At 48.2% G+C, this 281842-nt stretch overlaps 9 protein-coding genes, 2 long non-coding RNA genes and 1 pseudogene across 36 annotated transcripts in view; 4 read left to right on the top strand and 8 right to left on the bottom strand.

Moving 5' to 3' along the window:
* ZNF174 (zinc finger protein 174) overlaps window positions 1–607 on the top strand; it is a 9625-nt gene extending 9018 nt beyond the window's left edge. The window contains exon 3 of the mRNA XM_041749801.1: window positions 1–607. This exon is cut by the window's left edge and continues 2685 nt beyond it. The gene's annotated coding sequence lies outside the window, so the exon portion shown is untranslated.
* Window positions 608–20360: 19753 nt separating this feature from the next.
* ZNF597 (zinc finger protein 597) lies at window positions 20361–25906 on the bottom strand. 4 transcript variants are annotated; one of them, XM_041746787.1, is made up of 4 exons: window positions 25820–25906; window positions 25493–25579; window positions 23695–23821; window positions 20361–21779 (listed from the first exon to the last, which is right to left on the bottom strand). In XM_041746787.1, exons 2-4 carry the CDS (start codon window positions 25523–25525, stop codon window positions 20674–20676), a joined length of 1266 nt encoding a protein of 421 aa, XP_041602721.1. In that variant the 5' UTR covers window positions 25526–25579; window positions 25820–25906; the 3' UTR covers window positions 20361–20673. The 4 variants fall into 4 exon arrangements, with proteins under 4 accessions (XP_041602721.1, XP_041602723.1, XP_041602722.1 ...); XM_041746789.1 differs by having other exon boundaries at window positions 25826–25855; XM_041746788.1 differs by lacking the exon at window positions 25820–25906 and adding an exon at window positions 25677–25815.
* A 1408-nt stretch (window positions 25907–27314) lies between these two features.
* Window positions 27315–27999, bottom strand: LOC121487923. Of its 5 annotated transcripts, none has more exons than XR_005986940.1 (3): window positions 27922–27999; window positions 27595–27681; window positions 27315–27485 (listed from the first exon to the last, which is right to left on the bottom strand). It is a non-coding gene; the product is annotated as an uncharacterized LOC121487923 (long non-coding RNA). The 5 variants fall into 5 exon arrangements; XR_005986941.1 differs by having other exon boundaries at window positions 27315–27440; XR_005986942.1 differs by having other exon boundaries at window positions 27315–27440; window positions 27779–27980.
* A 2209-nt stretch (window positions 28000–30208) lies between these two features.
* On the bottom strand, window positions 30209–30902 carry LOC121487920. 5 transcript variants are annotated; one of them, XR_005986935.1, is made up of 3 exons: window positions 30816–30902; window positions 30489–30575; window positions 30209–30379 (listed from the first exon to the last, which is right to left on the bottom strand). It is a non-coding gene; the product is annotated as an uncharacterized LOC121487920 (long non-coding RNA). The 5 variants fall into 5 exon arrangements; XR_005986936.1 differs by having other exon boundaries at window positions 30209–30334; XR_005986937.1 differs by having other exon boundaries at window positions 30209–30334; window positions 30673–30895.
* An 8995-nt stretch (window positions 30903–39897) lies between these two features.
* NAA60 (N-alpha-acetyltransferase 60, NatF catalytic subunit) lies at window positions 39898–61894 on the top strand. Of its 4 annotated transcripts, none has more exons than XM_041749364.1 (6): window positions 39898–40394; window positions 54947–55165; window positions 57596–57725; window positions 59039–59135; window positions 60374–60628; window positions 60889–61552. In XM_041749364.1, the coding sequence occupies exons 2-6, from the start codon at window positions 55056–55058 to the stop codon at window positions 61248–61250; spliced, it is 954 nt and encodes a 317-aa protein (XP_041605298.1). In that variant the 5' UTR covers window positions 39898–40394; window positions 54947–55055; the 3' UTR covers window positions 61251–61552. The 4 variants fall into 4 exon arrangements, with proteins under 4 accessions (XP_041605298.1, XP_041605297.1, XP_041605300.1 ...); XM_041749363.1 differs by having other exon boundaries at window positions 39901–40394; window positions 55050–55165; window positions 60889–61551; XM_041749366.1 differs by having other exon boundaries at window positions 40078–40394; window positions 55050–55165; window positions 61429–61557.
* Window positions 61895–67515: 5621 nt separating this feature from the next.
* On the bottom strand, window positions 67516–69011 carry C3H16orf90 (chromosome 3 C16orf90 homolog). Of its 2 annotated transcripts, none has more exons than XM_041747415.1 (3): window positions 68966–69011; window positions 68091–68444; window positions 67516–67673 (listed from the first exon to the last, which is right to left on the bottom strand). In XM_041747415.1, the coding sequence occupies exons 1-3, from the start codon at window positions 69009–69011 to the stop codon at window positions 67516–67518; spliced, it is 558 nt and encodes a 185-aa protein (XP_041603349.1). The 2 variants fall into 2 exon arrangements, with proteins under 2 accessions (XP_041603349.1, XP_041603350.1); XM_041747416.1 differs by having other exon boundaries at window positions 68996–69011.
* Window positions 69012–70430: 1419 nt separating this feature from the next.
* CLUAP1 (clusterin associated protein 1) lies at window positions 70431–132357 on the top strand. Of its 8 annotated transcripts, none has more exons than XM_041749777.1 (15): window positions 71454–71586; window positions 74504–74615; window positions 75668–75752; window positions 77267–77446; window positions 80188–80283; window positions 82784–82867; window positions 89277–89410; window positions 92351–92492; window positions 94901–94973; window positions 95820–95897; window positions 106723–106830; window positions 109670–109725; window positions 109985–110041; window positions 113284–113477; window positions 132195–132357. In XM_041749777.1, the coding sequence occupies exons 1-14, from the start codon at window positions 71565–71567 to the stop codon at window positions 113428–113430; spliced, it is 1374 nt and encodes a 457-aa protein (XP_041605711.1). In that variant the 5' UTR covers window positions 71454–71564; the 3' UTR covers window positions 113431–113477; window positions 132195–132357. The 8 variants fall into 8 exon arrangements, with proteins under 8 accessions (XP_041605715.1, XP_041605711.1, XP_041605710.1 ...); XM_041749776.1 differs by lacking the exon at window positions 132195–132357 and adding an exon at window positions 128018–129318; XM_041749781.1 differs by lacking the exons at window positions 71454–71586; window positions 132195–132357 and adding an exon at window positions 70431–70655 and having other exon boundaries at window positions 113284–114379.
* On the bottom strand, window positions 116678–153734 carry NLRC3 (NLR family CARD domain containing 3). Of its 2 annotated transcripts, none has more exons than XM_041749774.1 (20): window positions 153465–153734; window positions 136653–137039; window positions 136385–136547; window positions 135993–136176; window positions 134158–135907; window positions 133078–133164; window positions 130308–130391; window positions 129768–129851; window positions 128207–128290; window positions 126564–126647; window positions 126006–126089; window positions 125263–125346; window positions 124661–124744; window positions 124097–124180; window positions 123559–123642; window positions 121630–121713; window positions 121250–121333; window positions 120492–120575; window positions 119977–120060; window positions 116678–119681 (listed from the first exon to the last, which is right to left on the bottom strand). In XM_041749774.1, the coding sequence occupies exons 4-20, from the start codon at window positions 136150–136152 to the stop codon at window positions 119591–119593; spliced, it is 3180 nt and encodes a 1059-aa protein (XP_041605708.1). In that variant the 5' UTR covers window positions 136153–136176; window positions 136385–136547; window positions 136653–137039; window positions 153465–153734; the 3' UTR covers window positions 116678–119590. The 2 variants fall into 2 exon arrangements, with proteins under 2 accessions (XP_041605708.1, XP_041605707.1); XM_041749773.1 differs by having other exon boundaries at window positions 136385–136446; window positions 136948–137039.
* A 2140-nt stretch (window positions 153735–155874) lies between these two features.
* Window positions 155875–175526, bottom strand: SLX4 (SLX4 structure-specific endonuclease subunit). Its single transcript, XM_041748537.1, has 15 exons — window positions 175455–175526; window positions 173860–174247; window positions 172228–172452; window positions 170351–170528; window positions 169202–169414; window positions 166958–167163; window positions 166537–166859; window positions 165724–165961; window positions 165275–165360; window positions 164318–164464; window positions 163601–163770; window positions 160437–162652; window positions 158336–158435; window positions 157386–157793; window positions 155875–156932 (listed from the first exon to the last, which is right to left on the bottom strand). The coding sequence occupies exons 1-15, from the start codon at window positions 175524–175526 to the stop codon at window positions 156551–156553; spliced, it is 5352 nt and encodes a 1783-aa protein (XP_041604471.1). The 3' UTR covers window positions 155875–156550.
* A 30680-nt stretch (window positions 175527–206206) lies between these two features.
* On the bottom strand, window positions 206207–206683 carry LOC121487093 (annotated as a pseudogene).
* Window positions 206684–209195: 2512 nt separating this feature from the next.
* On the top strand, window positions 209196–226098 carry DNASE1 (deoxyribonuclease 1). Of its 3 annotated transcripts, none has more exons than XM_041747746.1 (10): window positions 209196–209595; window positions 223521–223627; window positions 223953–224100; window positions 224370–224458; window positions 224572–224655; window positions 224775–224890; window positions 225047–225159; window positions 225232–225386; window positions 225580–225676; window positions 225761–226098. In XM_041747746.1, the coding sequence occupies exons 3-10, from the start codon at window positions 223954–223956 to the stop codon at window positions 225812–225814; spliced, it is 855 nt and encodes a 284-aa protein (XP_041603680.1). In that variant the 5' UTR covers window positions 209196–209595; window positions 223521–223627; window position 223953; the 3' UTR covers window positions 225815–226098. The 3 variants fall into 3 exon arrangements, with proteins under 3 accessions (XP_041603680.1, XP_041603679.1, XP_041603681.1); XM_041747745.1 differs by lacking the exon at window positions 209196–209595 and adding an exon at window positions 213683–213821; XM_041747747.1 differs by lacking the exon at window positions 209196–209595 and adding an exon at window positions 223319–223369.
* On the bottom strand, window positions 226035–278993 carry TRAP1 (TNF receptor associated protein 1). Its single transcript, XM_041747744.1, has 18 exons — window positions 278670–278993; window positions 247870–248034; window positions 246762–246844; window positions 245378–245518; window positions 243171–243242; window positions 241672–241832; window positions 240454–240563; window positions 239838–239911; window positions 238986–239141; window positions 237232–237352; window positions 236176–236245; window positions 233732–233879; window positions 231985–232170; window positions 231463–231601; window positions 230806–230891; window positions 230126–230271; window positions 226545–226617; window positions 226035–226298 (listed from the first exon to the last, which is right to left on the bottom strand). Exons 1-18 carry the CDS (start codon window positions 278743–278745, stop codon window positions 226197–226199), a joined length of 2109 nt encoding a protein of 702 aa, XP_041603678.1. The 5' UTR covers window positions 278746–278993; the 3' UTR covers window positions 226035–226196.
* Between the last annotated feature and the right edge of the window lie 2849 nt (window positions 278994–281842).

Below are 281842 nucleotides of genomic sequence, written 5' to 3'. Positions count from 1 at the left end.
AGTTTCACAGAATCAAAATTCAGGTGTCCAAGGCTGAATCTGTTTCCTCAACTTTCTCAGCTAGTGGCTGCTTGTGTTCTGTGGCTTGTGGCCTCCATCTTCAAAGTGCACGCCTCCACCTGTCACCACATCACCTTGTCCTCTTGCTCTGACCCACCAGCACCCTCTTGAAAGGGCCATCATGATTATATTGGGCCCACCCAGATAATCCAAGATAACCCCCCCCATCTCAAGTTTCATAATCACATCTGCACAGTCCCTTTTGCCATATAAGGTAACATTTACAGGTTTTAGGGATTAGGATGTAGACATACTTGGGGGGCCAGATTCAGCCCACCACACCTGTCTGTTAAATCAACTTTGTTGGTCAATGATCTCACCTAAAAGCAAAGGAACTTAGATTTCCACTCTTAATTAAGAGGGTTGCAATAGGACCTCTTCCTTAAAGGAAAGCTTTGTTTGCTATGTTTTGAAGAACCTGTATGTGGGGATCCCTGGGTGGCGCAGCGGTTTGGCGCCTGCCTTTGGCCCAGGGCGCGATCCTGGAGACCCGGGATCGAGTCCCACGTCGGGCTCCCGGTGCATGGAGCCTGCTTCTCCCTCTGCCTGTGTCTCTGCCTCTCTCTATCTCTCTGTGACTATCATAAATAAATAAAAATAAAAATTAAACATGATTTATAAAAAAAAAAAAAAGAACCTGTATGTGTTTTTGCTCTTCTGAACAAAATAACAGCTGAATCTTAAAGTCTTTGGGTATTTGTTCAACTGTGGTCCTTGAATAAATGACAAAATTACCAATATGAATATCACTCATTCCAAAAAGTTTTCAAGCCTCTGATGCTACATTGGCTCTTCCAGGCTGGTTTTCCTCTGGCAGATTAGGCTCAACTCCAGGTGAGTAGAGTCTGAAGGCTGGAGAAAGGCACCCAGCCATATTTGAGGGTGTACTCAGTTCCTCAGATGTAGTATCCTCCCTGTCCCCATTGCCCTCATGGTTCCACCAGAGAACTTGAGCATAGACTACTTACTTGCAGGCTTGCAATTACCTACTCCATATAAGAAGTACTTTCTGGGGATCCCTGGGTGGCGCAGCGGTTTGGCGCCTGCCTTTGGCCCAGGGCGCGATCCTGGAGACCCGGGATCGAATCCCACATCGGGCTCCCGGTGCATGGAGCCTGCTTCTCCCTCTGCCTGTGTCTCTGCCTCTCTCTCTCTCTCGCTCTCTGTGTGACTATCATAAATAAATTTAAAAATATATTTTAAAAAAAAAAGTACTTTCTGTTCACCCATGAGCAACCTGTAAGGTTACCATATTTTCTGAGTTTGGTCTGTGTTTAACCATGGAGGGGGATGACTCCCACCTAAGTTATTTGGTCTCCTGGTAGCCTCCATCAAGACGGGGAGAAGGAAGCATCTGTGCACAGTGGGGAATCTGGACCTTGCAGATATCCCTGAAAAGCATTTTCCATCTACAGCAGATAAGGACTTGTAAAACTTTCCCATAGTACCTTTACTGCTTCTGACAACAACTCCCAAATACCATCTAATACATGCTGTTGAAATTATCTCCAAAGTTTCCAAAAGAAAAATGCTACTTTTACAGCTTTACTGAGGTCCATTCCCCATGTAACCTTCATCCCTTTATATAGTTCAGTAATTACATTATAGTCACAGAATTATGCAGCCGTCACCACAATCTAATTTGAGAACATTTTCACAGCTAAAAAAGAAACCCCATGATGCTTAGCATCACTCCTCATCCCTGTGCCCCCTTGAACCCCCTCTTCACTCAGCACAATGTCTTCAAGGTTCTGTTGTGTCGTAGCAGGTGTTAGTACCCTATCCTTTCCGTGACTGAGTAATATTCCACTGTGTGGATGGACCACTTTTGTTTATCTATTCATCCCATAGACATTTGGTTGTTTCCACTTTGGGGCTCCTGTGAATAGTGCTGCTATGAATGCGTCTACAAGTTTTTCTGTGAATGGGCACCCGTGTGGCTCAGTCAGTTAGGCAGCTGCCCTCAGCTCATGATCCCAGGGTTCTGGGATTGAGCCCTGCATTGGCCTCCCTGCTCAATGGGGAGTCTGCTTTTTCCTCTCCCTGCGTCTCTCCTCCCTGCTCTTGCTCTCTCTCAAATAAATAAAATAAAAATTTTGAGTTTTTCCCTGAATATGTATTTTCATTTCTCTTGGGTAAATACCAGGAGTAGAATTGCTGGGTCATATGGTAACTTTATGTTGAGCCGTTTCTGAGGAGCTGCCAGGGTCTGCACCCCAGTTCCCCACCTGTACTGTGTGAGGGTCTCACTTTCTCCACGTCCTTGTTAGCACTTGCTATCATCAACTGGTTATAACCACGCTAGTCTGTATGAAGTGCTGTCTCACTGTGGTGTTTGTGGTTTTTTTTAAGATTGTATTTATTTATTCCTGAGAGACACAGAGACAGAGGCAGAGACACAGGCAGAGGGAGAAGCAGGCTACCTGCGGGGAGCCCGGTGTGGGACTCAATCCTGGATCCCAGGATCATGACCTGAGCCACAGGCAGATGCTCAACCACTGAGCCACTCAGGCATCCCTTGGTTTGCATTTGTTGATATTGGGCATCTTTTCATATGTTTACTGGCCATTTGTGTATCTTCTTTAGAGAAATGGCTATTCAAAACCTCTGCTTTTTAAAATTGGGTTGTTTTTTCATTGTTAAATTGTAAGAGTCCTTTATAGATCCTGGAATCAAGTCCTTATCATATATAAGACTTGCAAATATTTTCTCTCCTTTTGTATATTTTTGTGCAGTTGCAATCCATCTTTTAATGCAGCTGTCACCTGCCAATATACAAAAGTGGCCAGTATGGTCACAATTCCTGAGTTGCCAGTGAAACAGAAGTATGAGGCAACCCTCTCCAAATGTCACTCTCTAGAATGGCTCTAGAAATTTGTCTTGGACAAGATAAGGGCAGAGCCAGCTAGACGAACCCCAAGAACCTACCTTGTCTTGGGAGTGATTTGGCCGTAGTGAGATCTGAGGCAGCTCATTAAACTGGAAGAGTCGACTTCGTGCCAGGCTAAGACAGGCATGACTTTGCACCTGGCTGTGTCATTCTCCAGCCCAGTGACCTGGATGCATCATTTAAAACATCAAGGCCTACTCTACACTGAGCAAAATGACTAGAAGGAAAACCTCACCTCAAAAGAAAGAATCAGAAACAGTCCTCTCTCCCACAGAGTTACAAAATCTGAATTACAATTCAATGTCAGAAAGCCAATTCAGAAGCGCTATTATAAAGCTACTGGTGGCTCTAGGAAAAAGCATAAAGGACTCAAGAGACTTTATGACTACAGAATTTAGATCTAATCAGGCAGAAATTAAAAATCAATTGAATGAGATGCAATCCAGACTAGAAGTCCTAATGACAAGGGTTAACGAGGTGGAAAAACGAGTGAGTGACATTGAAGACAAGTTTATGGCAAAGAGGGAAACTGAGGAAAAAAGAGACAAACAATTAAAAGACCATGAGGATAGATTAAGGGAAATAAATGACAGCCTGAAGAAGAAAAACCTACGTTTAATTGGGGTTCCCGAGGGCGGCAAAAGGGACAGAGGGCCAGAATATGTATTTGAACAAATCATAGCTGAAAACTTTCCTAATCTGGGAAGGGAAACAGGCATTCAGAACCAGGAAATAGAGAGATCCCCTCCCTAAAATCGAAAAAACTGTTCAACACCTCAGCATTTAATAGTTAAGCTTGCAATTCCAAAGATAAAGAAAAGATCCTTAAAGCAGCAAGAGACGAGAAATCCCTGACTTTTCTGGGGAGAAGTATAAGGGTAACAGCAGACCTCTCCACAGAGACCTGGATGGCCAGAAAGGGCTGGCAGGATATATTCAGGGTCCTAAATGAGAAAAACATGCAACCAAGAATACTTTATCTAGCAAGGCTCTCATTCAGAATGGAAGGACAGAAAAAGAGCTTGCAAGACAGGCAGGAACTGAAAGAATATGTGACCTCCAAACAAGCTCTGCAAGAAATTTTAAGGGGAACTCTCAAAATTCCCCTTTAAGAAGAAGTCCAATGGAACAATCCACAAAAGCAGGGACTGAATAGGTATCATGATGACACTAAACACATATCTTTCAATAGTAACTCTGAACGTGAATGGGCTTAATGACCCCATCAAAAGGCGCAGGGGTTCAGGCTGGATAAAAAAGCAGGACCCATCTATTTGCTGTCTACAAGAGATTCATTTTAGACAGAAGGACACCTACAGCCTGAAAATAAAAGGTTGGAGAACCTTTTACCATTCAAATGGTCCTCAAAAGAAAGCAGGGGTAGCCATCCTTATATCGGATAAACTAAAATTTACCCCAAAGACTGTAGTGAGAGATGAAGAGGGACACTATATCATACTTAAAGGATCTATCCAACAAGAGGACTTAACAATCATCAATATATATGCCCCGAATGTGGGAGCTGCCAAATATATCAATAAATTAATAACCAAAGCTAAGGCATACTTAGATAATAATACACTTATACTTGGTGACTTCAATCTAGCGCTTTCTACACTACATAGGTCTTCTAAACACAACATCTCCAAAGAAGCGAGAGCTTTAAATGATACACTGGACCAGATGGATTTCACAGATATCTACAGAACTTTACATCCAAACTCAACGGAATACACATTCTTCTCAAGTGCACATGGAACTTTCTCCAGAATAGACCACATACTGGGTCACAAATCGGGTCTGAACCAATACCAGAAGATTGAGATCATCCCCTGAATATTCTCAGACCATAATGCCTTGAAATTAGAACTAAAGCACAACAGGAAGTTTGGAAGGACTTCAAACACGTGGAGGTTAAGGACCATCCTGCTAAAAGATGAAAGGGTCAACCAGGAAATTAAGGAAGAATTAAAAAGATTCATGGAAACTAATGAGAATGAAGATACAACCGTTCAAAATCCTTGGGATGCAGCAAACGCAGTCTGAGGGGGAAATACATCGCAATACAAGCATCCATCCAAAAACTGGAAAGAACTCAAATACAAAAGCTAACCTTACACCTAAAGGAGCTAGAGAAAAAAAAGCAAATAGATCCTACACCCAGCAGAAGAAGAGAGTTAATAAAGATTCGAGCAGAACTCAACGAAATCGAGACCAGAAGAACTGTGGAACAGATCAACAGAACCAGGAGTTGGTTCTTTGAAAGAATTAATAAGATAGATAAACCATTAGCCAACCTTATTAAAAAGAAGAGAAAGAAGACTCAAATTAATAAAATCATGAATGAGAAAGGAGAGATCACTACCAACACCAAGGAAATACAAACGATTTTAAAAACGTATTATGAACAGCTATACACCAATAAATTAGGCAATCTAGAAGAAATGGACGCACTTCTGGAAAGCCACAAACTACCAACACTGGAACAGGAAGAAATAGAAAACCTGAACAGGCCAATAACCAGGGAGGAAATTGAAGCAGTCATCAAAAACCTCCCAAGACACAAAAGTCCAGGGCCAGTTGGCTTCCCAGGGGAATTCTATCAAACGTTTAAAGAAAAAACCATACCTATTCTACTAAACCTGTTTGGAAAGACAGAAAGAGATGGAGTACTTCCAAATTCGTTCTATGAGGCCAGCATCACCTTGATTCCAAAACCAGACAAAGACCCCACCAAAAAGGAGAATTATAGACCAATATCCCTAATGAACATAGATGCAAAAATTCTCAAGAAGATACTAGCCAATAGGATCCAACAGTACATTAAGAAAATTATTCACTATGACCAAATAGGATTTGTTCCCGGGACACAAGGCTGGTTCAACATTCATAAAACAATCAATGTGAAAAACCAAGAACCAAGAACCAAGAGAAAAACCAAGAACCATATGATCCTCTCAATAGATGCAGAGAAAGCATTTGACAAAATACAGCATCCATTCCTGATCAAAACTCTTCAGAGTGTAGGGATAGAGGGAACATTCCTCAACATCTTATAAGCCATCTACAAAAAACCCACAGCAAATATCATTCTCAATGGGGAAGCACTGGGAGCCTTTCTCCGAAGATCAGGACCAAGACAGGGATGTCCACTCTCACCACTGCTATTCAACATAGTAATGGAAGTCCTAGCCTCAGCAATCAGACAGACAACAAAAAGACATTAAAGGCATTCGAATTGGCAAAGAAGTCAAACTCTCCCTTTTTGCCGATGACATGATACTCTACATAGAAAACCCAAAAGCCTCCACCCCAAGATTGCTAGAGCTCATACAGCAGTTTGGTAGCATGGAAGGATACAAAATCAATGCCCAGAAGTCAGTGGCATTTCTATACACTAACAATGAGACTGAAGAAAGAGAAATTAAGGAGTCAATCCCATTTACAATTGCACCCAAAAGCATAAGATACCTAGGAATAAACCTAACCAAAGAGGTAAAGGATCTATACCCTAAAAACTATAGAACACTTCTGAAAGAAATTGAGGAAGACACAAAGAGATGTAAAAATATTCCATGCTCATGGATTGGCAGAATTAATATTGTGAAAATGTCAATGTTACCCAGGGCAATTTACACATTTAATGCAATCCCTATCAAAATACCATGGACTTTCTTCAGAGAGTTAGAACAAATTATTTTAAGATTTGTGTGGAATCAGAAAAGACCCCGAATAGCCAGGGGAATTTTATAACTATTTATTTATTTATTTATTTATTTATTTATGATAGTCACAGAGAGAGAGAGAGAGGCAGAGACACAGGCAGAGGGAGAAGCAGGCTCCATGCACCGGGAGCCTGATGTGGGATTCGATCCTGGGTCTCCAGGATTGCGCCCTGGGCCAAAGGCAGGCGCCAAACCGCTGCGCCACCCAGGGATCCCCTCCAGGGGAATTTTAAAAAAGAAAACCAGAGCTGGGGGCATCACAATGCCAGATTTCAGGTTTTACTACAAAGCTGTGGTCATCAAGACAGTGTGGTGCTGGCACAAAAACAGACACATAGATCAATGGAACAAAATAGAGAATCCAGAAGTGGACCGTCAAGTTTATGGTCAACTAATATTCGATAGAGGAGGAAAGACTACCCACTGGAAGAAAGACAGTCTCTTCAATAAATGGTGCTGGGAAAATTGGACATCCACATGCAGAGAATGAAACTAGACCACTCTCTTGCACCATACACAAAGATAAACTCAAAATGGATGAGAGATCTAAATGTGAGACAAGAGTCCATCAAAATCCTAGAGGAGAACACAGACGACACCCTTTTTTAACTCGGCCACAGTAACTTCTTGCAAGATACATCCACGAAGGCAAAAGAAACAAAATGAACTATTGGGACTTCATCAAGATAAGAAGCTTTTGCACAGCAAAGGATACAGTCAACAAAACTAAAAGACAACCTACAGAATGGGAGAAGATATTTGCAAACGACGTATCAGATAAAGGGCTCGTTTCCAAGATCTATAAAGAACTTATTAAACTCAACACCAAGGAAACAAACAGTCCAATCATGAAATGGGCAAAAGACATGAACAGAAATCTCACAGAGGAAGACATAGACATGGCCAACACGCACATGAGAAAATGCTCTGCATCACTTGCCATCAGGGAAATACGAATCCAAACCACAATGAGATACCACCTCACACCAGTGAGAATGGGGAAAATTAACAAGGCAGGAAACCACAAATGTTGGAGAGGATGCGGAGAAAGGGAACCCTCTGGCACTGTTGGTAGGAATGTGAAATGGTGTAGCCACTCTGGAAAACTGTGTGGAGGTTCCTCAAAGAGTTAAAAATAGAGGGATCCCTGGGTGGCGCAGCGGTTTGGCGCCTGCCTTTGGCCCAGGGCACGATCCTGGAGACCCGGGATCGAATCCCACATCGGGCTTCCTGCATGGAGCCTGCTTCTCCCTCTGCCTATGTTTCTGCCCCTCTCTCTCTCTCTCTGTGACTATCATAAATAAATAAAAATTAAAAAAAAGAAAGATGAATGGATATAGAAGATGTGGTTTATGTATACAACGGAATACTACTCAGCCATTAGAAATGACAAATACCCACCATTTGCTTCAACGTGGATGGAACTGGAGGGTATTATTCTGAGTGAAGTAAGTCAATCAGAGAAGGACAAACATTGTATGTTCTCATTCATTTAGGGAATATAAACAATAGTGAAAGGGAATATAAGGGAAGGGAGAAGAAATGTGTGGGAAATATCAGAAAGGGAGACAGAACATAAAGACTCCTAACTCTGGGAAACGAACTAGGGGTGGTGGAAGGGGAGGAGGGCGGGCGGTGGGGTGAATGAGTGACGGGCACTGAGGGGGGCACTTGACGGGATGAGCACTGGGTGTTATTCTGTATGTTGGTAAATTGAACACCAATAAAAAATAAATTTATTATTAAAAAAAAAATCAAAGCCTGTTTCCACCACTGGAAATGGGAGAACCTGCCCTGCTTTCCTCACATGATCAGTGAAGTGAACATGTGTATATGAAAGCATTTTGTCTCCTGGACAGCATCATATGAAAGGCAGGTAAATTATGCCTTAAGTTAAACACAGCTGCTTGCATTCTCCCCTTAGCCCTTCAGATCCTGGAATGAGCAAAGAGGTTGCAGGAATTCAAGGGAGGAGAGGTCCAATTTCCTGGATTTGGCTTTTTTTTTTACACCACAGTCAGAAAAGATAATGTTCTGAGAGGGAGAAGAATTTCTCCAACAGGCTGCTTGTGAATAAAATCAGGTATCCTAGAGAGAGGGGCCCCGAAGCAGAGGGGTCTCCTTTCCAGCATGGCCCATCATGCTGCTCTTTACTTTTTCTATTGTAAAATAGACATAAAATTTACAATTTTAACCATTTATGATGGTACAGTTTAGTGGCAGTGAGCAGTCACACTGTTGTGCAGCCCCCACCACTGGCCTCTCCAGAACCACTTCTTTCCAAACTAACACTCTCCCCATTAAACACTCCTCATTCCCTTCCCACTGCACCCTCCGTTCCACCCTCTGTTTCTCTAGGGACCTAATATATGTGAAACCACACAGTAGTTGTCCTTTGTGACTAACTTCCTTCATTCAGCATGACATCTTCCAGGTTCCTCCATGCTGTAGCGGGCATCAGAATGCCCTTCCTTTTTATGACTGAATGATATTCCACTAGATGGAGGGACCACATTTCGTGTATCCATTCTTCCATGGGTGGACATTGGGATTGTTTCCGTCTCTTGGCTATTGTGAATAGTGTGTTCCTTACTTTTTGCAAATACACAATTTTCACAAACCCAATGAAAAATTTGCCACAGGGCCACAGAGCCTTGTGAGAGCAGCACCCTGCATTCGTGTTCCATGAGTACCTGCAAGCAGGAACAGGGCTGAGGGCTAGGGATGGGCTGGCTTGAGAAGGTGGAGCAGAGGGTTAAGGGCAAGGACAGAGACCGGGGTGGCAGAGGGAGGGTGTCCCTTATAGGAGCAGCTTTTTAACCTGAAAACAAAGGTTAGGGGATCCCTGGGTCGCGCAGTGGCTTAGCGCCTGCCTTTGGCTCAGGGCGCGATCCTGGAGACCCGGGATCGAATCCCACATCAGGCTCCCGGTGCATGAGGCCTGCTTCTCCCTCTGCCTGTGTCTCTGCCTCTCTCTCTCTCTGTGACTATCATAAATAAATAAAAATTTTTAAAAAAAAGCCCTTAAAAAAAAAAAAAGATCTACTCTCTTAGCAAGTTTAAAAAAAAAAAAAAACAAAGGTTAAAAATTAGGGACTACTTGGGCCCCACACTGAGGTGTGAGGATATGTCTGGGGGAATACGGGACAGGCCACCTATCCTTAGGGACTTGGCTTTGTCAGGAGAGGACAGGAGCTGTGTGCTTTCACCAGCCTGGGGGGATGGGGAGACCTGAGCTGATGGATCCTGAGACTGACAGTCTTGGAAAATGGCAAAGCCCAGGAGGTAACACTGCAGAGAAGTAGGTTCATGAGTAGCATGGGCGTTCAGGCCAAAGACAGTGTCCAGAGAAGGAGTCTAAGGCACTCGCTTTACTTTTTGGAAAACTTTAAGAAATGATGGGAGACAGTTCAGGGTAGCCACATGTTTCAGACTGTTGGGCTGCTGTAACTCAGTCCCAGACCCAGTGGCTTACAAACAGCGGGCATTCTCTCTCACAGTTCTGGAGGGTGCAAGTCTGAGATCCAGGCGCCAGCACCACCAGGTCATGCTCCCGTGAGAGCCCTCTTCCTGGTTCAGTGGGCCATCCTGTGACTTCACGTGGTGGCAGGAGTGAGGAAGCTCTCTGGGGTCTCTTTTTTTTGGGGGGGGTGTCTCTTTTATAAGAACAATAATACTGTTCATGAGGATCCACCCTCATGACCTAAGAACCTCCCAAAGGCCCCACTTCCTAATACCATTGTCTCGAGGGGTTCAGGTTTCAACATTACGAATTTTGGGGAAGCCTCAAACCTTCAGACCACAGCACCAAGTATGCATGAACTTTGGCTTTGGACGGAGCTAGTTCCAATCCTGACTCTAGATCCCCTTTCAAATATGTTTCTTCAGCTTTGTAAGGTTTCAATGAGAGGATCCAAGCTGGGTGCCTCAAGGCTGTCCTAGTTGTCTTAGGTTCTAAGATGTTGCTAGACGCTGAGCTATGCAGGCCTTTACCCCTTGAGGACTGGTGGCTTCTGTGAATACCCTGGAGAGGGGATGGGCAGGTATGGGGGACCAGGGATGAGGAGGATCATGCTCTAGCCTCTAGAAAGCCTCACACAAAGGCTTTGTAAATACCTGTCCATCTGAACTCTTCTGAATGCAGGGAAGGAGCCTGCTGGGATGTTTTCAGGGTGAAGATAAAGGAAAGCATTTGAGGACATAGCTACCTCTGGAGAGCATACCCCTGTATGTGCACTTCTGGGGCATATATGGCACCAAGCAGAGGCTTCCCTGGGAAGGAGGTACTATTCCAGAAGAGGACAGGAGGAGTCCTGTCTGATCCAGGATTTGAAGGAATCAGAGGTCATAGATGACACCAGAATCAGAGGCCTGCCTCAGGATGAAATCAGAGCTAAGGAGGATGTTCTCTCTGATAGCGAAGTTTGCTCCTAGAGAGTAAGGGGCTTCCTGAGGCAGGCGGAGGGGATGGGGTGCCTACTTATATCCCAGAGGACTACCTGCCCTTGCAGGGGCTGAGACCAAGTGGGAAGTGCCACTCCCAAGGACAACCCACACCTGATCTCTTTTCGTCTTGATTTTCTACTCAGGGCCAAGCTTTTCCTCCATGCTTCAGAGAAAACTGTTCCAGGCTGTTCTTTGAAATTATGTGACCTATTTTCCATTTGTAACAGGTAGATTCTGTGGAAGGAAACAGTGCCTAAACCAGGACACCCATCTTTTCTATTGTTTATTTACCTTACTGGGAACTGCATTCTTTTTTTTTTTTTTAATTTTTTTTTTAAGTTTTTATTTATTTATGATAGTCACAAAGAGACAGAGAGAGAGAGGCAGAGACACAGGCAGAGGGAGAAGCAGGCTCCATGCACCGGGAGCCCGACGTGGGATTCGATCCCGGGTCTCCAGGATGGCGCCCTGGGCCAAAGGCAAGCGCCAAACCACTGCGCCACCCAGGGATCCCTTTTTTTTTTTTTTTTAAGTTTTTTGGGAACTGCATTCTTACATTAACATCCAGCTTATTTGATTTTTACTTTATAGTAGTGAACAAATTCTAATACATAGATTAGTTGCAAATGTTGAGTTTTTAACAGTCATCTTACAAGGGACTCTACTCTGCACAGAGACGACAAAAGCAACTTTATTATCAGGTCTGCACACAAATAAGCTGGTAGCAGTAATTATTTTCATGTCTTTGATATGTTACTTTGTATACTGCATTTCAATGTATCCCCGTTGTAACATATATTATCTCAACTTGTTTTACTTCAAAGTTAATTTTTTAAATTGAGATTCAAGTCAATACTCTACAATTCATCCTTTTAAAGTATATAGGTCAGTGGTTTTTATTATAGTCACAAGGTTATGACAAGATACATTATCTTTTTGAGAAATAAGTTACTACTTCACAAGGAGCTAACTGATCACACAGCTAGCGTGCTGCTGCGCTACAGCTGACCAGGAGACAGCTTGGACCAGGGAAAAGGCGATGAGCCAGGAGCCTGAGGACCTGCTTCCATTTCTAGGTGCAGCTGGCCACTTACTAAGCTTTCAGTAAAATCAGGGACTTAGACAAAATGATCCCTAGTTTTCTTTTCAGAAACTCTGAGCTGCCCATCTATACCTAGAAACTTTGATTCTGTCACAGTAAACGTCACCTTCAGAACTCCATAGTGAGGATTCGTGCTGGACACCGTGGAGATAGGGCCCCCAGGGGAAGAGGAAGCAGAGGGGTAGCATCTGTTCAGGGTACACACCCCCCCCACCGGTGCCCCCAAGGAGAGGAGCTTATCATCCATCGCATGTTTACTTTCTAGGTCTCTTCTGGCCCTTCCCATCCAGCATCCTGGCTTCCTAGGCTCTCTCTGCAAATCCTCCATCAGGGTTACCACCTCTTATCAGCCTCTGGGCGCTCATGCTGAACCCAGTGTGGATCTCTCAGACAAGCACTCCAGCAGCTACAGGATCTGCTCGTTGAGGGGCATTTCTGGCCTTAGCCACTGATGGCACAATCCCTAAGAGTTCCCCTGGCCCAGCTACCTTCTCATAGCAGAGGGTCTGATGCACTGACAGCCATGTTTCAGGACCAGAATCATGAGTTTGCAGGTAGGATTCCCACCCCCATATGGCATCTTTTATCAGGCTTTCTAGTCCCAGGGGATGAGGAGGTCCATGGTACCCAAGTTTGCAGCCATCTTATGGCTCATACAAACTAGGACTGGACCGGGTCTCTGTAGGGTGTGGTCAGGCATCTGCATTCTCGTTTCTGGCTGTTTTTTTCCCCTGGAAAGAGAGTACGGATGAGCAGGAAAGGCTTGTTATGGGTGGGGCCCACTGACACATCAGAAGCCTAGGTAAGGTTCTCCATCAGAGACAGCAGGCCCCGGCCCTGCGTCCTTTTCATAGGTCTCCAACCAGTGAACTTCCGTCCATATTCAGCTCTCAGAACAAAATGGGCTCCCTGAGCTTCCTGGCGAGGGGGAAATACCTCTCCTATCCTATAACACACCTCTCCCCCTCAGCACTGCGCACCACTGCAGTGTCTCTCGTGATTAACCCCCTCCCTACAAAATTTAGAAAAACCGTAGATTCATGAGAAGGCAGGACATGCTGTCTCCACAGACCTGCTGCTAGCCAGTCGCCTAACCCAGAAACTTCGAAGTTCTCGGACTCCCAGCGACCTCCCCTGCAAAGTCGTTCCTTTTCCCTTCTGCATCTGGCTTGAAGCCACCCCTCTAATTCATTCCCAGACCCCCACCTACTCCAGGCCCTCCTCTTTCACTCGCTCCACTGCAACCCTCTGACCCAGCCTGCACCACAAAGCAGGGCACCATGCCCGACCTTCCCGCCGCAGCACCGCGCCAGGGCGCCCCACACCCGCAGCGGCGCGCGGGGTTGGGGGATGCAGGAGGCGGCCCGGAGAGCCGGGAGCAGTGTCTCTTCCGCTGGCGACTGGGACTTGCTCGGAGGAAGGGGTGGTCCCCAGCTCCCCAGGGAGCGCGTGCACAGGGCCCTCCCGCGGAGCGAAGCCACCCAGAGCAGACCCATTGGGCCCTGGCAACCCCGGGAGAGGCGGGCGATGAGGGGCGGGGCTCCGGCAGGAAGTACCTTGTCCGTTCCCCTCTGATCCGGCCGCCCGGCACCCGGCCCTAGAAAGCCCCGCCTCCCATTGCCTGTCGCAGCTGTTACTGTAAAGAGGAGTCGGGCCCCCGTGGAGCCCTCTGGGAAAGGTAGTTCTGGCTAGCCCCGCCTCCAGGGTGGGTCGGGATCTGTTGGGATCCTGAGCCTCAAGCTGAAGGGCTGTCCAGGAGGCTCATTCATTAAGCTTCTTTGTTTCTGTTACATGCCAGACACCATCAGGTGCTGGGGGTACTTTGGTGAATCCAGGCCATGTGCATGCTTAGAAAGCCCCGTGTCAGAGGGGGAAACGTATAAATCAGAAAATTGCACAAATGTAAAACTGCAACCGTAACTGCTAAGGAAAAAAACTTAAACCGGAATCACGTGGTGGCAAATGACTGGGGAAGGCTCTGCTTGAGAGGAAGGTCAGTCTCCCAGGTTTCTCCTGTCAGGACAACCATTTGATGCCTGTAATGATTCCTCAGAGATGTGCCTCACAGCATCTCCCTTAACCCTCACATACTTGAAGGTAGACTTTGTGATTATTCTCTGGGTTTTCGAGGAGACTGAGACTCAACCATTTTCTGCATATTTCTATTTGAAATACAAACCACATTTGCCTCACTTCAAATGTGGCTTGTAGCAATTGTGCCTCTTTGCTAAATTAGTCCTTCCAAGCGATAGAAAATCATAACATTTTTATCCTGAGAACTTAGTCAAGGTTTTTGCTAAATTCCTTACAGCTTTTCTGGGCCACTGTTAAAGTCCTGTCTACTTGTAACTGACAGCACAAATTCTTATTCCGTTCCTCCTGTCAGTCTTGTATCTGTATCCAACAGTACAAAAGTGACAGAGCCATAGATATTTCATTCTTTTTTTTTTTTTGATATTTCATTCTTTAAATGCACAATTTTAAGCACTTGCCATGTGTCTGTCCCTGCCCCCAGAGACATTAAACCACTAGTCATATAATTACTATTCAGTTTTGTAATGATAGGTAGGGATGGAGGGGATGTCTCAGGTAAAAAGAAAAGTATGTTCACAATTCCTTTTTTTTTTTTTTTTAAGATTTACTTAAGAGAGTGAATGACAGTGCAAGAGCAGGGAGAGGGAGAAGCTGACTCCCTGCTGGGCATGAAGCCTGACCTGGGCATTACGTGGGGCTCAATTCCAGGATGCTGGGATCAGGACCTGAGCAGAATGCAGACATTTAACCAACTGAGCCACCCAGGCGTCCCTATGTTCACAATTCTTGAGGAAGTAAAGAGCTTGGTACATTTGATAAACTGAAAGAAAGTGGAGCTGGAGAGAGAGAATAGAGAATAGCTGGAGTTGACAGGGAAGTAATAGGATGGTCATGCTGAATATTTTGGATTGTTATTCTAAGGACAACAGAAAGCTAGTGGAAGATGTCAACTTGGTGACATGATCAGATGTGTTGGCAGTGAACTGGAATGATTTAAGTCGACCCCTAGGAGTACTGTTAAGGGTGGTGACAATGGAGACACAGAGAATCAGTGGAGACACAGGCAACCAGTCAGGTCTGAGAGATATATTTGAGGCCGAACGCACAGGACTTGATGATAGAATGGATGAGTAGAGGGAGTGTGCTGGTAGCATGAGCAATTGTGTGTATGTGGCGCCACATACTGGAAGCAAACAGATCAAGGGCTAAAAGCTTCAGTTCTGTGTAGGGCTTCTGTTTTGATGCCTCAGGACATTCCAAGGAAGGGGTCTCGTAGACACGTGAATATGGGGATCTGGAATGCAGGGAGAGAAGAAATCTGGGCGAGACACAGTGAGGACTTTGTAGTCATGGAAGTGGTGAAGCTCGTTTGGGGGGACCCTGTACTCAGGTGAGCCCCGGGTACAGTACGGAACAGAAAGAAGCATGTTAGAATCCGGCCGCAAGGCACAGAAAGCCGCAGAGGAGACTGGCGCTGGGTCTAGACAGGAGACACACCACGCAGGGCACGTCGGAAGCACAGCGAGTCCCTTTCAACAAGCCAAAGGCACACAAGCTGGCCGAGCCGGCAGCTTCGCGTTGGCAAAGCGGGGTTCGTACCCGGGAGGGAGCGCGGTCAGTGCCTGGGGTCCAGGAACGGAGATTCGTCTGCCTCCCCGACGGCCACACAAGGTGCGGAGGACGAGACCTGAGGGACCTGTCGGCCCCACCGCCCAGTTTCTGTAGAGACCGCCCCGCAGTGGGTGGGGGGGTCGACTGAGCCCGTCGAACCCGCCGACAGGCGCCCACTAGCAGGCGCCCGCCACTCACCGTACCTTAGCCTACCAGACGGCGCGCAGCCAAGCGGCCTGAAGAGGACGCCGGAAGTGGGCGCGCCATTTCCGGTTCCCAGCCCAGCGAGCGGCTCGCGCGCATCATCTCGCTGGTGTTCCCGCGGGCCTCCGCGGCGGGCTGGGGGGGCGCTCCGTGGCCGCGCAGAGCCTCCTGGGAGCGGTATGGCGCGTGAGCTCTCCCCACACTGTGCGGCCGCGGGTGTCGGGCTCCCAGTACCGCGGCGGCAGGGCCGCGGCTGCCTCAGTTTCCTCTGCGTTCCGGGAAGCTAACGATTTGCACCTCCATGAGGAAATGGTTCGAAGTCACGCATTCACATTCCAAACCCACAATCCCGCCCGTCTTCACAACTCGCTGCGGTCCAGAACCACTGGCGTGTAGAACAATGTCACGCCATCGACATCCTCAGAGAATAGCATTTATGCCAAATGCCAAATCGCACATCAGATCCTGGTGGAAGCGTGCATTCTAGAACTAAGAGTGTTCAGAATACACCGAAATTGGTAAAATCAGACAATACAAGTGCACGTGACAAACATACTTCCGAGTTATCCAAACGAACTAGAGCTTGCCGCATATTCTTAGTTATATAAATGTGCATTTATGTTATATTCCCAGCCTCTCCAGGCTGTTAATGCAAGGAGGGATGTCAAAAAATAAAAGATGAAAACCCTGTAGTAGTCAGATGGGCCGTGAAAAGATGGGTAATGATCATTCTGACATCGGATCGATAGCGTGCTCAATCTAAAACAGATGAATATACATGCTTCAAATGAGAATCACTTAGTTACATTTTTAACAGATGGTCAAAGCAAAAACACTTTATTACTGAAATCATATAAAGATAACATTCAAAATAGATTAATTAAATATAAGCTATTATCTGCCTTGTACAGATTACTTTGAGAAGAATCTGGTATCAGATTGTGAAACATTCTACAGACATCAGAACAATGACAATTATATGGAATCTCAGAAGTCAAAAACTCAAAACACGATTAACTGTGAAGTATCACTTATTTTAATTCCCTCTATACTGGATTAGTCATTTTGTGTGTTAAATGGGGAGATGTGAATAGCCAATTATTTTTAGTCCAACTCCTTTGAGATTAACAACTAAATCCTACATCTTCCTTAGTTATTAAACTGTTGACATCCGAACTCTACTGAAATAATGCTGTTTGTTTCAATGATGGCTGTTAATACACTCTGATATTCAGGCGATCACATTAAGGACTTGTTTGATACACCTTTTCATCTATGCATCAACAGCAGAAACCACATTTGTTCAAGAGTCAATTTCTTCAGTACAAAGTTCTCACCCTGCACACTATGTCAACATCCATGCTGCAAAAAGTAGTGAACCAACATTCATAACAATAAATTTCAGCATTTCTCATCCCATATTAACTTTGTTAATACTGACATACTAAGCTAATATCTCTGAGTTCATGACAAACTGTGAAATCGATCTCTATCAGTCGACACTATCAACAGAAAGGTGAAAAAGCCATCATCATAAAAACAGCATGGATCTCATTGGTGGACTGACCAACATTTTGGGCTCAGAGCAGCTTGAATTACACCCAGCAAATGTTTTATTTTTCCCCCAGCAAATGTATTTAAGTGCAAGTGCACAATAAGGCAACACCTGAAAATATGCCTCATATTTCGCAGTAACTGACACTCAAAGTTGTTTTTAATTTTTAAATTCTTTTGCATCCCAGTCATTAACAATGAGTATTACACCAAAAGGCATTTTAATTACACTCATGTGTATGTTAATATTTTTATAAAAGTACTATTTTTCTCATCTCTTGTGGAGGTTTGGCATAACCTTACAAAATCTGGAAAATAAAAATGTAAAACATGAATTTAATTGTGAAGGAAGCCTCATCTGGAAAGGTGACTTCCCATACTGAGGTACAAAACAGCATTTATGGCATAAATTCTCACCTTCCCCCATACTGTTATAGGAGCAAAGGAAAGCATGGCAGCTTCCGTCTTTTATGTCAGCCCTATTCTGTCCAAGTCCTTCTAAGATAGCCTTCCCTACTTTCTGCAGCAACTGCGCAAGTAGGGGCCTCTTTCCCAATTTCATCTCCTGCCCTGCAACCCTGTTCAGTCAGCTGAAACAAGAGAACTCCTAATAATGTGATGACACAGAAGCAGGAAAGCTGGTGGGTAGTGCTTTCTGGAATTTAGCACAGATTATTATATCCCAAAGTTGCCTAATAAGAAATTGAACTGAGGGACGCCTGGGTGGCTCAGTGGTTGGGCGTCTGCCTTCGGCTCAAGGCGTGATCCCGGGATCCGGGATCGAGTCCCACATGGGACTCTCTGCGAAGAGCCTGCTTCTCCCTCTGCCTATGTCTCTGCCAATCTCTCTCTGTCTCCCATGAAAAATAAATAAATAAATAAATAAATAAATAAATAAATAAATAAATAAATAAATAAGAAATTAAACTGGAGACCATCTTTCTATATACAATTCTAAGCTCCCCAGAGACTTGCTGAAGAAGAACCTACAGATGACCTTACTTTTTAAGACCCTAAAGCCCCAACAGACTGGTGTCTCATATTGAATGGAGACATCAGAAACAGAGAGTTAAGTGTGACCTTGACATTCAGAGCACCTTGGAGATCTGCAAACAAGAAACAAGAAAAACAAAAAGGGGGATAGGAGTGGGTGAGCTGGGTTAGGGTCTCCATTTCCCTCACTCACCAGGAGTATTTTCTTACCTCTAAATGATGTTAAGAGCTTAGAGCAGTAGCCATTATCTTTTTGTATACTCAGTTCCCAATCTGCTGTTCTGTAGAAAGACCACATCTTCCAGGTACTACTCTCCTAAAGAGGTCTATTATTGATCACCAGGTTCCCCAGTGATAACTTCACTTTAGTCAATGGTGTGTACTTCTATACTATTTCAGTAGAATAAGATCATTCTCGCATCCTGATCAAAAGTTCATTAAAAACCAGTTTTGCAAAAAAAAAAAAAAAAAAAAAAAACAGTTTTGCTGATGGAAACACAATTTTTAAAGAGACACTGTATGAATGTATATTTGCAAGATTCCCTGGTTTTTTAACATTAGTGACCATTCCATTCAATATTTTGCTCCTATATTTATATGTAAAGCAGTATCTAAAGACCTATTGCCAATTAGTTTGGTTAAACTCTTAGTATCTAGTATCTAAAGACCTATTGCCAATTAGTTTGGTATTGCCAAATAGTTTGGTTAAACTCTTAGCCATTTCCCATATGTATTTTTCTTTGGAGATGAGGAGGGCATGTTTTTTAACCAAAATCCAACTAAAACCATAAAGACTGTTCTCTGTAGAGTTGCAATCTCTGATCTGATCATAGGGATAGGAGTTTGAACTGGAAGTCCTAGGGAATCTTTCTGTTGCTTTATTACCATACATGTTAAGTCAGGCTCAGGCTTGGAAAAAGCACAAAGGTAGTTAAAAGGTTCTAGGATGCATGTGCACAGGGTAGCCTCCACGATGACCATTCTTAACCACCCACCTCAACCTTCCTGGCTGCTGGCAGTCCTAACACAAATACCAACACATAACAGGGTTAAGAATGTCAATCTTCAGCACCAGAGAGACCCAAGGTTAAATGCCAGCTTCAGCACACAGCCATTTTTATCTAGGCAAGATACTGACTTTACCTCTGTGGACTTCAGTTTCCTCATTTATGAAACAAGGATAGCCCTTCCTCTGTCAGATTTATCCTGAAGATCAAATTAGGTAATACATCTAAATCATCTAGCATGTTCATTAAATAGTTACTATTATTCACAGAAAGGCAGGTAGTGTGCTTTGGTAGAGACTTAGAGGTAAATCCTTTCAGAGAGGAGAAAGTATCTTTCCCTTGATCAAGTCCTAGCAAGAAAAGGCTACAGTCAGAGAGCCAAAATTCCTTGTAAATGAGTCACAAAGGCCAGTAGCATCAGATCTGAGAATGGAAACTTTACAGATACTAATAGCCATCATAGTAGCAACTTGTCCATGTATTTGGGAACTTTTCATCTCAGGTATAAAGGCTTCTAAACCACATCAGAAATTCACGCGTGATATGCCATCCCTTACAAATGTTACATTCCAATAATTACAGACCAAAAAGTGTAAGACAGATACCGGTGGATTACTTTCCCAGATAATAAATCTGCAGACCTGGCAAAAAAAAGAAAAAAAGAAAAAGAAAAAGAAAATTCTCTTTCTTCTAAAACTTACTTAGAAACCATGTAATAAAATTAAAGGAACTTCTAGCAAAACTTTCATTTTAATGAGAACTGATATAAAAAAAATTCATTATCATTCTCTAGTTCATACAAATGGAATGTGAACAGTGAGTGAGTTACTGAGTTAGAATCCTGGCTTCATTCACTAGCTGTGTCGTTGATTATGCTTCCTCAGTTATAAAACAGAAATTATATAGTACCTAAAGCAAGGTTGTGCTGGAGACAAAGTGACATGTGACATAGAATGCATGTAAAGTCCCTAGCACATAAAGAGTAACTGGTCCCCAGTTTTCAGTATACATACTGAAAAGTACAGCATTAACAACAACTTAGTTTATTTACATGGTGGTTTTTTTATGTTTTTGCTGATGAACAATGAGATGCATATACAACTTGAAACTTTTCCCACACATGGTACATTTAAAAGGTTCCTCTCCTGTGTGGCTCTTCTGGTGGCATGCAAGCTCTGAATCCAAAATAAAACTTTTTGCACATGTTTTGCATTTGTGGGGTTTTTCCCCTCTATGAATGCTCTGATGGGAAATTAGCTCAGAGACACGAAGAAAGGTCATCGTACACTCAGGACATTTTAAGGGTTTGAATTTTGAGAACAAAAGCATATTTTCCCCACAGTCGCTGCAGTGTTCAGAGTCATCTTCATGTCCCTGCTCAGGAAGGATAAGGTTCGAGGGCTTCCCAAAGCACTTCACACACTGAGCACAGTCGTACTGGGTGGCTAATGTGTGTGTTTTCTCATGCAGAGCAATATTTGTTTTCTGACCATATTTACTGCAGTCAGTACATTCACAGGCTTTTTTAGTAGTGTGGATTTTCTGATGCTGTGACAATCCTAGGAGCCACAAAAAACCTCTCCCACAAATGCCACACGTGTAGGGTTTCTCCTTTACGTGGACATTCATGTGCCGAGACAAATGTGAGTGCTGGCGGAAGCTGCTGCCACACTCAGCACACTTATAAGGCTTCTCGCCAGTATGGATTCTCCTGTGTGTCCTCAGGTTGGCTCTATGATTGAAAATTTTCCCACAGTCACCACATTTATGTTTTTTCTCCCCTGAATGAGTTTGCTGATGCAAAACAAGGTATGAATTATCACTGAAGCTTTCATCACATTCAGGACACTTGTACAAATTTTTGGCTTCTTCCCCAGGAAATTCAAGAATTTCAGAAAGTGCTTTGGTTCCTAAACATTGAGATAGTTCTAGTAATGGGGTTTGGTTTTCAATGGTAACTAATAAGCTTCTAAACCTCTTCTTGCAAGCAGGAGCTCCACCTGATACTTTTCTTTCTGGGTCTCCAACTCCAGTTTCAGATTTTTCTGGGTAATAGACAAGGGGCACAGCGATGGAGTTTTCTGGGGAAAGTTCTTCAAATCCCGTAGACTCTAGATTTAACTGCTGTGGAATCTCAGTCTTGCCTTCCCCTCCTGTTGATAAAAACAAAACAAAGCAAAACATAGACAACACCCTCAAGAGGTGCTGGGGAAAGAACATGCTAGTTACACAGGGACCAAGAATCTGTAGATGGCTTATCCTAGAACCCAGGCACCAATTTTATACAAAATCAGGCCAGCAGGCTCTACTGACTTTCCAGAGGTGATCCTGTGAGGGAGGAAGTGGAAAAGAGTTGCAACTAAGTCAGGGTCCAGTGGGATAGGAACAAAGGCAATCTTGGTAGCCATTGTTTAGAGGAAGTTTCCAGTTAGTCTCCTGAGTCTCAAAAACCTTTCATCATTTAAGTAATCTGAAGTGACCACTGAGCAACCACAATTGGAATATGAGACTGGAAGTCATATTTAAGAGAGAAAGAGAGCAAGTGGCTATTTTCTACCTAGCAGATAAACACTCTGGTTATTAGAAATAGTGTTATTGTCACCCGGAGAGTTCTTCAAAATTTCTTTACCTGTCCTGGAGGAGAGATCAAGGTAGAGCTACCATGCATACAACAGCCAAATGGTAACTGGTCTCACTGCTAGGATGGCTGACAAAACTTGGGCCTGCCAAAAAGCATTCTTCTGTAGTATCTGTCCAAATATTCTTAATTTATAAGGCTACATATCAATATAAAAGGGGTCTCTCCTTACCAAGAAACAGCCCTAGGACTGCTCCAGTGCACTGCCTAGAAAGGATTTCTGGGCTGCAGTGTAGTGTGGATATCCAAATGATAGCCAGTAGTTTTGCTGATTTGAGGAGAGCAAATTCAGGGATTATGAGATAGCTAGAATTTGACAACAAAATACTGGGGATAAGGCAGGTGCCCAGGCGCCATCTAGGTAGGGCACCATTAAGACCTGGGCTGAGTATTAACCTGTAAGTGCACATGAGGAAACTATCCCAGACTGGGAAAAGAACCATCAAAAGGAACAGACAATTTTTAGAGTTCACATCATACATAGTTCAATAGTTATGTTCCTGCCAGCCAAGGTGGAACACACAAGGCATTAGGCAGTATCCTCAGAAAGACAATGGTTCAGCAGCAGGTTAAACTGGCCCTAGACTAAGGGCTGCTCTGTATACACCCTAACAAAGCAAAAAGCAAGCCCTGAAAGGATCTTACTGATCCCAAGTAACTTAAATGCAAGGTCCAAAAATATTTTTAAAACAACAAAAGCCAACTATGCAACAACATAATACTCACAATGTCCAGCACCCAATCAAAAATGATCAGACATGTGAAGAAGCAGAAAAATATGACCCATAACTAGGAGCATAATCAATAAACAGAAACAGACTCAGAAATGACACAGGTGATAAAACTAGAAACAATGTTAAAATAGCTATACCTACACTTCTTATGTTAAAAAAGGTAGAGGGAAATGCACATGACGAAGAGAGAGGTGGAAAATATAAAACATAAGTTATGATGTCATTCCAAGAGCCAACCCTAGTCAGAGGCAAACTCTTTGTGGGATCGTTTCTGCATATAGTTTCCCTTATGTGAAAATGGCATAGAACCCCCTTAAGAGTAAATCAATTTTGAATCTTTAGCAAATGATAGTAGCCTATCCTTATGAGGTTTTGAAAGTAAAATTGTTACAGTCACTATAACAAATACTATAACAAATACTTGGGAAGATTACCAGATACCATCAGGTCTCATGCAAAAATCAGTCACTGTACTCAATAGGATTTTTTTGTCTTAAGAGATCATTTCAAAAAAAAAAAAAAAAAAAGAGATCATTTCATCCTTTGAAAAACTCATTGTCCAGCAAGTTCTTGTCATATCCACATAGATCACCCAGAGATAGGTCCCATGCCCCCATACCAACATGTGAATGAGACATGAAATCCTGTCCTAAAACTGACCAAAGTTCCAAAATGCAGGAAAAACAACTGCCTTACCCATCAAGGCCATGTCCTTGAAACACTCCAGTGGAATGTCTCTGCTGAGGGACCTCTGGGCAGGGTACAGACTCACACACTCCTCTTGAGAAAAATATACAGCCAGGTCCTCAAACAGCAATGGCCCCTGAAACATGAGAGCCCATCTCAGGACAAGAGGCCCCAAGACCACCTCCTTATTCGGTTTGAGAAGACACCTGAGCTAGAAACATTAGAACCCAGGGAGAAAGGGCGTGGCACTAAAAGGTTCCTGAGTGCTGGAGATGGTGTATAATTTTTTTTTTTTTTTTTTTTTTTTTTTTTTATGATAGGCACACAGTGAGAGAGGCAGAGACACAGGCAGAGGGAGAAGCAGGCTCCATGCACCGGGAGCCCGATGTGGGATTCGATCCCGGGTCTCCAGGATCACGCCCTGGGCCAAAGGCAGGCGCCAAACCGCTGCGCCACCCAGGGATCCCTGGAGATGGTGTATAAATGGGTTCTAAGGGTGATGGTGGAAATTGGGAAGGAGTAAAAAAGGGACATAATTTTTGAGGCAGTGGTATAAGGGCCAAGACGGTAAACTGTAAAAAGTTCTAGAAGAGATTTCTAGAAAAGATGAGGGACCTCTCGGGAAGGGAAACCATCACATATGACGCTCTAAGGGAAAGAAGACTGAGCAGCTCAGGAAGAAGCATGAAAAGGGACAGGGGTTCCAGTGTTCTCCCAACATCCCTCTGCTTGCTAGTCTCTCCTTGCACATGACACTCACTGCTAAGCTCTCTTTAGAATCACATCCAGGCCTAGTCCTGCTTCCCTATTTTAACAGTGTTACAAACCAATAGAACCTCGACGATTAAGAATCTCCTGGGAGGAGGAAAAAAAAAAAAAAAAAGAATCTCCTGGGAGGGATCCCTGGGTGGCGCAGCGGTTTAGCGCCTGCCTTTGGCCCAGGGCGTGATCCTGGAGACCCAGGACCGAATCCCACGTCGGGCTCCCGGTGCATGGAGTCTGCTTCTCCCTCTGCCCGTGTCTCTTCCTCTCTCTCTCTCTCTCTCTCTCTGTGACTATCATAAATAAATAAAAATTTTTAAAAAATTAAAAAAAAAAAAAAGAATCTCCTGGGATGGACAGCTCAGGTGGCTCAGCGGTTTAGCGCCGCCTTCGGCCCAGGGCCTGACACAGAAAACCCAGGATCGAGTCCCACGTCGGACTCTCTGCATGGAGTCGGCTTCTCCCTCTGCCTCTGTGTGTGTGTGTGTGTGTGTGTGTGTGTGTGTGTCTCACGAATGAATAAATAAAAATCTTAAAAAAAAAAAAAAAGAATCGCCTGGGGTTGGGGATCCCTGGGTGACTCAGCGGTTTAGCGCCTGCCTTCCGCCCAGGACGTGATTCTGGAGTCCCGGAATTGCGTCCCACATCGGGCTCCCTGCATGGAGCCTGCTTCTCCCTCTGCCTGTGTCTCTGCCTCTCTTTGTGTCTCTCGTGAATAAATAAATAAAATATCAAAAAAAAAAAAAAAGGAATTGCCTGGGATTGTTTCCGTGTTTATTCAAAAGATATGGGATGACCCTAGAATTCTGCACGTTTGAGCAGGATTCCAGAAAATGACTTTGAGGTCCTCTGATAGCTTTCTCCAATGGGCCCTGCTCCCGGTTGGCGGTTCTGAAAGGAAACGGAGGGATACACCGTTTCTCCCACATGCCTGGTCTAGGAGAAAAGACAGCTTGGTCAAAGGGCTACTGGGACTGGGAGCCCTCTTCAAAGGAGGGCAGGCAGAGGCCGGACAGTAGCAGCAGGAACAGGGACCTGGTCTTACCTGGGCCCCGGTTGCTGGGAGCGCGGACGCCATCCCTGTGGGGTGGGAGTGCCTTCCTCAAGTGGCTACACTGACTTCAGGACAGATCTGGGAGGGGAGAGAATGATCCTCAGAGGGGCCAACGTGGCTGCAAAGCCCCTCATGCACTCCCAAGGCTTCCTCGCTTTCCCAACCCCTTTAAGACCTGAGCCGACTGCTCCTCTCCGCAGCCCAGCCTCGGAGGGCATGACTCCCAGGCGGGCCAGGTCCCACCTTCCGCTCCAAGACTGGTGATCTTAGAAAGCCTCCCGCCACCCCTGCCAGAAATAGCACATGGCTACGCCCAACCCGCACTCCTGACGGAAAACCGGGACCACTGCGAGGCTTCCACGCTCCTCGATGCTGGAGCTGCTGGGAAAACCGCCGGAAACGGCCCGCCCCCATGTTTTTACAAAACTCTACCCTGTGATTGGTTAGCGGTACTCCGAAGGGGGCAGTCTTTCTCGTGTGTTGACCAATCAAGTCCGTTAGCGGAGGACCGATGGCTCACGGGGCATGCTGGGAGATGTAGTTTTCCGCTCGTCTCTCGAAGTAAATATTTCCGCTTCCTGTGCCTGGGTCTCCCGCGTGAGCTCCTGCCGGCTTAACCTGCAGCTAGTAGGGAGGAGGTTAAGAGGTCGGGTGACCTCTAAGCGAGGTAATGTTGCAGGGAAGAAGAAAAGCAAGAAGATAGGGAGACTCCAGAACTCGAAAGACTATTGGCACCGAAATGTGGGTCCAGCCACGGTGGGCAGGGTGAGGTCAGGAGTGCAAGTCCTAGCCTTGGCCTGAGCAGTCAAGTCTTCTGTGTCTTGGGCTGACTCTGAGGCTGTGTAGTGAAAAGGAATGTGTTCTGCGTCGACAAAGTTCAGATCAGTTTCGGCCAGTTTGCTAGTCTCCGACCCAGTGCATTGTGGGGGCATTGTGCCCCGCGACTGCAGCCCAGCCGAGCCAGGTCAGGCTCAGAGCCACAGCCGACCTCAACCTGGAGTAGAGCCGTTGGCTTGCTTCTCAAGACTCCGTATGCCTTCTGATACCTCACATTCGATCTGTACCGTGGCCGCATATTTTACACCTCGCTGTGCCGTGATGTAGGGATTTGGAATTTTAAATTGGGCTCCTTCCCAAGCTATGCCACTGATTGCTTGGGTCATCTTGGCCAATATACAACTTTGTTTTCCTCAATACAAAGACTTCCAAATGCTTCTCCTCAGAGAGTAATTTCAAATAAGTTGTCAGTTTACAAAGCTGAAAAAGCAAGGATGATAGGTACCTTAATAGAAAATTCTGGGTAAGTCTCTCTCTCTCTCTCTCTCTGTGACTATCATAAATAAATAAAAATTTTTAAAAAATTAAAAAAAAAAAAAAGAATCTCCTGGGATGGACAGCTCAGGTGGCTCAGCGGTTTAGCGCCGCCTTCGGCCCAGGGCCTGACACAGAAAACCCAGGATCGAGTCCCACGTCGGACTCTCTGCATGGAGTCGGCTTCTCCCTCTGCCTCTGTGTGTGTGTGTGTGTGTTGTGTGTGTGTGTGTGTCTCACGAATGAATAAATAAAAATCTTAAAAAAAAAAAAAAAAGAATCGCCTGGGGTTGGGGATCCCTGGGTGACTCAGCGGTTTAGCGCCTGCCTTCCGCCCAGGACGTGATTCTGGAGTCCCGGAATTGCGTCCCACATCGGGCTCCCTGCATGGAGCCTGCTTCTCCCTCTGCCTGTGTCTCTGCCTCTCTTTGTGTCTCTCGTGAATAAATAAATAAAATATCAAAAAAAAAAAAAAAAAAAAAAAAGGAATTGCCTGGGATTGTTTCCGTGTTTATTCAAAAGATATGGGATGACCCTAGAATTCTGCACGTTTGAGCAGGATTCCAGAAAATGACTTTGAGGTCCTCTGATAGCTTTCTCCAATGGGCCCTGCTCCCGGTTGGCGGTTCTGAAAGGAAACGGAGGGATACACCGTTTCTCCCACATGCCTGGTCTAGGAGAAAAGACAGCTTGGTCAAAGGGCTACTGGGACTGGGAGCCCTCTTCAAAGGAGGGCAGGCAGAGGCCGGACAGTAGCAGCAGGAACAGGGACCTGGTCTTACCTGGGCCCCGGTTGCTGGGAGCGCGGACGCCATCCCTGTGGGGTGGGAGTGCCTTCCTCAAGTGGCTACACTGACTTCAGGACAGATCTGGGAGGGGAGAGAATGATCCTCAGAGGGGCCAACGTGGCTGCAAAGCCCCTCATGCACTCCCAAGGCTTCCTCGCTTTCCCAACCCCTTTAAGACCTGAGCCGACTGCTCCTCTCCGCAGCCCAGCCTCGGAGGGCATGACTCCCAGGCGGGCCAGGTCCCACCTTCCGCTCCAAGACTGGTGATCTTAGAAAGCCTCCCGCCACCCCTGCCAGAAATAGCACATGGCTACGCCCAACCCGCACTCCTGACGGAAAACCGGGACCACTGCGAGGCTTCCACGCTCCTCGATGCTGGAGCTGCTGGGAAAACCGCCGAATCGGCCCGCCCCCATGTTTTTACAAACTCTACCCTGTGATTGGTTAGCGGTACTCCGAAGGGGGCAGTCTTTCTCGTGTGTTGACCAATCAAGTCCGTTAGCGGAGGACCGATGGCTCACGGGGCATGCTGGGAGATGTAGTTTTCCGCTCGTCTCTCGAAGTAAATATTTCCGCTTCCTGTGCCTGGGGTCTCCCGCGTGAGCTCCTGCCGGCTTAACCTGCAGCTAGTAGGGAGGAGGTTAAGAGGTCGGGTGACCTCTAAGCGAGGTAATGTTGCAGGGAAGAAGAAAAGCAAGAAGATAGGGAGACTCCAGAACTCGAAAGACTATTGGCACCGAAATGTGGGTCCAGCCACGGTGGGCAGGGTGAGGTCAGGAGTGCAAGTCCTAGCCTTGGCCTGAGCAGTCAAGTCTTCTGTGTCTTGGGCTGACTCTGAGGCTGTGTAGTGAAAAGGAATGTGTTCTGCGTCGACAAAGTTCAGATCAGTTTCGGCCAGTTTGCTAGTCTCCGACCCAGTGCATTGTGGGGGCATTGTGCCCCGCGACTGCAGCCCAGCCGAGCCAGGTCAGGCTCAGAGCCACAGCCGACCTCAACCTGGAGTAGAGCGTTGGCTTGCTTCTCAAGACTCGTATGCCTTCTGATACCTCACATTCGATCTGTACCGTGGCCGCATATTTTACACTCGCTGTGCCGTGATGTAGGATTTGGAATTTTTTTAATTGGGCTCCTTCCCAAGCTATGCCACTGATTGCTTGGGTCATCTTGGCCAATATACAACTTTGTTTTCCTCAATACAAAGACTTCCAAATGCTTCTCCTCAGAGAGTAATTTCAAATAAGTTGTCAGTTTACAAAGCTGAAAAAGCAAGGATGATAGGTACCTTAATAGAAAATTCTGGGTAAGTCTCTCTCTCTCTCTCTCTCTCTCTCTCATATATATATATATATATATATATATATATATATATATATATATATATTTAAAGATTTTTATTTTATTATTTATTCATGAGAGACAAAGAGAGAGAGAGAGTCCGAGTCACAGGCAGAGGGAGAAGCAGGCTCCATGCAGGGAGCCTGACGTGGGACTCCATCCGGGATCTCCAGGATCAGGCCCTGGGCCAAAGGCAGGCGCTAAACCGCTGAGCCACCCGGGCTGCCCCTATTTTCTTATTCTAGTGCCAAACATGTGCCAGGATCTAAAAGATTACTCAATAAATGATTGCATGATTATTGAAACAATATTATCAGAATTGACAAAATAAGGAGTGGGAAGAGGTGGACTATCAGGACAGTTTCATCTGCAAATAACAGAAAACCTAACAGAATTACGTTCAAAAGTAGGGCAGGTACAGGCTGGTTAATTCAGTGGCTCAATGACACCAGCAAGGTCCCAATATTTCCCTGTTTCTTCTCTGTCTCCATAGCATATTGGCGAAAGTGAAAATGAAATCCACATAATAAATGCAGACATGCATTGGGCCAGGTATCCATCCTAAACTAACTATTATCAAGAGTAAGAAGACTATACCTACCCTAATTGGTTTGGACCAACCATAGTTCATTCCCTGGAACTGGGGGAAGGACCCAGCCTCCCCTGGCCAACTACCTGCACAATATTAGGGCTCTGTTGGAAAAGAAAAAGAAGGAAGCAGAACAGATGTCAGATAGGTACTAAGAGTGTCTGCCACAAGTGACATTGACATAAAAGAGCTAGGCCTTCTGGGAATGGGTCACAAAAAAGGTATCTGGGGGTCCCAGGGCGAAGGAAAAAGCTGGTGAAAGGACAGGTGGAAGAATGATAAGGAAAAACTTCCCTACAGGCATATAATCCAGTCTTACCTTATCAGTCTTGGTCTCTCTGACACTGGCAGTCGGCTTTCAAGCTCCTTTCTGCATCTACCTGTGTGTGTGTTGTGTAGTTGGTGTGGTGAGTTGTGTCCTCGAAAAGATAAATAAACAATCTTTAAAAAAAAAAATACAATGAAGTGTCGCCTAGAGGGTTGGGGAATCCACGGGGACTCAGCGGTGTTTGCGCTCTGCTTTTGCCAGTGACGTGATTCTGGGGGTCCGGAATTGAGTCCACATCGGGCTCCCTGCATGGGAGCCTGCTTCTCCCTCTGCCTGTGTCTCTGCCTCTCTTTGTGTCTCTCGTGAATAAATAAATAAAAATATCAAAAAAAACAAAAAGGAATTGCCTTGGATTGTTTCCGTGTTTATTCAAAAGATATGGGATGACCCTAGAATTCTGCACGTTTGAGCAGGATTCCAGAAAATGACTTTGAGGTCCTCTGATAGCTTTCTCCAATGGGCCCTGCTCCCGGTTGGCGGTTCTGAAAGGAAACGGAGGGATACACCGTTTCTCCCACATGCCTGGTCTAGGAGAAAAGACAGCTTGGTCAAAGGGCTACTGGGACTGGGAGCCCTCTTCAAAGGAGGGCAGGCAGAGGCCGGACAGTAGCAGCAGGAACAGGGACCTGGTCTTACCTGGGCCCCGGTTGCTGGGAGCGCGGACGCCATCCCTGTGGGGTGGGAGTGCCTTCCTCAAGTGGCTACACTGACTTCAGGACAGATCTGGGAGGGGAGAGAATGATCCTCAGAGGGGCCAACGTGGCTGCAAAGCCCCTCATGCACTCCCAAGGCTTCCTCGCTTTCCCAACCCCTTTAAGACCTGAGCCGACTGCTCCTCTCCGCAGCCCAGCCTCGGAGGGCATGACTCCCAGGCGGGCCAGGTCCCACCTTCCGCTCCAAGACTGGTGATCTTAGAAAGCCTCCCGCCACCCCTGCCAGAAATAGCACATGGCTACGCCCAACCCGCACTCCTGACGGAAAACCGGGACCACTGCGAGGCTTCCACGCTCCTCGATGCTGGAGCTGCTGGGAAAACCGCCGGAAACGGCCCCGCCCCCATGTTTTTACAAAACTCTACCCTGTGATTGGTTAGCGGTACTCCGAAGGGGGCAGTCTTTCTCGTGTGTTGACCAATCAAGTCCGTTAGCGGAGGACCGATGGCTCACGGGGCATGCTGGGAGATGTAGTTTTCCGCTCGTCTCTCGAAGTAAATATTTCCGCTTCCTGTGCCTGGGTCTCCCGCGTGAGCTCCTGCCGGCTTAACCTGCAGCTAGTAGGGAGGAGGTTAAGAGGTCGGGTGACCTCTAAGCGAGGTAATGTTGCAGGGAAGAAGAAAAGCAAGAAGATAGGGAGACTCCAGAACTCGAAAGACTATTGGCACCGAAATGTGGGTCCAGCCACGGTGGGCAGGGTGAGGTCAGGAGTGCAAGTCCTAGCCTTGGCCTGAGCAGTCAAGTCTTCTGTGTCTTGGGCTGACTCTGAGGCTGTGTAGTGAAAAGGAATGTGTTCTGCGTCGACAAAGTTCAGATCAGTTTCGGCCAGTTTGCTAGTCTCCGACCCAGTGCATTGTGGGGGCATTGTGCCCCGCGACTGCAGCCCAGCCGAGCCAGGTCAGGCTCAGAGCCACAGCCGACCTCAACCTGGAGTAGAGCCGTTGGCTTGCTTCTCAAGACTCCGTATGCCTTCTGATACCTCACATTCGATCTGTACCGTGGCCGCATATTTTACACCTCGCTGTGCCGTGATGTAGGGATTTGGAATTTTAAATTGGGCTCCTTCCCAAGCTATGCCACTGATTGCTTGGGTCATCTTGGCCAATATACAACTTTGTTTTCCTCAATACAAAGACTTCCAAATGCTTCTCCTCAGAGAGTAATTTCAAATAAGTTGTCAGTTTACAAAGCTGAAAAAGCAAGGATGATAGGTACCTTAATAGAAAATTCTGGGTAAGTCTCTCTCTCTCTCTCTCTCTCTCTCTCATATATATATATATATATATATATATATATATATATATATATATATATTTAAAGATTTTTATTTTATTATTTATTCATGAGAGACAAAGAGAGAGAGAGAGTCCGAGTCACAGGCAGAGGGAGAAGCAGGCTCCATGCAGGGAGCCTGACGTGGGACTCCATCCGGGATCTCCAGGATCAGGCCCTGGGCCAAAGGCAGGCGCTAAACCGCTGAGCCACCCGGGCTGCCCCTATTTTCTTATTCTAGTGCCAAACATGTGCCAGGATCTAAAAGATTACTCAATAAATGATTGCATGATTATTGAAACAATATTATCAGAATTGACAAAATAAGGAGCGGGAAGAGGTGGACTATCAGGACAGTTTCATCTGCAAATAACAGAAAACCTAACAGAATTACGTTCAAAAGTAGGGCAGGTACAGGCTGGTTAATTCAGTGGCTCAATGACACCAGCAAGGTCCCAATATTTCCCTGTTTCTTCTCTGTCTCCATAGCATATTGGCGAAAGTGAAAATGAAATCCACATAATAAATGCAGACATGCATTGGGCCAGGTATCCATCCTAAACTAACTATTATCAAGAGTAAGAAGACTATACCTACCCTAATTGGTTTGGACCAACCATAGTTCATTCCCTGGAACTGGGGGAAGGACCCAGCCTCCCCTGGCCAACTACCTGCACAATATTAGGGCTCTGTTGGAAAAGAAAAAGAAGGAAGCAGAACAGATGTCAGATAGGTACTAAGAGTGTCTGCCACAAGTGACATTGACATAAAAGAGCTAGGCCTTCTGGGAATGGGTCACAAAAAAGGTATCTGGGGGTCCCAGGGCGAAGGAAAAAGCTGGTGAAAGGACAGGTGGAAGAATGATAAGGAAAAACTTCCCTACAGGCATATAATTCAGTCTTACTCTTTCAGTCTTGGTCTCTCTTTACACTTAGCAAGAATAATCTTTCAAGCTCCTTTCTTGATCTACCTGTTTAGTTTTGGTAGTTAGAGGGCCTAGGGAAGATTTTGTTTCCTCTCCCATTTCAAAGATAACCCTCTCTCTCTGGTTATCCAATGAGTTAATACCACAAGCTTCACTTCTGATCATTGGAAACTGTGTTTATTTCTTTGTAATGAGGTCAAAGTTCAAAGGTAAGAGCCACGGGGCACTTGCATGGCTCAGTGGTTGAGCCTCTGCTTTTTGCTCAGATTGTGACCCCCGGGGTCCTGGGATGGAGTCCCGCATGGGTTTCCCTGCAGGGAGCCTGCTTCTCCCTCAGTCTGTGTCTCTGACTCAATCTCTGTGTCTCTCATGAATAAATAAATAAAATATTAAAAACAAAAACAAACAAAAAAAAAAAGGTAAGAGCCACAAGAGCCTCTTGTTCTTGGTGAAAGGGCCAAAATCAAAATCAGGAGAATCTGAGCCCTAGATGAGATATCCCTGACATAAGAATAGCATTAAATAAAAGCACAAAGGGAGAGGGGGAAAGATGACTACTTGAACACTACCATGATTCTATGAAGAATATGCCTTCAGGTTAGACCATGTATCAGGCTGTTAGCTCTTTAACGTTTATGCTTTGGATTGGTCTAGCCTTTAGGGAAGTGACCCAGGCAGACGTTCAACCACTGAGCCACCCAGGTGTCCCACAGCCTTTGTATTCTTTGTGAGATGTAAATACTACCTGGGAAATTGGCAGGGCCATATCAGGATGTACCAGAAGAATGTAAATAAGGAACATCAGCTTTTTCTCCCAACTTCAGCAAGAGGCTTTTCTCGCAGAAATCCAAAAGGCCTGACTGGGCAGTTAGAAACCTGGGCTTACTAGTATCCAGTTGCTAATGAAGGGAATGATGGATGCTGATCATGCCTGCAGGATTTACCGTCACCAAGAGCTAGAGGCTCGGGGCGCCTGGGTGGCTCAGATGGTTAAGCATCTGCCTTTAGCTCAGGTTCTGATCCCAGTGTCCTGGAATTGAGCCCACAAGGGGCTCCTTGCTCAGCCAGGGAGTCAGCTTCTTCTGCCCCTCCCCCTACTTGTGCTCTCTTGCTCTCTATTGAATGAATGAATGAATGAATGAATGAATAAAATCTTTTTTTTAAAAAAAGGAAAAGCAAGAGACTTTCATGACTTTGGGGCTAGGATTATTTCCAGCTGGGCAGGAATTCCTTCATTAGAAAGAGGCTCAAAAAAGAAAAAGAAAGGAGCACCTGGGTGGCTCAGTCAGTTCACTGTCTGCCTTAGGCTCAGGTCATGATCTCATGGTCCTGGGACTGAACCTGCATCTGGCTCCCTGCTCAATGGGGAGCCTGCTATTCCCTTTGTCTCTCCCCCTGCTCATGCTCTCTCTCTCTTTCTCATTGTCAAATAAGTGAAATATTTTAAGAAAAAAGAGAAGGGAGGAAGGAGGAAAAAAGAGAAAGAAAGAGCAAGGAAGGAGAGAGGGGGAAAAAGGAAGGAAGCAAGCTCTACGCTCTAAGTTGTGCTTCCAATATACTAATTCTATTACCAGAAAGTGGTTTTACTCTGTGTCGATTCTAACAGAATTCTTTCTGTCACTGAGGCTAGAAATGCTTCCAAAGGAAGATTCTGGACCTACAGATTCTTGCAAATAGAAGCTGTAAGTAGAGACTCTTGGAAGATAATGAGATCTATAGAGCATGCAGGTTAGGCATGCTTAGTGAGGATGGAGAAGGAACAATGGGTGGGGAATAGATGAGAAGACTCCATGCTTAGACAATTAATTTCCCCCCAAAGGACCCTTCAGATGGAGCGTTCTGAAATCATGGGTTTAATTGTCTGAGACACTTGGCTCAGGAGTGAACAAAGATGGCATGGCATGGCCAGTAGGGAAGTGATGGCCTTGCCTCTTTGTCCCCTGGAGCAGACAGAAAGGCTGTACGTGAGGAACAAGACAGAGAGCCAGCCAGAGTGGGAAGAGTTCCAGAGAGTGAGCTAAAGCCCACCGTGTCTTGCTGTGGATGGTGCACTCCAAGTCAGAGGAAACCTACTCAAATGAAACTCATTTTATTAGTCAATATTTCTAAAATTATCAATACTGAATGATAGAGGGGGCTAGTAAAACATATACTTTTGCTTTGCTTTTACATGCTCCTTAAAAGGAGCATATTATAAAGTAATTTGTCCCTATTATGTGGATTATGAGGTTTAAAACTTTTCATACCAGGGACACCTGGGTGGCTCAGCAGTTGAGCGTTTGTTGAGCGTTTGTTGATCCCATCCCGGGGTACCAGGATTGGGTCCCCGCATCGGGCTTCCTGCATGGAGCCTGCTTCTCCCTCTGCCTATGTCTCTGCCTCTGTGTGTGTGTGTGTGTGTGTGTGTGTGTGTGTGTGTCTCTCATGAATAAATAAAATCTAAAAAAAAGACAAAATAAAAAACTTCATACCATTCGACCTTGTAAATCTAATTGTAAATTTCTATCTGTATTAATTGGGCATCTGATTTCATTAACTATACACAGACACCCAGAGTAACGTTGGCTTAAACAAATGGAAATATATTTTCCTCTCTAATTCAAGCCAGTATGACAGCCGTGCCCTGGAAAGCTTCTAGGGGCCCAGACTCCCTCTGCTTTGTGCTTCGCTTCCCGTAGGGTATTTTCTGTCATGACTTTCAGACTCCCAGTCCAGTTTGGCTCACCAGCACGTCTCAGTTGCAGCCAGCAGGAAGAGGAAAAGCAGGGCATGTCCCTTTCTTTACGGGGCAGAACTGGAAGGTTGTACCTGCCACTTTGGTTCACATCCCATTAGCTAGAACTTAGTTACATGGTCAGAGAAACACGCCTCAGTCAACAGAGGCTAGGAAACATAATATTTATGCTGGATAGCCCATGCCCAGCTAAAAAGCACAAGTTAAATCAAGATGAGAAAGAAGCACAAAGTAGACATTAGGGGCAACTGGCAAAAAGTGCCATGTTCTCCTAAGGAAATGTGTTGAAAATGGAAAATCACAAAGGTGTTTACTGCAGAATTATGTAGAGTGGAGAAAAATTGGAAATGACCTAACGTGTAAGTAGTAGTTTTCCTCTTAGGAGGAAATACTGCAGCAAATTAACGTGTTACTTATAAGGAATTTTAAGTAATATGGAGAAATTCTAACATTAATTTTTTTAAAAGGAACGCATAACTAGATGTAAAATACTATCATTATTAAAAATGTACTGAAGAACAGCAATAAGGAGACATGCAAATGCTGAATGATCATCTCAGGTTGGTTTCCATAGCTGCAAAATAGGAACATGAGTGTAACTATTTCTTGTGTTTTTGCAGTGATTAAATGAGATACTATGTGACACAACACTCTAGCATAAGAGAAGTGCTCAACAGTGTGCACTTTTTATTATTTATTCACTCTAGCATAAGAGAAGTGCTCAACAGTGTGCACTTTTTATTATTTATTATTTTATTTTTTTATTATTTATTATTTTATTTTTTTATTATTGAAAATATTTTTAGGGGCGCCTGGGTGGCTCAGTTGTTTGGGCATCCAACCCTTGATGTCAGCTCAGCTCTTGATCCAAAGGTCAGTGAATTCAAGCCCTGTGTTGGGCTCCATGCTGGACATGCAGCCTACTTTTTAAAAAAGATTTTAAATAAAGTTGTGATATATTGGTCCTTTAGCAATCAGACACATCAACATAGTCCACATGGAGCTTCCTGTAATGACATGTTTCCCAGGAACTTGGAAGAAGGAGAATAAGGCTGAACTCTGAGAATTAAGCTGAGAAAACCAAGATGAAGTCAACTTTTGTAGAAATAAGAAATAACTTTAAGCAAAGCCTGGGAAGTTAATGAGGTTGTGATGTGTGGGTCTAAAAAGGAATGTGTTTACAAAAGGGCCTCATCTCAATGGGACCCTGGCATCCTCCTGATGCTGCTCAAGGCAACATTGAACATATGGGACAAGTGTTCCTGACACTAGAGAAGGGTCTGCTGTGTTGGACCATGGCCTGAGTAAAAAATCTCCCTTAAGACTGTTTCCCTGGGGAACCTGGGTGGCTTAGTGTTTGGGTGTCTGCCTTCGGCTCAGGGCATGATCCTGGGATCAAGTACCGCATTGGGCTACCTGCGTAGAGCCTGCTTCTCCCTCTGCCTGTGTCTCTGCCTCTCTCTCTCTGTGTCTCTCATGAATAAATAAACAAAATCTTTAAAAAAAAAAAAAAAGACTCTCTGTTTCCCTTTCTCGTATATCCTACTCACCAAGAACTTCCTGATTAGCAATCTAGCTTCCCAGGAATCCTAATAGAAGAAGAGGCACCTGGAGCAGGAATAGGGGTATTCCAGTGACCCTTTACCTTAAAAAGGTAACCCAGCATTTGGCTTAAGCCTCAGTCTTTTGCGAGTCTGAGCAGTAAACCCAGTCTCAGGGTGCATTGACAACCGAACTGGAGAACCAGACCCTCCCAATATGCTGGCCTGACCCTTCAAGACCGGGCTAAGTGTCCAGATGGTTGTCCTCTGCTACTTCTGTCTTGGTTCCATTCTAGCAAGCAGGATCATCCTTGGTGATCTACTTGCAGCATTTTACGCCAAAAGGGAATTTCTTTGGAAGCAAGATATTTGGTTCTTGGTTGTAGTGGCTTCGAGTTGGGCTCGACCCCAGGACTTCAGGATCATGACCTGAACCAAAAGCAGATGCTTAACTGACTGAGCCCCTCAGCGCCCGGGCGTGCATACTTCTAAAAAAAAAAAAAAAGCTTTTGTCAAGGGAGCCTGGGTGGCTTACTTGGTGAAGCCTCTGACTCTTGATCTTGGCTCAGGTCTTGATCTCTGGGTCGTGAGTTCAAGCCTCACATTGGGCTCCACACTGGTTATGGGGCCTGATGTGGGAAACAAAGGCGAAAGGAAAACTTAGATTTCCTTGCTGCTTACAGCCCACTGACAAGTCCTTGAAACAGGCAGAGTGACCATCTTCTAGAAACTCAACTGCCTCGATGTTGACACCTTGGTAAAGGCAAAAAACAATCTTAGCCTGGCCTCCCTCCTCCAGGATCCTGTAAGTCTACTTTAGAAATTCCTTTGGAAATTTCTTTTATTTCTACCCTCCAAGATTTATGTTAGCAATCATCCCCCAAGCATATGACCCACTGATAAACATCTGAGGGGTCTCATGACTCAGGTTTTATTAGATAGTAATAAATGACTTTTACCTAAAAATAGCAAGCTCCCTTAGGATCCTGGAAGCCTTGTTTCCAAAATTCTTTGGAGGCTTGTGCTGTCCTTAACCCCCTCCCAACTTGAAACCAACTTGTGATCCCAGTGTCCCTCTTCCTGCCCACAGGTCCTATGCCCCTGCTTTAATAAAACCACCTTTTTGCCCCAGAGGCCAATTCTTGGCCATTGGCTCTGAACCCCACCACTTCAAACCATATCAAAACCTACTTTAAGATTTTATTTATTCATGAGAGAGAGAGGCAGAGACACAGGCAGAGGGAGAAGCAGGCTCCATGAAGGGAGCCTGACATGGAACTCGATCCCGGGACTCCAGGATCATGCCCTGGGCGGAAGGCAGGCACCAAACTGCTGAGCCACCCAGGGATCCCCTAAATAAAATCTTTAAAAGAAAATTTTCAACCCTGAATATTTGAAAGAATAATGCAACAAACATTTATGTACCTGCCAACTTAGCTTCACCAGTTGGTGACATTTATGAAATTTGCTTTTCAGGACACAACACAGAAGTTGCCTGCGTCACATTCACTCTTGTCCATCGGCACTAAGTTTGGCCTTCAGCCTTTCCTTGCTGCAAGGGAGCCTGGGAAATACTCTGACAGCTATTTGCTTGCTGTAGGGGTTGGGGTTCTGTTACTACAAGAAAATGTGATAAAGCAGTTATTGGAGGAGAAGAATACAGTAGAGATTAGATGACAGCCACCTCTGACACATTGAGTCCTCACATCTTGTAGCCAGTAGTTCTTTCAGAAGTGGGTTCTGGAAAGATCCAGGCTAAATTGCAGCCCATCTCTAGAAAGTATATAGGACTTCAAAATGCATCGTACACACCCGGCTCATTCTTGATGGCTGTCCTGCCCTCATTTTTCTTGATGTACTGCGTGGACCTTTCTAATCAATCTTACAACTTTTTAAATTTTTTTGCAACAAATTTAGTTTCTAAATAATTAATGACACACTAAATATAATTGTGTGGAGTGCTCAAAATGTTCTGAACGGGACTAAACAGAGTTCACCACAGCATCTTTGTTTCCAATAGCATGTTTGCAGGGCTTAAGCCTGTAACTGTGGGGAGCTGTAGAGTATGATATTCATTTTCATTTTGTCCAACTGTTATTTTAGCTTTCTTTAAAAACCCGGGAACTGACAGAAACTGCTACAAAAGGGAAATATAAGTACAGGTTGCTTTATATAAATCTAGATTCCATCAGCCACTACACAATAAATTATTCCTTGGGTTTTTTTGTTTGTTTTTTTGATAGAGAGAGAGAGAGAGGCAGAGACACAGGCAGAGAGAGAAGCAGGCTCCATGCAGGGAGCCCAACGTGGGATTCAATCCCAGGTCTCCAGGATCGCACCCTGGGCCAAAGGCAGGCGCCAAACCAGTGCGCCACCCAGGGATCCCTCCTTGTTGTTTTATATTGCCTGTTACACTGCTCTTGGTCTATTTATACCAGTTACCTTTAAAACTTTTCATCTCGTTAGATACTTTTTCCTTTTCAGAATGTAAAAAAGAATATGTCTTTAGCTTGTCTAAAATAGTGTTAATTAAAAAAAATAAAATAAAAGTGTTTATTTATACTTTTGATGTGTGATAACGTTTATTTTCTTGGATGTGAATTAAATCCTTTTAGGGTGGATCATTGTAGCCTTTGGCTGTAAGTAAGGCTTTTTATTCCATGCTTTGGCTGTGTGGTCCACTTTTATTCGAAGGCAAAGAATAAACTCCTGCTTTAAAGTTACTATCAGATGTTGCTCAACACGAGTTCCTAGTAACAGAGCTGGAGTTCGATCCTGTACCTTGAGCGCAACCGACCCCAGCCCACTGGCACGGCAACAGCCCTCAACAGTCCGTGCGCGGAGATGGCCTGGCCGGGGGCCGCGTCGCCGGACGCCAGGGGAGGTGCTGCCTGCCAACCGAGTCCAGGCCACCACGCCTCCCCGGCTGGACGGCGGGGAGCAATCCCCTCCTCGGGCGCCCCCGGGGCTCCTCCACAAGGCCCGACCCGGCCGGCTTCCACCGGGGCGGCGACACCCGCGTCCTCGCCCGCCCGCTCGCAGGGTCGCCCGCCTAGTCCGCGCCGCGGTCGCCGCCGCCGGCCGCTTGCCCTCGCCGAAGGCCTGCCAGCTCCTAAGATGGCAGCGGCGGCGGCGGCGTCCCACGTGGGGGCCGGCGGCCAATGGGCTTCCGGCCTGCGCCGCCGGCCCGGCGCGGGAGGCGGAAGTGCCGCGGGCCGCCGCCTCCGTCCCGGCTGCGGCCCCTGCCGGTTACATAACTCGTTTAGGGCTCCGCGCAGCCCCGCGTCTCGACTGCCTGCGACCCCAGGATGCGCTGAGCCCCACGACGGCGTCCGCTGCCGCCGGCTCCCGCCCGAGGTGAGGTTCCCCCGGCTCGGGCCTGCGGTGGGACAGGGGTCGTGAGGGAGGCGAGAAGCCGCCGGGACCCGGGCGGCGGGGGGCCGAGTCGGCCGCGGCGGGGCGCCGGATGGCCTGGGCGAGCGGCCCGCCCCTTGGAGTGCCCAGACGAGTCCGTGGGGGGGCCGAGCGGTCGCGAGCTCGCTCCGGCCGCGGCTGAGGAGGCGCGCGGGGTGCGCAGGGCGGCCGCGGAGCGAGGACCGACGCGCTTCCCGCGGCCCCCCTCGCCCGGGCGCCCCCCGGCCATGCCCCAAGACGAGTGGGGGGCGGACTTCTGGGGCCAGAGGTCGGACGGGCCCCCGTTTCCCGCCAGGTCCCCCTCCTGCCGAAGGGCCTGGCCTTCTCACAGGTCAGCAGTTCGCCTGGCCCGACCTTTGCTTTGGTACTTGTTGCGCCGATTGTACTTCTTGCTGACTCGTTTGCCCCGCTGTGGATTCGTGACAGCCTGGGGCTCCATCTTCGTCGCCGCCGACCCTCTCCTCAGCTGTACCTTCTGGTCTTAAGACACGTCGATTCCTTACGTGTCTGGTAGTTTACAGCCGGCGGTGCAGACCCTACGGCAGCCCTGACCTCTCCTCCACCAGATCGGGCACCTGTCAGGGAAGACCGGGAGCCCGAAGCGCCTGTGTGCGTCCCCGTGGAAAATCGGGAGGGAGGCTGTGGGCCTCCTCGGGACCACCGACTGCACAGGACCCGGGCTTGCTCCACAGTGAACGTGGGCATTGGCAGCTTCGTTGATCTGTTTCATTCTGCCAATTCCGGAGCGCTAAAATCTTGTTACGCAGTTCTTCTGAGGCGAGATTGCCGCCCCACACGATGGCTCCCTGCGGTGCCCGGGCAGTGGTTAATCCGAGTGTCAGAACTGGAGAGGACATTGCTAAGTTGCAGAAGTTTCTCCAGAGCACTGAAGGCAGAAAACCTCTGGTTAATGAGTAACCCAGGAAAGGTAGGTGACTCCAGGTCATCTACAGAAATACCACAATTGTGGTGACCTCTTATGATGTAGATATAGGTGTGAAAAGTTATTTGTTTGGCTGGAGAGGGAGAAAGAAGAGGAGTCTTGAGCATCATTGAATTAAAAGGACTGGAGCAAAACAAATTCTCTCTCACACAAATCTCTGAATTGACTTAAGTTTGGAGAAGAAGGGATTAAACGCAAGGAGAGACTCCGGCGGCTGAAATATAAGTCCCGGCCATCTCTCCAAATGGACAGATCATCAGTCATGGCAGTGCACATAGGTCTGCAGTTAACCCTGTTTCAGGATTTTGTGTAGATCACAACCGTTGTGCACTTAGGCCCTGAGAATGCAGTGTGCCTGAGCTCCTTCTCCCTTGGGCCACCGATTGCTGCAATTCCATATCACTGAGCTTGCAGACAGGCTGGGATTCTATTAAGACAGTTAAAACCTGTACAAAACAAAGTCAAGGCACGGTGTGGTGTTGACAGGCCAGAATAAAAAGTACAGGCATGTTTTTTAAAAGGTCTGTGCCTCTCTGATTGTAACTTACAGCGGCTTTGTCACCTGTTTATTTTAACCTCACCCACACACAGACTTCAGATGTGACTTGAAATTGCTTAGCAACAACATGCCTCAGCCTGAGATGGAAGAAAATTCCTGGATGTTAAAAGATATGAGAGATAAAAGATACTTACACCTGAATTGGGGTGATGCTGTCATTGCTGACTGGGTACTTGGCCCCAGAACAGTCTGAACCTCAATGTAGTATTAGCAGCATTTTGATTTCTAGCAACCTGAGGTGCATTTAGACCAGATGGACACAGCATCCTCACACTGCAGCAGCCACAGGTAACACAGGGTAGAGAAGAATCCTGAGAGCTCTGAATTTAGGGTGGCATGTGTCTTTATACTGCTGAAATGACCCAGAGGTCTCAGCTGTTGGTGACAGCTCTCCTACCTGAATAGAGAGCTGGCTACCTATCAGGCAATGTCTTCTCTTAAATGGTGGCTGCTCATCATCTAAGTTTTATCTCCATTATCTTCCCTCAACATCTTTCTGGAAGAAATCCACAAAAGCCCTCATGATTTTTCCATCTCCATTCGTTGTTTGCAGAAAGCAAGCTTGGGGTTTAGACTCTGTGTCAGAGCTGGTCTTGCTCATGTCCATGTGCACTGCTTTCAAGTGAATGCTGATCTGCAAAATAATGCTGGACCTCATGGGTCTCTTTCTGGCTAAGTTCAAATGCTGATCTTTTTTTTTTTCCCAGCAAATATCTCTAAGTGTCTTTGATAACTTCAAGATCAGGCTTCCTTCCCTAAATATCATTCTTTTTAGCATGGCCTCTGATAGGAGCTAGCTGGTAGGCCAGCTCTGGGTTAGGTGAAGTCTTTACACCACTGACTAAAGAGAGACCCATGCATTAGAAAACCCAATGAGCAAATAGCCGGTTAGTATTCTGGTGTGAGCCTTAAGGCAGTTGCTAGAATGATAGGAAGGGGGTCAAAACAGGGAGCCAGCGCTTTCTGCAGGAAGTAGCTTGGGGCCCAGGTCAGCAGTTGAACTTCCTGGAGCCTGAGTGCCCCACTGCAGAGAGGCCGGCATGCATGTGACAGTCAGCCAAGGTGGCCAGGTCCCTGAGCCGAGGTAGATGGTCAGGGAGAGAAGGAGTGACGGTGAGTGAGCGCTGGTCCCTTGTTTGTCCTGTCAGCATCTCAAACTGCCCATCTCTTCACCTGAGACTGACTTCCCTCACAGGGAGGGCCCATGTGGCAGGCAGCAGGGGGCGAAATGACCTGTGAATGTGACAATGTAGAGATTTTTTTTTTTTTTTTTTTTTTTTTATGATAGTCACACAGAGAGAGAGAGAGAGGCAGAGACACAGGCAGAGGGAGAAGCAGGCTCCATGCACTGGGAGCCCGACGTGGGACTCGATCCCGGGTCTCCAGGATCGTGCCCTGGGCCAAAGGCAGGCGCCAAACCGCTGCGCCACCCAGGGATCCCCAATGTAGAGATTTTTAAATGTCTCTTCAAATTGTAAGAATGGTTACCCCTTGTGCCTCAAAATGGACTCTTAGTGCCAACTTTTAACCCCACGGCCTTGGGACAGCATGTCATTTTGTGTCCTGGTGCAGGAAGTAAACTTTCTGAAGACAGAGTGATGGTTGTAACAAGCAGAGAGGAGGTACTTGTGGAAGGGGATGCAGAACGACAGCTGAGAAAGTCTTTGTTCCCTGTGCTTCCACAGGCATGCCAGAGAAAAGTATTGTCGTCTTTTACAGACCATGTTAAAAAAAAAAATCTTGCAGTTCTATTTCTTGCTAAATACTGTTGTTCAAAATCAAATTGCGTTCCTCTTTTTTGCTTCCTGAATTCCTGAAATAAAACCTGTTTGGGCAGTGAAGTATTGGAAATTTGAGCCCATCTTGAAAATGACTGAGAAGAAAGAAGAAAGCAGTTTCATTATATAATAGAGCCTGTGGGTAATTGTCCCTTAGGTACTGAAAAGAATTCTTACCTGGAAAATGTTGATGGATAATATTTACACCTTTTTTAATAGTATTTATGAGAGTGCTGGTGGGTGCTTACTTCAATTTTGTTTTTTTCCAACCATCCTTCTCTCTTTAAACTCTTCAGAAGGGCTTGTTGGTCAGACTGTTGCTGCTTTCTAGTCTTGGTTTCAGGTTACTTTGTTTCTCCTCTGGCCTCTCTTTTTTTTTTTTTTTTGGCCTCTCTTTTTTAACACCATTTCACCGTGCCTACAGGGCCACCTGGGTAACTCCGTGGTTGAGCGTCTGCCTTTGGCTCAGGGCATGATCCCCGGGTCAGGGATGGAGTCCCACATTGGGCTCCTTGTGGGGAGCCTGCTTCTCCCTGTCTGTGTCTCTGTGCCTCTCTCTCTCTCTCTGTCTCTCTGTCTCTCATGAATGGATAAATAAAATCTTAAAAAAAAAAAAAAAAGTGTGCCTATAGGAAAGTACACTACAAATGGTCCTGGCATGAGTATACCTGTATATCCACCACCCCAAACAGCCCCTCAGCCCCTTACCAGCCAAGCCCTCTCCTATTTAAAAAAAAAAAAAAAAAAGCAAAAGATCATTTTTCAAAGAGTTTATTTATTTATTTGAGAAAGAAAGAGCATAAACCAAGGTGGGGGACAGAGGAAGATAGAAGAATGTGAGGCTCCATCCCAGGACCTTGGGATTGTGACCTGAGCCAAAGGCAAATGCTTAACCAACTGAGCCACCCAGTTGCCCCCAAAAAATCATTTTCTTGTAGGAAACACCAGAAACATTAACAGTCATTTTATTGGTGATGGGGTGAATAGGGGAGTCCTAGTTTTGCTTTATATTGCATATGAATTATTTTACTCTGTGTTCAGAGTAAAATAAAAAGGTTTACAAGAGCATTTGCCTCCTTCAAGAAAAGGGAAATGTTATTGTCTTATTTTAATTTCACTTTAAGTAATCTCTGTACCCAAGGTGGAGCTCAAACCCACAACCCTGAGATTGGGAGTCACAGGCTCTTTGGACTGAGCTAGCCAGGTGCCCCAGGACTGTTTTTTAAAACCTTTTAAAAAGTGGTCATCTAAAACTTGTAAATATTTTAAATTGGATTTTTTTTTAAGATTTTTTTTTTAAATTTATATATTCATGATAGGGGGGCGGGGGGAGAGGCAGAGACACAGGCAGAGGTAGAAGCAGGCTCCATGCCAGGAGCCCGACCCGGGACTCGATCCCGGGACTCCAGGACCATGCCCAGGCCCAAAGGCAAGCGCTAAACCGCTGAGCCACCCAGGGATCCCCTATATTGGATTTTATGAAACCATGAAAATTGTTTAAGAATTACATAGGAACCCTTTATGTTTACAAGTGTGGTTAGCGTCCTTATCTACAACTGCCTCCTTTTTGCTTCATTACAACTTTGAATCTGTATTTAGAACATTTATTTCTGGTATCAGTGCACAAAATGCCACACTATTCCAGGGGTCCAAGATCTAAAAGTTGGCACTAGGAGAGACTATTTCGGGGCAAAATGGATAATCATTCTACTTAGAATTTGCAGAGACACTATAAAACTTCCAAGTTGTTGCTAATTAAAAACAGCCCATGAGATAATTTTAATAAAAATATATTCATGATTTTCTCATATCACCTGAAAGTCTTTTTTTTCTGAAAACAAAAACAACTCAAGCTGTTGAAGAAGAAAAATAAAAGCTCAAATAATACAGAAATGAGTGATGAAGAACATAGACATCTGCTGTAATTCCAGAGGCAAATGCTGGCAGGAGGTAAAATTACTTTTTAAAAATAATATGTTAACCTCATGATCAGGTGTTAATTTATACCAAATTTGGCCCACTTTCATAATGAACATCTCTTTGATTATGAAGGATCTTAAACGCAAAGGTAGAGAGGCAGAGTAAAAACCCATCCAATGATAAAACCCAGCAGAGATGGAAACACGGAGGCGGGCAGCCTGGCCTGCTGGGGGGCGGGGGGCAGGCAGGCGGGGTCTCCGAAACCCGAGTCCCCTATTGCTGTGCTTTCTCCTTTCAAAGGGACTAGCTGACTGCTTCCCTCCCCCCCCACACACACAAACACACACACACACACACACACGTACACTCTCGCAGTGCTGAGGGCTGCTGGCAGCCTCTGGAGTTCCCTGTGGGAGAACACGTACTCCTGGCTGAATTTGAGCCCTAGACAGGGCCTAGTCGTGGCTATTGGTCAGGAATGCAGATTATTACATATATTTTTATTCCCAGACCCTAAAACTCCAGTTATTTACAGGTGGCTTGTTGTTACACGGGACCTGAACTGGGAACGCTATTCTGGGGTCCTAGTGCCCTGTCGGGCAGCCCGCTGCCAGGATCTCAGAAAGCAGAGGGGCTGAAGCACTTCTTCACCAGGGGTCCTAGGCCCGTCTGGCCCACACACCTGCGGTCCCCACACCCTTGTGCTCTCGCTGTTTCCCTGTGAGTGTGTGAGCTTGGCAGCAGAGGCTCGTCTGCGCCCTCATGTTCTATTCCGGGAACATGAGACACATCTGGAACTTTCTGACAAGGGGACCATGGGGGCTGCTCATGGCTCCACATCTCTGGCCCCCGGCTCCGGTGTCCTCCTTTGTTCCAGCTCATATTCTTTTTTTTTTTAATATTTATTTATTTATTCGTGATAGACATAGAGAGAGAGACAGAGGCAGAGACACAGAAGGAGGGAGAAGCAGGTTCCATGCCAGGAGCCTGATGTGGGACTCGATCCCGGGACTCCAGGATCGCACCCTGGGGCAAAGGCAGGTGCTAAACCGCTGGGCCACCCAGGGATCCCCTCCTGGTCATATTCTTTCTCATCTTCCTCTTCATCCTTGTCTCACCTCAGACCTGGACTTTCCTTCCCCAGTTTTGACACTGGCCTGGTAAGGCCACAAAAGGCAAAGAGCCATTCGGCCACCTGCCTACAGTCCAGTCCTCCGTCTGGAAATTCACTGGCGCCGAGGCCGTGACGCAGGTCCTTAGAACAAGCAGAGGATTCTGTTCGACTGTCATGACCAGCCTTAATCCCAATGCCTTTCCGAGGAGCGTCAGGGGCTTGCAGGTGGCAGACATGCACAGTGCTCTCAACGTATGCCCTCTGCATCTGGTGATTTGGCCTTGGACAGGAGGTAAAACAAAATGGAAAAATAATTTTTTTTTAAGATTTTATTTATTCATGAGAGACACACACACACAGAGAGGCAGAGGCACAGGCAGAGGGAGAAGCAGGCTCCATGCAGGGAGCCAGACATGGGACTTGATCCTGAGTCACCGGGATCACGCCCTGAGCCAAAGGCAGACTCCCAGCCACTGAGCCACCCAGGTGTCCTGGAAAAATAAATTTAAACAAAATAAGACCTATGTCATCTTGAGACACAGTGTGACGGTTAAGAGCAGAGCTCCAAAATCCCAGATGTCCTCCCCTGAACTGCACAGAGGCCTTTGTCTTTGCATTCTCACCCTCGAGAATCTGAAGGAGGACCCAGCCATCGAGTGCAGGCACCCCGAGTTCGCTGGCCCCTGGCAGAGAGCTTGGCCCCTGACTAGTGTTTGCCCTGTGGCCAGCAGCTCAGATCCGAACATCACCATCGTCCCAGCAGGTTGCCTTCTGCCCCTTCTTGGTGTCCACTGCCACATCTGCTTTCTGATTTCTGTCACCATCGTTTTCTTTAGCCAGGAAACCCAGGTAGAAATTCTCATTGAAGCCTGAACCTTTGCAGCTTTGTGTTTTAACTTCCAAGCCCAAAAGAACTTTGGGTTCCCTGTACAACATGCCCCTGCCTTTGTATCGATGCGCCTGTGTCTTTGTAGGGAAGTGTATGGAAATGTCCCAAAAGGTGGCCTGCATGTCTGAGGCTTTGGTGCTACATCCCACCAGCACCTGAAGGCTCAGAACTGAGACCTGACTTGGTGGGCCTGTGCTCTGGCTTCACCCACTGGCCCCTGTTGTCTGGTGAATCATTCACCCACTGGCCCCTGTTGTCTGGTGAATCCCTGTATGGGAGCCTTGTCCCATAAGCCCTAAGAGTAGCCCATAGCAATAGGAGACTGCTACATGGCAGACGGTTCTGGATGGGTAAGTGGTGAGTTCCTACAGGTGTCAGAGGTGGATTGCCTGGACTGCTTCCTGTCTAAACCAGCCGCTTGCCACACCAGCATCTCATGTGCTCTGCCACCCTCTCTGTAAACTTGACCTCTGATGCCAGTGCTTCCTGGGACCAGCACACCAGGCTCCCCTTGGGGTCCCCCTTTCCCTGCTTTCCTGAACTTTCTCCGCCTGCTGGAGCTGGGCTGGGACAGCTTGGGCACTATAAATGCTGCATTTTTCCCTTAGTTAAAAGTTTCTTTTTTCTATTTTTAAGTCAAGGCTTTTGAAAACATGGAAGTACTTTTTAATAGGGGTGTGAGAGTCCACGAATAGCTGTGCATCTTGGAGCCCAGTTTTTTTTCTTGAAAGTCAAACAGAGAGCAAATCCTGTCCTTTTAGTCAAGAGCCTTGTCCCAAGGATACTAGGGAAAAATTTATAAGTCCGAGGACATGAGATGCTCATTTATTATGGATCTCTCCCTTTGCTATCAGACTTCAACATAGAGGGTTTTTTTTTTTCATAGAGGGTTTTTAAAAAATCTTTTTAAATCAACTTTATAGAAGTTTAGTATACATAGGGCAAGATGCACCAAGTGAGTTGTAACACGTGCGTATATGTGTGTGTCTGTGTAACCACCACCACCATCTGCGTACAGAACTTCCAGTCCCCTCAGAAAGCGTCCCACCCCCATCCTCTTGCTCCCCTGTCACAGACAGCCTTACAGGTCAAGGCCTCACTTCCTAGCACTTACTTTGCTGCAGCAGCTCTTGTTCCTCAGATGCCCCAGGTCTGTCTGACCACCCAGACCCTGACTGCTGGCTGATGTTGCCGGGTGCCTGTACTCATTCCGTCCCCTGTGCTGGAGGGTCTAGTGGGAGCATGCTGTTGGTGTCCTGTCATGCTCTTCCTTTCCATGGGAGCTCAAGAGCGCAGTAGGGCACTACCAGTGAGGCACCTGGAGTTCTGCCAAGAACAGCGAGGGCAGGCAGTCATGGCACCCCACTTCTCGGGCTGGCTCGAGCCAGGCTCTCACCAGATGAACAGTCTAAAGAGCTGTTCCTGGAAAGAGGAGGACCTGGAGATTCCTGGCACAGACCAAACATTGGAGCCAAAAGTTGATTTCAGATTCATCTGGTGATTTGTGGTTTGTGTTGCTTTCTCAGCTGGAGCTGGGGGGTATCTGAGTGTGATCTTTTCTTTCTCAAAAGCATTTAAGTAGCTACCCTGTGAAAATTCCTAGCACGGACATTCTTGTCTGACACTCGATAACTTCCTCTGATCACTTCTTACACAGTGACAGATTTTTTCCTTTGAGTATGAAATAATTAAAATTGGCCCAGATCTGGAGTAAGCTACCAGGTGGACCTTGGTGAGCTGGCGATTCTTCCTCGGCTCTGAATCCATGTCTCCTGCCAGGCTCCCTAGCCCTGTTGGGGCTGGCACAGATGTGTGTGTGTGCATGCACGTGAGTGTGCACATAACCCCACACCTCAGGTGGCAGGTCTAGGCCAGCCCCCCATGGGCACCCGCACGAGTCCCTGCAGTTTGACTTGCAGGCTAGAAAGCTTCTGATTCTTTCTGGAATCTACTGTGACTGTCTTCAGAAAGAATTTTTGCATCCATTTGTTCACCAAAGAAACATTCACTCTCAGGATTACTTTTGTTTTTAACAGCTTTGTTGAGATACAGTCCACATGCTATAAATTGACCCACACAGGGTGTACCATTCATCATTTTTAGTGTATTCACAGAGTTGTGCATCCATCACATTTGGTTTCAGGATATTTTTACTGCTCCCAAAAGAAACCCTACAGCCATCGTCATCCCCACCCCCACCCCAATCCTGCTGGCCTCCAGCAACCATTCACCTACTGTCTGGATTTGCTTGTTCCTGACATTTCACATGACCAGAATCATAAATGTGGCCTTTAGTGTCTGGTTTCTTTCACTCAACACGTTTTCAGCATTCATCCACGTTGTAGCAGGTGTCGGGTTAAATGTCCACTGCATTTTGTCGATGCAGTCATCCACTGACAGTCCATAGTGGACTCCACTCCCACTCCCTCCTTGCTTGATTTAGAGGAGAGATTGTGGCCTTGCAGGGGTGTTGAGAAGGATTTTTATAGACCATCCTGTTTGGCTACATGGATTGGCAGATGGCAATGTGTTGGAGTTTGTCCACCAGGATTTTCCCTGAAGATTGTTGGAATAGGGAGAAGAGGACCCCCTTGTCCCTGGAGCCTTCTCTGGAAAGACTGCACTGAGGGACAGGCCTTGGCCTCAGCCTCGGCCTCAGCCTTGGATGATGTGGGGTTGTTGACTTTGACCCAGAGGCAGGTCAAAGGCAGGGACTCCTGGTTTAGGCAGGGACTCCTGTACTTACTTTTCTTGGCCCTGAGGGGAAGGGGAAGGACATTACCCTAAACTGGCCCTGTGGTTGGGTTGCCTGTGTGGCTCAGTGGTTGAGTGTCTGCCTTTGGCTCAGGGTGTGATCTCAGGGTCCGAGATTGAGTCCCACGTGAGGCTCCTTGCAGGAGGTCTGGTTCTCCCTCTGCCTATGTCTCTGACTCTCTCTCTCTGTGTCTCATGAATAAATAAATTAAAAATCTTAACAAGAAATAAATAAACTGGCCCTGTTTGATACTGAGCATCTTGGACAGCTTCAGGCTACTTCCTAAAACTTCCCTGTGTGCTGTCGATCCTTAAAACATCAGTGGAGTTTGAGATTTGGTTAACTTGGGTCCTGACCAGTGTTCCCTGAGCCCGTTAACCCTCTGAACTAGGCATGTAACCCAGCTGGGATCCAGAGTGCACGTCAGTGAACGAGCCATGGTTTGCTGAGAACTCCCTCTTCTAGTGATGAGGTGCACAGAGACTGTGGTGGTTGCTGCAGCATGTGGTGCTGCTTTCCCGAGTTTGGGGTGCAGGGTGCCAGAGGCATTTAAATGGGTCACCTGGCAAACCTCCCATCTATATCCAAAACTCAGCCTCTGTGGAAAAGTTTCGTTGGTTGGTTGCTTTATTAATTGGGACATTTTCACACATCCACTTGACATGCCTGCCATTCATCCAGGTCAACAGTTATTAACATTTAGCCACCTTTGCTCCAACTAAATTAAATTACAGGACATCCTGTCATTTTGTCTCTATGTATCCATTGTACATCTCTTTAAAGAGCATGAGCATTTTCTACACAACCACAATGCTGTTCTCTTACCTTACGAGATTAATGAAACCTTTGATTGTTGCATTTAGTAATTTTTTGTACATGTGTTCAGCCAGAGAACTGTTTTTTAACATGTCAGAGGTACTGTGTGTGGATCCAGAATTCAGCTAAAGGGGTTGGGGGGCAAAGGCTCTTTCCAGTGGAGGTGAGTCTGAACTGAACTCCCAACACTGAACCAGCAGCTAACAACCACCCAAGTTAGGAATCGGAGCAAAACTACTTAGGACATCAGTGTTAAAATTCAAGACCATGCGGTCACCAGCTGGCAGGCACCAGCAGCCCACGTTGATGGGCATTTCTTCTTTGGTTCCCAGCCCTTTGCCATCAGCAGCTCATTGCAGCCTCAGTGCTGTCCTGAGGGACCTAACCCTGGCTATTCTAGAGGGGATTCCGAGAGACTGGCTGGCTAAGGGCAAGACAGAGACAAGGCCAGGCTCAGTGTTTGATTCCACCCCTTTTGTGGAAGAAGGGAGGGTTACCCTCAGTTTGGGGGTTGTGCAGAAACCTCCTCAGGAGCAGCACTTTGTACCCGAATGTGAAGTGCCAGAGTCCATCCTGCTCTTGGTGGGCAGACCCCTCTAACCCGTGCACTCATGTTCTATGGGACAAAACAGCCCTTGGCTTGGGATGACTGGGGAACCACATCCTATCCAGTGACCGCTAGGATGTATCTTGGACAGGGGTGATTCATAAAACTCAGGAATTGCCATTTTTGGTTGACCAGTCCCATTTCCCACGAGGTGGCTGGCCACTGGAGAGGCATGAGATCCTTGAGGTCACACCAGAATGTTTTGGGCCACAGGCCATGTCCTGGATACCAACAGGGATGTGGGCTGGAGTGAGCAGCTGTAGATGCGGGTGCTGAGCCCTGCAGCGGCCCACTGTTCAGGAACCAAGTTAATGAAGCTGTTGTTTACCTAGAGATCAGGCTGGTTTGGGTCTTGATTTTGAAGGTGCATCTCAAGAAAGAAGAAACACCAAGTGACACGGGAAGGTCAGATGTGCCTAGTCTGAGGATAGTCTTTGTTGTTTGGTTGGTGTTCAGGTTTTGTTTTGTGTTTAGAACTAAGAACTCAAATACAGCCCAGCAGCTGGGGCTTGCCGTATCCCAGCAGCCTCTCACTTTAACTTTTGTGAGGGCTTGTGTCCCCCCCCCTTTTTTTTAAGATTTTATTTATTTATTCATGAGAGATACAGAGAGAGAGAGAGGCAGAGACATAGGCAAGAGGGAGAAGCAGGCTCCGTGCAGGGAGCCGGACGTGGGACTCGATCCCAGATCTCCAGGATCACACCCTGGGCTGAAGGCGGTGCTAAACCGCTGGGCCACCAGGGCTGCCCGTGTCCCTTGTTTTGTCAACACTGCAGACTGTCTCTGTCCTGCCCAGAAAGAGGCTTTTGTCTGGGTCAGCTTAGCTTTCAGGGGTTCCATCAAGATCTTGAATCCAAGACAGCTCTGTCCTCTTCTAAGTGACAAGTCTTCTAGCAGGGCTCCTGCCAGGGATGCCACTTCTTCCTTAGGTGGAGGCGGTACCTCCGCTGCTGCCTGACCCCTGGACCTGTTGGGCTCCACCAGGCTTTGAGCAGGAACAGACCCATGTCCCTATGAACATCCCATTCTGTCCCACTCAGAGCCCTGGGTGAAGGCACCTTGTGTTGCCAGGAGGGCCACGGGAGGGGTCCCCCCCTTGCAGACCCCACATAGGCAGTGTGCAGGCACTGGCTGAAAACACGGAGGGAGCAGGAGAAAGCAGGTCCCCTCTCATTTCAGCTGTTGAGCCAGTGCTGTGCAGAAGGATGTGTCAAGGTGGCATGGTCCCCACCTCTGGGATTTTGGTATGCGCTACAAAGACAGAACCCAGTGTGGCCACAGAGCCACAGAGCTCCTGTAGTACTTCCCCTTTCTCCTTCCCTCAGCCAGCCCTCAGTGACCCTTGGCCTGACTGCTCAGCAGCACATGGTCCTAGGGGGACGCCAGCCCCCAACTGGCCCTCAGAGGAGCCCTTCCTGCTGAGTGGAGCATGCTGGGGTTGTGTCCAGGGCTTAGAGGGTGAGCAGCTGCACCACCATCTCAGTGGTCAAGCCTCAGGGTCACTTTCAGCCCCTGGCAGCTGGCGCATTAGGACAGGTCCTCCCTGGAGACCCGGGAATACCTGAAATCTCATGGGAACCAGGCACCAAGGACGTCAGGGCAGCCAGAGCAGGTGACCTTGAAGGATTGTCGCAGGCACTTACTTGGGCTGGCTGAGGGCTGAGGGCTGAGGTCCGGGTCCCTGGGACCTTTGAGCTCCCTGGCACTGTCTTGGTGCACACTCACAGAACCAGTTTCTAGAGCAAGCTCAGGTGGTTGGTGATGACTGTCCTCTCAGGGTCCTGCCACTACCACCATTTGTTATGAAAAAGTTTGGGCGTGTAGAAAAATTGAACATGTGGGCAGTAAGTTCCTGTATTGTCTTATCTAACACCTGGATCCAGTGGTTCATAGTGTTGTGTCGTGTTTGCTTCCTCAGTAGTTAGAATCTCTTGAAACACTAAAAGTTAGTTTCCAATCTCACAGTGCCTCACTCCCAAGACTTCCTGTGTTATCACACCCTTCATTTTCCAAGACTGTCAGTAACAGCTTCAGAGCATCAGCTGCTGTCCCGCCTGTGTTTACATTTCCCCAGAGAGTTATTTTCACTTGTTCTTTTTCCCAGTAGGGATTTACACATTATATTTGGTGGTAGGTCTCCTCGCCTCTTTTGGTTTACTTTTTTTTTTTTTTAATAACCTTCATCTTTTGAAGATACCAGGCCAGTTGTCTGGAATGCCCCTCATTCTGTGTTTCTTGGACATCTTGGCACCCTCGACCTACAATTAGGCCTGGGCGCTCGATTGGGTCCGGGCCCAGCATTTTAGGTGGAACCCTGAGGTGGTTAGTGTATTTCATATCGAGGGTAGAGGCTGGGGGTCTGTCCTTGGGGGACCAGGGGCTGCTGGACCTGGGTTGGCAGGGTTGCCTTTCTCTGCACACTCAGTCAATCCTGGGGGTCCAGGTGCTGTGTCGCAGCCTGGACTGAATATACTCTCCTGACTTAGAAGAGTTGTTAGCAGGGCGCACACCTGGCTTGCAAGCTCAGGTCACAAATTCAAGCTGCACGTTTTGTGTGGAGGTTGTTGAAAGACAAGAATGTGGGATCCTTTGTTATGTATTCATAAATTATTAAATATAAGTAAATAGGTAAATAAGTAAATATATATATATATATAATTTTATTTATTTGTTTATTTTAAATAAAAGAGTTGTTGGCAACTCTTGACTCCTACTTTGACCTCTGGCATGTCTCCCAGTCTCTCTTCCTGCCCAAGAGTCCATCTGCCTGGTCAGTGAGGAGAAGCGGCCCATCCAGCAGGTGCCACTTCCACCAAAGTGCAGGCCATCTATGGCCTCCAGCAGGCCGGCCACCCCAGACGGGACCCAGGTGGGGAGAAGTCAGGGTGTAGGGCTGGAGGCTCTCTGTGGCAGCAGAAACAGCAACAGAATGTTGACGTGAGACCAGCCAGGGAGGAGCCGGGATGGGCTGGGGCAGCCAGTTTCCTCCTCTACAGTGGGGGCGACTGTGCCACCTGTGCTTGGGGCTGAGAGACAGCACACTCCATGCAGCTGCTGAAGACACGTCCATCCACGGGGGACAATACTAGCTTCCCTGTCTTGCTTGCTTCACAGGTTAGCATGAGGAGGAGGAGGAAGTAGCATGCGGTGACAGTGCCTGGTTGGTGGGCCGTGAGGGGGCGTGGCCGCCCTCCTGACGCCACTTCCCTCCCTGCAGGTGTGAATGACAGAGGTGGTGCCGTCCAGCGCCCTCAGCGAGGTCAGCCTGCGCCTCCTCTGCCACGATGACATAGACACCGTGAAGCATCTGTGCGGCGACTGGTTCCCCATTGAGTAAGTTGAATGGCGCCCACTGTCCCCGGCTGCAGCTGGGAGGGGTGGGGGAGGAGAACCAGAGCTGGGAGACTTGCTGTGATGGCCAGCATGACCTGGAGTCGCCATGGTGGCCCAGGATCACCTTGCCTGTCTTGGACCCCAGGCCTGGCTCCCTGACTGCCCTCAGCCTCTTTCCACCTCACTGTGTCCCTCCTGCAGAGAGTCCCCAGAAGGCCTTTCCTGAGATTCTTTAGTTAAAAAGATGTCAGTGCAGTGCTATTGACAATTCAGAAAAATGAGAATCAGTTTAAATACCATAATGGTGAGGACTGGGTTACACACGTTGGGGTTTGTTCCTGCAAGTGCTTGTTACTCAGCCAGGGGAAGTCTGCTGAAGAGGTATATTTGTTGATAAGAATTTTTTTTTTTTTTTTTTTTTTTTTTTTTTTATTTATTTATGATAGTCACAGAGAGAGAGAGAGAGGCAGAGACACAGGCAGAGGGAGAAGCAGGCTCCATGCACCGGGAGCCTGACGTGGGATTCGATCCCGGGTCTCCAGGATCGCGCCCTGGGCCAAAGGCAGGCGCCAAACCGCTGTGCCACCCAGGGATCCCGATAAGAATTTTTTTAATGAGATAATAAATGAAAAAGGAAACTAGAAAACAGTGTGTATCCCAATCCTGCATTTATTTAAAAACATGTACAAGATAAAAAAGCTTATGAGGCTATAAACCATGTAGCAGGGTATTTTCAGTAGTTTGTGGTGGGCAGAGTATCGGCAGCTGCAGTTCTGTCTGTTGCTAATGTGCACGCACAGCGCTCACAGTGGGAAAACTAGGTGCAGGCTTTTTATTTCACAAACTAGCAGCTAGAAGATCAAGCCCTAGGAGTGTAAGGCACAGCATGCTGATGTGGTGAATGCTTGAGCCTTACCATCATCACAAGAATTTATTATTCTCAAAAAAAATAAAAAACCAAAACCACACCCTGTTAAAAGTGAACTAGATTCTGCCAAGGATCGTGTTTCCACACGTCCTCACCGCAGACTGGTGGATTAGCCTGCTGCAGGTGGGGGCAACCAGCGAACCTCCTGTCTTTGCTGGGATGTGAGTCGCCTCAGCCCCTGGGACGTGGGCCAGCAGCGGCTTGACGGGCCACGGAGGGTGCTCTGCTTCTGCCAGCAGTGCCGCCGCCGCCTCGCAGCCCAGAACTTGCTTAGATTCAAGCCCACTGAGTGTGCTGGGCTGTAGCCTCCACCTCCAGGGGCGCCCGACCTGCCTGCCTCTTCTCACAGCCTACACCCAGGCTTCAGGTTCCAAGGACAGTGGGGTGAACTGCAGCGCCATGGGCTGCGTGCTGGCAGCTCCGAGTCCTGGCTGCTGTGCTGGCCGGACACTCTGGGGGCAGAAGGATGAGTGTGAGGAGGATCAGGGAGGGAGTACAAGTGATGCTCAGGCCCCATAGAACCTTCCAGTGGGTGGTCAGTGGCCTCTGTGGAGCAGAGCCGAGTAGAGGACCTGTCTGCTCTGTCACCTCGAGGGTATGGCGTCCTTCCCCAGCTCTTGGTCTCAAGAAAGGGCATCTCAGGCCAACCTGATACGTCTACACCAAGTTAAAAATCAAACCCACACACCCCTAGGCCCTGAGGGCCCCTGCCTTCCTGACCGTGTCTCCTCGCTGTGGCTGAGTCTGCCTTTTCGTTACTGTCCAGGGGCTTTGTGCTAAATGTTTCCCTCCCTGCTCCCTTGGGTAGGGGTCTGGGTGAGTAGCCCCTAACAACCCTGGCCACACCCTGCCCGGAGGGCTTGTCCCCATCCCTGCCCAGGGAGGCTCCGGGAACTCAGATGCCGCTCAGCTGCGACTTGGCCTTCCCCACACCCCCAGTCTTCAAAAGGACTCAACAGAATTCGTGGGAATCTCCTAGGTGTCTGTGGGCCAGCAAGGGCCATCAGTCCTAACCCATTCAGCAGCCCCTGCACATCCTGCTCTCATGGAGAGATTGTCATCGGAGGGTTTTTTTTTTCCCTCTCATCTCTCATGTAATGATAGTAGAATCATTTTTCCCATCAGAAATTCCCAGTCCCGCCTCAGCGCAGTTAAGTGTCTGACTCTTGGTTTTGGCTCAGGTTGTCATCTCAGTCATGAAATTGAGCCCTGGGTTGGGCTCTGGGCTCAGCCTGACGTCCACTTGAGTTTCTCCCATTCCCTCTGCCCACCAGCCCCCCATAAGCCTTTAAAAAATGTTTTTAAAGAAATTCCCAGTTGCGTCTAGACAGATTACTGCTTTAAGAAGACCCTTTGGTATAGGCTGAACGGAGGACATGCTCCTTATCAGCCGTGGAGCAGTGGGCAGAGCAGCCCAGGGTCCCCTGTGGCTCCACTGTGTGAAGCCCCACATTAGTTGAGCTTGAACTTTGCAAACAACCTGCGTTTGTTCTCCTCCTCAGGTACCCAGACTCATGGTATCGTGATATCACCTCCAACAAGAAGTTCTTTTCCCTCGCCGCGACCTACAGGGGCGCCATCGTGGGAATGATAGTAGCTGAAATAAAAAGTAGGACCAAGATACATAAGGAAGTGAGTATGTGTGGCGAGGAGTTGGTGGTCTTGTCAGTGCGCAGGCTTGTGACCGAATCACTGCCTGCTCTGTGGCCCTTTCTCCTCGGAGCCCACACTGAATAGGAGACTCCCGCCTATTTGGTTCTTCCTGTGCGTATGTGATACACATGTTCGGCGAGAGACCTAGTCGCAGGCCTCATAACCACTGCCGTTTCATAGTAGGGAAGGGTGAAAAAAAATCCCAGAAAACAAAATAGAGAGGAGTGTAAATGATACTCTGAGAACCCCCAAAGTTGTCAGGGGCTCTGGGAAGATCGGTGGTTTGTAGAAACAGCTAATTGTGCTGTGATTGGCTGAAGGACATGCTAGTTCTGGTTAGAAGCTCGTGAGGATAGAGGAATATGTCATTTCTTCTTCGGCTTCACAGAGCTCTCCAAGGTCTCTGTAAGGACTCCTGAGGTCTGCGGGGCCCCCATCAGCAAGCTCTGCCCTGAGTGTAGAGCTCGAGGTCACAGCCACAAACATGTTGCATGTGGTCGTCCTGGGCCAAGATGCTGCCTAATTATTTTGGTCTTCGAGACTGAGCAGCGTCGACCATGTGGGTGTTTACTCCAAGGACAGGAAAAAATGCACGACAGCTGGTTCTGTCTTTTGAGCTTCAGATTATTTCTTTAAAAGTACAAGGACGTCTGCCTTTGAAAGACCCGACCTGCTCACGTATACCCCATTTTGCTCATGACTGGATTCGGGCAAAGGTAGTTCTTTTAAGTCCCAGCTTCCTCCTGAGCTTTTTTCTTCTCCTTCGTCTTGCACGGTGGTCAGATTCGCCATCAGGCCAGAATTCTGTCTCCGGAACCAGGATGCAGTGGTGGGGTGGTGTGCTGGGGTGCTGCTCTGCCCACTGTGGGCAGCACAGGGCATGGAGGGGCCGCTCGAGCCCCCACTCCCTTTACTCAGAGACCATGTAGGGGGGCAGCGTAGGGTCCTGGAGGCAAACCTTTTTTTTCCAAACTTTGTCTTGTCCTGAGTGCCCAGGACGTGCTCATGTGGCACAGTCACCTCCCCATTACCACTGTACTCTTGCCCCTTGTCAGGTCCACAACACATCCTCAGGAGGAGGGACGGTGTGTGTGTCCTTAGTTTAACCATGTGCTGCAAGGACCTGCACCCTCTCATTTCTGCATGTGCGTGTGTGTGTGTAGTGGGGGGATGACTCTTAAACTCTGCCCCTCCAGTCCCTGCACCCCCTCCCCAGAGGTCAAGGCCGGGGAATTGGCGTGTGAGATGTGCCTCAGCCATTAACCGGTCTTTATATCTGACTTTTCCCTCAGGACGGGGATATTCTAGCCTCCACCTTCTCTGTTGACACACAGGTTGCATACATTCTAAGTCTGGGAGTAGTGAAGGAGTTCAGGAAGCACGGCATAGGTAAGGGGCACAAGCTCGCGGTGTGTGGCACGTGTGCTCCAGCCACCATGTCCGGTCCTTTCCCACGTGCTGGTGACTTGCCCATAATGTCCTTCATCCCCCTGCCCTAGGCGGACATTCCTCGCCTGCCCCTGCCCGCAGGTCCGCCTGCCCCACCTCCGCTCCGCTGGCCTTCAGCCTGTGCTCTTTGTACCTATCGCCAGGTCTCTGGGCAATGGCCTCGTTCTCAGATATGATTCGATCAGATGCGTAATGCGCCCAGATGTCCTCATCAGGGAACGGGCACCTCTTACCACACCGGCCACCACACACGTGGCTTATGTCTGGTCACAAGGTGTTCTTAATTAAGAGTAGAAAACATAATTAAAAAGCAGTCCCAGGGGATCCCTGGGTGGCGCAGTGGTTTGGTGCCTGCCTTTGGCCCAGGGCGCAATCCTGGAGACCCGGGATCGAATCCCACATCAGGCTCCCGGTGCATTGGAGCCTGCTTCTCCCTCTGCCTCTCTCTCTCTCTCTCTCTGTGACTATCATAAATAAATAAAAATTAAAAAAAAAAATTTAAAAAAATTTGTTAAAAAAAAAAAAAAAAAGCAGTCCCAGCTGCCATTTATTGGATGCCCTCATGCACAGGGAATGTGCCCCAGGCCTGTCTCCAAACTACCCCCTCTGCCTCACAGCCAGCGGGCAGCAGCCTTCCTGTGTGACCCAGGCCTGTCTGCCCTACCTTCTCCTGGGCTCCTATTTGCACTTTCTGTTGTCTGAAAGGTTAGTGAGTCTCCACCACAGGCCTAGCCCCTGTGAGGGAGCTACCTGGCCCCCATCTATGGTTCCAGACACCCGGTGGTCTGTAGCTGATGACCTCCATCTGGCCGCGGGATTTTAGGGGCTTTGACAGGGTGGTTATAGGAGTTCCATCTTTGGGATCCCTGGGTGGCGCAGCGGTTTAGCGCCTGCCTTTGGCCCAGGGCGCGATCCTGGAGACCCGGGATCGAATCCCACGTCGGGCTCCCGGTGCATGGAGCCTGCTTCTCCCTCTGCCTGTGTCTCTGCCCCTCTCTCTCTCTCTCTCTGTGACTATCATAAATAAATTAAAAAAAAAAAAAAAAAAAAAGGAGTTCCATCTTTGATACAATGGCAGGGAGATCTGTGGAGATGTTGGCAAGGTTACCTCCTTGTCTGCTTCACGTTCCTTGCCTGCCTGCCCGCCCTGTTGTGTGACTGTCACCCCTTCTCTGCAGGTTCCCTTTTACTTGAGAGTTTAAAGGATCACATATCAACCACCGCCCAGGACCACTGCAAAGCCATCTACCTGCATGTCCTCACCACCAACAACACAGCAATAAACTTCTACGAAAACAGAGACTTTAAGCAACATCATTATCTCCCCTATTACTACTCCATCCGAGGGGTCCTCAAAGATGGCTTCACCTATGTCCTCTACATCAACGGCGGCCACCCTCCCTGGACAATCCTATATCCTTTACTTCTCAAGGGTGAGGGATGTGGCTTCCCAGCCACAAGGGTGGCTCGTGGGGACAGGGCCCATGTGCCAGAGTCACATTGCCTTCACGTGATTCACAAGGCCAAGCTCACGGGCCCGTTTTTCCTGAGCAGATGGTGTTGTGGGTAGATCTGGTTGTACTCAGTGTTCCTCAGACTTCACCCGGCACAAGATAGAGGTTTTAACCATCTTGGCCAGTGATCCACCCATCCAACAAATACTGATCGAGAGCCTCCCATTCCCGGTGCCCAGAACAGATAACTGTGAACTGGTCAGACGGGAGGCCCCTGCCATCCAAGGGCCTCATGCTGGCTGCGCAGAAGACACACAAGGAGGGCGAAAACAGTCGCTGGCTATTGGCAGCGCCTGGGTCCAGACCTCCCTTTCCTAAGGCGTGTGACCCAGAGCTGCATCCCTCCCCTGCTCCCTCATCTTTAACCCTGTCTGGTCCAAGAGCGGAAGGAGGGAGGCCAGGAGACAGGAGACATCCTGATAGAGGCTGTGGCCCCAGATACCCTGAGGGCAACCGAGCAAGGAGTGAACTAAGTGAGGATAGAATTTACCCATGTATCCAAGGTTGGCCCCGTGGATCCTCCTCCTTGTCACAGGGATGAGGCCCAGCTGTCTAATGACTGAGGATGGGAGTGGACTGAGAACGCTTGCTCTTCCACCAGGCCTGGCGCCTGCCACCCAGTCCCTGTCCAGCAGCTTTGGTCTGGGTGTGCATGTGCCTGCAGCCTCTCCCAGCAGATCCTCTTGTATTCGGATGCCACTCTTTGTTATTTTGCACAGTGGAGGCCCCTCTGGCTGACAAGGCTTTCCAGCACCCCACAGAGGCTTAGCAGGCTCTGGGTCTCCATCTGCATGCAGTCCTGCAGATCACCACATGGGCCCCTGCTGACGGCCACCCAGAGTGTGGGGCAGGTGAGGCAGTTGGAATCTTCCTTAACAGAGCCCCACGGACTACATTCAGCACCTGGGCTCCGCACTAGCAAACCTGAGCCCTTGCTCCATCCCGCATAGGATCTACCGCCAGGCCCACAGCCTGCTCTGCAGCTTCCTGCCGTGGTCCAGCATCTCCACCAAGGGTGGCATCGAGTACAGCCGGACCATGTGATGCCCGCTGGGCAGCCTCCATCAGGCCCTACCCTTCGGCACCCTGCAGAACCCACCTTCCTGGCCATCTGGCTTCTGTCCTCTGCAAAGGAGCTGGTGGCCCCTTGCCGGGCCCATCGGCCTGCCCCAGCTGCAGGCCCGGTGCTACGCGGGCTCGGAGCAGAGCGTCGCGGGGCACACCTGGTCTCTGCCAGGTACACTGGAGCAGGTGGTGGGGAAGAGGGGAGCAGAGCCCAGTGGGATGATGGTACCAGGAAATTAAGCCCATGACACACCCAGCAATAAAAACAGAAGGGCGGCCTGCATGGGGGCTTGCTGCACAGGGATGTCGGGAAGTAGTACCAGGAGCTGAGTAGCCTGACTGACATCCAGAAACTGCCAGAAGGAAAGCAGAGTCTTTGAGCCCTTGGCCAACACTTCTGTCTTTTTACTTCCTGAACTACATTTTTAAAAAGAATGCATCCACATGGTTCAAAAATTGAGAAGGAACCAGAAGATGAAGCCACTCCTACCGCCACACCCAACCACTCAGCCCCCCTCCTGAGGGGTGTCTGATGCTTCTGTGTCATGGCCATGTTCCCAGGTCCCCTCTTACAGCAGCGGCTTGCAGCGGGTGCCCAGTAGACCAGAGCTCCGCTCAGATGCAGCCACTTCTGAGGGCCACAAATGCCAGCAGGGAGCTGGCCTCAGACCTTAGGGCCAGAAGGGGTCATGGGGACTGCAAGGCCGTCCCCTTGTGCACGGACACAGCCCAGAGCAGTTTGGTGGTTGGGGCTGACTCACGCAGAGTGCTCCACGACCCTCTGGGCTAGAAGCCCCATCTGCGCCTTGATTTGTGTGGGAACTGGGAGGGACTCAGGCCACAGAGGGCTTGTGCTTCGGGGCAGCCAGGGCCCCTTATGGGCTAGCGCAGGACATCTCCCCGGGGCCTTCACCCCTGCTCCCCTCTTCTTTCCCACAGGCTCTTCCAGCCCTCCTTCCTTTACTGGTAACCTTGTGAAACCGCCTCTGCCTGCACCCTGGTCCTGCCTCCACGAGCGTGCACCAGCCCCACTGGCCAGCTGTGGCGGCCTTCACTGTGGTCTGTTTCTTCCCATCCCCTTCCCCTCCACTGCCATTCCTTCCAGCTCCTTCCTTCAAAGCCAGAGTGAACTTCTGCTGGAAGGAAGGAACCCAACTGTTATGGACAGACCTGAGCCTAAAGACAAAGGAGCCTTGGAACAACGAGGGAGTGAAATCAAGGGAATGCCAGATCTTTGTCCAAAACCAGCCCACAGAAGCCTCGGATGTGGAGAACAGCCCCTGCCTCTCCATGAGGGGCTGGCTCCTGGCGGGCAGAACCAGAAGGCTTTTCACCCAAGCACAGGGCCCTGGGGCTTAGACTCTGATGCGGGAGGTCAGATCATGGAACAGTTCTCCACCCCGCGGTGGCCTCCTGCCCAGGGCTTCACATGGTCCCGGCAAGCACGGAACTGTCCATCACATGGTGGATGTTGGCTTGGGTGGGCTGCCCCCGGGAGCTGGGCTGAGGATAGGTGCCAGTGAGGTTCCCCCGGGGCCCCTCCCCACCCCCCCAAATCCATGAGCTGAAGCTCTAAGATGCGGACAGGAGAAAGCTGAGAGTGGTGTCGATAGTGGGGCCTGGCCTTCGGGGCTGGGGGCTGTTACGTGCCTTGCGGCCCCTCAGTCCCTGGGGACCGAGACAAAAGAGGCTGTCGGTGCCAGGAAGTGTGCGTGTGAACATCACTTGCTTCTGGCATCACCCTCACCTCCATCCCCCAAAGCTGCTTGCTGCCCGCCCTGTCCTCCAGAGTAGAGGGGGTGGCAGAGTCATGCCCAGTGTTGCTGCAGTTTCCTGGAGCCATGGCCACCAGGCGCCAGCCTGAGAGCAGGAGGAGAAGGGAGAGCAACAGGCAGGGGCCCTGGGTGACTCATGCTCCCCTCCCTCAGAACTGCACAGCCTGGGGCCGCCTCCACCCTCAAAGTGGGAGAACAGTGTTCTCTAGATGAGGACGAGGGCGAGCCCTGGGCAAGAGAAGCACTCTTCCTCCTTCGACCTCCTGACTGGCGGTGCCTCTTGGGGAGAGGTCCATGTTGCGGTGACCTGTCCCCACCTCTGCGCTGACCTTGGCGTCATGCTGAGGCTCAGCTTGGTGTTCTAATCTGAATCAGTGGTGATTGTGTGATTTTTATTTCTGCCCCGAGGGGTAAGGAAGAGTCTTCTGGAAGGTTTTGCCTTGGACATTATTCATAATTGAGCTCAGAGGCCTCGCCCTGCCCCTCCATCCCTGCCCCCAATCACTGCAGTGTCCAGCCCATTGTTGAATAGATTGTAGTGTTTTGTCTCATTACAAATAAACAGCCTTTAATTGGTCACATCTTGTCTTTCCAATGCTTGCCCACTGCCCTCTGGGCCCCACCCCTGTAGACGCAGCCCCCATGGCTGAGGACAGCTCAGGAACTGCTTGTCCACTGCCAAGTTCCAAGGATGGCTTCTAGCTGAAAGGGCTGATTGTTTTGTTTTGTTTTGCCAAAGAATGCAGCCGTGGGGAAGAGATTCTAGAGCCGACTAGCATAACCAGGTTCTGAGATCAGCAGGTCCTTAGCAGCCGCCTGATGTTTGGGGGGGCCCTGGCAGCTCTTGGCTTTAGCTAGGGCCTGGTCCAGTCAGGAGGCTCTGTCCTGGCTCAGAGAAGGTTCCACAGGTGACTCAACACAGTTGTCCGATGGGGACTCTGAGCCAGTGGACCCCATCACAGGAGCCTGGGGAGACCCTTGGGCCAAGACACCCCACCTTAGGAGCCTGAGACAGGGCACCAGTGTGTTCCAGCCCCTGGCTTCCACCAACCTCTCTTTGGAGCTTCTGGCCACTCTGGGGGAAGGGAGTCAAGTTTGTCACTCCATTGGACAGATGAAGAAAACTGGTTCAGGGACTGAGTTACCCCATGGCTGCTCAGCACGTGAACGGTCGCCAGAGAGCCCAAACCAGGTCTGAAATGAACTCCAGAGCCTGTGTGTGTTGCTCCCCAAGGGTCAGGCTTCATCCAGACAGGCCTCGGGGACGGTACCTGCAGAGCTGGGTGTGTGGGAGCCCCTGGGGTTGGGACGGGGGTTGATACTCCCACAGCGAGTGCCGAGCAGGGTCCCAGGTGCTGGCAAGTCCCACTTGGGTTATTTACACTGGCTGCTGAGGCAGCTTCAGGAGGAAGTAGGTGACTCCCTGGGGCCCTTGCTCAACTGTGTGGCCAATTATCAGTTTGCCCCCTGGGACGTTGGGGCTTCTGGTTGGGCCTTGCCCTGAACGCCACTCTGCTTTCCTGGGTCGGCCTCCCCTCAGCGGGCTCCAAGGACACAGCATCCCAAGGGCTGAAACAGACTCCTGGAGGCCTGTTGCAGTCCCCTCCAGCTGTTCAGAGGGTAGGTGGGGGCACCCCAGGGGTCAGTGCACACCTCCATGAGTGTTTCCTTCCCATCAGTCCCCAGGACACTAGAACTGTGGCTTTGCTCTCAGCCTCTTCTGAGTGTTTTTCAAGAAAGTCCTGGGAGGTTGAGGGGAGAACTGTTCAGAGGTCAGCCTAGCAGGTGTTCTTTGGGTCTAACTTGTCCGCTGCAGCAAATGTCTCTCCCAGGGAAGAGCTGGGGGTGCGGATCATCTGCCTTCCGTGACATCAAGTGAGGTGGCTCCATGGGGGCTAAAGGATCTGCTCCAAGAGGGCCCAGAGCTTGGCTGCGGCTGAGGCTCCGGTTCCCTCCACGTGGCCTCCCCTGGGCTGACTTGGTTTCCCATCATGTGCAGGGCTCCTTTCAATGGATTGGCCTCCCTCAGCGCACACACCCTGGAAACTGCCAGGCCTCCTTCAGGCCAGAGGTGACACCGTGTCATTTCTGCCACATTCTGTAGGTCAAGCAAGGCCCTGAGCGGGTCCCAGTTCAAGGCTGGGGTCCTACACGAGCCAGAATACCGGGCCCCACGCATTGGAGGCCGCCGCAGCCACTGACGGCAGCCTGGGAATCCCGAGACCTGGACTTGAGCAGTCTGTGCTCCCCCGTGAGCCTCACGGCTTCACCCAAAAGTGAGGGGATTGGCCCTCAATCTACAGGGACTGCGTAGTGTGGCTTCTGGCAAGGTCCGTCTTCTGCCCAGTGCCCAGGACAGCCTCCCTAACGTCTGTCCTCATCCCGGCCTTGGCCTTCTGGGCCAGTAGTAGGAGAAGACACCCTTTTTGTCACCCCCCAGTGGCTCATCTGGGGGACTTGCTGGGCGGCTATGTCCCTGCCCAGGTCCCAGCTGGAGCACTCAGCCACCTCTCGTCAGTCCTCCTCGGGCTGCTCTCTGGGTGCTCCAACTCGGGCTCCCACCACCCAAGGCCACACCCACACTTGTAAGGACATGAAAACCATTCAGGAACCAAAGTTTCCAGAATCTGCTGTCCCAGGGACCTATAAAGTGTCCAAGGGTGGGACCAGGGTATGAGGGCAGGGAGGGGGCTGGAGGGATTATTCCCCTATATCTGAAAGGACCCCGGGAGTCCAGAGTGCCCTTAACATCATCACATTTGATCTCCCAGGAGCCCTTGGTGGAGCCAGCTCAGCCCCAGCCTGACCTGGACTGCCGGGACTGGGAGTTGACCACACCCGGGGGGGGGGGGGGAATCAAGACAAACCCAGGTTGTCCCATTCTGTCCCCACTGGACTGAGGTCTAGTGATTTAGAGCAGAGGGTTTCAACCACAGTGATTCTGCACACACACACACACACACACACACACACACCCAGAGGACATTGGACGCTGTCTGTAGACACTTAGTTGTCTCACTGGAAAAAGAATGCTATGGGAATCCAGTGGAATGGAGGCCAGAGATGCTGGTAGACATCCTAAGATGCACAGAATGGCAGTCACAACAAAGGAATATCCAGGCCCAGATGTCAACAGAGCCGAGGTTGAGACACCATGGGACAGAGGACTCCAAGCTGACTGTGCCTGGAGTCCAGCCCAGCTAGGAGAAGGACTGTGCCCATCCTGCCTGGAGGGACAGGGCAGCCAGGGAGCAGCGAACTCAATCAAGGCCTGAGTGAGCATGGGCATGGGGTTCAAGCCAGCATTTCTTCCCAGGTTGAGAGCCTGCTCTCTTCCCTGGCACTCTCCCTACACCTGGCCTGCTTTGTTTGTCCTCTGCTGCCTTGGCAAGAATGCCATGCCTTGCTTACTAGGTCTGTTGAGACCTTGTCCATCCAGGAAGGCTTCCAGAGTCCTACCAGAGGGAGGATGTTCACTCCTCAACCAACGCTGGGAGCACCTTGGATCCTCCTTGGCATCAACCTGGAACTTTGCTCTCAATGCAGGTGGCAGGTGCTCTGAGAGGCCCCTCCTCTGCATTGACCTCATCACAGAGAGACCCAGGGACAAGAAGGTACAGGCCTTGGCTTTTATTGGAATCGGACCTGTGGGCTCCCCGGCCTCTCGGAGCCCAAATCTCCGCTCAGTCTGGCCTCCCAGGTACAAGTGGCTGACCTGAGTTGGAGCAGGCTGCAAGGGCTTCTATTTCTTCTCTTCTACCCATGGGACCTACCCCTTCCTCCCCCCGCCTTGAGCCTTCCTGAGGCTGGCCCAGTCTCTGGTGCTGGGCAGCTGCTGGGGTGTCTCAGTGTGGGGCGACTGCTGGTAGGGGCTGAGCCCTTCCTGTCTGGACCTGCCTCCTCCTCCTGAGCCATCCTTTTCCCTCCTGTCCCCATGGGGACAGCCAGCCCTTGGCATTCATATCCTTATGGTCTCTCCAGAGCCCCAGAGCGGGTTCTTTTGCACAAAGGACATGTAGACTCCTCTGAGGCCCCCCAGGACCTCTTGGGCCTGAGCCCCAAGCCTTCAGAGGGACTGGGCTGGAAGGGGGCACCCTTGGTTGGGTCCACACTGGAACTGGAAGCTAAGGAAAGTAGGGAAAGACAATCACTCAGAGGAACCCAAGTGGAAGCTGCCAGCCCATCCTATGACACCCCCCCCAAACCAGAGCCTGTCATTCTTCAGAATAGGAAGGGAGGGGCAGTTCTCTTGAAAGAGAGCCCATGAGGGAGGAGGAAGAAGGAAACATGGTTCAAGCCGGAAGGACCTTTCTGTGATTTGACCTTCTCATTTTATAAATGGACACAGTGGAACTAAGGGGGGTAGGGGTGATGGTGGGGAGCTGTCCAAGGTCCCTCACTGAGTGCAGACCTGGGACAGGAACCCAGGAACTTTGGGAAGGAAAAGGACCCCATTCTTGGTCCAGCTGAGTCCCCAGCCAACTCTTCCCTGGGTCTTTCCCTCCTGTCCCCAGCCCTGCCTCACCTGGACAGGTGCTCACCTGTATTTCCCAGGCTGTCCCTGGGTATTGGAGCTTCCAGGAGGGCCAAGCGGTGGCTGTTACCTGGGCTCAGAGTCCCCCGTAGCAGGTCTAGGGGCCAGGCCATGACCTCAGGACGTGAGAGGCAGCCCTTAGCCATGAGCTGGCCCAGCCAGTGGCTCTCACACTGGCCGGCAGGTTGCATGTGGCCTGGCAGGTAGAGAGCCAGGCCCCGGAGGTGGCGCAGTCGGAAGTTCTTAGGCTTTCTTCCCTGGGCACTGGGACACTGCTGCTGCTGGGCCCCCAGTCCCCCTTCATAGATGTTGGGTGGTATGTCGGGGTGGCTGGGATGTCCTCGGGCCCAGCTCACTGCATCTGCAGAGGGGAGAGCAGGAGGGTGGTGGCTAGCAGGTTGCAGCAGCCAAGAGAGGAGAATACAATCACGTGCTCTAAGACCAGCTCATTTGATGGGCTCCACTGTGGCTTGCTGAGCACCGGCCTATCTTTCCATCAAATGGTCTCAGTCCCCTGCCTCCCACCAACCCCCACCCAACATATTACTCCTCTTCCCTTTCCCAATCACAGTGGCTTCTCACTTTCCCAATCAACAGGAAGGTGTGAGAAGTCTTAGAGCGTGATGCAAAGATCTCTCAGGATTTCAAGCCCTTTCTACCACCCATTTTTGCCCCCTATCCTAGAAAGAGCATTCCAGTGTCAGTATAGAAATTGCACAGTGGGTCCAGGATCACATAGTCTAGGGTCACACAGCCTAGACCACTAGTGGCCATTCCCCTCTCCCAAGGATGCATGTCCCTGAGGCCACTCTGGTGGCTTTGGGCCCAGGTCAGGACAGGAGGGCAACTCTCCTCCTGCCACTCCTCCCTGCAGCCTGGCACCTTCTCTTATGCGCAGCTCAGAGAACGCACAGACCAAGGCTTCCATGGAGGGCCAGAATGGTGGGGGAGGAGCAGCTGGGCCTCCTGTGCAGCAGGGCTCTGTTCTCCCCCGCCTGGATCTGCAGGGCTCTCATGGCAACCAGCTCTGTGATGTCAAACGGAAGACTCTCAGTCTTCCTGGACCTTCAAGTTTGGGAGAGGATGAAGCCCACGGATGGGGCAGAATGGGGCAAGGCCAAAAGAAGGAAATGGAACTCTAGAGGAGGTCCTTGATCCTCTGGGTTAGGACAGGCCACACAAAACAGCTCTTGCAGGCTTCAAAGTCACTCCCTGGGTGACCTCTGGGGGTCTCAGTTTGCTCATCCACGGGTGGGAAATGAGGCCCCAGGGGCACAGACTTGGTGAGGTCTGAGTCAGCGCTTTGAGCCTGCTGAGAAGGTGGTTCTGAGCGGCTGAGCAAGTCACTTAATTTTCCTAATTGTGCATTGTCCTATAAGTAGATGATGGGTATCATGTGGGTCATACAAGTGGAAGAACTGGAGCTCTCATTTACTGCTGGGGAGGAATGTAAAGTGGTACCACTGTTGTTGTTTTTTTTTAAGAGACCATGGATCTCTTTATTTTTTTTTTAATTTTTATTTGTTTATGATAGTCACACACACACAGAGAGAGAGAGAGAAGAGAGAGAGAGAGAGAGAGAGAGAGAGAGAGAGATAGGCAGAGGGAGAAGCAGGCTCCATGCACCGGGAGTCCGACGTGGGATTCGATCCCAGGTCTCCAGGATCGCGCCCTGGGCCAAAGGCAGGCGCCAAACCGCTGCGCCACTCAGGGATCCCTGCAGAAAACCAATTAAAAAAATTTTTTTTAAGCATCATACTTGTGTATTTAGGAAATCTTGCTTAACATAGTCACAAAACGTTTCTCCGAAGCTTTCTTCCAAAAACCTACAATTTTTTAACTCGAACATTTAGGAAGGGTCCGGGAGGTTCCTTTCTTTGCATATGGATTTCCAACTGTTCCCAAACCATTTGTTGCAAGACTATTCTTTCTCCGCTGAAGCGCGCTGCCACCTCGTCACACTCACCAGGGGCGTGTGGCTCTATTTCGGGGCTCTCCTTGAGGTCCCAGCCGGCGTGTGGTACCCTTGGCCACGGGAGTCCCAGGGGAGCCCCAGTGGAGCTCCCAGCGGAGCAGGATCCGGGGGCGCGCAGCTCCGCCCCCCGCAGCCCCGCCCCTCGCCCACGCGCGCTCGACCACGCCCCGCCCCAAGAACCTCGGTTGCCAAGACAATCGCCGGGGAAACGAAGACTGGTCTGATTTCCGGCCTGTCGTGAAGCCCCGAGCGAGCTGCGCATGCGCAGTCGCGGCGGGATGGCCTGTTGCCACCTTGCGGTCAATTTGGGTCTTCGCCCCTCCTGTCCCGGGCCTCCGGGCCTCGCCTCTTCATGCCTTTGCCGCTTCTCAGGGGCTTCGGTCTCCATCGAAGCCAAGTTTACCCAGGCCGGAGACAAACGTGTTGGGCAGAGGACCCAGGAGGAGACCTGGCTTTCCTTACGGTCGTGCCCAAGATTACGTATCTGAGAAACCACCAAGGAGCCGACACCGATGCAAACACACGAGGATTTATTTACAAGCTCGAGCTTGGGCCCAAGTATACCCGACATAGCAGAGCGGGGACTTGGACCCCGAGGTGGGTTCCAGCTTAGTTTTATGGACTGGTCTAGGGGACCTCCAGAAGGGGTGGAGGAATTTCTCAAGTTCTGTTCACATTCTGATGTAGGGCTTTCAAGGGTATTGAGCTCAGTTCTCTTTTTTTTTTTTTAATTATTTTTTTAAATTTATTTATGATAGTCACACAGAGAGAGAGAGAGAGAGAGAGGCAGAGACACAGGCAGAGGGAGAAGCAGGCTCCATGCACCGGGAGCCCGATGTGGGACTCGATCCCGGGTCTCCAGGATCGCGCCCTGGGCCAAAGGCAGGCGCCAAACCGCTGCGCCACCCAGGGATCCCTGAGCTCAGATCTTATTCTGATACGGGATTTTTTACCATGGGCGCTGAGCTCTGTTCTCATTCTAATATGGGGCTTTCTAGGGCGTTAAACTGTGAGCTGTTTTTTCCTGTAACTGAAGCAAGGTAAATTTCAGCTCTTATTCACAGGGGCCTGAGATGGCTGTACTTGTGCTAAAGCTGAACTTAAGGTGGAAAGGCCTTAATTTTCTCGACCTCCACACATTCTAGGGAATTGAGGAAGAAATGACAAGCAAGACGTAGAGCGCCTAACAGGTGTCAGGGACATACATAGTTGGTGCTCAGAGTGTGTCCGCAAGTGCCACACGTGCGTTTGGAAAGGTGTGTGAAGAGGACCCAGACGCCGCGCGGCCCGCAGCTCTTCCCTGCAGTCAGGATCCCTAGGCTTTGCCTGGACACCCGCTGCCGGTTGTCCCTGCGCATGCGCACGCGGGGCGGCCGTGCAGCTTCGCCTCGCGTCCTGTTTGGCCCCGGCTGCGCGCCGTCCAGGGCCCCGCGCGTTGCCATAGAGACCCGGGAGCGCGGAGGGGCGAGCTTGCCCAGACGCCGGGCTGCTGGGGTCCAGATCGCCATGTCTTTTCGAGACCTCCGCAGTAAGGCTGCCCTGCTCGTGTCCCTTGCGGCTCCGCGGCCGAGTCTCCCCCATCCCCCGCCGCCCCGCGCGTGGTTTCACTTACCCCCCTGAACCACTGTGTGCTTTCCGGGCAGGGAGGGCAGGCAGCTCGGTTGGAGGACGCGGGCGAGGGAGCTGGCGCCGGAGTTGGCAGTGGGGTTCTGACTTCACGGCCTGCACGCTTCCTAAAGGGGCTGCCGAGGAGAAGCCCAGTGCCTTTGCAAGGAGGGGGGAGGAGTGGAGTGAGGATAAGCGAATTAGTGCTACTTTGGGGGCGCCTGTTAAGAATATCACATTCTCGTCCCCACTTGCACAGTGAATTGAGTTGTGTGATCCCTGCATGAACTACTTGGAGGTAGAAAGAGGTCAAGTAGCTTGCTTTAGGTCACCCAGCTAGAACTGGGTGGAAGCTCGCATGGAGCAGTGGGACTCTGTGAGTCAACATCCCTTGCACCCCCGCTTTTTTTTTTTTTTAATATTTTAAATATTAATGAGAGAGAGAAGCAGGCTCCCCGTGGGGAGCCAGAGGCGGGATTCAATCCCAGGACCCTGGGATCAAGACCTGAGCCAAAGGCAGATGCTCGACCACGGAGTCATCCAGGCGTCCCACATCTCTTGCCTTTTATGCACCATCATTTTCTGAATCTGAAGGTATTAGGCCAGCTGGCTCCACCTGCATAGGTGTAGCAGGTGATCGCCAATTTGGTGCGATCTAGGCACATCTTTTCTGACGAATTGCTGGACCTTTCACCATTAACCATTACTCCTTTCAGTTAGGAATCGCTCTTTTTCTACCACGTGAATATAGGGGAAGAGGCATCACATTTCATTGACATACCTAGTAGCGTCATGGTATCAATTATACGCCCTCTGGGATTTGAAGGTTCTTGGTGACTGTGTGTCACAAAGACAGGTTTCTCCTCCCTCACAGGCCGAGGCCAGTGTTCTGCTAGGGGACACCAAATGGAGTTGTGCCGGGAGAAGGGTGTAAAGAAGGGATTTCTGAACGTTTTGGCCTTAAACAAATGCCATACATTTGTGCAATTTATGATAAGAAGCATAGACAATTTGCTGCTATTTTGCAGAATTAACAGCACTTGACTATTGCTTACTGGGAAGAAGTATTTAGGCAATGCCTGGCTCTGTGGTGGGAAGACTGCTGCTTTGTTGACCATCACTCTGTTCACATTTCCCCCCAAACAGTGACAGAGCTCTTTGTGCTGTTGCTCCTGCCTTATCTTGTACCTTCTGGTCTATTGGCTGGTGAGATCCAGCCTAATACTCCAGTACAAAGAGTATTCACTCTTTGTGAATGATGTTGAGATATTTTGAACCTTCAGGAAGAGCAAGGACAGGCATTACGAGAGCCAGAAGCACACCGAACAGATCTTGGCATGTTGTGGAAATGCAGAAAATGTTTGTTGTGTTCATTTTTGCATTCTGCTTAAAGCTTAATGACAACAACCTCCGGTTTCCAAGTCTTAGTATTATTGTTTCTTGTTCTGGCTTATAAAAAAAAATCTAAATATTACTGTATTGTTCAACCAGTCTCTTTAAGATTTCTTTTTTTTTTTTTTTAATTTTTTATTTATTTATGATAGTCACAGAGAGAGAGAGAGAGAGGCAGAGACATAGGCAGAGGGAGAAGCATGCTCCATGCACCGGGAGCCTGATGTGGGATTCGATCCCGGGTCTCCAGGATCGCACCCTGGGCCAAAGACAAGCGCCAAACCGCTGCGCCACCCAGGGATCCCCTAAGATTTCTTTAAATACAATGCAGTTAACCTTTAAAATTATTATTAAGGTCCCATATGCTCACACACACAAAAAAAGATAAAAAGACAACTCCAGAATAACTCAGAAAGGTGAATTTTGCCCTACCACCATCACTCCTAAACATAACCACTGTTAACACTTAACATATTTTTCTTTTTCTTTTTTTTTAAGATTTATTTATTTATTCATGAGAGACATAGAGAGAGAGAGAGAGTCAGAGACACAGGCAGAGGGAGAAGCAGGCTCCATGCAGGGAGCGGATGTGGAACTCGATCCCGGGACTCCAGGATCACACCTTGGGCTGAAGGCAGACGCTCAACCACTGAGTTACCCAGGGATCCCGCATATTTTTCTTTTTAAGATTGATTTACTTATTTGAGAGAGAACACGCCCATGCACCAATGTGCCCGTATGTGAGCAGGGGGTGCTGGGCAGAGAGGGAGAGAAGCAGACTCCCGGCTAAGTGCAGTGCCCTCATGGCTTGATCTCGTGACCCTGAGATAAAGACCTGAGCCAAAATCAAGAGTCAAGTACTCAACCGACTGAGCCACCCGGGCACCCCAACATAATTTTTCTCTATGACATTTTATAAAACCAGATATTTCTGATTTTGAGGGTAAAGAGAAAGATATCCGAGAGAGAAATGACATGTCAGAGAAATTCTATTCACAGCCAACCTCTAAACCCTATTATAATGTACAGCTTCCACTTTTTCTTCCCATTGAATGTAAATGTTTTTCAAGAAGCACAGTATGTATTTTAACTTTCATCTCCTTTTTACTTTCCTTCTTAGAGACTTTTTTTTTTTTTTTTTTTTTTTTTATGATAGTCACACACACAGAGAGAGAGGCAGAGACATAGGCAGAGGGAGAAGCAGGCTCCATGCACCGGGAGCCCGATGTGGGATTCGATCCCAGGTCTCCAGGATCTCGCCCTGGGCCAAAGGCAGGCGCTAAACCGCTGCACCACCCAGGGATCCCCCTTCTTAGAGACTTGATAAATAGTCCCTAAAACTATCTTATACATTGGGAATAAAAAGGGGAAGCAAGGAAAACATCTGAGTAAATAAGTGGCTGCTTTTTGATGGGGAACTGACCGAATTGTATTTTACCTTTGGACAGATTTTACAGAGATGATGAGAGCCTTGGGATACCCTCGACATATCTCTATGGAAAACTTCCGCACACCAAACTTTGGACTTGTGTCTGAAGTGCTTCTCTGGCTTGTGAGACGGTTAGAATTGTACTTTATTAAGGTCTAAGAGTGAATACTATATTTTATTCAGTACCCACCTAGAGTACTGTTTGTAAAATACAGGAGTCAGTAAATTTTGAGTTTGACAGACTCAATTATAACCTGTTAAAAATCAGTTGCATATAAAGAACGATGTGGGAAAAGGGAATGTACTGGGCAGTGGTAAAAGATTTCTCAGTAGGAAGCAGACACTGGGCACTGGTCCACGCTCCTCTTCATGTTTTCACTTTCCTCGGGGTGACAGGGATCTCCACATGCTCTAGTGAGTATATTGGACTAGAAATCATTTAGATTCAGATTTCATTTTGTGTGAAAAAAAAAAATTTAAGCTTTATTTATTCACGAGAGACACAGAGAGGCAGACTCAGGTAGAGGGAGAAGCAGGCTCCCCACACCTGATGTGGGACTCGATCCTGGGACTCCAGGCTCACGACCTGAGCCAAAGGGAGACACTCAACCATTGAGCCACCCATGTGCCCCTTGGGTGAAAAATCTAATTCAGGGTTGGCAAACTTTTTTAAGGAGATCGTAAATATTTTAGGTGTTACAGGCTACATAAAATCATTCTACCCTATTCTTTACATCTCATAATCCTTTAGAGATGTAAAAACCCTCTTAGCATGCAGGCTGTACAGAGACACAGGGCAGCAGTCTGCTGACCGCTGGTGGGTCATCAGTAACTCGAATAATTCCAGTAACTGCAGTTTGTCAAACTAACTAGTTAGCCTTGGGTCAAGGGCTGTCAGCCAGAGTAATAGTTGTAATTATTTTAATTAAAATTTGAGGTCTGAGATAGATTTAATTTTGGAAGCTGAGCCCCAGATTTGATTTTTGAAGTTACTTAAGTCTGTTTTTACATGAGTATTCACTCCCTTTGGTGTTTGGTATTTTATGATACTTTTGAAGTCTTTCTTAATCTTTCTCCCTTAACCCGGGCATCCAGAGAGCCTGCTATTACAGATCGTCTCAGCTGCCCACTTTGTCTTTTGTGGACTTGGTGCTTAATTAACTTGTCTTTCTCTCCATGAAAGGTACGAACCTCAGACCGACATCCCTTCTGATGTTGAGACTGAACAAGACCGAGTTTTCTTCATTAAGGCAATTGCCCAGTTCCTGGTTAGTTGACAGTTACTTGCTGGAGTTGGACTATTAAGTACATTACAGATAAGTTTTTCTTTCCTATAGAAAGCAGCTACGGCTGCTTTCACCTTTCTAAGCCCATCTGATCACCAGGTTCCTGTGGAGGCATTTTGCCAGCACAGGCTTTTCGATTTTTTGGTTTCGATTCATTATTTGTTAAGAATTCTATTTAGTTAGTTTTGTGGGTTTTTTTTTTTTTTAATGTTTTATTTATTTTTTTATTTTATTTTATTTTTAAAGATTTTATTTATTTATGAGAGACACAGAGAGAGAGACAGAGACACAGGCAAAGGGAGAAGCAGGCTCCATGCAGGGAGCCTGATGTGGGACTTGATCCCAGGTCTCTAGGATCAGTCCCTGGGCTGAAGGCGGCTCTAAGCTGTTGAGCCACCTGGGCTGCCCCTATTTTTTAGTTTTTAAAGATTTTTATTTATCCATGAGACACACACACACACACACACACACACACACACACCCAGAGGCAGAGACACAAGCAGGCTCCACGCAGGGAGCCCAACGTGGGACTCCATCCCAGGTCTCCAGGATCATGACCTGGGCCAAAGGCGGTGCTAAACTGCTGAGCTACCTGAGCTGCCCCTATTTAGTTAGTTTTGAATAGGTAAAGTGCATCATAGTTAAAAAAAATTTTTTTAAAGATTTTATTTAAGAGAGAGCACGCATGAGTAGGAGGAAAGGTAGAGGGAGAAAGAGAGGGAGAAGCTGACTCCTTGCTGAGCAGGGAGCCTGACTGAGGGCTCAGTTTCAGGACCCTGGGATCATGACCTGAGCTGAAGGTAGATGCCTCACTGACTGAGCCACCCAGGTGCCCCTGAGATTTTTTTCTTAATTGTGAAACAATATAGAATAAAATTACTTTTTGTCATGTCTGCCATTGACCCAGTTCATCCCCAGTTCCATCCTCCAGTGATTCTTTATGGGTATATAAGCAAACACAGAATATATTCTTTTCCCTTCTTTTTACATGAATGGTAGCATATGGTACACCACTGCTTAGAATCTTGCTTTCTTCACTTAATGGTACGTTTTGGAGAACTTTCCAAATCCATATCTAGTTTCCTCATTCCCTTATACCTGGGTAGCATTGCTTTCATGGATATACCATGATTTATATAATTTATATATAGATCAGCATTTAGATTGTTTGTTAACTTTTGCTTTTTGAAACTGTGCTATAGTGATAACCAATACGTATCATTTTGCTTGTGGCTGTATCCTTAGGATAAGTTCTTAAGATTGGAATTGCTGGGTCAAAGATGCATGCATCTGTAATTTTATTGTTATTTACCAAATTGCTCTCTATCAAGATTGTATCAGTTTACACACCCACTTGCAGCGCTTGAGTCCCTTGGAAGTTTAACTCAGCACAATCAGGTTATTAAAGAGAGGTTTTCAAATTACCTACATGGGATTCAATTTAGATTTTACGTATGAAAGGGCCTTAAACTTTTTTTTTTTTTGTCTGAAACTAGGCCACCAAGGCACATATAAAACTCAATACCAAGAAGCTTTATCAGGCAGATGGGTATGCAGTGAAAGAACTTTTGAAGATCACCTCTGTCCTTTATAATGCTATGAAGACCAAAGGGATGGAGGGTTCTCAGATAGGAGAGGAGGACATCAGCAAATTCAAGTTTGATCTTGGCTCAAAGGTAAGGACAATGAGAGGCTCTCAGTGACACAGGACAGAATGTGTACTTCTTAAACTCTGAAGGGGAACATGTCAGGTACTTTCCATAGTCCTTGACTGAGAGCAGTTTGTCAGTTCTGTGCTCACAGCATTTGGTTACAAAGAGAAGGCACAAGAAATGAATCCAGCTGCATATCGAAAGCCCACTGTATGCCAGGCACAGTTGAGATGCTGGGGGGGATACAGGCGTGAACAACAAGGACAGAAATCCTGTTCCTGTGGCTCCAGGGGGGAGTCAGACTAAGCCACAAAGCAGAAGGAACGGCAGGTCAGAGGTGATCAGTGTGTGAGGAAGTCAAAGCAGGGCAGGGCCTGGGGTAGGCGAGGCGGGTATGCTCAGTAGGGAGATGGGACTGGTGAGTCTTCAGAGCTCTGAAGGAGGGAGGAGCAAGCCATGCAGCAGAGGAGGAAAGGTAGCCTCTGATGAAAGTATGCCTTGTGTGTTTGAGGACACGGGGCCATTCAGGGAGAGACTGGGAGCTGGGAGCGGGGTGGTGGCAGACCCCTGTGTGGTGCCTGCACAGCCACGGTAAAGACTTTGACTCTGAGCTGGGAAATCACTGTGCTTAGAGCAGAGAAGTACATGATTCAAAGGATCACTTTGGGTGCTGGGTTGAGATCAATTGAAGGAGGTGAGGGGTCGAAGCAGACCTGTTAGCAAGAGATGACCGTGACCTTGAACAGGGCAGTGATGTCAGGAGCTCAGCTGAGATGGAAGAGAGCTGAGCTGCCAGGTGTTGGAGGACTTGGTGAAAGCAGCAAGCCAAAAATGAAAGTTAAGTCTTTAACCCCATACGGTAATGGTTTGGGCCAGGGGCTAAAAGCAGAGGTAGCATCACCCCTCTCTCCTGCCAGGCTGTTCTGTTTTCTCCCAGGAGAAGACACACCCTTCAAGGGGTTGTCTCCTGAGGGAGCTCTCAACAGAAGGCTCCGGCGGACGGGGAGGACTAGGATTGGAAGAGTGGTGTGTCTTGAGTCAGTGGGAAGAGTGGCCTCAGGTTTTCTCCCCAGCTCCCCCACAAGGAGGCAGAGGCAGAGGTGCTGAAGAGGACCTCAACCCACCCTGAAGACCTGGGAGTGAAGGCTCCTGGGCTAGGGGTGCAGATGGAAGGTGGGGGTCAGAGGGCCTGAGTCCTTGACTGCCACTCCTTTCAGAGCCTGCACTGCCTTGTTGTGCCTTGGCTGGTGTGAGCCTGGGCACAAGTCCCCGCTGACTGCATGAGGCCTGCCAAGGGAAGCCTTTGTGATCACCTGTGGTCAGGCCGGAGAAATCATACTTAAGTGTTTTTTTTTTTTTTTTTTTAAGATTTTATTTACTTATTCATGAGAGACACATAGAGAAGGAGAGGCAGAGACACAGGCAGAGGGAGAAGCAGGCTCCATGCAGGGAGCCTGACATGGGACTCGATCCCAGGACTCCAGGATCACGCCGTGGGATGAAGGCGATGCTAAACTCCTGAGTCACCCGGGCTGCCCCACATTTAGGTTTGTAACTAGGAGCCAGACTGCTCAGTGGAAAGAAGTGGCCAGAAGTTAGAACCTAATTTAAATGTGGATCTTGTGGGTTTGGATGTGAGTTGAGAGAAAACCGACCATGCGGGGAAGATCCTACAGCCACACTGTCTACTGGAAGTTTCTGTGATGATAAATGTTCTGTATCTATGCCATACTGTAGCAGCCACTAATCCTGTGTAGCTAGCACAACCGAATGACCAGGTTCCAAATTTTATTTAAATTTAAATAATTTAACATTGAAAATTGGCCACATGTGGCAAGTCCACACAGTTTAGCCATCAGAGCTCTGAAGTATTTGCTCTGAGTACCTGCAGGGGTGAAGTTGCATTTACTGAAATGGAGGGGATTGTGGGAGGAGCAGGCCTGGTGGGAAAGGTGGAGAGTTTGGGTGGGAGCACATTGAGTATGGGGGCGTCCAGCCTCCGGTCATAGGAGGTGTTGCCGCCTGAGCTTAGGATGGAGAGGGGGTAGAGAAGAGTTCAGGGACTGAACTCTGATGGCCTCCAGGGCTGGGAAGTAGGAAGCTGGGGAGATGATGAGACAAAGGGAATGGGACATTCGCTGCAATGAGGTTGTGTGTGGGGGGTAGCTGGAGGAAGCAGAACCCTGGAGGACTAAGGAAAGGGGAAGAAAGTCAGTGGCTATGAACGCAGAGGGAGACTTGCTGTCCGTGGCTTGGGAATAAAAGTGAGGTGGGACTTCATTGGGGAGCGAGGAAAGGTGAGCAGAGTAAGGAAATGTTTGGGTTTTCTGGAAAAGTTAGCATGAACAAGGAAGTGTTGGGGGGACCTGCGAACCCTAAGAAAGAAGCTTGTGCTTGGGGCTAGAGGCTGGCATCTTCCCAACAGTAGCTCCACCCTTGCAGGAGCCGGCTACTGCTATGCACATGTTAACTCATGGGACCCTGGGACCCTCGGCAGCCCTGCACCCTGCTGTGAGGAGGCAGAGAGCTGGAAGCAGCAGGGTTGAGCACAGGACAGCAGGATTCTGCAGCAGGAAACGTGTCTCTGAGGTTCCCCTCTGGGGAACAGCTCGTGCACAGGATGGAAATATGTGTCTTGTGGAAAACGTGTTTAGCAGTCAGGTATCCTGACTGGTGGCAGGAATTGTTATTAACAAACTGGTTGTTTCTGAATGTCTATTAAAAACCTGTCACCGAGGTTTCTGTTTTTGATATTTTCCCTCCAGATTGCAGATTTGAAAGCAGCCAGGCAGCTTGCTTCTGAAATCACCTCCAAAGGAGCATCTCTGTATGACCTGCTGGGCAAGGAAGTAGAGTTGAGGGTGAGCTGAGTTCAGATACTTAAATACTTAGCTGAGCATTTTTCAAGGTTTTCTTGCCGATTCTGTGGTTTCCCTGTCCTCGTTTCATCACACTGAACCTGATTAAATGAGGAATGTGCAGGGAGGTCATAGTATGAACTGCTAATCCTGATTCTAGTGGCTGCTGCTCTGTTCTTAATAGCTTTGACTTTTAGTTCAGGAATGGCAGTTATGTGGCATGCTTCTGGCACTTGCCTCCTTGTGCCCATGGCAGACTTTGCCTGTCATGGTGTTTTTCCTTGGGAACTCAGCATTTGTGTCTACAGAGTGCTCTTCTGAGCCCATGGTTCCCAGACCTTGCTCCCAAGAGGAATCCCGTGGGGACCTATAAAAACTACTGATACTTGGCTTCCGTGCCAGTGTCATTGGCTTGGAGTAGACCTGGACACTGGGGCTTGTTAAGTCTTAGCTAATCTAATGTGCAGCAGATTTGGTCAGCCTGTGACCTAGCCAGTTACTACCCCTCAGCTGAAGTTGATGTTACCATTAAAATTTATTTGCAAAAAAAAAAAAAAAAAAAAAAAAAATTTATTTGCACTCCTTGTTCTAGACAATGCCAACCAAGGACAATGCTTCATCCACTACGTTTACAGAGCTGTTTAATAAGAGTGTGGCTCCTATAGTCCTTTTAAATGTCCAGGTTGTCCTCCGTACCAGTGAATTAGAATGTCTGGGGGTGAGAGCCAGCCATCCAGCACCCCCCCTTTTTTAAGATTTATGTATTTGTGGGGGCGGGGTGGGGGAGAGGTGCCAGTGGGAGGGACAGATGGAGAGGAAGAGAGAATGTCAAGCAGACACTGCACTGAGTGTGGAGCCCAACTTGAGGCTTGATCTCAAAACCCTGAAATCATAACCTGAGCCAAAACCAAGAGTTGGTCACTTAACCAGCTGTGCCCTCCAGGCACCCCACTCAGGGGCCCCCCAGACATCCAGCTTTTAAAGAACTCCAAGTGATTCCATTGTGCAGTAAAAGTTTGGGACCTACTGGTTTAAGAAGAAATGGAGTTTTGTTTAATTTTTATCTGTAAGGATTTATGGCATTTGAAGCATGCATGCTCACCTCTAGTGTTTTTAAATTAAGTGCATTTAATTAATTTTGTTCAGTCGGTAAGTCAGCCATGACCTCTCTCACTGCCTGGCCTGTGTTCTGGAATCACTGCTGTAGTGTAATGGTATTTTTCCTCTTGCTTTTCATTTCTGTCCCTGGAAGCAGGGGACTTGGGTGCCAGCTCACTATCCTGCTCTTGATATATTAACCTAGCAGTTGCCACCTGGTGAAGGGCAGTTGACAGAATAAAACTGCCACTCTTATCTAATAGCTAATTTAGATAACTAACAAGACAGCTCCAGGCCTTCTATGTTTTCTCTTTATAGTGCATGTGGGGGTGTGTCTGCATGCATTTCTAACATACCTAGAGACAAGAGCTCATCACTTGATAATTGCCACAGAGCTGTGGCTTCATTGTATGACTTCAATTAGGATTCTACTAGGGATTCTTAGCACCATTCTATAATGAATTGAAATAATCAGTGGCTGAACTATTGCCATGGGAGCCAAGAATATGGTACTTCTCACATTCTGTATACAGCTGTAATCTGAGGAAGATCCCCTACCCAGTATTTGTTTTTCATACACTCAACAAACATTCCTTGAGGACTAGCACCCACCACAGGCAAGGCACCGTGCCTTGTGTCCTTGAGTAGGTCATAATCCCTGCCCTCCATAGTTTCCATCAGTTGGGGATATGAGGAGTACCATGGAATAAAGGAAGCCAAGGCTGAGTTTGCTGCAGGAACCGTATAACTGCATTGGCGTTGAAATCCCATGTGTCAGAAGTTCCTAGCACTATTGTGATAGGCACGGATGCCTCCCTTGATTGGTTCATGGTTAATGCCAGGGGCAGGACCATGGTGACTCCTCTCATTATGGTTGGTATCAGTTATCAACAACAAGCAACTCAGAGGGAATCAATCATAGGAAAGATCATAGAAGCTGGCAGAGGATTCATACAGCAAGTTGAGCAACACTTGGTTTTGGATTCACCTGAACAAATGTAGGGAAAGGAGCAAATTTGGGAGAAAAGATGATGGGGGTAAGCTCAGTTTTGCCCATGGTGTCTTGGCGATGTGGGGGCTATAGTTGGGGACGGCCCAGGGCATTAGAGGGAGGATAGGTTGGCAGTAGGATTAGAAAGAAGTGGGGCCACCTGGCTGGCTCAGTTCGTGGAGCATACGACTCTTGATCTCAGGGTTGTGAGTTCAGGCCTCACGTTGGAAGTAGTTATGACTTTAAAAAAAAAAGACGTTTGGAAGAGGTGCTGGAAGAAAATTTTACATCAGAGATGTACCCTGTAATAGAACTTCGGAAAACTAATCTATAAGCCATATCCAGATCTGGGGATTAGTTTTGAGAATTCATTTTCTGAAAATACTTGTAATTTCATTTCATTGTTTCTCATAGGAACTGAGAACAGAAGCAATTGCCAGACCTCTGGAAATAAATGAGACTGAAAAAGTGATGAGAATTGCAATAAAAGATATTTTGGTAAGATTATTTGCTTTTATGTAATGTTTTTGTGCCTAGGACTTGAAAATACTGATTTATTCCCTGACTTCTTAAGACAGAATAACCCTAGGCCTACTGACAGAGAAAGGGGTATGATTGTGGGGAAATGGAAAATGTAGAGGACAGTCTAGGATACCTAGGTTATTTGCTTCTATTTTTTTCCCCTTATAAATATGAACAACTTCTCCCCCCAAATTTGTCAGTTTTAATAACTTAACAATTCCCTTAAATTCTTCAATAATTTTCATAAGTAATGCTCTATTGTATGGACTTTCATTACTTTATTTAACTACTTCCTTACTATTGGGCATTTAAGTCATTTTCAGGTTTACTTTTTTTTTTAATGGTGCTCACACCTGGGCATGGAGATTTTTTCTCTCTCTCCTTAATTTTTATTTTAAAAAATGTTATGTATTTCAGAGAGGAAGCGAGCATGAGTTGGGGGATGGAGGGACAGAGGAGGGAGAAGCAGACCCTCACTGAGCAAGGAGCCTGATGCGGGCTCAATTCCAGGACCCTGAGATCATGACCTGAGTTGAAGGTAGACACTAGACCCACCAAGCCACCCAGGTGTCCCATCTCTCTCTCTTTTTTTAAATATTTATTTATTTCAGGGCAGCCGGGGTGGCTCAGCGGTTTAGCGCTGCCTTCATCCCAGGGCCTGATCCTGGAGACCCGGGATCGAGTCCCACGTCGGGCTCCCTGCATGGAGCCTGCTTCTCCCTCTGCCTGTGTCTCTGCCTCTCTCTCTCTCTGTGTCTCTCATGAATAAATAAATAAACTCTTAAAAAAAACTTAAAAAAGTGAACACATGAGCTAGCTGAGTGAGGGACAGAAGGAGAAGGAGAATCTCAAGCAAATTTCCTGCTGATTGTGGAGCCTGACACAGGGCTCGATCTCACAATCCTGAGACCACGACTTGAGCCAAAACCAAGAGTCAGACACTTTAACCAGCTGCACCGCCCTGGTGCCTCTGGGCACAGGGTTTCTAACTAGCGCTATAAAGAATAGAATGACCACCATCCTTTACTGCTTACCTACAGTCAAGTATTTGCTCATCTTACCTGATGCATTCATTTGGAGGGCAGTAGTGAGGGAGACTCTAGACTCAGACTGCTTGGGTTTGAATCCCACTGTCTGATCTTAAGTAAGTTACTTAACCACCCTGTGCCTCACTTTGCTCATCCATAAAGTGAGGAGAATGGTACTGTCTGCCACATAGGGTCATTACGTACATTCATTATGACAGTGCATGGTATTTGTAGTCTCCAGCACATGTAGGTATTCAGTCATTACTAGGGATTTATTTTATTTTATTTTATTTATTTTATTTTATTTATTTTATTATTTTTGGGGGGGATTCATTTTATTCAGTAGACATAGGAGAGGGGATCCCTGGGTGGCTCAGCGGTTTGGCGCCTGCCTTTGGTGTTGCACGATCCTGGAGACCTGGGATCGAGTCCCGTGTCTGGCTCCCGGTGTGGAGGCTGCTTCTCCCTCTGCCTGTGTCTCTGCCTCTCTCTCTCCCTCTGTGTCTATCATAAATAAATAAGTACATCTTTAAAAAAATAGACATAGGAGAGCCTTATGTAAACTAGGAGTAGCATAAAACAAGAATTTGCTGAGAGTTGTAAATTCTAAGATTTTTTTTTTTTTTTTTTTTTTTTTTATGATAGAGAGAGAGAGAGAGGCAGAGACGCAGGAGGAGGGAGAAGCAGGCTCCATGCCGGGACCCCGACATGGGACTCGATCCCGGGACTCCAGGATCGCGCCCTGTGCCAAAGGCAGGCGCCAAACTGCTGAGCCACCCAGGGATTCCCCTGTAAATTCTAAGATTGATAGGTTTTTATAATATCCTTGTCATAAAACAGTACTACTCCCTGGGCAACCCAGCACCAGGGTTCAACCTTAGCCGTGAGGAGGGGAGGGCAGCTGAGATGGGACATCAGTTACATGCAGGCAGACAGATCCAGGAGGTAAATATGTTAAAGATAACGGAAGTCAAGGTTTTCATGGTTGGAAAACAGTTACGGGGGGCAGCCCCGGTGGCTCAGTGGTTTGGCGCCGCCTTCAGTCCAGGGCCTGATCCCGGAGACCTGGGATCGAGTCCCATGTCGGGCTCCCTGCATGGAGCCTGCTTCTCCCTCTGCCTCTCTTTCACCCTCTCTGTGTCTCTCATGAATAAATAAATAGAATCTTTAAAAAAAAAAAAAAAAAGGAAAACAGTTACGGATATGAAAAACTTAGAATGGGGATCCCTGGGTGGCGCAGCAGTTTGGCACCTGCCTTTGGCCCAGGGCGCGATCCTGGAGACCCAGGATCGAATCCCACATCGGGCTCCCGGTGCATGGAGCCTGCTTCTCCCTCTGCCTGTGTCTCTGCCCCCTCTCTCTCTCTCTCTCTCTCTGTGTGACTATCATAAATAAATTAAAAAAAAAAAAAAAAAAGAAAAACTTAGAATGAACCCTGAAATAGGAGGTGTTGGCTAAGTGCATAGTTTTCATTGGATAGACAGGTAACTGGCTAGCTCTAGGAATGCATTTGGTACGCTTGTATGTTTGTACACATGAGTGTATGTCATATATTTATGTACATGCCCATGTACGCCCACATACACATTCATACATTTCCTAGCTCTGAGCAAACCTACTATCAGCTCTTGGCTTCTCAATGCCATTCTCCACTAAAAGGAACCAGGGCTCTTGGGGAGAAGCATCTGAGTCCAGAGGCTGGAACAGGAAAGTACAAGATCCCGTCATGCCCAGAGAATGAAAGGGATCTATCAAAATTCTTTGCAAAATAGATAGCAAACCAGGGACAATTTAAGCTTCAAAATCAATAAATTATAGTAATGGATCATAGAGCATTGAATGAAATGGGAGGCCATGAGTTCTCACTGATATAAAAAATAAAGGACTATATTGAAAGATGAAGAGAAAGTATTTATTTCTTATAGTTTCAAAGTAGTTCCTTTCAAGAGTACTTAGTAATTACAAAGGAGAAAACAGTGACTCCACTTGAGAATCCTGGCAGACACCTGCTTAATCAGGTAATCAAATCAGGTAATCAAAGTGTAGGTCGCTGGTAGTGGGACAAATAAAAATCCTGCACACCCTATAGGACTCAGTGATAGCTGTGCTGTTTCTGCTAAAAGGTGCGTAATCTGAAGTTTATCAGACAAAGGCAGATTGAAGGACATTTTCCAAGCTGCTTGGCCCTTCTCTCCAGCAGTGGAAGGACATGGAAGTCCAGGAAGGGCCAAGAAGCCAAGGAAATGTGATGACCGAATGCCAGGGTGACCTCCGCCTGGTGTTACGGACGCCACGGCACAAGTGGGGATATCTGAGAGAGTCTGAGGACTGCATGGTGGTGGTTCACCTGCATTCATTTCATGTTTCAGTGATTGTATCATGGTTGTGAAGGAAAGAGAAAGTCCTTGTTCATGGGAAATACAAATATTGAGAGGTGATGGGACCTCAAGCCAGCAACCCACTCTGACCTGGGTCAGGAAAAAATGCTTTGTATTCTACTCTAGCTGTTTGTGAGTTTGTGATTGTTTCTCAATGTAAGTTTTTTAACTGCTAATGCTCTTGTGCTTGTCAGTGTTCTGGCTGGATCAGGTTAACATGGCATGAATGTGCCTTTAGCACTAAGTATATATTAGAATAGTGAAAGGAGGGCACTGTTCATTTCTTTGGGGAACCTCCTTATGTATGTATATTATTTCCTTTTTTATTTTTAAAAAATATTTTATTTTATTTTTTTATTAATGAGAGACAGAGAGAGAGAGGCAGAGACACAGGCAGAGGGAGAAACAGGCTGGCTCCATGTAGGGAGCCTGATGTGGGACTCGATCCGGGGTCTCCAGGATCACGCCCCAGGCCAAAGGTGGAGCTAAACCACCGAGCCACCTGGTCTGCCCTATTTCATTTTTTAAATTGAAATATAGTTGACATGCAACGTTAACATTTTTTTTTTAAGATTTTATTTATCTATTCATAAGAGACACAGAGAGAGAGAGAGGCAGAGACATGGGCAGAGAGAGAAGCAGGCTCCATGCAGGGAGCCTGATTCGGGACTCGATTCCAGGACTCCAGGATCACGCCCTCGTTCAAAGGCAGATGCTAAACCACTGAGCCATCCAGGGATCCTCTCAAGGTTAACATTAGTTTCAGAAAAAAAAAAACAAAAAAACCCAAAAACATTAGTTTCAGGTGTACAACATAGTTGGTGAAGGCCTTTTAATGTATCTGTTAGTTGCTACAAAATATCCATGATGTTTGATAATTCTAAAAGCAAAACCAAAACAACAGCATGGATACTGAAAAGGGGTTATATATAGTTGTTTCAGAAAGCTAGGGGAAATTGTGTTTATCACACTGATAGTTATTTTTTTTAACATCTTTTTTTAAAAAGATTTATTTTTTTTTAAGATTTTATTTATTTATTCATGAGAAACACAGAGGCAGAGACATAGGCAGAGGGAGAAGCAGGCTCTGTGGGGAGCCTGATACAGGACTCGTTCCCAGGACCCCAGGGTCATGCCCTGAGCCAAAGGCGGATGGTCAACCACTGAGCCACCCAGGCATCCCTAAAAAGATCTATTTATCTATTTGAGAGAGCGAGCATGTACCTGCATGGTTGGGGAGAGGCAGAGTGAGAGGAATAATCTCAAGCGGAATCCCCGCTGAGTGCAGAGCCCAACATGGGGCTTGATCCCACGTTCCCGAAATCATGACCTGAGCAAAAACCAAGAGTTGGACGGATGTTTAACTGACTGAGCCACCGGGGGCCCCAGTGTTATTTCATGTTTGAGGAGTGCATACCTTAAAAAAATTACTTTTATTTTTGAAATCAGATAAATTCACTAGGCTTAATCTGACTTTGATTCAGAGAAATAGTTGCTGTCTACTTGAGTTATTCAGAAACTCACCTTGTATTCTGTTGTGAGAGTGAATTTATATCTCTTGTGGAGTTTTTATTATTTTTATTTTTATTTGAAAGGTTTTATTTATTTATTCATGAGAGATAGAGAGAGAGAGAGGGAGAGACACAGGCAGAGGGAGAAAGAAGCAGGCTCCATGCAGGGAGCCCGACGTGGGACTCGATCCCGGGTCTCCAGGATCATGCTCTGGGCTGAAGGCGGCGCTAAACCGCTGAGCCACCTGAGCTGCCCCTTCTTGTGGAGTTTTTAAAGCACTTGCAGCAAATGGATAGTGATATGATTATTTTCATGAGAATATCTTAGAAACGATTAGTGTACTTCTTTGAAAAAACTCAACCATAAATAAACAATAAAAGTGGTTGCTTCCAAATATCCAGTTAGAGTGTCTGAGCTCCTTCGATGATGACTTGTGGACCCCATAGCATCTCAGAGACCTGCAGGTAAACCCTCAGCCTTTGTGGGGCATAACCCATGTGCAGAGTACTGGAGGGGAGAGCCCCATGTCGGGCATCAGGAACTAAAGGCAGAGTTGGAATGTCAGAATTTGGAAGACAGTTGCATAGTCAGCTGGCTGCGTGCAGACATTGTTCCTAATGCAGCGGATCGGATCACAACTCTGAGCCACGGGCCTGACCTGGCCGGCTTTCCAGACAATATGAGTGTGAAGACGGTGCGTTCATTCTGACTGCTCCATGTCACATGAACTTGCTCTTGACTGTGTCCCCTGCAGGGAGGTCTGCAGGTTTTGTCTGTGGTCTCTCCTTCCCTCTCTCCTTCCCCTTCTTTATCTGGCCCTGCTGCCCAGGCTCCCTCCCAAAAGCTGGGTCCACTGAAGGAGCCACTTTCTCACTGACATCAGTGCAGTAGTTTCTCTGTTTTAGTCTATAGTTGAGGCTTACTTGCCAGTGGGAGGAACTTTCTCAGTTTCTTTCTCAGTTTCTCACCAGCAAGCAGTGGGTGAGGGCTGGGACCACTGAATGTTTCTTTTTGTCCCTTCCCAAATAAAGCCATACTTGGTGATGGATATATTCCATGAGTCAGATATTTGTAATAGGGGGGAGAGGGGTGGAGCCGCTGAACAATGTGAATAAAGGCAGGCTAACAGTCCAGAGTGTATGTAAGCACTGTGAGCAAGTGAGCTGCACAGGAGGTCTGGGCCTTGCTCCCCTCTGCTCAGGACACTGTTCTTTCTGTTTTCATTTGTTTTCCTGGGGACAAGCATCCTCTTTTCATGGAAAAAGGATCATTTTTTTGTGGACCTCTGTGGCCTCCTGCCGAAATGGTTGGTGAACTGAGCGATGGCTTAGGGGAGGGTTTGCTCTGTATGTTTACTTTTGCTTTTCTGTAGTGTGATGTCACTGTGCCTGAGGAGTTGTGCACATCCTCTCTTCCAGGGGTCAGGTCGGAGTTCTCACTGGCCCATTCATTTCCTATTCAATGCAGGCGCAGGTCCAGAAGACTAAAGATCTGCTCAATAATGTGGCCTCTGATGAAGCTAATTTAGAAGCCAAAATCGAGAAGAGGAAATTAGAACTGGAAAGAAATCAGAAGCGTCTCCAGACTCTGCAGAGCGTCAGGTAGATATGAACACCTGAAGAGTGGGATGAGAGTTGTCTTTGGCAGTTCAAGCAGAGTGAGGACGTGTGGTCAGTGGCTTTGGCCCCTTGGGCATAAGATCATCTGGACTGGTTCGTGTGCGGGCCACATGCATCCTAACAAGTGCTTTGCCAAACTCATTATCTTTACTGCTTTCAGTGTGCCTGGGAAACTGCTTAATTCTCAAACCTCCCTTTAGTCCTTTACAGCTTCTTGGAATGCAGGGCAGAGTAAGTGAATCCAGATGGTGAAAGTTACATAAGGCTCCTCTCCTAAGATCTGTGCCTTGCCCTAAACGAGGTAGACACAGAAGCATACTCTCATTTCTTAGTTTGAATAGATTTTAGACTTTTATATTTCTTGACAGTAATTAATCTTTCTTTTGACTTTCCCTCCCTGAAAATACCTTTTTCCAGGTAATATGAATGGATAGTAGTGGTGCAAAATACCCTCCAGGTGATTAGAGCTTTTCTTTTTCTTTTTTTCTTTTTTTAATTTGTTTATTCATGAGAGACACAGAGAGAGAGAGAGAGAGAGGCAGAGACACAGGCAGAGGGAGAAACAGGCTCCATGCAGGGAGCCCGATGTGGGACTCGATCCCAGGTCTGCAGGATCACACCCCGGGCTGCAGGCGGCCCTAAACTGCTGCGCCACCAGGGCTTCCCTCATTAGAGCTTTTCAAGTGTGTTCCTCACATTTTCTTGGAGCCTGTGTGTGCACCCACACACTCTCTCACTCTCGTTTTACATCTTCTTTCTCTTGCTCTATCATTCTGCACTGCTTCTCTTCCTTTTTTTTTTTTTTTAAAAGGTTTGCATTTTTTATTATTTATTTATGATAGTCACACAGAGAGAGAGAGAGAGAGGCAGAGACACAGGCAGAGGGAGAAGCAGGCTCCATGCACCGGGAGCCCGATGTGGGATTCGATCCCGGGTCTCCGGGATCGCGCCCTGGGCCAAAGGCAGGTGCCAAACCGCTGCGCCACCCAGGGATCCCTGCTTCTCTTCCTTTTCCTTCTCCCTTTATTTTTCTCTCTTCACTCCGTCTGTGTAGCTGCTGCATCTGTCTGGATGTCTTGCTTTTTGGAGGTACTGGTGACTGGGTCATACCCTGGCTACTGTCCTGGCATCTGTGGAGATACGTGTAATCCAGTGAGCACTAGCCACTGGCAAGCCATTTCACCTTTGGAATCTGGGCCACCTGATACATGTATCTCATTAAAAAATTCTACCTCTCAGGGATAAATTCATTTTTGTTAAGTTTCATGGCCTTTCAATAGAAGAGTTCATATGTTTTCTCTACTCCTAAGGTTATATATTATTATTTAACTTATATGTTTATATATATATATATTTTTAAAGATTTTATTTGTTTATTCATGAGAGACACGGAGAGAGAGAGAGAGAGAGAGAGAGAGGCAGAGAGGCAGAGACATGGAGAAGGAGAAGCAGGCTCCATGTAGGGAGCCTGACGTGGGACTCGATCTCAGGTCTCCAGGATCACACCCTGGGCTGAAGGTGGCGCTAAACCACTGAGCCACCTGGGCTGCCCCATCTGTTTATGTTTTTAAAAGAAGAGAGTTTTCCCTTTAAGATCAAAAATAAGAGAAAAAAATAGATACAACAAACCAGTTGAAACAGGTTTTTGTGTTATAGTTTTGGTTTTAGATTTTATATTGTTAAAAACTTAGCTTTAGGGATGTCTGGGTGGCTCAATTAAGTGTTGGGACTCTTGGTTTCAGCTCAAGTCATGATCTCAGAGTAATGAGATTGAGCCCCACATTGGGCTCCCCACTCAGCGGGGAGTCTGCTTGAAGATTTTCTCTCTCCGTCTGCCCCTCTCTTGCCCACTGCTTGCATGTATATGCTCACTTGCTTTCTCAAATAAAAATAAAAATCGTTTTTAAAAATTAGCTTTAATTTGTAGCAACCTATATTTCCCTTATTAGGGGACAGACTACCATTTTGGAGCATCCAGACAGCAGAATATTATGCTCAAGTAAGATAATGCATATATTTAACTTCTTGATTTTGTGAGGTATTTTTGATATGTGATTAATTTTTAAGTCTTTATTAAAATCCAACCATTGGGCAGCCTGGGTGGCTCAGCGGTTTAGTGCCAACTTTGGCCCGGGGCCTGATCCTGGAGACCCAGGATCGAGTCCCATGTCAGGCTCCCTGCATGGAGCCTGCTTCTCCCTCTGCCTGTGTCTCTGCTTCTCTCTCTGTGTCTCTCATGAATAAATAAAATCTTAAAAAAAAAAAAAGATCCAAGGCATTTTTTAAAATTAATTTATTTATGATAGACATAGAGAGAGAGGCAGAGACACAGGAGGAGGGAGAAGCAGGCTCCATGCCGGGAGCCTGACGCAGGACTCAATCCCGGGACTCCAAGATCACGCCCTGGGCCAAAGGCAGGTGCCAAACTGCCGAGCCACCCAGGGATCCCCCCAATCCAAGGCATTTTGAGTAAGAAAAAAGACTGCAAAGCTTCATCGAAGATGGTAATATGCTTAATGATATTTAAAAATGCATCCCTAAAAAAAAAAACAACAAAAAAATGCATTCCTATATGGATCCATGCGTAGAAAAGTCTGGAAGGATGCTTACCAAATATTAAGTGCTTATACCTGGTGATAGAATTATGAGTAATTTTTACCCTATTCTTCATACTTTGAGATTATTTCTAATTTTTACAAAGAGCTTTTGATTAGAAAAAATAATAAGTATGTTCATTTTGAAGGGAGGGAGGGAGGGAGAAGAAAAGAGAACTGGGCTATAAGCAGCTACGAGATGAAGAACCCTCTCCAGCTAAGGACTTTTCTACAGCAAACCATGATGGCACCTGGAACTCAGAGTACTTGTTTCAAACTACTGTTTAGTGATCTATCTTTTACTTTTTATTTCATTCGGTTGTTTCAGGCCAGCTTTTATGGATGAATATGAGAAGATCGAGGAGGAGTTGCAAAAGCAGTATGACGTTTATCTAGAGAAATTTCGAAATCTGGCTTATCTGGAACAGCAACTCGAGGACCATCATAGAATGGAGCAAGAAAGGTTTGAGGTAAGTGCTCAGCCCACATTTCTGTACAGACCATTCCTCCTGGTGTGTTATTTTGTACTTGTTGATGTGTCACTTTGTAAATATTGTAGAAAAAAAAAATCTGCGAATGTTTTTTCTCCCTGATCAAGTGTAAGGATTGCTCATGTGACACTTTTGTTTAACTCCTAGTGTCGCTTGAGCACGGGGTTGTCAGCTGTCTGATGGATTTGGTTCAGTAGGACTGCAGACAGGGCTGACACGTGACCACGTAGTTGCATAAGACATGGCTTAGGAGGGCCTGTTCTTACTTTAACGCTGTGCTATCACTGGCTTGAAATTCTTTTTTTTTTTTTTTTAAGATTTTATTCATTTATTCATGAGAGACACACAGAGAGAGGCAGAGACATATCAGAGAGAGAAGCAGGCTCCATGCAGGGAGCCCGACGCAGAACTCGATCCAGAGACTCCAGAATCATGCCCTCTGCTGAAGGCAGATGCTCAACTGCTGAGCCACCCAGGGGTCCCTGGCTTGAAATTCTTAATAGTTTTTAAGTGCATTTTTTTAAAAAGATTTCATTTATTCATGAGAGAGACAGAGAGAGAATGGAGGCAGAGACATAGACAGAGGGAGAAGCAGGCTCCTTGCAGGGAGCCCAATGTGGGTCTTGATCCCCAGACCTGGGGATCACGTCCTGAGCCGAAGGCAGATGCTTAACCACTAAGCCACCCAGGTGTCCCTTTAAGTGCATTTTAATTTGCACTGAGTCCCACAGAGTCGGTAACTGGTCTTGGATAAAGATCTCAAGACTTGGCCAGTTCATTGAAAGATTTTCAGGGGCCTTGGTTACTTGAATCATTCAAACCAGTTTATCAGCGACTTCTTTATAAAGAGGATGCAGTGTATTGATTATTGTGGAAAATGCATGTGACCCAGAACCAGCCGTCTTACAGGTTCCTCTCATCTCAGTGCTCACAGCCACTTTGGAAGGAGTGTTTCTGGTCCCAGCGTGAGCTGATAAATATGGAATTCAAAGCAAATGAAATTGGACCAAGTTACTATCACTTTTTGAATTGGCCTTATCCCTTGGAGATATTTCTGCTTAACCTAAGAAGGGTCACTTAGAATCTGCGTTCATGATGATATTAGTCTACAGTCTCCCTTTCTCACACTCTGTGACAGATTTTGGTATAAAGGTTATGCCAGTCTTCCTGCAAACTTGGGTGTTTAAATCAGGTGAAGCTGTTTTATTGGAGGGGAGGGCTGGCTGGGAGGATTCCTGTGCTTCTGTGGACACGTTTATCTTGACACGGAGCCCGTTGCCACCATTGCTCTGTAGTAGGGGCAGGCTGCAGGGCAGCAGGGGTACAGCACAGGCACGTTTTGAGGGCAGTGCAAAGAGCCTGGAGTTCAGGACATTTTAAACGTTGAATGTCTGGGAAAGAACCAAAAAGGGCCAGTGAAGGTAAAGGGAGTGTTTTGTGCTGTCGGGTGTGGTCACCCCTATGTGCAGAGTGTGCCAGAACACATGCCTCAGGATGCAGATTTTTTCATCCTCTTGTGTTCACGCAGACTCTCTGTGCTTGTAGCACCTGGGCCTGAAGGCGATCTCATGCATGAAACAGAACTTTCATTATAATGTTTAGAACAACAACAAATATTTAAAGGCCAATCTCCTCTCATAGTCTCTCTTTTGACAGTAATTAGGGCTACATTTGGTAACTGAGCTGAAGCGTTAGCTTTTGTGCCCCTAAAAACTAGACTCTATTCCTTCCTTCCTTTCTTTCTTTCTTTCTTTCTTTCTTTCTTTCTTTCTTTCTTTCTTTCTCCTCTTTTCTCTTTCTTTCTTTCTTTCTTTCTTTCTTTCTTTCTTTTTCTTTCTTTTCTTTCTTCCTTTCTTTTCTTTTCTTTTCTTTCTTTTCTTTTCTTTTCTTTTCTTTTTTTTTTTCTTTTTCTTTTTCTTTTTCTTTTTCTTTTTCTTTTTCTTTTTCTTTTTTTTTTCTTTCTTTCTCTTTTCATCGTGATCAGCCCCACCATTTAGCATGTTTTGGGGCTGGAGTGGTGCAGAGCTTTGGTCTTTGGAGCAGGAGCCCTGTACTGTCCCGTAGTTGATGCATCTGCTCCCCTGTTGGCATTGCACAGTGACACACGTGATGGGCATTTCAGCGGGTCCTTTCGTGTTCTTTAGGGCTCGGGGGGGAGGTCAGCTGCCCCACTTCTGGCTGCCTACCTTTCTCTGGGCTGCTGGCAGAGAACAGGGGTGCTAGGACCCGGCCCTGCTTGTTGACTGGGCGCTGATCCTTCTCGTGTACTTTAGATCCTGGCTGGTCCTGCAGCACAGACTTAGCCCTATGTACCTAGATGCTAAAGAACAATAAAGCAGTCCGGAACAGGGTCCTTTCTTCTGAGTCTTGTGTTTATTGTTCCCTAGGAAGCTGAAAATACTCTGCGCCTGATGCAGAACAAGCTGAAGGAGGAGGAGAAGCGCCTGCTCAGGAGTGGAAGTAAGGCCACACTCTCAGACAGGGCTGTTTCCTCTGTGCCAGTGTTGGTAGTCCTGAAAGAAATCTGTATGTATATTTTATTTATTTTCAAAAGGCAGTTTTCTCACATGTTCTGTATCCAGGACTCTTTTCGCTCAAGAGCTCAAGAGGTTGGTTCAAAATACATAGTATTTAAAGCACATCTGGTTTTCTTGTCAACTAAAATACTGTTTTCCCATTTCAATTATACTGTTAGTTTGAATTGCATGTAACATATAACCATGAAAGAAAACTGGGTCTTGGGGGTCTGTAGGGTCCTTATTTTAGGGCAGACTGATAGAAAGCAAGTGCCATAGTGCTATGCCCATGAAGGGATCACTTCCTTAGGGTCCGCCCCCCTACCATCATAGCCATCATGTGGCCCCCAGTAATCCAAGATGGTCCAGTGAGGCTGTCAGCTGGTGGGGACTGCTGCTTGTGACTGGTTAGCATGCTTCATCCACGAACTTCACCAAGGTGTCAGGTCAGCCTCGGGAGTGACAGCAGTGCATGGTCTTCATGCTGCATTCACGGCCCTGTCTCAGAGTTCTCCTTCTCTTGAAGGGGACGGTATACTTTTTTATGACGATATACTTTATTCTCCTGTGCTTGAGGACTTCAGGCATGTATATAGGACTTCAGGCATGTATACCCACGGTGGCTCTCTCTGTCTTTGTACTTTTCTCCTCTGTACTTGTCCTATGCCTCTTCTAATCTCAGGAAGCTCTAGAAGGACAGTAAGGACTTCGGGGAGATCCTTTAGGGGCAAGTTTAGGGAATTCCCAGGGCCTCTCTAGCCGAAGCAGCCCCTTACCTTTATGGTTCCAGGTGAGCCAGGAGAGCCTGAAGCAGCCCTAAGTGATAAGCCTGCATGGAATTTATCCCCTCCTGAGAGGCCTGGCACAGGTAAGAGCCCTGGTTGGTTGGCTGCACCCTGCTCTGTCCCCAGACCAGCATGTAAGACTTTCCTCACTGATATTGTTTTATTCTTCTAAACTCACAGTTTAATTTTGTGATCCATAGATTTGGGATCTCTTGAAGGACAAGCATTCATAGGAGCATCTCTGATTTAGCTTTTTTTGGAAAAGTAATTTCCATTTGAAATAAACTGAATGAAGGATAGCACTTAATTAGCTTGGGGTGGGCAAAGAAGTTAGGAAAACATGAAGACTCATTCTCATTTATGTTCATCCCAAAGTTCTTAAGATGTTCTGTTTTTCTTTGCTGTGCTATATATGTGGGAGCATTGTTCAGAGAATTGGGATCAGGGGAAGATATATAAAGGAAGACTTTCTGAAAGACTTCTCAGAAAAACCTAATAGGACATGGACATGATTAAGAGCAAGAATGAGCAAAATTCAGGAGTGATAAGAGATTGAGTGCAACAAATCATTGTTGAAGATCTATTCTGGATGTGAAGGATTCGCTAGTGGACGAGAGACAGGGATCCTTGCTTTAACCAGTCTGCTTGCCAGTGAGAGGACACAAACACTGAGCAAGCTGAGTGCAGAAAGTGACCCTGGGGTTGGGGGGAAAGTAGAGCAGAGAAAGAATGGAGAGGGTGGGATGGAATTGGATTTTATTTTATTTTATTTTTTATTTTTATTTATTTATGATAGTCACAGAGAGAGGGAGAGAGAGAGGCAGAGACATAGGCAGAGGGAGAAGCAGGCTCCATGCACTGGGAGCCCGACGTGGGATTCGATCCCGGGTCTCCAGGATCGCGCCCTGGGCCAAAGACAGGCGCTAAACCACTGCGCCACCCAGGGATCCCTGGAATTGGATTTTAGATAGGGAGTCAGTGTAGGCTTCGTTTAGGAAGTACTATTTAGGGCAGTCCTGGTGGCGCAGCGGTTTAGCGCCACCTGCAGCCCAGGGTGTGATCCTGAGACCCGGGATGGAGTGCCACATCCGGCTCCCTGCATGGGGCCTGCTTCTCCCTCTGCCTGTGTCTCTGCCTCTCTCTCTCTCTGTATCTCTCATGAATAAATAAATAAAATCTTTAAAAAGAAAAAAAAAGGAAGTACTATTTAAGCAAAGCTAAAATAAGTGGATCTGGGGAGAAAGGAGCTACCAGTTGAGGAGAGAGAGACCTGAGCGTCTGTAAGAGAGTGGGGACCAGAGCTCAGTGAGGCGATGAGTTTGGAGGAAGGGACTTGAGGAAGAGAAAGTCTGAGTGCTTAGAGACAGGAGAATGCCCTGGGGTTAAAAAGGCCAAGCATTTTGTTCGAGTACCCTGTAATAGAAGTAAGGGCAGCCTTCGTCTTCCCACTATCCTTTTATTTTATTTTTATTTTTATTTTTTATTTTTTCCCACTATCCTTTTAAACCTCACTACTGGTGGTAAATCCATAAAATGACCCAGAAGTTTCTAGAAAGCACATTAGTAACCTGGCTGTGGTTTAGTTTTTATGGTATGGTGGAGAGCAGATGTTCCTGCATTTAACACTTAACTTACTGCATGCCTACTGCATATCAGGCATTTTGCTGGCACTTAGAACATAGTGATGAGTGAAGTGCTCACGGAGCTCAGAGTCTAGAACTGTGCCACCCAGTAACCGGCCATAAACCATGTGTGACTCTTGAGTACTTCCAATGTGGCTGGTCCAAATTGAGGTGTGCTGATTGTGGAAAATATACAATAGGTTTCAATGATTTAGCATGAAAGAAAGTAAAATTATTCATTAATTAATATTTTATGTTTACTTATTAGAATGATATTTTGGATATATTGGGTTAAGTAAAATAGCGCTAAAATTAATTTACCTATTTCTTTTTACTTTAGTATAGTTACTAGACAATTTTAAATTATATATCTGCCAGCTGGTATTACATTTCTTTTGGACTGTGCTGATCTGAAAGGAGACACAAATAGTTAAAGTGGGCGTGATTGTGATTTTGATGTGAATTCCTCTGATAGCTAATGAAATGGAGCATCTTTTCATTGCTTATTGGCCATTTGTATAAATCTTCTTTGGAGAGGTTTATTCAAGTCTTTGGACATTTTTAAATTGGGTTATTTATTTATTTATTTATTTATTTATTTTTATTGAATTGTAAGAGTTCTTCTGTATATTCCGGATACTAGATTCTTATGTGATCTGGGATTTGCAAATACTTTCTCTCATTCTCTGGGCCATCTTTTCAGTTTCTTGCTGATGGCTTTGATGGCTTTGGCTGCATAAAGTTTTAATAAAGTCCACACTATCAGTTTTCCTTTTGTTACTTGTTTTTAGTGTCATACCTAAGAAACCACTGCCTAATTTAAGGTCACTAGGATTTATCCCTGGGTTTTCTTCCAGGACCTTTATAGTATAACTCTTACTTAAGTTTCTGATCCATTTTGAGTTAATTTTTACATATGGTGTAGGTAGGCATCCAACCTCATTGCTGGGCATGTGGCTATTCAGTTGTCTCAGCACCATTTCTTAGAAAGATTATTCTTTTCTCTTTGAATTTTATGGGCACTCTTGTCTGCCATACTTAATTTTAATGCATCACTGAGAGGAGGGGCAAGATGGCGGAAGAGTAGGGTCCCCAAATCACCTGTCCCCAACAAATTACCTAGATAACCTTCAAATCATCCTGAAAATCTACGAATTCGGCCTGAGATTTAAAGAGAGACCAACCGGAACGCTACAGTGAGAAGAGTTCGCGCTTCTATCAAGGTAGGAAGACGGGGAAAAAGAAATAAAGAAACAAAAGGCATCCGAGGGGGAGGGGCCCCGCGAGGAGCCGGGCTGAGGCCGGGGCGAGTGTCCCCAGGACAGGAGAGCCCCGTCCCGGAGAAGCAGGAGCTGCACCAACCTTCCCAGCGGAAAGGCGCCCGTAGGGAGTTAGAGCAGGACCCGGGAGGGTGGGGACGCCCTCGGGCTCCCTGGGACACTAACAGGCACCTGCGCCCCGGGGAGAGTGCGCCGAGCTCCCTAAGGGCTGCAGTGCGCAAGGGGGGACCCGGAGCAGCTCAGAGGGGCTCGGGCGGCGGCTCGGCGGAGGGGGCTACGCAGCTCTGGGAGCAGCCGGGCGGCGGCGGCTACTCGGGCAGAGGAAGAAGCTCCGCGCGGAGGGGGCTGCGGGGCGGGAGCGCGAATCCAACAGCGCAGGCGCCAAAGCACAGGGCGCCGGGACAGAGCCCAGGATCCGGCCTCCTCCCGGGACAGGCAGAGGCCGGGAGGGCCCAGGACGGTAAGGACGCTCCTACCTGGAGCTGAGCAGATCAGCGGCCCCGCCCCGGAGCCCCCAGGCCCTGCAGACGGAGAGCCCCGGAGTTATTGCGGAAGCTGAATCCAGGTTTCCAGAACTTCTCCCGCCACTGTGGCTGTTCCTCCTGGCCCTCACAGGGTAAACAACCCCCACTGAACCCTGCACCAGGCAGGGGGCAGAGCAGCTCCCCCAAGTGCTAACACCTGAAAATCAACACAGCAGGCCCCTCCCCCAGAAGACCAGCTAGACGGACCAGTTCCAGAGGAAGTCAAGGGACTTAAAGTATACAGAATCAGAAGATACTCCCACGTTTTTTTGTTTGTTTGTTTTTTGTTTTGTTTTGTGTTCTTTCTTTCTTTCTTTTCTTTCTTTCTTTCTTTCTTTCTTTTCTTTTTGATTTCTGATTGCTTCCCCCACGCCTTTTTTTTCTCCTTTTTCTTTCTCTTTTTCTTCTCTTTTTTCCCTTTTTTTCTTCTTTCTCTTTTTTCTTTTTCTCTTTCCTTTCCTTCTCTCTCTTTTTCTCCTTTTCCCAATACAACTTGTTTTTGGCCACTCTGCATTGAGCAAAAAGACTAGAAGGAAAACCTCACCTCAAAAAAAAAAGAATCAGAAACAGTCCTGTCTCCCACAGAGTTACAAAATCTGGATTACAATTCAATGTCAGAAAGCCAATTCAGAAGCACTATTATACAGCTACTGGTGGCTCTAGAAAAAACCATAAAGGACTCAAGAGACTTCATGACTGCAGAATTTAGATCCACTCAGGCAGAAATTAAAAATCAATTAAATGAGATGCAATCCAAGCTAGAAGTCCTAACGACGAGGCTTAACGAGGTGGAAGAACGAGTGAGTGACATAGAAGACAAGTTGATGGCAAAGAGGGAAACTGAGGAAAAAGAGACAGACAATTAAAAGACCATGAGGATAGATTAAGGGAAATAAATGACAGCCTGAGGAAGAAAAACCTACGTCTAATTGGGGTTCCCGAGGGCGCCGAAAGGGACAGAAGGCCAGAATATGTATTTGAACAAATCCTAGCTGAAAACTTTCCGAATCTGGGAAGGGAAACAGGCATTCAGATCCAGGAAATAGAAAGATCCCCCCCTAAAATCAATAAAAACCGTTCAACACCTCGACATTTAATAGTGAAGCTTGCAAATTCCAAAGATAAGGAGAAGATCCTCAAAGCAGCAAGAGAAAAAAAGGCCCTGACTTTTATGGGGAGGAATATTAGGGTAACAGCAGACCTCTCCACAGAGACCTGGATGGCCAGAAAGGGCTGGCAGGATATATTCAGGGTCCTAAATGAGAAGAACATGCAACCAAGAATACTTTATCCAGCAAGGCTCTCATTCAAAATGGAAGGAGAGGTAAAGAGCTTCCAAGACAGGCAGGAACTGAAAGAATATGTGACCTCCAAACCAGCTCTGCAAGAAATTTTAAGGGGGATTCTTAAAATTCCCCTTTAAGAAGAAGTTCAGAGGAACAATCCACAAAAACAAGGACTGAATAGATATCATGGTGACACTAAACTCATATCTGTCAATAGTAACTCTGAACGTGAACGGGCTTAATGACCCCATCAAAAGGCGCAGGGTTTCAGACTGGATAAAAAAGCAGGACCCATCTATTTGCTGTCTACAAGAGACTCATTTTAGACAGAAGGACACCTACAACCTGAAAATAAAAGGTTGGAGAACCATTTACCATTCAAATGGTCCTCAAAAGAAAGCAGGGGTAGCCATCCTCATATCAGATAAATTAAAATTTACCCTGAAGACTATAGTGAGAGATGAAGAGGGACACTATCTCATACTCAAAGGATCTATCCAACAAGAGGACTTAACAATCCTCAATATATATGCCCCGAATGTGGGAGCTGCCAGATATTTAAACCAATTAATAACCAAACTGAAGAAATACTTTGATAATAATACACTTATACTTGGTGACTTCAATCTAGCTCTTTCTACACTACATAGGTCTTCTAAGCACAACATCTCCAAAGAAATGAAAGCTTTAAATGATACACTGGACCAGATGGATTTCACAGATATCTACAGAACTTTACATGATACACTGGACCAGATGGATTTCACAGATATCTACAGAACTTTACATCCAAACTCAACTGAATACACATTCTTCTCAAGTGCACATGGAACTTTCTCCAGAATAGACCACATACTGGGTCACAAATCGGGTCTGAACCGATACCAAAAGATCGGGATAGTCCCCTGTATATTCTCAGACCATAATGCCTTGAAATTAGAACTTAATCACAACAAGAAGTTTGGAAGGACCACAAACACGTGGAGGTTAAGGACCATCCTGCTAAAAGATGAAAAGGTCAACCGGGAAATTAAGGAAGAATTAAAAAGATTCATGGAAACTAATGAGAATGAAGATACAACCATTCAAAATCTTTGGGATGCAGCAAAAGCAGTCCTCAGGGGGAAATACATCGCAATACAAGCATCCATTCAAAAACTGGAAAGAACTCAAATACAAAAACTCACCTTACACATAAAGGAACTAGAGAAAAAGCAGCAAATGCACCCCACCCCCAGCAGAAGAAGAGAGTTAATTAAAATTCGAGCAGAACTAAATGAAATCGAGACCAAAAGAATGTGGAACAGATCAACAGAACCAGGAGTTGGTTCTTTGAAAGAATTAATAAGATAGATAAACCATTAGGCAACCTTATTAAAAAGAAGAGAGAGAAGACTCAAATTAATAAAATCATGAATGAGAAAGGAGAGATCACTACCAACACCAAGGAAATACAAACAGTTTTAAAAACATATTATGAACAGCTATACGCCAATAAATTAAGCAATCTAGAAGAAATGGACGCATTCCTGGAAAGCCACAAACTACCAAAACTGGAGCAGGAAGAAATAGAAAACCTGAACAGGCCAATAACCAGGGAGGAAATTGAAGCAGTCATCAAAAACCTCCCAAGACACAAGAGTCCAGGGCCAGATGGCTTCCCAGGGGAATTCTATCAAACGTTTAAAGAAGAAATCATACCTATTCTACTAAAGCTGTTTGGAAAGATAGAAAGAGATGGAATACTTCGAAATTCGTTCTATGAGGCCAGCATCACCTTAATTCCGAAACCAGACAAAGACCCCACCAAAAAGGAGAATTACAGACCAATATCCCTGATGAACATGGATGCAAAAATTCTCAACAAGATACTAGCCAATAGGATCCAACAACACATTAAGAAAATTATTCACCATGACCAAGTAGGATTTATCCCCGGGACACAAGGCTGGTTCAACACTTGTAAAACAATTAATGTGATTCATCATATCAGCAAGAGAAAAACCAAGAACCATATGATCCTCTCATTAGATGCAGAGAAAGCATTTGACAAAATACAGCATCCATTCCTGATCAAAACACTTCAGAGTGTTGGGATAGAGGGAACTTTCTTCGACATCTTAAAAGCCATCTACGAAAAGCCCACAGCAAATATCATTCTCAATGGGGAAGCATTGGGAGCCTTTCCCCTAAGATCAGGAACAAGACAGGGATGTCCACTCTCCCCACTGCTATTCAACATAGTACTGGAAGTCCTCGCCTCAGCAATCAGACAACAAAAAGACATTAAAGGCATTAAAATTGGCAAAGAAGAAGTCAAACTCTCCCTCTTCGCCGATGACATGATACTCTACATAGAAAACCCAAAAGCCTCCACCCCAAGATTGCTAGAACTCATACAGCAATTTGGTAGCATGGAAGGATACAAAATCAATGCCCAGAAATCAATGGCATTTCTATACACTAACAATGAGACTGAAGAAAGAGAAATTAAGGAGTCAATCCCATTTACAATTGCACCCAAAATCATAAGATACCTAGGAATAAACCTAACCAAAGAGGTAAAGGATCTATACCCTAAAAACTATAGAACACTTCTGAAAGAAATTGAGGAAGACACAAAGAGATGGAAAAATATTCCATGCTCATGGATTGGCAGAATCAATATTGTAAAAATGTCAATGTTACCCAGGGCAATTTACACGTTTAATGCAATCCCTATCAAAATACCATGGACTTTCTTCAGAGAGTTAGAACAAATTATTTTAAGATTTGTGTGGAATCAGAAAAGACCCCGAATAGCCAGGGGAATTTTAAAAAAGAAAACCACAGCTGGGGGCATCACAATGCCAGATTTCAGGTTGTACTACAAAGCTGTGGTCATCAAGACAGTGTGGTACTGGCACAAAAACAGACACATAGATCAATGGAACAGAATAGAGAACCCAGAAGTGGACCCTGAACTGTATGGTCAACTAATACTCGATAAAGGAGGAAAGACTATCCATTGGAAGAAAGACAGTCTCTTCAATAAATGGTGTTGGGAAAATTGGACATCCACATGCAGAAGAATGAAACTGGACCACTCTCTTTCACCATACACAAAGATAAACTCAAAATGGATGAGAGATCTAAATGTGAGACAAGATTCCATCAAAATCCTGGAGGAGAACACAGGCAACACCCTTTTTGAACTCGGCCACAGTAACTTCTTGCAAGATACATCCACGAAGGCAAAAGAAACAAAAGCAAAAATGAACTATTGGGACTTCATCAAGATAAGAAGCTTTTGCACAGCAAACGATACAGTCAACAAAACTAAAAGACAACCTACAGAATGGGAGAAGATATTTGCAAATGACATATCAGATAAAGGGCTAGTTTCTAAAATCTATAAAGAACTTATTAAACTCAACACCAAAGAAACAAACAATCCAATCATGAAATGGGCAAAAGACATGAAGAGAAATCTCACAGAGGAAGACATGGACATGGCCAACATGCACATGAGAAAATGCTCTGCATCACTTGCAATCAGGGAAATACAAATCCAAACCACAATGAGATACCACCTCACACCAGTGAGAATGGGGAAAATTAACAAGGCAGGAAACCACAAATGTTGGAGAGGATGCGGAGAAAAGGGAACCCTCTTACACTGTTGGTGGGAATGTGAACTGGTGCAGCCACTCTGGAAAACTGTGTGGAGGTTCCTCAAAGAGTTAAAAATAGACCTGCCCTACGACCCAGCAATTGCACTGTTGGGGATTTACCCCAAAAATTCAGATGCAATGAAACGCCAGGACACCTGCACCCCGATGTTTCTAGCAGCAATGTCCACAATGGCCAAACTGTGGAAGGAGCCTCGGTGTCCATCGAAAGATGAATGGATAAAGAAGATGTGGTTTATGTATACAATTGAATATTCCTCAGCCATTAGAAAGGACAAATACCCACCATTTGCTTCAACGTGGATGGAACTGGAGGGTATTATGCTGAGTGAAGTAAGTCAATCGCAGAAGGACAAACAGTGTATGTTTTCATTCATTTGGGGAATATAAATAATAGTGAAAGGGAATATAAAGGAAGGGAAAAGTAATGTGTGGGAAATATCAGGAAGGGAGACAGAACATAAAGACTGCTAACTCTGGGAAACGAACTAGGGGTGGTGGAAGGGGAGGAGGGCGGGAGGTGGGGGGGAATGGGTGACGGGCACTGAGGGGGACACTTGACGGGATGAGCACTGGTGTTTTTCTGTATGTTGGTAAATTGAACACCAATAAAAATTAATTTATAAAAAAAATTTTAATGCATCACTGATAACTTGGTGATTTCAGTTACAGCATGCATTACTTTAGTGTATTGGTTTGAATTTTCAGAAGAAATGTTGAGCTTGAGAAACATGTTATTGATATTTTAAAATTCATAATACTTGGTTTATATTGCATGGGGTAATGACACAATGTCACAATATTCCTGGATGAAATTAAAAGTGAACAAAGTTGAATAGTAATTTCATGTTATAGACATTAATTTGTGTTAATATTTCATCATATTCTTTGTATAGGCTTTTGTAAGATGGTAGTTTTCAGATAGGTAGTGTTGAGGTTTGTGCAGGATGCTATTCCCCACACTTGCCCTGACTCCTGGGTTTCCTCCCCAACCCCCACCAAGGGGAAGGGCACAGCTCTTTCTGCAGTGAAGAAAGTGGAGAACTTTCCCCTGCTGCCCTGCTAGATGCAACCGCCATTTCATTACCTGCTTACAGCAGAGGCTAAGCAGAGCCTTTTCATAGACGCACAATTACTGTCCTTCCAAACTTACTTTGACTCAGTGATCAGAACAGCAGCTGCAAACACCTCAACTTCCATCCTTCTAGAACCACTGTCTCTCCCTGGTTGCAGGAATCTGGCTGGACAGTGAACAGTGAAAGCTTTTTCTCCCCACTGTGGAAACTCTCTTTCTAGAGGTTCCCTTGAGGAAATGTCCAACCTGCACAAGACTCCAGGAGAGTATTTAAGAAATGAATGTATAAGGCTGTTGCACTGAGAGTTTTCTCTATTTGCCTGTAATGGAATTCTCTCCTGGAAGCAACATCCTGAGCACCTGTTCTCATTGCTGCTCACTGGGCTGCCATCTTTCTCAGGCCAGCCGTGCTTGGCCATTCCCAGCCTGGTCTGTGTCTTGGCTGCTGGCTTGTTTTGGTGCACTCACCTTCTCAGGGGGCTCTGCTTCCCCATCTCTGTTATCCACAAAGAGTTGGGGTAACAGTACCTAACACGGCACAGAAAATGGTTTTCCCCCCAGCTAACCAAGAATTACCTTGATGGCTGGCTGTTCAATTTTAGTTTCACCTGCCGGAATGTTTCTTTTCTTTCTTTCTTTTTTTCTTTTTTTTTTTTTAAGATTTATGTATTTGGGGATTGGGGTGACTGGGTGACAGGCACTGAGGTGGGCACTTGATGGGATGAGCACTGGGTATTATTCTATATGTTGGCAAATTGAACACCAATAAAAAATAAATTCATAAAAAAATAAATTCATTAAAAAATATATATGTATTTATTTATTCACGAGAGACACACAGAGAGGCAGGGACATAGGCAGAGGGAGAAGCAGCCTCCCCGCAAGGAGCCCAGTGTGGGACTCAATCCCAGACCCCAGAATCATGCCCTGAGCCGAAGGCAGAAGCTCAACCATTGAGCCACCCAGGGGTCCCCAGAATAATCTTTCTTTTTTTTTTTTTTAAAGATTTATTTATTTATTCAGAGAGAGCAAAAGAGAGGCAGAGACACAGGCAGAGAGAGAAGCAGGCTCCATGCAGGGAGCCCGACATGGGACTCGATCCAGGGTCTCCAGGATCACACCCCGGGCTGCAGGCGGCGCTAAACCGTTGCGCCACCGGGGCTGCCCCAGAATAGTGTTTCTAATTGATGTATTCTGACCCGTTTTGGTCTTGCTTTGGAAGATTATTTGAAAAAGACAAATAACAACAACAAAAAAAACAGTATCTCATTGTCTGTGTTAACTCCTCACTAAATATTTCCAGGCAAATCCCAAGAGTTTCATAGAATCTAATCACCAAAAGAAAGGCTGAGAAGTACAGATGTTTTTGCACAAGAATCCTGTTGCTAGAAGCTGTTTTAGAGGTAATGATGGAGTCGCCCTTGTGTTTTGTGTCCTTGTGTTCCTCCAGGTAATGACGACTCGGACATTGACATCCAGGAAGATGATGAATCTGACAGTGAATTGGAGGAGCGGCAGCTGTCTAAGCCTCGGACAGCCGTGGAGGTGCTCATCCAAGGTACGCAGCTGCTGTCACTTGCCCTCCTCCCCCTGCCCTGTCACAGAACAGTTTGGGTGGCTTCTGCTCCGGAGTTCATCCTGCCCTCCTGTTCATGAGGTTTTGGCTCTTAAACTGCTCAGCGCTCACCTTTGCTGCTAATACTCTTACCTGTGGTCCCAGGAAGAGCTGATGCTTCTTTGTGGCCGGGGGTATCTCACAGAGGCCATGGGAGTACACTGCCTCTGCCACTGAGCTGCATTCCACCCTTCTTGGGTCCAGACAGCTCTCAGTGCAGTGACATCCCCTATAATCAGAGAATTAATGCATGCAGGAAGGACTCCCAACCATCTCTGCCTTTTAAAAAATCTTCTAGTTTCTACTTTCTCACTGCTGAAGACTGAAGCAATAAAATCTATGGAGTAAATGTGGGTGTCCCCCGGGGTTTTCTTCATGTGCCACTTGCTACCCTCTAGGGGTCCTGGTTGGTAGCTGGGGGGGGGTGTCTTTCAGATTGCCTTTCCACATATGGATGTGCACACACATACAGCGAAATACACAAAGATCAGCTGATACATTTTGTAACCTAAGTGGAACCAGACTTTGTGTATGGTTCTGCAGCTTGCTTTTTTAAAAAAAGTTATTATTAAATATATCAGAACTTCTCCCATGTCAGTAAAATAAAATCCACTTCATTCTTTTTGACAGCTGCATAATTTTCCATAGCATGACTGTACCCATAATTTACTTGGGCATTCTCATATTAAAAGATATTTAAAAAATATATATTTAAGTTATTTTTCCCTCTTTTCCTGGTATATACATCTTTCTGCTTATCTGCAGTGTTTGTACTATTAAAAATGGAATTCTTAAAGTTTATGTAGATCTTTGTTTTGATAGACACTACTACATTGCTCTATACTTGCTTTTAAAAACATCTATGAAAAAAAAAAATCTATGTACTGGGATGCCTGGGTGGCTCAGCGTTTGAGCATCTGCCTTTGGCTCAGGGCGTGATCCCGAGATCTGGGATCAAGTCCCGCATTGGGCTTCTTGTGGGGAGCCTGCTTCTCCCTCTCCCTGTGTCCCTGCCTCTCTCTCTCTCAGTGTCTCTCACGAATAAATAAATAAAATCTTAAAAAAAAAATAAATGAAAACATCTATCTATTATTTGTTAATTTTTGGAGCAGTTTGCATTTTTGTATGCATGGTATATTTCTTTTTTTTTTTTTTTTTGCATGGTATATTTCAGAGGTAAATTATCTTCGTTTTATATTAAGTTTTGCTATTAACTGATCTTTTTTTGTTGTTTTTAAAACATTTATTTAATTTAGAGAGAGTAAGAGTGCACTCGGATGGGATGGAGGTCAGGGAGAGGGAGAGAGAATCTCAAGCAGACTCCACACAGAGTGCGGAGCCCATTGTGGGTGGGACTCATTCCCATGACCCTGAGATCATGACCTAAACCGAAATCAAAAGTTGTACGCTCAGCCAGCTGGGCCACTCAGGCACCCCTGTCCTTTTATTTTTTAACAGCTTCATGATATAAATGGAGGTTAGAGGTTATGACTCCCATTGTACAAATGGGAGCTGAGGCTCTGAAGACGTTTGTGATTGGCTCATGAATGCACTGCTGCTCCTAAATTTTACTGCTGAGCACTCAGCCAGCAAAAGTAAAAGCTAAAAAGTATAAGGGCTTTAGAAAACACAAGATTTGCATTTAATCTGATCAAGGAAGGTTTCCGTATTAGCTCCTGGTGGCCACCCAGGCCTGTAGTGAGCAAGTTCCTCTCCCAGCTGCCTCACTGCCTTTGCCCCGAGGCGTGAACCTGGGGTCCCGGGGCTCCTTCCTCAGCCTCCAGGTGGGGGTGCAGCTCTCTGCCTCCAGCAGTGAAGGATGGCTCCTAGGTGTTTGCAGCAGTCACAGCTGGGCATCCATGAGTGAAGAATGTTTTTATTTATTTTTTTTTAAATTTTATTTATTTATGATAAGCACACAGTGAGAGAGAGAGAAAGAGAGAGAGAGAGGCAGAGACATAGGCAGAGGGAGAAGCAGGCTCCATGCACCGGGAGCCCGACGTGGGATTCGATCCCGGGTCTCCAGGATCGCGCCCCGGGCCAAAGGCAGGCGCCAAACCGCTGTGCCACCCAGGGATCCCTTTTTTTTTTTTTTTTTTTTAAATTAAGAATGTTTTTAAAGATGAACTAATTGTGATCCTCAAAAGGTTTTCTCTTGGGATCCCTGGGTGGCGCAGCGGTTTGGCGCCTGCCTTTGGCCCAGGGCGCGATCCTGGAGACCCGGGATCGAATCCCACGTCAGGCTCCCGGTGCATGGAGCCTGCTTCTCCCTCTGCTTGTGTCTCTGCCTCTCTCTCTCTCTCTCTCTCTCTCTCTCTCTCTATCATGAATAAATAAATAAAATCTTAAAAAAAAAAAAAAAAAAAAAAAGGTTTTCTCTTTGGAGCTCAGACATAGATTCAAACACAGGTAATGTTGGTCTGTGTAGGGAGACTGCATTTCTTTTTTCAGCAGATAGCAGAGCTGTTCTACCCCATAGATAATCAGAGTGGGATTCAGTGATTTTTCTCACATGTGCAGGATGCGTGTTTAGTTTTCTGATTTCTGCACCATGATCATGTTTTATTGCCCTTTTTCTTTTTTTTTTCTAAGTGGAAATGCAAAAAATCCATTACTTTTCATTGGCAGTTTTGATTATTTGGGTGCTACTTAAGTAAATTTTTTAGTGTGGTTCTTATGTTTTCCCAGTTTTCTAAAGGAAAACAAATCTTGAATGCCTTTCCTTACCTTTTTTTTTAAAAATAAGATTTTCATAATTTCTTCATGCTTTGGTTCTCCTCAGGAAGACCTGGCAAGCGCATCGTGGGCACCATGCAGGGTGGAGACTCTGATGACGATGTGAGTCCCAGGCAGTTCCCTTGAGCAGCTCTGTTCTTCCCAGTCCCGGGCTGGCCTTGTAGACTCACTGAGCCGACAAGCTGAGTACAAGCTGCTGCCTAGCAGCCTGGCCTGCTGCCGGGTTTGCGCCAGAGTTCGGCCTCCCGAGGAGCTGGACTCTGCTCTGCTTGTTGATGACTCTTTTCTTTTCAAATGAATGTGCTTGCCTTCCCCCCGCTTTTTTCCTTCTCACTGTTCTTTCCATTCTTGCTTTCCAAAGATGGAAGCAGCACCAGCTCTCTTAGGTAAATGCAAGACTTCCAGCTCCAAGAAGCAGGTTGGTTTTCTTTTTCATCTTGTGTGTGTGTGTGTGTGTGTGTGTGTGTGTATGAGAGAGGGAGGGAGGGAGGGAGTGAGCCAGCTCAGAGCCACTGGAAAGCCTTCCCCAACGGTAATGCCTGTGTGTCCTGGGCAAGAGCCAGGTGCAGAGGATCCACAGTGAACTGCACAGTTGCCTAGAGATGCCCGTGCAGGGGAGGAGGGGTGAGCACTGAAACAAGAGACGAGGAAGGTTGTCAGGCCTTGGAGTGTAGCCTGGAAAAGAAGGGGGTCTGCTGAGGGCCCTCTGTTCAGGTCCTCTCTGGGGAGGGAACAGGAAAAGGAGTCTCTCCTGAGATACGGGCCTCAGAGAGGTGGGACAGGAGGCTGCGACATCAGGCTGCTGGCAACTTGAGCATCCCTGAGGTAATACTGATTGGGAGACTCACCAGAATGGGGCCCTGCTGCTGGGGCTGCCACGTCGGTCACCCTGGGTCTGTCTTCCTTGTGGCGGTCTCCAGCAAGCCTGTGAGGCCCCGGAGGGAAAGGGTGATGGGGCCCACAGACCACAGAGCTCCTCATCAGGTCAGTTACCCCATATGTCTGGAGTGTGGGACTAGTGCCTGCACAGGGACAGAACAGGAGCCTGACCGTCTTGACAGAAGATCCCTTTATTTAGTGCCAACAGTATATATTGTAACCAAAATCCATGGAGGGAGAGGTCACTCAGGTTTGTTGGCCAAGATGCACAGAGAAGATTGAGCCTTGAAATCACAGAAGGTAGCCTTAGAGAAGCAGAGAAACCATCTCGAACATTTTTTAACAGTCAGGGCTGGATGGTTAAGTAGCTTCTGTCCATCAATCTTACACATTCGAGGCAGGACTAAGAAGTCTGGTGGGGGTGCTGGGCATGCCTCGACAGCACCGTCTGGTGCCTCATCCTACCATCTGCTTGGTCATGTGCATAGCTTTCTCTTAGAGCAAATGCCTTAGCCGCAGCTTCCATCTCCCTGTGCCTCGTGTTGCTTGTTTGTTTCTGGGAGCTGCCTCCACGCTCTCCCCAGGCACACGGCTTGTCCGTCAGCGGCTCACGCATCTCCTTGAAGATACTTCCGGAGTACCTGTTACGTGAGGTGTGGTCACAGATTATGGGTAATGCGTAATTAAGCAGATACATTGGGTCATAGTGGCAAGAAGAAAAAGCTGTTCAGGGAACAGAGTGACATGGTTGAAGGGGGTGATTGATATACTTTGAACCCTCAGGGAATGTCTCTCAGATCAGGTGACAGGCAGAGGCCTGAATGGGAGGAGGGACATGGTGCAGGGAGGGGCATCTGAGGCACAGGGAATGGAGTTCCTGCATTGGAGGCCTAGAGATGGTGGCATGACTGGGACGGAGTGGGCTGAGGGTAGGAGCAGCAAAAGGCAGCAGGGGCTGTGCAGAACTTTGCAGGACGTGATGAGGACCTGGGGTTCTCTGTGAGTGCCCTGGGAGGGCCCAGAAATCGTGAGCCCAGCAGTGCCCAGAGCTAACGGGTGTTCGAGAGACCCCAGTCAGGTGTTTGCCCTAGTCTGGAGGTGCTGGCGGCTCAGCCTGAGGTAGTGGCAGCACAGGTGTTAAGTGGTCAGATTCTGGGTGTTTCCAAGGTCAGAACCATGAAGTTTTGTTAATTGGACTTAGGGTATTTGGAGAGAAACGAGGGATGCGTCACTTGGGTTGTGGTGGGCTAATAGCATACAGAGAGTTTGCATTTCCCTGAGATGGGGCAGGCCTGAGGAGGGCTTGAAGAGCAGAGCAGGACTTTGGTTTTGGACTCTCTACACATGCGTTGCCTGCTGGCCATCCACATGCTAGGGTTAAGTAGCCAGTTGGAGTTTAAGTCTGGAATGCAAGGGTCAGGTCTGCGCTGGAGTTGAATTTGGAGTTTAATTTGGTCAGGTCTGCGCTGGAGTTGAAGCCCACCTAAATACAATGGTATTTAGGTGGTCCTCAGGCCACACTGACACAACGTGTGATTGTGTGAGGGACAGAGTAGAAAGAAGAGAGGAGGCTCAAGGCTCCGAACTGAGCTGTGTTGCAGGGTCAAGGAGATGGAGCATGTGGGGGCAAGACTTTGAAGATGTTGGGGTGAGGTGGGGTGGGCACCAGGAGAGAAGGGTGCACTGGGGCAGAGTGGCTTTCAAGGAAGGAGCAGCCTGTGCTGGATGCAGCTTGGGGGTCACAAGGCACATGGGACTCACCCATTGGGTTTGAATCCACTGAATGTTTGCATCACTATGAGAGCTGGCCTTCACCCTGCCGAGTGTGTTGAGGAGGCAGTGAGAGGGCAACTGGCAGGAGAGTGGGATCAAAACTCCTTCAGGGAGTTTCACTGTTAGAAGGTAGAAGACCAGGGCAGAGCAGCTGGGGAGGAAGGTGGGATTAATTTTGGGGGTTTTGTTTGTTTGTTTGTTTGTTTGTTTAAAGATTTTATGTATCTATTCATGAGAGACAAAGAGAGAGGCAGAGACACAGGCAGAGGGAGAAGCAGGCCCCATGCAGGGAGCCCAATGTGGGACTCAATCCCGGGTCTCTAGGATCATGCTGTGACCGAAGGTGGTGCTGAACCACTGAGTCAACTGGGCTGCCCTGGTTTTGTATTTTTAAGAAGGAAATTGCAGCATGTATATAAGCTGGTAGGAATGATCTAGCTAGAATGGCTAGCCATCTTGGTTTACTTGAGACACAGAACTTGCACTTTAAAACCTAGCCGAAAAAAAAAAAAAAAAAAAAACCTAGCCGAGTTGGTCTCCCTAGATCCAGGTGATGGAGAGGCTGTTCCTTTTACTTTGCTCCTTATGCCCATTTCCTGTGTGGCTTTCCATCCCCTATCTGATACAATGCAAAAAACAAAAACACCCAACCCTCCTCTTTGCTGTCCCCTGGTGGATGTCTGGGCCCCGAGGGGCAGAGCAGTGGCAGGTGAGCTTTGGTGCAGATCCAGTGGTGTTTTCCCTGGGAAAGCCAGCCCCATAGCACCAAGCATGGCTGCACACTGGTGTCCGAAGGTCACTGGTTAGCTGATCCATTTATGATATTTCCGCTGGCAGTGTCAGCCATGGGTCCCCTTCTCATGCCCCCACAGCCTGACTGCTGCTCCGCCCAGCTCTCCCTTCACATGAGGACGTTGCTAGTTACTGAGCTGCTGGTGAACAAGGGTCTCAGCTTACAAGCTGTGGGTATGAGGCAGGTCCTCAGTTGTCTTTGTGGTCTTCCTACAGGAGGACTCCGAGGACAGTGAGATTGACATGGAGGGTGATGAAGAAGACGATGATTTGGAAGATGAGAGCATTGCTCTCTCACCAGCTAAGCCCAGTCAAAGGGTCCGGAAGCCTGAGCCCCTGGATGAAAGCGACAATGACTTCTGACCTTCTTGCCCAAGGGACCAGATTGATTAAATCCCTCAGATCTATAGGTAAACGGGAATTGGAAGGTTAGGAAGGAAACCTATCTTGTTCACTAAACCAGCTGGACTTGTTAATGAAGCAACAGCTAATTCTTCTCTAGCCTCCTCTGTGCTAATCCACAGAGCTTCACCAAGAACTAAAGCAAACCCCAAAGAGGATGTGGGTTTTTTGTTTTTGTTTTTTGCCTTATTTATCTCCTGAAACTTGGGAAATGTGTATGTTCTTAGAGATGCACAAGTGTGGGGCACAGACCTGAGGAGAACTAAGAGCACCATCAGGTCTTGATTATTGTTGGGATGTGTTTTCCTCTAAGAGTCGGGGTGAGGGACATGGGCTGGGCACTAGGGCCCGTTTAGAAATTGTGGGGGAGCATTTGACTCCTCCTCACCTGTAGGATTTCGAACATTTACTGTACACTGGCTTTTAATTCTAGCTTTCATTCCGTGGTCTTATTTTCTTCTATACGTTCACAATACCAAGCTTTAACTGTATTTTACTAAAACGTTCTAAATGAAAGTTAGCTAAGTTAGGTGAAAACTCACTATGATTAAAAATCAGGCAACAGAGAGATGCTGCAGAATATAAATACTCATTTTCTTTCAAAAGGGTGACATTCCTCCTTAGGAAAGCAAATTACTGAAGTGTTGGTACACACTTGTGTTTCTGACTCTAAAAAAATGAACCAGGATTGCATTAGGTTGAAGAGAATAATAGGTTGAATTAGAATAATTTCCCTGATGTGAAATGAGAAGTGACAGGTGCAGTTGTTTTGTTTTTCTGATATGGAAAACACGGAGCAGTTTTCATTTATTTTCAGTTATAGAAGTCAGAAGATTTCTGAAGTTATTTAACTTGTAATAAATGTGTTTAATTCCATGTTTTTATGTTATTAAATAAGTTTTACTTCAAAGTGTAATTATATTGTTTATTTGCACCTATAACATAAATACTTAGGAGAAGTTTACACGTTACTATGGTAGCATATAAATTGTTAGGAGACAATGTGACAGTTATTTCTATCATCTTTGCTTTTTTCTCTGTCTTTTCCTAACTTCTACATAGATTACCCTCTTTTTTAAACATTCAGCATTAAGTTAATTCACCAGCGATTGAGATGTGTCATCATTGAAATGAGCTAAAAAGGGAATGGGAGTGTCGGGAGCCATGCCAACCCCCTCAGATGCTGTGGCTTCTGAGGTGCAAGTCACTGTGTCTTCTTGGATGTTCTAGTTTTGGTTTCCCTGAGTCTGACCTGCCTTATATTTTGAAAAACAAAACCAAATCAAAACAAAACAATGTATTTTTCTTTTCCTCGTGTGATAATTTTCTACTAATGAGCATTAACATGAGAGTGTGGCCCACGCAGCAGGCCACCCCTACACACATACACAGGTGCCTGTGCGATGGGCCATTTATTGTTTCACCTCTTCATCATCCTTCATCCCTCGATGCTTTGGTTAACTGACTTGGGGCAGTCATTGTGGAATGGCACCTCCTTCCTAGAGCAGCTTCTTTCAACCAAGGAGCTTCAAGAACCTGATCATAGTTATGAATGTATGTCTGTCACTGTAACAGACCCAGCAGTTGAGTGTGCCAAGTGCCGTATGACCTCTTGCCACTGGCTTTGGCCAAGCCTCAGAGCCCCAGATAAGACTGTGTGATTAGGTCAGTGAAAAACCAGTATTTAGATCATTTTCGACAGTCGCTGTTGTTTTTAACTATATAATTAAAGGACCTCTTAAAATGCTTTACAACGTATATATTGACAGAAAATGTAGAGGAATTTTTCAAGTCCTTAATTTTTATTGGTGGCAGCCGTGAGAACAAAGTCCAGGGACTTCCAATGGGCAGTGTGAGGAACTGTTTCCCTTTTAGCTAGGACAGAAGAAGACCTGCAAGTGCTCTTTCGCTAGCGTTGTAAACTATAATATCAGTGTCCGTCGTCTGGGAGGACCCACTGCATCCGTATCCCAGCTGTCAGATGGGCCCAGGAGACTCAGGTGCTAGAATCCGTGACTGGCAGAATTGGAAAGGAATTAAACGTGCCCAGAGCAGAAGCCCTTGTGATGAGAATGTGACTGGAACAGGAGGACACCGAAGTCAGGAAGGGAGCTCATAACAGAAACATGTACCTGATGGGAAACCTGTGTGTCTGAGACACAGTGTTTGACCGTAGACCTCTACCCCTCTGCTGGGCAGTCTGGAAAGGATTAAGCAATAGTGACATAGAAAACTAAGTTTTTAAAAGATGCACTATTCTAAAAAGAACAGGAGAGTGGCTCAGGAGTGATCAATATTAATAAAGGCATAAGATGGAGACTAATGGTTTGAACAAAAATCATGTTCTCTGTTGAGAGGATGGAGAAACAAAAAGTGGGGATGTTAGCTGATGTACATCCAAGGGTCCTTTCCCACTTAGAAGCCAAGAGATAATCTCTAAGATGACAAAACAAGAAATAGTACACGTCAGACATTTAGTTTGGGGAGTAGGAGTATTTGGGAAGGGGAGGGACAAGACAGGAGACTGCTGTTTTCCAATATACACCTAATAATTTTTGGCTTTTTAAACTATGTGTATTACTATGAATGTTATTTTGATGAAATGAAATTCTCAAAAGATAAATATAAAGACAGGAAAAGGGTAAGGGCTGGAGACAGGTTTGAGGATTATTTTCCAGTGAGATTCCTTGGGGGAGAACACATGGGATGGAAAGAGAGCCAAGGTTGGGAGCCTGAGAAATGCCTGTGTCTCATGGGCAAAGGCCACAAGGAGCCAGAAAAAGAGACTGGGAAAGTATTTTCTAAAGTGACTGTATTTTACTTTAATGATTAGGAAAAAATTTTTTTTTTATTTTCCAAAGAGTATTGAAGAGGGGTAACGAGAAGGTGGAGGACTAGACAGTTATGTTATGGAAGCCAAGGCAGAGGAGAATCTCCAAAGAAGGGAAAGATGAGTAAGTGCTGAATCCTTGTAAATAAGCTTGAGACAGAGGGCACTGAAATTGTCAGTTAGGAAATCTCCGATGACCTTAGCCAAGAGCAGTCAGATAGCCAGTGAATGTGAAGAGAGGTTAGAATTTGAAGTGAGGGATCCCTGGGTGGCGCAGCGGTTTGGCGCCTGCCTTTGGCCCAGGGCGCGATCCTGGAGACCCGGGATCGAATCCCACATCAGGCTCCCGGTGCATGGAGCCTGCTTCTCCCTCCGCCTGTGTCTCTGCCTCTCTCTCTCTCTGTGACTATCATAAATAAATAAAAAATTAAAAAAAAAAAAAAAGAATTTAAAAAAAAAAAAAAAGAATTTGAAGTGAACACAGTGAGTGTTGATGAGTGTTCAGATGACTTTTTATTTTATTTTTTTATTTTTTTATTTTTTCAGATGACTTTTTAGCTGGAGGGAACTAGCATGTGGAATGAGAGCGGTTGAATCTATAAGAGAGAGAATGTGTGTAATTAATTGATGAAGTAAAGGCGTCATTAGGAGTCATTCTGTTTAAATCCATATTGCCTATTGAAAATATACGCACCAGATAACCAGCTGGGCTGGTAAAAGTAAGATGGCTTTGGTTGATGTCATGATCTTTTACACCTGGATTTCTACAGCATCTGGTGTAGATAAGGACCCAAAAGAGTTTTTTGACTTGGGCATCAGGTGGAGTAAGTACCCAGAATACTGAGACAATGCCTCAGAAGTTAGGCCACAGTAGCCCTAAGATAAGGATGGCTGTTCTTGGCTAACAAAACTTAAAACAGCAAGCATTGAAAGTATCCAGCTGTTTCTAAGTAATGTGTCCCAGAATAAAGCTCAAGAATTTTAAGGAATATAAAAATAGTCCATACCCAACAAGATAAAATTCCCAATGTCTGGTGTCCAGTTAAAAATTACCATAATGAGAAAAATAAACAGACCCAGAAGTGACTCAGAAATAACAGATGATAGAATTAGTTTTTTTAAAAAAGGACATTCAGATAGTTTTTTACTGAGATGATGGAGGGAGGCATGAACATCTTAAGAGGTGATAAGACATAAATCTCAAAGCTTATAGAGATGAAAGAAATGAGACAAAGACTGTGCGAGCTGGGATTGAGGCCCACAGAAGAGAAGATACCGGCCCTGCAGACACAGCAATAGAAATGGTTCAGAATGAAAAACAAAAAGAAGAGTCCCACCGGGCTGGCTACTGGTGTGTCGCCTCAGCTCCAGATCACCTTTCGGCCCTCCCTGCGATGGCAGAGCTATTCCTTGTAAACCTCTCTGCTTTGCCAGTGGGCAAGAGCATGGGCTGGTCAGTGGGCTGCCAGGGAGACTTAGGAGAAGGAAGGGACGAGGCTTGCTTTACAGGGCCCTGGGGAGCATGATTTTTCTCCACTGCCTTGGCCCTTGAGGTTTCGCTGATGCTGGATTCCAGCAAGACACGGCTTTCTCTAGTATTTGGCAACCGTGACTCTTGTTCTGTCTTGTTCTCAACTGAATCAGACACTGTGCAAATCAGACGGCAGTATGGCAACATCCTGAAAGTACTAAGGGCCAAATACCAGCCTTTAGGTTCTATACCCCGCAAAAAAAAAATCTTCCAAAACACAGCAATCCAAATAAATATGACACAAGACCTGCGTTTGGATGTCCCCCATTTCCAAGTACTTTTCTTTATAGCTGATTATTTTTTTCAGTAGAAGATCTAATCAGAGAGCCTGCAGTAGGTGGTTATGTTTCTTTAATCTCCTACAATTTAAAATAGTCCCCAGCCTTTTTTATTTTTCATAACATTGACATTTTTGAAGAGGTTAGGCTGGTTTTTGTTGTTGCTGTTATTTTCCAGAATGCCTCTCTGTTTGGATTTTGTCTGATTGTTCCTTCCTGATAAGATTCAAATCAGTATTTTTGGCATGATGTGTCTTCAGTGCATCACATCAGGGGCATAGCATGCCCAGTTGTCCCATTATCGGTGATGTTAGGTTTAATAACTTTGTTAAGAAAACATTTGTAAAATTGTCCATCTTTTGTAACTATCACTCGTGGGGTGATAGTTAGGCTACTGTGGCCTAACTTCTGAGGCAAATAGACCAGCTATTGTGTCTATTTTGAGACTTGGTGGTTATCTTCTTCCTCAATAGGCTTTTATCCATGGCTTTAGCATCCATTGAGGATTTTTGCCTGAATCCTCATTTTTGAAGGCACATTTGGAATAAGTGTGCTTCCTGTTCAAACTTTAAAATGGTAGTGACTTTATAATCTTTATAAGTATTTTCCTTGGTTATTTAGTTGATGAGAACTGTGGTGTCCATTGGGGTCTTTTTCCCTTCATCCCAGACACACACGTGAGGCAACTTGGACCACATGGAAGCTCAGCTTGCTGGCCTTCACGGAGAAGCTGCAGGCACAGTCATGGTTTTGGAAGCCCAGTATAGGATAACATTAAGGCATCAGCGTTTAATGTGCCGTTGATAACCAGCATGCCAGATCCCCCATAATGTATGCCAGACATAATCCATGCCATTGAGAGATTTCATAATGGATAAAGGTGGCAAGAACCTTGGAGAACCTCTTTTTGTCTTTGTCTCCAGAATCCTGTAATTAATCCTGTAATCCTTTATTTCTCTTCAAAAATTATCAATTTTTCCATGTGTTTCTAATGATCATAGACCTAAAATGTTCTAGTCTTCTTGAGAAAAGAGCGGTCCCTCTGTCACCGATGCCAAGTTGATACCCTATATAGGCTTGAAGATGGAAGCTCCTTTCAGAGTGGGGAGGAGTGATTTTAACAAGTGGAGAAGGGAAATAATAATAAAAGAGGCACATGAAGACCTCAGTGTATAAATAAGCTTGTACCAGCTTCTTACCTGCTGAGCTTTAAAGCTTGTGTCCTTGGTGGGGACATCCCTTCTCTGCACCAGAGCAGAGAATCCATCTCACCCCTACTTGGACTGACCTGGGACTGAGAGAGTTGCTCGTGACCTCTTTGACAGCACCTTTCCTGCCTCCTTGCAGGAGACCAGCTATTGTGTGGGTCAACATCATTCCCAGACCACAGGAAGGAACCCTGGAAAATTGTCTTTCCATTCAAAAGCTTCCAGCTGTTGGTCTGCCTGTTGTCCTGCCAGGTCCACCAGGAACTTGTTTTGCTCACATCTCAACAGTGCACGAAGGAGCATTTGTCTTGATAGCCTCTGAGATCATCCTGGCACCAGATTCCCCAATGTGATTTCCCTGGAGACTAGAAGAGAAACATTAGGACAGGGCTTGAGAGATGGGCTCGAGGCCCAGGGACCTGCAGGTTCTCATTAGTAAAGAGCACGAAATGCAGAGCTCCAGCCAACACCTTCATGCTTCCAGGGTCCCCCCCATGGACAGGGCCAGAATGACTCCCCTTTATACTGAATTTCACTGCAGAACTGCTGGAAGACCCAGGAGCCCACTGAGAATCGGGCAGAAGGCAGAGCCTGACCTGGGCGCCGCTCCAAGGGAGCAAGAATGGCAGGAAAGGGCAGGTGCCGCCGAGCCCCACTCACTTGATGTGCTGGAGGCCATGGTTTCCAGACAGTGCAGTGGCGACACATATCGCCCCATCCATCCCCAAGGAATTTTCTTGAAGACTAGGCAGAGAAAAGATGGAGACACCACCGTGAGCCACTCAGGACAGAAGAACACGCCCCAGAAAGCTACGCCACATTATCTTGGGGGGCAGCGGAAGAAAGACAGTTCTGGGGCTGATTTGTCCATCAGTGTCCTAGCAACAGCAAGGGGGCATTTACCCCTGAGGCCAGTGTCTACAAGTAGCCAGGTGGTCTCGTCTAAGTGCCATGGAAGACGTAAGACCAAAAATGCAGGCATTAAGTGACTTAGCTCTGACGTAAGCTAGACAGAATGAATGCATCCATCTGCAAGAGGGACTCTAGTAGTCAGAGCTTTCACTATTTGGAAGGAAGCAGCTACAGAGGACCCCAAGAGCCGCTCATCTCAAGGGGGAGGTTCCAGCAGTGAAGTCTGCAGCTCTGGGCGCAGGTGGGTCTCTACAGCCACTCACTTGAGTCTTTGGAGACTTGAGTTCACCTTCAGGGCATTTGCCAAGGCTTTGGCTCCAGCCACCCCGATGGCGTTTCCTCGTAAGCTGTCAGGAGAGATAGGAACCCTAAGGCACAGTGACCCCTGTGGGATGAAAACCGTACCTCTTCAGACGAGCCGGGGCTACTGGGTAGAGGAAGCATGGACTCAGCCACCATGGAGGTGAGGTGGTTCCTTCCTCGCTCCAAGCACAGAACGGAGATTGGCTCTGGGGAGCAGGACACGGGTGGAGGGGTGAAGCTGGCCAACCTGGGTGGTTTGTGGGAGCCCTCACCCTCCTCCATCCCCAAGGACGGAGAGCGGGGCTGAGACAAGAGGCAGCATTGCAGCCAGTGGTCCCCGCGTGCTCAGCATCAGGAGCAGAAATGACTGGCACGTGCCTGAGAGCCGCATCCAGGGTAACCCCTGCCCCCAGGACCTTGGATCCTCTCATAGAGCGAGCTCCACAGCCAGGGACCCCTACACGGGGACCTCAGGACGTGCGCCGCCTGGCAAGGCGAGAGCGGGTACCTAGGGTGAGGAGGCCCGACAGTAGGGGCTCGCAGGGAGGAAGTATGGTGTGGGAATGGGGAAGCTGCGGCTTGCTTGACCTGAAGGACGGTGTTTGAATGATCTGTGAGTTTCCACGTAAATTGACAGTTCTTTTCTTCCATTATCTTCATTCTGACAACAGTGTGGTTTCTTTGGGAACAGACCAGAGCCAGAGACGGGGACACTTACTCAAGAATCTCCAAGGTTCCGTTCATGGCCAGGGCGTCCCCTAGTGCCTGGGCGCCCCGGGCCCCGATGGAGGCCGCCTGCAAGCTGTGGGAGAGGTGCAGTCAGCGCGGGCAGGCAGGGCCCCTGCAGCCTGCACCCGCCCTGCGCCGCCTAGGACGGGAGCTGCCACTGCGAGTCCAGGAGGGACATGGGGGCTCCTGGAGAGTTTGAGGGAGAACGCTCTCTGAGCCCCTACTTCCTGCTTTCCAGATGCTCGAGGTCCCACTTGCTAACACTCGGAAAACGAAACACACCTTCCTTGGCTGGAAAGCAAAACTGACAGGGGGTGTGAGAGCCGGGTGCAGGGCTGGCTCCCTGGCAGCGTGCGCGTTAGCACTTACTAGAGAGCGGTGAGGGTCGCGTTGGTCTTGAGCGCACTGGCCACTGCAGACGCACCCTCGTCCCCGATGGCGTTCTCCTGTAAACTGAACACAGAGCATGGCCCTGGGCTCACGGGGCATGGGGTTGGCAGTCCAGTAGGACTTGCTGAGCTGGGCCCTTCTAGATTTAATTCAAACGCAAACAGAGGGACAATGGAAAAGGGACTAAGGATGTGCTGGCCAGAGAAGTAAGTCACAGCCCTCCACCGGGCCGTTTTTGCCGGTCAGTGTTTTACATCTTTTTTTTCCCCCTCCCTTCCCTTCCACATGAGTAAAGTGCTAGGTCCGAGAGCAGTCAGTGGTTAAGAGTTTAGTTAGGGTAGGCACCCATGTGTTCAGGGGAACAGTTTGCGTTAAGAATTCTGACAGACATTTGAGTGTGTGTTGTGTCCACAGAGCTGTACAGGCCGAGGTCTGTCTCAGGTGAGGAGTTGTGATTGAATGAGCAGGCCCCAGAGGCCATGTGCCAACTGCTCACAGAAGCTGCCAGAAGAACTAGGTCTAAATTGAAACCTGAAGGACGAGAGATGGGGGAGGGGGCTTGGCACATCCGCACAAAACCCAAAGAAACTGAGTCGAGTCGCCACCTCGTGGAATGAGGCTGAGGAGGTACACAGGAAGCAGATTGGGGCGTTCTTTGGAAGCCATGTTAAGGGTTGGCCTTCACTCTGCAGGCACTGGGCAGCATTTAAGCATTTCACCTAGGACGGGGACAGATTTACGTTTGGGAAAGCTCTTTGGCCAGCTGTGTGAGAGGATGGACTGGATGTAGAGGTGCCCCTGCAGTGACGCAGGTGAGTGATGCTGCTGGCCTGCTGGTGGCTGTGGGGGCAAAGGGAAATTGTGGAACGTAGGGAGGACAGCCACAGGTGGGAAGCAAGAGCAGAGGTGGTGTTTCTAGCTCACACGACTGGCTGGTCCTGTTCACGAGGTGGGGCCAGAGAAGCAGGCTCATGGGCAGGTGGTTTGGGCAGTTTGAAGTTCCTGTGAGGCGCCCTAGGGGAGATGCTGAGTGGGCAGTGGTGACACAGGTCTGGAGCTCAGGAGAGACCTCTGGGGGATAGACGTGGGGGCACCAGAGCTTTTTGAAGGCAAGGAGCCTGGGAGCGGAGAGCTTCTGGAAAAGAGGTCATTCAAGAGAAGATGGCCTAGGACAGAACCGTAGGGAGCACCAGGATGTCAAACACAAGAACCAGCCAGAGGTGAGACACCCTGGTCAGAAGCCAGTGAGGCTCAAAGGGTTAAACACAGAGTTAGCCCTCGACCCAGCGGTTCCACTCATGGTGTGTAGCCACGAGAAATGAAGGCTCGCGAAGGCTCACAGCAGTGTCATGAGAGCCAGACAGTGGGAACAACCCAGTGTCCATCAGTGGACAGTGTGGTCTATGCACACACTGGACTAGGATTCATCCATAGAAAGGAATGAAGCTCTGATTCATGCCACCACCTGGGTGACCCTTAAAGACATGACACTAAATGAAAGATGTTGGTTGCAAAGGCTGCAGACAGTATGAGTCCATGTATGTAAGACGTCCAGCGTGGGTGACTCCATAGAGACAGAGCACATGTGTGCTGGCCACAGCTGGGGTTGGGGGCAGTGGGGAGTGACTGCTAATGAGTCTGGGGTATCTTCCTGGGGTGATGGAAATGCTGTCAAATTGATCGTGGTGATGGTTGCACAGCTCAGTGGATGTACTAGAAACCAGTCAGTTTTGTACTTTATACGGGTAGATTATTGTGGTGCCTGGATTATGCTTCAGGAAAGCTATTAAAGCAGAAAAATGCCTGCTGGCCTTAGGGCAGAGGAGGCCATGTGCCTGGTGGACACCAAGGTTTCAGGAGTCCTTGCTCCCCTGACCCTCCTACAGCCCCTGCCGAGGCCCCACTTACTCGAGGCTGGTCAGGCTTCTGTTGAGCTGTAGTGCTTGTCCCAGGGCCTTGGCAGCACCAGCCTGGATGAAGTTCCACTGCAGACTGGACAGAAACAAACACACGTGAGCCCAGGGCGGAGCCCTGCATATTCTGGAGGTTCCGGAAAGAGGGGACTCTCCCAGGAGAATCTATAGGCAGGGCAGGGGTCCTTGTGGGATGAGGTCCTCGCCACTGATAGGCTGAACTCCTGGAGCCCACCTCAGGTTTGGTTGAAGAGGGTGAATGAGCACTCTGCTTAAGGGTGAACACAGGAACAGGCTCCAATAGAAACCCCAGATGGCCCCTGCGTGAAGCTTGTGACACTCGGAGGTATGGCATAGGTGCCCACCTCCCTATAGGCCTCTGTGCAATCGCCCCAGGAGGCAGAGCAGGACGTAGTGCGCAGCCTACTGGGGGGTCCCAAAGCTGGCCTCGTTCTCCTGGGGAGCTGGTACGATGGTCCTACAGCCCCACAGAGGGGACGGGACGGGATGGGCTGGGGCTGCCGCAGACTCACTGAAGTGACGTGAGGGCCTGGTTTTCTCTCATTGCCACCGCGATGGCCTGGGCGCCCTGGTCGTGGAGGAGGTTGGCTGTCAGGCTGGGAGGAGGGGAACACGGCGAGTAAGCAGGAGCTAGCTGGCCAGAGGCCCCATGCTTGCTCAGCCGGGAATCCAGGTCCCCTCCTCCCCAAGGACCTCCCAGCTCACGTTGGGGGAGCCTGCGTGTGCCAAGCCCGTGCCTGAGGCTGTTGTACTGAACCCCGACAGCCGCACAGAGAGGGGACCTGGATTCAGCTTAGTGAGGTCCCAGGACAGATCACCCTCTGGGAGCCCACTCCTGGTCCCTGTACTGCGCTGCCCCTGACCTGGGCCCTCCCACGTCGCCCTGGGGAGGTGGCTGGGGGAGGGGGCAGCAGGTAACTGAGCACGTGGGGGTGGTGGGGTCACCACCAGCGGCCAGGCCTCCGGGCAGCCCTCCCCAAGCAGGTCCTTCCCAGCCTGTAGAGCCGCCCTCTGCCCTCCACTCCCCAGGGCACCAGGTAGGCGAGGGAGGCGCAGCTTGCACCCAACTCACGTACTCCAAGTTCTTTAGGGTGCTGTTGCTGCGGAGAGCTCGTGCCAGCTCCTGGGCTCCCTCCGGGCTGATAGAGTTTTCTCGAAGACTGGGGAGAGAGAAGCCCCTGACCGGATGTGTGAGGGCTGGGGGCAGGGGGAGAGGGGGGAGACAGGCCCCGGCACTCCGGCCTTTGGAGACAAAGGAACCTCAGGCAGGACCTGGGCCTCCTGAGCCATCAGGGCTGAGGTAGAAGAGCCTCCAGCAAGCCAGGCTCCCACTGCTAGTGTCCCCCCTGTAGGTCCACCCACAGGGGACCCGGCAGGAGGAAGGGGCTCAGGTGACAGGCCGTCAGAGGTGAGGGGCCTGGGGCCAGGCTCAGCTGCCTCAGGGGCTGGTTTGCTGGAAGGGAGCAGCAGAACTGGCCAGCTGAGGCCCCAGGTGCCCCTGTGCCCCCGCCCCGCCCTCCCTGAGAGAGCAGGAAGTGTGCAGGATGCCAGGTTCCAGAAAAGCCCAACCACAGATCATACAGAACAGGCCCGCAGTGGGAGGTGTGGGCTTTCCTTCCAAGTCCCAAAGTCCCCTTGGCCAAAGGGACACTGACTGGAGAGGGAAGCCAGGACTTACTTGAGGCTGGTGAGGGCCTGGTTGGCACAGAGGGCCCCCGTCAGGGCTGCCACTCCCGCGTCGCTGATGGAATTGCTCTGCAGGCTGCAAACAGAACAAGATGACGGGACGTGCTTGGCATGGCCATCCCGACCCGCCGGGAGCTGCTGCTCCGGTGTCAGGTGCAGCAGAGCTGGGGGACTCTGGCCGTAGGTGTCACCCCACGCTGCCCTTCTCTTCATCCCTCTTTCCTGTCCCTGCCCCCGTGTTCCAGACGCCCTAGGTCCGCGCAGGTGGGTCTAGTACATCAGCCCCACAGCTTAGCCTCTGCCTTATGTGAGTGGCTCCAAATACCCAGGGTAGGAGTGTGTGTTGTGTCTGCAGCCCCAGAGAGCAGCGCCGCTGCGTCTCCCCGGTGTGGGGGCAGCATTGCACTCCCCCAGCCCCCACCAAGGCCGCCACGGCTGACATCCTTTTCAGTCACCTGTACCAGCTTTTCAAGGGCACTCGGTGTTTGTCACTCTGAAAACTCCACAGTCAACACCAACCTCCACTGTCTAGGGAAATGGAGCCGGTGGGGCGGGATGGGACGGTGGGGTGGGCGTGGGACAGGTCACAGTATGACCCGGGCTGCTGAGGTTGGGTTCTGGCGAAGTAGTGGTCCTGACAACCCTCCTCCGGGACCCGCCTGCTTCTAGGTGGGGAAACCAGGGGAGTCACCCTCTGCCCACGGCCACTCCTGGAGGGCAGTCAGGCAGACTCACTCCAGACTCTCCAGGCCCTGGTTCACTCTCAGGGCCTTAGCCAGGGCCTCAGCACCTCCGTCACCGATGCTGTTACTGGAAAATCTGCAAGAGATGGGACCAGGGTGAGTCGGTTTTCGGGAGCAGCCTGGCAGGGTGGGGCCCAGGGACCAGGGTGCAGGGCTGTGCTTGCTCTGTGGTGGTAAGGGTGCCCAGTGCACAGCTTGTTTTAGCTTGGGTCTGTGGCTCGCACGTAGCCTCTGCAAGTGACTCCTTATGGCCTGTATACGTCAAGGTAGCAAAGTACTTGACTCCCTAGCAGGGGCAGGGCCAACTCTCTAGTGGGAGGTTTTGTGATACTTTATGTGAAGATGGCCAGGCAGTGCTGGGAAGGCAGTAAGTTTAAGTCTGAGACAGGCCCAATCCTGGGAAGCTGGAGTCCAAAGTCAGCTATCTTGCACCCACACATCTGTCCATCTGTCCATCCATCCATTCATCCTCATGCTCACAAATATTTGTGATGGGCTGGGCATTGTGCAGTCAGTGAGGATACATATTCGGCCCTTCTGCATTTCTCACATGAGCTCCTTCAGACTCCTGTTCTGTTTCAGGGTCTCCGCTATCAGCTGGGCTCCCACAGGCCCGATGGTATTCTTCTGTAGGCTGTGGGAGAGAAGGGTCTTTCAGCACAGCCAGCCATAGCCATTCCCACTGCAGGGGTGGTCCGGTTCGAGGGGAGTGCTCAGAGTGCTCGAATGCCCCCTCCATCTATCACAGCATCAGCAGAGAGGTCTCTAGGAAAGGTCTGTGGCTTGATGCTGAAGTGATGCCAGCAGACTGACATCATTCCATGGGGGGTGTCAGAAGCAAGGACAGCTGGGCCCTCCCTTGTCAGAAGCTGGAAAGCAGTGACCAGAGAACGCACAATATCTAGCAAGCTCTCGAGTGGCTACTCCTGCATGTGAGTCCCGCCGACTCCTCACTCAGGCAACCCTCTCAACACCCAACCATCTACCTCTTGACCAGCCAGCGGCCTGCCTCCCAGCCCTGCAGTCCTCCGAAGGCCAACGCTCCGTTTAGGCCCTCTTGCAACAGCTACTTCCCTTTATACCAAATCTGGAGGACGGAAATGTTCCCACAAGCCCCAGGCTCATCCTAGGAGGACAGACACAAGGCCCGACCTGTGTTGTGTGAGGCGAAATAGGATGTAAACAGAAGGGAATTTCGTTAGGTTCCAAAGGGGAACTTTCCCTGACAGCGTTTCCCTTAGAGCGTTTCTTTGAGAAAATTTGCTATGGTAAAGCTGTCCCTTTGAGGAGTAAGTCTTTTTATTTTTTTAAATTTTGTTTTTTATTTTTTATTTTTTTATTTTATGATAGTTACAGAGAGAGAGAAAGAGAGGCAGAGACACAGGCAGAGGGAGAAGCAGGCTCCATGCACCGGGAGCCTGATGTGGGATTCGATCCAGGGTCTCCCGGATCGCGCCCTGGGCCAAAGGCGGGCGCCAAACCGCTGCACCACCCAGGGATCCCAGTAAGTCTTTTTAAAAGCTAAATAAACCTCTTGCCAGATTGACAGCCTGTAGGAGTCTTGGAGCCATCTCTCTCAAATGTACACATCAAGAAAGACAGCACGACTCCACTTTGTAAATGCCTGCTTGTCATAAAGATAGGAGAAGTTTGGTTTTTCCTTTGGATAAAGGCAGTAAACAGATGGCTACCCCAGCTACCAGGCAAATTTAGGAAAAGCTATGTGCAACAAATGGTGCTGTCCAGTCCTCTGGAGCACAGATTATCTCAAGAATACACATATCACAGGTTGTGTCTGCTTGGCTGTAGAAAAGGGTGAGATTTCCTTGTCTTTGCCAACTCGTTGGTGGATTGCCAATGACGTGCACTGCTCTCTAGTTGATTATTCAAATAATTAAACTGTTTCATTCTTTACTACATTTGTGGAGAGGATTTTCTGCATTGGCAAGAGGCTTTAGTTTTGGTCATTTCCCAACACCTCTTCTTCTTTTTTTTTTTTTCCAGCACCTGTTCTGTGGAAAAGTGGTGGACATCAAGATTTCCAGGGGCCAACCAGAGGGGTCAGAAAGCCTCAGGATATCTCCCCAGTCATCCTTCCTTGCAGAAATCAGACAGAGAGGCTCTTGGAGGAGGAGAGGAGAGGAGAGGAGAGGAGAAGAGAGGGTCTCTCTTCTGGTCAGCATGTCCACTTACTGCAGCACAGAGAGGGTCCGGTTGGTAGCCAACGCCTCAGCCATGGACCTGGCACCATTATCCCTGATCTCGTTGCTCTGGAGGCTGTGGAGGAGGCGCGAAGATGTGTGTCACAGATGGTGCACATGAGGGTGCCCTCTGGTGGTGGCCTTCACCCTTGCTGCAGTGTTAGCGAGCCCCAAGGGAAGAGGCAGGGGGTGGCCGAGCAGCTGACTGCTATCTGTCCTTACTGCCCACCACACAGGATCTGGGGACAGCCCGGTCTTCCCAGAGCAGCCCGGTCTTGCTGATCTGGCCTTAGGATTCCCTCTGGGTCTCTAAGCATTTGTCTCTTGACTAGAAACAAGGTGCCCATGATATCGGGATAACAACTAATTTATCAGTGGTCGGAATTACAGCCAAAAGCCACAGCATCCATGTGTTGACAAGGATGTAGAAAAATTGGAACCCTCACCCACTGCTGGTGGGAATGTAAAGTGGGGCAGACTGTGGAAAGCAGTCTGGCAGTTCTCAAAAGGTCAGAGTTACCGTATGACACAGTAAATTCTACTGGTAGGGTCTACTCAAAAGAATTAAGTATTCAAATGCTTGTATGTGAATGTGTGCAGAAGCATTATTCACAAGAGCCAAAAGGTGGAAATAACCCAAATGTCCCTCAACTGATGAGCGGATGAACTGTGGTCTGTCCAGTGGAGTATGACTCAGTCATAGATCGGGATGAAGCACCAGCTACCATGTGGATGAACCTTGAAAACACAATGCTCAGTGAGAGAAGCCAGATACAGAGGGTTGTGTTGTAGGATTCTGTGTGTGTGTGTGTGTGTGCGCGCGCACGCGCACGTGTGCGTGTGTGAAATCTGCAGAGTAGGTAAACCTAGAGACAGAGAGCACCGACCCTGCTGGCTGCCAGGGGCTGGGAGGAACAGGAGAATGGGGAGTGATTGCTAATGGATACAGGATCTGCTGTCAGGGTGATGGAAATATTTTGGAACCTGATAGAGGTGATGAATGAACAACTGTGAATGTGCTAAGTGCCATTGCAATGTATACTTTAAAATGGTGAATTTTACCCCAATAAAAATAAATAAATGAAAAAAACAAATGACAGTACACACTCAACTAAGGACGGATACAACCACAGGCCCCTAAGAGGAAGATAGCAAACCACAGCAAACCATAGGAATATTCTGGAAGATGGGCCCTTCAATGTCCTGGGAAACACCTCAGGGGAATATTCTGACACCATGGTCTTGGGGATTTCCCACTCAATGGAGGACAAGAGGTTTTCCTTATGGATTATTTTACTTTTCCACTTCTGTACCACCCCACCTTCCTTCTTTTCCACCCCCTGATTAGGCTGTAAACACAAGAACAATGACTGTGGAAGAGCTGAAACCTGAAACTTGTGTAGGTTACAAGATCATGTGGTATCCACCCAGGTGGGAGCCAGTGTAGCATGCCTGCCATTTTGAATCATCTCCCATTCCATGGTTGGCACCTGGGAGGGGGTTTTCTGGGTCCTCTACTGGTTACGTCGGGACAGGGAGCAGATGGTACATACCTCAGAAAGGCCAGAGTGCGGTTAATCTTCAGAGCATCTGCCAGAGCCTTGGCCCCTTGAGGTCCAATGGAGTTGCTGCGGAGGCTGGTGGAAGGAAGAGAAATAACTGGTTTTTGTTTTGTTTTTAATCCAATTCCCAGGGACAGAAAAACAAAAACAGAAGTTACTTGACCTTTAAATCTATGTTCCTTGAAAATAACATATTGGGCTTTAGGATTTCATGTTTTGCAGAGAAATCCTAATTTAGGTGAACAAGTAAGGACTTTCCCAGTATGGCCCATTTGGTGGAGAGGAGAAAGCAGGATCTGATGGACTTGGCTTGGAGCAGGTGTGGAGGGGTGAGAGAAGAATACTATCTTCAGGGATGAAATTCTGATGCCTCCCTGAGCTGGTCCTAACAGCTGAGGAGCCAGGATTTTGCTCACTTGACTGTCTTTCCAACCCACCCAGGAGAGAGTGTGGTCTATGGGACTTCACGAGATGGCTCGCAAACTGTCCCTGACCCAAGGGTGGAAGGTTGGCCTTTGGTGTCCTACTTACTCCAGAGCAGTCAGACTTCTGTTGACCAGGAGGGCTCTGGCCAGAGCTTTGGCACCTTTATTACTGATCTGGTTCTCAGCCAAGCTGCACAAGGAGAGAGGAGTGGTTATTTTAGGTCCATAAGTCTCATGGCCTCTTACTCAACACCAGGCTTGTGATCCAAACCTCTCAGTTTCACTAGCATCATGAAAGCCTGGATGCAGGTGGAGATGAGGTGGTCCCTGGAGTGAGAGTGACCAGCGCAGGAAAGCCTCTGAGCCAGGTAAGGTAAGGCCAAAGAAAGGGGACAGACCCTCACACTGGCAAAGAGTCCCAGGGCAGAGTTGGGCAAGAATCTGGCACAGCAGCTTCTACACAGTGCAGCAGGGAGCATAGGCAGTTACAGAAGTTGCCCACATAGATCCCACGCAGCAGTGTGCTGCAAAAAACAAAATACAAAAACACTGATGTGTAGCATTGGCCAATTTCCATGGTGTAAATACTCCCACCTCAGCCAATTTTTTAAAACATTTTATTTATTCATGAGACACACACACAAAGGCAGAGACACATGCAGAGGGAGAAGAAGGCACCCTGTGGGGAGCCCGATGTGGGACTCGACCCCAGGATCACAACCTGAGCTGAAGGCAGATGCTCAACCACTGAGCCACCCAGGCGCCCCTACCCAGGACATTTTTTTTTTTAAGATTCTATTTATTTATTTATTCATGAGAAACACAGAGAGAGAGGGAGGCAGAGACACAGGTAGAAGAAGAAGCAAGCTCCATGCAGGGACCCCGATGTGGGACTTGAACCTGGGTCTCCAGGATCATGCCCTGGGCCGAAGGCAGCACTGAACCACTGAGCCAACCAGGCTGCCCTACCCAAGACTTTTATAATGTTTTATGAGTAATACTTCATGAGCCATATGTGTATCCTGAAGGGTGCCTTGGACATTTCAAATGGGGATGTGGCCCCAAAGACCAACTATAGGGAGGTGAAGAAGAGCATGTGGCCATAGAAGAAATTTTTGACTTCTATTCCAAAAATTTCCTGAGCACTCTCCAGACTCCTTCATGCAAAACACTGGAAGTTGACTATTTTGCTGAAGACTTCCCATGAAGGAAAAAATAATGAGAAGTTGTCGTTACTGTGTTTTCTCCAAAGGGGTTGCATTCATATCTCCAGCTAACGAGACAGAGATAATGCTGCTCATAATGGCTGGCCCTTCCTTGTACAGTCCTTCCTCTGTGTCTGGCCTGTCCTCACACTTCCCTTGCACTGACCTGCTGAAGCTGCTTGACAACCCAAAGAGGTAGTTAGTGTGCAGGAGAGGGTTATTAATCTTGCCCCAGTTCCTGAAAGTTGATCTCTGCTTACCTGGGAGCCTTAGGCGCCCCCCCAGTAGCAGCTTGACCTCTGGAAGGGCTTCCCTAGGGGCAGTCAGGTATATCTCCATGCCCAACCTCCGATCACAACTGCACACAAGCCTGGGGAGCCTCCCTGGTGGGAGAGCTTCGTGTGTGCTGTCACACAGGGTCACTGGAAGAGGGAGGCACCGTCTATAAGACTGCCCTGGGAAGACAACTGGGAGCTTGCCTGCTCTCCCGGGGACCACCCCACGCATCTTCTCTCCGCGTATTTCCATCTGATCCTTTTGATGTAATGAACCACAGCTGCAGTACAATGGCTTTTCTGAGTTTTGTGAGTCCTTCTAGAGAATCATTGAACCTGAGGAAGGGTCGTCGGAAACCCCTGGACCCACAGACCCTGTTTTAACCCCATTTTAACCCTCTTTCGGCACACAGGTAACTGTCCAGGGCCACACAGGGCCCACGGCTCTCACCGCTGTCCTCGATGACTACTAGTTGTGCCTGACTCATTCCATGTTTGTTTTTGTTTTCTCAGGCAAAGATTATTTCAGAACCCGGAGGGAGGCTTACGTGAGGATGAAGAATTCCTCCCTAGATCCTATGCTCCAACTCATCTCCCTAGTTCTAGCCACCTCCAGGTCACATCAGTTCGGCTCCAAACTGGGTATTAGACTCAGAAACGTTATCACAGGAAGAAATTTCCTAAGCACAAAAATCTCTTCTGCCATCAGCATATAGACTTTCGTCTAATTATAACATTAAAGATGCAATGTTTAAATTGTATTTTTGTACTCATTTAAAAGTTTAAATTCATTTTTTAAATTAAAAATGTTAACATTAAAGAAGCAATCCTGGGATCCCTGGGTGGTGCAGCGGTTTAGCGCCTGCCTTTGGCCCAGGGCGCGATCTGGAGACCCGGGATCGAATCCCACGTCGGGCTCCCGGTGCATGGAGCCTGCTTCTCCCTCTGCCTGTGACTCTGCCTCTCTCTCTCTCTCACTGTGTGCCTATCATAAATAAATAAATAAATAAATAAATAAATAAATAAATAAATTTAAAAAAAAGAAGCAATCCTATGCCTATGATACTGTTTTGAGGGCAAACTTTGAGAGGTGCGCAGAGAAGACTGGGCCTGGCACCACGTTGGAGTACACAGTATTCAGAGAAATGCCTCCATGTCCGTGATAGCATCTGACCCTCACCCTATCCTTTCCCTCCTCTCACAGTTGAGGTACCTGAGCCTCTGAACTTTCTGGAATGGGCAGAAATAGGCAGCATGCATCCTGAGCCACAGCCTTCAAAGGCACCTCTCCTTGAAAGCACTCCTGGCCAGTTGAGCAGAGAGGAGGATGGGAAAGCAGCCCCAGACCCTGTGAGAGAGCGGGCACCCTGGATGGGGTCTCCTGGGTCAGCGTTACCTGATCCTCTGAATGCGACAGTCCTTCCCACTCAGCACACTGCCCAGCAGCTCCATCACGGGGTCCTGAAACTGGTTGTTGTCCAGCCTGCAGGAGGAAGAGCGATGATGAGCAGGTAATAGGGCCCGTGGGCAGGTGGGGTGAGGTGCTGGTGCAGGGCTGGCGTCAGGACCACAGAGGCACCCAGGCCAACATTTCCATCATGCTGCAGCCTCCGTCATGCAGCTCAGGGGTCCGTGCCAGCACCCCCACCATGCTCAGAGTTTTCCTGTGAGGGTGGACTGGGAGGCTCAGTGTTGTAAGTTCCAGGATTCCTATTCAGGGGGTGTCTTCCCAGCAGCCCCGCACGCCATGTAAGTCTGGGGAACATGGGTTGCTAGTTCTCCTCCTCTTGAGGACATGGCACCTGCTCCCAGGTCTGAAATGGCCCTGGTCTTACAGCCTTCCTAAGGTCCAGAGCCCTGGGTGGATGCTGGGCTGGGGGTGGAGGGAGTCAGTGTGGCCTTTGTCAGGACTGGGATGGTTCACAGGGTGTCAGAGGTTGAACTGTATTCCTCAAAAAAGATATGTTGGTGTTCTGACCCCCACCCCCACCCCCCCACCTGGTCAGTGACTCAAGAATGCGACCTTATTTGGAAATAGAGTCATTGCAGATGTCATTAGTTACAATGAGGTCTTTCTGAGCGGGGCGGGCCTATAATCCCATAGGCCTGGTGTTCTTATCAGAGGGAACAAACACTGCCTGAAGACAGGGACATGGAGAAGGAATCCGTGTGACCACAAAGATTAGAGTGAGGTGTGGACAAGCTGAGGATGCCAGCAAACAGCACAAACTAGAGAGGCAGGGAGGATGCTCCCCTACAGGTTTCCGAGGGAGCTTGACCCTGCTAACACCTTGGTTTGGGACTCTGGCCAACAGCTGTGAGTGTATGTTGCCTTAAGCCATCTGTGCTGTGGTCCATCTCCAGGCAGCTGGCCCTAGGATTCTGATACAGGGGGGTGTGGTGGTGGTGAGGAAGCTTCCTGGGCCTGCCCGCTCCTCCACCCCCACACCTTGTACATCCCAACCTCAGTGCCCACCTGAGGCTCCGGCAGTAGAGTAGCTGGGGCAGCAGGCTCTGTAGGACGCCCCTGCTGAGGCACAGGGACAGGTTGGCCTCCTGGGCACAGGCATCAGACACCTGCAGGAGATAGGCCAGGGCTGCGCGGTGCTGGGGGCTGGTCAGCCCTGCCAGGCCCCCGCTCTCCATGGCCTCCTCCACGCTGCGGGCCAACTCTGTGCACTGCAGCTCGTGCAGGCAGTGTAGGATGTTGACTGCCCGGGCACAGATGGCCACGTTGGGGCGTAGGCAGCCCTGCAGGAGCTCCGCCACCTCGGCCCGGTAGCCCTGGTGCTCACCCTGGGCCAGCAGGGAGCCGGCCAGCAGGGCATTGACCCTTGGGGACAGGAGTCCCGAGAGGAACCTCAGGAACACGTCCAGCCGCCCGTCCTCGGCCTGCATGGCCCGCTGGGCCGCACTCCTGAAGTGTGTGAGGAAGCCCAGGCGGGGCCAGGACATGCCACCCTCGGTGAAGAGGTCGAAGATGGCCCTCTTGGACGCACTGTAGTAGTACGCAGCTGCCACGTACTCCTGCAGGGACAGGTGGCTGAAGCAGTAGGCTGTGGACGAGGCCAGGGTCTCCTCCCGCTGCAGGAAGCAGCCGCACAGGGTGCTCTGCACCAGAGTGAGATCCACGCCGAACGCCTTCAGGTCCTGCTCATAGAACACGTACTTCTTCCTGACCAGCCCATGGAAGGCCAGCCGCCCCAGGGTCCCCACCATCTTGCGGCTGCTGTGGGCCACCTGCTCGATGCGAGGGCTCGCCTTGCCCTTCTCCTGCCTGTCCCCACTGAGGGCCATCCTGAAGTAGCAGGAGTAGAGCTCGCACAGGGTCCTTGGGGCCCACGGCTCTGCATCCTGGGGCCCCAGCTTGCTGCGGCTCAAGTGAGCCAGTGCCGACGCGGCCAGCCGGCAGAAGGCGGGGACCGTGCACATTAGGTACAGAGCCCTGTCGGCCTGCACCTGCCTCAGGACCCAGCCTGAGAGGGTGTGGTCTTCGGGGAACATCTCCTCCAGACACGCCTTGATCTCATCCTCGTTAAAGCCCCGGATCTCTGTCATCCGGTCCACCAGGCCACCCGGGATCTGGCCAGCCACATTGGGGCGAGAAGTGACCCAGACAGACACTTCTGGGAAGAGGTTGCCCCGGATGATGTTGGTGATCAGATGGTCCACCTGGATCTCCTTCTTGGGATCTGTGCAGGCCACGGTGTTGGAGAAGTCCAGAGGCATCTTACACTCATCCAGGCCGTCCAGGATAAGGAGGATTTTGGATGGGGCTGCTGCCGCCAGGCCAGACTCCCCGGTGTGTGGGAAGACGGAGTGGATGAGTCTCTCTGCAGACAGCTTCTCGTGGGTGTTGAGATCTCGGAAAGTCAAAGGTAGCACCAGGGAGAAGTCCTTGCCAACCTGTCCCCGGGCCCAGAGGTAGACAAAGTTCCTCACCAGGGTGGTCTTGCCCACGCCAGCGACCCCGATGGTGATGGAGATTCGGGGAGGGATAGACACCCGCGACAGTGGCAGGAAGAGTCTGTCGAGGGCAATGGTCCTGACCGGGTGCCAGCCTCCACGCGTGGTCTCCACCTGTGTGAAGTCGTGTTCCTTCAGCTGCAGGTCCGTCAGCCCCTCCACCAGCAGGAGGCTGGTCAGCCTGGACGGGGTGCCGCCCAGCTCCAGGCTGCCTTTCACCCAGTTCAGCAGAGCCTCCTGGCACTTCTGTGTCCTCGAGTCTGTGGGACAGAGACCGAAGGGGAGGGCTGGGAGGGACGGAGACACGGGAGGGGGGGGGGGGCGGGACGCGCTCCCTCTGCCTACCATCGCCGAGTGGCGGCCTGTCCGGGGCCTGCGGGGTCTGGGAGCCCTGGCCGCTCCTCCCGGCCAGCAGGTCCACGAGGGCTTTCACTTGCCCGGCTGGGGAGCCCGAGCCGTGCCCCTGGCCTGCCTCTGTGCCTGGCTGCACCTCCTGCTTCCTCATGGGGTCCGGGATTGCCGCCGGGAGCTGGGGAGAGAGCCGTGTCACCCACCGGGCCTGGGCAGGGAGTGAGCCTACGGGGCCAGGAAGGGACCCTCGCTGTGCCCTCCCCGGCCTGCTGGTGGTCCTCAGCCCGGCCCGGGAGGGCCCAGACGGGTGAGCGGGGCCTGCCTCTGATGAGGGGGCCGGTGGATCAGAGCCCGGCCTGGGCTCCAACCCGAGCTCTGCCGCTTACCGGCTGTGGGACGCTGGGCAGGCCACCTGAGCTGCTTGCGCTGTGGTGTCCTCATTTGTGACCTGGAGATAGAGACGAGGTTCAGGGTAGATCTGCTCGCAAGAAGGGGTGAAGGAAGGAAGCCAGTCTGGGAAGTGTTCTGTGATTGCAGCTCTGCGACCTTCTGGAAAAGGCAGAACTCTGGAGATTGTCGCTGGTTGCGAGGGGCGGATGGGGGTCGGGGGAGCCAGGCGGCCCCCAGGGCGGTGAAGCCACAGTGAGGTCCTACCGTGGGTCCGTGTCATGGTGCTTTGCCCAAGCTCCTACACGTACGGTGTTGCGGTCTTCCTCACTGTTTTCCTGGGGTCTCCTGATGCGCAGGGGCAGTGTTTTCTACTGAGCACTTTGACAGGGAGCCGCTATGAGGCAGAGCTGTGCCCAGGCACCACCTGCCCACCTCCTTTTTCCTCTCTGAGGATTTGAGTGGATCCCGTAGCCAAAGCCGGCCGACCACATGTCCCTCCCTCAGCTAAGGTGGACACTGGGGGATCCCAAGCCCACCCGCACCCCCTTCCTGTCCTCACCTGTAGCGGGCGGGATGTCCAGCCCACGGCAGCCCCTCTGGCAGGGCCTCAGGTACTTAGGGGGTCTGGGTCGGCAGCCCTCATCCACAGGTCTAAGACAGAAAACAGGACACAGCGCTGGGCAGAGGTCACACCTACTGCCCTGGGTGGCAGGAGCTCACTGAAACGGGTCTGACCCATGCCTCCCAGCCCTGCAGCTCTCTGGGTCTCAGGGATAATCACTTAAGAGGAGTCACTGGCTCCAGCCCCAAGGGGGCCACATACTCCCTGACCTTGTATTTGCATTGGGCCTTCCTGGCATTTTAACTCAGGACGAACCATTTACCTAGAAAATGCTAAAAAGAAGCTTAGCGACAAGTAATATAGCGTTTTCCAGCCGTTTGTTCCTAGCGCTATTGAAGCACTAAGTAGTGCAATGAATTCAGGGTAGCTGGCTGGCGTCCAGCCCAGCCGAGGAATCTGGGAGCATTCGTAAAAGGCCAGGAGCATATTCTTCAGATCCTCTCACTGTGCTCAATCCTCGGTTCTTGTAAGTGTGAAAACCAAGGTGAGAAGAAACCAGAGGAGATTTGGACTGAAATCTCGTTAATGTGTATAGACTGGAGTAGGGGTCATTGGTCTTCCTTTATATCCTGTAGTGACGCTGTTTTCCCTCACGTGGATCTTGCCAATTCCCTATTTGCATCTAGATACTTTTTTTTTTAGATTTTTATTTATTCATGAGAATACACAGAGAGGAGAGAGAGAGAGGCAGAGACACAGGCAGAGGGAGAGGGAGAAGCAGGCTCCATGACTCCATGCACAGAGCCTGACGTGGGACTCGATCCCGGGTCTCCAGGATCACACCCTGGGCTGCAGGCAGTGCTAAACTGCTGAGCCACCAGGGTTGCCTGCGTCTAGATACTTTTAAATGGTTTTTGTTGTTCTTGTGAATTCTGTCGTTATAAAGGAGACAATTTTTGTGTATTTTATCTCCTATCCGATCAACATGTTAGGTATTCACCTTAGTTCTTGTCATTTCATGGTGAATTCTTATCCCAGTATGAATAAGTTCTATTTTCTAAAACTGCCAGACTTATCTTGAACAATTTCCCCACATCAGTCAGACCCCCTGCTTCCCCCACGCGGTGGTGAAGGATGGCAGTCGTGCAAGGGCATCTGCATTTTACTCCCAACCGCCAGGCATGATTCCAGCCCAAGCTGGCAGGCCTGACGTTTGCGACAATGTCTAACTAGTTCTCATCTTGAAAAAGATTCTTTGATTCTCTTACCATTCAAATAACATTATGTGATACTCCCTGAAGGCTTACTGTGTTCCAGACATTCTGTTAAGCACTCTTTATTCTACTTCTTGGAGCAACTCTCGATTGCATTATCTTTCCCATTTTATGGATGAGGACATCAAGGCTCAGAGAGGTTAAGTGATTTGCCCAAGGACAACATACAGCTGGGGAGCAGTTGAGTTGGAGAAACCAAGGCTTCGCCAACAGAAGCCTTTGTGCTGGATAATCTACTGCCTCTTAGAGTACATTCCCACATTTTTAATAAATGAGGGGGGGCCTGTTAAATGGGGAAAGGCCTTTTGAGCAATATTGATATAGCTGCATGATTTATTTTCATTCACTCATCCAATCATCAGGTACGTATTGAGGGCCTGTCATGTGTCCCGGACACCAGGGGAGGTCAAGGAAAACAAGCTAGACCAAGTCCTGACCCTGTGAGTGTGGTCGGGGTGGAAGCATTGTGACAGTAGGGAAGAAAAGAGGGAAATGAGCGAGGTGCCTCTGCAGGTGATAAGTGCTGTGAAGGAAACACACATTACGCGTGGCGGAGCCCGTTGATGGTCACGGTGGCCAGGGAAGGCCTCTGTGAGAAGGCTACGTAGGAGCAGTGATCTGAAGGGGGAGAAAGTTAATCATGGCAGGACAGAAAAAAACATAATTGCTGGAGCATGGTGAATGGGCGAGAGGGCTCACAAGGAGGGTCAGGAGACAAGGTCAGGGGACTGCTGAGACCTGTTCACTGTTAAAAGAGTTTGGGTCTGTTCTAGGTGTGGTGGGAAGCCACCGGAGAGACTGACATGATTGATTCATATCCAGCCTCCTTCAGGCTGCGAGCTACACTAACAGATTTTCTAATATTGAACCAACCTTAGATTCTTGAATACCATCTTCAGGATGGTGTATTAGAACATAATATAGAGCCCAGGGACAAATACATAAAGTATTTACATATGAAGGAGTTTGGTAATGTGGAAAGACAATAGCATTCCAAATTAGTGGGAATGTTGTTGGGGCAAATTGGCCGGCCTATGAAAAATATTCTTTGAGTTTTAATTCATAATGAGCACAAAATTTGATTTCGGTTGAATGAAAGTGTTAATATTAAAAACACAAAACCATGAAAACACAGTAAGAAAATATGAGAGTATATTTAAAAATATTCTTTGTGTGAGGAAGGCCATTTTATTTTATTTTATTTTATTTTATTTTATTTTATTTTTTAAAGCAAGATGTAAAATCTTGGACTCACAAGGGAAAGACTAACAGACTTATTTAAAATTTCCAAATAACAGTAAAAGCCATAAGCAAAACTGAAAGAAAACCTCAAGCCAGGAGTCAACCTTTGCAATACACTTGAAAGAGTACTAATATCCTTAATATATAGAGAGAGCTCTTATAAGTCAATTAATTTCTTAATTAATTCTTATAAGAAATTAATGAGAAACCTAATTAATTAATTAATTAATTAATTCTTATAAGAAATTAATGAGAAACCAAATAGGATTCTAGACACAGATAATTATGGACGCAGATAGAAATAGAAAAAAGGATACAGATAACTCATGGAAGTATAAATGACCCAGGCATTAAAAAGATGCTCATTCTCACTAATGATCAAGAAAAAAACAAAACAACGAACTACTGTCTTTCATCTGACAAAGATTATAATGACATAACAGGTTGCATTGGTAAGAATGTGGGAGTGGTAGGAATTTAACACACAGCTAGTGGGAGGGTAAATTAGTGTGATTCTGGATCATATTTTGCCATTATCTGTTGCTATTAAATATCTTTTGCCCCAGAAGTTCCACTTCTGAGATTTTATCCCAAAGAAATAACTGGACAAGTGCACAAAGATGGCGCTACAACTGTGATCCCAAAGCATTCTTTGTAACAAGTTGAAGGAGAAAAAAACCTAAATTTCTGTTCAAAGAGGGTTGTTAAATTATTAAGGCCCTGTTATACAGTGGAAAACTCTATGGCCATAAGAAATAAGGTCAAACTGGAAAAATGTCCATAGTGTATTTTTTAGCTGTTAATGTCATAAAGGTTTTTTTTTTTTAATTTTATTTATGATAGTCATACACAGAGAGAGAGAGAGAGAGAGAGGCAGAGACATAGGCAGAGGGAGAAGCAGGCTCCATGCACCGGGAGCCAGACGTGGGATTCGATCCCGGGTCTCCAGGATCGCTCCCTGGGCCAAAGGCAGGCGCTAAACCGCTGCACCACCCAGGGATCCCTGTTGTAAAGGTTTTAATCACCTTTTTGAGGTATAATTTATATACAAAAAATGCACCTGTTTTGAGCATAGAAACGGTTTTGAGATTAGTTCTGACAAATGTATACACCACTGTAACAACTATCACAGTCAAGACCTTGAACATTTCTTCCTCCAAAAAAATCCCCTCATGCACCTTTGCGGGCTGTCCCACCTATGGCCCTCTGGCCCTGAGCCATTGATCTGCTCTTTTTGTCTAAGATTAGTTTTGCCTTTTCTAGGGTTTCACATAAATAGAATCATACAGATCTCCATGGTTTTTCTTTCTTCATTTAAAAATTGTGGTAAAATAGGGGTGCCTGAATGGCTTAGTTGGCTAAGAGTCCATCTCTTGATTTAGGCTCAGGTCATGATCTCAGGAGCCCTACCTCTGGCTCCGTGCTCCCTCCCCCGTGCACACACAATGAGGGAGAGAATCCTCAAGCAGCCTCCCCACTGAGTGCAGAGCCCCATGTGGGGCTCTGTCTCCTGACCCTGAGATCATGACCTGAGCCAAAACCAAGAATCCCCCGGGTCAACCAGCTGAACCACCGGAGGCGCCTCCTTGCTTTCAGTTCTTGAGCATATGCCCACAAGTGGTAATTCTGTTTTTAATTTTTTGAGGAACTGCCACATTACTTTCCACAGTAGCTTTACCATTTTACATTCCCAGCAAAAGTGCATAAGGGTTCCAATTTTTCAACTTTCTCACTAATGCTTGTTGTTTCCTGTGGTTTTGGTAGTAGCTACCCTAACAGATGTGAGGTGGGATCTCGTTGTAGTGTCAATTTGTGTTTCACTAATGATGAATGATGTTGAACATCTTTTCATGTGTTCAGTTGCATATCTTCTTAGGGAAATATCTATTGAAATCCTTTCCCCATTTTTATGGCTGGTTGTTTTTTGTTGTTGTTGTTGTTGTTGAATTGTAAGAGTTCTGTATATATTCTGGTTATTAATCCCTTATCAGATATATAATTTGCAAATATTTTCTCCCATCCTATAGGCTCCCTTTTTCTCTGTAGCTGGTGTCTTTGATGCAACAAAATGTTCAATTCTCATGAAGCCCAATTCTGTATTTTTCTCTTCTGTTACCTATACCTTTGGTGTCACATCCAAGAAATCACTGCCAGATCCCATGTCATGGCACTTGTGCTGTTTTCTTCTAAGAACTGTATTGTCTTAGGTCTTATATTTAGATCCTTGATCCTTTTGGAGTTTATTTTTGTATATGGTATTAGGTAGGGATCCAGCTTCATGCTTTTGCATGTGCATCTCCAATTTTGACGGCACCATCTGTTGAAAAGACTGTCCTTTGCTCATTGAACAGGCATGGCGCCCTTGTCAAAACTCTTTTTTACCATATAAGTGAAGGCTTGTTTCTGGGCTCTCTGTTCAGTTCTGTTGGTCTGTATGTCTGTCTCTATGCCAATACCACAATGTCTTGATGACAGTAGCTTTGTAGTGATTTTGAAATTAAGAAGGGTGAGTCCTCTAATTTTGTTCTTCTTCAAGACTGCTTTGGCTGTTTGGAATCCCTTAAGATTCTATATGAATTTTAGGATGGATTTTTCTTTCTTTTTTTTTTTTTTTTAGGATGGATTTTTCTATTTATGCAAAAAATGTCATTGAGATTTTAATAGAATTGCATTGGATCTGTAGGTAGCTTTAGGTAACATGGACATTTCAATAATATTAAGTCTTCCAACCGAACATGGGATGTGTCTCTATTTATTTATTTATTTCAACAATTTTTATCGTTTTCTTTGTGCAAGGCTTTCACTTTTTTGTTTAAGTTAATTCCTAAGTATTTTATTATTTTTGATTCTATTGTGAATGGAATTGTTTTTGTAATTTCCTTTTCAGATTGTTCATTGTTTACGTGTAAAATACAATTTCTATTTGTATGTTGACTTTGTATTCTGCTACTTCACTGAATTAATTTATTAGTTCTAATAATTGTTTTGTAAAAGATCATACCATCTGCAAGCAGAGATCATTTTAATTCTTCCTTTCCAATTTGGATACCTTTTATTTCTTTTCTTGCCTCATTGCTCTAGCTAGATTTTCCACCACTATGTTGGAGAGAAGTGACAAAAATGGGTACCTATAGCTGATTCTTGGTCTTAGAAGTGCTTTTAGACTTTCACTATTGAATGATGTTTGCTGTGTTTTTTTTCACGTACAGCTTTTATTAGGTGAAAGTAGATTCCTCCTATTACTAGTTTGTTGACTGTTTTGTTTTTTTTTTAAGATTTATTTATTTATTTATTTATTTATTTATTTATTTATTTGAGAGAGAGCGAGAGAGAGCGAGTACGCGCACCAGTGGGCGGAGGGACAGAAGGAGAGGGAGACAAGCCGACCTCCTGCTAAGCAGGGAGCCTGATGCAGGACCCAAGATCATGACCTGAGTCGAATTCAAGAGCCAGACACTTAACCAGCTGAGCCACTCAGGCACCCTAGAATGTTTTGGGGTTTTTTGTTTGTTTGTTTATTTATTTATTTAGATAATCTCTATACCTGATGTGGGGCTCAAACTCATGACCCTGAGATCGAGTTGCATGCTTCTCTGACTGAGTCAGCCAGGCACCCCTTGTTGAATGTTTTTATCATCAAAGGATATTCAGGGTCATCTGGGTGGCTCAGTTGGCTGAGTGTCTACCTTCGGCTCAGGTCATGATCCCTGTGTCCTGGGATCGAGTCTGACATCAGGCTTCCTGCTCAGTGAGAAGTCTGCTCTTCCCTCTCTCCTGCTGTGCTTTCTATCTCTCTCAAATATATAAAATCTTTAAGGAAAAGAAATAAAAAGGATATTCAATTTTGTCAAGTGCTTTTTCTGCATCAGTTGAGATAACCATGTGGTTTCTTTCCTTTATTCTGTTGATGTACATTGCATTGATCAGTTTTTCTCTGTTGAATCATTGTAATCTAGGAATAAATTCCTGAATTTATTAAATGATTAAATTTACTAAATTTATCAAAGTTATTTTTTGTTGAGGATTTTTGCATTAATGTTCATATGGAACATTGGTCCATAGTTTTCTTTTCTTGTAATGTCTTTGGCTTTGTTAGACCGACCTGACTTCATAAAATGAGTTAGGAAATGTTCCCTCTTCTTCAATTTTTTGGAAAAATTTGAGAAGGATTTGTATTACTTCTTTTTTAAATGTTTGGTAGAATCCACCAGTGACACCATCAGGCCCAGGGCTTTACTTTGTAAGGAGATTTTTTTTTCTTTAAATACTGACTACTGCTTATGGGTTTCCTTACTTTATAGATCTATTCAAATTTTCTATTTCTTTGTGATTTAGTTTTGGTAGCTTTTGTGGTTCTATGCATTTGTCTATTTGTCTATGCAATTGTCTAAAATTGTTATCCAATTTTTTGGTGTATAGTTGTTCCTAGACTCTTAAAATCCTTTTTTTAAAAAAATAAAATTGGTAGTAGTATCCCCAATTTTATTTCTGATTTTAGTCATTTGAGTCTTCTTTTTTTCTGAGTCCAAGGTTTGTCAATCTTGTCGATCTTTTTGAAGAACCAGCTTTTGCTGTCATTAATCTTTCTTTCTTGTTTAATTCCTTTTCTTGTTTATCTCCACTCTTTATTATTTCCCTCCTCTGCCAGCTTTGGGTTTACTTTGTTCTTTTCTAGTTCCTTAAGTTGTAAAGTTAGGTTGTTGATTTGAGATCTTTCTTGCTTTTTAATGTTAAGTGTTTGTAGCTATTAATTTCACCCCTTCACAAAAAAATTTCACCCCTTCACTATGCCAATTAGTTTGGTATGTTTTCATTTTCATTTATCTCTTTTTTTTCTAATTTCCCATGTGATTTATTCTTTAATACATTAGTTACTTAAAAACGTGTTGTTTAGGGATGCCTGGGTGGTTGAGTGTCTGCCTTTGGCTCAGGTCATGATCCGGGGGTCTGGAGATTGAGTCCTTTCCCTCTGCCTATGTCTCTGCCTCTCTCTCTCTCTCTGTGTCTCTCATGAATGAATAAATAAAATCTTTTTTTAAAAATGTGTTGTTTAGGAGTGCCTGAGTGGCTCACTCAGTTAAGCAATTGACTCTTGGTTTCAGCTCAGGTCATGATCTCAGGATTGTGGGATCCAGCCCTGTGTCAGGCTCTATGCTTAGTGCAGAGTTGGCTTGAGATTATTTCCTCCTTCCTCTCCCTCCTCCCTCTGCTCTATCCTTTTTTCCTCCTCCTGCTCTGTCTCTCAAATAAATAAAATATTTTTAAAATATATACAATGTTCTTCTTTGACCTTTCTTTTTTTATTAAAAGATGTATTTATTAGAGAGAGAAAGAGAATGTGTGAGTGAAGGAAGAGGCAGAGGGAGAGAATCTCAGATTCATGCTGAGTGTGGAGCTCAATGCCGGGCTCGGTCCCAAGAACCTGAGATCATGACCTGAGCTAAAATCAAGAGTCAGCTGGTTAACCATTGAGCCACCCAGGTGCCCTGTAACCTTTCTTGACTTAAAATCTATTTTGTCTTATATCTGTAATGACTGTCCTGCTCTCTTGTGATTACTCTTTTCATGGAATATTTTTTCCAACCTTTTTCTTTCAACCCATTTGTGTCTTTGCATCTCAGGTGAATCTCTTGTAGACAGGATATAATTGGATCATGGGTTTTATCTTACTGAAAATCTCTATCCTTTTATTGGATAGTATAATCCATTTACATTTAAAATAATTACTGGTAGGGTTTGAGTAACTGGGTGATGGGCATTAAGGAGGGCACATAATGAGATGAGCACTGGGTGTTATACTATGTTGGCAAATTGAATTTAAATAAAGTGTATTTTAAAATTACTGGTAAAGTTATTTTAAAATAACTTTTATTTTAAGATCAGGGAACCCTATATGGGGCTTGACCCCAGGACCCTGGGATCATGATCTGAGCTGAAGGCAGATGCTTAACTTACTGAGCCACCCAGGTGCCCATGATGGGTGATGTTGAGCATCTTCTCATGTCTCATGTCTTTTGCTGTTTGTTTTCTTTATGCGTTATAGCTTCTCCCCTTCATTTATTGCATTACTGTCTTTGTGTATAGTTTATTTTTTTGGATTTGTTTTCTGTGTTTTTTCCTTCAAATTTTCATTTAAATTCTGGTTAGTTAACATACATTGCAATATTGGTTTCAGAAGTAGAATTCAGTGGTTCATCACTTACATGTAGCACCCAGTGCTCATCATAACAAGTGCCCTTCTGGGGCACCTTGGTGGCTAAGTAAGTCAAGCATCTGCCTTTGGCTCAGATCATGATCTCAGAGTCCTGGGATAAAGCCCTGCATTGGGCTCACTGCTCCATGGGGAGCCTGCTTCTCCCTCTCCCTCTGCCTGACACTCCCCAATAAATAATATCTTTGAAAAAAAAAAACAATTAAGGAGAGCACTTTTTCCGCATTGCCCGTCTAGCCCATGCCCCATGTCTCTCCCTTCCTTCATCAACTCTGTTCTCTATCATTAAGAGTCTCTTATAGTTTGTTTCCCTCTCTCTCTTTTCCCTCCTTCCTCTATGTTCATCTGTTTTGTTTCTTAAATTCCACAAATAAGTGAAATCATATGTTGTCTTTTTCTAACTGACGTATTTTACTTAGCGTAATACACTCTAGCTCCATCCATCTTGCAAATGGCAAGATTTCATTCTTTTTGATGGCTGAGTAACAGTTCAGTGTATGTATATACCACATCTTCTTTATCTATTCATCAGTCAATGGACATTTGGGCTTTTCCCATAGTTTGGCTGTTGTTGAGAACGCTGCTATAAACATTGGGGTGCATGTACCCCTTTGAATCTGTATTTTTTTATCGTTTGGGTATATACCTAGTTGTGTAATTGCTGAATATAAGATAGTCCTATTTTTAACTTTTTGAGGAACCTCCATATTGTGTTCCAGAGTGGCTGCACCCAGTTTCCTATCAATGCAATGTAAGAGGGTTCCTCATTCTCACATCCTTGCCAACATATTTTATTTCCTTGTTGTTAATTTTAGTCATTCTGACAGGTGTGAAATGATATCTCACTGTGGTTTTGATTTGTATTTCCCTGATGATGAGTGATGTGGTTTTTTTCTAAACATTTTATTTTCGCTTTCTTTCTTTTTTTTTTTAGATTTTATTTATTTATTTGAGAGAGAAAGAGAACAAGTAGGAGGAGTGGAAAGCAGAGGGAGAGGGAGAAGCAGGCTCCCCACTGATCAGGGAACCCTATATGGGGCTTGACCCCAGGACCCTGGGATCATGATCTGAGCTGAAGGCAGATGCTTAACTTACTGAGCCACCCAGGTGCCCATGATGAGTGATGTTGAGCATCTTCTCATGTCTCTGTGAGCCATCTGGATGTCTTCTTTAGAAAAGTGTCTATTCGTGTCTTCTGCCTATTTCTTGACTGAATTATTTGTTTTTTGGGCGTTGAGTTTAATAAGTTCTTTTTTTTAAGATTTTATTTATTTATTCATAGAGACAGAGAGAGAGAGAGAGAGAGAGAGAGAGAGAGAGAGAAGCAGAGACACAGGCAGAGGGAGAAGCAGGCACCATACAGAGAGCCTGATGTGGGACTCGATCCCGGATCTCCAGGATCACGCCCTGGGCTGCAGGCGGCGCTAAACTGCTGCGCCACCGGGGCTGCCCTAATAAGTTCTTTATAGATTTTGGATACTATCCTTTATCAGTTATGTCATTTGCAAATATCTTCTTCCATTCCATAGGTTGCCTTTTAGTTTTGTTGATTTCCTCTGCTGTGCAGAAGCTTTTTTATCATTTTTTTAAAGAAGATTTTTATCTTGATGAAGTCCCAATAGTTCACTTTTGGTTTTGTTTCCCTTGCAACGTGTCTAGTAAGAGGTTGCTATGACCAAAGTCAGTGAGGTTTCTGCCTGTGTTCTTCTCTAAATTTTGATAGTTTCCCATCTCACATTTAGGTGTTTCATCCATTTTGAATTTATTTCTGTGTATGGTGTACAAAAGTGGTCGAGTTTCATTCTTCTCTGCATGTTGCTGTCTAGTTTTCCCAGCACCATTTGTTAAAGAGACTGTCTTTTTTCCATTGGATAGTCTTTCTTGCTTTGTTGAAGATTAGCTGACCATAGAGTTGTGGGTCCTATCATTGATTTTTTTGTAGTGAAATCTTTAAATTCCTTTCTTATTGCCTTTTGTGTATATATTATAGCTATTTTCTTTGTAGTTACCATGGGATTACATTTAACATCCTGAAATTCCAACACTAATTTGAATTTATACCAGCCTAATGCACAACATACAAAAACTTTGCTTGATCCTTTACAACTGCATCTGACTCCTTTTGGTTGTTGATATAAGAATGTTACATCTTTATATGTTGCGTGCCCCCAAACATAAACTAGTGATTTTTAAAAATTGTTTAATTTCTTTAATTTTTTTTAATTTTTAAGTAATCTGTACACTCAATGTGGGGCTCGCACTCACAACCCCAAGATCAAGAGCCACATGCTCTACCAACTGAGCCAAATTGGCACCCCTTCTTTATTCTCAAATTATGTAGAAACAAAATTTGGAGTTGTAAACCAAAGTTACAGTAGTACTAGCTTGTGCACTAATTTTTTTTTTCTGTAAAGTCTGCTAATCTTTACTGATGATCCCTTTACATGATAGTAGATTCTGTCTTGCTGGTTTCAACATTTTCTTTTTGTCTTTGTCTTTTTGAAAGTTTGGTTATAAATGTGTCTTAATATGGGTCTCTGAGTTAATCTTACCTGGAGTTTGTTGAGATTCTTGGATATTTTATAGTGTATTTTTATGTGGAAAAAAATCAAGGTGTGGAGAATTAGGATACTTTTTTCCCGTAGTGATGGATAATCACATACCATTTTTATCTGGCCATATATAGAAAAGCTGGAAATATAGGACAATGTGATTAAGAAATTGTTTTTTATTTTGTAAATTTGTTTTGTCTTATCTTTTTTTTTTTAAGTAGGCTCCATGCCCAATGTGAGGTTTGAGCTCATGACCTTGAGATCAAGAGTTGCATGTTCTACTGAGACAGCCAGCCCCTATTTTGCAAATTTCAGTTGCTTAGGTTTTGCTAACAAACATGTATTGCTTCCCTACCTCATTGAAATATACAAGTAATACATGCTTATTAAAAACACTTAAATAAAAAAAATTAAAACAAATAATATAAAGGCAAGTAAAGTATATACTTCACTTTCATTGTCTAGGAGTAATCTTTTCTGGTTGATGTTTTGTTTCATTCAATCTACAGTTGATTAGAACTTAGCATGAACTTAGCAAGATTTCTGGACACAAAATAAATACCAAAAAAAGACCATATATATTTCTACTTACTAGCAACAAAGAAATTGAAAGTAAAATTTTAGAATGTTTAAAAAGCAAGTATTTAAGAATAAATTTAGCAAAAAATTTGCAAGACCTCTACACTGAAAATTACAAAACAATACTAAGAGAAATTAAAGACCTAAAGGAGCAATTTACCATATTCATGGACTGGAAAACAATATTGTTAAAATGTCAGTTCTTCTCAAATTGATCTATAAATTGAATGACTTCCTAATCAAAATTCCAGCAAGCTATTTTTGGTGAGGAAGGGATGATGGAAATTGGCAAGCTAATTCTAAAAATATATCCATCAAGCAAAAGACTCTGAACTAGCCAAAATTATTTTGAAAAAAAAAAAAAAAAAAAGAGCAAAGCTAGACTTACACTACAGAATTTCAAGGCTTAATAGAGAGCTGTAGGTATTGCCACAAGAGCAGACAAATAGACCAATGCAGTACAATAGAGTGTCCAGACACTGCCCCACACATATATGGTCACCAGATTTACATCCAAGGCTCCACTGTGGTTCAATGGAGAAAAGACGGTCTTTGTATTAAATTGTGCTACTCCAATTGTGATATTCTTACAGGAAAATGGACCTTGACCCCCTCCCTCCCACCATACACAAAAGTTATTCCAAGATGGATCATAGCTCTAAATGTGAATGCTAACACAGCCAGGCCTTTAGAAAAAATACAGAATACTTTCAGAAACTTGAGCTAGGTAAAGACTAGAGGGAGCACAAAAAAAGCAGTAACTGTGAAAGACAAGAGTGATATATTGGAATTCATCAAAATTAGGGATATCTGTTCAAGAGAAGAGGGTGAGAAAGCAAAATGTTGACTAGGAGATGTCTCCAGTACATTTAAAAATCAGTAAGAGACAGCCCAGCTTAAAGTGAGCCAAAAAATTGAAGATATGTCACAAAAGATAATTTCCTTAGCCCTCAGAGGGGTGCCTGGATGACTCAGTTGGTTAAGCATCAGACTCTTGATTTCGGTTCAGGTCATGATCTCAGGGTTGTGAGATGGAGCCCTGCGTCAGGCTGTGTGCTACATGTGGACCTGCCTAAGATAAAGAGATCTATCCCTCTTCCTCTGCCCCTACCCCTTAAAAAGGAAATTTAAAAAAATAGTTTAAAAAATATATATCCTTAGTCATCAGAGGAATGCAAATTAAAATCACTTTGGAAAAATGTTTGGTAGTGATAAGACTAAATATTTTGATAAGACATATTTGTGTGATCCACCAATTCCCTGCCTGGGTATATACCCAACAGAAACAACTCTTTATATCAATCAAAGCACTATATCAGAATGTTCTAGCAGCTTTCGTCATAGTGTCCAAAAAAGTAGAAACAACCAATAGCCATCAACAATAGAATGGGATTCCTTTTTCTTTTCTTTTCTTTTCTTTTTTTTTTTTTTGATACATTCATACAATCAAGTCCTGCATAGTAAAGACAAAAAATAAGCCACTGCCACACTCTGCAGTGTGACTGACCCTCACAGACACGCAGAGTGAAAGAAATGTGACACCAAAGAGAAGATACTCTGTGATTCCACTTATGGGGAGATTTATGTCAAACCAAACCAATCTGAAATGATCAAAGTCAAAATAGTGGCTGCCCTTGGGGGCAGTTTTGACTGGGCGGGCACTGGAAACTTCTACACATTGATCTGAGTGATCAGTATGATCATTGATTGGTACAGATGCACAAGTATACGTATGTAAGAACCCATTGAGTTCACCTTCCTATCTGGAAGTTATACCTCAATTGAAAAAAAAAGTTGCGCTAGCAGCTGTCTACAGATCCAAATGTGTCTAAACCCAAATGAAGCAATGTTATTACGGCTTTTTAGTGTATGAGGCCAGGATGCCAGGGCCTCTGTCCTGCTGTTGGATTGGGTGATGTCAGGGCACATCCCAGGATGGACATGGCCTCCTGTCCTTGGGTGTCCAGGTACGCCCACGGTGACACTGCGCTGATGCTGGTGGTGGGCTAGTGGCTGGGAACATGAGGGGACCATGTCGAAGAAAGACCAGGTTCAGCGCTTCTCAGCTCTGGCCAGACAGGGTCTAGAGCACTATTTTAAAATTTGATTTTTGATTAAAATATGCACAGCGTAAAAATTACCATTGTAACCATTTTTTGTGTGTATAATTCAGTGGTGCTAAGTACATTTACAGAGCTGTGAAACCATCACCACCTCTAGGATTCTTCATCCCCCCAATGGGAAGTCTGCTCCTATTAAGCACCACCTTCCCATTTCCCTCCTCCCAGGCCCTGGCACCCACCATCTACTTTCTATCGCTATGAACTGGACTACTCTGGGGGCCTTATATAAGGGAAATCATAGAGTATCTGTGATATTTTTGTGTCCGACTTGCTTTCACTGAGCGTAATGTTTTCCAAGTTCATCTTTGTTTTAACATGTATAAAAATTCCCTTCTTTTTAAAAACTAAATAGTGTTCCATTTTGTGGGCACACCATATTTAGTTTATTCATTCATCCATCCATGGACATTTGGGTTGTTTCCACCTTTTTTCTTTTGTGGATAAATGCTGCTGTGAACATGGGTGTGTACAAATCACTGGTTCTAGTCCCTGCTTTTGGTTTTTGGGGTATATATACTCAGAAGTGGAATTGTGCTTCTGTGGAGCACTAATTTTAGAAAGCCACGGCTCAGCCCAACCACCTAGAGATGTGTTTGGTGTGAGGTAGGGCCTCACCATGTGTGTAGTTGAAAGCTACCCAGGCGATCGTCATGAGCAGTCAGAACTGAGAAGCACCAGACTAGTGAGCCGGACAAGTGACAGAGGAGGGACAGCAGCAGCAGCAAGAATGAGGGGAGTGAGGCCCCAGTGTGTCTGGGAAGCTGGGGGGTGGTGAGACTCTCCTGCTTGCACCCTGAAGTCCCATCAGCCTGACTGTGTTGGGAACCACTGCTTCCTCTGAATGAGACACCCATTTTTCTGCCCTTCTGACCTCAGGGCTAGAGTTGCCAGATTTAGCAAATTAAGATACAGAATACCCAGTAAAATTTGAATTTCCGATGAACGATGATTCTTTCAGTGTAAGTGTATCCCAAGTGTTACGTGAGATATACTTACACTTTAAAACAAGGGCCAGCATGAGAGGCTGATGACAGAGCTCCCCCCAAGGGACGGCTAGCTGGCCACCTGTGTGGACAGGCCCTGCAGGGTGGAACTTGCACAGGCCTCCGAGTGGAGTGTGACCTGGGGCCCGCAGGCTTCCAGGGACATCAGGTAGGTCCTGCCCAGTGCAGGCAGCCTCCAGAGAGCGGCAGGAGGCCCTGCCAGCCTAGGGCGCAGGAGACTGAGGGTGAGTGGGCCTCGGGCTGCCTCGGCGGACCTAGAGGCCAGAAGTTGGTCAGTGGGTAGAAAGTGGAGCTGTCGTGGGCGGGGCGAGGCCAGGCAGACAGGGGGACCCGCTGCCCCTCCCTGGAGCGGGCTTCCCCGTGCCCAGCATCCTCCAGAGTGGCATCTGTAGGGGCGGACGCAGCTAAGGCCCTGTGCTCCCTGGTGCTAGTGTCATCAGACCCTGTCTCGTCCCTGAGAAGACACAGGTCCAATTTACTCATGGTCTCTGCCAACAAGCCCTGTCCTGTCCTCCGCTGCCCTCCCAGGGCCCTCCTCCCAGCCATCGCTTGGTCTGTGCAGGCGGCCAGCCTCTCTCCCCTGCTGCACTTCTTGGCTGTGGGGGCCCCGCAGTGCTGACCTCCCGCCTGGCCTCTGGGATGCTCCTCTCTCCCGACTCCCTGCCCTCATCCCACCTCCCAGCACCATGGGTATGGACCACTTGAAACCCAGTTGCCTTTTCCAGAGGTGGGAGGCAGGTACCTTTGCTGCAGGACACGGCCCTCCTGCCACTGCCCTGGGACAGAGGAGGGGCACCCAGCCTGCACCCCCATCTATGATGGCCAAGAGTGAGCCCCCACCTCGGGGAAAGCATGAGCCTATTGAGGAGACCCAGAGGAGCCCTAGGAACCCAGGAGCCTGGCCATAGGGGAGGACCCCACGGCCAGCAGCCACCCCCAGCCCAGCTCAGTGGCACCTCTTCTGGGAAGGCCTCTGGTTACTGTCTCTCTCAGAATGATGAGCCTCATTTCCACCCAAAGATGTGGCTGGAAGAGATCTCTCGGGGCTGCTCACCCAACATGGGGGTGGCGTTCGTGGAGCTGACACTGGTGCTGGGCCCCAGCCTGATTGTACCACCTCCCCTGGCCCTCAGGACCCTGGGGCAGGTCTGGTAGTGTCACCCCCATCCTACAGGTGGAAAGGGGTACCAGGAGTGGAGCTCAGGTCTGCCGATCTCAAGCCTCACCCCTGGGCTGCCGTGTTCGGCCTCATGTCTGCCTGCCTGCAGCACTTTCTGTTTACTTCCTGCTCTTCCCTGCCCATCACTGGTACCTGGGGAGCTGGGCTTTGTCCCCTCGGCCTGTCGTGGGCTGTCCGTGGGCACATGTTTCTTCCACGTGGTGAACTAGTCCTGCTCAGCAGCTCCAGCACCACAGGGACACCTGCTCAACACCACCCAGCCACTGCCCCCTAGAGTAGCTCGGCCTTGAAAGTCACTGACACAGTCTCTTCTTCCTCCCCCATCTGTGCTGAGGCAGCCTGGACTCACCTTAACTCCTGGACCTCGTCGCCTTAGGGATGCCGAGACTGGGGGGCTGGGGATGCTCCATCCCGGCACTCCCAGGCTCAGCCCTGCTCCAGTGGACGGAGCCAGTTGCGTGGTGGTGGGGACGTCGTGGGAGTCTCAGTGGTCGGTCAGCTGGGCCCCGAGCCCTCGGGATCTGTGCAAGGCAGGAGCAAGGCCCAGTCAGGAGGGTGGGGAGGCGCTGGCTGTGCAGGGCAGCGCGGTTGCGGCCCGCCAGCTCCTGCAGTCCCCCAAGCCCACCGCTGTCACAGCAGCTGGGCTCTTCACCTCTTCCTGTGCTGGGCTCCACCTCAACCCTCCTTCCTGTCTCATTTCAAAAGCCAACAGCTTCTCAGACAAATCAATGATCTGCGGCTGCTCAGATCAGCTCTTTCACTGCTCTGTAAGTCAGAGAGGCAGGGGGTGCCGCCAAGATCTGGATTGGAGGACCCCTGTGGACGTCATGCTCGGGGAGAGAGGTCCAGCCAAGGCCATAGAGGAAAACAGTCTCACCACCAGCAGACCTTTGTTGTTCAGGGGTTAGCTGCAGGGACGTTCAGTGACTTGCCCAAGGCTACATAGTAGGAAGCTGGCCCTGCTGTGTCTGGAGCAGAGTCCCCTTGCTTCCAGGCTGGCACTCTATTGTGGCTGTGGCCCTCATCATCCTGCCTACTCCCCCTTGCTTTCCTCCCTCCAGCACCCAGCAGGCACCTGCGACCCAGCTGTACCCCACAGGGGCTCCCCAGAGGCAGGCCAGCTACACCCTGAAACAGCAGGGTGTGGCAGTTCACTCAGGCCCCAGAGGTCGGCCTCAGCACCGGGGTGGCACTGAGCGCAAAGGGGGGAGGGGGAAGGCATGCCCAGAGTGGACAGCAGGAGGGACATGTGACAGGGAGGGAGCCTTGGAGAGAAGCAGGGGATGAGGTGGGAGCTGAGCGGTGGGTGCGATTCTCCTAAGCAAGCCACCTGGGAGCCATGGATGGTTGTAGAGCAGGAGGGTGGTGGGTTCAGATGAGGCAGCAGCTTGTGGATAAAGGGAGGTGGGAGGGGCTGTGTGCTCCTGTCAGCCTAATCTCAGGAGCGGTGTGCATGTGATGGGGGGCAGAGGGGCGGAGACGGAGGCGGCAGGTTAGAGATGCGCCAGGCAACGACACCCTTCTGTGCCCCCGCCACCGGAGATGCATGGGGTTGCCCTCGAGGAGCCCGCTGAGGCTCCTCCCTGGAGCTGGCGCAGTGCTCACCGGGCCTGAGGTGCTGGGAGGGCGTCTGAAACCAGGCCGCCCACAGGATGTTGGAAGCCGCAGGGGCCTGGTGGGTATCCGTCACATGAAAGAGGCCCACATGAAAGAGGCCGAGAGGCCCGTTCTGCCCCGTGCACAGCTGGGGCGTCCTGAGCACGGGAGGAAACCCTCCTCCGTGGGAGTCTTGGCGCCTGGGCCACAGCTCTGCCCTCTGCCTCACGGGGCCACTGCTGGGCAGGGCTGCCCATGGCTCCGAGCTCTGCGCGCCAGTGTGTGTGTGGGGTCTCTCACGGATGTGCCCCCCGTCGGGGCTTTCTGTCCTCCCAGAGCCGAGGCAGCCCGAGGCTTCCTGCTCGCCAGAGCTCCAGCTGGGCTGGGCCCCCCTTGGCCTGAGTGACCAGGGCCGGGCCGGCCACAGGCAGGGGCAGGCCTGGGAGGTGGCGACACAGCGCTGCAAAACAGGAGTGTCGTGCAGCTCACCAGGCTGGGCAGAGCTTCTGGAAGGGAGCGTCTGTCCACCCCACGGCCGGGCCCTCCTCCGGCCTGCAGCAGGTGCTGGGACAGGGCAGCGCCGCCACGCCGCTTCCTTCTCGGCCGTGAGTTGGGCCTCAGGGTGCAGTTGCCCAGCCGGGAGGCCCAGCTTCTGGGAGAGGCCCGGACGCTGCCAGGTCTTGGCTGGGGCGGTTTCTTCACTGCGGTGCTGGTTTTAGCCCCCTGCCTGCCTCTCACCTGGGCTGGGGCGCTGGCGCTGGCCAGGCCCCTTCGGACCCCCGCTGGCCCCTGGGGGCATGGCGCAGACCTGGCCCGGCAAGGCCCTTGGCCACCAGGGCTTGCTTCCCCCTACCCTTCCCTGGCCTGTGGCTTTTCACCTGTTTCACCGCCTCCACCAACATCATACCAACCTGCGGCAGGTAACTTTCTGCCAGGCTGGGCTGCCTGTGAGGGCTGAGGGTGCCCAGCGCGCCCAGAGCTGCTCGTCCAGTGAAGCCAGGTAAGGACTCCCAGTGGCCTCCCACCTCCCAAGGGCCTGAGTCACCCCTTGCAGTGAAAGGCAAGCACAAAAGCCTCCTGCAGAGAGGGCTCTGGGGGCAGCGCAGGCGCTGTGGGAGGGGGCTCGCGGCCAGCTGCCCTCCTTGGCACCCAGAAGATGCTTGTAAAGCCTTCCTGTTTTTATTGCACATCATATAAAATGGACTGCACTGTATTTAAAACAGACGGGACATTCACAAGGATGTAGAGACACAAACTTTCTCTCTTCCCTGGACGTCCCGTGCCCCACGCCGCTCCTGAGGCTGGAGACAGCCTTACCACACACCAGCAAAGCCGGTTAACAAACAACATGCGTATTCTGGGCCCTTCAGAGCTGTGCTGGGCCCTCCTGCTCTGCCCAGTTTGGAGATTGCTGGTGACAGTGACAGATGTCTGGGCAGGAAGGCTGGGCCAGCAGCGTACCTGAGGCAGCGAGAGGCTGGTGGACACCTAGTGTGCTGGTGGAGGCTGAGATTATGGCCCGAGTGCTGGGAAGGAGGACGGGGCAGGGCCCCGCTGGCCCCGGACAGCCATCTCAGGACGAGGACCCCCTGGCCACCTGGTGGCTGCCCACAGCCCTTCTCAAGCACCCAGAGGCTTGGCGGGGGTTAAAGGGAGACAAACGTGGGTGCTGACGGAGGTGCTAAGCTCTGAACACTATTCCAGGAAATAGAGTTGGGGACAACTGCCCTAGCTCAGTGCTATGGCCCCTTTCACCGCGGGTGGAGGTGGTCCCCAGGTCCAGAGACGCCCACAGCAGCCTGGCTTGCTGCTGGGGGGCTGCAGACCCTCACAGGCTGCTCACGGCCAGGGGTGGGGAGGGGCGGACCGGCCTGTTGGCTCTGCCCCCTTCTTCTTGGCTGCAAGCTGCCGCCTCTTCCTCTCGAGCTTTTCCTTCCGGGCCGCAGCAGTGGTGAAGGTGATGCAGTGGGCATCCAGGAAGTCCAGCAGCTTCCCAGTGGCCACACTGATGCCCTGCTGCTTCAGCTCGGCCTGCAGCTCTGACAGCTCGAAGGGCTGGTACAGCAGGACCTTGCGGTAGAGGGCCGGCCTGGAGCGGATGTAGTGCCTCACGGCCTCCTCCGTGGCTGCTGCGTGCACGGCTGTCTGGGATGCACTCTCCTCCTCTTCACCTTCCTCATCCTCTGCAGACTCAAAGGCCGCTCCAAACTCACAGGAAGAACTGAAAAGAACCAGACAAAAACATTCTGTGACACTCCTCTCCAGCACCCCGAGACCAGGAACCCCTTTGGTTTCTGTGTCCCCTGGGGAGCCTGACACCGGCATGGATGGCCTCGGGGGGCGAGGTTTGCAGGAAGCTCCAGGCTGCTGTGTCCTTGGTATGCCAGCTGCCAGCCTGAGCAGGATCTGACCCTCGGCCACAGTCGACTACCGGCAGCCAGCCCCCCTCCCAAGAGCATCCGGTGGGGTGAGCACATGGTGCTCCAGGTGCTCCAACGGTCTGCTCAGGAGGCTCACAGGGGACTGCCCTGAGCCCCACTGGGTTTTCCTTGGGTTAAATTCAGAAGGCAATGGGCTTTCTCAATGTCAGCATCAGGCCTGGCTTATGCCAACTCATGGATCCCATGGTCAGGGGACCTATGACACCACTAACCCCATCCTCCCATCTTGTTACCTTTGTGAGCTAAAGGAACTGTCACTGCTGTCCATGGAGGAGGCCACTGATTCCTGGGACGCAGGGAGCTGGGTGTCACCATCAGGATCTGGAGACTCCTCCTTTGCCTGTGACAGGTTCATTGGAGGGATGCTTCCACCAGGCTGCTGCTTTTGATGTCGGGGGCCCTTGGTCTTAGTGGACCCCTTGGACCTTTGGGGAAGAGGCCCAGAAGTGGCCCCCAGCTGGGCACGGCCAGCAGCCCTGGAGGTCCTGCTGGCGTGGGTCTGGCTGCACGGAGCCTCTGGGAGCACCTGTGAGGACTGGCTCTCATTCTCAGAGTCTGACTCCAGAGTCTGGTGAGTATACTGGAATATTTCCTTCAGTTTTAGGACCATCTGGCGTTTGGGTAGAGGGCGGACCCCAAACCTGAAATGGGGAAACAGCACAGAGCAAACAGTTATCAGCAAATTAAATAATGACTTTGTAGAACTGAAATCTTAAATGCCTGACTTTTGTGAGCTTTCAGAGGTGTCTATTCTGCATACAACTGAGCTTACTCTGAAGAATATATCAGAAAGGCCGTTCCCAGGTTTAGCGATGGTGGTAGTGATAACAGCCCTGGTGCCCAAGGTGATGAGCAGTATTGATTGGGATGTGACAGTTTTGAAGTTCTTTTAAAAAATCAGATCTTCTTATTCAGGCTGTTAAGGCCAAGGCCCCGTCTCCATCCACATGGCACATGGAGACCTATCAACTCATGGGGACCTGGAGTCCCATCTCTTAGCTCCTCAGGGAACTGGAGGTTTGGGGAACAGTGTGGGGAAAGCCAGCAGTCGCACACGCTCCCATCCCCCAGCGGCTCCTGCTGCCAGAGCCCCACGGCGGGTCCTTCAGCTCCTGGCCTCAGCCTGGACACACATGGGAGGGAGTGGACCACCTGTGGGCAAGTTTTCAGGAACACCACTTACCTATCCAGTTCTTTCTTCAGTACCGGGGTCTCCATGATGGAGTACCTTGGCATTGGGGTGATGGGCACTTTCGGGGGCAAGTTCTTCCGATGAGCACCTTCTAGGTAGAAAAGAAACACGTTTCAGCACGAGGGACCTGGATTTACCTCTTCTGAGCTCAGCAGTATCACCAAGAGAAATACTGCATTTGAACAAAGCCCAGCCACCGTTCTGCTCCATGAGAGCGGTACCTCCACCGCCCCTTCACCGAGACTCCCAAACTGTCTTCCCATTGGAAGGCATCACACGTGGTTAGGGCCACAGCCTTGTGCAGTGCTGACGCTGTGGAACAGGGCAGAAGCAGATAGATTCATGGCTGTTGGGGGCTCAGGGGGAGGGGCACCGAGTGACTGCTAATGGGCAGGGGAAAACATTATGGGATTAGCTGTGATGGTTGCCCAATACTACTAAGGTAATAAAAACCACTGAACTGTATGGTTTGGTGGTTTTGTGGCTGCCATCTGTCACCATGCGCTGCTGTGATACCAACGACTGTAGTCGCCGTGCTGCTCCTTCACTCCTGTGATGGACTCCCCGCCCCCCCATTGCAGGACAGTGTCCATGTACTAAAAACCACTGAATGGTGTATTTTAAAGGGTGAATTTTATGGTATGTGAATAATAGCTCAACAAGGCTGTTATTTTTTAAAAAAAGGAATCAATACTTTAAAGACAAATGAAACAACTCAGGAATATATAGAGTTCGGTTCTTATCTTTTTAGGAGCACGGAGCCCTCTGAGACTCCAATGAGAATAGGCTTTCTCCCGAATAAAGCACAGAACTCTTTATATAATTTGCGAAAATTTGTCACCTCCTGGAAGCCCACCTCAAATTCAGACCAAGGTCCCTGGTCTCACAGCACCACCTGGGAACTGGTTAGAAATCCAAATTCTTGGTCTCTACTCTGGAGAGGCGCCTGGCCACGTATGTTGCACAAAGCTCTCCAGGCAGTTCTGATCCCCATTCAAGGCTGGGAGTGCTGGTCAGTCATGCCCAGCTGGTTTCGAATTTGGGGAGGAAATCAAACACCAGGATGCAGGCAGATCCTCTGCCCACAGTCCGCTTCCCTGCGACCAGTCACAGCTTCGTGGCCCCCTGCCCCTTCCCAGCTTTCCCAGGGGCTGCCTGGCAGGGGCTGACACAGGGGCTCTGATTGCCTCTTATAATGACATGAGCTGGGAAAGTGCACCCTCCATGCGCTTGGGGGTGGCAGATGAGGCAGGGCCGAGGCTCACACGGCAGACGCTTCACACTCACCCCACTGGCTGCTGTTTTAATTGAGAGGAAAATTCACATAAAATTTAAAGTGAACAATTCAGAGGCACTTAGTATACATTCACAATGCAAGCACCACCTCTAGCTCCAAAGCATTTTCACTGTCCCCAAAGGCAGTTCTGTACCCAGCACCCTCCTGATTCTCCCCTGACCCCTGCTCCTGGCAACTTCTCACCCACTTTGTCTCCACAGACTGGCTCACCCTGGACATTCCCTATAAACACAGTGACACGCTGTGGTCCTTTGTGCCTCTCTGAGCATCGTGTGTTCAAGGTTCACCCAGGAGCTAACACCTGTTTTACAGCTGACGATCCTCCACTATATGGATGGACCACATTTTCTTTATCCATTTGTCAGCTGATGGACTTGTGGCTACTGTGAGGACTGCTGCTGCGAAGTCTGTGTAAGGGATCAGTCCTGATTTCCCCTCTTCTGGATGAGCTCCCTGGGGTGGGGCTGCTGGGCCGTAATGGCAGCGCTCCGTGTAACCTTGTGAGGTACCACACTTGCCCGATTTTAAGGTGTTTGCCTTAAAGTGTTTGAGGTGTTTGCCTTTAAGGTGTTGGCCTCTCAGAAGCACTGTCCACAGCTGGGGGTTTTTAGCAAGGGCCCAGGCAAGCCATGGGATCCAGGCAAGTTTAGGAACTGGCTAAGCAACATGTCTGATGGCAAGCCTGTTCTCCCTCTGCAGGGGAGGGTGGGGAGGAGGCTCACCACAGCCCTGCCACCCCCTCCAGCCCCTTAGCATAAAACGGCCTAACAGACAACCACCCTCCCCGCTACTCACTTGGCGTCTCCAACCCTTCTGATTTCTGAGCAGCAGCAGCATCACTCAGTGTCTGGGCGGGAGGAAGGAGCTCTGAAGACTTCTGTTCCTCTCCATCCCAATCGTCCCACAGAGCTGAGTTCAAAAAGCTTAGCCTGCTGCTCGCCGGCACGCTGGCCCGAGGGGACCTCTCTCGGGACTTTCTCTGGCTAGTGCAGCTCCCTCGGGCAGGAGGGGTGCCCAGGAGGGCCGGGGAGCTGCAGCCACTGCTGTCTGGAGCCTCCCCTGCCTTACTGCCCGGACTGCTGGTGCTCAGGGGGCCTGTCCGCTCAAGGTTCAAGCGGTCAATGGGAATGGGTGACAGGGGCTCCACATGCCAATGACACTCATCCACCGGAATTGGAGGGTCGCTGTCCGGCAGGGGGCTGCTGTGGGCCTGACAGGAGGCCGCCTCCTGCTCGTCTTCGCTGTCCTCCACCTCCACGACTTCACTTGTGATGGCCTGACTCGGTGGGCTGGGCCCTGGCGGCGAGCACCCATGGGGCTGCCCAGTGAAATCGGCCAGATGGGAGATGGGACAGAGAGCCGGAGAGCAGCGCTGGGGGTGCGCAGGGTGGGGCCTGGCAGGGCTCCTGCTGTCGGGGCTGCCTGCACTGACGGAGACCAGGCCTGAGGACGACACGGGGGGTGTGATGACAGAACACTGGCTTGCAGCTTCGGGCACACCCCTATTTTCTAATGGGGTCCAGCACTTGACCTCAGCTGTCTGATCCACTGGAGCCCGGGACCTGAGGCCTGTTATCTGGGTCTGTGAAGAAGAGTCACGCCTTCTGCTGGCCAGTGGGGTGGCAGGCACGAACCATGACATATCCATGGTGCTGTCCCCCTCAGGGCCGCTGTCAGGGTCACACGGCAGCTGAGGGGTCCCTCTGCTCCCCACAGAGCCCCGGTTCCCTGACAGCCTCCCATCCCCGCACTGCAGTGAAGTCTCTCCTCTAGCTGGACTTTGGAAAGGTTCCTGATCTGCATCAACGTCAATCACAGAAAACAGCTCAGAAGGCTTGGGGCTAACTTCTAGAACTTTCCTTTCTTCCAAGGGACCATTAAAAACTGACTTTATTTTGGTTTGTTCTAGCTCCAGCTCTTCATCTGAATCCAATAAAAGGATAATCTCATCTTCTTTGTTCTTGCTGGATGGAGTATTTTGAGATCTGGAGCTCAAACAGCTAGGTTTTGACTGGGTTAGGTCAATGGAAGGAGATTTTTCTGGGGAGATCAGAATCCCTTTATTTCTGCATTCCAACAGGGAACTATGTTCTTCACCCTTCTGGACACCTGGATCTTTAAATAACGTGAGGAGGCTCCTGCCCTTCCTCTGCTTCAATGGTGAGTCCTGGGAGGCCACCCTGGAAGCTCTGCCTTGTGACTGGGGCACTGAAAAGGGTGACTCACCCCTGAGACTCTGGCCCCGAGGGGGCTGTGACAGGGGCGGGTGCCATGGGGGCACCTGCTGGTGAGCGGGGATACAGGCGCTCTCCGTCCCCTTTCCTGAGATGGTGTCATTGTCTTCCTTGAGATGGCTCATTATCTGGGATGGTCCAGAGCATCTTCTGGGAGTTGATGAAAACAGCCGGGCCTCAGGAGCATCAGCTGAGTGCCAGAAAGCACCTTCCTTTCTCCCTGGCCCGCAGCCTCCAGAAGGGCGAGGGGAGCCGGAACAACCCAGCGCTCCCTCCGGGGAGCCTGCTTTCTCTCCCGCGCCCTGGCCCTTGAGCAGCAGGGGCATGGACTGTCTTGCGCTCTTCCTTTTGGCTGGGGCCTCTTCTCTTCCCTGACCAGACGATTCCATCTGTTCTGCATTTTCTGGCTGTCTGCTAACCTGGTCACTTCCTAAGATCTGCATGGACACTGGACCATCCTCCCCGAATGGGTCCGTTTTTTCCTTGATCTCTGGAGCCCCTTCCCCCCGGAGCAGCTCTCGCTGAGTGGCTGCAAATTCATAAATTTCTTCCATTTCTGCCTCATTCACTTTTTCTCTGTCTTCTTCACAACCCTCAGGTTTCATCAAAGCCTCTGCTTCTTCCTCTTCACCTGTCCACATGGACCTCAAGAGTTCTTGGAAGTTCTCCGCGCGGCTTTCACAATCCTTGTCTTCCTTCTCCTTCCACAGTGTGTCCTCTGAATCCGTCATGTCAGATGCTTGTTCGCACAGAAGAACAAGCTCACTAACACCAAACCTGCAAGAGGAAATGCCACGCATCACTACCCTGCAGACGCGGTGGTTGGGCGCCCCAGCGTAGGTGAGGACCGTCGGTCCTGACCCCTTCCCTGCTCTCCAGCAGACACGGGCCGTGCTCTCAGCCAGCAACACCCCAGCACCTTGAGCTTGAGAAGAGACTCCCGGACCTTTAAGGCAGGGCTCACTGACTCCACTGCCCAAAGGGGCGCATCGGGCTGAGCTGAAGACAAGAGAATGGTGCTGCTGCAAGGAGAGCATGCTGCCTTGAAAGGCACTTGAGGCTCTGTGACTGACGCAAACCACAGAGACCAGACCTGTCCCAGTCAGCCCGGCCCAGTGGGCATGCCAGCCTGTAGCCTCCTTGAAGGCTCCCTGGTCTGACTGCTACATCAGGACCCCAGAGGCTGAGCTCATCCCTTCCCAGGAGAGCACCCAAGGTTATGCCAGGGCCTTGGGCAAATATGGCTTCATCCCAGGGGCCCTCAACCTTGTCAGGAGACAGAACACCTTGTCTGTGGAGCCACCTGCCACCTCTCCTGATGCTGTGCGGATGAGCGGGATATGTGCTAACCCATGGCAGTTGCACTAGACACTCTACCCACTTCTGTTTTCTGGGACGTGGGACAGAACAGCCCTCACTGAGCTTCTGTCGCTGAACAACGGAAGAGAGGCAGCGTCTGGGGGCAGCTGAGCTGAGGACCACCCTCTCATCACACCCAGGGAGCTAAAAGCCACGAGACCCGGCAGAGGCTGTCCTCAATCCGTGTTGGGCTCTCCTGCCAGTGTCCGCTCCGGCCAGACTGCCAGTCACCATGTCCCAGGCCAAGTCACTGGGGTTAACAGGGCAGGAAGGACGCAGGCCTGACCCTCCTGTGAACCGCCAACCTACTGATCCTCAGCAGTTAACGTGAGATGCTGTGAAGGTAAATGGCAAAGACACTCGGACCTGTGGGCCAGAGCGCTCAGGTCAGGGGCCAGCTGGGGAGGCACGCCAGGGTCCGCGGTATAGAGGTAGTGCAGGAGCGCATGGATGGCCTCGGTGCTCACGTCACTCAGCAACACACGCTGACTCCTCAGATCGCCATCCTCCACAGCAAAGAAGCCTTCACTGTTCACCTGAGAATGAAATAAAACATGGGTGTGATGTGGGGCAACACAGAGCTGTATGTCCCAGCACCAGCACTGGCCAGGTCCCACCCGCCTGCTGGTCAGGCCCTCAAACTTCTGTTTGCAAAATCAGACTGTGAAAGACATTCAAACACCCCATTAGTTCCCTCTTGACAGACACATCAGAGGCACTAGAACTTTCTGGTGGAGACCAGCAGCTGGCTTCCAGATTGCCGCAGCACAACATTCAAGTCAGATGCATGTCAGTACAGGTCAGCACAGAAAGATGTGTCTGCAGCTCAGCCTTCAAGAAGTCGATGACCTCATAATTACAGAAATGGAAGAAAAGGGAACCGTTCTACAGAAAATGGATTTTGATTCAATCGAGAAATCTGATGTTCCCCAATCCTCCACTCATCTCCTCGGACCACCTCCTCACCTGGAATCTGTCTCCCCACTGCCGCAAGTGTAACAGAGGAGGGAGGTGGGTGCACGTGTGGGGGGTGCACAGAGGTGTGGGGGAGGCATGGAAAGAAGGAGCATGGGCCGTACTCACATACTGCATGAGAAGGGGGCACCGGGCATAAAGCACGAACTTGTGTGCGTAGAGCACCTCCCCGCTGTCCGTCTGAAGCTGGATATCGCTCAGGTGTGGGTTATTGACCATGGCCCTGAAGTCCGCCAGCAGCAAACCGAGGGTGAGCTGGAAGGAGAGTGCACACTGGCTCAAGCAAGCTCCCCAACTTCAGGAGCGCCTTGAGCTCCTGTGCACAGGGCTCCCATGCTGGCTCCCACCTCCAGCTTCCCTGAGGCTCTCTTTGGTGCAGAACAGCACCACGCTAGCTTCTTTCCCAAATTCTCCATTATGCCCAGTCCCCTGGCCTCACATGGGGTAGGGACGAGCAAGTGGAGGCACAATGGCCACAGTGAGGCCACAGCTGGGCCAAGCATGGTGCACACAGGGCCGAGTGCTTCACAAGCACCGTGTGCAGCCCCGATGTGTCAGGCAGGGACGCTGAGCCCACGATGTTCGGGTACCCAGCTGAGAGGAGTCTCGGTCCCCCTCTGACTACATGCCACAGTCGCCAGGTAGACCATGATGAGGTAATGTAGCTGATGCCACTACACTAACAGGATGAAAGCCCGACTTCCAGCACGTGAAGCATTAGTTGGAGGCCACCTAGGGACCTGCACATCAGAGAGGCAGTCCGTCCTGAGCGAATGAGTGAAACTTTGGGGCCACCTCCCAGAGCAATGGGGATCCCTGCCGGCTCTCAGGACCAAACAGGCTCCAAGGGCTTGGCTGAGGTACCCTCAGAATTCAATGACAGAGGGACAAAGCCTCATGGCAGAGCCCTCGAGGGGGATAGGAGGCTCCCATGGGCTCTCGGCTGGCTTTGGTCAAGGGCTGTCTCTGGGGCCAGCGGACTCGTGTGCGGCTCTGGAGGCTGACTGTGAGTGGACTGTGCAGAGCACAGGACCACAAGTGGGGAGCAGGTGCCCCGGTGCTTACCGAAGCCTGGCTGCCCCCCTCCAGGTGCTTCTCAGGTGGCAGGACAAACCCAGTCGGTGGAAGGCCAGTGGACGACACATCCATCCCTGAAAGGAGGATTCAGGTATCAAAAGAACAATCACCTCCTGGCAACGTCAATCTCTGGGAAATGCCAGCAGGTGTCAGCTGGCCTACCCCAAAGGCTCCCTGAAGATGCTTTTTACCTGATTACTGGCTCTGGAAAGGGCTCTGTCCTTGCTTAAAGTTGGAGAAAATTGTGAAGGACACACCTGTACGACATCCAAAGCACTTACAGAGACTGTGTTCTCCCCGTTATTTGGGGACAAGCCAGGAGACCTCAGATTGGAGCAGCTGTCCCCACACCACAAGGACTAGCTGGTCCCACCACAGCCATAGGGAGGAAGGGTGGGAGGGCAGGGCCGGCCCTGGCGACCCATCTGGGTTCTCACCTGCGGCCACTCCTGAGCTGGCCAAGCCCCCACTGCAGGGCCACGGGGTGGCATTCAGCCCCTCTCCTGCCAGGTCCACAAGGTCCTGCAGGGCCTGGTGCTCTCTCTGGCTGGCGGAGGGTGATGGGTTCCGGGGGCCACAGCCCACAGGCTGGGCACTGTGGCGAGGTGGTGTTCGCACACCCAGCTCTGGCTGGTCAAGCAGCACCGGTGGCAGCGTGGAGTCCTGGGCAAGACCCTGAAAGAAGTCAGGAAGCCAAGTAACCCTGTGGCCACTATAGCAGCCACCATACAGAGGGGTCCTGAGAATGCCGGCCACAGCCCAGAGCAACCCTGGGAAGCTTTTCTCCCATCACCGTCTACCAGCAGGCTTCTCTGTCACAGTGAAGGCCATGCCTGTTGCAGCTACATGTACAGAACAGTCTCTGAGGGTCCTGTCCCCCTAATGTTATCTAAATGGCCTCAAGCACATAGTGACTCCAGGCCCACCTGCATCAGAGTTGTCTGGCTCCTGGGCCCCACCCCGGGCACAGGGACAACCCCTCAGATTCCAGTATGCCAGCCCCCTGGGGGTGGGGCCCTGGACTGCATTTCAAACAAACTCTCCGGGAACAGGATACATTCGGGAACCAGGGGTCCTCCCATTCTCCCCAGGAGAGCCATCAGTTGCCGTACAGACAAACACGCTACAGCCGGCACGCCTGACTTCCTATCCTTCCTTCCTTTTCGGACTTTCTGTTGATGACCCATCCTGCTATCTTGGCTGCCAGCCTCTCCCCAGAGCCCACTGTGCACCCAGAGTGGGGGACATACCTCGGCAGGGGCAGACCGCTGGGGCACCAGGGGAGGGACCAGGCTTGTGGTGTAGAAGGCTTCCAGAGCCCAGGCTCCAGTCAGGGCACTGCCCTCCCACAGAAAGTTCTTCTTCCCTCCGGGGGGCTGCAGACTCTGGCCAGCCTTTTCCAGCTCCCCCTGTAGGATCCTGCTTGCAGGAAGTGGCGGTGTGCTGGACAGCTCCATCTCCTCCGCAAAGAGCTGGGCCACCCGGTCCTCGGTCTGCCTCCCTGTGGTCTCCAGGTCTTGGAGTAACAACAGGGGAGGGCAGGCAGGTGCTTTCCTCTTGCGACTCTTCTTTTCTGGGGTGAACGGAAGCACAGGGTCAGTGACAGAGCTGCCCCACACCCTGAGGCCCAGCAGGAGTGGTGAGGCTGTGCCAGCCTGGTGCCGCACCTACCTGCCCCCAGTCTTATCCTCTCGGAGAAAGCGCTTTCCAGTCTCAGCACAGGGGGCACGGCCTCCTGCTCCATCTTGGACCGGGACAGAGCCATGGCCACAAGCAAGTCTTCAGATGGCACCTCGGGCTCGCTGACCTTTTGCTTCTTCTGCAGCTCCTTCCTATTGGTGGCTCCCTTCCGCTTTAAACCTCCGTGATTGTTGAAGCTTAAAAAGCAGCCAAACAGAAAGATTAGTGAGGCCAGGGTGTGAGCACTTCCTGTGCGGGGGATATCCCTGCTGGACCAGAGAGGCCCAGACCCCATCTCCTCTGTATTGGGAAGAGAAAAGGGATAAACACAGACCCATTAGACAGAGGCATCAATGGCTCTGGGAGTTCACTGTGCTCATCCTGTTGCCTCATGTTAAGGTTACATGATCCTGGGCCAAGTTCAGTGCGCCCCAGAGAGGGGAGGTCTGGTCCTTCCATGTGACACTACCCTACTGAGTTCCTGGCAGGTGTATCAAGCTCTGAGTGGTACCTGCACACTCCAGGTGTGGCCAAACCCTTTGGTGGAGTCAGCTTCCTGGATTCCACCAACTTCTGCTCATCAATCCTTCAGGTGCCCCTCAGGCAGTCCTGGCCACACTGGCCATGACAGGATCCCTTTTCTCTTGCAGGGCCTGTGGGCATCGCTTCTGCCCCAGGCCCGAAGGAAAGGCTTCCCAGCTTCCACTACCAACATGGTCAGCCAGCCTGGAGGTCAGTGTATAGCAGCAGCTCATTTGACTTGGAGATTGGCTTAAAGAATTTTCCAGCAGGAAAACCTAGACCACCTGGTGAACCCCAACAGACTAAGCAAGAAATAGGAGGGCAAAGGCGAGAGAGAAATTGGGAGCTCAAACCCAGCTGTCAGAATGCTACGAAAAGCACCCTTTATAGAAGCTCATCCTTTCTCCTGGGCCAGGGGTGGCTCAAGAATCTCAGGCATCACCTCGGAAGATCTGAGCAACTCCTAATTCTGTTCAAGTTCCTGGGAACCCCACATGATAACCACAGCCTCCCAGAAGGCAAGGGGTTGTCCCAGCATCTGACTACTCCAGAGTTCCATACACCCCAGGCTTGGCCTTTGGCAGAGGATACCCTTGGTGAGGGTATCCATTTGCTATAGTTTTTCTACTTTATCAACCTTCTAGAAGGACCCACACACATCTTGTTTCTCTTCTCAAAGTTCTTTTTTTTTTTTTTTTTAAGATTTTATCCATTTATTCATGAGAGACACAGAGAGAAAGGCAGAGACACAGGCAGAGTGAGAAGCAGGCTCCTCATAGGGATCTCAATGTATGACTCGATTCCAGGACCCTGGGATCGTGCCCTGAGCTAAAGGCATTCAACCCCTGAGCTACCCAGGTGTCCCTTCTCAGAGGTGTTTAAAAAGCAGATATATTTCATCTGAGTAGGTGGTTTCCATCCAGTCCTCGCAGAAGGCAAGTGACGGCTTACATAATGTCTGTGCTAGGGCCTTAAGGCTTCTGATTCTGAGATGCTAGTGTTGATGTGCTATGATATGGACAGGCTCACCAGCTAAGAACCCACCTGTGCCCACCCTAGTCTCACCATGGGCCTGGCTCAGATGCCCACAACCTGTGTGCAAGGCAGTGGCCAGGACAAACAGGGCCACCACTCTTGGCCTTCCCTTTGCTCTTGAAAAAGTCCCAAACCTACAGAAGTGCAGAGCCTACACTGGTTCCTGTAACGCGGCATCCACAGCACCACGGGCAGTAGGGAGGGGAGCTGAGCTGCTTATGTGCCTGTGGTTTGCACCAGCTAGGAGCAAGGCCTCCTATTGTAACATGTAAGCATTTAGTTCATGCACGTTTAAAAAAAGAAAAAAAAAAAAAGGCCTGTGCTTCTGTCTCACCAACTGTGTGAACTCACTGAGTCCTCTTCACCAAATGGTAGGAGACTTGGGTTGCACGGAGGTGGAAGCTGTGGCATACCACATGCGAAAGGACGCAATCAGGTGTGTTACCAGATTCCTCCCTCCTCCAGAAGACACCTGCGTGGACCATTTCAAGGCCTTCGAGGGTACAGAATCTGTCTCCTCCTCAGTCCTGGTGGAGACTCTGCCGGATTTTCTCCTCACATCTCATTTCCAGAATCAAGGAGGGTTCTCGGGCTCTACTGTTCTCTAATACTACAAAAGGCTTTAAAAAGAAACAATCCAAGTATTTCTTTTATTTTCCTCCTTTTCATCTGACTCACCTTGATGCCTGTGTGCTATAGGCCCCGTCAGGCTGAGCTGTCTGCAGCCGCACGGCCTGGAGCAGGAGCTGGGGGCCGACGTCCATCTTCACTGCACACTGTTTCAAGTGGCTGATTCTGCTCTTTGGGGTGAGAAAGGGTTTGCCACAAATTGGGCATTCGGGGATCCGAGGTATGGAGGGTGTCAGTGCCTTTTCAGCCTCATCCAAGCACCTGGAGGAAGACAGTAAACATAAGAGAAACTTCTCCCCAGTAACATGCATCCACGTCAGCATGGACAGGCCGTGGGCCCAGCCTGTCCTGCCATAGCCCACTCCTCCACATAGCCTGCAGTCAGCTTCTAATGCTAAATTTAGGTATCTGCTGGCTGAAGTGAGCAAGGACATGGCAAACAGTGGCAATGTGTACCCTAAGGAAGTGAGAACAGATACTCTAACATGAGAAACACGTGGTCACAGCAGCTCTATTTACAAAATCCAAAAGGCAGAGACAATCTATACAGATGAACATGACGTGGTCTGTCCATATGACAGGATATTATTCAGCTGTAAAAAGGAATGAGATTCCAATCCGTGCTCCAACCTGAACTTGAAAGCACTACGCTGAGGGAAGGAAGCCAGACACAAAAGGCTACGTCTTACGTGACTCTGCTTAGTCCCCAACGGACAAGTCCGCGGAGACAGTATATTAGCCCCTGTGAGGGGATGGCAGTGGGGGAATGAGCAGTGAACGCTAATGGGGACAGGGTCTCCTTTGGGGTAATGAAAATATTTTAAAACTTATTGTGGTAATGGTTGCACAATTCTGTGAATATAATAAATAAAAGCCATTGAATTGTTAACTTTAAAAAGATGACCTGGGACGCCCGGGGGACTCAGTGGCTGAGCATCCACCTTCGGCCCAGGCCATGACCCTGGGTCCAGGATCGAGTCCCGCATCGGGTCCCCGGAGGGAGCTCACTTCTCCCTCTGCCTGGGTCTCCGCCTCTCTGTGTTTCGTGAATAAATAACATCTTTAAAAAATAAATAAAAGGATGAGTTGCATAATACGGGAATCACAGCTCAATAAAGCTGTCCAATGAAATGGCAGGGCTAGGTTGAGGCCTATGCAGAGGTGCTCTGGTCACAGCCGCCCAGTCTGTCTTCCTACCGGTTCACGTGCTGCTCCCTTCGCGTCACGTTCATGGCCGAGAGGTTCTTGTGGCAGATCTGGCAGAAGAACAGCCCCGCCTCCTCCAGGCTGCCCTCTGGTGTGGCTGCGGCCGCTCCGTGGGGCCCAAGGCCCTGCTGCAGGGTGCTCTCTAGCACGGGGAGCCCGTAGCCCGGCCCTGGGGGGGGGGGGAGGGGCGTGAGGGCTGCGGCCCTGCTGCCCACACTCCTGCAGCACCAGGCGGACACGTAGCCACCATCACCCAGCACCGGGCAGCCGCCCATAAGGCCTCCCACTGCGCGCTGCTCCCAGGCCCCATGAGGTGGCAGCGCCTCGGCCACTGTCGCAACCAGGCCCTGGCGGACGCACCGTTCCTGTCCCTTCCTGCTTGAGCTGCCACCCATTCCACGGAGCACAGGCTTCCCCTGCAAAGCTCAGCCTTTCCTACTGCTATGACCTTTCACTAGAGAGACCCTTGGCACTCACAGACACGGAAACCTTCCGAAGTCCCCAGTTCTTGAATATTCCTGTGGCCTATCTTTCCACCGAAGCCAGAAAAGTATCGCACCTCATTTTGGTGCCTTATTTTTTTCTCAACAAAGAAATGGTTTCTCTGTCTCGAGCCCTGAGCATTACTGGGAATGCTTTGAAGGTCGATGCAAACAACCGAGTCACACGCAGGGCAAGTGCTGAGCTCGTGTCCTAGCTGAGCAACTCCAATGCACCCCGGTGGAGTCACAGGGGGTGATGCAATGGTGGATGTCCCCTCTGCCCGTGTGGACCTTAGAGGTAGCCTGAGAATCCTCAGTGCTCCCAGGGTGAACTCTGCAAACCCACTACCAGGAGACTATGTGTTTGTAGCTGCAGGTCCATCGATACAGTTTCTTCCTAGTTACTTCTTTTCTGTGTATTTTCACCAGAGAGGAGGGCTCACGTTGTTCTGGGGGGGAAAGAACAGAACCAGGGGTATGACGTGCCTCCTGGGGTGGTGGAGGGTGCACTGCACGGCACCTGCATGGCACCTGCATGCTTGGTGCCTGCTGCCTTCACCCAAGGCCCCCCAGACCTCTGGTTTACTCACACGTAATATACCACAGGGCTACAGGAAGTGGTTATGTGACACTATGAGGAAACAATCAAACAAATCTAAAAGTGGGAAATTTAAAAAGACAATTGTCCTGGACTCTTCCAAAAGTTGGTATCATAAAAAAAAAAAAAAAAAAAAAAAAAAAAAAAAAAAAAAAAAACAGGACAAGGGGACCATTCTAGAATCTAGACTTTAAAAGACTACTGAACTATAGCAGATGCAGTGTGTGGGACTTATGGTTCTGACCGATCCTTGTTCAGAAAAAAAAAAAGAAACCATCTATAAGGCTGTCTTTGGGACAAGTGGGGAAATTTTAATATGAACTGGACACCAGGCAGTATTATGGAATCAAGTGTGACAATAGCACTGTGATCATGTAGGAGATGTATGAGGGGGAAGCATCATGACATCTAGAACTTACTTTGAAATGGTATAGAAGAATCAGATATACTTAGGAGAAATAAAAAATACATGCCAAAATGTTAATAATTGTTAAATTGAGGTTGAGGGCATGGGGGTTCATTGTAGTATTTTTTTTTACCTTTCTATATGGGAAAAATATAATAAAAAGTCAAAATAAGAGGAAGAGGTACTTTGTCAAAGAAGCTAAATGAGAAATGACCCAAGGGACCCTTCATTCTCTGGTTAATACAATGAAGTGGCCAAGGTACGGTGCCAGCCAGAGCACCCACCCCGACCACGCAACTCAAGAATGCGGGTTCCTTCCTGCCCCTCTTTCTCCAGGGTTCAAACTTATCCTTGATGGGAATATATAAAACTCCCATCATACCATTCCCTGCTGTCATCTCCTCTGGAGGGCCCTGTGGGGTGTTTTCTTCAAGCGTGGCCTCCAGGGAGCACCTTTCTGAAGCATGCTGCAAACGCTCGGGGTCTGCCCTCTTGAACTGCTGCATTCGCCGTACAACCAACTCTGCCGTCCGGGCTTTGGAGGGACTTGGCGCTGTCACTGTCAGACAGGAAGGAGGGGGCTGGGAGTTGCTGTCCGGAGCAGCCTCTGGCAAGGAGGAAAATATTCACAGGCATCTGTTCTAGCTGGAGAAACAAGGACTCTTCCCCCAGATAACAGGCTGAACCCAAGTTTCAAGGGGTTGTTTACCAACTAGTTTAGGTTTAACTCTCAACTGTGAATAGGACCAACTATTGGTAACCTCACCGTTGGAGGTAATATAAATAGACCTGTCATAAATATCTATGACAGAGGGGCACGGCATTGACTCCTAATGAGCACAGGGTTTATTTTTGGAGTGATAAGAATGTTCTAAAATTAGCTAGTGATAGTGATTACACAATTCTATGACTACACTAAAACCAGTCAACTGTCCACTTTAAAAGGGTGCATTTTATAGAATGTGAATTCTTTCTATGAAGCTGTTATTAAAGAAATATTAATGACAAACATTTTTATCTTCCTAGGTCAGAAGTCCTCCTGTAACGCAGGGTCCACAGATGGCCTCTGGCGGGGATTCATGAAGCCCTGGCAGTTTTATGCCAGTTTCACAGGTGTGTGGGGGTGTGGTCTTCTGGGGAATCATGTGTAACTTTCACTGCTCCCAAAGAGGCATGAAGGACCAATGACGTTTCAGTAACACTACTGAAGCCTTACAACAGTCTCTGTGAGCTAAGTTTTTACCACTACTCCACTGAGACAGCATGTTGACCACACTAATAAAAAATACCATTTAAGATCAGGAAGTGAAGGTGAGAAACATTTAGAAGTAGAACCCAGGAGCCCAAAGATCCTATGCAAGGTTGGTTCTCAGTTCTGCTTGAAGAAGTCATGGTAAACATACGGTTCAGTACACCAAGGGCAGCAGGGTAAGAAACCCGCTTCAAACGAACAAAGAAAAAAGAAAAGAACAAAGGTGTTTAGAGGAGAAAGGAAGGACCTGGAGATTCTTCGGGGATTGAGACCTCTCTGGCAGCTTCCTACCGCCTTCTGAGCAGCCTTACCCAACTGGCCTGCACCACCATGACTTACCCACTCTGGACTGAATTCAAGAAAATGAGAGAAGCAGCATTATTTTTGGTGTTCACGTAACTTGCATCAACTACATAATGTAAACATTAATTGGAACCTCTAAAAGAGCAGAGGGCCCCGAACATAATCATGTAGAATATTCACGCAGGGGTTAAATTTTTTATGACCATCGTTTAAAACAGGAGTTGGCAAACTATGGTCCTCAGGCAGGCTGCCTGACTTTTTTTAATGAAGTTTTGTTGAAACACAGCTCTTTCATTTGCTTACATATTGTCTAGGGAGTTGAGAAGCTGCAACAGAGACTGGGGCTGCAGAGCCAAAATAATTTACTCTCTGGCTCTTTTCAAAAAGTTTTCGGACCCCTGCTTAAAAACAGTACCACCACCTCTGCAAACATCCTGGCAGTGGTTCTGGGACAGTTACCTGTCTGGGTGGTCTGTGCACCCTTCTGGAGTGGAGTGGAGGCAAGCACACTTCCCTCTCCGTTCTTGGGGGGAGCTGGTTCACTCTCCTGCTGCTTGGGGGCCCCTTGCTCTTTAGTCCTTGGGGCCTGGCTGCCAGACCGAGTTTTCTTCTCCCTCAGGCCTGGAAGGGTTTTGCCCCTGGTCCCAGTTGGTTTGGTCCTTTTCGGTTTGCTTATCTGAGTGCTGTTTGAGGCCTTTTGTCCCTTCCTTTCATCCAACACTTCCTTGCTGACATTCTTTTTCACCCTTTGGAGAAAGCTGGCACAGAGTTCCTTAAAATCATCATCTGACTCATCCATCCTCTGACAAGCTTTAAGGCTTGTGGGTGGTCTTCTGAGGTGTGAGGTCTATCTGGGGGGCCGAGAATGAGCCTAGCAGGGCCTCATTCAGACCTGCAGCTCCATGAAGGCTCCTCTTAGCTTCTCACTAGGACACCTGGAGAGTTTGCACAACTGAGCAAAAAGTAATGCTTTTCCCTTCATAAGGATTCAAAATGTCTTTGTTCAGATTGAGTCCCTGTTAAAACAGCACGTTCAAAGTTCACATCTGAGAGCTTTTGTGGTCCAACAGATGCCTCTGAGATAGAATACATATGAACTCCATGTTCGGGTGATTCTCCAAGATCTCCATAATGGTAAAGCACATTGATTTATTTAATGTCACATCTGTGAAAAATCAAAAACATCTAAATGTTATTAGACAGACACTGCACTCTATGCCATTTCTTCCAGGAAGGTACAAGAGGATGTGGAGTATGGGCAAAGTGCTCAGAATAACAATACCTGTGTCAAATACTCAGGTACAGCCTGGTTGACAACAAACTCATGGGGAGTTTATCACAACACAACACAACACAAGGGGAAGGATCTAGTAACCCCTCAAGGAACATGAGCATCTTGGAAGAGTATTGTTTTTACTGAAATCTGGTGAATGAGTCCCATGAAGGGCAGTCACCACAGAAACAAGATGATGGCCAAATGCAGAAAAAGTGCAGGGCCGGGGGAGAGGGTGGCCAATGGAGAGAATATGCCCTTGGATACTTGGGAAGAAATGAGATGAACACAGGAGGCTCATCCATCACTGATACAATGTTTTCAAATTTAAAAAGGGCGACTTAAAAAAAAAAAAAGGGCCACTTTTCTCCACCCTCTCTCATGCTAGCAAGAACTCTAAACTCGAGTGACTGGAATGGTGACCACCGCAAAGCCTGGGTCTTATGGGCATGATTACTCTGGCACAGTTTAGCGGGATTCAAAAATCAAAACTGAGGGGCACCCGGGTGACTAAGTCAGTTAAGCATCTGCCTTCAGCTCAGGTCATGATCCTGGAATCCTGGGATCCCTGAGCAGGAGCATGCTTCTCCTTCTCCCTCTGTTGCTCCCCTTGCTTGTGCTCTTTCTCTCTGGCAATAAATAAATAAATAAATAAATAAAAATAAAAATCTTAAAAAAAAAATTAAAACGGAATGACCCAGTGACAGAAAGTGCAATCTCCACCATCCGAGTAATCCGTTTAATCACCTATTTTTTTCCGGAGTGGGGCAGACAGGCATACCTGTAATCTACTTCCCATGGCTGCCCCATCCTCATCTTTCCGAGTCACCTCGTTAGAGAAGCGTCCCCTCATCCTTTATCCAAGTGGACCCTCTCCAATCCCATTTTTTTTCCATCATCACACTTTACAATCGCATTTATCACAAGTTACCTTCATTTGTAGTAACATTTATTGAATGCTTATGGCATGCCAGGCACGGTTCTAATTGCTTTAGAAGTCTAGCTCATGTAACCCTTACAACGATCCTACTCCGTGGGCTCTACCCTCATCCCTTAACAGCCAGGGGTCCGGCATAAGAATGAGGGACTGACTTAAGCTCACGCAACTTTTGAAGTGGCAGGGCTGGGATCACATCCAAGGGGGTGGTTCTGGGGCATCAGCACGTACACTCTTATGCACTTACTGTCTGTCTCCTCCTAGGCTCAAAACTTCAGGGGGGCACTGACTCACCTATTCTACTCTGGATTCCCTGTGGCTGGTTAGGCACCTGATTTGTAAAGACTTCAGAACAGTGGGAGAGGATACTGCAGGGAGGGAACCGCGTCTGGACGCCTGACTCGAGCCCTGGAACGTGGGGAGCTAGAGCAGATGCCACCCCCCGCGCCGCGGGGGTGTGCACGGGGCCTGTGACATTTGTCCGACAACGACGAACGTCCTGTCCGCGCTCCCTCCGAATGTGCCGAAGGAAGCTGCAAGTTTCCGGAGGGCTGGGGACTCGCGTCTACGCCGGCAGACGCGGAATGAATGAGTGGGCAGTGCGGGGCGGACCCTCCCGCCCCCCGGGACCCGGTGACACACGGCCAGCGGGCAGGGGCTCGGCCTGGGGGCGGCCGCCAACGACTCTGGCAGCTACCAAGCCGCACGGCAAATTCCGATCCCCAGCCGGACCCCCGGGCCGTGACCCGGTGGGCACCCGATCCCCCCTCGCCCTTCCTCCCTCCAGGCGGCCCCAGGCCCCTCCGCCCGAGCGCGGCTCCTTCCTGCCTCCACACCGCGGGCGAGAAAGGCCCCAGGTGACTGGACGTCGTCTCCAGACTGCAGGATCCTAACCCTAAAACCCGACTCCTCCTACCTCCCGCGCCGCCGAGGCACCTTCTCAACGGAGAGCCTCGCGCCTACGCATGCGCCAACCGGCGCCCCCTGCGGAGGAGAGCGCCTGCGCAGGCGCGGCCCGGCCCGGGAGCCCCGCTTCCCGTCGTCCTGCGCGGCCGGGAGCGTTTCCGGGCGGCGCAAGCAGGGGCGCGGCTGAGGGCGGTGCTCGAGGCCCGAGTGGCCGCAGGTGTGCACGGCGCCCCGCGAAGGCTGTGAGGTGCTGAGGAAGAGGCAGCGTGAGCGCAGGGCGCCGCCTCGGTCCGCCGCGGTTCCTACGGGAAATGTTTGCGGAGGCCGGGGAGGCCCCTCGGAGCGTACCTGCCCGAGGGGTGGTGTGGAGACGCACCGAGCGCGGCCCACCGGGCGGAAGAGCCTCCCGGCCCAGGTGGTAGCGAGCGGGCAGAGGCCAGGGGGTGGGCTCACGTGCCGCCCGAGGGTGCGCCGCGGGCTTGCGTGTGAGGACCTGCCTTCCACCTGCCGGTAGCGTCCGGAGCCCCAGCCCGGAGGTCCGCGGGAGACCCTGTCGGCGCACGAGGAGGAATCCGGAAAGGCCAGGCCGGAGGCCGGGAGAGGCCCTGGGAGATGCTGGAGTCCGCGGACGTGAGCTTGGCCCCGAGTGGAAGTCGGTGCGGAAAGTGAGAAAGGACCTGGGCGATCCGGTTAACATTTCTAGCTTTCTGGCCTGAGCCTCTGGAGTGGAGTGTGGTTCCGTTTACCGAACTAATGAACACAGGAGGAGGAGCTTTGGACCGACGATAATACGTTTAGCTGGGTTTGCTTTTAAGATGTAACTTACCGTAAACTTTAAAGCGTATAATGAATTTTCACACATTCCCAAGGTCGTGCAGTCATCACCACGTCATTCCCGAACATCTTGTAACCCCAAATAGAAATCCCTCCCCACCCAGGAGCAGGTACTCCCCGTTCCCCTCTGCCCAGCACACCACTGTTCTGGGGGATTGGCCTATTCTGTACATTTTCTATAAATGCTGCTGTGCAATATGCAGCCTTTTTTTTTGTCCAGCTTTTACTTAGCGTAATATTTTTAAGGTCCATCCATGTTGTAGCATGAATTGGTTCTTCAGTTTTCTTATATGTATGTTTTATTTGGCAGAGAGCAGAAGCAGGGGAAGCAGCAGAGAGAGAGGGAGAAGCAGGCTCCCTGTGGAGCCAGAAGCCAGGCTGGATCACAGCCGGAGCCAAAGGCAGGCGCTTAACAGACTGAGCCACCCAGACACCCCTGGTTCTTCACTTAGTGGCCGATGAAGCTTCCCTTGTATGGATGGATATTCCACTTTCTTCACATCAGTTGGAGTTTTGGCTGTTTTGAATAATGCTGCTGTGAACATTGTGGTAGGAGTTGTGTGTTTTTAGTTCTCTTGAGTATATACCTAAGTCTACAATTGCTGGATCACACTACGTTTAGGTGCTGAGTGTTGAGTTTCAAATGTGAATAGGACTACCAAGACCTTTTTCTGTATGGTTTTGGAAACCGAAGTTACTTTGTAATACAGTTTCTGATTGGGTTAGTTCAATAAATAGCACAAGAAGAGTGGCCGCACAGAGGCATGGTTGGGGTAGAGTGTCTCATTTATACTGCAGAATTTTAATTAATGAGGGTGAGTGAGTGACAACACACAGCGGCCAATGCCATTGGAAGAATTTATTACATTTCCAGAGAGAAGAGGGTATGCCACCCTACATGGGACCACAGGGAAGGTTCTGGTCAGGAGACAGGGGAAAGCCTAGGTCAGAGCCTTTATTCCTTGAGAAAGGCAAGGCAGGCCTGAGAAAACAGTTTAGGACTGGCTAGTTTGAATAATTCTGGTGGGCTTTGGACTATAGGGGTGGTCTCTAGTTGCTTGGTCCCTGACCCTGGGATGATTTAGGGCCAGAGAAATCATTGGTTTGGTCTGTGAGCATTAAAGGAGTTGATTGGTTTGCTTGTGAGAGGCTGCTCCCAATAAGTTGATTATCATTTTTAGGAATTAGCGAGCCCTGGGAAGGGCAGTCCGGTCCCTGTCCCATCCCCCACCTCTACCAGCAAGGTTTTTAAGATGTCAAAACATTGTAAGGTACAGAAAAATGTTAAAAATGTAATTAACACACATGGTTGGGTTGATAGGAAGGCCAGTCATAAAGGTGGTGATGATTTTTCTCTAGTCAGATTGGAAGTGCAGGGCCTGAGCCCAGTTTAGGATTCAAACGTCGGGATCTCTGGGTGGCTTAGCAGTTTAGCGCCTGCCTTCGGCCCAGGGTGCGATCCTGGAGACCTGGGGTCAAGTCCCACGTCGGGCTCCCTGCATGGAGCCTGCTTCTCCCTCTGCCTGTGTCTCTGCCTCTCTCTCTCTATCATGAATAAATAAATAAAATCTTTAAAAAAAAAAAAAAAAAAAAAGGATTCAAATGTCTTGGAGGCCCAGGGAAGAAAACCCTCCCTCATGGAAAAAAAAAATCTGGTAATATTATTCTTTTAAGCAAAATTAGTTGAAGTCTAGTTTAGGAAAAGCGTTCTTTAAACCTCGGATTCTCAACTGAATTACCTGTGGAATATGTTAAGCTAGAAATACTTGGATCACCCTTAGATCTGCTGAGTAGATCTTGGGCAATCCTTCCAACCTGTAGCTTTTGAAAGTTTCACAGGTGATTCTGATAGTCTTTAGATTAGAGACTGATACTTAGGGATCCCTGGGTGGTGCAGTGGTTTGGCGCCTGCCTTTGGCCCAGGGTGCAATCCTGAAGACCCGGGATCGAATCCCACGTCGGGCTCCCGGTGCATATGGAGCCTGCCTCTGCCTGTGTCTCTGCCTCTCTCTCTCTCTCTCTCTCTCTCTCTCTCTGTGACTATCATAAATAAATAAAAAATTTTTAAAAAGAGACTGATACTTATATTTAATTGATATCTACTGATCAAATCCTGTAGGCTAAGTGTAAAGGAGATACCAAAATCTGGGTGAGAGGTTATTGGGATTTAGAGTTTGACAGTTTGTCCCTTCAAGGAACAGAGTTCTGGGGCAACTTTGTCTTTGGCCCAGGATGAACCATGGGAGCTCCCATGACCTGGACCCTATTGTGACTTAACTCCAGCAGAAGCTCTAGGGTCACGCTGTTCCATTGCAATTAGGCAGGAGTAGCCTAATGTGATGAAACTGAGAGACATGACAAAGTTACTACGTCCATGTTATTTCATCGAGGATACTACATGTTAACTGCCAGCCTTCGTGGCAGAATGGCACTGCTAAAACACTCAAGTCAGGGACATGAAGGAACATTTACTATCTGAAAAGGTTAGGGTTGTCCTTGTGTTTGGTAAACCTTACAAAGTTTATCAGAAAGAGAAAATGGTTGCAGAAGTGTGTGGAAAATTTTAGACGCAGTGTAAGGAGCATTATTCCAAGTAGAGGCTCTGTTTTCAAAGCCTTTAGGAATAGATCGTTTTTGGGTCCGGGGGAAATATGTAAAAGTTGAATATGATTATCACTTCCTTACTCTCCTGGAATTTTCCTTTTTGGAAACTTTGGGCATCTTTCACTGAGTTAATGTTTTAAACAGCTCTGTAGAAGAAGTGAAAGGCCCTTGTCCCGGGTCTATGGTTTGGTTATAAATCACAAAACCAAAACCTGGCCAGCTCCCTCTCATTTATCTTGGCAGGAGTTGGGGAAAGGGCATATTGAACAAGGGGAGAATTGTCTGTCTTCTCAGTTCTTTGGTCATAAAAACTTTTATTTACTGTTGTATAATCCTGTTTCCTACACTGCTAAAATTGTTGAAGTCAGAATGACTGCTTTATGTTTCAGAGTGTACAGAAATCATTCTGGGTTATGCTGCATTTCTCCCTGTCTACCACTGCTACCTTTTGTGTGATATAGTTCTATTAATTTTGTTAGATGAGTTTAAGGAGAGGTTCCATGCACGTGTACTGGCCTCAACTGCAAAACAGCATTTTTGCCAATTAAGTTGATGATGGCATTTGTAATTCTGCTAAAATTAAATCCTCTTTCACTTAATATTGTTAAGATGGCAGTACCTCCCCCAAGTGATCTGTAGATTCAGTGTGATCCTTGTCAAAATCCCAATAGCCCTTTTTTTGTAGAAATGGAAAAACTAATCTTAAAATTCATGTGGAATTGCAAGGAACCCTAAATGGCCAAAACAGTCTTGAAAAAGAACAAGATTGGAAGATGCCCACTTCTGATTTCAAAACTTACTGCAAAGCTGTAGTAATCAAGACTGCAGTGCCAGCCATAAGACTAGACCTATTAGAGATCAGTGGAATAGAGTTGAGAGTCCAGAAATAAACCCCCATGTTCATGGACAATTGGTTATTGACAAAAATGTGGAGGGGCACCTAGGTGGCTTAGTCGGTTAAGTGTCTGACTTCTGTTCAAGTCATGATCTAGGGGTCATAGGGTTGAGTCCCACATCAGGCTCTGCTCAGTGGAGTCTGCTTCTCCCTCCCAATCTGCCTCTTCCCCTGCTAATGTGTGCTCTCTCTCAAATATCTTTTAAAAAAAAGAACACAAGACTGTTCCTTAGGGGAAAAAAAATAAACCTTTGAATGAATGGTTCTGGGATAACAGAATATCCACGTACAAAAAAAATGAAGTTGGACCCTTTATATCATATACAAAAGTTAATTCAAAATGGATGAAAGACCTAAATGGAAGAACAAAACCATAAAACACTTTGGAGAAAACAAATAAATCATGACCTTGATTTGACTATGAAGTCTTGAGATAACAGAAGCACAAGCAAGGAACAAAAGACAAAAATAGAAGAGTTGAACTTGATAAAAATGTAGAACATTTGTGCATCAAGGACCCTGTCAAGGGATAGGGAGGACAACCCACAGAGTGGGAGAGAACATTAGGAAGTTGTTAAGGACCTTATATTTATATCCACGACGTACAGAGAATTCTCACAACTCAGCAACAAAAATAAAACCCACTTTGAAAATGGGCAAAGGACTTGAATACACCTTTCTCTAAAGAAGAGATACAAATGGCCAACAAGCGTGTGAAAAGATGTTCAACATCAGCAGTCATTAGCGAAACATAAAACCACAGTGAGATACCACTTCATAGGACAGCCATAAAAAGAAAATTCAACCCCCCCGCCAAAATAAATATTGGGAAGGATGTGGAGAAATCAGAAACTTCGTATGTTGCTAGAGGTTCATAATGGTGCAGCTGTTGTGGAAAAAGTTTGGTGGTTCCTCAATAGGTTAAACAGAATTACCATATGACTTGGTAATTCCGTTCTTCGATATTTACCCAAAAGAATTGAAAAAAGTTTAAGCAAAAAATTGTACTCCTGCTCTTGAGAGCCAAAAGATAAATGCCATCAGTGGATGAATGGATAAACAAAACATGGCATAGACGTGGTTTATCCAGTGGAATACATGTTAGATGTATAAAACTTATATGGGATTATGTGTTTGCTTATTTTTAATGATTATACTAATAGGCCTTTTATTTTTATAAGTTTGCCAGTTCTTTCATGCAGCCAGAATCCTTTCTCAGTTCTTAGGAAGAAACTCTCAAGACTGAATGCTGCTGGTTCTTCACTTTATATAGTTTGTTGTGAAATGTTGTATACCAAAGAACGTAAGTAGTGTAAAGAATATTGAGAAATGCAAGTGTACCTACCATCCAGACTAAAAATAGAGCATTATCTTCAGTATTTAAAAATATATATATTTATTCAAGTAATCTCTACACTCCACACAGGGCTCTAACTCATGACCCTGAGATCAAGTCACATGCTTTACTGACTGAGCCAGCCAGGCACCCCTATCTGCAGTATTTTTAAATTCAGATATTCCTCTGCTGCTTTGCTTAATATTTCATCGAGTCAGCAGATTGGTTATAAATAAAAGGAAAATTAATAAATGTGTCACATTTATCATGTCATACTCATTTGCACATATCATTACATTATTTAGTTACACTCATGTAACAGGGTAAGAGCATTTCAAAGATTAAAAGAGGTTGAAAAGCCTCCATAAAATGAGTAAAAGAAGCTTTTTTTTTTTTTTTTTTAAGATTTATTTACTAGAGAGAACATGTATGTACATGGGTGGGCAGGGTGGGAAGCAGAGGGAGAGAGAATCCTAAGCAAACTGCTGAGTGTGGAACCCAATGCGGGGCTCCATCTCCCAACCCTGGAATCATGACCTGAGCTGACCCCAGTCGATGCTTACCAAACTCCATCACTTCAGTGCCCAAGGAAGGGAAACTTGTGGAACCTGAACTTGGCCCCAAATAATACTGGGTTTTACCTCTAGGAAGAAAACATTTATGAGTTATGTCCTAGGCACTTTCTTTGGCTTTTTTCATCCATTATCTCCCTTAATCCTCTGAAAAACCTCTTGGGGTAAATATTATTTTACTAACTTAGAGGAAATTGGTTCATGGTAAATAATTTTCCCAAGGTCACAAAGCTAACAAAGCAGATCCAGGACTCAGCCCAGATGTGTCTTAAGTGCAAACTGACCACCTCACCAAATATGCTTCTAAATCTCTTAATCTACATTTCCTCTCAATTGCTTTTTTCCTTATATCTGCTGAAGGACATTGGAGGTTGATTTGCAGAGTTTTCCAGTTTGGATTTTGCTTGTTGTTGTACTTGCATTACAGTTTGACATGTTCCTCTGTCCTCTATAATTCCTGTAAATTTTTAAGATGGACCCAGAGGTTGTATCAGGCTAGGATTTAATCCTTTGGCAAGATTATAGTGTTGTTTGTATTCACTTATTGGGAGGCATATAATGTCTGGGTGTTGGCTTTTTAAAAAAGAACAGCCATTGATGCTCAATGGCCAGGATCTGTTACTTCATTGGAGATTGCATGATTAGTGATATTCTAATTATAATTTTGTTCTCATATGTTAGTTGGGATTATAAGGACAGAGTTCCCATTACCTACTGGTTGGTTAGTCTGAGATGTAGGCCATATAGGAAAGGCAGGATAGATCTTTGATTCCTTTATCTAGTTTTCAATGTAGTGAATTGGTTCTCTTTCATTCTCAAAAGATGACCATTTAGTTTTCTTTTAATGTATGATTATCAGGGTGCCTGGATCATCCCCTGAGTCAGTTGAGCCTCTAACTCTTGATTTTGTCTCAGGTGGTAATCCCAGAGTGATGGGACTGGGCCCACATCAGGCTCCACACTTGGCAGGGAGTCTGCTTGTCTCTCCTTTGCGCTTACCCCCTGTCTGCTTGCTCTCGCTCTCAAATATTTAAAATATTATCAACTCATCGATTTAAATTATTCATTAGGTTTCAGTTCATTGAAGTTACTGTTCTTACTGAAGCCCAATTAATCCCATCTTTGGTCAGTGAGAGCCTCTAACTTGGCTCCTGAGTCTTTTTGACACAATCCTAGCAGTCATTGAGAGCTACCTTGATACCTGGTATAGGAGAAGCAAAATTTTACCTCTACCTTCTTAGGGTTCTGTTGGCTGGGCCTGAGAATTAAATCGACATAAGACACCTCAGGAGAAAGGCATACACATTTTTATAACACAAATTTTAAATGACGTGGGAGCCTTGACCCAGAGAAATGATGAAACTTACTTGGTTTTGTATTATATTGAATGAAGAAGCAGTTGTGAAAAAGTGACTAAAGTCTGTGGTGAAGAAGATAAGAATTATTTTTAACAAGGTCTGTCTTTAGAATTCTCTGTCTCAACTTTTCATCCTTGATGATAAGATTGTTATTCTCTATTGAGAAGACTTCTCTTATATGGGAATTTCATCTGTTTTTAAGAAAAAGAAGGAGTGTTTTTTCTTATATTTACTGTTTTCAAGTGCCTTTTACTCACATAGTCTATATGCCAATGCAGCTTATTTTAGGGTGGCACGTTCTGAACTCCTCTACTGGTGTATCAGGATGTTTCAGGCTCATTTCCTGCACCCATACTTGGAATCAGCAATCTCTCCAGGAAACCTGGGTTTCTTTTAGTGGGAAATGGTGTTTCAGGATCACAGTCTTGGTACTAGGGATGCTCTTTGGTGGGTTAGCCATTGTTTCCAGGCCTGCCTTGTCAGTGATGAGAACTAGGAAGTATATATATTTCAGAGAAAATATTATGAGTTCATACTATTTCTACCTTTTAATTTTTTATTTTTTAAAGATTTTATTTATTTATTCATGAGAGGTATATAGAGAGAGGCAGAGACATAGGCAGAGGGAGAAGCAGACTCCCTGTGTGAAGCGTGATGCAGAACTCAATCCCAGGACTCTGGGATCACGCCCTGAGCCCAAAGCAGATACTCAACCACTGAGCCACCCAGACGTCCCTATTTTACTTTTTTAAAGATTGTATTTATTTGAGAGAGAGTAAGCAGGAGAAAGAATCTGAATCAGACTCCACACTGACTCCAGAGCCTGACATGGAGCTCTATCTCACAGCCCATAAGATCATGACCTGAGCCAAAACCAGGAGTTAGATGCTCAATCAACTGAGCCACCTAGGTGCCCTCTACTATTTATTTATTTTTTATTTTATTATTTTTTAAAAGATTTTATTTATTCATGAGAGAGAGAGAGGCAGAGACACAGGCAGAGAGAGAAGCAGGCTCCACAAAAGGAGCCGGATGCCCGATATAGGACTTGATCCCAGGACTTCAGGATCATGCCCTAAGCCAAAGGCAGACTATCAACTCCTGAGCCACCTAGGTGTCCCACTATTTCTTTTTTTTTTTTTTTCCCACTATTTCTATTTAAGTTCAGGACTATAGGGTTTGTTTGTTTTTTAAATATTATTTATTTATTTATTTATTTATTTATTTATTTATTTGTGCCTTGCAAGCACAAGCAAGGGGGAAGGACAGAGAGAGGAGGACAAGCAGACTACCTGCTGAGCAGGGAGCCTGCCCTAGGGGTTGATCCCAGGACCCTGGGATCATGACCTGAGCCGAGGGCAGCCACTTAACCGACTGAGCCACTCAGCGCCACCCCCCAGTAGAACATTTTTGTTAAAACTTTCTCTTTTAGGGTGGATCTTCAGCTACCTTTTTTGCATTTTCTATGTAACAGTTGTCTATTTAGCCTTTCTAAACTTTACTGAGGCATCTAGCATTCACCTCCACCAGCCAGTAATTGGGTTCCCTCTCTACATTCAGATCCTGTAATATACTGTTCCTTCATCCTCCAGAGTGAAATCTGATTCTCTTGACACAGTCTGCTCCCAGGATTCTTTTTTTTTTTTTTTTTACCAGCTTTACTTTTTTTTTTTTTTAATTTTTATTGGTGTTCAATTTACCAACATACAGAAAAACACCCAGTGCTCATCCCGTCAAGTGTCCACCTCAGTGCCCGTCACCCATTCCCCTCCAACACCCGCCCTCCTCCCCTTCCACCACCCCTAGTTCGTTTCCCCAAATGAATGAGAACATACACTTATTCATATTCCCCAAATGAATGAGAACATACACTGTTTGTCCTTCTCCGATTGACTTATTTCACTCATCATAATACCCTCCAGTTCCATCCACGTTGAAGCAAATGGTGGGTATTTGTCGTTTCTAATTGCTGAGTAATATTCCATTGTATACATAAACCACATCTTCTTTATCCATTCATCTTTCGTTGGACACCGAGGCTCCTTCCACAGTTTGGCTATTGTGGCCATTGCTGATAGAAACATCGGGGTGCAGGTGTCCCGACGTTTCATTGCATCTGAATCTTTGGGGTAAATCCCCAACAGTGCAATTGCTGGGTCGTAGGGCAGGTCTATTTTGCTCCCAGGATTCTTACCAGTACTTTACATTCACTTCAGTTTAATACTGTTTTTGCCTTTCCCAAAGATACATTTGACTTGCTCTTATGTAACAGAAGTGACTAATGCTTTTATTTCCCGAATCTCACGTCTTATGAGAGAGTAGAGCTTGCTTTGTACAGAGCCTAGCATAGTCCACAGTTTGTGGCCCCATAAACACTTGAGGTGATGATATGGAATGATGAGAGGGAATGGTTATCCCTCGACCTCCTGCTGCTGCTCCTTTGTGAATGTAATGAGAGAAGAAATGTCATTATCTCCCTGTGGCCCCATATCCTCAAGTGTTGAAATGAATTTTCACCATTGATGTGTTCTCTGCCCTCAGATTCTCCACTTGTGCTCGCAGAGGTGTCTGGAGCTATGGTCAGAAACAGAATCATCTGCCATTGAGGGGTCTAAGATTGTACAGTAGGTGGTTGATGACTATTTTTGTGACACCTGTTGGGCTAAGCAAGGTCCCTGTTAAGTGTAACACAGAAAAAAAAAAGGGAAAGAGTAGATGAGAAGGAAAACAAAGGAGCCCCTAAAAGAGGTATGATGTAGGGGTCATCGAGTGCCACTGTCTGTGGCACCTTCAGCGTCCCTTGGTGGACCCTGGGCCATGGTCAGCAATCCTGGGTGTAGCACTCTTCACTTGAAACCTCTGCTCTCACAGAACATAAAGACTCCTAACTCTGGGAAACGAACTAGGGGTGGTGGAAGGGGAGGAGGGCGGGGGGTGGGGGTGAATGGGTGACGGGCACTGAGCGGGGCACTTTTTTTTAAATTTATTTTTTATTGGTGTTCAATTTGCCAACATACAGAATAACACCCAGTGCTCATCCCGTCAAGTGCCCCCCTTTGATATAAATAAAATTAAAAAAAAAAAGAAACTCCTGCTCTCAGCATTTGTTCCATTGAATGGCAGTAAGCGCAAACATGCCCTGTAGCAGAACATACCAGATGAGTTGCTGTCAGCAGGCCAATCACAGTGCTCTTTGGTTGAGGAAGACTACTCTGCCAAAGCTATCGCTTTGGTTTGGCCAAGTCTGTGTGTGCTCAGAGAGTCTCAAGCTGTCCCTTAGGCACACAGAATGGGGTGGGGGTGGGGGGTAAATGAATAGAAATGCTTAGGATATTTGCCAACTGTATTTAGTTCTTTCATTGAGACTACTTTTTATAACAAGTGATTTAAAGAAGGGATGGTGTTTTTTGTGTTTATTCATGCTGGCATGTATTCGTACGTAGAACCCCTATGTTTATGAAAAGATTGAGCCAAATTGGTTTTGGAAGAACTAAAAACAAAGGCTTTATGTTGAATTTCTGCTCTTTGTATTTTATGATAAGCTTGTCCAGAACTATTTAGTGTAGAAATCAGCTGAAGGTTAGCTAGATCCAGTTCTTCTCAGGCCATTTTCCATAGATCCTGAGGAGGCTTTAACTCAATCTTCCAATAGATGTTATCTTTAATATCAGTATTACCATAGACCTACTTACATGAAGTAGTTGAATCTTACCAACAACACAAGTGTTACACCATGTTGTAGTATAATAGTGGTACATTTCAGTTTCATCACAGAACAAATCAGTGTGAATTACAGAGATATTTGCTTTATCTTCCCAACAGAATTGACCCTTGTATATATGCCAGATATTGTCATGAGCAGGCATCATTATAACTGACCGTGACTCGGTTATTCTGGGTTTCATGTTAATTGCGAACAAAACTAGCCATCTCAGCTCATAAGCTTCTACTGAGACTGGTCTCTGTTGTGTGTTATGTAACAGGGCTCATCTCCCTCTACAGGGAAGACCCAAGTGCTGTGTAGAATAGTTCTTAGACCGGCTAGTGGTACTACAGGATATACCTCTTATTCTCACCTATTCTGGGATGAAGGCAGTCACAACACATTGATGTAAATTACAAATGCCCCTAGAGAACTTCCTGGGTTTAGAGGGCCAGGTTGGAGGGCACACCCATAGGTGTGCCTCAAGCCTCAGCAATTAGGATGGAAAGCCATTGCCCCATGGCCTTTGAGCATCCACGTGTATTAAAATAGTCCAGAGACTTTGTTGGGTCAGAACACAAGCCCCTTCCCAGTGCTGGTCCTTGTGTTATTTCATATTATTTTCTGGGTTGACCTGACCCACTTCAGTGAAGCCTCATCTTTCCAGGCTGACTCCCATCCTTTGCTTTCCTACTATAAGAAAAGTTTCTCTAATCTGCCAATAGTTAATAAATTATTTTCCTCTTATTGCTGCTCCTCATTGAAAATGAATTCAGCTTGTCCCATGATGCCTGGATTGGTACTTACCTCCGCTAAAGCCTGTTTCTGTCTTGTGGGCCCATGTTGTTTAGTTCATGAGGCATGTTGTTGCTACTGTGTACCAATGGCCTGACTGCAGTTAAGATCCATAAATCTCTGTATAAACTAATCCTATTAAATTCTGGCTCCACTGAAGAAATAGTTTCTGAAGTCAGTGTGTGACATTTATTCTGATCCCAGGACAGCTCCTCCCAGCATGTGTTATTTCCCTGTTCTTTCCTGTGAACTTGCTGGCCTGTGGTTTAGCCTGTATCTTGAATCTCCTCCCAACTGCCTTTTACCACAACCTCCACTGTTCTTGAAATCCCCATGGGGCCTGGACATCTTCACCCTCTTATGTAAATGAAGTCAGTTCCTAAGGAGGAATTTAGGAGCTGATGCTTTCTGGTTGGTTTCTATCCTAGACAAAAATCTCCAAGCCAGAACTGTGGAGCTGGGTAGGCCAGTGGTAAGCTTTTCTCTGAAAGACACTCTACTCTCAGTGCTGGGCAGAGGGGAAAGGGAGGCAACAATGAGATCCACTCAGCTTCTGGCATGAATCTACCACATTATAAGCCGAGACAAAGGTGATCGGGGCCCCAGCACTCTCAGATCATCCTGCCCAAGATAGAGCCTCCCTTCCATGAGTTAGGGGCTGGACAGAAGAAGGAAGCCCCACTCTTTACCACATTCACCTGAGACTTAGCTTCAGGAACAAGCTGCTGAGGGCAGAATAAAATTCTGAAGTCAAAAAAAAAAAATCTGAAGTCCTGTTCTTCCAGGGACTAGAGCTCCTCTGGCTGGGTGCTGTGTGCTTGATGGCAGTAGTCTGGAGAGGGAGGGAGGTCTCCACTTGCTGAGCTGGGTTTGGGGAGGAAGGGAGCAGTCTTGGCTCAAATACTCATGACTTTCTCATCAAATTCCGAAAAGTCCATGGATGTTCGTAGATGCTGCTTACCCTTAGGACCATTTCCAGACACTTTAGAGGGTTGTGTTTTTATGGCTTTCATCAGTTTTACTGGGGAGCAGGTCAGTATAACTTTTTGTGTTGTCACACCAGAAGTTAATCTTATCCTCATTTTAGTCTTGAAAGATTCATAGACTATATTTTTTACAGCAGATTTAAGTTTATTGAGAAATTGACCTGAAAGCACAAAGTTTCCAAATACCCCTTCCACTCTCCCCCACCACATTTTCCTTTAATTTTACTATCCCACGTGTGTGTGCTACTACATTTGTTAGAGTTGATAAGCCAATGCTGATGCATTATTATTAACTAAAGTCCAAGGGGCACTTGGTTGGTTCAGTCGGTAGAGTGTGCAACTCTTGATCTAGGGATTGTGAGTTCAAGCCCTATGTTTGGGGCAGAGATTGCTTAAAAATAAAATCTTAAAAAAAAGTAAGAGTCCAATAGTTTATGTTAAAGTTCACTCTTGGTGTTTTAAATTCTGTGGGTTTTGATAAATGTTTAAGTATCCATCATTACAGTATCATACAGGGTACTTGACAATGCCCTAAAAAAATAGGGCCCCCAAAATCTCCTATGCTCCACCTGTCCACACATCTCTCCTTCCTTGAGCCATGGCAACTACCAATCTTTTTAGTCTTTATGGTTTTGCCTTTTCCCAAACATAGTTGGGATTCTGTAGAATGTAGCCTTTTCAGATTGGCTTCTTTCACTTAGTAATACACATAAGTTTTCTGAATTCATCTGTTTGTCCCTCCAACGTTTTGGGCAGCAGTTTGGATTGTGTCCTCCCCTCTCAGAGATCCAAGAATAACTGATTTTTAGTCAGCTCAGCGTTTCACTACTCATTAGGATGGGGTGGCAAATTCCAAGCTCCTTGCATGTGGAACTGGAAATCCCATTGCCTAATATACATTGGTCCCCCCTTATCTGTGGGGGACACATTTAAGACCTCCAGTGGGTGCCTGAAATCACACCTAGTACTGAACCCTGTATATGCTGTGTCTTTTCCTCTACAGACATACTGATAAGTATAGAAAACAATTTGACCTTATATGCAAGGGTTTGTTCCTGGACTCTATTCTATTCCATTGGTCTGTGTGCTTGTCTTTAGGCTCGTATTACACAATTTTGATTACTGTAACTTTGTATTAAGCTTCACAGTCAGGAAGTGTCAGACCTTTATCCTTTTTCAAGATTGGTTTTGGCTATCTTGCGGTTCCCTTGAGATTCCATACAAATTTTAAGATAGGTTTTTCTATTCCCGTGAAAGAGATTATTGAGATTTTGGTGGGGATTACATGGATCTGTAGGTCACTTTGGATAGTTGTAACATCTTAAGTTTTCCAGTCTGGGAAGACACAATGTCTTGTGTTTCTGTATGCCTTCTTTAATTCCTTTCTCCAGTGATTTGTACTTGTCAGTGTATGTCTTTTGCCTCCTTAGTTGTTTATTGCCAAGCATATTAATCTTTCTGATGGCTATTTTGAATTGAATATATGACTACTGTTTTAAAGTCTTTGTTTAGTATGATGTTTATGCTTCCTTAGGAATGGTTTTGCCAACTTATTTATCAAATAGGGCATATTTTCTTATTTCTCTGTATACCTTCTTTTGTTGAAAATTAGGTATTTGAAAAAAACAGCCATTTCTATCTGTCCTTGCAGACTCTGTGCTTGGTCAGTCCTTCACTGATTTAATGGATTTGATCTGAGCTTAGGGATCAGCCTAAGGTGAAAGTTTAAGGTAATCTCTGAGGCTGTGTTTTGCCTGAGTCTGTGAGTGACTTTTTCAGTTCCTCCATACAAACAGCTGTTTCTTTTTAAAATATTTTATTTGTTTAAAAAAATATTTTATTTGTTTATTCATTTATTTAGAGAGAGCATGAGTAGAGGAAGGGGATCAGGGAAAGGGAGAGAGAATCCCAAGCTGACTGCACAATGCAGGGCTCAATCTCGTGACCCCAAGATCATGACCTGAGCCAAAATCAGAAGTCAGGAACTCAACTGACTAAGCCACCCACGTAACTGAGGGTTACGTAACGCACAGCTGTTTTTGAATGTCTTACCTTCCCAAAGAGTCTTGTCTCCAGCTTCTCTTTGTGGCCTAAATTGTACATTGTTATGTCTCCACTTACGAAGTGAATAATGTTGAGGAAGTTCCTCACTGTTTCTAGTTGGCTAAAGTTTTTTCTTCTTAATTGAATGGGTATTGAATTTTGTGAAAGGTTCTCTTTTGTGTCTATTAATATGATCACATTTTTTTCTTTGGCCTATTGATGTGATGATTTATCTTATTTTTGAATGTTGAACAGACATTTCATACCTGGAATAAATTCCTCTGGCTCATGATATATAATTCTTTTTATACATTATTTGGGTTTGTATTGTTTATATATTGCAGAGAATTTTTTTAAAATTTTTTAAATTTATTTATGATAGTCACAGAGAGAGAGAGAGAGAGAGAGAGAGAGGCAGAGACACAGGCAGAGGGAGAAGCAGGCTCCATGCACCGGGAGCCCGACGTGGGACTTAATCCCGGGTCTCCAGGATTGCGCCCTGGGCCAAAGGCAGGCGCTAAACCGCTACGCCACCCAGGGATCCCTGCAGAGGATTTTTTTATTATTATTATCTATGTCCACAAGAGATCCTAGTCTGCTGTTTTCCTTTCTTGCAAAGACTGTCTGGTTTTGGCATTAAGGTAGTGCTGGCCTCACAAAATGACTTAGAAAGTATTCCCTCTTCTGAAAGAGACCATAGAGAATTGGTATAATTTCTTCTTAAATGTCTGGCACGATTCTCCAATGAATCCAAATGTGCCTGGTAACTTCTGTTTTGGAACGTTTTCGTTGATTGAATTTCTTTATTAAATAGAGGACTACTCAGGTTCTCCATTTCTGTGTGAATTTTGGCAGATTGTACTTTTAAGGAATTGGTCCATTTCCTCTAAGTTATCAAATTTGTGAGCATAGAGTTGTGCATAATATTCTTTTGTTATCCCTTTAATGTTTATGGGATCTGTAGCCATGTCCCCTCTTTCATTTTGCTTATTAGTAATATGTATCATCTGGTTTTCTTCGTTATCTTAGCTAGAGGTGTATAATTCCATTGATCTTTTCATAGAAGCAGCTTCTGTTTCTTGAATTTCTCTCTTGATTTCCTATTTTCAATTTAATTGGTTTCTGCTCTGATTTTAATTATTTTTCTTTTGCTTACTCTGGAATTAATTTGCTCTTTTTTTCTTTCTCTAAAGTGGAAACTTAGATCATTGATTTTTGATCTTTTCAAATACAAGCCTTCAATACTGTAAATTTCCCTTTAAGCACTGCTTTCACACTGCATCTCACAAATTTTGGTAAATTATATTTTCATTTAATTAAAAATATTTCTTAATTTCTCTTGAAATTTCTATTCTTTAAGTAATATAACAATGTATTATTTGGAAGTGTAGTTTAATATCCAAGTGTTTGGGGATTTTCCAGCTATTTTTCTGTTGCTCATTTCTGGTTTAATTCTGTTGTGAGCTGAGGGTAGGCATTGCATGATTTTTATTCTTTTAAATTTCTTAAGATGTGTTTTATGTCCCGGATGTGGTCTGTGTTGGGGAATATTCTATGTAAGCTGGAGAAGAATGCACATTCTGCTGTTGTTGGTTGAAGTAATCTCTACATGAGTGTTGTTGAGGTGTTGTTGAGGTCAGCTATGTTCTCACTGATTTTCTGCCTGTTAGATCTGTCCATTTCTGTTAGAGGGGTAGTGAAGTCTGCAACTGTAGTGGTTTCATTTGTCTTTTCTTGAAGTTCTATCAGTTTTTCCTGCATGTATTTTGAAGCTCCATTGTTAGATGCATACACATGAGGGATTATTATGTCTTCTTAAAGAATTGATCCTTTTATTGTTATGTAATGCAACTATCTCTGATAATTTCCATTGCTCTGAAGTCTATTCTGTCTGAAATTAATATAATTACTCCAGCTTTATTTTGATTAGTGTCAACATGGTGTTTATTTGTCCATCTTTTTACTTTTAATCAATCTGTATCTCTGTATTTAAAGTGAGTTTGAGGGAGCCTCGGTGACTCAGTTGGTTAAGTGTCTGAGTCTTTATTTTGGCTCAGGTCATGATCTCAGTCGTGAGATCTGGCTGCATGTCAGGCTCTGTGCTGAGCATGGAGTTTGTGTGGGATTCTTCGTCTGTCTCCCTCTATTCCTCCCTGCCCCCTGCTCACACTCTCTCTTAAAAAAAATAAAGGTAAGGAGTGTTTCTTGAAGACATCACATAGTTGGGTATTGTTTTTTGATCCACTCTAACAATCTTTTTTTTTTAAGTTATTTTTTAAAGTTTAATCTCTGTGTCCATTGTGGGGCTCAACTCATGACCCCAAGAGTCAAGAGTTGCATACTCTTTTTTTTTTTTTTTTTAAGAGTTGCATACTCTTCAGACCGAACCAACCAGGTGCCTCTGACAATCTGTCTTTTAAATGGCGTAGTTTGGGCAGCCCGGATGGCTCAGTGGTTTAGCGTCACCTTCAGCCCAGGGTGTGATCCTGGGATCCTGGGATTGAGTTCCACGTTGGGCTCCTTGCGTGGAGCCTGCTTCTCCCTCTGCCTGTGTCTCTGCCTCTCTCTCTCTCTGTGTCTCTTATGAATAAATAAATAAATAAAACCTTTTAAAAAATGGTGTAGTTAGACCATTGGCTTTTTATATAATTTTTTAAATATAATTTTTATTTAAATTTTAGGTAGTTAACAGTGAAATATTGGTTTCTGGAGTGGAATTCAGTGATTCCTCACTTACATACAACACCCAGTGCTCATCATAACAAGTGCCCTCCTTAATAGCCATCACCCATCTAGCCCATCTCCCACCCATCAGTCTCCATCACCCCTCAGTTGTTCTCTGTCATTAAGAGTCTGTTATGGCTTGTTTCCCCTCTCTCCTTTTTTTCTTTTTTACCTTCCCATATGTTTGTCTGTTTTCTTTCTTAAATTCCACGTATGTGTGAGACCAAAATGGTATTTCTCTTTCTCTGACTGACCTATTTTACATAGCATAATACACTCTAGCTCCATCTATGTTGTTGCAAATGGCAAGATTTCATTTTTTGATGGCTGAGTAACTTTCCATTATTTATATATATAAATATACCATATTTTCTTTATCCATTCATCAGTTGGTGGGCATTTGGGCTCTCTCCATGCCATTGTTGATAATGGAGCTGTAAACTTTGGGATGTATATACCTCTTCAAATCTTTATTTTCATATCCTTTGGGTACATACCCAGTAGCACAACTGCTGGATCGTAGGGTAGTTCTATTTTTAGCATTTTGAAGAACCTCTATACTGTTTTCCAGAGTGGTTGTAACAAGTTTACATTCCCACCATCAGTGCAAGAGGGTTCCCCTTTCTCCACACCCTCGCCAGCACCTGTTGTTTCTTGTGTTGTTAATTTTAGCCATTCTGATAGCTGTGTTGTTTCTTGTGTTGTTAATTTTAGCCATTCTGACAGCTTTGTTATTTCCCTCATTGTGGTTTTGATTTGTATTTCCCTGATGATGAGCGATATTGGGCACTTTTTCAAGTGTCTGTTAGCTATCCTGTAGAAAAGTCTTTTCATGTCTTCTGCCCATTTCTTAACTGGGCTATTGATTTTTTTGGTTGTTGAATTTGATAAGTTCTTTGTAGGTTTTGGATATTTTATCAGGTATGTCATTTGCAAGTATCTTCTCACATTCCATTGGCTGCCTGTTAGTCTTTTTGATTGTTTCCTTTGCCATACAGAAGCTTTTTATCTTGATGAGGTCCCAGTAGTCCATTTTTGCTTTTGTTTCCCTTGCTTGAGGTGATATATCTAGTAAGAAATTGCTGTGACTGAGGTCAAAGAGGTTTCTGCCTGTGTTCTCCTCTAGGACTTTGATGGTTTCCTGTCTCATATTAAGGTCTTTCATCCATTTTGAATTCATTTTTATATATGGTGTAAGAAAGTGGTCCAGTGTCATTCCTCTGAATGTTGCTTTCTAGTTTTGCCAACACCATTTGCTGAAAAGACTTTTTTTCCATTGGATATTCTTTCTTGCTTTGTTGAAGATTAGTTGACTGGAGAGTTGTGGGTCCATTTCTGGTCCATTTCTCTGTTCTGTTCCATTGATCTATGTGTCTGTTTTTGAGTCAGTACTATACTGTCTTGATGACTATAGCTTTGTAATACAGCTTTAAATCCAGAATTGTGATGCCTCCAGTTTTGTTTTTTTCTTTTTCAGAATTGCTTGGACTAATCAGGTCTTTTGTGGTTCCATTACAAAGTTTAGGATTATTCTAGCTCTGTGAAAAAATGCTGATTGTATTTTTTTAAAAGATTTTATCTATTCTTGAGAGACAGAGACAGAGAGAGAAAGAGAGAGAGAGAGAGAGAGGCAGAGACACAGGCAGAGGGAGGAGCAGGCTCCATGCAGGGAGCCCCACATGGTACTTCATCCTTGGACTCCAGGATCATGCCTTGGGCTGAAGGCAGGTGCTAAACCGCTGAGCCACCCGGGCTGCCCCGCTGATTGTATTTTGATCGGGATTGCATTACATATGTATATTGCTTTGGGTTACAGACTTTTAACAATGTTTGGTCTTCTAGTCCACAAGCATGGAATATTTTCCCATTCCTTTGTGTTTTCTTGATTTCTTTCATAAGCGTTCTGTAGTTTTCAGAGTACACATCTTTTATCTCTGTAGTTAGATTTATTCCTAAGTATCTTATTTTTGGTGCAGTTGCAAATGGGATCGATTCCTTGATTTCTTTTTCTGCTTCATTATTGGTGTGTAGAAATGCACATTGATTTTATATCCTGTGACTTTGGTGAATTCATATGAGGTCTAGCAATTTTTTGGTGGAGTCTTTAGGATTTTCTACAAAGTGTCATATCTTCTGCAAATAGTAAAAGTTTGACTTCATCCTTGCCAGTTTCAATGCCTTTTATATATTTTTATTGTCTGATTGCTGAGGTTAAGACTTCCAGGAGTATGTTAAGTAGTAATAGTGAGAGTGGAAATCCTTGTCTTGTTCCTGACAGAGGGGAAGGGCTCTCAGTTTTTCCCCATTGAGAATATTAGCTGTGGATCTTTTGAAAATGGCCTTTATGATGTTGAGGTATGTTCCATCTACCCCTACTTTGTTGAAAGTTTTTATGGAAAGGATGCTGTATTTTGTCAAATGCTTTTTATGCATCTATTGACAGGATCATATGGTTCTTATCCTTTCTTTTATTAATATGGTATATCACATTGATTGATTTGTGAATATTGAACCACTCCTGCAGCCCAGGAATGAATCCCACTTGATCATAGTGAATAATTCTTTGAACATGCCATTAAACTCAATTTGCTAGGATTGAGAATTTTCGCATCCATGTTCATCTGGGTTATTGGCCTGTAATTCTCCATTTTAGTGGGGTTTTGATTTTGGAATCAAGGTAATGCTGGCTTTGGAGAATGAGTTGGATGTTTTCCTTCCTTTTCTATTTTTTGGAACAGTTTGAGAAAAGTAGGTTTTTTTTTTAATTAATTAATTAATTCATTTATGATAGTCACAGAGAGAGAGAGAGAGAGAGAGGCAGAGACACAGGCAGAGGGAGAAGCAGGCTCCATGCACCGGGAGTCCGACGTGGGACTCGATCCCGGGTCTCCAGGATTGCGCCCTGGGCCAAAGGCAGGCGCTAAACCGCTGCGCCACCCAGGGATCCCAAAAAGTAGGTATTAACTCTTCTTTAAATGTCTGGTAGGGGGATCCCTGGGTGGCGCAGCGGTTTGGTGCCTGCCTTTGGCCCAGGGCGCGATCCTGGAGACCCGGGATCGAGTCCCACGTCCGGCTCCCGGTGCATGGAGCCTGCTTCTCCCTCTGCCTGTGTCTCTGCCTCTCTCTCTCTCTCTCTGTGTGACTATCATAAAAAAAAAAAAAAAAAAAAAAAAAAATGTCTGGTAGGGAAGCACCTGGGTGACTCAGTTGGTTAAGTGTTTGTCTGCGTTTGGCTTGGGTCATGGTCCTGAGGTCCTGGGATTGAGCCCTGCCTCAGGCTCCCTGCTCAGTGGGGTGTCTGCTAATCCCTCTCCCTCTGCCTCCCCACCCCCAAACCTTGTGTACTCTTAAATAAATAAATAAAGATATATATCTTTTTAAAAAAATGTCTAGGGCAGCCCGGGTGGCTTAGCAGTTTGGCACCGCCTTCGGCCTGGTCCTGGGGACTTGGGATTGAGTCCCACATCCAGCTCCCTGCGTGGGGCCTGCTTCTCCCTCTGCCTGTGTCTCTGCCTCTGTGTGTGTGTGTGTGTGTGTGTGTCTCATGAATGGATAAATACAATCTTTAAAAAATAAAATAAAATAAATGTCTAGTAGAATTCTCCAGGGAAGCCATCTGGCCCGGGACTTTTATTTGCTGAGAGATTTTTGATTACTGATACAATTTCTTTGCTGGTTATGGGCCTGCTGAAATTTTCTATTTCTTCTGTTTCAGTTTTGGTGGTTTATAAATTTCTAGGCATTTGTCCATTTCATCTAGGTTTTCCAGTTTGATGCGATATAATTTTTCATAATCTTCTCTTATAATTGTATTTCTGTGATGTTCCTTATGATCTCTCCTCTAGAGTGATCTTATCTATTTGGGTACTTTCTCATTTCTTTTTGGTAAGTCTGGCTAGGAGGTTATCAATTTTATGAATTCTTTCAAGGAACCAGCTCTTAGTTTTATTGATCTGTTTTGGATTTTTTGTTTGTTTGTTTCTCTATCAATTATTTCTGCTCTAATCTTTATTATTTCCCTTCTGCTGGGCTTAGGCTTTATTTGCTATTCCTTTTCTAGCTCCTTCAGGTATAAGGTTAGGTTGTGTGTTTGAGACTTTTCTTGCTTCTTGAGGTAGGCCTGTATTGCAATACTTCCCTCTTAGGATTGCCTTTGCTACATCCCAAAGGATTTGGGCTGTCATGTTTTTATTTCCATTGCTTCCATGTATTTTAAAATTCTTCTTTAATTCCTGGTTAACTCATTCATTCTTAGTAGGATGTTCTTTAACCTCCATGTATTTGAGGGCTTTCCACATTTTTTTCTTGTGGTTGACTTACATTTCATAGTGTTGACTTTAATTGAATATTTATAGATTACATTTTTCTACTCTTTTAGCTTATCAATTATACTTTTTAAAAAACTCTTTTTAAGTGCTTGCTCTTGAATTTGCAGTTTATATTTGCAACTAACACAAGTCCGCTTTCAAATAATGCTGTACTGTGTTGTGGGTAGTGCAGGTGCATTATAACAGAATATCCCCAGTCCCTTCCTCCTGCCCCTTATGACATCATTATCATTCACTTCACTTGTAAAGAAACTATAATTACTGCTTACATTGTTGAAATTATTATTTTGAGACAACTGTTATGCATTAGGTCAATGAAGAATAAGAAAAATAAACATTTTTACCCCTATTTATTCTTTCTCTAACACTCTTCATGTAGATCTGTTTCTGACCTGTGTAAGTTTCCTTCATTCTGAAGAAATCTTGTAACATTTTTTGGTAATTATGTCTATCCTGTGACAAATTCCCTTAATTTTTGTTCATCTTATAAATTCCTTATTTTTCTTTAGTTTTTTTTCTTCAACACCTTAAATATTTCCTCTGCTCTTTTGTTTGAATGGTTTCTGATGACAAGGCAAATAAATACACTTCTTATTCTTGCTCCACTATAGCTGAGGTTTGTCCCCTACTGCCTTCTTTTATGATTTTCTCTTTGTCTTTAATTTTGTACAGGTTGAATCTGGGATGGCTAGGTACAGATTTCTTATATTTGTAATTTTTATATATATTTAGTGTTCTGTGAGCTTCTGTGGTTTGCCCTCTACTATTAATTCTGGAAAAATCTCAGTCATTGTTGGGTCACATGTTTCTTCTCCTTTCTCCCTTTCTTCTGTTTCCACCACAGATAGATTACACCTTTTGTAATTATTCCACAGTTCTTAGATATTCTTTTCTATTCTTTTAATTCTTTTTTCTTCATTTCAGTTTTGGCATTTCCTCCAACTCATTTATTCTTTTCTTGGTTGTGTCTAGTGTATTGATGAGCCCATCAAAGTGTTCTTTATTTCTGTTACAGGTGTTTGGTTTGGTTTGGTTTGGTTGCCAGCATTTCCTTTTCATTCTTTCTGTCTCCCTGCTTACATTACCTATCTCTCTTTGCATGTTGTCCACTTTTTCCATTAGAACTCTAGCATATTAATCATAGTTGCTTTGGTACGCCTGAGTGGCTCAGCGGCTCAGGACGTGATCCCAGATCTGGAATCGGGGAGCCTGCTTCTCCCTCTACCTTTGTCTCTACCTCTCTGTGTGTATCTCACGAATAAATAAATCTTTTAAAAATCATAGTTGTTTTAAATTACTTGTCTGATAATTCTAGCATCTCTGCCATATCTGAGTCTGGTTCTCTGCTTGCTTGGTCTCTTCAAAGTATATGTTTGTTATTTTAGTATGCTTTGGAATTTTTTGAAAGCTAGACATGATGTACTGGGTAAAAGAGGCTTAAGATATGTATGCCCTGGGCAGCCCTGGTGGCTCAGCAGTTTAGTGCCGCCTTCATCCCAGGGCGTGATCCTGGAGACTCAGGATCAAGTCCCACATCAGGCTCCCTGCATGAGGCCTACTTCTCCCTCTGCCTGTGTCTCTGCCCCTCTCTCTCTGTGTGTCTCTCATGAATAAATAAGTAAATAAAAATCTTAAAAAATATATGTATGCCCTTATGTGAAGTTTTAGTTTACCTAGCTATAAGTTAGGATGTGTTTACTGCTTGCTATATAAGTAGGTATCAGAGCTAAAATTTCCCGTGGTGTCCTTGTTGTCTTTGAGTTTCCCTAAATTATTTATTAGGTAAGGTCTGAGAAGTACAGTTTTTTTAGTTGTATGCCCCTCTTATTACACAGGAGCCTTACTGATGTTGTTAGAGGGATCTGTTGGAGCATCTGGCTTTCTCAGTTGGTAGAGTGTACAATTCTTGATCTCAGAGTTAGAGGCTTGAGACCCACGTTGGGTGTAGAGATGATTTTTTTTTTTTTTATTTTTATTTATGATAGTCACAGAGAGAGAGAGAGAGGCAGAGACACAGGCGGAGGGAGAAGCAGGCTCCATGCACCGGGAGCCCGATGTGGGATTCGATCCCGGGTCTCCAGGATCGCGCCCTGGGCCAAAGGCAGGCGCCAAACCGCTGCACCACCCAGGGATCCCTGTAGAGATGATTTAAAAAGAAAATCTTTTTATTTTTTATTTTATTTAAATTCAATTAACATAAAATGTATCATTGGTTTCAGAGGTAGAGGTCAGTGATTAATCAGTCTTCTATCACAGCGCTCATTACATCATGTGCCCATCACCCAGTTACCCTGTCCCCCTACCCCCACCCCTCCAGGGACCCTGAGTTTGTTTCCTATGTTTAAGAGTCTCTTATGGTGGGATGCTGGGTGGCTCAGCGCTTGGGCATCTGCCTTTGGCTCAGGGCGTGATCCTGGAGTCCTGGGATCAAGTCCTGCATTGGGCTTCCTGCATGGAACCTGCTTCTCCTTTTGCCTGTGTCTTTGCCTCTCTGTGTGTGTGTGTGTCTCTCTCATGAATAAATAAATAAATAAAATCTTTATTTTTTTTAAGATGTTATTTATTTATTCACGAGAGACAGAGAGACACAGCAGAGGGAGAAGCAGGCTCCACGCAGGGAGCCTGACATAGGGCTCGATCCCGGGACCCCAGGATCACACCCTGGACCAAAGGCAGACGTTCAACCGCTGAGCCACCCGGGCATCCTAAATAAAATCTTTAAAAAAAAAAAAAAAAGTCTTTTATGGTTTATCTCCTTCTCAGATTTTGTCTTGTTTTATTTTTTCCTCTCTTCCCCTATGATTCTGTTTTGTTTCTTAAATTCCATGTATGAGATCATGTAATTGTCTTTCTCTGACTGACTTATTTCACTTAGTGTAATATCCTCTAGTTCCAACTAGAGTCGTTACAAATGGCAAGATTTCTTTTTTTTTTTTTTTTTTGATGGCTGAGTCGTATTCCATTGTTTATAAATAAACCACATCATCTTTATCTGTCATCTGTCAATGGACATCTGGGCTCTTTCCATAGTTAAACTTTTGTGGACATTGCTGCTATAAACACTGGGATGAGGGTGCCCCTTCAGATCACTACATTTGTATCTTTTGAGTAAATACCCAGTAGTACATTTGCTGGGTCATAGGGTAGCTCTATTTTCAATTTTTTGAGGACCCTCCATACTGTTTTCCAGAGTGGCTACACCAGGTTGCATTCCTAGCAACAGTGTATGAGGGTTCCCCTTTCTCCGCATCTACACCAACATTTGTTGTTTCCTGTCTTGTTAATATTAGCCATTCTGACTGGTTTAAGTGGTATCATCCCATTGTGGTTTTGATTTGTATTTCCCCAATGCCGAGTGACTTGGAGCATTTCTTTTCATGTGTCTGTTGGCCATTTGTATGTCTTCTTTGGAGAAATGTCTGTTTATGTCTTCTGCCTATTTCTTGATTGGATTATTTGTTCTTTGGGTGTTGAATTTGGTAGATTCTTTATAGATTTTGGATACTAACCCTTTATCTAATCTGTCATAAAAATAAAATCTCTAGGGGATCCCTGAGTGGCTCAGTGGTTTAGCACCTGCCTTCAGCCCAGGGTGTGATCCTGGAGTCCCGGAATCGAGTCCTGCATTGGGCTCCTTGCAGGGAGCCTGCTTCTTCCTCTGCCTGTATCTCTGCCCGCCCCCCTGTCTCTCATGAATAAATAAAATCTTTAAAATAAATAAATAAATAAAATCTTTAAAAAAAAGTAATCTCTTTTTCTGTGATTAGGTCTCAGGCTTAGTGAACCTATGCCCCTGACCTGTGACCTTCACAAGTGCTGTTTGGTTTTGGGTTTTGCCCCCCTCTAAGGTGAAACAGGAAGGCAGAGGGGGCTAGAGTTAGACATTTTCCTTCCCCTAGGTCAGATAGATTCTGGTGAATCTCAGTAAGCTGGGTTCTGGTAAAACAATTTGCCTTGAGCTCAGGCTTTGTTTATTTTTTATTTTTTTTAAAGTTCTTTTTTTTAAATTTTTATTTATTTATGATAGTCACACATACAGAGAGAGAGAGAGAGAGAGAGAGGCAGAGACACAGGCAGAGGGAGAAGCAGGCTCCATGCACCGGGAGCCTGTGGGATTCGATCCCAGGTCTCCAGGACCGCGCCCTGGGCCAAAGGCAGGCGCTAAACTGCTGCACCACCCAGGGATCCCCTCAGGCTTTGTTTAGAACAGAATGTTCTGGGCCTATCTCAAGATGGCTCCTTTTCCCCTTCCCCTGCCTAAAACCTGAGAGGTTTTGTTCATTGACCTTCACTGTGAGAACTTGGCAGGTAAAACTCACAGAGGTATGTGAGTCCCTCTAAGAATGAGCCTTCCCTAGTTTTATTTATTTGAGCTTGTCCGCATGGGACCTCTAGTGATTCATCAGTTATACTTTGATTTTTCCTGCCCAGGTTTCTCCTCCATATACAGATTTTCTGTATTTGCCTGTTCTTATCGTTTGGGCAGTGTTTTATCCTGTGAGTTCAGTTCTCTGATGGACCTAAAAAGAGTTGTTTTTCAATTTGTTTTAGCTTTTTTATTATAAAAACAGTAGTGATTGCTTCTAAACTCCTTACATGCCGGACTGGAAAGTGGAAGTTCCTTGCTTTCATTTTTTTGTTTTGTTTTTTGTTTTTTTAAAGATTTTATTCATTTGAGGGAGAGAGAGAGCACAAGTAGGGGCAGGGAGGCAGAGGGAGGAGAAGCAGACAAGGAGCCAGATGTGGGGCTCGATCCCAGGTCCTAGAGATCATGACCTGAGCTGAAGGCAGTTGCTTAACCATCTGAGCCACTCAGGCACCCCCTTGCTTTCATTTTTGAAAGGTGTTTTTGATTAAAAGAATTCCTAGTGACACTTTTTTTTCCCTTTCAGTGCTTTAAAGATGTCATTGCATTGTTCCCCAGCTTATAGCAGAAGTCGCTTATCATTCTTATCATATTTATCTATATATAATGTGGGGTTTTTTTCATGTTTATAAACAGTTTATTAGGTTTATTACAACGGGCATGTTCCCAGCTGAATGCACAAATACAAGTGAGGTATCCCTGGGTTAATGCAGGAGCCAGTGGGTTACATGGGACTGACTGGGCATCAGGCAAGGAGGGAGCACCAAGGCTTCAGAATCAGACTCGGCAAAAGCCCCTGAGCCAAGGGTGGGCTAATGTCCCAGCACTTCTTTCTTCTCACAGCTGGACACCCCACAGGGCATATCTTCAACATCACATCATTTCAGTGATGTTCAGGGAACAGATGCTAAAACTGAGCCAGTGTCCTGGTCACTTGAAATGTTGCTTTTTTTTTTTTTTTTTTTAAAGATTTTATTTATTTGACAGAGAAAGCACAAGAAAGGGGAGCAGCAGAGGGAGAACCAGGCTCTCTGCTGAGCAGGGAGCCCAATGCAGGGCTTGATCCCAGGATGCTGGGATCATGACCTGAGCCGAAGGCAGACGCTGAATCCACTGAGCCATCCAGGTGCCCGTGAGCTATTGTTGCTTTGTAAGTCACATGCTAGCCTGCGAACAAAAATTTTGGAATCCTCCAGTAACAGTGTATCAGAGTGGCAATACCTCCGTATTTCTCCCTTAGCGCCCCGTTGCCTATTTTCATTACTACCTGAATTCCCATCCGTAAGCTACATCCCCTATGATGAAAGTCTCACATACACAACATGTCTTTCAGATGACAAAGCTATTTCCAAAGCAGCATCTTGTGCAGTCTGTGACATTGAGGAAAGTGCCTCTGGTTCCCTGTCTGCTGTGAAGAGAGGCATCCCCCCTTGACCAATGCCTAAGTGAAAGCATAATTTAGAGGACAGATTTATGAAGTAGAATATGGACAAAAATAGGAAAAAGTTCTACTATCTCAGGTCTCTGTGCCTTTCACAGAACTGCTAGCAGTGCTGTGTGGGGACAGAGCATCTGAGGACGCATAGCCTCTACGGTCTCCTCTTTGCAGGAGACTCTCTGAGGAGGGCCTGAGGGAGACTTTGCCATTTTCAGTGGCTCTTATTAAATGTGATCATTGTGTACTTTGGATTGGAATTTGCTGCACCTTTTTTTTTTATAGTAAGATACCAACTGCTTAAGAAATAAGTATGTTTTAATTAATCCATTAAATAGTTGTGAAAAGGAGCCTTTTAAGAGATGCAATCTCTTTGAACAATCGATCAGACTCTTAAATTCAGCATGCTAAATATGTTTTTAAAATAAACTTATAGCATGTAAAAAAAAAAATAGGAAACAAACTCCAGAAAGTTATCATCTCTGGGGACAGGGCCAGTTAATGACCAGTTCACAGAAGGTCTCACTTGAAGGCTACAGAACTGTTGCTCACATAATTATTAGAAACCTACTGGAGTCCACAGCTGACAGTCTGCACTGTGGGGTAGAACTCAGTCTTGAGGTATGAAATGGTCAGAGTCTAGCCTAAACCTTCTCTAACCCCTGGGAGAAGTGCTGAAATCAGAAGGGGAACTGCACCATCGACAGCATTCCACAGGCAAGAAAGTCCTGTTTGTACGTGAGCCTCTACATCCTAACATATAATTTTAATTCTGAAGGGGACCATAACTTCCATTTGTCACTTTTTTAAATTTCTCAGTCAGGATCAGACTCAAGGACATCGTACTGGCATTTAGCTTTTTGGGAAAATAGAAACTTTGGTCATAGCCATAGTTCTATAAAAATGTCTTAAAGAGGCTATTTCTGATTAAAATATTTTTAACAAGTGATAAAACATAACAAGTAAACATCTTCATATCTAATGTAAGAGCAAAAACTCTAACAGCATTTTATTATAAATACAGCTCAAGAGTCAGTAGTGCTGGGACACCTGAGCCTTTGGCTCAGGGTGTGATCCGGGGTCCTGGGATCGAGTTCCACACCAGGATCCCTGCAGGGAGCCTGCTTCTCGCTCTGCCTGTGTCTCTACGCCTCTCTGTGTGTCTGTCATAAATAAAGAAAATATTTTTTTAAAAAAAAGTCAGTAGTGCTTATAAACAATAGAGAGTTCCCTTATAATAGCAATATAAGGCACAGCCTGTCATTATTACAGATTTGTGTTAAGCGATAGTGTTCTTTCTGTAAGGCACAAATTGGAAATCTGATTACCTAAACATTTAATATATGGTTCCAAAGATTACCATATAACAGGGATAGCTAACTTGGAACAAATTCCCTTAATTGGAATTAACGACAGTTAATCAGACAACATTACTTCTAAGGTATGACAGTCGGGAACTTAAGAGATCCTCTTCATCAGCCATATAGCAGTCTGGGAAGGCGCCGGGCCAGATGTGGACCAGGTGGCTGCACTTCAAGTTTGGAGTGCTTAATGAAAACAAAGACCCGCTTCCTAGAAATTAAACTTTATAGTAACAAAAAACGTAATCACTTTCAATAGAATGACAGGGAAGCTCAAGATTATATCAGATTCTAAGTATAAGCTTTGAAAAGGATTTTTGAACAGTGGGCTAGAGTTTCACTGGTTCTTCTCAGGGAAACATCCCACACAAGATGATGATGATGGCCACCACGACAATCCCTATTGCCCACATCTTGGAGTTCTTCCCTTATACTTTCTTGCCAACTTGGCAGCACTTGTTTCAAATTGGGACGCTCCTGCCTGAGGCCTATCTGTATGATCATCTAACTCTGAGAGCTGCTGATGCTTTTTTTTTTTTTTAAAGATTTTATTTATTCATGAGAGATACAGAGAGAGGGGAAGAGACACAGGCAGAGGGAGAAGCAGGCTCCCTGCAAGGGAACCCGATGTGGGACTCGATCCCAGGATCACGCCCTGAGCCAAACGCAGACACTCAACCACTGAGCCACCAGATGCCCCACTCTGAGAGCTTCTTCTCTTTCCAACACCTTGTATCGACTCTCATGATGTCAACTGTCTCATCTGCTAGATTCTGTGTCTACTGAAGTCTCCAGTGACTGCCAGAGGCAGCCGCACCTGTAGACATCTTGGCAGCGGTGAGCAGTGGTCTGCAGAGCTGCGCAGCGGGACCCAAGGCCAGGACTGTACATAATGTGCTCTGTAAAAGCCCAGCTTCTTTAATGATTTTTTTCTTTGACTCTGGTTTCAGCAATTTGATTATGATGTACCTTGGTGGTGGTCTCTTAAGGTTTGTTCCTCTTGGGTTTTATTGAGCTCCTTGGATCTGTGAGTTTATAGTTTTGATATTTGGGAAATTTTGCTTATTTCTTCTGATATTGTTTCTGTCTCCTTTTTGCTCTTCTTTTGCTAGGATTCCAGTTTATTCACTTTGACCTTCTTGGTAGTGTCTGGTGTTTTGTTTTATCTGTGTGATTTATTTGTGTGTGTGTGTGTGTGTGTGTGTGTGTGTGTGTGTACTTTATTTTGAGTAGTTTCAATTGCTATGTCTTTAAATTCTCTTTTATGGTGTTGATCCAATGCCAAACCTATAGTGTATGTTTTTTCATTTTAGATACTATCTCTAGAAGATCCATTTGGATCTTTTTATAGCTTCCATTTCCCTCCCCATAATGCTCATTTTCCTCTACCTTCCTGAATATATGAAGCATTTTTATAATAATCATTGTTCTTGTCTGCTAGTTCTTATGTCTCTGCCTTTGCTAGGTCAGTTTCTGGTGGTTGGTCTTTCTTAAGGTCATAGGTCATATTTCTCTCTCCTGGTACAGCAGTTACCAGTTCATGCTTCGTTGCCTGCTTGTGATGCTGGCACACTTCTCTTTTGCCAGCTAGCCTCATGCTAATCTTCGCTGTTGGGGGTGCTGGAGAAGAAGGGGCCTTTCTTCCCTGTTCTGTGTGTTTGGCTTATTTCCATTCGATGACACAGGCTGGAATGTAGGACATGTGGGAGCTCACGCCAGTAAGTTTCTGTGGCACCTTTTGGGGCAGGTTCCTAGCTGCAGATTCAGCAGCACCCTGTGGTACCAGTGTGATATTCTCTGGAAGGGGTCAGGCACTGCCAGGCAAGTTCTGTGGGACCCGGGCTGGCCTCCTGGCAGCTTTCTGGTGAGTTCATCAGCACCTCTGCACTGGTGGCTGCCCAGAACTCTGCACACAGCTTCCCCGCTAGTTGTGTTGGCGCCCATGTAGGTGGTTGTTGGCCCCCAGCTTTGGCCTGGGGCAGCCAGTGAACTTGCACCATCCAGTGGGCTGTGACTACCCATCTCCCAGGTGTGAATCCTTCCCTTGGGTACTTCCCTTCACCCTAGGGTGTTCTATAGAGTTCTCTTTTGTTTCCTTTCAGTTAACTCCTTATAAATAGTTAATAATTCTTTATACTAAACTTCCTTTATTTAAAATGCCATGTGTGGGATCCCTGGGTGTTTCAGTGGTTCAGCACCCACCCTTTGGCCTGGGGTGTGATCCTGGAGTCCCAGGATCGAGTCCCGTGTCGGGCTCCCGGCATGGAGCCTGCTTCTCCCTCTGCCTGTGTCTCTGCCTCTCTTTCTGCCCGTGTCTCTCATGAATAAATAAATAAAATCTTTTTTAAAAAATAAATATAAATAAATAAGTAAGTAAATAAATAAATAAATAAAATGCCATGCGGTTTCTGTCTCCTGGCCTGACTCCAACTGATATACTTGCCCACTTCCCTGTTGGATCCTGGACATTGTGAATTTGTGTTGTTGATTGCTGGGTTTTGTTATATTCCTTCAAATAGTATTACTCGAGGTCTGGTACACAGTTCAGTTCCTTGGCAACAGTCGATCCATTAGTGGCTTGCTCCTGAGCAGTGTTAGGGTGGGTCCAGGGCTGCCTTGGTTTGCAGCTGATTTAGCCCCATTATTAGGGGTGATGCCCCTCTGAGGAATCTCCCTGACAGCCTGTGAATTAGGAGGCCTTTCCGCGGTGGCCTGTGGGAACACAAAGTAGTGCCATCCCTGTGTGAGCTCTGGGGGTTGTTCCATCCGCTCCTTTCTAGGGATTCTTGCCTGGAGCTCCTGGAGTGGTTTGTCTTACATGGGTACACATTCTCCCCCAGGTGAAGCCCCGTGGGACCCTGTGCACGTCCTGGAGCTCTGCCCTCGGTGCAGCCCCTCCTCCCCAGCACTCCGCCCCACACATCCAGCTGCCTCCTTGCCCCTCTGGCTCCTCTGCTGAGGGAGACGGTCACCTGCGCCTGGGTTTCCCCATCCCTGCACCATAGCGTGGATGCCACTGCGTTGGCCATGGCTGGTGCAGTCACAGGCTCCGGCTGTTGGTTTCCCCTTCTTTGCTGGGATCACTGCCGTCTGGTGACTGGAGACCCACTGCATCATCTCTTGTCCAGTTTTCCTGCGTGCAGGGGACCCTGTTACTCTGACTTGAAGGAGTACATAACCAAACAGATGAAACAGCCAGTCGGGAGCTTAATGAAATCAGCACAGGTGGGGCTCTCTGGCTAAGCTGACTGACACTGTTAATGCTTCCTTTCTTCTTTTATTAAACAGTCGCACTACAATTGGGAACAGCAAGATGGTACGGATGGGAAGACAGTGACGTGGGGACAGCCTGCGCTTGGCCCCGGGCAGGACCACCTTACCATCTTCCATGGTTGTGTCCTTGCTGGGCTGAGGTGCTTGCGAGGATGAGCACCTCCTCACAGGAGCTCAAGTGAAGAAAGGAGCTGATCGCCCATGAACTTGAGTCTCTGCCCTGCTTCCGTGGTCCACCACGGCTCAGGCAGTCTTCAGACGACGAGGAACGGGACCGACATGGCCACCTGCCTCCCGGCACTCTGGCCTTAGCCTGGACTCCTCCCTGGCCTCCTGGGGCCACCTCTGCTTCTGCCTGAGGCCCTAGCCTTGGCTGCAGCTGGAGTGAGCTGGCCGGTGGTGGCCCGTGCTGCCCTGCTACACTTCCGCTCTGAGGGAGGAGAGCCTGGAAGGCCAGCCTTGCAAGGTGAGTGGATGCGTTTTCTGAAATGGCATAGAAGTGGGGTGAGAACCAGCGCTGCTCCCTGGAGCCCAGAGCCTGCGGTTCCTGAGAAGGCAGAGGTCTGTGCAGCTGCTTTTCCTGTCCTCCCAGAAGCACCTTCCCCTTCCTGTTCCCAAGGCCAGGTCTCTGCCAGCCTCAGACCCTGCCCGGGGCTGTTGGTGCCCAGACCTCTGAGCAGAGAGTGGCGGCAGGGTCCTGGGTCTGCCCGCCTCCAAGAGTCCAGAACAGGCAGCCCTGTGGAGAGCCCCACAGCTCAGTGAGGGTGTGGAACAGGACAAGTGCATCATCCTTCACTTGGCCAGACCCAAGGAGGAGGCTGTCCTGGCGGCCAGCTAAGGGTGAAGGCGGAGGTGCTGAGGGAGGACAATTAGCGGGAGCCCTTCTTCTGTGACTGAGCCCCACATGCTCTTATTGCATGCATCCCCGCCTCACGGGAAGAGTTCAGTCATGGGAACTTACAGCATGAAGCTCCCTGCGGGGGAGGGCAGGGAACACCAGGGGAGCTTGGGGCCATGGTCTCCTCCACACGAGCAGAGCTGCAGTGTCTTCCCATCCCACAGCCTTAGGCCCAGAGATGCCGAGAGAATGGGTGAAAGGGTCTGGGGACTAGTGGACATGGTGACCAGGGAAGACATGGGTCAGCCCTCCCAGCTGGCCATCCAGGAAGGGCCAGGCAGAGTTAGAAAAGACACTCTGTCACTTGGGACTTAGACTTGAAGGCCAGTGGCGAGGGGGCCTCGGTGGCCACTGTGTTGTGGGGCTGCGCCGTCACGTGGGTGTTGGCTCTCGGGACCACCGGTTCCTATAGGGTCCCGCTGGGACCAGGATGAACTGGTCCCACTGGCTGTGCTTTACCCAAGTACTACTGTGATAGTTCCTTAGCCCACAGGAGCCTCTCCCACCCATGAAGAGCTGTGACCCTGGTGCCCGCTTATCACCCTTGCTTGTATGTCGCCACCCCACAAGAACTGGGGATGTGGAGGCTGAGAGGCCGGGCCTGGTGACAGAAGCTTGTCCCTTCACTCATTCATCAGAGAGGACTGGGCCAGGCCCCCTTTGTGTGAGATGCTCATGCTTGGACGAGGATGACCAGAGCAGCTGGAGAGGGGTGGGGGGATCCAAAGCCATTGCTCTGTCAAGAAGGCCCCTCTCCGATGTTCATCCTCTCATTCAGCGAGTACTCGGTGCGCACTTGCTATGGGTCCGGCCTTGTTTAGATGCTGTTACATAAGCCCACTCTCACTGCACTGCTTCCGGGGAGACAGAATGTACGCTGTGTGTTAGATGTGATTGATGGTAAAACAAAAACAAGGCTAGAGGGACAAAGTGTATTGACTTAAGTAGGATGCTATGGTAAGGTGACATCTGGGAAGAGGCTTGAGCAAAGGAGGGGTGAGCTATGTGCTCCAGAGGCTGAATGCTTAGGTGGAGGGACAGTGCAAAGGCCCTGAGCCAGGAGCCCACTTGGGGAAAATGGTTGAAACTGTCTAAGTGTAACAAGCTATCGTGTTTACAGATAAGCTCCATGGCCAGTCCTAGGCAGGAAGCACAGCAGTTACTTGCACTTCGTATCAAAAACCAGCACTGCCCATCTGGCCAAGAGGGCCGAGTCCCCAGAGAGGAAGCAGGCCTGGGGGTGGCAGTCTGCAAGCCCCAAGGCTCTTTCTCCCAGAGCAAGGTGGTAGACCAAAGCTGAGGACTCCTGCTCCTGCTCTCAGAGAAGTTATAGAATGAGCTTCTAGAACGTAGAATTGCTATGTCCCGCTGCCATCTTCTTTGTAGGACTGGGCCGGTAAGGACAGATCCCATAGGGTTCAGACAAGGTTGCAGAGGTCTTCAGCCTCAGAGCCTCTTGGTCGAGCAGAGACATGGCCTGCGTTCCTTCTGGCTGTGTCGCATCACTTGGCATGCCTCTGCACGGACACGTGTAGCTCCGAGATGTCCAAGCAGCCTACGCTAGCAGGACAAGCTTGCTGAGTTGTCAGCACACATCCTGTCCTCACACTGTCCCCATTTCAGTGACTCATGCCAGGTAGTGAAAACAGACTGCTTCTGGCCATGGAGTAGCTCATGGCCGACCAATATCTGCTAAGGACTCGAGGAAGTGGCTACAATTCAGAAAGAAGCTGCCCGAGGGGCTGAAGAGGTGAGCCTGCTTCTTGCGCTGGCTTTTCTCCTTGGGGCGGGGCAGGGGGAGCTGCTGAGGGCAGAGAAGCCAGAGGAGCTCTGGAGAGTCTCACGGGCCTGGCACGACCGACCGAGATGGGGGCTTAGGGCTGCTAAGACAGCAGGACCTGAGGGCGAGATCCCTGAGAGGAAGGAGGCCAGGGAAGAGAGGGTGATCCCAGCAGCAGTCCCCCTTCGAGGCATTGTGGATGAACCGCTCAGGCAAGAGAACCAGAAAGTGGTGGGAAAGCAGAGCAGGATAGTCGGCAGTTTCGTGGTGCAGGGAAGAGTTCAGAGCCTTTCAGGGAGGAGTGACCCTGAGAAACACCAGGTTCTTGGCTGGGACCCATGGGGTGCACTCTGGGCGTGGGGGAAAGCCACAGCTAGAGTGGACTTCACTAGGACGGTGGGTGAGCCACGCATCACCTGAGCCCCCGAGTGTCCTGTGGCGGCCTGACCCTCCACCTTTCTGTCACACACCATGCCTAATACTGACTCCGGTCACCAGGCACCCTGACAAACAGGACTGGGGGAGGTGACAGACCCACCAGCAATTAAGGTATTGAGGTCGCCAGACGCAGACTTTAGCTGATTACATATTAGAGCAAAGAGGTAAGACACAGAGCTTCACGGAGAACTCATAAAGAATTAAACGAAAAATCTGAAACAGCAAAGTACGATGACTAAAATTTAAAGTCCTATAAGTGGACGTCACAGTGGATTGGAGGCAGCTGAAGAAAGAATTGGCGAGCTGGAATGGCTCAGTAGAAGATACCCCTGCAAACACCACCACGGGCGGCCTACCCTAGTCTGCGAGTGTCCTTGTCCTGTACTCCTCTTTTCCGCAGACCCCAGCCTGGGGTGTGGAGTGGGGGCTGGGGGTTCCTGTGGAAGAAGGTTCTTGGTGCTTGGAGAGACTGGAGGGTCCTCAGTCGTGGTTCAGTGTGACTTTGTTGGAAATACTCCTGGAATGCTGGGAGCCCAGTCAGTAGAGCTTTGTGGTGCTGATGAAATCTTTAGGAGCCTCAGATTCACCATCAGGAGCACAAGCTCCTTTGTATTTGTGGTCTTGGGCTAAATGTATGCTAATCTCTCAACATACACCTTAGAAACTGCCTATTTTTTATTTATTCACGAGAGACACAGTGGCAGAGACACAGGCAGAGGGAGAAGCAGGCTCCATGTAGGGAGCCCGATGTGGGACTTGATCCCAGGACCCTGGGATCACGCCCTGAGCCGAAGGCTCACTCAACCACTGAGGCACTGGGTGCCCCAGAAACTGCCTTTTTAAACAATTGTCTCAAAGCACCTGGGTGGCTCAGTGGGTTAAGCATCTGCCTTCAGCTCAGGTCATGACCTCAGGGTCCTGGGATCAAGCCCCTTCTAGGGCTCCCTTCAACAGGGAGGAATCCTGCTTCCCCCTCTCCCTCTGCCACTCCCCCTGCTTGTGTCCGCATGTTAGTGCTCTCTCTGTGTCAAATTAACAAAATCTTTAAAAAATAAAATTGTCTTTTTATTTGCTTCTCCCTTTAAATGCAGAGTGTAGAGAGTTGCACTGACTGGCGGGATTGCGGAAATGGAGGCCCATCTGATTTGCAAGGGGGTGCAAGCACACGCTTTTCAGGCCTCCCGTCGCCAGTCTGGAGTGCCGCCTGTTTACTGACGCGATGGGCATGCACAGAGGCAGGGGTGAGGACATGGGGGCCAGGGCTGCTGCTGAGTGTGACTGGCACTGTTTCGGATTGCATGATGTTCTGAGAAGTTTTCCACCCTGGGTTAATGGTTTCTTTATAATGAAGAGAAATAAATTCATGCGGGATGGTGAGGTAAGGCGGGGTCATGGTTCAAGGCCAGCTGAGCTGAGTGATGCCAATGACCCACACAGGTTGTTTGGCATGTGTTAAAGCAGTGTCATGGCAAAGATGTCAGCTCTTTATCTGAAGGAAAGGATGGAAGCCCCTTGTCTTCTGAAATGCTCTGTGGGTCAGTGAACAACCTTCCCAAGAGGAGAGAAGAGCTTCCGGGTGAGTCTGGCCAAGGGGAGGCATGCCCGTGGGGCTCTCACCGCCATGGCTCCTGGGAGGTTGTGGTCAGCTCAAACCCAGCGCCCAGAGGCCACTCGGATGCCTCACAGCATACCCTGTGCTTCAAGACAGGAGGCCGTCCCGGGTTCTCTGGAGGGTCCGTGAGGAATAGATATCGTCTTAGCCAGGAGGGGGCTGAGGGAGGTGGGGACAGGAGGTGAGCACATAGCCCCACTGCATTAAGCATTTGTCAATGGGGCACCTTTTGTGTTCCAGGCACTGGGTTAGGCACAGGGCGGTTTGATGGGCAGGTTAGACCAGGCCCCAGCTCTCGTGGGGTTTGTATTCTAGTCGGGAGGCCCACCTGAAACAGGTAAAAGCAAACATGTGAGGAAACAAAGAAAACAAGTGATAGAAATCTTGAAAAAAATGACCCTGGGACCACGTCGGTGGTAAGCATTGGTGGGGAGAGGAAAATCTCCCTCAAGAGGTGATGTTTGAGCTGCACCAGAATGACGAGGGAGCCCAGCTCTGCAGGCAGCAGAGGCCCGGAGCCAGAGCCGCACACGCCTTTGTGGGCTTCAGCTTTCGTCCCGAGGATGAGTTCAAGTGATGACAGGTCTTAAGTGCAGGAGTAACATTCCCCAGAGGTGCCGGGTGCTGTGCGGAGACTCGTCGTGGCATGGCTTTCCAGAAGCAGGGAGCCCACTAGTAGGCTTTGCGTGGGTTTGGGGAGGACTCATGCAGTAGCTGCAGGGCCAGAGTGCGTGCAGACTGGGGCTGCATTTGGGGTGGCGCTGAGGGGAAGCAGGGGCCCAGGGCACTCTGAGCATCTAAACGCAGGATGGGGGCAGCCCTGGTGGCTCAGCAGTTTAGCGCCGCCTTCAGCCCAGGGTGTGATCCTGGAGTCCCGGGATCCAGTCCCACGTCAGGTTCCCCGCATGGAGCCTGCTTCTCCCTCTGCCTGTGTCTCCGCCTCTCTCTCTCTGTCTCTTAAGAATAAATAAAATCTTTTTTAAAAAAAATTAGCAATCTCTCTACCCTACTGAGTGTGGAGCTCAAACTCAGGACCCTGAGATTAAGAGTCACATGCTCTTCTGACTGAGCCAAGCAGGTGCCCCAGCTTCTCATTACTTCATTTTTGGATGATGCATTATATTCACTTAAGGCTTTCAAATGTTTATTTATTTAAATGATTTATTTTTTAAATTATGGAAAATTTTAACATATTCAAATAGAGACTAGTATCTGAATCCTCGTGTGCCCACCACCCAACCTCGGGGCCACATTTTGAAGCAAATCCCAGACAGCAAGCACATCATTTCATCCTTAAATATTTCACTGTGACTCTAAAATCCAAAGATTGGCAGCAATTTCTGCCCATGACTCCTGTCCCTTCACTTTAATAAAAACAACTTATTGCACTGAAAAAATAAAATCTAAAGATCACTAAAAGCATATCTATAATGGCATTTTCACACCTAAACATTTAGTACAGGCCCACCTTGGAGATACTGCGGGTTCAGCTGCAGACACCACCATAATGTGAATATCACAATAAAGTAAGCCAAATGAACTTTTTGGTTTCCTAGTGCATATAAGTTATGTTTACACTATCCTATAGTCTATTAAAATATGCAGTGCCATTATTTCTAAAAAAACAATGCACGAACAAACTTTAATCAAAAGTTACTTTATTTAGGGGTGCATGGGTGGCTCAGTCGGTTAAGTATCTACCTTGGGATCGGGTTACAATCCCGGAGTGCTGAGATTGAGCACCACATCAGGCTCCTTGTTCAGTTGGGGAGCCTGCTTCTCCCTCTCCCTCTGCCTGCAGCTCCCCCTGCTTGTGCTCTCTGTCAAGTAAATAAAGTCTTTTAAAAAGTTACTTTATATAAAGCTAAAAAATGCTAACCATCAGCTGAGCTCTTTGGAAGTCATAATCTTTTTGCTGGAGGAGGGTCCTGCCTCGATGTTGGTGGCTGCTCACTGATCAGAGTGGTGGCTGCTGAAGGTTGGGGTGACTCTGTCAACTTCTTAAGACCACAGTGGAGTTTTCCATATCGACTGTTCCTTTCACAATTTCTCTGGAGCACGTGATGCAGTTTGATAGCATTTTGCCCATGGTAGAAATTCTTTTAAAATGAGTCAGTCCTGGGATCCCTGGGTGGTGCAGCGGTTTGGTTTAGCGCCTGCCTTTGGCCCCGGGCGTGATCCTGGAGACCCGGGATCGAGTCCCATGTCGGGCTCCCGGTGCATGGAGCCTGCTTCTCCCTCTGCCTGTGTCTCTGCCTTGCCTCTCTCTCTCTCTGTGACTATCATAAGTAAATTAAAAATAAAATAAAATAAAATAAAATGAGTCAGTCCTCTCAAACCCTGCAGCTGCTTCATCAGCTAAGTTTACAAAATATTCTAAATATTTTGTTGTCATTTCAACAATCCTCAGAGTAGATTCTGTCTCGATAAACTACTTTCTTTGCTCATCTATATGAAACAACTCTGCTTAAGGTTTATCATGAGATTGCAGTGACTCGGCCCCATCTTTAGGCTCCACTTCTTTTAATACTTATTTATTTAAGTAACCTCTCTACCCAACGTAGGGCTCCAACTCATGACCCTAAGGTCAAGAGTCACTCCCTCTTCCACCTGAGCCAGCCAGGCGCCCCGAGCTCCACTTCTGATTCTAGTTCTCTTGCTGTTTCCACCACATCTTAGTGACTTCCTCTGCTGAAATCTTGAACCCCATGAGGGGTTGGAATCAACTTCTTCCAGACTCCTGTTAAGGCTGATATTTGATCTTTTCCCATGAATCAGAAATATTCTTAATGGTGAAACTTTTCCAGAAGGATTTCAATTGACTTTGCCCGGATACATCAGAGCAATCACTGTCTGTGGCAGTTATAGCCTTATAAAATTTATTTCTTTTCTTTTTTTAAATTTTTATTTATTTGAGAGGAGTGGGGACAGAGGCAGAAGGAAAAATAGGCACCCCAAAAATGTATTTCTTAAGAAATAAGATATGAAGGGCACCTAGGTGGCTCAAGTTGGTTGAGCATCGGCCTTCATCTCAGGTCAGGATCTCAGGGTCCCGGGATCGAGCCCTGCATCAGGCTCCCTGTTCAGTGGGGGCGGGGAGGTAGGGGCTGCTTCTCCATCTCACTATCCCTCTGTACTCTCTCACTCAAATAAATAAAATCTTTAAAAAATAATAAGATGCAAAAGTCCAGATTACTCCTTGCTCTGTGGGCTGCAGAGTGGATGTTGTGTCGGGTGTGAAAGCCACATTAATCTCATTGTCTGTCTCCATCAGACCTCTGGGGTGACCAGGTGCATTGTCCGTGAGCATTTTGAAAAGAATCCTTTTTTTCTGAGCAGTAAGTCTCAACAGTGGGCTTAATATTCAGTAGAGCATGTTGTAAACAGATGTGTTGTCATCTAGGCTTTGTTGTTCCATTTAGACAGTGCAGAATAGATTTAGTATAATCTTAAGAAAATGCCCTAGGATTTTCAGAATGACAAATGAACATTGGCTTCAGCCTCAAGTCACCAGCTCTAGTAGCTCCTCACAGAGTCAGCCTGCCCTTTGAAGCCGGGCACAGACTTCTCCATTGTAGCTGTGACCATCCTGGACGGCGTCTTCTTATTACAAAGCTGTTTTGTCTATACTGAATATCTGGTGGTCATTGTAGCCAACCTCATTAATGATCTCCTCGTCTCCTGGAGAACTCCCTGCAGCTTCTCTGTCAGTACTTACAGCTTCATCTTGCACTTTTATGTTACAGCTCCTTTCCTTAAGCCTCGTGAACCACCTTCTGCTACCTTCATACTTTCCTTCTGCAGCTTCCTTACCTCCCTCTGCCCTCACGGAATTGAAGAGAGGACCTGGCTCTAGAATCCGGCTTTCATTTAAGGCAATGTTGTGTCTGGTTTGATTTTCTATCCAGACCATTAAAGCTTTCTATCAGCAGTAAGGCTGTTTGGCCCTCTTATTTTTATTGGTATATTCACTGGAGTAACACTTTTAATTTCTTTCCAGAACTTTTCCTTTGCATTTGGAACTTCTAATTGGTGCAAGAGGCCTCGCTTTTGGTTTCTGTTGGCTTTTGACATGCCTTCTTCACAAAGCTTAATCATTTCTTCCCTTTGTGCAAAGTGCACTAAAGCAAAGAGCAATAAAACCAGGTGCACTTGGGGATCCCTGGGTGGCTCAGTGGTTTAGCGGTGCCTTTGACCCAGGGCATGATTCTGGAGTCCCAGGATCAAGTCCCACATCGGGCTCCCTGCATGGAGCCTGCTTCTCCCTCTGCCTGTGTCTCTGCCTCTCTCTCTCTCTCTGTCTCTCATGAATAAATAAATAAAATCTTAAAAAAAAACAACAACAGGTGTGTTTAAAATTTCCTCACTTATCAGTGAGGATTGCCTCTTAAGTGATTAAGCAAATGTTCATTTATTTATTTTAAAAGATTTTTATCCTAAAAAAATAAATAAAAGATTTTGTTTATTTATTTATGAGAGACACAGAGAAAGAGAGGGAGAGAAGGGCAGAGACACAGGCAGAGGGAGAAGCAGGCTCCATGCAAGGAGCCTGATGTGGGACTCGATCCGGGATCTCCAGGATCATGCCCTGGGATGAAGATGGCACTAAACCACTGAGCCACCCAGGCTGCCCTAGTTATTATTTTTTAAATTTTTATTTATTTATGATAGTCACAGAGAGAGAGAGGCAGAGACACAGGCGGAGGAAGAAGCAGGCTCCATGCACTGGGAGCCTGATGTGGGATTCGATCCCGGGTCTCCAGGATCGTGCCCCGGGCCAAAGGCAGGCGCCAAACCGCTGCGCCACCCAGGGATCCCCGCCCTAGTTATTTTTTAAGTGGGCTCCACACCCAGCGCGGAGTACAACACATGGCTCAATCTCATGACCCTGAGATCAAGACCTGAGCTGATACCAGGAGTCGGGCACTTAACAACTGAGCCACCCAGGTGCCCCAAGCAAATATTCATTTAAGCAATTGAGATTCATTGTTTCATAGGATCCATATTGCATCAGTAATAGATCTCATATTTCATTTTATTCTGTGAGGTCTTCCTCCTCTTTTTCTTAAAATTTATTGATGAGACTATCCTTTGTCTTGGAGTTTCTCATAGTCTGGATTATTCTGTGTCCCCTTGGTGCTGATGACGGATGTGCATCTGTCACTTGTAATTTGGTACTGAGATCTAGAAGTTGGATAACATTCGAGTAGCTTTTGCAAGCCATTTCCTAAGTGGTGTTGTGTCCTCTGTTCAGGAGGTGTGGACAGCAGGTTCCTCTCACTAACCACTGGGCAACTCGGTGGTATCATTTACATAGGAAAGGCAGGGTGCTTTCTTGATTTTGGACTGTTGGCCACTTTGCAGAGTAATAGGGCAGCTCCCTACCATCTCCTAAACATGACTGATTAATTTTTTACTTCAGCATGCACTCATACATTTAAACACAGTTGAGATGTTTAATCCATTGCAATCCAATCCAAAATCCAATTTTCTTAGTTTACAGAATTGAGAATTTCTTCGTGGGGAGGTAGCTATCCAGTCTGTTATGAATGATGAAGGCCAGAAAAGAAGGTATATTCAGTACAGGAAGCTACAGATACAGCAACTCAGGCATATTCATTGTGTGTGTGAGTTAGACCCAGGGGTTCCCGGTATTCTCAGTTCAGCGCACCTACATAAGCTCCCGTAATTATTCTAAGGGACTCCCTAGGCCAAAAGAAATACCTAACAGTTCCATTCATTAAATAGGTTAAGTCTAAGCAACTTAAGTATTTATGTCCCAGCAACTTAAGAGACATTTGGGAAAGTAATATATAGTCACTGACTTAACAATGTTTCGTCTTACGAGTTTTTGACTTTACAATGGTGCAGAAGGGATATGCATTCATTAGAACCTATACTGCATATTTTGAACATGGATCTTTTCCCCGGCCAGTAGTCTGCGATAGGATCCTTTCAGGATGCTGGGCAGTGTGGCAGGAGCCCTAGCACCCCAGTCAGCCGAGTGGTCATGAGGTTTCCAGAGTTGGAACATTCTGTACCTAGGCAGCCATCTGTTTCTCCTTGTCAGTATTCAGCAAATTATATGAGCTGTTGAATGCTTTGTTGCAAAATAGGCTTTGTGTTAGGTGGTTTGGTACAACCGTAGACTAATGGAAGTGTTCTGAGCACATTTGAGGTAGGCGAGCCTAAGCTCCGGCGTTCGCTAGGGTATTCGGCACGTTTTGACTTAGCTATTTTTTATTTGGAGTGGGCTTATGGGGACATAACCCTTATTGTGAATTGAGGAAGATCTGTATATATGAATTTGAAGAAAAAATACTTTAAGTCACCAAAATTACTTAGGAATGGAACGTGTGCCTCTGGGCGCCTTTACAATCTTGGCACCGGCATGGGCGCTGCCGTGGTTGGTGCCCATTCCACACTGACTTCGGCACAGTGATCACGTTTTCACTGGCTGCCGGAGGCCCTGCCTTGTAGAGACCCGAGGGCCTGGCGAGGAACATAGCCGGAGGAAACGTCGAAACCATGAGCACCTTCCCCACGGTCTCCAGCCACATGGAGCACCCTGTTCCCCGCAGAGGTTGCGAGCGTCGTGCAGCACCCTCTGGGTCACTGCGCGGCCACCTGTGCTGTCTGGGAACCACAGCCGCGCATCCTTCCCTCCCGACCTGGGGCCATCCTCGCCTCCCCCGTCCCAACTCCATGTTGGTGGGCAGCCCACCCTCCACCATGTTTGGGAACAGGTCACAGGGTCCCGTGGCATTTACTATGACTTGTGGCCCAACACCCTGAACAGAGGCCTTCCTTGGGTGCCCTTTGTGGCCAGCCTTGGTGCTTAGAGGACTTTTTCCTGATCCTTTGATTTCAGCCACATCAGAGCTCAAGACCTGGCTTTGACTTCAGTAAACCATTGTGAGGTGCAGTTTCCTCTTCCTGTCTATGGAGTAGGTTCTGTTTAACCAAAGAGTTAAAAAAAAGTCTGTCAGTGTTGATGTAAAAATAGCTCAGCCTGATCAGAGAAGGCAGTCTGCTGGCAGCACTCATTTCCCTGCTGACAAGACTCAATGATGCCAGAAGCATGGGGCTTCCTGCCTTTCCCTGGCACCCGTTCTGCATTTCTGTTATGGGGCTGGGCATGGGAGGAGGGTACTACGGAGCCCCCACTGTTGATGTTAGGCTTGACCACGGCGGGGGGCCAAGAGAACATAGGAGGCACTATGCAAATTCTGAGCCGGGGCCTCTGGAGGCATCATGTATTTCTTTTTGCTCTTCTGGAAGTTTCCACCTTCCGCCATGTTAGAAGAGTGTGCCTTGGGTAGCTGCAGGCCTAAATGCAAAGGAAAAAATGCATCTGGGTTATACGAGTTTGGGGATTGCTCGTTATAGAACAAGAACTGACTGATACAAATGGAAAGAAGTTAATGAGAAAAAGGTAACAGTGACTGAAGGGCCTGGGTGGGGGGGCCCAGGTTAGGTTAGGCGTAGGTTAGGCCTCTGCCTGCGGCTCTGGTCATGACCCCAGGGTCCTGGGTGGGGCCCCATGTGGGGCTTCCTGCTCAGCGGGGAGCCGGCTTATTCCTCCCCCTCACCTGTGCGTGCTCACTCGCTCTTTCTCTCTCTCAAATAATAAAATTTAAAAAGAAATAAGATGAATTTTTAGGGAGATGTGAGAGGAGTCTTCCGTGGGATGTTACCCACACTGATACTTAAACCTAAGGGGAAGGCAGGGACAGTTTTATCCCCATTTTTTTTTTAAAGGTTTTATTTATTCATGAGACACAGAGGCAGAGCCAGGAGAAGCAGGCTCCATGCGGGGAGCTCCATGCAGGACTGATCCAGGGACCCCGGGGTCACGCCCTGAGCCGAAGGCAGGTGCTCAACCGCCGAGCCCCCCAGGCACCCCAGTTTTATCCCCATTTTGTAGACGAAGACAATGGGTTCAAAATGATGATGCAGTGGGTAAGCCTGGGGTGGGCCCCAGACCCCCGATTCCAGGCTCCTCCTCGGGCTGCGTTGTTTCTCCCCAGGCAGGTGGCGCCCTGAGGGCCGCACACACAGCAGCCGAGCCTGGGCCCTCTCGCAGGAGCAGGGCCACGACACGGGCCTGGCCCGGAGGGCAGACTCCGTGGCTGGAGCTCCGCAGGGCACTAGGCTCAGTGTTTGGCAGGGGGGATGGCAGGTCCCCCGCAGTGTGGGCCTCACCTGGGCCCCGAGGGCCTCCCTCCACTGGGTCCGGGCTCCCTGGCCACGCCAAGCATGTGCGGCTCCGGGAGGAGCGCGGGGAGCACACCTGAGGCCTCGCTCGCTGGTCGGGATCTGGATTTTGTTGCGACTGAAACCTCAGATTGAAAACGGGGGAAGCTGCAGGCAAACGTCTCTAAGGGCAACGCTGGGAGTCCCACAGCCTGGGGGCCAGGCCACCTGCCTGCATGGGAGGGATGCGGGAACTATGGCCACAGCACCCCACAGCGCTGTCTGTCAGCAGGTTCCCATTACCTGGGCTACTGGGCTCCTGGTTTACCTTCTGACTGGTTTTTCATCTGTGCTCCCATGACGGCTGCCTCGAGGCCACTGGGCTCCTGTCCTGTACCCTTGCTCGCGCCCTTACATCCGGAGACCCGTGTGTCCCCTCCCCCACACGTGGAGTCCCCTCCAGCGGTTGGGCGGCTCTCAGATCCGTGTGCTAGTCCCTGGAACCTGTGACTGCTAACTTCGGTGGCCAAAACAAAGCAAAAAAACCCCAAACTGCAGCTGCCATCAAGTCAAGGATCCCGAGACGAGGAGAAGGTCCTGATGGTCCCAGGAATCTTGTAAGGGGCAGAGAGAAGTGACAGTGGGGGGCCGTGGCCTCGAGCCCAGCGGGTCTGGGGCCCCCGGGAGCTGGAGATGCAGGGACCTTCCCCGGTGTCTCCGCTGGAGCGCACCCCCCGGACAGCTACGCAGACTGTGCTCTCTGGCCCCTCTGGCTGGGAGAGGATGCATTTCCATCAATGTGAGCCACCAGCTGTTTGCGGACTTGTCTCAACACAGAAAACAAACACAAATGGGTCAGGGATCCCAAAACAAATGACTGGACTCCGGGCCTCAGCTGCTTGGAGGTGTCCCTGTGACCCAGCCACCCAGTGTCCCCTCCGCCTGGAATACATGCCTCCTCACCCCAAGGCTCTGTGATGCCTTGTTGGCACCCGAGGGAGCCCCGCCTCCCGCCTCCCCTGGGGCCCATGGCCTGGCGGGCCCCCCCAGAAGCAGTGGTGGGGCCACCCAGGGTTTAGCTGGCTCTGACCCGGCTCCAAGGTCACCTCTAGCCTGAGAGCCACCACCCCCACCCCATCCCTGGGAGAGCAGCACATGTGAAGGACATGGGCACCCTTGGCCCTTTCATTAGACTTTTTAAAACCAAATGCAAATATTATCAGGTGATCTTTTTTACCTGTTGAAATACGGGTGGCCAGCCTTCCACGCCCGTGGGAAAGCCACACAGGCAGCACCATTGTTCTCCATCCCCCCAGGTGATGCCCTGGGAAAGGTCACGGCTGCCTAAACCTTTAAAACTCCAGGGGGAAGTGAATGTTCCCTGTGCTGGGACTCAGCTGCCGCTCTGCGTGGGTCTCTCACGCTCTGCGTAGGTCTCTCACCACGTTAACTCCCTTCCCTTTGTAGACTATTTTTTCTCAAAGCAGCAAAAGGCGAGTATTGTTACTGATCAGAGGATATAGCAGTTCCCGATTCTCATCCGAATCCCCGTCCTCGGAGAAGCTGACCTTCAGGTGAGCATCTGGTGGCCTGAAGGCAGGGCGACACGTGGCTCCGGGGAAAGTCGCTGCCACCTTCCGGGCCTGGTGCCCCTCGGGGGAGGGTGGTGAGTCGGTGTCCCAGCCCCAGGGGGTGTCCTCCGGAGGGTGCAGGAGTCAGGAGACCCCAGGGTCTGCGACTTGGCTCCGCGGCTCCCTGGCCACGGGGGTGGGGTGGGGTGGAGCTCGGAGGCTCGTCGGGCCTGCTCAGCCGTGGGCTCCGGCAGCTGCACCTGTTGGACGGTGTGGGAACACCGGCTCCTAGTCCCAGCCTTGCCTGTGAGTGTCCCTCCTGTTCCAGGATGAGGGGCGCCAGGCTGATGGGGGCGCTGCTCGCCCTGGCCGGCCTCCTGCAGGGGGCCCTAGCCCTGAGAATGGCAGCCTTCAACATCCGGACCTTTGGGGAGACCAAGATGTCCAATGCCACTCTCTCCAAGTACATTGTGCAGGCAAGTCCAGGCCAGCCCGTCCCCGGGGAACCCCAGGGGTGGCTGTGGCGATGGCTCAAACAGGTGCTGGGAAGAGAGGGCAGCGGCCACCGACGGGGGTGCTGCTGTCCCTGGCTGGCAGCAGCCCCAGAGAAGAGCCTCGGGCCAGACAACGAGGTGAAGGTGCCCCAGGGAGCAGCAGCAGCTCAGGCGCTGTGGGGACCAGCAGCGAGCAGGGCCACCACCCCCGGTGTCCACCCGGCTCAGCACCACCGTGGCCCTGTCTGCAGATCCTGAGTCGCTACGACGTTGCCGTAGTCCAGGAGGTCAGAGACAGCCACCTGACAGCTGTAGGGAAGCTACTGGACACACTCAATCAGTGCGTGACAGCGGGGGGTCATGGGGAGGGAGGCCCAGGGCATGGTGCACCGCTTGATGTAGATGGGAGGCTCCTGTGGGTCCCTGACAGGGACTTTTGTCTTCTTGACCCAGGGACGACCCCAACGCCTACCATTATGTGGTCAGTGAGCCGCTGGGCCGCAGCAGCTACAAGGAACGCTACCTCTTTCTGTTCAGGTAAGGGCCTAGTGCCGGGAGACGCGCCCTGAGGGTCCGTGCGGTGGGTGGGGAGGAACCCGAGGCCGGAGCACATGGGCCCCCCACGGGCCCCGGGCTGACCCCCTGGCCTCCCGCAGACCTGACCGCGTGTCCGTGCTGGACAGCTACCAGTACGACGACGGCTGCGAGCCCTGTGGGAATGACACCTTCAGCCGCGAGCCCGCCATCGTCAGGTTCCACTCCCCGCTCACGGGTATGCAGCCCTTCCCGGGGCCCTTGGAAAGCCCTGGTCCCCCCGACCCACCCCCACCCCCTGTGCTCTGGTCTCCCACTGAGGTCACTCAGGAAAATGCTCCTCGGGACTGCCTCGTGTCCCTGATCCTGGGGCTCAGCAGCACCGTCTCCACAGAGGTCAAGGAGTTCGCTGTCGTGCCCCTGCATGCGGCCCCGCTGGATGCGGTGGCGGAGATAGACGCGCTCTATGACGTCTACCTGGATGTCCGGCACAAGTGGGACCTGGAGGTGAGTCTGCGCCCCGGGGCCCCGGAGGCACATGCTGCGGGCCCAGACCAACCGGCCACTGTGTCCTGGCAGGACATCGTGCTCATAGGCGACTTCAACGCCGGCTGCAGCTACGTGGCCACCTCCCAGTGGTCCTCTATCCGCCTGCGCACAAACCCGGCCTTCCAGTGGCTAATTCCCGACACCGCGGACACCACGTCCACATCCACGCGTTGTGCCTATGACAGGTAGGCGGTGGCCTCCGGGAGCAGCCTCCACTCGGTGTCCAGCTTCCCAAACCTGAGTCCGTCCCCACCCTGAGCTGTAGTTGGTGGTGCGTCCCTGGCCCACCAGGCCCCAATGGGCTCCACGGCACTACAGAGCCAGCGAGGCGGCTGCTCAGGGTGACCTTTAGCCCGACGGGATCTTCTCGTATGGCAGGATCGTGGTGGCAGGAAGTCAGCTCCAGCACGCCGTTGTGCCTGAATCAGCCGCCCCCTTCAACTTCCAGGTGGCCTACGGCCTCAGCAGCCAGCTGGTGGGTGTCCCTCCCTCTCGGGGTGCAGGCGGGGGGGCAGTCAGCAAGTACTGTGTGGATGTGTCCCTGTCCTCCCTCCCACAGGCCCAGGCCATCAGTGACCACTACCCCGTGGAGGTGACGCTCAAGAGGGCCTGAGTGGAGTGGGGCTGGCGCCCCCTAGAGCCTCCCTGTCTGCACAGTCAAGCATCGTGGATGAGGTTTTCCTGAGCACCCTCTCCCCGTGGTCCCCCGAAATGTCACGGCAACTCGAGTTTGTGGAAGGAGGGACGGAGACTGGTCACCTCCACTTCGTGTGAGCACGGGGTGGGGGTGTGGCAAGGGCATGCTCTCCGTACCTTCTCGGGCCAGACAAAAGTTTAACATGGAGATTGACAAATGCCTTTAATTTAAGTAAATAAAGCTCAAAGGGGGAGTTGTCACTGGTGGCATTGAGTCCTCCTTTCTCGCCCTGGCGCATCTCAGGCTGCCTCTCCGGTCACCTTCGCAGGGAGACCTGGGGCCTTCGGGCCGCTGCCCCTCAGTGGCGCTCCAGGGCCTTGGCGAGCAGGTGGTTGAGGTGGCCCACCATTGGGCGGGGGTCGTCGACCAGCCCCGCGGCGATCATGGCGTTCGTGTAGATCTGAAAGGCAGGGCTCACCTCGTCAGCGGAGGATAAGGCCCAATGGGGAGAAGAGGGAGCGTGGTTCCCTTCCCAACAGGGTTCGAGGGGGCCTCAGTCGTGAAGCGTCAGGTCAGGGTCCTGGGGTCCCTGGGGTCGAGGCCTGGCTGGGCCCCCTGCTCCCCCCTTCTACCCTCCCCTGCGGTGCGTGCTCTCTCGAGACCTTTTGGAGAAAAGGCAGCTTAGCAGGCGCTGCAGGACACTCACCTGATCAGCCAGTAGCTGGGCCAGTTCAGGCTCACTGTCCCGCAGCGCACTGAGCTTCTTGATCAGTATGTGTCTGCAGCACAGAAAACACCAGAAGTTAACCCCGCGCCAGGCCTCTATGTTCTCAGGACTTCTCTGCGGGGTCAGGGTCACCCGGACCACCCAGCGTAGAGAGACAAGGCACATGCCAAGTTCAGATGCTACACAGAGAAAACCAGGATGATTAAGAGGTAAGTACCAGAGTTAACACGCACCCTACCGAGGAAGGGGCGCCTTGGGCTCAGGTGTGATTCCGGGGCCCGGATCGAGTCCCGCATCGGGCTCCCATGGGGAGCCTGCTTGTGTCCCTAGTGAGTAAATAAAATCTTTAAATAAGTTATAATCACGGAAGAACAGCTGGAAGAGCTCTCCCGGTGTCGGAGCAGATTTTAAAGCTCCAGTAATTGGGCCACTGGCCCTAAAAACTGAAAAGCCGACACCACAGGAGCAACAGAGGACACGGAGGAAACGTTTCTTAACTTCACAGGACTTTTGAAGCAAGATACAAAGAGGTCGAGGGGAGAGCGGGAGAACTCTGCGCCGTCTGCCTACCCCACAGGAGAAACACCACGGATATGCCGTCCGACCTTGTTTGTAGGAAACTTATGTCGAAATCACGACGTTTTAAGGGGAATGGCCGTAATGGAGAAGTTGGGCCAACCGCGGGCTTTGGAGAGGTGCGTGTCAGCTGCCACACAGGACAGCAGGAGTCTGTCAACCTGGGCAGGGACGTTGCTCTGGGACATGCAACTCCCTCCCTCACACACATACACTCCTCGGCAGGCCGCCGGAGTCTGCTCGCACACGCGCGCATGCCAGCTCTGGGAGGACAGACCTGACGTGGGCCACACAGTTTATGTCCCAGAGAATTCCGAGCCAGAAGAACACAGAACCAATTTTACAAGCAACTAAAATTTAGAAATAGTCTTTGGCAACAAGAACGAGCACACCACGCCGCTACCTCACAGAACAAGCCCCCACCCCCACAGGCCACCTGAGCGGTGCTGGCCCAAGTCCAGTCTCATCCACTGCCTTCACATCTAGTCATTTGGCTCATGGGACGGAAAGGAACCTTGTCCCAGTCAGCGGTCTTTTTTTTTTTTTTAATTTTTATTTATTTATGATAGTCACACACACAGAGAGAGAGAGAGAGGCAGAGACATAGGCAGAGGGAGAAGCAGGCTCCATGCACCGGGAGCCTGACGTGGGACTCAATCCCGGGTCTCCAGGATCGTGCCCTGGGCCAAAGGCAGGCACTAAACCGCTGCGCCACCCAGGGATCCCCCAGTCAGTGGTCTAAACAAAAGTTATGCTTATGAACCAACATGAGAAAAATATTTCCTGGGGCAAAAAAAAAGCATAGAACAATGTAAGACCAAGGTCCAGAAGAAAACCCACAAAATGGACTGTGGTAACTGTGGTAGGGGACAAGTCTAGGGATTTGTTTTTGCTATTTTCTAACGTTTTGGGTAACCTGACATAGTTTGATTTAAAAATTATGGTAAAGGCACCTGGGTGGTGCAGTGGGTTAAGCATCTGACACTTGGTTTTGGCTCAGGTTACGGTCTCGAGGTCCTGGGATTGGGCCCCATATCACGTTCCAAGCTCAGTGCAGGGTCTTGCTTAAGATGCTAAAATAAATCCTAAAAAGATCACTACTATATACAAAATCTCTCTCAACCAACAGTCTTCACATACAACAGCAAGTTAGAAAATGACATTTCAAAATATCCAATATATAAAGTACATCAAACAATAAATGTACAAGAACTCTACAGCCACGAAAAGATTATATAAGACCTAAACAAATGGACAGATCTGGCATGTTCATGGATGAAAGAATTGACATAAAAATGCCAACGCATCCGGCTCAGGGGTTTAGCACCTGCATGACCCCGGATTCCAGGGATCGAGTCCCACATCGGGCTCCCCGCATGGAGCCTGCTTCTCTCTCTGTGTCTTTGCCTACCTCTTTCTCGTGAATAAATAAAATCTTAAAGCCAATTCATTCAAAATGGCCTCTGCTCAGCAGAAAGTCTGCTGCTCACTCTCACTGTACCAAACCTTCAAAAAAAAAAAAAAAAAAGTGACAGGATGCCCAGGTGACTCAGTGGTTGAGGGTCTGCCTTTGGCTCAGGGCATGATCCCAGGGTTCTGGGATCGAGTCCTGCTTCGGGCTCCCCGCAGGGAGCCTGCTTCTCGCTCTACCTATGTCTCTGTGTCTCATGAATAAATTATTCAAAAATGATAGCGCCATCTTCAGCTTAGGGCGTGATCCTGGAGACCTGGGATGGAGTCCCACATATCGGGTTCCCTGCATGGAGCCTGCTTGTCCCTCTGCCTATGTCTCTCATGAATAAATGGATAAAATATTTAAAAAAAGAAAAAACAAAATTGACATGGGAACCAGTATAATCTCCATCAAAAGCCCAACAGCGTGCATGCACAGGTGTGTGGTGGGAACCCGTCAGTCGACCTTGTGCCAGTGCAGACCCACAAGGAGGGAAGACCCCTTGAAGGGAACTACAGGGTAACTCACTGAACACAGCCTTGTGGGGAAGACAGAGCTCCACGTGCAGGGCCACCTGCTCGGGGACGGAGACATCATGGCGGATCAGCAAGGACGGGACAAGAGCGACTGCTCCCCTACCCCACACCCATTAGGGACAGACTAAAACCAGCCGGAAAAGCCAGACTTTTTAAAGCTTTTAGAAAGAAATGTTAGAATACTTCACAAATGTGGTGATGAAGACTTCCACAGGGGCACCTGGGGGGCCCTGGGTGAAGCGTCTGCCTGTGTGCAGGTCATGGGGGGGGGGGGCTGCTCAGTGGGGAGTCTGCTCTCCCCTCCCTCGGCCCCTCCCCTCTGCTTGTGCTCACTCTCAAGTAAAAATCTTTAAAAATATTCCTTGCACAGACCTTAAAAAAAGCACACGTCTCCCCCCGCAGAGGGCACCTGGGCAAGTGAACCTCAAGGAAACACCTGCGGGAACCAGATGGGACAAGTGTTCTGAGCAGCCGATCCCAGCAGCCCCCGAACGGGAATAACTCACAAATCTGCCACGACAGACTAAACAATGGCGCTGAGGCAGACTCCTGCCTGCTACCCTGCCATGGGCCTGACGCGGCCACCGTCGGCGGGGGGTGAACAAGCACTTCAAAAGCACACGAGGGGACTCGTTACAGAAAAATTCAAACAGGCCACACGGAGCTTTCCCTGGGCAGACGGTCAGACCAGAGCACGGCGAGGACTGTCTACAGGGAGGGCTAAGGGGCCATGGAGGAGAGGGACAGGCTCCACCGAGTCCCCGGGGCATCCCGCAGCCAGTCAGGGGTGTCCTAGGACCTCACGTGCAGGGAGCGTCACAACTGAACGTAGTCTGATCGCCTGAGTGTCGTCTTTATGTTCACCCAACGGCACACAAGCCCTCACACCTTTTTGTGTGTCACAGACACAGGCAGCGCACATAACCGTCCAGCACAACCAGGCAAATGAGATGCACGCGCGCCCCTGCCCTGGGCCTGAGGGGCCAACCGCCCACCTGGGGTTGATCTCCAGTGTGGGCTGCAGGAGCTGGGCCCGCTCCTCCTGCGTCTTGGCCAGCTGCTGCATGCGCAGGAAGTGCCGCGCGGCCCCCATCTCCAGCACGGTGATCATGGCGGGGTGTGTGTCCAGGCGAAGAGTCACCTACAAGCAAGGCCAGGGAGCAGGTGAGGGAGGAGCGGAAGGCGGGGGCCCCGGGCTACAGAGAATGCAGGTCTGCAGGGACGCCCCTCCCATGCGGCACCGAGAACGGGGCCCAACAGCTGCCACACGTGCTCCTGCAACCACCCGGACAGGCCCCTCCTCTATCCCTGCAGCCAGTGGCATCTAACACCTCAGTTGCCACCCCGGTCCATCTTGCCCAGTCACCTATGGGAGTCCACAAGCCCGCCCATCCCAGGGGCCTGAGCCTCCTTCCTGCAGGCGGTGCTGTCACCGCCCCCCCCCCCCATGGCTCCCACCTGCCCGTATGCCAGCTGGGACACCTCCTCCTGCCAAGTGGTCACAACCCTGCTGCCTGCATGCGCACACGGAGGAGCGGCAGCAACGTGCCGGTCCCCACTTTAGGGGGGCTTCACCTGCCGCTGGGAGAAAGCCCATTGAGGCTGGCCACTCAGCCGGTGGCTGCGCGGCCATGGGGGCCATGGTGGCGGGTGGTGGCCCATCTCCAGGCCTCACCTTCACGTTGGTGACACGCGACCCCAGCACATTTCTCATCCAAGCCATCAGGTCTTCTGTCTCCTGCTCTGACAGGCGGTCACCAGCTACGGGACAGCGGTAGGCAGTGAGCTCTGCGCTGCTAATGACCCCACGGGACCCACGGGGGCCTGAAACGCTAACGGCCCAGCACTGGGTAAGGAGGCTCCCTCCAACCCTGCCGGCCCCCAGCACAGACAGAGGCTTCCCCAAAACGCTCATCACCTAAAAGTAAGCAGATAAAATTGCCCCCTGGAAAAGGACATCTTTGGGGGCACCCAGCTGGCGGAGCCAGTAGAACTTGCAACTCGTGCTCTCAGGGTCATGACCTCAAGGCCGGCGTTGGGTGTGGAGCCCACTTCGGGTGGCCTGAGACCCATGTGATTTAGTGAAGCCTTTAAAAAGATGATCTCTAATACCGTCAGGAAGCCGGAGGGAGCACTGGAGAGGCCCCAGGATCAAGATGGAAGATGTTCCCAACTGCTGATTTTGTGCAGGTTGGGATCCCAGACACGAACGGGCAAGAGAGACCCCAGATAAAGCCACCACGCAGGGCAGTAGAGGCCCTGCAGCCAACAGCCCCCCCAGGCCCGCCGCGGCCTCCCCGCGCCCCCGGGCCCAGACAGAAGGGAGGCTGACCTGGGGATCCATCCTCCAACTTCTCCTCCTTGTAGTGATCGACAACAATGTCCGTCTCCACAGAGATCAGCTTCTTCTTGTCAAACTCACGGAGGTGGAGCAGGGTCAGCTCATCAAACTGCTCATAGCAGAAGAGAACCTGCGAGGGCCCCAGAATGTTGGCATCGGGCCTGGAGATGTCGACCCATGACGGGGGAGAGGGGCGCTGAGGTGCGGGCTGCGTCCCACGTCCGCAAAGGCCACGGCAGAGACCCCCACAGGTAAAAGGCTTCACCAGACGGTCCCGGGGGCCCTGGTATGTCACAGCAGGAGGAACAGTGACCCTACAGAAACCCTGTGTCACCTCCCAGACACAAGCTGCCGGCAGCTCGGCTGGGGCTCTGGGCACCTGCACGTTCCCTCCCGCTGCCTGGCTCTCCCGTGTCCCAGGCCCTCTCAGCCACTGTCCACTAAGCAGAGAGCCTCCTTCAGGGCTTCAGACACCGATTGTCCCGCCCTGGCCCCAGCCCGTGGCTCACCCACCTCCGTGTTTTTCTGCTTCATGGCCTCGTAGTAGGGCGAATGCTCGGCCAGGTGCCGGCTGGGGGCGCATAGGTAGTAGATGGTGCGGGTGCCGGCCTGCATGCGGCTGGCGTAGTCGGGGAGGCTGGTCAGCTGCCCGGCGGGCAGCGCCGAGGATTCGTACCGCAGCAGCCTCGCGATGTCCTCCTGCAGGCGAAGGCCAGCTCACCCTCGTTCCGCATCCTCGCTCTCAAAGGCCCCCAACCGCCCTCACAGACCGATGGTTATGGGAGGCCTGGGCCACAGGGAGGGGGAGGAAGGGGTCTGGCCGGCCTCACCCCTGGCTTCCAGGCCCAGGGATGGTGCTCAGGCTCCGGCGGGGGAACCCTGCGGGTATCCGGCAGGTCACGTATCAGAAGTTCGGGGACCGTATCAGAAGTTCGGGGACCGTGGAGAGAACTTTCACCGCAGGTGGTCCAAGGCCCTGCGGAGAGGACTTTCTGGTCCTGTCCTAGGAGTGGGCATGGTCTGTGGCAGGGACTTCCCCAGACCCAGCGTCCTCTGTGCATTCCTAGTCACTGACCCTGCCTCTCGGGCACGAGGACGTGGTGTGGAGGTCACATCCCCACAACAGCGACTAGCCCTGGTCGGTGGGGTACAAATGACACTGAAGGGGGGTCCTGTCGGCTGAAGCCAACCTGCCTGCTGGTGTCCTAGCCTCTCACTGTGGGAGCTGCCTGCCAAGGACCAACAAGCAACAAGCTGGGGCCTGGGTGGCTGATGCCACCAGCCCAGGTGTGACTTGAGACAAACTGCACCTCGTCCCCACACCACGGACTTCTCCTCAGCCAGCACATGTGCAGGGAGAGGGGGACGCAGAAAAGACCAGAGCCTGTCCAGAGATGTCCTGATGAAACGGCATGATGGGGACACATCGCCACCTTGCTGCTGTCGGCTAGAAACACGGAACTGACAGCACGTGGAAACTGAGACAGGCCTGCACACCAGGAGTCTGGGACCAGCCAGCAGCAAGGAAGGCCCCGGGCCAGGGCCCTCGGTCTGAACCCCCTGGGGAGCCCCAGACACTCGTTGACGTCCTTCGTCACTACTCTTCTGGTGCAGAAAATGAAGTCCCAATCCCAGGTTACTGGGCACAGGTGTCTTTCTAGGGGGATGAGAATGTTCTGGAACAGGACGGTCATACTAGTACAACTTGTGAATCCCTATGAAGGACCACTGAGCTGTTCACTTTAAAAGAGTGAACTTTATGGTATGTGAATTACATGACAATTTAAAACTGGCCAAAAAATGTTTGAGATGATCCTATCATTTTAAAGTAATTGAACTGAACTCCCGCCCCGGGAACAGCACACAGAATTTTCATCCATCACACGGTGAACACGTCCTGACTGCACACAAGTGCACCTGCCCTGCCCTCCCCAAGAGCGAGGCACGTTGCCCTGTCCCCCGCCTTCCATCATCTCCAGAGCGCCCTGAATGCCAGAGGGAGGAGACCTGCGCACCTACTGCCTTCTACACCAGGCCAGGAAGAGCTCGGCGCTGCAGGCCATGGTCAGGACGCTCTGGGAAGCGGCACCAGGCCTGCTGCGTCTGAGAAGCCTGGAGCAGATGCTGTGTTTCCTGACCCCTGCGCAGTGTCCAGCTGTGCCAGTCACGTCCTGGGAAGCCCAGGTTTCTGGCCCCTACGAGATTCCTCCACAGCCCGTAGCAGCCCAAAAGCCCTAAAACCCAGACCCTCCAGACCCACCTTGACCTCCTGCTCAGCAGTGGTCACAATGCCCTCCCTCATGAACAAGCCGTAATCTTCAAAAAACTTGGCATATTTTTTGGCGTCTTTTTTACTCTGGTCAATGAAGAATTTTATTAGCCTCTGCTGTAGAAGGTCCCGGAGTTTCCTACAGAAGAGAAATGCATTTATCACAAGCAACTTCTGTGAAATACGAAAGGTCAGAAGAGTATGAAAAACATTAATTCCCACTAATTAAAAAAAGCGAAAATGACATGCCATTTTAATGAGACGGGCTTGGAACGGAGGCCGTGCCTCCACGGGCAGCAGGGGGATAGGGGCAGTTCCAAGGCAGATCACACTCGGGGACACAGGCCCCGGCTTTCGACAGGGACACACAGAGCAGGGATGTTACAACAGCCCCCACGCTGAATGAGGAAAATCAGGTTGCAGGAGCGGAAAAAGCTACCTGGCCATCAACCACCACGTTGGGTAACGGCCCTTGCGGACAGAAGTCTCGACACGGCTAAGCCGAGGGGTGCGTGCGGCGGGTGCCCAGACTGCCCCTCCACCTGGCTGCACTGCGGGCTCTGTGGGGATCAGCAGTCAACACCAGCGTGCGCTATAGCTAGGGCTGACCCCGTGTTCGCAATGGGCACAGTTTTGCAAAACTTGGACTTTTGGGGGATCAAGGTGTTTATTGCATAAAAGTGTGAGCAGCTTCATTATTGGAATTAAGTGTATTCTTAATTTCTTCCTAATATCTTACCTTTCTCTTAAGCAAAATTCCCATGTGTTTCTATAATAGTGCAGGGCAGGTCTCCTGTTCACCTAAGCACCCCGCCCTGCTCCTATCCCAAATGCCTCAGTCCCTCAGCCAGAGAGGCTACGGGGGACACTGAGCCCCAGGAGGGTGACCACGCAGCCTGGTTTGGAGGGAGGGTCAGAGCCAAGGACCCCTAAGGGGAGTGTCCAGCCTACTGCGTGGCGTCAGAGTCCAGGAGGTGCCGGGGGCATCGGCACAAGGGGAGGGCAGTGGCCACGGTGAATGGATTCCACGGCGGGGACTACCAAAGCTCAGCAGGGTAAGGATGAGGCGCATGGCACACTGTCAAAGGGAGCACGCACAGAGGGGGCAACCAGGACGCCCTGGGGGTGCTGAGTGGTAACCAGACCTCGGAGAACACAGAAACAGATACTGACGTAGATGCACACACATCAGCAGACACCCCTCCTACATCCTCACTCCTAACAGGGTCTGGGAGAAGGGCCACAAAAAGGCCACAGCGTCCTCGGGGCCCAGACCTCGGCTTCCCAGCATCGCGCTCCAGTCTGAGGAGGCAGAGCACGTTCAAGGAGTGAGTGGTGCCAGGGTCAGGACAGGTCGGAGGCAAAACAAGGGAGCCTGGAGGGTCGTACACCCAAAGCGAGGCTGCTCAGGACAAGGCGGGAGCGCGCCAAAGGGCACAGGGGCCCGTCTGGGGGGGCCTCTCCTGCTGGCTCAACTGGAGGCCGTGGGGGCATCAGGTACATAACGACAGTAACAGATTAGAATCCATGAATAAAATGGGAAATGTTTGGTATTAATAGATGAACCCATACTACAACGAACACACTGGAAGTGTAATGAAACGGGACGCCCGGGGGGCTCGGCTGGTGAAGCCTCTGCCGTCGGCTCAGGTCATGACCTCAGGGTCCTGGGATCGAGCCCCGTGTCAAGCTCCCTGGTCAGCAAGGAGCCTGCTTCTCCCTACGCCTCTGCTGCTCTCCCTGCTTGTGCGCGCGCGCTCTCAAATAAAATCCGAAGTTTGATGAAGCAACATGCTGTTCACACAGCTGCACCCCCCCGGCTCCCCGCCGTGTGACGCATTAATTACAAGGGGAAAGACTGACTCGATACAGAGAGGACTGGAAGATGCCCCCTTAGTCAAGCGTCTGGCGAACATCCTGGGAACGGGCCAAGTCACAGGTCAGGCCCCACGTGCCAGGCGGCAGTCACGGGGCTGCTCCTGCACGGCGGCACGGGCCAAGCTCGGGCATGCTCACTGGCTGGCACCACCTGTCTGCACCTGCTTGTGCAATCACGACGCGGGGATCTAGTGACGCCCCTTCCAACGACCACACGGGCTGTGTGGGACAGGCTGCGCTCAGCCCTCGGTGGGCGCCGGGACTTGGCAATTGGGCAGGGGCTGAGCAATGCAGCCACTTCAGCCCATAGGGATTCCCAAGTGACCTTTCCAAAGGAGGGCCACCTTCACGCCACCAGTGACCTCAGGACCAAGGTCAGATCCCTCCGGGGGTCATCGTCCTTTGCCTCCTCCACCTCTGTGCCAGCACGCCCGAGTCTCCCCGCACACGGCCTCCCAGGTAGGGTCCTGCCGCAGCCTCACCCCCCTCTCCACCCCTTCAGGCTCCCCAGGCCCTCGCCTCCTGCAGGCGCCGCTGGTCCCTTCTCCACGGCTCACCTGATCAGTGCGCTCTCCTGCAGGAGCTCCCGGCTGAGGTTCAGGGGGATGTCCTCGCTGTCCACCACGCCTGAGTGAGACAGGGCCGTCAGGACCCTCGCAGCACCCGTGGCTCTTCCCAGCCTCACTGCACACGCCCCCACCTCCCCCACCGGGCCTCTTCTTCCTCCCTGCCCAACACCAAGTTAGACCATGCGTGGGTGACAGCAAACTGGTGAGAACACAGTGGGGAGGTCCCGTGGGGCAACACCACCTGGCACTCCAGGTGCTGCTGATGCCCCAGAGCTCGTGCACACAGCCCAGGTCACAGCAACGTGATCAGAAGAAACGCTGTCGAGGCCAAGGAACTGTGACAAGGGACAGCTGCTGATTCCAGCCTCAGTCTGACACTCTGAAACCACTCCCTGGATTTTATGTTCAGAATCACGAATATATGGTGGACACCCCCGCACTTTGTAAGCTAAGGTGATATGGAGGCTTAGGTGCTGAATACTTTTTTTTTTTTTTTTTTTTTAATTCATGAGAGACACAGAGAGAAAGAGCGAGAAACAGAGAGAAAGAGAGGCAGAGGGAGAAGCAGGCCCCATGCAGGGAGCCTGACGTGGGACTAGATCCTGGGTCTCCAGGACCACGCCCCGAGCTGAAGGCAGCACTAAACCGCTGAGCCACCCAGGCTGCCCAGCGCTGAATACTTTTTAAAGCTATAATCTCACTTAACTTGAAGACAATTCATACATAAACCTGAAACTCACATAAAACAGTTAAACACTTAAAAAGAATTCAATTTAAGAAAGTCCTGTCGTCTGGCCCTGCACCCAGACGAGGCGGCTAGAGGTAGGAAGCTCCCTGGGTGGCACTGAGCAGCTTCATGCGGGGCTCTGAGCCCGGCCAGCTTGCCCAGCAAGCAGCTGCAGCCGCTCACCCCGACCCCGCACCCACGGCAGACGAGCGAGCACCTTCTCCTGGAGTCAGCACCCCTGGCCTCACACGGAGCCACGCAGTCCCAGGGCTGAGGGCTTCGGCCCACAGGGCAGAGCACAGACATCAGTGCTGTACCTCGAATGAAGCGCAGCCACTTGGGCAGGATGTCGGTGGCCTTGGTCTGGATGAGGACCTTGCGGCTGTACAGCGCGATGCTGGAGCCCAACTCCCGGCTCACATCAAACATGGATGGTTTCTGGGGGCAAGGAGAGAGCAGCGTCAGGGAGCTCTGAGGACCACCCCTTCCCACGGAGCCTGTGCCAGAGGAAGAGAGAAGCTCTAAGCCCAGGGAGGAGCCCTACACGCTCTCGGCAGGGGGAGCAGGGTGTGGGCTTTCCCTGGGCTGCTGAAGCCCCCCCAACCCATTCCCCCTGCAGGACATTAACAGCTTGCACGTCCCTGTGAACAGAGCCAAACCCACTAGGGGCCAAAGGCCACCAAGTAAAAATAGCCCACAGGCCAAATCCAGCCCATCACCTGGCTGGTGCAGCCGCTGAACGGCTTATTCACTTTTATTTTTATTTATCTCTTTTAAAAAATTATTTATAGGAGAGGAGAAAAAGAGAGGGAGATGGAGACAGAGAATCTCAAGCAGATTCTCTGTTGAGTGCAAAACCTGACATGGAGCTCGATCCCACCACCCTGAGCCAAGAGTCGGACGCTTAATCAACTGAGCCTCTGGGGCGTCCCACGGCTTGTCAACTTTTAAATAGTTGAGAAAGAAAACAAAGGACTATTTCATGATATGTAAAAAATACGTGAAATCCAAACTGTAGGGTCTAATGAAGTCTCCTAGCACACAGCCAGGCTCATCTGCAGTTTATGGACTTCCACGCTACAGCAGCAGGGCTCCAGGATGTGCGTGGCCCGAGAAGCCCAAACTAGTCACAACTGCCCCCAAACCCTGCTCTAAACCTGTGGCCCCCATGCACATCACACTGGAATCTGCTGAAATGAAGACTGATTCAGGGGCTCTTGGGGATGCTGGGATTCTGCAATCCTTTTTTTTTTTTTTTTTTAAGATTTATTTATTTATTTATGTGAGAGAGAGAGAGAGAGAGAAAGAGAGAGAGAGAGAAGGAAGGAGAAGCAGGCTCCATGCCAGGAGCCCGACGTGGGACTCGATCCCGGGACTCCAGGATCGTGCCCTGGGCCAAAGGGAGGCGCCAAACCGCTGAGTCACCCAGGGATCCCCGGATTCTGCAATCCTAACACGTGCCAGGACACGCCGGCACTGCTGGTCTGCAGAACTCAGTAGTGAGGGCTTCACGGCGCTTTCCAAAACAGGCCATGAGGCACTGTGAGGGCGGCAGTCAAAAGAAGCCAGGAACCTCTTCCAAACCCAGAGCAGGTTTCTCTGTCACAGAATTTGTCAGTGTTCGCCACACTCCTACGAGCCGGGGGTCTCAGGGGCCGAGCACAAGTACGGAGCACCCACCAACTCATCGGAGCCCCGTGGAGCTCATAGCTCAGTGGTGTGTCCGCATGCAAAGGCCACCCTCATGCCACTCTGAGGGTCTCCACAGGGGTCCACACAGCCTGGGGCCACACGGCCAGACATATCTGTTCTACTCCAAGACGGCACATGAAGCCCTCCACCAACTTTAAAACCCTGTGCTCACCTACCCACTGGCATGGACTTTGCTTTGACTCTAAGGCTACTGAATTAATTTTTGTGATGTCTGTGCTCACCTGTCACCGTTCAGGGCAACGCTGAACGTTCATTTCCCAATGCTGGGAAACGCTGCGGCCATGGGGCAAGGCTCCCGCCCCAGGGAGCCCCCACCCTGCACCCAGGGAGCCCCCGCCCTGCACCTGCCAAGCCTCACCATTTCTGGCACATAGAAGATGCTACGGATGTTGAGAGGTGCATCCGTCCTGTAGTGCAGGGTGTAGCGGGGCTTGTCGTGGGCCTGAGCCACATAGCGGTAGAACTCCTCGTGCTGCCACTCGCCCACATCCTTGGGGTCCATCATCCAGACAGCCTAGAAGCGGAAACATGTGGGGACACAGTGAGACACGTCCTCCCAACAACTGTGCAGAGCCGGGCTGCTGGAGCCTGTGGCCCCAGGATGACCCAAGGACCGGCCCTGTGAGACAGACCAGGGTGGTGGGCCCAGGTGCAAGTCCTTGTCTCCATCTCCAGCCCCACCCACTCCAACGTGGGAAGGAGGGTGTCCCACAAAGACACAAGAGGCTCTAGAACAAGGGTCCCCTCCACAGTGCAGAACGCCAGGGAACATGAGCACAGAGGATCTGCACCTGCCTGTACAACATCACAAATACATCAACAAGTGAACAGATGAAGAAACACGGTCTAGCCGTGGGATGTGACTCAGCTGTAAAAAGGAACAGAGGGCTGACACTGGCTCCAACATGGATGACCCCAGAACCACTATGGTGAGAAGCTAGACACAGGCCAATGTTTGATTCCACTGACGTGAAGGGTCAAGGGCTATGGGAGGAGATGGGGAGTGACTGCTAATGCAGTCCCCCTTTTGGGGGAGAGAATGTTCTAGAACATACTGTGGGGATGGTGGCCTGACCCCGTGAACACACCGAGGACCACTGAACTGCACATGGTGCACATGGACGGGATGGCCCATGCCAGGGCTGTGACCACGCCACCCAGCCCCATCTCTGGCCACCACCTGGTCCCCACACCCATCTGAGGGTCTCACCTGCAAGGTGTTGATGCGCCTTCCGTTAAGGTACAAGGGGAAGCTGACGAAGTTACTGTACTTTGTCACTACATCTTGAAAAGACAAAAAAAAAAAAAAAAAAAAAACCCACACCAACAATGAATACAAGAAGCTTCAAGATACAAAAGTAGCTGCAGGGCTGATAGAGCACGCTGGGACGACCCCATGCCAGCTGTTTCACGTGTGGGAAGCCAGGCCACGGCAGAGACACTGTCCTACCTACAGAGTGACCACAACCCCCACGAGAACCAGTTCTCTCGAGGCCCAGGTCACCAAGAGGCCCCCTTCTTGGGGGCACAAATATGGTTTCATGGGTTAATGGTGAACCCTGGAAGCACTCAGCATTCAGTCAGACACCATGAGAAGAGCACCATGTGGAAGCCCCCGCTCTGGTTTTGGGGAAGCGGGGTTCAGGCCAGGTAGGAGGCACCTCATGGGGGGGGGCGGTGGAGGTACAACAGCAGGAGCACCGCGTGCAGGGACGAGGGCGGAAGGCAGAACAATGCCTGACCGGGCCAGTAGGCCCAGGCGACCAAGCTGAGAAGCGCCCTAAGCCCCGGCACTGACACCCCCAGCGGCCTCGGCTCCCCCTCACCTCGAACCCGGGCCTCGCTGGCAAACTCCCTGCTGTCTGACTTGAGGTGGATGATGATTTTGGTCCCAGTTCTCACTCCTGAGGCTTCAGCAATTTCAAACACCCCAGAGCTAGGAGGTAGGAAAGGGAGAGTGACACACAGCGAAGCCGATGGCTCCCACACCGCCCGTCTGGTCACTCCTCCTGGGACTGTGGCAGGCGGGGCCCAAACCAACACCAAAGACAAGCCTGAGTGCTACCATTTCTGAGCCCTGCTGAGCCCCCAGCCGCTGTGTCTTCATCAGGGAGCACGGCCACCGCATAGCGGGTGGGGTCTCCCTATCACGGGCTCTCGGGTCACCCGAGGTGGCCTCAATGCCATGAGACACTGGGCAGGGGAGCAGATGTGTGGAGGACGCCTCTAACCCGAGCTAGCCCCCTCTTCCCTGTTTCTGGACCTCTGGTGGAGGCCCGGCAGGGACACTGTTTCCAAAGTACCAGAGGGGGATGTGCCCCCAGAAGGTGCCTCGTCAAACCCTGGCTCATTTCCTGTGAACACCCCCTTCTCTGCATTAAACAGAAAGCGCAGTTCTGACCGAGGGAGCCAGGCTGGGATCCGTCCAGCAGGGCCGCTCGTGTGCACCCCCGGACCTCCACGTAAGAGGGGAGACTCCATCAGGAAAGGATTTGGAGATGAAGGTTTGGGACCCACTGTTAAGTACGTGCTTCCATTTGGCCAAGGTACCATTCTCCTCAAATACAGGCTCGAGAGCCTCCCGAATGCCTCCTAACGAGCCTGTGAGACATGACCCCCACGCAGGCTGCGGAACAAGCACCTTTAAGAGGCAACTGTCGGGGCAGCGCAGCCAGACCCATGAGCCAAACCCAGGAAGTCCCAGATGGGAAGGAATCAGCACTGAACTCCCACAGAACAGTCCAGTGAGGCTGCCGCCTGGTGACCGCCCACCCTAAGGTCAGCCATTCACAAAGAAGCCCCGCCTGGCACAGGCCACACTCCAGAGCACACACCGCAGGGACAGACGGCATGGGCCACCTGGAGGCTCCCCACAGCGTGAGGTTCAGGCTCCACAGAAAATCCCAGGAGGGCCTTCGGGACACTCGAACTTTCCAAGCAAAGAGGAACACTTCAGCTGACTCCCAAAGCCCACATCAGGTTCGCGTGGCCATGGTGGCCCCGGGGTGCTCCCCGTGTGGGACACGAGGCCCGCTCTCACTCACCCGTTGGAGAGCCACTGATAACCAGGGCTGCCCGGGGCCGCTGAGCGGGAATACACTTCCACTCTGTCAGCCACCATGAAAGCAGAGTAGAAACCCACTCCAAACTGGCCGATGATCTTGCTGCTGGCCTCCGCCTGGTTCCGCAGCGCATCCAGAAAGGCCTGCGGTGGCAAAGGCTGGTCAGAGGGAGGGCGGCCCCTTCCCCAGGGAGAACGGATGTTTGTGACTGCCTGTGTCCGCTCCTCTAGTACAGGTGGAGATCACCTTTAATCCTCAAGATGATCAGGGTAAGTGATTTCTCACAAAGAGCCCCAGCGGGGCAACGTGCAGACTAGGTCTGTATTTGACTCAGAGGCCACAAGCCAGCCTGTCGGCTGCGGGCCTGCTGCGGGCCACACTCCGGGGGGGGGGGGGGGGGGGCGCGCAGGTGTCTGAGCGGGCAGGGCACAGAAAGGACTGACCCCCCAGAGTTGGGGGCAAGGGCTCCTAAATGTGTCTTCTGATGTCTCCTAGACGTGAAGCTTCGTGAGGAAATGGTACATGCCAAATTCAGGTTTGATACCGTTTCAGGAGGCACTTAATTTTTATAACTTATGTTTATCAAAGTTCCTAAGATTAAAAATGAAACAAAATGCACATATTCATTGCTGTGACGCCGTCCGTGGTGACAGAAGTGTTCTATGTGGCCCAATATGGTGGCCGCGGATTGCACTTGGCTACCGAGCACTTGAACTGGGGCTGGTGTGCCCAAGGAACTTAAATTCCAACAGGCACACGTGTAGCTGGTGGCTACTCTATGTGACGGCACCGACTTCCCTTAAAAGTAGAATTTCTGCCATCATTCTGGAACAACAATTAGACTATCTCAAGCATGTTCGTCAAGTACCGTTTTAGGCACCACTTAGGCCCACAAATCCAAGGACAGGCACACCAGGAGCCGAGGACCAACAGCCTGCGACTCGGGCTGGCACAGGCGCTACTGGCAGAGGCCCCATGACCACCCCCTTGGGGTCACACGGCAGCCACAGCCCCCAGGGTGCCGCCTCCCCACAAAGCCACCCATCTGCAAATGTGACCCATTCTTGTGAACAGTGCTGAGAATGGAGAGGAAGGAGGTCGACCCCTGCCGGGCCCCCTCCGCCTCAAGCTATCACTGAGCGAGGGAGCACCATGGAAGGCAGAAGGGTGCATTCCAGACTCTCCCGGACAGGCTTTGAGCCTAGGGTCGGCTGATTTCTAGCTACGGGCAAAGGACTGATTTCCATCTCTTCGTCTATAGGAAAGAAAAATCACCTCGAAGTCTTCGTGATGGCCAGGAAACCATATTGTAAGGCGCTCTCAGCGCTGACGAAGCTGATGCCCAAGAACGCTCCTACTGAAGCTGGCAGCAGAGCCTGCTGGGCCGTGGCCCCTCTGGTTGGGGCAGCCTCGAGGAGAGACCCTCGAACCCCCAAGGGCAGCAGCTGCCGCAGCTGAGGAAGGGATAGTGGGGGGCTTACCTTTGACCCCGACCTGGCGATCGTTCCCAGGTTGGATACCAGCTCTTCTTGTGTCATCCCGATGCCAGTGTCCTGAGGAGAGAGGCAGGCTGAGCTCTGAAGCCAGAACCTGGGGGGCTGGGACAGACAGGCGGGTGGACGGCCCCGGGGCACAAGTGGCTATTAGTTACACCTATCAGGTGGGACCCCCAAGAAGTCATAGCACAAGTCACTAGAGAGACGGGCTCTAGCCTCGGGGGTCAGGCTGCACAAGAACAAACCCTACTAGCAGGCAGACACACAGAAAGAGCCAGGAGACAGAAGAGGGTCCAGAAACACAGCTGTGCAGACTGCGTCCCCTGAGCTTTGACAAAGGTTCCAGGAAAACTTGACAGAGAAAAGGAAAAGACACGGGGCTAAAACCTCAATCAACCCCAGCACCCCCCCACACACACCAGACCCCCAACAGATCAGACCCAGAGGACGAGCGAGACTGCAGAACCTCTGCAAGAAAATGGGAAAGTCTGACTGTGGGAGGGGCAGAGATATCTCAGGCTGCTAAAAAGCAAGAAACACAGACAGAGCAAGTGATAAAATAAACTAGACTTTAATGCAATTAAAACCTTTCTTTTTCAAAAACCACCAAGAAAATAAAAAGGCAAACCAAAGACTGGGGAAAAAATATTGGCAAAGTATATCTAATAAGGAACTTATACCCAAAATATATAATATAAAGACATCTCACCACTCAATAAAAAAAGAGCAACAAACAACTTGATTGAAAATAAACCCAAAATCCAGACATTTCACAAGGAAGATACAGAAATGGCAAGCCCATGACAAGATGCTCAGTACCGACTGTTAATTGTTAGTGAAATGCACACTAAACCCACACTGAGACAGGCTGCCCGTCCACTAGAATGGCCCCAATCTCCAAGGCTGACAGTAACCAGTGCTGGCGAGGATGCAGCGGGGGACCTTCCAGATGCGGCCACTGCAGGCAGCCGGGCGGCTCCCAAAGTTACAGACTCTCTCCTTGAGCCAGCAGCCCCACTCCTGGGCATTTACCCGAGGAATGAAAAGACATGTCCCCAACAGCTTTATTTGTAACACCCCAAGCCCGTATCACTTGGCGAGAGGACGACAAAGTGTGCTGTGCATGTACAGCAGAATACTTCTCTGGGAGAAACAGAACGAGCTATGGCTACGAGCTACAGCTACGCGCTGCACCAGGGATGGATCTCACAGCACTCTGCCAAGTGCGAGAAGTCAAACTCTGTTCCTACAGATTCTAGAAAATACAAACCTGAAAGGGCAGAGAGCACATGAGTGGTTGACAGAGGCTCGGAAGGGATCTGGGGTGAGGAAATCACGTTGGCATCACGTTACCAAGACGTGTGCACTTGAACCTGAATTTTACCGTATGTAAATCTCACCTCAGTAAAAGCTTCTTAAAATCACTGCATAAAGGCGCACACACACAGACCAGACGGAATGAGTGACAAGAGAGCACAAGGGCCCCCCTCTAGCACCGTCCTGGGTGGCCAAACCCAGCTCCCTTGCTGGAGGCAGGAAACTCCAGGTCAGAAACATCTGCTCAGTGACCCCTGAAGCACATCCTCCCACCTCACCCAGGGCTCTAAAGCAGCTGCTTGGCAACATTGTGTCCCTCAGAACCACTGCTTGGTGAGCCCCCCACATTTGCCTTTCTTTCTGATCTTAATATTTTCAAAAGGTTACAACAGCCGTTAAGTATTGCTTCATCTAAAGCAAGACTATTAATTCAACCAGTGAGCTGTGATTAAAAATTGTACCCCAGGATACTTAATGACACGGGGAAATATGTGTTATGAGACAATAAGTACAGTTGAAAATGTAAAGACAGAATTCTAAAAATAATACATAATTTAACAATGTTTAGATAGGTAAATAAAGACACAGAAACCCTATGCTGACACATGTTAGCGCGGTACACACATGTTAGCGCGGTAACAGGTGTTATCCCCAAACAATATGGTGATTTTAAATTTGCTTCTTCTCTGTGTTTTCCAAATTTTCTATATTAAACATTATTATTATTATTATTATTATTTGAATAATGCTATTTTTATAGTAAGCTAAAACCCAAGTCAACAAGGAAGATGTGTGGGGCATCACCTGGTCCGGCTCCCCCACCCCGGGTGTGAAGAGGGTCGGCGCTTCGAGGCAGGACTCCCAGGAGGGGATACCTGGATGGTGATGGTGCCTTTCTCAGCGTCCGTCTGTAAGTGGATCTCCATTTCCGGCAGCGTCTGGCCTTCAGACAGCAGCTTGTGACGCAGCTTTTCCAAGGCATCACTGGCATTGGAGACCAGCTCCCGTATAAACACCTACAGAAGCGGGAAGACGACGCTAGCACTGCGGGACATACCGGTCAGTAGCACCCGAAGTGTGTGTTAAAAGTTGGGAGACAGGATAGCCCAGGTGGCTCAGCGGTTTAGCACCACCTTCAGCCCAGGGCCTGATCCTGGAGACCCGCGATCGAGTCCCACACCGGGCTCCCTGCATGGAGCCTGCTTCTCTCTCTGCCTGTGTCTCTGCCTCTCTGTGTCTCATGAATAAAATCTTAAAAAAAAAAAAAAAAGTTGGGAGAGAATTGTCAAAGAATACTGTGGTTTTGTCTTTTTTTTTTTTTTTTTTTTTAATACTCAGTGCTTTAACCATTAAAGACCTCCCACTTTCCCAGAGGCTTTCTCTAGCACAGGTCCCAAAATGACTCAAGGCCCAGGCTTCTCCCTGACACAGATTGAAGGAGTAAACTCTAACCCTGCTGCTCCGTCCTGAAAACAGAGCAGGTGCCAATCTGTTACATCAGCTCGAACTTTAAGATCCTGGTGCCATCGCTTCTGGCTCAACTCTTGGCCAGGGATGTCAGAATATGCCCTGACACTGTTTCTTCTACCCCCTGAAGATGGACTTCATGGCTTCCTGTAGTGAAGGCCTACCATGTTGAGGGGAGGAAAGGGCCACAGAGCCCAACTACATGTCTGCGTTAGAGAAGCAGCACCTTGACCTCAAACAGATCTTCTACCTCCACATGAGGGAGGAAGTGTGGTGATGTGACCCCAAGAGAACAGAAGCTGAAGATCACCAGGATACTTGAATATGGTATGCAACAGCACAAGCCTTGAAAGTACTTCCTAAAAAGTCCCTTTTAACTTTGGAATATTGTGCTTTACCCTTCCTCAAAACTCCTCTCTGCATTCTAGCAATATCGAGCATGGAAATGGACCACTTATTCTTGACTCCTCCCACTGCCTGTCACTCCTCACCGCCACTACCACAGTAATGAAGCCCAGGACCCCATGCCCATATCTGGGGGGATTCTAAATGATCAACAAAAATTAACTCCTGGAGTCAATCTAGCACAAAGAACAATCTGGGCCTATCTGTCCATGAAACCTAAATTTAGTAGAATTTAGTAAAATTACTCTTGTTGGTAGCTAAGATCCAGACCTACCCAATTTAATGTGTTCTCACAGCTCTCACCTGGCATTTTCTTAGAAGAGCATAAAAATTATTTTCTCAAAAAGAAACCCCGCTAATACTAGAAATGATTAACAGGTACTGCACCTCTTTTTCAGAGTACAAGGAACGGGCAACAATGTCCAGAAGCTTCTTTGTTTCAGCCTGGAACTCATGTTTGGAAACGGAACCTGGTAATGAATCACAGACACGACCAATAAAGTTCAGTTTCTATTTTCATGGAATATGCTACGCAACATTCAAGAGAATGTTTCAGGTAGTAAGTTTTAAACATTTTTTCTTTTCTTTTTTTTTCCTTTTTTTTCTTTTTTTTTCTTAAAACATTTTTTTCAAAAGAGTGAACAAAAGGGTGACTGGCTGGCTGAATGAGTGGAACATTGCACTCTTGATCTTGGGGCCGCAAGTTCAACCCCACATTGGGTGTAGAGATTACTTAAAAATAAAATCTTAAAAAAAGAAAGTGAACAAAAGAAGGAAGGAACAAAGGCACTGGGGCTCTGAGGCAGGAGGAGGAGAATAAGCCAGTGGTCCCCTCTCTCCACAGTAAGGGGCAAAGGGAGCCTCCTCTGCTTCCCATCGCTGAGACCTGTCGCCTCAGGGGCTACCTCGAGGGTCTGTCCAGGCCAGCACTTCCCAAGGTGCTTGGAGGAGAGAGACGACTGGCTCTAACAACCAGACCCTGGGTTCTATTCTTCAAAACCAAATTTGGTTTTCAAATTATTTAGATAGCAAATGAACAAGAAAACCTCACTTCTTGACCCAAACATCAAAGACTATGTTGTCATCTCCTGTGAAAGCCAGAAATAGACTCACTTGAGGACTGGCTCCAGATTGCTTTTCTAGACTTCTGAGTTGACATACAGCTTGAGAGTGCAGTCCCGCATCGACAGGGCCAATGCTGGGTTTACACCCTGCTTCCCTGATTATTAGCAGATGTGCCATGAATCACCACCACTCAGGGAAGGTGGCTGGCTGCAAGCTCACGGGTGACCACCAGAGGGGGCAAGACGCACCAGGATGGCCGTCAGAAGCTCCCTGCCAAGCCGGAAACGGAGGATGCTTTGTTTTGGGGAACCCTCCCTCCAACCAAGATCTTTCGTCTGAAGCAAGTGGGCAGCTCTATCAATCATTGCTTTTGCCTCAGAAACTTCCCCTTCTAGGCCAGCAGTGGGCCTACGCTGGCTGCACACAGTACCCTGAACGGTCTCGGTGCTGCTGATGATGGAGTGCAAGGGCTCCTCTGTCCGGTCCTCAGCAGCCTGCGAGCTGAAGAGCCGGCCAGCGTGGAAGCTTGACGCAAGGCTTCGCCTGGGGCTCCGGGACTGGGCCGGGGTCCTCCAAGGACAAAGAAAGGGTTTTCCTGGAAGGACAAACATGAAGAACAAACATTTAGTAAGACACTGGAAACAGACGTCTGGTGGGTCCTGCAAACACTAACATGGCGATCTCTAAGGCAGGCCATTGCTCAAAAGACCCAACATCACCTGGAGAGATGGAAGTGACTGAACGCTGAGCGGCTGGTGGGTACTTCAGACGAGATCGGGCACTCAGGGAGGCAGGGCCATACATGGGTACTGCAGTGTACGTTCTGGTAACATATCCTCACACGTATCAAATTCCAAGAATGAACCCCAACTAAGGGGCAGAGGCCTCTGTCACCAGTGCCCATGTGTGGCCCCGGACAGATCCTGCACAAACCAACAGAATTCGAACAGGCCTCGGCACACCCAGCCCCCACCCCTACTCCGAGCCCAAAGCAACACAGGCCAGCCTTCTTACCCTCTGACAACCATGAACAGGGGAAGGAAAAAAGATACTCTTAAGAGGGATCCAATTTTTATATGAATGCTCCGAAACACTCTCACACGTTCTAACGAGCCCTCAATGACTATCTTCCTTTTTGTCCAAAACTGTCAATTTTTTAAAATTAGTGTATTTAAAAACTGAAAACCAGGGGCACCTGGGTGGCTCAGTGGTTGAGCATCTGCCTTCAGCTCAGGTCATGATCCCAGGGTCGTGGGATCGAGTCCCACATCAGGCTCCCCTCAGGAAGTCTGTTTCTCCCTCCACCTATGTTTCTGCCTCTGTGTGTCTCTCATGTATAAATGAGTATTAAAAAAAATTAAAAAATAAAAAATAAAGTAAAAACTGAAAGCCAGCAAATGATCTCCTCTACCTTGTAATCAGGAAAGGGATGCACACTGTCACACTCTGCGCGCAGCACAGCGAACAGAGAACCCAGCATGAGGGCAGGAGGCAGACGTCCTCGACTTGGCACTGCGGCCCGTGGCCTGGCGCTGCACAACCGTCCTCCGCGGACAGCCGTCGTCCACCCGGCGGGATGGAACCCACACTCTCCAGCAGCCCCTCGGAACAGCATCGCTCACCTGACTCCAAGACCCCCAGGCCAGGACTGGCGCGACGGAGGAGGTGCTTTCTGCCCAACGCTTTCAAGGAGACAGATCGGACACCCCAAGCACCCCCCGTTGCCCCAGTGTGGAAGTCGAGACCTGCGCGAGCCACCCACTGTGCCCCACACACGTCACAGTCAGAAAGGAATGATTCAGAGTGTCCAGAAAGGACCTGGAGGTTTCAAAACTCAATCAACTTCCACATTCCTATGAGGTATAAAAATTTGCCTTTTCTTTAAGCTTATTCCTGGATTTCCAAATAACATGACCTTTGCACAATACCTTAAAAAACATTTAAATATTCAATTTTCAAACAGCCTAAACATTTAATAATCTGGGCCTAATTGCATTGTTCACTTTATCCACATAGTTGAAAAATATAAAAACTTAAATAAAAAAAGAACACACACTTCACAGATTATTTCATTTCTGTCTATAGACCTCCTTATTCTTTTTAACGAACGGTATTCCACTGTAATGGGTAAGTACTTAGTGTTCAACTGATGGATGTTTAAACTGTTTCTAGTCTTATGCCATTAAAATAATGCTCCAGGTAGCTCAGTTGAGGAAGCGTCTGCCTTCGGCTTAGGTCAGATCTCAAGATCCTGGGATCAAAGCCCCGCGTCAGGCTCTCTGCTCTGCAGGGAGTCTGCTTTTCCCTCCCCTCCTCTCCGTTTGTGCTCTCTCTCTAATAAAATATTTAAGATTTTATTTATTTATTCATGAGAGACACAGAGAGAGAGAGGCAGAGACACAGGCAGAGGGAGAAGCAGGCTCCATGCAGAGAGCCCGATGTGGGACTTTATCCTGGAGTTGCGGGATCACACCCTGAGCCGAAGGCAGACACCAAACCACTGAGCCACCCAGGCGTCCCTCAAATAAAAATCTTTGAGCCCGGGTGGCTCAAAGGTTTAGCGCCACCTTCAGCCCAGGGCCTGATCCTGGAGTCCTGGGATTGAGTCCCACGTCGGGCTCCCTGCACGGGGCCTGCTTCTCCCTCTGCCCATGTCTCTGTCTCTCTCTCTCTGTGTCTCTCATGAATAAATAAAATCTTTTAAAAAATTTTTAAATAATGCTCTGAAACGTCAAAGAATTATCTACCACATGTCACCCTCCTTTATGGACAAAAAGAGATGATACAAAAAGATATGCATGTTTCCATTCTTCTGTGCAGAAGAAACACAGGCAGGATAAACCAGAAACTTGGGAGATCATGTCACAGGGCTGCTGGAAGAAAAGTGGCACACACTGGGTGGCTAAAAGCGGAAACCTAGCCCCTCACAGTTCTGGAGGGCAGAAGTCCAACAACAAGGTGTGAGCAGGGCTGGTTCCTCCCAGAAGCTCTGAGGAAGTTTGTCTATACCTCTGCCGGCAGCTGCCTGGCTCCTATCTCTGACCCTGTTGTCACATGGTCTCCTCCTCCCCATGCGTGTCTCTCCCCTATGTCCAGATCTCCCTGTCAGACACCAGTTACACGGGATTTGGGGCTCCCGCTAATTCGGTACACTCTCATCTTTTTTTGCATCTGCAAAGACCCTATTTCCAGATAGGGTCACATTCACAGGTACCCAGGAGTAGGACCTGAACATATCTTCTGGAGGCACACAATTCAAACCACAAGAAACGGACTATCTAGAAGGGCTGCGAACTGTGTCCAGGGGTCTGTAGCAGAGCATCAAAGACTGGGCAGCGGAAACCACAGAAATTTTCCATCTCAAAGTTCTGGAGGCTAGAATGCCAGCACGGCTGGTTCCTTCTGAGGCTGTGAGGGAGAATCTGCCCTCAGCCCTCTTCGATTCCATAGCCTCAGGTGTCCCTCAGCTTGGACGTGGCATCTTCCCTCTTGCACATCAGACTCTGTATCCAAATTCCACTGTTTTATAAAGACATGGTCATCCTGAACCAGGACCCACCCTAACGGCTTCATCTTAACTTGATCAACTGCAAAGACCTCATTTCCAAATAAGGTCATATTGACAGATCGATCGTGGAGGTCAGGATTTCAACATCTTTTGGGGAAACAACACCTCAACTCATAGCGGGCACATGGGAACAAAAGAAAGAGTGGGGAGTTGGGGACAGGGGAGCAGAGCCGAGGGGCATGTGACTTTTCTGAGCCTGCCCCTTTGTATATGTGACTCTCAGAACTACAGTTCTCACGCAAGCAGCAAGGAGTATGTAGGGGCACCTGGTGTGCATGGGGGACATTCCACAAGACAGAACCCTAACAAACACGTGTAACTGTGTTATGAACAACAGAAGCACCCTAAAAGGCAAGAATTATCCCAGGTGACTTCAGAAAAAGGTGCTGTGGTTGTGAAGTTAGCCTCAGAAAGCACTGCATATAATCACCGCAGCAGAATCTTAGTGCTTCTGAACCTGCTTCACGCAGGTACAGATCAGGCAAGTAAGTACCTCGTGGGGCCTGAGTCAGGAGGAAGCAGGTACGAAAGGGGGGGGCCAGCTTCATGCGGAAGTGGAGGCACAGTGCGGCCACGGCCACGAGATTCCTCCTGACTTACGGCAGGGGTGCAGGAACCAGTATGGGGAGCGGGGGTGTGAGTGAGTGAGGCCCGCGGGCGGGGGAGGCCCAGGCCTCAGGAAACATCGCGGTCCTGGGCACGCTGTGTTGGACAGTCACCCTCCCCAGCAGGCAGACCTGGGTGCCTAAAGGCCGTTCTCCACAGCCCTTGGAGAACACAAAGATGTGCCAGACAGGAGGAAGGGCCCCCGGGGATTGGGTGCTTCAAAAGGGCACAGGCTCCAACTGGAAAGTGCCTCCGAAGGCAAATCCTAGGACTCTGTGAGTGACATAAGGATGACAGTAATGGACTGCAACCTTATAGCCAGCAAAGGAAGTAAGAATGTCAAAAAAAAAAAAAAAAAAAAAAGTTAGTTCATGCTTAAATGACTCATCAATACATGGAGGAGAAAAGACCTCTTCCTCACAGCACAATTACAATGAACAAATAAATGTATTACGAATGGTGGAAACAGCACTGGGCAAGCACGGTAACAGCTATGACAGGTTATACACCGTTGAGGTGTTAAACGTCCACGAGAATATCTGCATAATCTCACAGTATTTCCCAAAGGACACCCAAAACAGTTGTTTGCCATGAAGAAAGTGGAAGATACCTCTTGACCAGGTAACCACAATTGCCGTCACCAGGAACAAGACTGGTCAACATCCTGCAATCCTGGTGGGGTGGGAGGGCATAGCCTCCCTTCCCTTGTCTTCTTGCCAAAAATGCATCTCCACCTTATATTACATGTTGACAAATTGAATTTAAATTTAAAAATGTGAAAAAAAATATATTATAAAAATAAAAAACAAGGAGAAAAAAAACCACATCTCCACCAAATCATAAAAACACCATCAGACAAACTCAGATCAAGGGATATCCTATGAATTAACAGGCAGTCCTCTTAAAAAATGTCACAATCCTGAAGGATACACACAAACGGAGGAACCAGGAGAAGGCAGAAAGGAATGAGGAGGCACGCCGACCCCCCTGAGGTATGGGGTCCTGGACAGAGGAGGACACGGATGGGTAACACTGGTTCAATTCGAATAAGATCAGCACATTAGTCAACAGTACGCCACCACCACTACTTGATTTTCTTTTTTCTTTTTTTTTTTTTTTAAGATTCTATTCATTCATTCATGAGAGACACAGAGAGAGAGGGGCAGGCAGAGACACAGGCAGAGGGACGAGCAGGCTCCATGCAGGGAGCCCAATGTGGGACTCGATCCCAGGACCCTGGGATCACGCCCTGAGCCGAAGGCAGACACTCAACCTCTGAGCCACCCAGGCATCCCACTACTTGATTTTCTAGTCACTGTACTATAGTTACTTAAGATATTAACAATGGGAGAAACTAAGGGAAGGGAAGCCTGTTATTACTTCTGTAACAGCCCTGTCGAGTAAAAATATTCCAAAATAACAAGCTTCAAAAATAAAAAGCAGCACTCTAAAGAATATTCTCGTACATACATCATTTCATTCGTGCCCGGACACACATCTGAGTACACATGTAGATGTTGGGTCACAGGTCCCAGGTCACATCCAGTTTACACCATGGTCAATGCTGCAGGTCACCCTCCAGAGACCATCAGCTTACACTCCTGGCAGCAGCATGCTCATGTGTGTCACCTTGCACTCCAGCCAAGACAGCATTAGAAAAACTTCGGCCTATTGGTCAAGTAAAAATTTTGCTATAGGGGATCCTTGGGTGGTGCACCAGGGCGCGATCCTGGAGACCCGGGATCGAGTCCCACGTCGGGCTCCCGGTGCACGGAGCCTGCTTCTCCCTCTGCCTGTGTCTCTGCCTGCCTCTCTCTCTCTCTCTCTCTGTGACTATCATAAAAAAAAAAAAAAAATTTGCTATAGTTTTTGTTTACATTTCTCTCACTACGAGCAAGACTGAACACCTATCCATATATTTTTTAAGATAGGATTTTGGAAACTTTTTTTTTTTTTAATTTATGATAGTCACACAGAGAGAGAGAGAGAGAGAGAGAGAGAGAGAGAGAGAGGCAGAGACACAGGCAGAGGGAGAAGCAGGCTCCATGCACTGGGAGCCGAGCGCAGCCTCAGACTCCATGAAGTTGACGCAGCCATGCTAGGCGAGGTGAGCAGCCTCCCAAAATTTGTCCTACTGATAAAGGCCTTCCTCACTCCATGATTCAACAGTTTCCCCATGTCTCACTTTCCCTATTCCTGTTGCTTTCCCCACTGAGTAGGATCTTTTTGAAATGATTTGTTATTCACAATAGGAGAAACAGGAGTCCTCCTTGTTAGGGAAAAGAAAAAATTACTAATCCATATTTCCAACCAGGGCTTTCAGACTTTCCATTATAACTGCACGACAACTGTAATCAACAGCACTATTTTTTAAATATTTTATTTATTTATTCATAGAGATGCAGAGAGAGAGAGAGAGAGAGAGAGAGGCAGAGGGAGAAGCAGGCTCCACGCAGAGAGCCCAACGTGGGACTCGATCCCGGGGCTTCAGGATCATGCCCAGGGCTGCAGGCTGCTCTAAACTGCTGCGCCACCAGGGCTGCCCTAACAGCACTATTAAGGGCATATTTTTTTTTTTTAATTTTTATTTATTTATGATAGTCACAGAGAGAGAGAGAGAGGCAGAGACACAGGCGGAGGGAGAAGCAGGCTCCATGCACCGGGAGCCTGATGTGGGATTCGATCCCGGGTCTCCAGGATCGCGCCCTGGGCCAAAGGCAGGCGCCAAACCGCTGCGCCACCCAGGGATCCCAGGGCATATTTGATTGAGAGTTAACTTCCCACAGTGACTGTAAGAATAAACCAACAGTGCAGTCGATCTGCCTGATGCAGATACAAACACACTATCTGCACAGTAGCTGTCCTCATGTTTCCTCTATACCCTGCAGGAAAAACCACAAACCTCAGGGCTGGTGGCAATGTCTGCGTGTTAATCTGTTTGGTGGTTTGGGGTGGCACAAAATGGGAACAATAGTTTGAATCTGACATCCCACACATACCTGCCAGTGCTCATACTGTTTCCTCTGCCTGCAAACACATCCCTCTCTCTGCCCAAACTATTTCAGAGTCCAGTGTGAGGTCCTCCCACCCCCAGCACTTTGGAACCGCTTTTCTCTACTGTGAATTCACAGCACTTATTTCCTATGCCGCTCATTTCAAACTGCTGCTCTAAGCCAGCTTGTGGCATTTCTTTCTTTCTTTTTTTTTAAAGTAGGCTCCATGCCCAGCATGGAGCCCAGTGTGGGGCTTGAACTCAACCCTGAGATCCATACCTGAGCTGAGATCAAGAGTTGGACGACTGGGGCACCTGGGTTGCTCAGTTGGTTAAGCAGCCGCCTTAGGCTCAGGTCATGATCCCAGGGTCCTGGGATTGAGGCAGCCTGCTTCTCCCTCTCCACCACTTGTGCTCTCTTGCACTCTCTTGAGCTCTCTCTTTCTCAAATAAATAAAATCTTAAAAAAAAAAAAAAAGAGTTGGACACTTTACCAACTGGGCCACCCAGAAGCCCCCTCTATTACTGACTTTTTGCTCATGTAGAACATGTCTGTATTTCTTAGTATCAAACAAATGAAGGTGAGAGCACCCGTACTTCTCCATACTCCATGGCCTCTAGTGCAAAAGCAGCTCTCGTTTGCATCACTGCAAACATCACCATGCTCAAGAACAGTCCATCTGGGAGCCTGATCAGCCAAGAGACAGTGTTAGCAGTCTGGCAGGGCCATTTCTGACTAGGAAGCAAGAATTAAAAATGCAACTGCCTACATGGGCAGCCAAGTAAGGTAAAGGAGTCAAAACACACTGGAGACTTTCCTTTTTAATCACTCATCTCCCCTCTACATCAGCCATTGTTCTTACTATGGTTTGTCTCTTTTAAAGATTTTATTTATTTATTTATTTATTTATTTATTTATTTATTTATTTATTTATTTATAAAGACAGAGCACATGTACAAGCGGGGGTGGAGGTGGGGGCAGAAGGAGAAGAAAAGGAAGAAAAGCAGACTGCTGAACAAGAAGCCCACGTGAGGCTCAGATCTCACAACCCTGAGATCATGACCTGAGCTGCAATCAAGAGTTGAACGCTCCGGACACCCAGGTGGCTCAGTGACTGAGCATCTGCCTTTGGCTCAGGGTGTGATCCTGGAGTCCTGGGATTGAGTCCCACATCAGGCTCCCCTTGAGGAGCCTACTTCTCCCGCTGCCTATGTCTCTGCCTCTGTGTGTCTCTCATGAATAAATAAAATTTTTTAAAAAAGAAAAGAGTGGGATGCTTAACTGACTGAGCCACCCAGGCGCCCCTGTTCTTACTATGGTTTTGCTTCATAATGACATCTTAAGTATATATAGTACTTTAGATATGGACACACTTAGTATTTTAAGCCATGAGAAATACGTAGACTGTTCAGACTGTTTTCCTGATAACATATCCCAAATGGACAGTCTCCCTTTTTATCACATGTGGAAGAGATAAGAATAATTTAACTTTTTGTCTTTACTACAGAATGCCACTGCCAGTACAGCAGAGTTATAGCCTCCAACCAAACTTCCTGTGGATAACAAACCTCCTGTGGGTAACAATCATGAACTTATGAACCACAAAAAGGACCACCTAAAAGGCTCTGAAGAACTCACCAAAGACAAGCAGGTTCTGGATGAGAGCTGACACTTGGAGGAAGGGAACACAGAATGGAGGCAGGTTCAACAAAGGGAGGCTGGCTGACACATATACAATGTATATTTTTTTCTGGCCTAAAGAACCAGAGAGATTAGAATAACCATAAAAGGTGAAAGGTAGGGATCCCTGGGTGGCTCAGCGGGTTAGAGCCTGCCTCTGGCCCAGGGCCTGATCCTGGAGACCCAGGATTGAGTCCCACAATCGGGCTCCCTGCTTCTATGCTCGTGTGCTCTCTCTGTGTGTCTCTCAGGAATAAAGTCTTAAAAAAAAAAGGGGGGGGGGGTAAAAGGTATGTGTGGGGTGGGGGGCAGAACGGAGAGTCAGAAAAAGGGAGCTCCCAGTTCAGGGAATAAATTCTTCTAAGTCTCGGAACATCTGGGTGGCTCAGCAGTTGAACCATGAGAGTCAGAAAAAGGGAGCTCCCAGTTCAGGGAATAAATTCTCCTAAGTCTCGGAACATCTGGGTGGCTCAGCAGTTGAACCATGCATGTGTGGGGCTAACTGCAAACAGCCCATTAAGGATAAAAGAATCGAACTCTTCTGTTTCCAGCTTGAGTCCAATCCGTTTAATAGCCCAATTTAAAACAAGAACTACTCTTCAGAATAATACAAAAGAATAAACTCCACGAGGGGGCAGCCTGGGAGGCTCAGCGGTTTAGCACTGCCTTTGGCCCAGCATGTGGTTCTAGAGACTCAAGATTGAGTCCAGCGTCGGGCTCCCTGCATGAAGCCTGCTTCTCCCTTTGCCTGTGTCTCTGTTTCTCTCTCTCTGTGTGTGTCTCTCATGAATAAATAAATAAAATATTTAAAAAAAAAAAGAAAAAGAAACTCCACAAGGTAACATTCACAATATCCAGGATGTAGTAACAAGTTACTCTATGTACAGAGAAACAGGAAAGCGTGACCCCTGCTCAAGAGAAGGGTCAATCCATATAGATCAATGGAACAGAATAGATAACCCAGAAATAGACCCTCGACTCTATGGTCAACTAATATTCAACAAAGCAGGAAAGACTATCCACTGGAAAAGGGACAGTCTCTTCAATAAAAGGTGTTGGGAAAATTGGACAGCCGCATGCCGAAGAACGAAACTAGACCACTCTCTTGCACCATACACAAAGATAAACTCAAAATGGTGAAAGATCCAAATGTGAGACAAGAATCCATCAGAATCCTAAAGGAGAATGCAGACAACCTTTCTGAACTTGACCACAGCAACTTTTTGCAAGATACATCTATGAAGGCAAGGGAAACAAAAGCAAAAATGAACTATTGGGACTTAATCAAAATAAAAAGCTTCTGCACAGCAAAGGAAACATTCAACAAAACTAAAAGACAACCTACAGAATGGGAGAAGACATCTGCAAATGACATATCAGATAAAATGCTAGTATCCAAGATCTATAAAGAAAGAACTTACCAAACTCAACACCCAAGAAACAAATAATCCAGTCATGAAATGGGCAGAAGAGATAAACAGACATTTCTCCAAAGAAGACATACACATGGCCAACAACCACATGAAAAAATGCTCCACATCACTTGGCATCAGGGAAATATAAATCAAAACACACTGATATACCACCTCACACCAGTGAGAATGGTGAAAATTAACAAGACAGGAAACAACAAATGTTGGAGAGGACATGGAGAAAGGGAAACCCTCTTTCACCATTGGTGGGAATGCAAACTGGTACAGCCACTCTGGAGGTTCAAGAAGTTAAAAATAGAGCTACCCTATGACCCAGCAATCACACTACTGGGTATTTACCCCAAAAATACAGATGTAGTGAAATGCCAGGACACCTGCACCCCAATGTTCATAGCAGCAATGTGTCCACAATAGCCAAACAGTGGAAGGAGACACGATGTCCTTCAACAAATGATGGATAAAGATGTGGTATGTATACACAATGGAATATTACTCAGCCGTCGGAAAAGACAAATACCCATCATTTGCTTCGACACAGATGGAACTAAAAAGTATGGAGGATATTATACTGGGTGAAATAAGTGGAGAAGGACAATCATCATATGATTTCACTCATACGTGGAATATAAGAAATGGTGAAAGGGATTATAAGGGAAAGGAGGGGAACTGAGTGGAAAAAATTGGAGAGGGAGACAAACCATGAGAGATCCTAGGAAACAAAGGGTTCGGGATCCCTGGGTGGCGCAGCGGTTTGGCGCCTGCCTTTGGCCCAGGGCACGATCCTGGAGACCCGGGATCGAATCCCACGTGGGGCTCCGGGTGCATGGAGCCTGCTTCTCCCTCTGCCTGTGTCTCTGCCTCTCTCTCTCTCTCTGTGTGACTATCATAAATTTAAAAAAAAAAAAATTTAAAAATCTCACCTAGCTAGCCTTAACCGACCATGCCCGGGGCAGATGACCACAAAAGAGACGTGCAGGTGCCATCCAAAGCACTTTGCACAAAGCTTGGAGCAGAGAATAGACCCAATTCGAACAGAATCCTTGCAAACTGAAATAGAGGAAGGCTAGATCAAAGGAGGGAATCGGGGAAAGATGTCTTTATAAAAAACAACAACAACAACAACAACAACAACAACAAAGGGTTGCAGTAGGGAAGATGGGTGGGGGGATGGGGTAACTGGGTGATGGGGACTGAGGAGGGCACTTGATGAGATGAGCACTGGGTGTTATACTATATGTTGGCAAATTGAATTAAAAAAAAAAAAAAAAAAGAGGGGATCCCTGGGTGGCTTAGTGGTTTGGTGACTGCCTTTGGGCCAGGGTGTGATCCTGGAGTCCCAGGATTGAGTCCCGCATCGGGCTCCCTGCATGGAGCCTGCTTCTCCCTCGGCCTGTGTCTCTGCCTCTCTCTCTCTCTGTGTCTCCCATGAATAAATAAAATCTTTAAAAATAAATAAACAAAAATGAAAAAATGAAAAAACTAAAAGAGAGAGAAAGAGAGAGAGAGAGAGAGAGAGAGAGAGAAGGGACAATAAATGGAGACTGGTGCCAAGAAGAATCAGATGTTGGAACAAAAGGTCTCAAAACAGTCTTAAGGAACACCTGGGTGGCTCAGTGGTTGAGCGTCTGTTGGCCTTTGGCTCAGGGCATGATCCCCAGGTCCTGGGATCGAGTCCCACATCAGGCTCCTCTCAGGGACCCTGCTTCTCCCTCTGCCTCTGTCACTGCCTCTCTGTGTCTCTCATGAATAAATACATAAAATCTTAAAAAAAAATAAATAAATAAAACAAAAAAGTCCTAAATTAAAGGTGGGAAATTTCAGAGATATACACCCCCCCCCCCTTTTTAAGATTTTATGTGAACTTTAAAAAAAGACTGACAGGAATTACTCAGTGTGAAACAGAGGGGAAAAATATTAAAAACAAATCAATAGGGGATCCCTGGGTGGCTCAGAGGTTAAGCGTCTGCTTTCGGCCCAGGGCGTGATCTTGGAGTCCCGGGATCAAGTCCCACATCGGGCTCCCAGCATAGGGCCTGCTTCTCCCTCTGCCTCTCTCGCTGTCTCTCATGAATAAATAAATAAAATCTTAAAAAAAACAAAAAACAAAACAAAACAAAAAAACCCCACAAATGAACAGGGTCTCAAGCTTGTGTGAGACAACAGAAAAAAAAGTTTTACATACATGTAAATGGAGTTCCAAAAGGAGATGGGAAAGAGAATAGGGCAGAAAAAAATATTTGAAGAAATGACTGAAAATTTCCCCCAAAGTTTGCGAAAGACATAAATTTACAGATTCAAAAAGCTCAGTGAACCACTACCAGGATAACTTCAAAGAAAAGCACCCAGGCAAATCATAGTCAACTGCTGAAAACCAAATAAAAAAAAAATCATGGAAGTAGCCATAGAAAAGCAACATATTAAATGGAAGAACAATAATCTGAATGACAGCTAACTTTCCAGAAGGCAATGGTACATCTTTAAAGTCTTCAAGAGCAGACAGGCAGGAAAACAAATACTACAATTCTTCAGGCTGAGTGGAAATGCTCTCAGATGGAAACCTGGATCTTTAAGAAAGAAGGCAGAGAATCAGAAATGGCAACCTGGAGAAATATAAAAGTATTTTCCTCTTAATTAAAAAAAATATATATACAAATAACTTAAGCAAAAATTAAAACATCGTCTTATGGAGTTTATAACAGGTGTACATGCTATACATATGACAACTCTAACATAGAGGATGGAATACAGAAAAGAAATGCACTTTAATACAGGTGCAAAGTTTTTACATTTTCTACAAAGTATTGCAGTAATAATTCTAAACAGACTAAGAAAGATGAACACCGCATTCACCAGAATAACCACTAAAAAAAATGACACAAAGGATAGCTTAAAAAAGCATTAGATGAACTAAAATGGAATTCTAAAAAATATTTACTGATCCAAAAGAAGGCAAGGAAAGGAGGAGAGAGGAGGAAAAATGAGAGAAGACAATAAAATAGAAATAAATCCAACTATACCAATTGCATATATATTTTTTAAAGATTTTTCTTATTTGAGAGAAAAAGAGAGAGCAAGCACTAAGTAGATGGAGGGGCAGAGGGAGAAGCAGACTCCCTGCTGAGCAGGGAGCCCGACACAGGGCTCGATCCCAGGACCCTGAGATAATGACCTGAGCTGAAGGCAGACACAACCATCTGAGTCACCCAGGTACCCCTGCATTTTCTGTTAATGGACTAAAACACTCCAATTATAAAGCAAAGATTGTCAGAAATAATAAAAGCAAGACCTAATGATATGCTGCTTACAAAACAAGCACATCAAATATAAAAACATTGAAGAACATGGGGGGCTCAGTTGGTTAATCGTGCAACTCTTGATTTCACCTCTGGTTGTGGTCTCAAGCCCTGTGTTGGGCTTGCACTCAGCATGCAGTCTGCTTGGGAAATTCTCTCTCCCCCTTTCTTCCCCCTCTGTGTCTTCTCTTTCTCTCTCTCTCTCTCTCACATAAATAAAATCTTAAATTAAGAAAAATACATAAAAACATAAAAATACCAAAATGGAATGGACAGAACATGAGATACCATGCACAAAGTAAGCCTAATAAGGGTGGAGCGGCCATATTATCACACAAAAGACATCAAAACAAGTATTATCTGAGAAAAAGAGATATTTCAGAACAATAAAAGATACAATTTATCAGGAAAGCTTAATCACAAATATATGTCTAATGAAAGAGCTTCGGGCACCTGGGTGGCTCAGCGGTTAAGCATCTGCCTTCAGTTCAGGTTATGATCTCAGGGTCCTGGGATCAAGTCCCGCATCGGGCTTCCTGTAGGGAGCCTGATTCTCCCTCTGCCTGTGTCTCTGTCTCTGTGTTTCATGAATGAATGAATGAATGAATGAATGAATAAATAAATAAATAAATAAATAAAATCTTAAAAAAAAAAAAACAAAGAGCTTCAAAATATGACATTAAAGGGATCCCTGGGTGGCGCAGCGGTTTGGCGCCTGCCTTTGGCCCAGGGCGTGATCCTGGAGACCCGGGATCGAATCCCACGTTGGGCTCTCAGTGCATGGAGCCTGCTTCTCCCTCTGCCTGTGTCTCTGCCTCTCTCTCTCTCTCTCTGTGTGACTATCATAAATAAATAAAAATTAAAAAAATATATGACATTAAAACTTAAAGAATTTGGGGCACCTGGGTGACTCAGGTCATGATCCCAGGGTCCTGGGTTTGAGCCAGCACCAGGCTTAGTGCTTAGTGGGGAGCCACCGCTTAGTGGGGAGCCTGCTTCTCCCTCTCTCTGCTCAGTGGGGAGCCTGCTTCTCCCTCTCCCTGCTTAGTGGGGAGCCTGCTTCTCCCTCTCCCTCTGCCTACGACTCCCACTGTTCATGCTCTGTCAAATAAATAAATTTTTTAAAAAAATTAAATTAAAGAATTAGGGGCACCTAAGTGGCTCAGTTGGTTGCGCGTCCAACTCTTGACTTGGCTCAGATCATTTTGGGGTTGTGGGACTGAACCCTGCTTCAGGCTCTGAGCTCAGCGGGGAGTCGGCCTGAGACTGGGGACTCACTCTCCCTCTGCCACTCCCCTTGCTCGTGCCCTCTCTCTTCCTCTCTCTAAAATAAATGTAAAAACATAAAAAAATTTAAAAAATAATAAAAACAGGGATCCCTGGGTGGCGCAGCGGTTTGGCGCCTGCCTTTGGCCCAGGGCGCGATCCTGGAGACCCGGGATCGAATCCCACATCAGGCTCCCGGTGCATGGAGCCTGCTTCTCCCTCCGCCTGTGTCTCTGCCTCTCTCTCTCTCTCTGTGACTATCATAAATAAATAAAAAAATTAAAAAAAAAAAACTTTAAAAAATAATAAAAACACCCTCAAAGGATTAAAAGATAATTCCACAGTCAGAGCTGGACATTTAATATCCCTCTCTCAACAACTGATAGAACAAGCCCAAAAGAAAACATAAATCAAGACACGGATTGTCTGAACTACAGTATGACTTAATGGATACTCATAGAATGCTATACCCAACTGCAAAATAGTTCTTTTTGAAAAGAATAATACTTTCTCAAGTGCACTTGGTATATTTGCTAGGAAAAACCATGAAGTTGGCCACAAGTCTTTTTTTTAAATTTTTTTTAAAATTTATTATTTATGATAGACATAGAGAGAGAGAGAGAGAGAGAGAGAGAGGCAGAGACACAGGCAGAGGGAGAAGCAGGCTCCATGCCAGGAGCCCGACGTGGGACTCGATCCCGGGACTCCAGGATCGCGCCCTGGGCCAAAGGCAGGAGCCAAACCACTGTGCCACCCAGGGATCCCCCACAAGTCTTAATAAATTCACAAAGACTGAAATCATACCAAGTAAGCTCTCTGAATACTACAGAATTAAGTCAGAATCAGTAATAACAAAATATCCAGGAATACCCCAAGTATCTAGGAATTAAACAACATATACTAAATGATCTACAGGTCAAAGAAGAAACCAAGAAATCACTGAACAATAATAAAAACACACTATGGGGCAGCCCTGGTGGCGCAGCGATGTAGCGCTGCCTACAGCCTGAGGTGTGATCCTGGAGATACGGGATCGAGTCCCATGTCAGGTTCCCTGCATGGAGTCTGCTTCTCCCTCTGCCTGTGTCCCAGCCATTATAAATAAATAAATAAATAAATAAATAAATAAATAAATAAATAAATAAACAAACAAACAAACAAACAAAAATAAATAAAATCTAAAAAACATTAAAAAAAAAAGTTACACACACACACACACACACACACACACACACACACAATGTTGGGCAGCCTGGGTGGCTCAGCGGTTTAGCGCCTTCAGCCCAGGACGTGATCCTGGAGACCCGGGATCGAGTCCCACGTCGGGCTCCCTGCATGGAGCCTGCTTCTCCCTCTGCCTGTGTCTCTGCCTGTGTGTGTGTGTGTGTGTGTGTGTGTGTGTGTGTGTGTGTTTCTCCTGAATAAATAAATAAAATCTAAAAAAAAACCCAACACAGTATGTTAAAAGCTGTGGGGTCACCCACAGAAGTTCATAGCAGGAAACTTACAGCTTCAAAAGCTTAGGTTAGAGAAGTCTAGGGCAGCCCGGGTGGCGCAGCGGTTTAGCGCCGCCTGCAGCCCAGGGCGTGATCCTGGAGACCCTGGATCAAGTCCCACATCAGGCTCTCTGTATGATGCCTGCTTCTCCCTCTTCCTGTGTCTCTGCCTCTCTCTCTCTCTCTCTCTCTCTCTGAATAAATAAATAAAATCGAAAAGAAAAGAAAGGAAAAGAAAAGAAAAGAAAAGAAAAGAAAAGAAAAGAAAAGAAAAGAAAAGAAAAGAAAAGAAAGAAATCTAAAATTGATGACTTAAGGTTTCACCTTAGAAAAAAGTACAAATCAACCCAAATAAAACAGAAGGGAGGAAATAACAAGGAGCAAAAATCTGAAACAAAATGAACACTGAGGAAAATTAACAAAGCCAGAGGTGATTCTTGAAAAAGATCAATAAAAGCGATGGATCAATAAACCCCCAAAATAATCTAGAAGAAAAGAGAGAATACCAATCACTCACATCAGGAAGGAAGGTGGGGTTATAATTACAAATTCTACAAAAAGATAATAAGGAAACATTATGAACAAATCCTTGGCAAGAAATTTAACAACTGAGATGAAATGGATAAATTTCTTGAAAAAACTGAAATTTATCCAGGCTGACAGAAGATGAAACAGAAATTCCCAACTGCTTTATAACTAATCAAAAAACTGAATTTGTCTTCAAAAATATTTCCACAAATGAAATTCGAGGCCCAGAATAACCAGTAAAACATATCAAACATAATGAAGAAGCAATGACACCAATCTTCACAAACTATTTCAGAAAACAGAAAATGAATGAATATTTTTCCTGACAAGTTTTATGATGACAGCATTACCCTAATTATCAAAGTCTGCCAGAGACATTACACTAAAAAAATGAGAGACCAACATCCCTTGTGACCACAAACATGGAGATCCTTAATAAAAAAATTAGCAAATCAAATCCTACAATATGTAAAAACGATACTACATTATGACCAAGCAGGTTGATCTCAGGGATGCAAGGCTGGTTTAGTACTAGCCAACCAGTCAATATAATTTACTACATGAACAAATAACTGCACATGCACCAACAGGCCCGGGATGAAGAACAATCTGTATGGCACTACAGCCAACTGCAGAGGGCAGGCCAGTCTGTAGGAGGCAGCAGCTGCCACTACATTCCAAGAGACTGTTGCCATCGTGGAATACAAGCCAAAATTCCCAGAACTTTTAATTTTTCAAAAGAAATAAGCAACTCAAATATTTATGGAGACCTGACTTCAAATATTTGTGACTACATTTTTTTTTTAAATATTTGGGCCAAACACAATTTGTTTATAGCCAGAATTAGCCTGTGATTGCTAGTTTACAAGTCTCTTCTAATCTATCCTGAAAATGAAGCCCATGAGAAAGTTTACCAGCAAAGAGAGAAATGAATAAAAGTTTCAAACAAAGGTTCCTACTCCTGTTTGGTAGAAATGTATCAGGAAACAACTTTCATGGAAGCATGACCTTTATGACCTTGGGGTACACACCAAACATTTCCTGGGAAGGGCAGACAGTAAATATTTTAGGCTTCTGGGCCCTGTGATCTCTTGCTCAACTCTGCCACTGCAGCAGGAAAGGGGCTGCAAACATGTGAAAGCATAAGCATGCTTGGGTCCCAATAAAACTTTATTCTACAAAAACCCAACCCATGGGCCTTACAGAACCCCGGGTAAACCACAAAGGAAAAGATTGGTATATCTGACAAAATTAAGATTAAGACTTCCTGTTCAACAAAACCAAAAACAGACACCAGGATGAAAGTGCAGCAGCAAGCCGCACCTGGGAGAACACATTTCCAACAATCATTACTGACAAAGAATAACGTGATAGAAGATTAGTGCCCATAAAGAGTGCATACAAAAATGCATACCAAATCAGCCAATCCAGAAGAAAATACTGGAACAAAAGACATGAATAGCATTTCACGGAAATGGAAACAAATGGCCAATAAACTATGGAAAGAAGATGCTCAACTTATTAGCAATTCATCAAAATGCAACTAAAATCACAACTGAAACATCAGTTTTGTTTTTAAAGACTATCCCTTTGAGAGAGAGTAAGCAAGAACGCAGGAGCATGGGGAGGGGCAGAGGTAGAGAGGGAAGCAGAATTCCTATGGAGCAGGGAGCCTGATGTGGCTCCATCGCAGGACCCTGAGACCATGACCTGAGCCAAAGGCAGATGCTTAACTGACTGAGCCACTCAGGCACCCCTGAAACATCATTTTGTAACCATCAAATTCACATTTAAAATGTCTGAAAATCCCAAGTCTCGGTGAGGACACGGCACAGGGACAGCTCTCTGAGTTGGTGGATCAAAATCAGGACCCACATGGGAAAACAGTCATGATTACACAGTAACAATGCATATCCTAAACCCGGCAACCCCACTCTGGTCACACCGCAGAGAAACTTATGTGTCCAACGAGGCAGGATGCCAACGCAACCAAGTGAGCCACTGCCTCTACGCTGCCCACAGGCCAAGCGTCTGCACCTGGGTGGAGAAAGAGCTGAGGTACATTCTCACAATGGAGCATTACAGTATTGCAGACAACACTGCCCCACTGAGCTGGTTCCCCACAGTTAGTTCATGTATTTCCTGATACGTATCTTGTAAGCAGACACACACAAGATAGCATTCAATACTCTCCAGAGTTGCAAAGATTATAAGTCTGAAAATACCAAGGACTGGAGGGGACTGTGGGAATGCATGGAAGGGGGCTGGTGGAGTATACAGTGACACAACTCTTTTGGGGAAGTAATTTTGCATTACTTAGTAAGCCAGAGCACACCAAGTGATCCAGCAACTCCATTTAAGTACACACCAGCAATTCGACATAAAGAAACGAAGGTATACGAACACAATGTATTAACAGCAAAAATTAATGAACTACGCCATTAGCATGGATAAAACTAAGCCAACAAAATGTTGACCCAAGAACATACACAGTATGTATACACAAGAAAACAGAAAATTCAGGTCAGCAGTTACCTCCAGGGGAAAGAGAAGGACATGCCTCAGGGAAGAGCACACAGGCCTTCAGAGAGTTGGTAATCTCAACTCCTTAAACTGGGTTAACGTGTGTTCATTTTACACTTCTTTTTAAACTGCACATGCATACTCCACGCGTCTCTCTTTAGATCGAATGTATAAAGGGAGAAGGGGAGGGGTTGAAAGAAAAAGCCGTAACCTCTCTGGGTCACTGAACTTGCCCACAGAGAAGTACACATAGCTTCTTGGAACCCAGCCTGATTTAAGCAGAGGAGCATCCTGTAGTGTCACGTGTGGGACCTGACACGGCCAGGGGGCTGGATCTCCCTGAAGCCTAACCTGGAATAGGAAGCCCAGGTTAGAGGCCAGCCTGCCTGGGATGGATCAAAGGTAATCAGGCAGGACTGAGGCCTAGCGGCTTCATCAACACACACTGATCTGAGGCCCCCACATGGGCACTGTGCCCCAGTTCTAGCCACAGTTCACCGAGAGGTCAACACACCTGCACTGTTACTTCAGGGGCAACTCAGAACTTCCAGTGGCTTGCTCCAGGCAGCAGGAAATGGCCTGACCCCGTGGAAGGTGACTGGCTACGCTGGTCAAGATGACAAACACATATACCCTCTAACTTGGCAAATTCCATTTGAGGATTTTCCTCCGTGGATACACTTGAACCCTGCATATAAAGACGAGGCGGGGGGGCGGGGCAGCCCGGGTGGCGCAGCGGTTTAGCGCCGCCTTCAGCCCAGGGCGTGATACTGGAGACCTGGGATCGAAGCAGATGCTTCATCAACCGAGCCACCCAGGTGCCCCATAATTAACAATAAACTTTTTTTTTTTAAGATTTATTTTTATTTATTTATGAGAGAGAGAGAGAGAGAAAGAGGCAGAGACACAGGAGGAGGGAGAAGCAGGCTCCATGCCGGGAGCCTGACGCGGGACTCGATCCCGGGACTCCAGGATCGCGCCCTGGGCCAAAGGCAGGCGCAAAACCGCTGAGCCACCCAGGGATCCCCTAACAAAAAACTCTTAAATAACGTAGCTGTCACAGAAGAGCGAGCCCCTTCCCGTCAACTGTCAATGCTGGGGTCATGCGCAAGCCTGTATAGAGATACCAATTGAGGATCCAGTGTAGATGGATACCAGATTGACAGCCATAGAGGAATAGTAAATAAATGCATAGATAATAAATACTGTCACACAGGAAAATGAGACCAGTCTGTGTGCAATGTCCCGATGCTAAGTTTTTTTTTTTTTTTTTTAAGATTTTATTTATTTATTCATGAGAGACATAGAGAGAGGCAGAGACATAGGCAGAGAGAGAAGCAAGCTCCATGCAGGAAACCCGATGTGGGCCTCGATTCCGGGACTCCAGGATCACGCCCTGGGCCGAAGGCAGGCGCTCAACCACTGAGCCACCCAGGCATCCCCCGATGCAAAGTTATCTCTAAGATACATTAAGAAATAAACCTGGGGGATCCCTGGGTGACTCAGCAGTTTGGCACTTGCCTTCGGCCCAGGGCAAGATCCTGGAGTCCCAGGATCAAATCCCGCATCGGGCTCCCTGCATGGTGCCTGCTTCTCCCTCTGCCTGTGTCTCTGCCTCTCTGTGTCTCTCATGAATAAATAAATAAATAAAATCTTAAAAAAAAAAAAAGAAAAGAAAAGAAATAAACCTGGCCCAGACAGTAGTTTGCATATGCTCCCATGATGTTAAAATATACGTGTATGTGTACACATACATGGACGTTCTTCTCACAAGTCATGCATATCTTTGCAAGGACTTGGCTAAGGGGGTTGCCCCCAGGAGGGTTACCTGGTGTCTGAGGGTATCCATGACAGAAATATGCTTCTCAGTGCACACACCTTTGCACTTTTGGATGCTGTGGTAGGTTATTTTGTGTTAGATTATAAATATACATACCTATAAAAGTTACCTAATTGCCAAACACACTAAAAAAAATTAATAAGGACATAAAACACATTTACAAAGGGATCAAAAAAACTTGGGGAGGGATCTCTGGGTGGCGCAGCGATGTGGCGCCTGCCTTTAGTCCAGGGCGCGATCCTGGAGACCCAGGATCGAATCCCACATCAGGCTCCCAATGCATGGAGCCTGCTTCTCCCTCTGCCTGAGTCTCTGCCTCTCTCTCTCTCTCTCTCTCTCTGTGTGACTATCATAAATAAAAATAAATAAATTTTAAAAAAAAAGAAAAAAAAAAAAAGCTTGGGGAAATGTCCCTGGACAGGAAGCATAAATATTTGTTTTTTTAAAGATTTTATTTTATTCATTTATGAGAGAGAGAGAGAGAGAGAGAGAGAGAGAGAGGCAGAGACACAGGCAGAAGGAGAAGCAGGCTCCAAGCAGGGAGCCCAACGTGGGACTCGATCTCAGGTCTCCAGGATCACGCCCCGGGCTGAAGGCAGCGCTAAACCGCTGAGCCACCTGGGCAGCCTGGAAGTGTCAATCCACACACATCCATTCTCTGGGCAGTTGGCTGTCTCAGGTGGTGGAGCACATGACTCTTGATCTCAGGGTTATGAGTTCAAGCCTCATGGTGGGCATAAAGCTTACTTAAAATTAAATAAAGGCATCAATTCTCTAAACTAGCCTATATTTTTAACATAAGCCCAAAGAAAACGCAATTTTTTAAACTATTTAACCTAATTCTAAAATTCATATGAAAAACTAAATTTTTGCATAAATGGCCAAGATTTTTGAAAATCACAAGGAAATACTATTAAACATGTTAACGCACATTAATTTAAAGCTACAATACCAAAATTAATTTCTTCTCTCACTTATTAAATAAAAAATTCCAGATGGGCTACAAAGTGCAAATAAAAGCTAAAACTACTGAAGACAACATAAGAAGTGGGGATCCCTGGGTGGCGCAGCGGTTTCGCACCTGCCTTTGGCCTAGGGCGTGATCCCGGGGACCCGGGATCAAGTCCCGCGTCCCGCGTCGGGCTCTCGGTGCATGGAGCCTGCTTCTCCCTCTGCCTGTGTCTCTGCCTCTCTCTCTCTCTCTCTCATTGTGTGCCTATCATGAATAAATAAAATTAAAAAAAATTAAAAAAAAAAGACAACATAAGAAGTAATTTAAGAACACCTTAAGAACATATAATCCACCCAAAGTGTACAAACCAGTGGGCTTTAGCACATTCACAGGGCTGAGTATTCATCACTATCATCTAGTGCCACAGAAGATCATCACCCCAGAAAGAAACCACAAGCTCATTAGCAGCAACTCCCCACTCCTATCCCCCCAATCCCGGCAGTCACTTCCTATCCCTATAGATTGCCCATCTGAGACATTTCACACAAAGGGAATTATATGTAGTCTTCTGCATCTGGCCTCATTCACTTAACGTCATGTTTTCAAGGTTCATCCACATCATAACAAATATCATATCTCGCTCTTTTTTATGGCCAAATAATATTCTTTTTAAAAATATGTATTTATTTATGTAATCCCTACACCCAACATGGGGCTCAAACTCAGGACCCTGAGATCAAGAGCTGCATACTCTTCTGAGCCAGTCAGATACCACACAGTGAATAATATTCCATTATAGGGTCAGACCACACGTTGTTTACTTATTCATCAGTTAATAGGCAATTGGGGTGTTTCTGCTTTATGTCTGTGCCATAAACATTGCTGTACAAGTTTCTGTGTGGATGTATATTTCAGGGTCCCCTGGGTACACACCTAGGAGTGGAAGTGCTGGGTTGAATGGTAACTGTGCTTACTCATTTGAGGAACTGTGGACTGTTTTTCAAAGTGATGCCCATTTTACATTCCTGCCAGCAGTCAGCAAGGGCTCTGATTTCTCTACCTCCTCACCAATGCTACTGGTGTTATTGATGAGGGAGCACAGGGCAAGCTAAGGGCAAAGCACAAGCTAACACCCCACAAACTTCCCCTGGCCACCCCGTGAGATACATGTGACATTCCTCAGGCACTTCTGGCTGCCCTAAAACAAAGGAAAGGGGAAAACAAGTGGTTAATCAATAGAGATCACAGTCATGCAGGACATGGGTTTCCATCAGTTTGCAACTGTCTTAATAATTTATAAGAAACAAGCCATCTTCAGGGGCACCTGCGTGGCTCAGTAGGTTAAGTATCTGCTCTCGGCTCAGGTCATAATCCCAGGGTCCTGGGATCGAGTCCCATGTCAGGGTTCCTTCTCGGCGGGGAGTCTGCTTCTTCCTCTCCCTCTGCAGTTCCCCCTGCTTGTGCTCTCTGTGTCAATTAAATAAAATCTTAAAAAAAAAAGGAAGAAGAGGAAAAGGAAGAAAAAAGGAAGAGAGGAAGGAAGGAAGGAAAAAGGAAGGAAGGAAGGAAAGGGAAGGAGAGAGGGAGGAACGAATGGATGGAGGAAGGGAAGGAGGGGCAAGCAAGCAATCTCCAGAAACCTACAGACTCAACTACTTGGAGCCTAACACCACCCTCCCCTCGAGAGGATAGAAACTCTTGCATAATCAGTCACTCCCTGCAAACCCAATTCAGCTCTGTCTGCCCACAGTCCTGTCCCTGTGCTTTCATAAAACCACCAAAGGTCTTTTGCACCAAAGACCTCTCAAGAATCCTTTCTTGGCCATGGACTCTGGACCCCAATACTCCAAACCACATCATTATCACCTATGGTTTTCATCCCAGCCACCGGAGTGGGTATGAAGTGGAACCTCAAAGTGGTTTTGATTTGCCTTTCCTACTGATATTGATCATCTTGACATCTTTTTCTCTAATGATTTAAGAAGAAATGCTTTCTAAGCAAAATATGTAACCCAAGAATCATAAACTTATGGAGCACATAAAAATTAAATAAATAGCATAAATCATCTAAGTTCTCACCACATGGGATGCCTGGCTGGCACTTGCATGTGCACAAGCATGAGAGAGGGGGAGGAGAAGCAGACTTCCCGCTGAGCAGGGAGCCCGCTGTGGGACTGGATCCCAGGACCCCAGGATCATGACCCAGTGGCCTTCAAGGGCCCTTGTGTTACCAGAGAAAATTGTAAACTAACAATCACAATGACTCTGAAAACATCAAAAGAAGGTTCAGTTACACTCCATCTGATGTACCTGTTTTAGAAAAACTTCTAATCATAATGGCTAAAAATGAAATGTTTTACTTCTTTAAAAGGAAGCTTCTGGGCAGCCCAGGTGGCTCAGCAGTTTAGCGCCGCCTTTGGCCCAGGGCGTGATCCTGGAGACCCGGGATGAAGTCCCGCGTCGGGCTCCCTGTATGGAGCCTGCTTCTCCCTCTGCCTGTGTCTCTGCTTCTCTCTGTGTGTCTCTGCCTCTGTGTGTCTCTCATGAATGGATGAAGAATATCTTTAAAAAAAAAAAAAAAAAAAGTAAGCTTCATGGAACATCCCCTCAGGCACTCCATTCTCCATAAATTAGAGAACCCTGGTCTGTGTGAACCACAATGGCAGTGCACCACACCGGCTACCTGACACATCGAGTTCCAATACAAGGATTGAGACCTATTTAATAGTATTACCATATAATCATCTGGTTTTTTTTAATCTTCTGCCTTTTAATACTGTATTCATTTTGCTATCTTAAAATTAGTTTTGATGTTCTAAACACCTAGCTTAATTATATGGCTGCTAAATAACTGAGCTACTCTTAAAATTAAGTCCATGATTCCCATTTACCTGAATTCAATTTATCTGATCTATGGGCATTCAGCTGGTGAAAAAGCAGGTGGGGATGATGCCCAAGTAGATAGCAGCTCTCTAAGCTACAACTTTCATGGTATACAATTCCTAGTGGCTTTAGTAGCCATACCAGAAACACCCCAAAATCTTTACTAAATACTACAGAATTTCTTGGTGGAGTAAGCAAATAGCAGCTTCCTAGTAAAAGTCAAACCTTCCGGGCAGCCCAGATGGCTCAGTGATTTAGCACCGCCTTCAGCCCAAGACCTGATCCTGGAGACCGGGATCGAGTCCCACATTGGGCTCCCTGCATGGAGCCTGCTTCTCCCTCTGCCTGTGTCTCTGCCTCTCTGTGTGCCTCTCATGAATAAATAAATAAAATCTTAAAAAAAAAAAAAAAAGTCAAGCCTTCCGTTTCCAGACTGGGCAAGATGGTACTTAAGAATAATTCTAGCTGGCTACACTAAGAGCACCAAAAATGCAATTCAAGAACATCCTCTGGCTTTGAACTAAAATATTTCACTGGAGGGCACCTGGGTGGCTCAGTTAAGCATCTGCCTTCCTTTCAGGTCGTGATCCCAGGGTCCTGGGATCGAATTCTACCTGTTTCTCCCTCTCCCTGCTACTCCCCCTGCTTGTGCATGCTCATGTTCTGTGTCGAATAAATAAATACTTTAAAAACAAAAAATTAAACACTTCCCTGGAGTGTGAACTGGATACACTTCGCTGATGCCAAGTCTGTATTTTGGTTTTAGACAGTGACCACCATCACTGCCTTAGTAAGTCTCCCTATTGAAATCATCTTTGTTGGACTTTGGGGGTAGAGGTGAGAAATATGTTTTCTCATCACCCCAACTCCCCACACACACACACACACCGCTTCAAGCAGCATTTGTCTCAATGCACAAGGGCAGCAAACACTTGGGAGGTTTTTGTTGTTGCCTTAATTCTGGCCAACTATTCAGCTAGTAACCAATAAAGCCTTTGCTAACCTATTACCATCTGGGTTTGGCTGATCTTTTGCAGATAACTTGGTCCCTCTGGTCCTAACCAAGCCCGTCACACCACAGCCCACCTGGTGCCTCTTGGGCAGCCAGCCACACACACCTTGCCTATGTGCCTCGCTGGTGCTGATCAAGGCCCCAGCACTGTGATTTATAGTTTTGTTGTTTTCTAAGACTTTAGCTATTCATTCATGAGAGGCACAGAGAGAGAGGCAGTGACACAGGCAGAGGAAGAAACAGGCTCCCTCCAGGGAACCCGATGCAGGACTTGATCCCAGAACCCTGGGATCATGCCCTGAGCCAGAGATGGATGGTCAACCATTGAGCCACCCAGGTGTCCCAGCTCTGTGGTTTACAGAGGTGGCAACACCATTTAGAGTCTAAGCAGTTAAGGATCAAACCTATTATTGTTACGTTAGCAACATGAATACGTGTTTCACAGAGAGTGAAATCTGCCCCACAAGTGCTGCTCTACTCATCCTGCAGAGAGCCTGGGAACACATGAGATGTGACTGAATTCTCATTCTCACTCCTGGGCTGCAACACAAGAGCTGTGAGGGCATGAATTAAACAGCACAGGCCCCCAAAGTGAGAGCAGAGGGAAGAAGCAAAATAAATCAACAAAAAGAATAAAAGCAGTAAATGTGGGGCTGTGGCTGCACAGGGTCTAGGCAGGAGTTCCTTTTGGGAAATAAAGCAAACCTGCAATGCTTGAGCCCTACAACAAAGTGGGGAAATTCTGCTCTTCTGATGTTTCTGGTACTTGGAGCAGACTCCTCACCCTTCTAAATCTCACTTCTAAGGCAGAACATTCCAGCAAAGGTTCCAGCTTACAGAGACTGGAAAAGGCAGAGGACACTAACTCGAGCGCAAGCAGTCTGCGGTGGCTGCCTCATAACGGGGTCCTGGCAACACCAACAGTGAGACCCAGAGTGTCCTCGAGATTAGAACACAGGACTCAGGGCTGTGGTGTCATTGCAGTTACCAGCCAAGTGAAATGACCAACCCATTACCCTCTCCACCTTACATCATAATCTTCTGCCTCTGGAGATCAAACCTGTTGCTGATTTTTCATGCTCATCGTCTCTTCTTTGGGAACACTTTCTTGATTGTCTACCGGCAAATCCATTACTTCTATTACTCATCAGAACTGGTGGAAGGTTTCATGACAGTTTACATTTTTACTACAAATATCACGTCTTGGGGCAGCCCCGGTGGCGCAGTGGTTTAGTGCCGCCTGCAGCCCAGGGTGTGATCCTGGAGACCCGGGATCGAGTCCCACATCGGGCTCCCTGTGTGGAGCCTGCTTCTCCCTCTGCCTGTGTCTCTGCCTCTCTCTCTGTCTCTGTGTATCTCTCATGAATAAATGAATAAAATCTTAAAAAAAAAAATATCACGTTTTCCAGGTTACCTAGGTTCTGATATCCCTACTCCTGATAATACCCACCTTTCACCAGGGCAAGAAATTACTCGATGGTTCTAAATGCCTAGAAATCAATTTAAGATTCACCTGGAGCCCACCCACCTGGTCCTGGGGGCACGCAGAATCAGGTGTGTGGCCCCCATAGTGCCTGCAGCTGGGTTTCCTAAACACTGGCCCACACCTGGCACTGTGACCATCCCGATTACAGAAAATGGTCCACAAGTTTACATCTAACAGAAGAGAAAGCACATAATTTTTAGCCTCTTACTCATTCCCATATATATTCCCATTTCTTGCGAAACCCAATCATTCAGTAGCACCCTCTTACCCTGCATCTGGTGCTTTCCAGACCGGGCTCATAACCTTTCTCTTCTGTGAGATCCACATGAGCAATCATCCACGTTTCAGTGCTCCCTGACTGGGCACAGAGGCCTCGGAAATGGCCCAGTATACTGCCTGGCAAACACAAGCTCCCACCTAACCTATGACGCCAACGGCAGGGTCACATCATCTCTGAAGTATCAGAGAGCATTCAAAAATATATATATATAATATTATTTTATTTTTTTTTTTAGTTTAAGTAATCTCTACGCCTAACATGGGGCTCAAACTCACATCTCCAGGACCAAGAGTTGTGAGCCCTTCTGACAGCTAGCCAAGTATCCCTCAAAATATATCTGTTAAATAAGTAATGAGCAAAAATGAAAAATAAAAAGTCCACAAGCCGAGACTGTTCAAAACCTCAACGTAGCAGGTGGGAAGAACTGGGATGGTGATAAAGTCCGACTCTAAGATGTGAGGCCAAGCAAATGCTAACATTTGGGAACACTTTCCCAGCAACAGAGGAAAAAAAATACAGGGGAATTCTGAATCTTCTGTGGAGGTACTTTCTCTTATTCTCCCCGCCCCCAACCCCTTTGTATAAGATATTCATTTTCTAGGCTAAACTCACCCATCACTCAGTCCCTCCAAACAACTAGACCTTCACGACTGCCCACACGGTGGGTATCAAGAACATGTGCACTACACCCTGCTTCCAAGAACAGGGTCTCAATCTTAGATTCAAACAAAAGATTTGCAAGGAGAACTGCGACAGAAGTTCAGAAGGAGAGGATGCAGATTATTAAAGGAAGGAGTTAAAAAAAAAAACTGGCTGGGCTGAAAACTGGCATGTCTTCCCAGTGGAAGGTTCACTACACGATATGAAGAATGAATTACAACAAACATGATTAGAACATCTGAGAACACAAAAAAGAGAAACTTTAACCTCCAGAGAAAGGTAAAAACAAGTCATCTACAAAAGAAACAATGAAATTGCTAGGACTGCTCATCTGTAACTGGCTCTAGAAAACAGCAGACCAATATCCTCCTCTTTGAAGGAAAATTATTTTGACCTGGAATACCCAGGCAACCTACTACACTAGTCGGGGGGTAAAATAAAATATTTTAGACATGATGGGGCTTAGAAAATTTACAACCTGGGCAGCCTGGATGGTTCAGCGGTTTAGCGCCTTCAGCCCAGGGCGTGATCCTGGAGACCCAGGATCGAGTCCCACACGTCTGGCTCCCTGCATAGAGCCTGCTTCTCCCTCTTCCTGTGTCTCTGCCTCTCTCTGTGTATATCTCATGACTAAATAAATGAAATCTTAAAAAAAAAAAAAAAAAAAATTTACAAACTAAAGACTTCTGCAGAACACAAAAGTATACTCTTGCATGACAAGAAATAAACCCAAAAAGGAGAAAGACGGTGGGTACAAGCAAAAGTATAAAACTTACAACTATCTTATCAGTTAATGCATGCTTTTAAAAACTGTTTAGGGATCCCTGGGTGGCGCAGCGGTTTGGCGCCTGCCTTTGGCCCAGGGCGCGATCCTGGAGACCCGGGATCGAATCCCACATCAGGCTCCCGGTGCATGGAGCCTGCTTCTCCCTCCGCCTGTGTCTCTGCCTCTCTCTCTCTCTCTCTGTGACTATCATAAATAAATAAATAAAAAATTAAAAATAAATAAATAAATAAAAATAAAAACTTTAAAAAAAAAAAAAAAAAGAGGGACACCTGGGTGGCTCAGCAGTTGGGTCTGTGCTTTCGGATCGGGATGTGATCCGGGAATCCTGGCGTCGAGTCCCAAGTCAGGCTCCCTCCATGGAGCCTGCTTCTCCCTCTGTCTCTCATGAATAGATAAATTAAAAAAAAAAAGAGAGAGAGACAGACAGACAGACAGACAGACACTAGAGGTGCCTGGGTGGCCCGGTTGGTTAAGCATTGCCTCCGACTCAGGTCATGATCCCAGCGTTCTGGGATCCAGCCTGGAATCAGGCTCTCCACTCAGAGCCTGCTTCTCCCTCTCCTTCTGCCTGCTTGTGCTGTCAAATAAACAGTCTTAAAAGAGAGAGACACTACACCAAAATGTAAAACTCAGATAACGGGAAAAAAAATGTAAAAGACATAAAAAATAAAAAAAGACATTCATAGAAAATATACTAACGGCCACTAAGCAAATGAAAACACTTTCTCACTCCTATCCACGGAGGAACTGCCTGGATAGAGGTGGTCTCAGTCCCTGATAACGGGAATATAAATCGATAAAGACTTTCCGGACAGCAATTTGGCAGTATCAGCTAATGTTTCAAATATGCACAGACTCTGAACCATCAATTCTAAAAGTCGGATTCTGAAATTCTAAATGCCATACACGTGTGCAAACATCTAAGTACTCGCCATTGTACGCAGCAGTGTAATGACAGAAAACCACAGGGCAGCCCGGGTGGCTCAGCGGTTTAGCGCTGCCTTCAGCCCAGGGCCTGATGCTGGAGACCTGGGATCGAGTCCCACGTCGGGCTCCCTGCATGGAGCCTGCTTCTCTCTCTGCGTCTCTCATGAATAAACAAAATCTTGAAAAAAAGGAAAAGAAAGAAACAGAAAACCACAGAATCCTTTATTACGTCCGTTCACGGGACACGGCAGGTAAACGACCGCGCGGCCACTGGAAAGCCAGAGATCGGGGGACAGGGACGGCCCAGGACGCGGAAGCTACGCAGACAACGTTAAACACAACTCCGGAGCAAACCGCATAGACGGTTTAGGTCTTTTCACATAAAAACAGCCCGAGTCCACGTGCGTGTGTAACCGTGTGCAGAGCCTGGACGGAAGGCTAGGATGCTGCCCGCCCCTCGGTTTCTCCCGAACGCGGAGTGGGAAAGCAGAGACTACGGTGACTCTTTTCTTTTTTGCCTCCGCCCCAACACTGATGTGAGCGCCCAGGAATTTCGGGTCCCGGGAATCCGGGGGTGACGAAGCCAGAGGCCACGCGCTGCCGAGGGTCAGGCGGCTGCGCCCGGGTCCCGCCGTGCGCGCTCTCGGGCGGACGGGACACTCGGTGTGGCGCCGGTCGGCGCGGCGCAGGCGGCTCCTACGGCCCCCGGTGCAACACGGCTCGGGCGGCCACGAGGGGCTCAAGTCCGTTCCCACTCCCCGAACCGCCCTCGGCGGCCGGAGCGAGAGCCCGGACCCCTCGCCTCGAGCCCAGCGCCGGGGCTCGGCGGGGAGAAGCCCCTGCAGGGGTCCCGCGGGCCGGGGCGCAACCGCGCTCCCCGACGGCGGGGGCGGAACCCGGGCAGTCCGGCGACACGGGGCGTCCCGCGCGCTCAGCCGAACCTCCGAGCCTCGCAGTGGAGAAAGGCGCGGGCTCGGACCCGGGGCGTCCCGCCCCCCGCCCCCCGCCCCCCCTCACCTCTCGGGGCGGCCGCCAGCGCCGGCGCCTGCAGCCTGCGGCCCCACAGCAGCAGCACCCGCAACTCGCGCGCCATGTCCGTCCTCCGCAGCCGCCGAGCCACACGCGCGGCGGGGGCGGGGCGGGGCGGGGCCTTCCTCGGGCGCGGCGCGGTGACGTCACGCCGAGCGGAGGGCTGTCCGGCCTGCTGCCTGCGCCGGAGAGCGGGCGGGGCCCTGATGGCCCGCGCCGCGCGGGGTGCGTCGGGCCTGGGGACGGGCCCTCCGTGACCTTGTGTCGCGTTGTCAAGGACGACGGGCGGGCGCGCGGGCCCCGGGTCACTCGCGCGTCCCTAACACGGGGGGCGCTCACTCGCCCCGGAGAGCGTGAGAGGGCGGCGGCGGCGACGCCGGCGCCACGGAGGCGGGGGAGAAGCGGGGGCGGCCCTGAGGCTGGACTTGTCCTCGCGCTCCTCCTCCCGCCCCGCTGCAGCGGACGACCCCCGCCGCTCCTTCTCTTTTAATTAAGAAGAAAACAAAAATGAAATATGGTGGACCCAGAAAGCTACATTAGTTGTAGGTGTAGAGCGCTCCACCCCGGCGGGTGCCGCGGGCCACCACGCCACACGCCTGGCCAGTGGCTGCGGTCAGTCACTGTGCGGTGCTGCTCCTGACCCCGTCAACGCCCTTTCTCGCCCGGTGCCACAGCGCGCGCTGCGTGGTCCAGGTTTTCTGAGGCCCCGGCGGCCCCAGGTGGCTTCTGGGGCTCGCTGGAGGGTCGCTGCCGGAGCAAGAAGCTACGAAAACGGAGCTGCAAAGTACGAGAGTCAGGAGAGGGTTCCCCCACCCCCACCCCCACCCCCGCTTGGACCCGGGGCGCCGTCGGGGCATTGGGAGGGGCGACCCCGGGACCTTCCCGGTGGAAGGTGTGAAGGATGAGCCCCATGTGCCAGGCTCCAGCAGCTGAGCAGCATGTCCCCGAGGCGGGCGGACTAGGCCGGGGCGGGGGTGGGGGGGTGTGGGCAGGAGCCCTTTCTCTGCCGTGGGAGGAAGACCAGCAACCTCCCCCCGGGCCCCCGCGGCGCCGCCTCCTCCTCGGGGCTCCACCCCCACCCCACCCCCACCTAGCCACTTCTAATCCATTCCAGCCCCTGGGCCCCGCCCCTCTCCTTCCCCCACCTCCCTGAAGACACAGGGGCCCATGGCAGGCTCAGCGTGGCCAAGCTGCAGCTACTCTGGGGCACTGAGGGGTCTGAGCCTCGCGTTGCATTTGTTCACCCAGGAAGTCCTCCCTTTTGCAAGAGCGGACACACTGGTCTGTGGGGCAGTAGATGTAGGCCCGGGGGGATCCTTTTATTTCAGGAAGGAGAAGTGGTATCTGGCAGAGGGAAACCTATGCTTTACATAAGGATGGGGGGTGTCAACTATCCTTCAATAAAAGATCAATTTAAAGTTTAAAAAAATGGGGAATCCCTGGGTGGCTCAGCGGTTTAGCGCCTGCCTTTGACCCAGGGCGCGATCCTGGAGTCCCAGTATCAAGCCGAAGTCGGGCTCCCAGCATGGAGCCTGCTTCTCCCTCCTCCTGTGTCTCTGCCTCTCTCTATCATAAATAAATAAATCTTTTTAAAAAATCACTAAAGTTTTAAAAAAATGATGGGCAGGACCCAGGCTCTGTGGAGGACAAAGACACCAGGTTCCAGACACTCCTGTCCTCTCCTGGCCTGTGGACGTCAGACGCCCTCAGCTACAGATGTTCGCGAAACTATCTTCTGGTAGCCTGGGGAACTCTGGCTTTCCAAGATGCCTATGGACCCAAATCAAGTCTTTTTTTTTTAAGATTTTATTTTTTCATGAAAGAGACAGAATGGCAAAGACACAGGCAGAGGGAGAAGCAGGCTCCCCAGACCCCGGATGACGCCCTGACCTGAAGGCAGACAGATGCTCAACCGCCGAGCCACCCAGGTGTCCCCCAAACCAAGTCTTGAGGGGCCTGGGCAGATTTCAGTCCCTGAGAGTACGAGGAAATTGGAAGAAGGAAGAAAATGATTAGATGCAGATGTACGACTTGGACTGACCGAGACTGGCTGGGATTGCTGGCGGGGCACAGAGAGAAGCAGAGGAGGAGAGGGCCCCTGGGCCTCCTGACCACTGCCGCGGCCTCTACGAGGCTGCCCTTGCTTCTCCAGAGGCCACTGCCTTTGACAGCAGCAAGCTGGGGGCCTGGAGAAACGCGAGCCGTGTCATTCGTGGCAGCCGGAAGGCAGGGCCAACCTGCCCAGCCACAGTTGAAGGGGTCCCCGAAGCACAGAACACACGGACAATGGATGTTCTTCAGCCCGGAGAGGAGGGAATTTCTGACACCTGCTGCAGCGTGGGTGAACCGGGGGGCCTGATGGTCAAGGACACAAAAAGACAGATACTGTGTGATCCCACTCGCACGAGGCATCGGAACTGTCGAATCCAGACACCGGCAGGGGGAGGGGGGTGCTGGGCAGGGGTGGGAGGGCAATGGGGAATCCTGTCTAACAGGGACAGAGTTTCAGTTTTGCAAAATGAGCTCTGGAGACGGTGGCGGTGATGGCCGCGCAGCAGTGGGGATGCATTTAGTGCCACCGAGCTGTGCGCTTCAAAACGATGACGGTGGAGGGGCGCCTGCGGGGCTCGGTTAGCGGGCAGCCGCCTTTCGGTCTCAGCTCAGGTCGTTATCTTGGGGTTGTGAGCTCCAGGCCTGGCTTGGGCTCCGCGCTCAGCAGTCAGCTGGTCCCTCTCCCCCTGCCCCGCCCCACTCCACGCACTTGCTCTCAAATAAATAAAACCTTTAAAAAATTATTACAACGGGGGCAGTCCCGGTGGCTCAGCGGTTTGGCGCCGCCTTCGGCCTAGGGTGTGATCCTGGAGACCTGGAATCGAGTCCCACATTGGGTTCCCTGCATGAAGACTGCTTCTCTCTCTCTCTCTCTCTCTCTCTCTCTGCCATGAATAAATAAATAAAATCTTTTTAAAAAATTATTACAACGGTAATCTTTATGCATATTTTACTGTAATTTGTGTAATGCCCTCTGGAAAGGAAAAACAAATGTGTCTCCTTTTATTTGCCTTTCTTAGTTCAAGGCACCAACTTGTGGGCGAGCTTCCGGCTTCACTGGGCAGCATCCTGGGAGTTCCCAGAGGAAGGAAAGCTTGGGGCGATAGGAT

This window comes from Vulpes lagopus, chromosome 3 (genome assembly GCF_018345385.1).
Source record: "Vulpes lagopus strain Blue_001 chromosome 3, ASM1834538v1, whole genome shotgun sequence".
Lineage (NCBI taxonomy): Eukaryota > Metazoa > Chordata > Mammalia > Carnivora > Canidae > Vulpes > Vulpes lagopus.
The sequence above is the reverse complement of the archived record's forward strand: the minus strand, read 5'-3'. Positions and strand labels throughout refer to the sequence as shown.

Bases quoted from the DNA above. Each gene is read 5' to 3' on its own strand.
- ZNF597 (XM_041746787.1), bottom strand. From the start codon at position 25,525: ATGGCGTCCGCGCTCCCAGCAACCGGGGCCCAG. The intron at 23,822-25,492 runs GTAAGACCAGGT...CTCATGTTTCAG, and splicing joins TCCCAGCAACCGGGGCCCAG to GGGCCATTGCTGTTTGAGGA. The intron at 21,780-23,694 runs GTAAGGCAGTTG...TTTTATCAACAG, and splicing joins CAAGGACATGGCCTTGATGG to GAGGGGAAGGCAAGACTGAG.
- NAA60 (XM_041749364.1), top strand. From the start codon at position 55,056: ATGACAGAGGTGGTGCCGTCCAGCGCCCTCAGCGAGGTCAGCCTGCGC. The intron at 59,136-60,373 runs GTAAGGGGCACA...CCTTCTCTGCAG, and splicing joins GTTCAGGAAGCACGGCATAG to GTTCCCTTTTACTTGAGAGT. The intron at 60,629-60,888 runs GTGAGGGATGTG...CCCGGTGCCCAG, and splicing joins ATATCCTTTACTTCTCAAGG to AACAGATAACTGTGAACTGG.
- C3H16orf90 (XM_041747415.1), bottom strand. From the start codon at position 69,011: ATGGAAGCCTTGGTCTGTGCGTTCTCTGAGCTGCGCATAAGAGAAG. The intron at 68,445-68,965 runs GTGCCAGGCTGC...TCCCCTCTGCAG, and splicing joins TGAGCTGCGCATAAGAGAAG to ATGCAGTGAGCTGGGCCCGA. The intron at 67,674-68,090 runs GTGAGCACCTGT...TACTTTCCTTAG, and splicing joins GGACAGCCTGGGAAATACAG to CTTCCAGTTCCAGTGTGGAC.
- CLUAP1 (XM_041749781.1), top strand. From the start codon at position 70,571: ATGCAAACACACGAGGATTTATTTACAAGCTCGAGCTTGGGCCCAAGT. The intron at 77,447-80,187 runs GTAAGGACAATG...TTTTCCCTCCAG, and splicing joins AGTTTGATCTTGGCTCAAAG to ATTGCAGATTTGAAAGCAGC. The intron at 92,493-94,900 runs GTAAGTGCTCAG...ATTGTTCCCTAG, and splicing joins TGGAGCAAGAAAGGTTTGAG to GAAGCTGAAAATACTCTGCG.
- NLRC3 (XM_041749774.1), bottom strand. From the start codon at position 136,152: ATGAGGAAGCAGGAGGTGCAGCCAGGCACAGAGGCAGGCCAGGGGCAC. The intron at 121,334-121,629 runs GTAAGTGCTAAC...CCTCTCCCACAG, and splicing joins GCGACCCTCACCGCTCTCTA to CTTGCAGGCGGCCTCCATCG. The intron at 120,576-121,249 runs GTAAGTGTCCCC...CTCTCCTGACAG, and splicing joins GGAACCTTGGAGATTCTTGA to CTTACGAGGAAACGCCATCG.
- SLX4 (XM_041748537.1), bottom strand. From the start codon at position 175,526: ATGAGGGGACGCTTCTCTAACGAGGTGACTCGGAAAGATGAGGATGGG. The intron at 174,248-175,454 runs GTATGCCTGTCT...CCCCCCAGATAG, and splicing joins CCATGGGAAGTAGATTACAG to ACCTCACACCTCAGAAGACC. The intron at 165,962-166,536 runs GTATGTCCCCCA...GACTTCTTTCAG, and splicing joins AGCGGTCTGCCCCTGCCGAG to GGTCTTGCCCAGGACTCCAC.
- DNASE1 (XM_041747746.1), top strand. From the start codon at position 223,954: ATGAGGGGCGCCAGGCTGATGGGGGCGCTGCTCGCCCTGGCCGGCCTC. The intron at 225,160-225,231 runs GTGAGTCTGCGC...GTGTCCTGGCAG, and splicing joins GGCACAAGTGGGACCTGGAG to GACATCGTGCTCATAGGCGA. The intron at 225,387-225,579 runs GTAGGCGGTGGC...CTCGTATGGCAG, and splicing joins ACGCGTTGTGCCTATGACAG to GATCGTGGTGGCAGGAAGTC.
- TRAP1 (XM_041747744.1), bottom strand. From the start codon at position 278,745: ATGGCGCGCGAGTTGCGGGTGCTGCTGCTGTGGGGCCGCAGGCTGCAG. The intron at 243,243-245,377 runs GTATCCCCTCCT...CTCTCTCCTCAG, and splicing joins AAGGCACCATCACCATCCAG to GACACTGGCATCGGGATGAC. The intron at 241,833-243,170 runs GTAAGCCCCCCA...TTGCCACCGCAG, and splicing joins TCGCCAGGTCGGGGTCAAAG to GCCTTTCTGGATGCGCTGCG.